Here is a 282815-nt window from a genome sequence, read left to right on the forward strand (position 1 = left end):
TGAATGCAGAAGGTCATCACTGAGGAATTATATAGAAAGATACATCGGAAATAGAATCTGCTGCAGAAGGTTATAAAACGGAAACTACAACTATTTGGACATATTTGCAGAATGAACGACGAATGAAAAATGAAGACCCTGGTATTCAGTATAATGGACAGTTCGAATAGGAGAGGCAGACCCCACAGAGAATGGATAGATAGCCTACAGAAACGAAGCCACTCCGCACTGGACAGGGAAAGATGGAAGGAAATAGTGAGAGAGACATCAGACACCAACAGGCACTGAGCCTACAGTTATTGATGATGATGAGACACAGACAGCTCAAGGAGCAGGGATTGGTGTTTGTCCTGCCCCTGGCTGTTCATGCGTGCCAGAAAAGGGTGTGTGACAAGGTGGGCCACACTTAGATATTTTATTAACATCTATTTGTGGTCCACAAAAAATAAAATCAGTTGGGCTGCAGGAGGTCCCCTGGTTGCAAGTTTGATATGGCTGGAGTAGCTGATCCTACACAATTCCTGTCTAAGGTATCAGACTATGTACTGAGCTAGTACCTAAGTGTCAAATCTCAATACTAGAAGGAACTTAACTCCACTAGAATTTAGCCTTCATAATATGTCCTGGAAATACATAAAGCTATTTCAAGTTTGGTTTACTTGTGTGTGCATCCATGCTTCTATGACTAGGCATTCAGAATGGATACTTACTTGAGAAAGGCAGTTCTGTTGTCTCTATTCATTTAGAATTCTTCATCCGACTTCCTTGTGGGTGGTACTGCTCGCTCCCTGTACTACCTCCCTGGACATGCTGACTGATAATATGCAGAGGCCAGTTTAGCTAAAAGAGAGGTTACTTGTAAGTTCCTGGAGTCCTCCGAATAGAATTTTTCCCCTGCATAAGCACATGAGATCTGTCCACATTCTCCTCTTTCTCAGGGTTCTCGTCTAAGTTTGGACTCTGCAGTTCACCAGCAGCTGAAGCAGTTGGTTGCACTACTTATCCAATAACCTTGGCTGCAAGTGCTGGTGCTACTCAGCACCCATTTCAGGCACTGAGTATACACAACTCTCCTTGCAGTTTCTAAAATCCTATTGTGATGGCTGTTCCCCTCTCTGACACTTAGGCTACGTCTACACGTGCACGCTACATCGAAATAGCTAATTTCGATGTAGCGACATCGAAATAGGCTATTTCGATGAATAGCGTCTACACGTCCTCCAGGGCCGGCAACGTTGATGTTCAACTTCGACGTTGCGCAGCCCAACATCGAAATAGGCGCAGCGAGGGAACGTCTACACGCCAAAGTAGCACACATCGAAATAGGGATTCCAGGCACAGGTGCAGACAGGGTCACAGGGCGGACTAGCGCTTCCGGGGCAACAGCTAGCCGCTCCCTTAAAGGGCCCCTCCCAGACACACTCAGCCTTTACAGCACGCGGTCTGAGGAGCCATAGGCACACAGACCCCGGGCACCGCAGTCATGGACCCCCAGCAGCAGCAGCAGCAGCAGCAGCAGCAGCAGCAGCAGCCAGAGGTCCACCCAGCCCTCCCGGCAGGAGCAGGGCTTGCCCTGCTCCATGCCATGCGGGAGGCAGCTGAGCACCTCCTTGCTACACCGGAGGAGGAGCTGCCCCCAGGGCAGCAGAGCTCAACCCGTAACCCTGCAGCACCCCGCCCCCCCCCCCGCCTCACACGCCGGTGGCTGTGGAGCTACCCCACCAGCACCGACTGGTGGGAGCGGCTGGTGCTTGGGGAGTGGGATGACAACCGCTGGCTCAGGAACTTCAGGATGAGCCGGCAGACATTTATGGAGCTGTGCCAGTGGCTCACCCCCGCACTCAGGCACCAGGATATGGCCATGCGGCGTGCCCTCACAGTGCAGAAACGGGTCGGCATCGCTGTCTGGAAGCTGGCCACTCCCGACAGCTACCGATCTGTGGGGCAGCAGTTTGGTGTCAGCAAGGCCACCGTCGGGGCTGTCCTCATGCAGGTAAGAGAACCCATGGGGGGAGGGCAGGGCAGGGGAGGGGGGCCCAGGCAGAGGAGGGCAGGGGAGGGGAGGCCAGGGTGGGGGAGGGCAGAGGAGGGCAGGGCCACGCACACCCTGCTCACCCCTCATTGGTGCTGTCCCATGTGCTTTCTCTGCAGGTTGTGCGTGCCATCAACGCCATGCTCCTGCACAGGCTCGTGAGGCTGGGGGACCCAGATGCCACCATCGTGGCCTTTGCCACCCTGGGCTTCCCCAACTGCTTCGGGGCTCTGGATGGGACTCACATCCCCATCCGCGCCCCGCATCACAGTGGAGGACGATACCTGAATCGCAAGGGCTACCATTCTGTCGTCCTCCAGGCCTTGGTGGACAGCCGGGGACGTTTCCAGGACATTTATGTGGGCTGGCCTGGCAGCACCCACAACGCTCGGGTTTTCCGGAACTCGGGCCTGTGCCGCTGGCTGGAGGCGGGGACCAACATCCCCCAGCGGGAGATCCCTCTGGGGGACACCACCATGCCCTTCCGCGTCATCACAGATGCGGCATGCCCCCTCCGGCCGTGGCTCATGCACCCGTACACAGGCCATCTCTCCGCTAGCCAGGAGCGCTTCAACGAGCGCCTGAACCACGCGCGCCAGGTGGTGGAGCGCTCATTTGGCCGCTTGAAGGGATGCTGGAGATGTCTCCTGACCCGCCTGGATGCGGGCCCCAACAACATCCCCCAGACTGTGGGTGCCTGCTGCGCCCTGCACAATTTGGTGGAGAGCAAGGGGGAGACCTTTTTCCAGAGCTGGGCTGCGGAGGCCGGCAGGGCAGACGTCCAGCCACCTGCTGCCCCCAGTCGACAGGTGGACCCCGAAGGGACCCAGGTCCGAGAGGCCCTGCAGGCCCACTTCAATGATGAGGCTGCGGGGTGAACTCTGCCCAGGCCCCCCACTGCCCGCCCTTTCCTCCACCACACTCCTGCCCCAATGCCCACACCATGGAGCACCCCACCGCACCCCCCTCCCACTTTTCCTGGACAAATGACAGCACACACTTGTGGCTGAACTTAAACTTCTTTTTCTTTCAGAACTTTTTTTTTAACTGTAAATATATGAAACAAGAACAAACAATATACAAACGTGGAAACAAACTAATATGTACAAAAATAAAACAATACTATGAAGCAAGTGTCCTCATGAATAAAAAGAAAACCAGGGAGGATAAAGGGGAGAACTATTTACATGGGGGGGACGGGGCAAACGGGGGGCACCAAATAATAACTTTAAACTATATACAAGGGGGGGGCCACATCCCGGGCCCCTCGCCCCTATAGCCCGGCACTGGGCGTGGCCGGCTGGGAGCCCCGCCGCGGTCGCAGCCCTGTCCGGGGCTGGCTGGGGGCGGGCCGGACCGGAAGATATGATGCCCGGCGAGTCTCAGGTGGCTCCAGGGGTCCCTCGGCACTCCGGCCCTTGGCGGTGGGTGGCGGGGCGACGGCGGACGGGACGGCGATGGGCGGAGCAGCTGGTGGTGGGGCTGGTGGAGCAGGCAGGGCGGGTGTGGCGGCGGCCGGCGCGGCATGCGGGGCCAGGTAGTCCACCCGGCGGTTAAAAGTCTCCATGTAGGCCCCCCATGCCTCCTGGCACCAGGCCAGTGCCCGCTCATGCAGCTGCAGCTGCTGCTCCGCGACCTCCAGCTGCCGTCGGTGGATGGCCAGCAGCTGGGGGTCCATCGCCGTCGGGTAGTGGTGGTGTGGGGTCCGCCGTCTAGCCCGCCATGGGGACGGTCGGTCCTCGGCCGAGGGGCTGGCCTGGAGCGATGGTCCCGGAGGGCTCTCTGGGACCACTGAGGCCTCGCCGGCGCTCTCTTCCGGTCCTTCTGATGGCGCAGGTGCGGGACACAGGAGAGGAGGGGGGGAAGAAGAATGGAGACAGGCGTTAGTGTGGGCCCCGAGCTGTGGCCTTTGTCCCCCCAGCCCTGTGCTGCAGGTTCCCCATCCCTGTCCCCGGGAGATGCTGCTGTGATGGATGGGGTTCAGGGGTCCCCCTGCCCTGCACCCTGTCCCCTGGTGTGAGCGACTCTCACTTCACCCCGCAGGGTCTGACAGCAGGAGAGGTTTCTTAGGCCACAGATGCCCAGTTTCTCCTAGGAGTGACAGCACCAGCTGTCGGAAGAGACAGTCCTTCCAACCCGTCGTGGGGAGAAGACCCCAAGGGGGGCCCCTCTGGGATGCAGCTTTCCCCCTCCTCAGGCTGGCTGCCTTCCAGCTCTCCCTTCCCCTAGCCTCTACCTGTGGCCCCTGCCCTCCCCCCCCAATTCCAAGCCAGCTCGGCTCCTCCCTCCTCTTTGTTCAGGGCAGAGGTGTCACCTGCCAGCTGTAGCCCCAGGATCCTCCTTTGCCCCGGGAGCTATTCGGCTCTTGTTGCTCATATGTAGCCTGAGTCTCCCTTTTGCACTCTCCCCACTCCATCACATGCTGCTGCTGCGGGGTGTGCCACCCCCTCCTCCCGGGGGCCCCTCGAGGTTCCGCTCCCCTCTGGCCTGGGGATGGGGCATGGCACTGTCATGCGGGGTGGCGGGGGGCAGGGGCTGATGCAGTGCTGTGAGGGCCATGGCCCTGCTGTCCTTGGGGCCATGGCCATGTGAGCATGTGGGGGGCCCTGGACACATATCTCTTACCCCCGCCCCTCAAGCCCAGGGGTGTACACCAGAGGGGGGTACCTACCTGTCGGTCCGCTCCCATGGTCCGGAGATTCCCGGGGGGCGGAGGCCCGGCTGCTGCTCTGGGATGGCAGGAGGAGGATCTGCAGCCCGGATTCTGCAGAGGAGGAGCCCCCCTCCTCCTCATCCTCCTCCTGCCGCGATGTCCCGGGGGTGGGCTCTGGGGGGGGGCCCCCGGGGTGCGGGGCTTACCTCCGGGGCGGACTCCGGCTGCAGGGCCTGCTGGGGCTCATCGGCCGAGGTATCAAGGGTGGCCGGAGGGGAGGAGGTGTGCCAGGGGCCCAGGATGTCCCTGAGCTCCCTGTAAAAGGGGCAAGTGATGGGGGCGTCCCCAGATCGGCTGGCCGCATCCCGGGCCTGGGAGTAACCCTGCCGCAGCTCCTTCACCTTACTCCTGACGTGATCAGGAGTGCGGGCAGGGTGACCCCGGGCAGCCAGGCCATTGGCCAGCCGAGCGAACGCATCTGCGTTCCGCCTCTTGCTCCCCATTACCTGGAGCACCTCCTCCTCGCTCCAGAGCCCCAGCAGGTCCCGCAGCTCGGCCTCCGTCCAGGAGGGGCCCCGCTGCCGCTTGCCAGCCTGGCTGCCCGACTGGCTGGGCTGGCTGCCCTGGCTCCCCTTGGGGGGGGTCCCCTGGGGGCGCTGGGGGGGCTGCCGGGCAGCCATCGCAGCTGGGTGGGTGGCTGAGGGACGTGCAGGCTGGCCGCGTGTGTGGGCTGCCGCCTGCACGTTCCCTCAACTTCCTGCACAGGAAGGGAGGGGGAGGGGACCTTTAAGGGGCCGCTCCACGCGGCCACCGTTGAGCTGAGGGGCTGGAGAGAGTGTCTCTCAACCCCTCAGCTGATGGCCGCCACGGAGGACCCGGCAATTTTGACGTTGCGGGACGCGCAACGACTACACGGTCCCTACTTCGACGTTGAACGTCGAAGTAGGGCGCTATTCCTATCCCCTCATGGGGTTAGCGACTTCGACGTCTCGCCGCCTAACGTCGAAGTTAACTTCGAAATAGCGCCCGACGCGTGTAGCCGTGACGGGCGCTATTTCGAAGTTAGTGCCGCTACTTCGAAGTAGCGTGCACGTGTAGACACGGCTTTAGAGTGCAGAAGGTAGGGGCCTGCAAAAAACCTTAAAAATACCTTGCCTTTATAGGCTTCTGCTTATAAGTTTCCCAAGGTCACAGACTCGCTGATCCTGGGAGGTAGCTGTCACAACCCAAGTGAGAAAACCCCTCTTTAGAACCCAGGAAGACACACTTGGGATGTCTCCTTGTGGGGTAGCCCTGAGCTCTTAACCCTCCTATAGGAGAGAGCTTGAAAGCAAAGAGGAAGAAATTAAACAGCAATCTTGTATCTGACCTTCCAGCCTTAGGCATACATATACACATAAAGCATACTTGTTTGCTTGATGTTACAGAGCAACTTAGAAAGGGTAGATTAAAGCACAGAGAATTACTTCCCTGGGATTCAGTTTAAAAGTTAGAGTGTACCGGGGGTACATCAGCCAGCATAACATCCAAAATAAAAAATAACCAGATCACGTCTGACTAAACATCTACTTTCTGCTTACGTATCTGTAAATGCCCAGATTTCCTTGAGCTGTTGATATTTACTGATGTGCTTCAAGCCTAGTTCAAGCTTAAACCATCTCTGAGTGTCTCTCCTCTGGCTAACCTCAGCAGGTTACTGCTTCAATTCAAACATTCCCCTCTCTCTTCCCATTGGCTAACCTGGCTGCTTGCCAACAGAGAAGCCACTGTTTCTGGGTTTAACCCTTTACAGGCATTCACTCATGACACCTATACAGTCAGAAGGTATACCCTACAAGGGAGAATATACAGAAGTCGTTAAAAGTACCTGTTGATCTTATCTGAAATGGGCTTCCTAGAGGCTCACATAGATAGTAAGTCTGCAGCAAAAAATACAGCCCAGCTAACTGAATGAAGATCATTATTTATCAGTAGGTCCACAATAGACTCCCTTTCCTGAAATTTTTCACTGTTTTTAACATTGTCGCAGGCGCATGCATGCTAGCAATGGTAGAACTGCTAATATAGACTGGGTATTAATGACTGCTGCATTTAAACACCAAAGCACATCTAGTGCCTGTAGCTTTTGGAAACTGACTTGATTTCTCGACATTGTTCCTTTAATCAAACAGCTAAAGGGTGCCTAGATACTCTAATAGTAAGTACTGTATATATGCACATAGTAATGTGCAAATCTGTATTTAGTATCTTACTAAAATAAGAGATTTATGGCTTTATCTTGTGGTAAATTGATGGTAGCATAATAGGCTATAAGAAAATTCAGGCAGGAGTTCCTATTTGCTGTCTTGTTTCCAGAACAAGTAGGGACTTGGAGCTCTGAATATTCTCAGACAGTAGCTTGTTGTTGTTGAGCAAGATCTGTCTGATATACAAAGACACTAGCAATGTCTGAAGGGAGTCATATCCAGCCCTTCTCGCTTAGAAAAATGGCTGCCATAGCATCAGGGCTTTTGAAGATGAACATTATACAGCACTTATTTGATAAAGAGTATTGCTTTTTTTGTTTTGAAGTTTCCTCATAGAGCAATACTTATGGCACAAATATCTATTTGTTGTTACCTTAAAACATAGGTCTGCAGTTGCATCCTTCTCGTGTTCCGCACAATTGTCACTTCAGAGAAAACTCACTGACGTTAGAATTCAGAAAATCTGTTCTTAAAACTAATTTCTAGTGTGGAGGCATTCATAAACAACTGTTAACCAAAAATTCTTGGAGTTGTCAAAATTCCATGTAGAATTAAAAAAAAAATTGCTTCATGGTTTAAGAAAAAACAAAAAAAAAACCCCACACTTGAAATGTCTGTTTCTTATTTTGGGCATTTGATCCTTTGACACACACAATTTTAAAACACTGGGGACCACTGTGATCATGTAGTCTGCCGTCTTGCATAACACAAGCCGCTAAATTTGATCCAGTGAGTCCAGCTGTGGAGTTGTGCTTTGCTACCATGTAAGTAAATATCAAGCCCAGTAATTTGCGCTTGAATTAGAACATCTCTTTTAGAATGATCTTCAATCTCAATTTAAACACTTCAAGAAATAATGAATTTACCAATTCCTTCAGTAAACTGTTCAGTGATAGATTATTCCCACTGTTAATGTCTTCTTACTATGCTACAATAAAATATAAAAAGTTGTTTTCAGTATATCTGAGTGTTGAAGCACAGAAACTGAGATTGCAATTGGATGAAAGTTAAGACTCAATCTGGATCAAACTAAAGGATATAAATTGAAAGATAGTGTCACATTGGAAAAACATCTTCTGTTTTTGTCATCAGAGATAATTTCCCTTTGCCAAAGTAATTCGCAAGCTTTGATCATACTCAAACTACATCTACTTCATGAATCTCAGATAGCTCTAGTGTGCAAAGGTTTGGGCCCTTAGGATTTAAAAGGCTGCTTGGAGCTCAAGAATGAAGATCGTGGTCAAAATTCAGATCCTCAGGCACAAGACAGCTAGCTATTGCAAAGGCTAAGCTTGTTTATACAGGACACTGAGGTCCCAGGGACTAGCCAAAGGCTGAAAAGCTCTTGCAGGATCTAAGAACCACATCAGTCATTAATTGATAAACATGCACAGTAGTCATAAAATAAGCAAATATTAAGTTTTCCCTTTGGAGAAGATGAGAGCAGAAGAGACTCCTGTGGCAAGGGCTAGGCATTTTGCTTAAAGCACTTTTAAAAGATGCTCAGATGCTCCACTGATGAGGACAACATTAGAAAATTGAATAAAATTCTAACATAAAGGGACACATAAAGAGTTTAAATTACCTGTTTAAATTCCTTTTTAATGGATGAGGAAGGAACCCTGGAATTCTGTTTCAGAGCAATTATAGATTTAGGCCCCATTCCACAATAGACTGTTTAGGTGTGGGGAGGTATTTGAATGGAAACTATTTACAGGATTAGGGATTTCGGGACTGAATTTGTCACAGATCCTCACTCGAAAAAATCCAACTGACTTTGGAAAGTGTTCTTTCTGTACTGTGAGGACTGACACACAAGCACAAGAGATCTTTAAATCACAATACTATTATAGCTATTAGAACAGTTGCATTATTTAGACCACTTAAAATAAGATAATCTCACTCTGAATGTTTTCAATATTTTAGAACATTTCAGAAGACTTCGGAAATAATAGCAGGACTTGCAAATTTAAATGATCTCCCTTTATACACTGAAATAAGTAACTCAATTTGTCTGATTTTTTTTATTGTATTTGGTGAAAAAGGATCTTCTACAACCACCGAGGCTTGGTCTTCACACACGCTTCAGTTTAACAGAAAGTGTTATTTTATACCAGCATTTCCCAAATGGTGTTCTGTGGAACTCTGGGGCTCCGCAAAGTGAAAATAAGGGTTCCATGAGAAAATTTCATTACAATAATGTTTTGATTTATTAAAATTAATAATTAATATGGAAGCATCTGTGAATTTTATTAAAAACAATTTTCATTTGTGTTTGCCGCAATGTGTCCCCGTGTAATGCCGGTGTAGCCTATGACTGGGGATGATGATGTCAATACTCAGTGCTGTGAGAGCAGTCAGTCAGTTGTGCGATTGCCTGTTATACTACAGTAAATCCCCATACCCACTCTCAGGGAGCATGGATCATTTTGGGGCAGCTTATGTCTACAGTGACCATATTCCCCTAAACTAAATATGGGACACCCTGGGGGCAAGGGGATTGTCCTGGCTAAAACAAGACAGACGGTCACTTGGCATCAGGCAGAGGCTGCACCCTTCTTCCCACCTAGACTTCTCACCTCCAGCCTGCTCCTGAATCTCCCACCCACTGCTGCATGTTACCTCCCACTTGAACGCCCAAACTCCAGCCCTCTCCTGCACCCTCCCTCCCATACAGAGTCCAAACGACCCACCCCCAACCCACTAGGGCTGGGGAGAGAAACAAGCTTGCAGCAGGTTCTTCAGGGCTCAGTGCTGCAGACTCCAGAGGAGCACTGGCCCTAGCCCTATGCCCACACAGTACAAGGCTCTGGCCTTATGATGCAGCGAGGGCTTGTGGGGGGGCTGGCTCTGCCCTCACACCAGGCAGGAGTCTGTTTCCAGCTCCACAGCAGGGACTGCCACAGTTGGGCTCTGGCTCCACCCCAGTCACACAGCAGGGACTGGAGGTGGAGGGGCCTCCGGTGATGGCCCCAGCTCCCCCGCTACAGCCACCACTTTCCCATCCCCAAGCTCTGTCCCCAGCTCAACCACACACCTGAGCAAGGCTGGGGCTGGCAGTGGAGTCCCAGTGGTGCAGCAGGCGGGCAGCTACATTTTAAAAATGGCGGTAGCCAGAAAAAAAGCCCTGTGACTCTCCAGCCAGCACAGGAAAAGGTCAGCGGGAGAGGGCCAAATACGGGACAGTGAGTCCCATTTAAAAAATAAGTCAGGACACCTTTTTGGCTCCCTAAATGTGGGACCATCCCACCTAATACAGGATGGATGGTCGTCCTACTTATGTCAGGAATATTTAGCTTTATGAAGACATGCAGTTCGTCAGTTGTTACCCTTTGCCAGCACATACTTGTGCAAAAATGGGTTCTCGAATTACGCAGCAACAAAAACAAAATACAGAAAGAGATTGACTGCCACACCAGATACGGGAATCCAACTTTACAGTATTAAACCAACTATAAAAAGAATTTGCCAAGAAAAGAAGAAAAGCCACTCTTTGCACTGAAAACTGACAATATAATGCATATTAGTTTTTGAGCTTTATTTTTGTATGCGTTAAATGTGATTTTTGTTTTTAAATATGTGCAATTAAACTAAATGTGGATCTCATGACCTTGTTAAAAAAACAAAAATGCAGTCAAGTATCACTTTAAAGACTACTATTATCCTTACTTATTTGTGTTCTACTTTTTGAGCTCCATATATGACTTATTAGGGGTTCCACAAAATTCTTTCAAACTTAAAAGGGTTCTGTGGCCAAATAAAATGGGGAAACACTGTTTTAAATGTGTGCATGGACATTCGTGGGGGCTACTCTGTAAACAGTTTCTGTACCACTAGAATTCTTCTGGTTTAGAAACTAATATATTTAAAGCAGCACAACTTCCTAGTTCTTCATTAGTTATAGGGGGCAGGAAAGAAGCAGTAAATGTGACTATATCTTAACTTTAAGTCTTTTGACACACTCTGACATGACATTCTCATCAACAAACAAAGGAAACGTCTAGATAAAATTATGATAAGGTGAGCACATAGCTATTTTAAAACACATACTCAAAGGGTAGCTATCACTAGTTTGCTGCCAAACTGTGAAGACGTCAAATAGTGTCCCGCAGGGTCTGTCCTAGTTCTGGGACTATTAAATATTTTCATTAATGACTTGGAGGATGTAGTGGAGAGTGCACATAAAATCTGCAGGTGACGCCAAGCTGGGACAGGCTGCAAAGACCGTGGAGATAGGATTAGAATTCAAAATGCTTTTCATAAATTTGACAGTCTGAAGTCGAAAAAGTGAATTCAGTTAAAACAAATGCAAAGCATTTCACTCAGGAGTGAAAAATCAAATCTATAGCAACAAAATGGGTAATATCTGGATATGCAATGGCGCTGGAGGAAAGGGGTGATGCTGTATGAAATAACGGAGACACTTTATTATATTAATATCAATATTATAACATTGCAATGAATTTGACCAGGTAAGCCATGTAAGATGTCTGTGAGACTATTATGATTTTCCAAGTAATATAATTTTATGGTTATGTTTGTATCACCTTTGTATTGTGAGTTATAGCTATGTATGGTATATCCTATTCAATGGCCCATCCAGGGTCATCAACTGTACAAAGAACCCACTGAAAGAAAGCAAGGGTTACACTTATGAGTCAGCAACACTAGTAGGGGCAGGACTATGGATAGGGGACTCAAGTTTTTTCCATGTCATGTGCTATGAAGCTTGTGTTTGGGACACAGGAGATACAAACCAGATGACAAAAGAAATATAAATAGCAGCTGCACCTTCTCCATTTTGTCTTCATTCCTGCTTCTTATTTCTGGAGTAACTTTTCTACAAATGAAGCTCTGAAGAAAGGACTGAGTGACCGATCCAATCTTTTGAGCTCTTCAAGATGGACTTTCAAGCCAGAAAACTCACCAGTTCTGCTAAGAACCTACTATATGGACTTTTTTTGTCTCTGATTATTTTACTAAGTAGTCCTCTAGCACCTTAAAGGGCTGTTTGTGAAGTTACAGATGAACATGGCTACCCCTCTCTGATTATTTTACTGTTTAATAACTCTCTTCTTCTTTTCTTTGTAATAAACCTTTAGGTTTAAATACTAAAGCGTTGGCTGGCTGCATGGTGTTTTAGGTAAGATCCAAACTATTCTTGACGTGGTGACATTGGTAACCCTTTGGGGTCAGGAGAGCATTTTGCATAATGAGCACAACTTTAAATTGTTGCTGCTCTGGATCTAGGTGCTGTTTGGGAGCCAGAGAACTGGAATACAATAAAGGGGGCTGTGTGTTTTTTCTTCTTTGCCTCTCAATAATTGGGAAGAATCAGAAGCACAATTTATGACTGGTTGGTGAGTTTACCTTCAGTATTAACCACCAGGTTTGGGAGACTCTGCTCTTCTTTTACAGCCGATCCTCCAGGCACATCAAGTCACAAAAAGTTCTGGTGATCAGAAGCTACTGGTGAGAGGGGAACTGCATGGCCGTCAGCCACGTCCCACCTCCAGCCTGAGGAAGGGCTGGGACAACCCTTTCTGCCCCAGGCTCTGCCTCTACCTGCCCATGCTTTGTCCCCCTCCCCTTCCCCCCCTCCTTCCTGCCCTTGCTCCACCGTCTCTCTTGCCTGTGGTCTGCCCTGCCTCTTCCCTCAACCAAGGTGGCTTGGGGGACTAGCAGGTGGGGGCCAGCACTGGTAGCAGAGGTCCACGGCTCACCCACCCCAAACTCACTGGCAGGGGCAGGGGAAGCATAGCAAGGTGGCCTCAGCTTGTGTTACTCTCCAGCTCTCCTCTCCACTTTCTGCCAGGGACTGTACAGGGTGGTCCTGCCCTCTTCCTGAAGCAGTTTGGCTGAATAGCAGCATGAGCTGGGGCCACTTTGCTGAGAGTTCCCTGCCACTGCTGCTGGCACCAGCCCTCTGGCCCCGCTCATCCCCATGCTGGCTGCTCACCAGCCCTTCTCTCCCGTGGCGTTTGGGGGCACATGACCCTTTATAGACCCGCCATGCCCTCCCCCTTTTGGGCATAATAGTGGATTATAAATTGAAAATGAGTCAACAATCTGATACTGATGGGAAAGACAAATGTAATTCCCAGGGATATTAATAGGAGAATTGTTTGTAAAACACTGGAGGTTATTGTTCAGCTCTGCCCGGCACTGGTGAAGCTTCAGCTGGAGTACTGTTTCCAGTCTGGGACGCTGCACTTGAAGAAATGATCTCAGGAACAGAGAAAAAAAATGATGATCTCTGAGGAAGGATTTGACATGTTTATTCTGGACAATTGAGGACTGAAGGAGAACGTACTTTTGAAATATATACAAGATTGTTAGAAAGAGGCAGATGATTGTTTTCCAAGTCCACCTAGGGTAGGAGAAGAAGAAATGGGCTTAGTTTGCAGCAAAGAAAAATTTGGCTGGATATTAGGAACAGCTTTCTAATTTTAAAGATAAGTATTGGAATAGGTTATTTAGGGCTCTTGTAAAATCCTCATCATTGGTCATTTTCAAGCAGAGATTAGACAAACTGCTGTATTTAATCCTGCCTCAGAACTGTGGGGGAGGAAGAGAGATTAGGGGTATGTCTACACTACCAAATTTTGTTGACAAAACTTATACAGTAAACTCTGTTTTAACTGACATTTTTTCAACCAGAACTCTCCAGTAATAGGCACAAACATGCTGCTCTCCTTTCTGCAAGCAGAACTGAGCATGTGAGTAATGCCCCTGCCCATGGGGGCTGGCCTGCTCAGCACTGCCCTGCTTCCCTCCAAGCTGCTGGAGGGGCTCCCAGCCCCAGGGCTGTTGGTGTCCCCCACCCCTGGCGGTGGAGCTCCACACCCCTGCTGGCACCCAGCCGTGGGGCTGCCAGGATTTCCCCGGCGCTGCTGCTGGGTTGTAGGCTGGAACTCTTGCTGGGTTCTGGCCCCTGAAGCTGCCATGGTTCCCCGCCCCCAGGGCTGACAGCAGAGCTCTGCCCCCTGCAGGAGATCCCCCTGGAGTTCTTCCAGCTCAGGCTGACTCTCTGGGGCTGCTGGAGCTGCTGGTGTTCCCCTGGCCCTGGCCAGGTCCCCAGCCCAGGGGCTGCTGGTGGTGCTCAGTGCCCAGGTTTGCTGGTGGCACTCCATGCCCCAGGGTTGCCAGTGGCACTCCGTGGCCTGGCCCACTCCCAGCCCCCAACTGGGAATCCCTTGGCTTTTTCTCTCCCCAGCTGCCTGTGCCTCCCCAAGCTGCTCTCGATTAACGAGCATATTTGAATATCCAGCAACGTCCCGGTCCCACAGTTGCTGGATATAAGTCTACTGTATCAACACGCAAACATTGACAAAACAAAAATCATCAGATGATGTTGACAGTTGCTCCTTCTGTTGATAATCATGTTCACACTGAGGCATCATCAGGGACAGTATGAGAAATGCACTGCGGATATTTTTTCCACAGTTCAGTGTTGTGGGAAGGCAGAGTTGATCTTTGCTTCTTGGGTTTCCCTTTGAGTTCAGCTTCTGGGAGTGGCATCATAAGTAGCTCTGTGAGTTCTCTGGGACGAGGAGTATCAAAGCAGCACAGTAATCTGTCCAGCTCTGCCTGCTGCTGTGTTCATAGTGCAGGGCAGAACAGGAATATTCCAATAATTTGTTCTTTGTCTGTTCCCCAAAAGGAGAAGCACAGTCAACTGTCAGATGCTTCCCACAGCTTTGAAAAGGGAGAGGTGCATACCTGCAATGCAGCAGATATCAAAACAGTGAGCAGAGTCTTCAGGGCAGGAATTGTGGGATACTGGAAGAAGCCAGTTCCGTTGACAAAACAAAGAGCAGAATCTATAATGGCTCTTTCTTGACAATAACGGAAGGGGAAAAGAAAACAGTCTTTGGCTGGGGAGCAAGTTTTTTGTCACAGAAACTGGGTGTTGCAGTTAATGTTCCCTCTAATCTTTTCCATTCATGTACAGATTTTTTGAATCCAGATGTGGAATAAGCTTGTATGTGCACTCAGGCGTGAACAACTGTGCACCACCAGTAGAAATAAGAAACCTAGCTGAAGGCATATTGCTGATCAGCTGGGTGGCATAGGGAACAGTGATTGCAGTGTGAACGCTCATTTTGTCACCAACCTGCAGTTTTTAGTGACAAAACTTGGTAGCATAGACACACCCTAAATGAGCTCTTGCAGTCCTTTCCAGCTCTGTATTTCTATGATTCTATACTACTAATAAAATACTTACATTGGTATAGCTAATTTTAGGGGAATAAGCTATACCAGGGATGGCCAAACCACAACTCATGAGCCACATGTGGACCTTTTTACAGCTAAAGTGTGGCTTCCAGAGATGCCATCCCCCTACCCCACCCCATTCTCAACCTGCTAAAATTATGGCAGTGGGAACCTCATGGCTTCTATCCTGCAGCAGAGTCATCGGGGTAGGCTCTTCTGCCAGAGATCAACGGTGTCTGGCTGCTGAGATTGCAGGGGCACAATTTAAAAGTCTGCTTATCATGCCACCCTTGCCTCACCTTTTAGGAAATCTCTTGAAATATTATGCCCCCATCATTGTAGAGACTCCTGAAATTCTTAAAAAAGCATCCATGAAAACCCCAGATATACTAAAGTCCTTTATCTGGTATTTGTATGACCAAAACTCTTAAATAACCGCACAAACATAGGAGCGCTTGAGAAACGACGCCCCTTGGGGGCCAGCCTGCTCAGCGTTCACCGTGCCTCCCTCTAAGCTGCTGGAGGGGCTCCCAGCTCCGGGGCTGCTGGGGTTCCCCTGGCCAGGTCCCCAGGGCTGGGGCTGCTGGCAGAACTCTGCCTCCAGCTGGCTCCCAGACCCGGGCTGCTGGGGTTCCCCCACCTTCAGGTGTGGAGCTGCCAGTGGGGTTCCATGCCCTGCCAGCTCCCAGACCCAGGGTTCTCCCAACCCTGGGGCTGCTGGGGTTCCCCCGGCCCTGGCCAGGCCCTGGGGCTGCAGCTGCCAGCGGAACTCCATGCCCCAGGCAGCTCTCAGCCCCAGAGCTGCTGGTGGAGTTCCCCTGGCCCTGGGGCTGCTGAAGTTCCCTTAGCCCTGTCAGGATCCCCAGGACAGGAGCTGCAGCAACACTGGCAGGGTCCCTCACCCCCACTAGGGATCCTGCAGCTGCTTTTGATTGTCTGGAATATTTGAACATCTGACATATTAATTATACTTCACAGCAGAAATTTCCAGTGTGCTTATTTGACTTTATTTCTTAAGCGAAACTCAATGTGTTTTATTAGCATGTCTATTTGAAGACATAAACCTGCACAAACCTCTTATAAACTCATGTTATAAGGCTTCTTCTCCCGCAGTGGCTTCCATTATATGCTTCATACTTTTTTATATTGCAAGAGATGGGTCTTCTACTCTTCAGTAAAGGCAGCCTCATTTTGAGTCAAACTGAAATAAATTTTTAAAATAAATATTTTATCTGTTTACCAACTCAATGCCCCAACAGGTTTAGCAGAGTTGCGGGTGAAAAGGCTGTATCTGATCCTTTAAGAGTCAGAAGAGAAACTGCTCCCTAACTGAACCTGAGTGGCAAGTGAATGCTCCAGTCAGTCATCATTCAGTTAGAGTGAAGTGAGATAGATACGACGCAGGCTTCAATTGTGGGTTAAGGAAAGTTAAAGAAGACATAAGAACTTTTTGCTCTTCCCTGATAAACATCCAGAAACAGAGTACAACATTTGAGAAATTTATCTAGACAACAGGGGAAGGAAGGAAGTTTGATCAAACTGCAAAGAATAAGTTAGACAACCTGCACAAGGGAATGACTTCTTTATATTCTTTCCCCCCTCATTTTGTATGAACATGGCATAAAAATGTTTAAAAGAGGGTTTTGGTCTTTACCTAAGATATACATGTAATCTCTGCTTTGGAAAACTATGATGAGTAAAGAAGAGTGAAATCACCAAAGCTATAGCTAGACTGCAAGCTTCTTTCAACAAAACTTCTGTCGACAGAGTGCGCATCCAGACTGCAGATCTCTTGGAAGAGATCGGCCAGTCAGGAGCATTCTATCAACATCTCTGTACACCTTGTTCCACAAGGAAGACGGGATGTCTTGACAGAGGGTTTTTTTCTGACATTTGGCCCCATGTGGATGGGCCAAATATTGGAAAAGCCTCTCCCAACAGAACTGTCTGCAAAAGATACCCAAATCCATTGCACAATTTGCATATCTTTTGGTTACAGTTCTCGGCAATCTAGACACAGCCCAAGAGGATGAAAGCTGAGCAATTGAGAAAGAAAAGGGTTTTAGTAACACTGTTAAATACTCCTTTATCTTCTCTGTCATTTAACACTTGTTAATAATTATTTATTCCAAAGCAACACCTTTTCAGCTCCAATTAAGATGTTAGAGTGCACAACAAATATGCTTGGAGTCCATCAGCATTAGCATTTCTAATCTGATCTAAATGAATTCCTTGGGTAAGAAACAAGAAATAAAGACACTGGTGGGTCTGTGCAACTTTTAGACTGCCTTTAAATATCAACAAAAGAAAAAGAACAGTATGTTTTTTTAAATATAAAAGTCTTTTCACTTCTAACTGGCTTAGAAATCATGAAAATAGACCCAGTTGAGGCACAATACATAGCGAAAAATACCAATTTAGTAAAACTGAGAAACTTCTAAGAGCTGAACAAGCAGCAAGCCAGCACCTGTGTCAAAATGTTATTCAACAAGTGGAATGTCCCTGAACTGTGGAAAGAGTATAAAGCTGATTCTGTCTCCTCATCTACCTCCATGTTTCAGGCGGTCAGAATTTTTTTAAAGCTGCATACATGTTACTTGCATACTCTCAACATGAAAAAGCACTGGATATAATATTGTGTCAGGACACAAAGCAGTTCTTCCACAGTCTTCCCTCTGTTCCCACTGGCTCTCACTCAGAGTCTCCACCTTATATAAACTACTTGTGTGGTTTCACCTCTAGGAGCAAAGGGGAGAGAGGAGGGTCCCTTCCAACTCATCTCTAGCAGCCCATACCTATTTGTATTCATGCAAATGGATAACTTTTCCCCATCCTCATCAACTTGTCTCCAGTCAGACAGGCTAAGATGAACTCCTCTAATTATTTCCATTGTTATGGGACAGCAGAAAGCGCTGACTCCTACCCACCACACCAGAACTTGCAGGGAAGAAGTGGATTTGCTCATGTTTTGCTTTTTTGCATCAAGTGGGAAATGAACTTCTGAAAATTATCCTTACTGGTCCCAGGGTTAATCCCCAAAACATTTCTCTTTATCTGGAGAGGCTAGAAATTGGTGGAAGTAGCAGAGCAATAGGAACACACAGGCTTACCACAGTACAACAAAATCTGAAAAAACAAGCAGTCCCATAGCACGTTAAAGACTAACAATTAACAACAACTAACTAACAAAAAACAACTTAGCAGTGTAGGACAGCCACTATCATCATCGTATGGCATCAAAACAAAAAAGCAGTCCAGTAGTACTTTAAAGACTAACAAAATAATTTATTAGGTGATGAGCTTTCGTGGGACAGACCCACTTCTTCAGACCATAGCCATACCAGAACAGGCTCAATATTTAAGGCACAGAGAACCAAAAATAGTAATCAAGGTTGACAAATCAGAAAAATATTATCAAGGTGAGCAAATCAAAGAGCAGAGGGGCAAAAGGGGGTGGGGTGGGGGGAGTCAAGAATTAGATAAAGCCAAGTATGCAAAAGAGCCCCTATAATGAGCTAGAAAATTCCCATCCCGGTTCAAACCACATGTTAATGTGTCCAATTTGAATATAAAAGAGAGTTCAGCAGCCTCTCTTTCCAAACTGTTGTGAAAACTCCTCTTCAGTAAAACGCAGACTTTCAGGTCATTAACAGAATGGCCCACTCCATTTAAGTGCTGGCTGGCAGGTTTGTGAATCAAGAGTGTTTTTATGTCTGTTTTATGCCCATTAATTCTTTGTCTAAGAGAGTTTAAAGTCTGTCCAATATACAAAGCATCTGGGCATTGTTGGCACATGATGGCATATATGATGTTAGTTGAGGAACATGAGAATGTGCCTGTGATTCTGTGAATAACCTGGTTAGGTCCAGTGATGGTATCTCCAGAAGAGATATGTGGACAAAATTGGCAACAGGCCTTGTTGCAAGGAAAAGTTCCAGGACTAGTGTTCCTGCAGTATAGACTGTGGTTGTTGGTGAGAATCCTCATAAGGTTGGGAGTTTGTCTGTAGGAGAGAACAGGCCTGTCACATAGGGCCTTCTGGGGTGTGGCATCCTGATTAAGGATGGGTTGTAGGTCTTTAGTAATGGGTTGCAGTGGTTTGAGTTGGGGGCTGTAGATGGTGACCAGTGGTGTTCTGTTTTTGGCTTTTTTGGGCCTATCTTGGAGTCGCTGGTCTCTGGGTTTTCATCTGGCCCTGTCAATTTCTTTTTTTATTTCTCCTGGTGGGTAATTCAGGTTTATGAGTATTTGGCAGAGAGCTTATAGTTTTTGGTCTCTGTCAGTAGGATCAGAGCAAATGCAATTGTACGTAAGAGCTTGACTGTAAACAGTGGATCTAGTTGTGTGTGCAGGATGGAAGCTAGAAGCATGTAGGTAAGTATAGTGATCAGTGGGTTTCCGGTAGAGTGTGGTACTGATCAGGCCATTCTTGATTTGTACTGTAGTGCCCAGGAAATGTATCTCTTGCGTGGAGTAGTCGAGGCATAAGTTGCAGTTATCACAGCCACTTTATTTTATTTTGCTTCTCCTTCAATTCTGAGTCATTGGAACACTCAGTTTTAAATGAGTTAACACATATTTCCTTACCTTTTACTTATATACTAGATTTTTAAAAGAAATCAAAATTACTTTTTTTTTGCATCTTTTCTTTCTGTGTCTTACTCCGTTTGGACAATGAAAAAACTAGAAAATTTCATTTCTATTTCCAGTTGGCTTTGTGTTCTGGTTTTAATGATTTAATGGTTTTTAGTGTTGCCAGTGAGTGGCTTAAATAAAAAAGTGCTTTTATTTTAATTATTACTGTAATGAAAACACCTTTATTAATGCTAAATTTTGTAACTGTTTCCTCTTAAAACACAGTGGGCCAGACTATGTGGTGAGAGTCCCTTTTAACCTATGGCTGACTTTTGTAAAACGAATGAATACTGTATAGGTAAAGGTCCAGAGAAAGACGGACCCAGCTCTGCAATACTAATGCCTTTCATATCAACTGTAGAGCCACTGTCTGAGAGAAGAGCCTGACGTATGTAGGGCACCACTCAAAGTTTCAGTTTTCCTTAGGACTACTTGTAGGTGATTTGAAATGCTTTCAAAAATTATGATCCAAGTTGAACAGAATACATGTATATTAGGCTCACAAATTTCAGATATAGTGATATTAACTGAGACTTTTTACCTTCCAGAACCTGAGGTAAAGACATTGTCCCTCTAAGAGTTCAGGAGTTGACTTGCTTTAAGACTTTGTTTCAAGGAAAACACTGAACCCACATAATTTTTGTTTAAAAAATTGCAGATACAGTAGCTCTGTGCTTAACCTCTTAATGATTTGGAGTCCTGAAGAGCTTGTTGGCTTTCTTAGATTTTGAAATAAAAAGGTGTTCATTTTGAAGGTGTTCTTCCACTCCTGTGTTGGGAGTAACGCCTCATTTTGATGTCGATTTCAAAATGAAACGTGTGGTTGCTCCACCAGCCTCCATTTCGAAATGAGAAGTCCTCCCCAGAGCCAGCCCCTCCCTGGAGCACAGAGACACCCTGGCCAGCAGCCAGAGCTCCATGGTTATCAGCTCTGAGTGCCTTAAAGTGTAGGGACACAGAAACCCTGTGCAGGAAGCTGAGAGCCTGCTGGCAGTCATAGGAGCACAAGATCCCCTGAGAATGCGCTCAAGCACACCCAGAAAACACCTTGCCTGGAGCCATGGCCAGAAGGCAAGGCCCCCGGGAGTCACAAGGATCCCAAGGTACTGGGCGGCAGGGCCCCCAGAACCCTGGGCAGCTGCCAAAGTGGAGGGGCGCCCTGTGACTGGAGGCTGAGGTCCGGGACCTGCTGGCCGTCTGAGGGGATGAAGACGTCCTGCTCCGGATGGAGGGATGCAAGAGGAATGCATCTGCCTTCACCCGCCTTGCTAACAACTTGGCCACAGGGCCACTCCCTCCACACCCCTGACCAAGTCTGTTTGCAAGTAAAGGAGCTGTGGCAGGGCTACGTGAAGGTGAGAGACACAGCCCTGCAGTTGGGGGCAGCGCCTGAAACCTGTCCCTACTTCACTGAGCTCCACCAGCTCCTTGGCCCCAGGGAGGCCGCCCTGCTGGAGGATACCCTGGACACTGAGGCTGGAGGAGCAGGGTGAAAAGCCACAGCCAGGAACGTCAACCACACCACCAATACTGGGCCTGAGCTGGCAGATGACAATGGGGACAGCGGCGGCAAGGGCAGGAGCGAGGGACCACTATACATAGTGGGGGTGTCCGAAGGCAGCAGCTGGGCCATCTCCACTTGGGCCTCCCTTGAACCACCTGAGGCACCTTCAGGTAGGACTAGGCATGGGGAACCCCAGGCATGCAGGGGGGTGGTCCCGACACTGCCGGCATGAGCCCGGGCACACGGGCATGGGCCAGGGATGGCCATGATCGCTGTCAGGGAGGGGCCTGTGTGGGGCCATGGATAGCCACGTGGGGCACATGCTGGGTGTGGCGGGGCTGGAGCAGCCCCACCAACGGCCAAGTGTGGATGGACCCACAGCAGCTGAGCCACCCCAGGGCCTCCTACCACATGCAGGGAGGAATGGTGGTGGGGACATGGCCACTGGCCCACAGTACCGGTTCTCATGACTGACAGGGTGCTGCCCTTTCTCCATATGTCTTCAGAAACTTGATGTCTGTGAGCCACCCCAGCCCCCTAGAAGTGCCAGAGAGTCCCGCAGCAGCCGAGGAAGGGGAAGGAGCAACACCTCCCAGCACCGGGCGCTGTGCTGGTTGGGCCTGCCACCATAGCCATGCCAAGTTGTTGGCAGCCCACACGGCTGCATGGCAGGAGCAGAACCACTTGCTGCGGGCATGGCTCTCCACGGAGCAGATGGCCTGGGACTGAGTGGTGGGGTATCTGGACGTCCTCACCCAGGCCATCGCCAACTTCCTGGCCCAGCTACCTGCTCCATGGGGCCTTTCCCATGGCCCCTCCTCTGCCCCTGCACCTCCCAACACCCATCCTGCTCCTCCTGCCCTCACTGCTGTTCTCCCAGCTGCCATGACCACGGCCAAGGGGGAGAAGCTTGCGCAGTGGCTGTGGGTGGGCAGACGGGCTCAGCCCATCCCTGGATCCAACCCCCACAAGTCTGAGCCCATCTCACCCCCGTAAGGCACTACTTACTTGTTCTCCCCACACCATCCCAGCACTGCTGTGGTCCCTGGACCATTGCGGCTCCAGTGGTCGCCGTGGCTCACAGCCCATCACCCCAATGGATGACTGAGGTCCCCCATCCCCCCAATGTAAATAGTTCGCCCCCAATGTAAATGGTACGTTACTTCATAGTTTTTCAACAACTAACACTTAAATTTATTCGACTGTGACTGTGTTGTGTCTCGAATGGGGATGGTGAGGGAAGTGTGTGTGGATGGCAGAGGTGGGTGTGGGAGTGCAGGGGGGGTTGTGTGGGGTGGGCAGGGGCCAGGTCGGGGCGGGGGCTGGGTGAAGGCCTCCTGGAGGACCTCCCATATGCGCACCCTGTGCTGGCGCACCTGGCAGCACGGGACTGCACTTGACTGCTCATAGTGCGCCACAGCCTCAGCCACCCAGCACACCATGAAGAGCTCCTGCTTGCTCTCCACGAGGTTGTGGAGAGCACAGCAGGTGCCCACAACTGTGGGCATGCTGGGGAGGCCCACCTCCAGGCACGTCAGGAGGCACCTGTAGTATGCCTTCAGACACCGGGATGCCTGCTCCACCATGTTCCTGGCCTGGTTGAGCCTGGCATTGTAGCAGTCCTGGCTCTCGGTGGTGTGTCCTGTGTAGGGGTGCAAAATACATGGGGATGTGGTCATATCCCCCACCAGGAGTTCCTGTGGCGGGACATAGGTACCATTGGCCATGCTGTGCCGAAGCCATGAGTTCCGCAGGATGTGGGCATTGTGGGCCCTGCCTGACCAGCCCACGCAGATGTCTGTAAACTGTCCTCAGGCATCTACAAGGGCCTGGAGGATGACGGAGTGGTACCCCTTCTGATTGATGTAATGTCCTAGGCTGTGTGGTGTGGCCCAGATGGCGATGTGGGTGCTGTCCAATCCGCCGATGCAGTTGGGGAATCCCAGCTACTGGAACCTGGCCATTGCAGCGTCCAAGTTCCCCAGGCGGATAAGGTGGTGCAGGAGGATCCTGTTGATGGCATGGATGACCTGCATGGGATGGAGGATACGAGAGCCCATGAGTGTGCGGCGGCATGCGGGGAGGACCCTCTTCCTGGGACCCACCCCTTGAAACCTCCTCCATTGAAACCCCCTCCTTGAGACACCCTCCCTGGGCCTGCCATGGGTGCATGGCCTCGGCTGACTTACCTCCTGAAGGATGACGGTGACAGTGGCCTTCCGCACCCGGAACTGGTGGCCGACCGAGCAGTTGCTGTCAGGGTAGCCAGCTTCCACATGACAATGGCTACCCTTTTCTCCAGGGGGAGTGCGGGCCACATGCAGGTGTCCTGGTAGTGAAATGCTGGTGCCAGCCACTGGCACAGCTACATGAAGGTGGCCTGGGTCATCGGAAAGTTGCGGAGCCACCGCTCATCATCCCACTCTTCGAGGACGATGTTGTCCCACCATTTCTTGCTGGTGGGGTACCGCCAGAGATGACTGTGGGCCTGGGAAAGAGGGTGCTCTGGATGCACTGGAGGCGGGGGGGCAGGAAGGCAGCAACGTGGCGGGCAGCACAGAGCCTGAAGTGGCATGCTGCCAGGATGGCCATCAGGCTGGAGATGATGTCCAGGACATCCCCATCTGTACAGTGGTGTGGGTCCCTGGCAGACTGCATGTTGGGGCTGAGCACAGCTCCACTGGTGCTGTGCTGGAGGTCACTTGCTGCAAGCAGCCTGAGTCCTCAGCAGGTGCATGGGGGGGAAGGGGGAGTGTTTGGGAGGGGCCCCTTAAGAGAGCAGCTGGCCAGTGCTCCAGGAAGGGCTTGCTGGCCATTTGACCCTTCCCTCCCCATTTCCTGCCCCGTTATTTTGAAAGGCGGCTCTGCGCTGTGTAGCCGCTCCATTTCAAAATGATGGCGGGTCTCTTTGGTGTGTGGATTGCAACGTTGATCTGTGTTTTGTGTGTAGTTGCTTTGTTTTGAAGTGACTCACTTCGAAGTGATGGATCGGGATTACCCCCTCAATGTCATTTGCTAGAGTGGCCACAGCGTTACACTTTAACAGTTTGAGTCTTGTCTGGTTCTACCTTCCTCCATTTAATCACCTGCATTTCAAAAGATTGATTTTATTTGTGTTCCAATATTAAAGACTGAAAATCATTCCTCCTTTCAGAACATTGGCAGATATAATCAATTCTTTTCCTCTGAAGGGAATGGAAAGAAGTTAAGATGCAAGAAGGGCCTTGAAAATAAAGACAAATAGTCTGTTTGATGCAACAGGGAAAGGAGAACCAGTGTAGCGATACAAAAAGGGGAGACATAGTCAAACTGCCGAGCTAGGTAAATAATCTTTGCAGCAGCATGTGGAATGGATATAGAGAAGGCAAGTCCTCTTATGTTGAGAGGAAATGACATTGTCGTGACTAAGGCTATGTGCATACTGCAAATCGCTTTGATCTAATTTACATCACGTGGGTGTGAATAATGCATACACTTGAGTGATGCAAGTGATACCAACCTAAATGCTGGTGTGGAGTGCCATATCATCAGAGGAACTTCTCACACCAAACTAGCTACTCCTCTCATGGAGGCAGTGACTGGAGTTTCTAAGCCTACAGGAGAGCTCTTGCCTACCAGCTTAGAGGTCTTCACCAGAAGTGCTACAAAAGTGCTGTTGCTATATCTGTTGAAGTATAAATATAACCTGAGATAACGAGGTCTTTCATGAGAGTTTTAGTTGTGTGGATAGATAGGAAAAGCAGTACCTTAAAATTTTGTTGTGGGTAAGATTTGACCTAGATTGACCCAACAATGGTATGACTATTCAGAGAGAATGCAAAGTTCAAATTTCTGTGCCTGAGAGACAGGGAAGATGGAGGTGTTTGTTGTACATTTACTAAGAAAAAAGGGACCAGAGGATTAGGAGTTCTGCTTTAGCCATGTTGAGTATAAGATAGTGGTTGGATGGGACAAGGAGTTATCAGAGACAGGCTGAGGCTTTGGTTTTGATACAAAGAGACAGAGGTGTATCTGTGAGCTGTCTCAGCATACATGAGTTGAATTTGTATTTGCAGATTAATTTATCCAGAGATAATGTATAGGGGAAAAGAGAAGGGGGTCTATAGTAGAATCTTCTGAACCCCACACAGAATCCTGGAGGGAAGACCAGAGGACCCTCTAAAAAACATGGTAAAAAACTAATTAGAGATGCAGGAGAAGAACCAGGAGAGACATGAGCCATGGAAACCAAAGGAGAATATGTCATTCACAAGAACACCATCAGTAGTATCAAAGACAGCTGACAGGTCGAGTGAATAAAGGAGTATTAGTTCTGAATTGAAGAACTTTAGTGAGGCATCTAATTGGAGAGCAAGGGGTAGAAGCCAGATTGGAGAGGATCTAGAATGGATTTGGAGAGAAATTCCAGGCGGCTATTATAAACAGTACATTTAATGAAGCAACAGATAGAAGGAATATAGAATGTCAGTTGGAGAGAAAAGTGGGGTCAAATGTGGGATGATTTAAGATGGGGGAGACTAAAGAATACTTGTATAATGAGAGAGAACCAGGGAAGAGTGAGAGGTTAAGAATAAAGGAAGAGATAAGAGTAGATGTAATAGAGATCAGGAGGTGGGAGGGGGTCAGTGAAGATACTGGAGCAGACAAACATCTGTATCAGTGACAGGAAAAATTGGTTGTAGGAGGAAAAGGGAGGGTGAGGAAAGTCTTGTATTTCTGTCAGTTTTTCTCTGAAGAAACTGGTGAAATGCTATCAGAGAAAAGAGGAGTCAGTAAGAGGGTTTGAAAAGGGAAACATGATAAAAAGACAGCTAGGATTTCAGATGGGAGATAAATTATGGTGCAGAATTTGGAGTTGCTTAGTTAGCAAAATGACATACGTGAAGACAAGGAAAAATGTGAGAAATGGGAAAGAGTGAAGCGTCATTTTGACATCAAAATAACTGTATAGTGGTTTTATTTTAATAATTTGGAGGTATTTAAGTTTAATTGGTTCACATTGGATTAATACCCATTATTGGGCAAAACAGCAATGTTGCAACTCAAGTTCAGACCTTATGGATTTTCATTTATTGGTATTTGATAGTAAGTCCATGCTGAGGCCAGCATCCACAATTAGAAGAACTTGCATAAGGGGACAGATTATCAGACAATTCCGATTCACTGTACCTTGAGCTGTGGGAAAGGGAAGCTCTATCATCTACCTTTGTAAAAAAATATCGCTTCAGAATAGTTATGGTCTCCTTTTGCTACTTCAGTTACAAGTTTCCTGTCAGGAATTTTATAGGTCTCCCTGCCATATCAATCAGCTGTATTAGCTTAGTGTGCTATTGAACAGAAGTAAAGGTGCAAGTCACTCCTTGCCAGACAGGGTGACTGCTGCCACTTTAACTGCTATGCACCATATTGTTTACTCAAGGAGAGCTGGACCAAACTTGCTTTAACTACCCAGAACAAGGAGAAATCAACACACTATTATCAAAATACACTGTGCCCCTTTTATCAGGTTTTAATGCAGGAATCACCATTAAAACACTGATTCAGGGCTTTGCAAACTTACAGTCCACATGTAAATCTCTGAATCAGGTCATTTTTTGTCAGCTGAAACAACTACTACCCATTACAGTCTACATAGCTTCTACTTTCCTTGTTCTACTTCCTTGGGTGTCTCAGGCTGAAGAAGCGTGGGGCAGGGCCTTCTTGATTATTCCCAGGCTATTTGCTCCACCCTGGGCCCTTAAAGAGGTAGTACCCTTTCCCCAGGCACTCTTTTACATCCTGCTTTGCTCTGATAACATTGTCAATCTCCATAATCACTTATCCCCTTATTCATGGGAAAAACTCCCCATCAAATCCATAAAGATACCACCTTATTCTCAACTCACTTCTGCGTGATACATAACAAAGCTGACAGGTGATGCTGGCTAGGCATAGCAGGTGGTAAACAGGCTATTGGCTAATATGCAAAGCATAGAATCATATAATAGAATCACAGAACACTAGAATTGGAAGGGACCTCAACAGGTCATCGAGTCCAGTGCCTTGCCCTCACTGCAGGACTAAGAACCATCTAGACCATCCCTGATAGGTGTCTGTCTAACCTGTCCTTAAATATCTTCAGGGATGGAGATTCCACAACCTCCCTAGGCAATTTATTCCAGTGTTTAAACATCCTGACAGTTAGGAAGTTTTTCCTAATGTCTAACCTCAACCTCCCTTGCTGCAGTTTAAGCCCATTGCTCCTTGTCTTGTCCTCAGAGGCCAAGGAGAAAAATTTTTCTCCCTTCTCTGTGTAACACCTTTTTAGGTAGTAGACAGCTGTTATGTCCGCTCTCTGCCTTCTCTTTTCCAAACTACACAAGCCCAGTTCTTTCAATCATCCCTCACTGCCCACGTTCTATGGAGCCCAGGCTTATTTTACTTTTACCTTGTCAACCCAGAAACATCCTATGTTCACTGAATCTACCTGTTGCCACTTTAACGAACAAAAATGGTGAGTTCACTGGGCAGGGACTTTTTTTCTCATTGTTTGTTTAAACAGCACATAGCAAACTGTGGCCCTGAGGTTGTTTGGTGCTTTTGTAATATCAGTGGTTTCTAAACAATGTGATAACATAACTTCATAGCCAGCCAACATCAGAAAGCCATAAATATATTGGACATACAAAGGAGTCCCCAAACAGATATCACAAAGACTAAATATTGATGTTTTAAAAACTAAATTACTATGATATCTTGAATATTTTAAATACTTAATTAACTTTTGAAAATGATGTTCTGCTTATTTTGAAGCTTCCCTCCACCTTGTTTGGAGGCCCCCGTGACTCCATGTTTGGGGCTAAGGTAAGAAGAAGACATTTGTATTAACTGGATCCTCTACACTGAATTTTGGTTTGTGGTTAGTGTTTGAATTCAAATCCTGTAAACTCAACCTTGTCTTTATAGTACCAATTTTCACTTAAAAATAAAATCAAAATGGAGTCTCTTTTAGAAAAGGTGCCTATAAAACCAATCTGAAAAGAGCTTGAGAAATGATGGTGGGGTTAGACCCAGATTCAACCTACAATCTAGGTTAAACCTCACCCAGTTCTGAACGGTATGTACCATCCTTAGTTTCAGCCTGACATGACAAAATCTAAGGCAAATATCAGTTTCAAAGCAGAAATTGGGAGTATGTCTACCTCCTGGAGTCTGCATGGGTATAACTGTTCCCATACAGCTCTGTAGTGTAGATGTAGCCTATAGCATTAGTTGTTATAGGAATACAACTTCCCTGAATGACACTGCCTATTTTGATAGATTCCTATCTTCTGTCAACACAGCTGTGCCTACAGTAAAACCCCAAGTTAGGCTGGGGCTGTGTTCCTGCACCTCTGCCCCCATAACTCGAAAAGTCAGAGGGGGAGCTGGGAACCAGGCTGCTGCTTGGTTCCCAGCTCCCTAGGGCTTGCAGGACCCGGGAAACTGACCACCCCACCAGGACCGGTCAATTTTCTGGCTGCTTTTCCCTGCCTTCCCCCAGCCTCATGACTGACAACAGCACTGTGGGGGAAAGGCAGGGAGAAGGGGCCCTTAGCCTGCTTAGCTGCCCAGCAGCTTAGCCTGTGGGCAGCTAGGCAGGCTGACAGCCACAGAGTAGCTTCAAGTTTTACTTAACTTGTGTTAAAGTGACTTACACAGAACCTGAGCCTTCGTATTTCGGGGGTTTACTGTACACTGGGGTTTTAGTCTGTCCAGTGTAGTTTTTCAGACACCTAGCCCAAGTAGCTACTTCAAGGCACGTTACAGGCCAGACGGGTGTGACATTTTTCTTGACAGTCATGCTTAGGTCTGATTTGTGAATGGATGTTTCCTCTGGCAGTGTCACAACCTCCTGGGGCTGTTGTCATGGCAATGGCACCACGGGACTGCGCAACCCTTTGGTTTTGCAGCCCTCCCCACAAAGGGGCTCTGCCCTGTCACAGTGCTACACGGGATTTAGTGGGCACACGCTGCTGTCTTGCCCGCTTGGCTTGGTAGGGAAGGAACCGAGACGCTACCCTCTTGTGTTCGGCTCCAGGCTGACAGAGCCTCCCCGCCCCCAACCTCCGCCTGCAGGCACCGCCGGCTTGCGGAGCCTCGCTGAATTTGCTGGGAGTTGGGAAGCAGCGGTGTGACACTGCCGTCAACTCCCGGCGCGTTGCACCGACCGTTCGAGCTACAGACAGCTCCACACGGCTCCACCGCACCAGCGTGTGCCAAGGCCGTTGATTGACGAACACGATAGCCACTCACGCCTAAGGCCGTGGCTCAAAGACCAAGTGGACGGGATCAGCCCGGGCCAATCAGGAACGACACTCACGTAGAGGGCGGGGCCACGCTTGAGTGGCAGCTCAAGAGATAAACAAGTTCCAGCATCAGATTCTTTCCCCTCCCCCTCCGGCAAAGGGCTGAGGCGCAGGTTTGGAGTCCGGTCTCGCTGCGAAGCCCCTTCCCAGCTCTCGTGTAGTGGCGGCTCCCGCCTCGGCCGGGCAAAGTGAAGAGTCAGCAACTTCCCAGCGCCCGCGGAAACATTCAGCAGCCTGGGTAGCGTAGAGCGCAGGCGCCGGCAGGGACTGAGGGGTGCAGGGCATGCTGGGAAATGTAGTTCACACGACCGTAGAACCTTTGGCTCTGCGGCGCCAAACGCACTACCAATCCCAGAATGCCCCGCGTCACGCTTCGAGCCACCCCAGTTGAAGTGGGTGGCGGCGGAGCGGACCAAAAAAAAACCCCACACCAACCCCCCCCAACCCACCCCGGGAAATGGTGCAGGGACGGGGCTCTCGGCGGTGGGGGCGCTGATCCCGCCGCGCCCCCTCCCCCATGGGTGAGCGACATGGACTACGAGTTCAAATCCAAGCTGGCGGCCGAGCGCGAGCGGGTGGAGGATCTGTTCGAGTACGAAGGCTGCAAAGTGGGGAGAGGCACCTACGGGCACGTCTTCAAGGCGCGGCGCAAGGACGGGTAAGAGGGACGCGGCGGGGGCTCCTGGCTCGCCCCCCTCCGCCGCGAGTGTCCCGGCTCTCTGGGGGGACGGCGGCGGTGATGAGAGTCCCTTTATGCGCCTCACGCCGGCGACCCTGGTGCCTGGCCGCAGGGTCCGGGCACCCTCTCGTCCCTGCAGCCTCGGGTGGCTGGTTGTCTGTGGCCCCCGAGGGAGGCAGTGACAGTGGGGCTGGGCGGTGCTCGGTGCCGCGCCCCCTGCCAGTGGGAATGCCCAGAACTCCTCACTCCCGGGAGGGGGTGGAGCGTGGCTGTGTGTGGGGTGGGGTTGGGGGGGGGCAGGTGTGGGTAAGCCTGGATGCGAACGGAGAGCTGAAGATGGTGACTCCCTGCGCGGGGGTGTAGTCGAAGCGGAGCGTGAAGGTGGGGGTTGGCCGTGGGAGGAGGAGAGCTAGGGTATGGAGTTGGAGGGGGTTAGGGGGAGGAAAGGAGATAGCACAGCCCTGGGGTTAAGTTGGGTATCATAGAGACTGGGGGTGAGCCCTTGTGGTGTGGGTGGGAGAAAGTCTGGGGGCTGGGATAGGGGCTTCAGGATGGACTGCACTAACCTTGGTGGTAACGTGCATGTGTGTCGGTCTGTCTGTACTTTCTCCCTGTCAAAGATGGGTACTAGCAATTTACCCACAACCCATGTTCCACCCAGTAACTTTACTGTTCCACATGAACTCCATGAGGCATTGAGAGGCCAAGGAATAAATCACCTAAAGAAACCTAATTCTTGAAAAAGTTTTGTAAATGCTGCTATTCAAATGTAGAAAACTGGATTTTCTACATAAAGAGTTCTACAAAATATAACTTTGGCTGGTGGTGATGGGGCAATGCATGTGCAACTCCACTGACTGGTACATCCAGGCTTAATATAGCTCATAAATGTATTGAGTAAGCACCTATGTACAATGTCCAAAGCAGGCCTTGAGAGTTTTAGCAAAATAGACAAAACTAAGCAACAATCCACTTCTGGGTGTCGGGGGAATCAAATTCAAGCGTGTTCTGGGTATATTAATGCTAGCTTAGTGCGTTCTGTTTGAGGACAAGTGGAGATCTTAATCAAGTGCTACTTCAAATATCTTATGATGTTTTTGAATAAATGTGTTCTTTCCAAGCCCCAGAAATGTTAATGGTATGAAATTTGTTAGCTGTTCAGTAATGTAGTGGTGCCTAGTGTCCCATATTTATTTTGTGATACATTTAATAGAACATTCTCATAGAAACTTGGTAAGACAGTGCTAAAAAAAAAAACCTTGTTGTCCTAGTGAGGTAATTCAGTATGCCTACTAAATGTGTGACATTTTTAAGTACAGGCTAAACCTCTCTCGTCTGGCAACATCTGTGATCCAGCATGACTTTTGTTATGTGGGTGACCACTTACGGTGGGTGTGGTCAAGTTTCTTGTGATCCCCTAAAGTTTGTTTACGGCCACCAGTCCTGGCTCTCTGTCTTCTGTGCTGTTGTTTAGCTGTAATTTACACTTAGAGGTCTTCTAATAGCCTAGTAAGCGGTGGAAGTCTTGATGGTGCAGCTAGACAATATTGACCTCGCATGGTCCAGCAAATTCTCTTGTTCAGCACCAGTCAAGTCCTGAGGGTGCTAGACTAGAGAGGTTCAACCGGTATGGGTATTGTGTGCTGTCAGTGAAGCACTGGCACTTCCAGAGTTGATCAAAATTGTTTTTAAAATTCAAAAGGATAACCAGCTGTGATGGGGTTCAGGGGTCCCCCTGCACTGCACCCCGTCCACTGGCAGGAGAGACTCTCACTCAGCAGGTACAACAGCAGGTTTATTAGGCAACAGATGCCCAGTTTCTCACAGAAGCAACAGCATAGCAGCCAGAGACAGTCCTTCCAACCTGTCCTGGGGAGAAGATCCCGAGGGGTGCCCCTCTGGGGTGTAGCTTCCCCCTCCTCAGGCTGGCTGCCTTCCAGCTCTCCCTTTTCCTAGCCTCTAACTGCCGCCCCCGATTCAAAACCCAGCTCAGCTCCTCCCCGCTCTTTGTTCAGGCAGAGGTGTCACCTGCCAGTTGTAGCCCCAGGGTCATCCTTAGCCACTGGGAGCTGCTGCTTGCCTCAGACATCCAGCCTGACTCACACATGCACTCCCCCCACTCCATTACATCTCTCCCCTCTTCCAGACCGCACTGAGCGGGGTCACTTAGCCAGTGACCTGGGGAAGTTCGGGGCCCTCCCTGCGTGACAGGGCATCGGCTATGGTGTTGTTGTTCCCCTTGACGTGGACCACCTCCATGTCGTAGTCCTGCAGGAGCAGACTCCACCGCAGGAGCTTGGCGTTGGCCCCTTTCATGTGATGCAGCCAGGTCAGGGGTGAGTGATCGGTGTACACGGTGAAACGCCGTCCAAACAGGTACGGCTGCAGCTTCCCCAGTGCCCACACCATGGCCAGACATTCCTTCTCTATGGCCGCGTAGTTCTGCTCCCGGGGCAACAGCTTCTTACTCAGGTACACGATGGGGTGTTTCTCCCCTTTGTCATTCACTTGCATTAGCACCGCCCCCAGCCCCACGTCTGAGGCATCGGTGAACACCAGGAAGGGCTTGTTGAAGTCTGGATTTGCCAGCACTGGGGCCCTGACCAGAGCCTCCTTCAGCGCGCAGAGGGCCTCTTGGCACTGCTCGGTCCAGACCACCTTGTCAGGCTTTCCCTTTTTACACAGCTCCGTGAGGGGTGCTGCGATGGAGCTAAAGTGGGGCACAAACCTCCGGTAGTACCCCGCCATCCCAATGAAGGCCTGGACCTGTTTCTTAGTTTGGGGTGTTGGCCAATCTCTGACAGCCTCCACTTTAGCTGGCTCTGGCTTTAAGCAGCCGCTGCCCACCTTGTGGCCCAGGTAGGTCACCTCAGCCATTCCCACCTTGCACTTCCCTGCCTTGATAGTCAGACCGGCCTTCTGGAGTCGGTCCAGCACCTGCTTGACTTGGGACACATGGTCCTCCCACGTCTGGCTGAAGATGCAAATGTCGTCCATGTAAGCCAGGGCAAAGCTCTCCATCCCTTTCAGTAGCTGGTCCACCAGACGCTGGAAGGTAGTGGGTGCCCCCTTGAGGCCAAAGGGCAGGACCAGGAACTCGTAGAGCCCCACAGGAGTGATGAAAGCCGACTTCAGCCGGGCATCTTGGTCTAATGGCACTTGCCAGTACCCCTTGGTGAGGTCTATGGTGGTGAGGTAACGGGCTCCCCCCAGCTTGTCTAAAAGGTCATCAGGCCTGGGCATGGGGTAGGCGTCCGAGACAGTGATGGCGTTAAGCTTACGATAGTCCACACAAAACCGAACAGACCCATCTTTTTTAGGGACTAACACCACGGGAGAGGCCCAGGGGCTGGACGAGGGTTGGATCACCCCCAGAGCCAGCATGTCTTCAACCTCCCGTTCTATGTCCTGAGCCGTCCTCCCTGTGGCTCTGAATGGCACACACTTGATAGGGGCGTGGGTGCCTGTCTCTATTCGGTGGACAGCCAGGTCAGTGCATCCGGGTCTGTCCGAGAACAGCTGTTGATGCGAATGCAGCACCTCCTTGATCTCCATCTGCTGGGCAGGGGTCAGCTGGTCTGAGAGGGGAATAGACTCCAGCAAGGAGCTGGCTCCAGTCCTTGTGAGTAAATCCACCAAGGGATCATCCCCCTGCCCCTCCCAGTGTCTGCACACGGCCAGCACCAAGTTCTGTCTGTCCCAGTAAGGTTTCATCATGTTCACATGATAGAGCCGGTGGCTGTGGGCCCGGTTTGACAGTTCCACCACATAATTCACGTCATTTAGCTGTTTGACAACCTTGAAGGGCCCATCCCAGGCCGCTTGCAGCTTGTTCCGCCGCACAGGTACAAGGACCATCACTTGATCCCCGGTGGCATAGGCTTGGGCCCTGGCGTTACGGTCATACCAGAACTTTTGCTTCCTTTGGGCCATGGAGAGGTTCTCCCTGGCCAGGCCCATGAGCTCGGTGAGTTTTTCCTGGAAGGTCAGTACATACTGTACCACTGACTCCCCTTCAGGAGAGGCCGTCCCCTCCCACTCTTCTCTGAGCAAGTCCAAGGGTCCCCGTACCCTCCTTCCGTACAGCAGCTCAAACGGGGAGAACCCCGTGGATTCCTGGGGCACCTCCCTGTATGCAAACAGCAGGTGGGGTAAGTACTTGTCCCAGTCATGGGGGTATTGATTCATGAAGGTTCTCAGCATCTGCTTCAGAGTCCCATTGAACCTCTCCACCAGCCCATTGGTCTGCGGGTGGTAGGCTGTGGCCCAGGTGTGCCGGACCCCACACTTGTCCCACAAGCTTTGCAGTAGGGCCGACATGAAGTTGGACCCCTGATCTGTGAGGACCTCCTTGGGGAACCCCACTCTGCTGAAAATGGACAGCAGTGCATCTGCCACGGTGTCAGCGTCGATAGAGGTCAAGGCCACTGCTTCTGGGTATCGCGTGGCAAAATCTACCACTACCAAAATATATTTCTTCCCCGAACGCGTTGCCTTGCTGAAGGGGCCCACTATGTCTATAGCCACTTTCTGGAAAGGCTCCTCTATGATGGGCAGTGGCCTCAAGGCAGCTTTCCCCTTGTCCCGGCTCTTCCCCACCCTCTGGCAGGGATCGCAGGACAGGCAATACAGACGGACAGCTGCAAAGATCCCTGGCCAGAAAAAGTTCTGTAGCAACCTTCTCCTGGTGCGGTGGATCCCCTGGTGTCCTGCGAGCGGGACATCATGGGCTAGGTACAGCAGCCTGCGCCGGTACTTTTGGGGAACCACCAGTTGCCTCTGGACCTTCCATGGCTCCGCTTTGCGTCTGGGAGCCCATTCCCGGTACAGGAATCCCTTTTCCCACAGGAATCTCTCCTTGCAGCCCTCCCCCAGCTGTGGAGCTGGGCTGAGACTGGCCGGTTCCCTCAGCTTCTGCAAGGAGGGGTCTCTCTGCTGCTCTGCCTGGAATTCTTCCGCTCGGGCAGGAGCAGATGCTACTTCCCCATCCCTGCCTGGCTCCAGCACCCCTGGCCTGTGAGGTCTGGTTTCTGGGGGGCCCCCTTTCTCTCAGGGTTGGCCCCTGTGGCTCCTGTGACTTTGGCTGGGCCTGTACCCCTGAATCTGGGGAGCGCACCCCTCGTTTTCTTTGGCTACGGGTCAGGACCAGGGCACGAGGGCGTTCACCTTGCCAGTTCTCCAGGTCAGCCCCCATCAGTACATCCGCCGGCAAATGGCTGTGCACGCCCACTTCCTTGGGGCCTTCCTTCTTCCCCCATTTCAGGTGCACCCTCGCCATGGGCACCTTGAAAGGGGTCCCATCAATTCCTGTTATCGTCAGGTGGGAATCGGGTATCATGCAGCCCGGTGCCACCACCCCGGGTCGGGCCAGCGTCACGTCAGCGCCTGTGTCCCAGAACCCCGTGACCTTTTTCCCGTCTACCTCGAGGTGTTTGAGACACTTGCTCCACAGAGGCATTGCCGCCCCCACTCTGTAAACTGGCCTCTGAGCATTTGGTCCCCCTGAGGAGCCGGTCTGTGGGGCGGACTCGGCCCAATCCGAGTGCCCATTGTCAGCACCACCCGCCTTGGCCGCCAGCCCCTCTGGCTTCTGGGACCCCACCAGTTGACTCCATGACCCCCCGGCCTGCTCAACCTGTCTGGGAGCCTGGGGCACTGGGCTGCTCTATGCCCCTTTCGCCCACAGCGATAACAGCCTGGGTCTTGTGTCCCTCGGGCCGGCTGCTCTGTCCGGGCTCTGTTTGGCTCTCTGGGGGGTGGGTGGCTGGCCCCTCTTTCCTGGGCTTGCCCAAGAGGTGGTCCCCTCTGTCGTACAGTTAGGGACTGGTCTCTCTGAGATTCTCGGTTTCTCCAGGACTCCCTCTCCCTCCGGGACTCCCTCTCTGTCCGAGACTCCCTCTCTTTGTGGGGCTCACTCTCAAACCTGGCCCGGCTGTTTGTGAAGTCATCTGCCAGTTTCCCTGCATCATGTGAGTCCCCTGGCTTCCGGTCCACGAGCCACACCCTCAGGTCAGGTGCGCACATCTCGTAGAATCGCTCCATGACCGCCAGCTCGATCAGGTCCTCTACGGACTGGACTCCCATTCCGAACACCCACTTCTGGTAGTATTGCTTCAGGCGGGCGGTTGTATCTACATGGGTTTCCTCTGGCCTCTTCTGCGCCTCCTGGAACTTCTTCTTGTACATCTCCGGAGTCAGCCCGAACTTATGCAGCAGGGCCTGTTTGAACCGTTCATAGTCCCCAGGCTGCAGCCCCACCAGCTGGCTGAGCACCGCTGCGCCCTTCTGGCCCAGCAAGGGGGTGAGGTGCCGGAGCCACTCATCTGGGGGAACCTCATGCAACTCACAGGCTCGCTCAAAGGCGGTAAGGAACTCGTCCATGTCCCCTGTGTCCCGACACTGGGCCAGCACACGCGTCTCCAAGTGACTGGCCACCCCGATCCGTCTGGCCCTCTCCCCGCTTACCGCAGCTGGGGCCTCTTGGCGTCTCGCCTCTGCCATGGTTCGCTCATGCTCTCGCTCTCGCTCTCTCTCCTCACGCTCTCGCTCTCTCTCCTTCCGTTCTCGTTCTTTCTCCTCCCGTTGTGTCTCTTGTAGCTGGCGCTCGTGCTCACGCTCTCTTTCTCATTCCTGGCGCTCATGCTCACGCTCTCTTTCCCGTTCCTGGCGCTCACGCTCTCTTTCCCGTTCCTGGTGCTCCAGTTCCTTTAATTTCACCTCGAGTTCCAGCTGTCGCAGCTCTGCGGCAGGGGACTCTGCCCGCGATGGACCACCGCTAGCTGAGCGCGACCTGGCGGGCACCGTGTCTGTCTGACGGCGTCGAGCCCCTGCTCCTGTCGGAGAATCCGAAACGCTTCCCGAGGCTGACTGGCCACTTTCTGCCGGGACAGGCTCTGCCCCCCCGGATTGGTCATTCTCTTCCAGCTGTGCAATCAGCTGGGCCTTGGTCGCCTTCCCCACGGTCAGACCCCTCTCTCTGCACAGCCCCGGTAGCTCTGCCTTCAGGAGTCAGGTATAATTCATCTCCCCGCAATCTCCCGGGGTATCCACTCACCAGCAGCAGCTGCAGGAATGGCTCTGTTCCCCCTCTGGCTCTTGTGAGACTCCTTCCTTCTCTGGTGCTCAGTCAGCCACTGCTGGGAGCTCATCCGTGGGTGCAGTGCATCCCACTCCTGACACCAGTGTGATGGGGTTCAGGGGTCCCCCTGCACTGCACCCCGTCCACTGGCAGGAGAGACTCTCACTCAGCAGGTACAACAGCAGGTTTATTAGGCAATAGATGCCCAGTTTCTCACAGAAGCAACAGCATAGCAGCCAGAGACAGTCCTTCCAACCTGTCCTGGGGAGAAGACCCCGAGGGGTGCCCCTCTGGGGTGTAGCTTCCCCCTCCTCAGGCTGGCTGCCTTCCAGCTCTCCCTTTTCCTAGCCTCTAACTGCCGCCCCCGATTCAAAACCCAGCTCAGCTCCTCCCCGCTCTTTGTTCAGGCAGAGGTGTCACCTGCCAGTTGTAGCCCCAGGGTCATCCTTAGCCACTGGGAGCTGCTGCTTGCCTCAGACATCCAGCCTGACTCACACATGCACTCCCCCCACTCCATTACACCAGCTGTGGGTTTTTTTTTCTTACTTTTGTTGTCTCTACTGTATAGAACTGCTATAATTTTGATGAGGTTGTAAGTTGTTAGATGTATATGACTTCACACTAGCAGATAGCCAGGCCCAGAATTAAATGTACTGTTCTTCTTCTTATGATGGTGCACAGGTATGGGATGGTAGTGCCCAGGTAGCTATTACTAGCCCTTGATTGTCTCATTTCATTGTATGGCATTATATGGCAATTCTGTGAGTAATGAGGTTTTAAAAACTCAAATGTTGATCTACTCTTCAGAGAGCATGCACACTTATTGAAGAGTATAATAATTTTAAATACCTCACAAATCAATCAGATGGATGGGAACATAGGATAGTTCTTGTTGAATAGCTTCCTCTACCTCCCTTTTTTTAAATAGAACTATTATGTACTCTTTATGGATGTGTGCATGAGGAAGAGAATCTGTGGTGCGTGGAATGGTGAATTTGTAGAGCAGTTCTGTACATAGTCAGTTTTTAAAGACACTTGTGAATTCTTACCTTCCCACAGAAAACTAAATCTTTAGACTTGCATCATTATAGTGGAGTTTTGCAAAAGTGAATACAAAGGGGTTACCATTTAAACTGCATTGTTGCTATACAAAGGACTGACTGTAAACGCAGTGGTTAGAGTTCTGCCCATTGGCCTTGTAAACCCAGGGTTGTGAGCTCAGTCCTTTAGGGAGCCTAATCTGTCAGGTCCTGCTGTGAGTGCAGTGTACTGGACTCAATGACCTCTCAAGGTCCCTTCCAGTTCTGTGATATATGTATGTACATGTAGATGGAAACTAGCCAACGGGAGCCGAAAGGGTGGAAAGCAGAGACCTGATGTCCCTGTCCCCAAAAGGGATGCACTGCAGACTATGGCTCTAGCTGCTTTGAGTGGTGGGCGGAGGCTGTGGCAGGTAGGGAGTCTGCCCAAGGGTCCTGCTGGGCTAGTGGCCAGGAGCCACTTACATTAAGCACGTCCTAGTCAAAGCCTGGATCCTGCACATCTTCAAGGGACACTTGATTTATGTCAAGCTGTGTTAGGACAGTAATTAGAATTTAATTAAACGTAAAGCTGCATAATTTTATTTAAATATTTTATAAGAAGGTTAGGCCTTACCATATTTTATATTAAATTCAGATTTAATTTTAAACAGGTTGATTTGAAAAAAGAAAAGCTTACTGTAATAAACTGAAAATCAACTTTTTTCAAAAAATCATGTTTTTTTTCCCTTTATTGTGCCATACTGCAAGTTGTAGAAGAGCAGGGATAGAACCCAGATGGCACAACTTACCCACACATACCCTGTTCAGAGACTTGTGCCTCTTCAATGGGCTGTTGTGCTTTTTGACATTTTGAATATGTACTGCCATGTACTTTACCAAAGTAAAATTTCCTATGTTGCTGCACACAGCATATTAGTTGACTTGACATTTGTGTGTGCTTATGTTAGTATGTAAACCTATATTTTTAAATCGCCCTTTACAAGTTGTCTGAAAGAGTGGTTAAAAGTCCCTTCTTCCCTTATGTCATGTGATATGACAACAAACACAAGGTTGTTTCAGCCATGTCAACTTCTAATTCCCTTTGAAAATCAGTCAGGAATAATACTAGAGGAAGAGGAAATCTCCAACTTACGAATGGCCGTGTTCCAGTTTGTGAGTCAGTTGTTCGGAACTTGGAATACATTTTCTCATAGAAACAGTGTTATAAATGGTAGTTAGGTTCCCAGGCTAACCCACAAAAGTCTGTTTGACCCATGATGTGCCTGAAATACTGTGTATTTGCAATGAACAATAGCAGAAAACAATACTGTTGCAAAACTAGTAATGAAACAACACAGGAAAACAGTACGTTGATTAAGAAATATTTTTTTTATTTAACCTTGAATGCTGGTATTTGAGGAAAGGCTGGTTTAATTAGAGAATGATGATGAGGTAAGTGGAGATTCTGAAGGGAGCTTCTTGGCATCCCCTGCCTGTCCCCTTCCCCCATAGACTCTGTGCCAGCTTCTGCAGCCAGCCCCATTGCCTGGCTTCTTCCCGCTCCCACCCAACCTGCAGACTCAGCACTGACTCCAGCAGCCCCAGCCCCTTTCCTCAGTGGCTGCTCCCCGCTACCTACTGCCCAGGTCTGACTCTTGCAGCTAGCATTATTTCTCAGCTGCACCCCCCCCCTCCAGTGACTTCAGCACCAGCTCCAGAAGCTGTCTGGCTGCCCCTGCCTCCATCTGTGGGCTCTTCATCCATTCCCTGCTCACTAGGAGGGATAAATATGGACAGGAAGACTCTGGAGAAGCAGGGGGCATCTGGAGAGAAGTGAGGCGGGGGAGTCCAGCTGGTAGAACATGAGGGCTGGCACTGAGCCCGTGGGGGTGGGGAGGGAAGGGTGGGGATGGGTACCAGAACTGGTGCAGAGTCTGGGGGTGGGGAGGCACGTGGGCAGGAGACGGGACTAAACACAGTCCTCCGGCCCATATTTACACCTGTGCCTCTTGCCTGCTCCCCTGATGCTCCAGGTGAGTATTCACATGTGCTGATGTTCATAGCACAGATGTTCATAACTCCAGGGAGTGCTTGTACTGAGATTAATATTGTAAGGAATAAGTGTTTGTCTGTGCATGGGAAATACTAAAATAATTTTCCCCCTCTGCTTATGTATGAGAAAATTAAAAGTGGATGGATGGTAAGTGGTTGAGCTGTAGAGAAGGAACTGATTTTTATTTAGTGTCCAGGAACATTAGGAACTTCACATAAACAAGTTAGACAGGATCCGTGCTCTGAAGAGCTTGCAATTTGAATTTAAATGTTCCACAAATAAAAGTCATTAGGTAGATTAAAGAATGGGGGAAAGAAAGAAAGGACACGTTAAGAGATAATGCACATTAGTTGACAAGTAACAATATCTTTGTGGTTCTCTTTTAGTAGCTTATTCTGTTCTGCTTCATCATAAATGATGATAAATTATCTTGGTCATCAGTGTGCATACCCTTAATTGTTTTCTTTTAATTCTTCAGAATTAAAACAGTGATAACTATTCTACTGCAAATAAATAATATTTCGGAAAGGTATGATTGGGGTTGTGTGCTATAATAGAATAATTTGAGTAAAATCAGCGTAATGCAAATGTTACAATTGATGAATAATATTCATTATATAGGGAAATCACAGGCAGAGTCGTGCAACGTACGGTAAAGTATTTTTAATTGCAATTTAGATTTATCATTACCATTTGAGAGGAGTGACAATGTGTGGTTTAGATTAAATTCTCTTTGAATTAGAATAAAATGTAAATCCATAGGTGTTGGATGGTATTCTTGATTCAGTCTTTGATGTGGAAGATGCTTGGTTTCAGCTTTGATATATATATTTGCTAATCTTATTTTGGGCATCTTCCACCAAAACAGTTTTGCCATGTTGGGCCAAGAATATGAGAGGTGCATAGATGAGATACCAGTTTCTGTTGGTGAAAGAGATGAGCTTTGGAGCTACACAGAGCTCTTCGTGTCTAAATAGTTTGTACCTGGTGGTTGACTTAGGTTGGGTCTACACTTACATTGAATATCGATGGCTGCTATGCAATTTTAGGTATGCAGTTGCATACCAAAAATCAATTTTGCAGCCATTGATATTTGTCCCAGTCCTCACTGCAAAATACTGACAGGAGCGATCCTCATGGTCGCATTTCTTAATCCTTGTGGCTTGCAAGGAGTTCCAGGGTCGCCAGTGACCCCAAAGTGTGCCATTTCATGCTTCAGCACCCTGAAAGATTGAACGTAAGCATTCAATCTTCTGCAGCAAGTGTAGACCCAGCCTTACTGAAGAGAGAAGAGGGGGACCGTCAAGGAATGGATAATTTACCAGCTCAAGGCACATAGATGATAGTTTGTGTTACAGAGAGGAGAAAGAAAAGAAAAAATAAGTTCATATTTGCCATGGTAGGTTTTAAATCTATGATAACTTGGTGTCAGGAAAATGTTGGAGAAGCGAGACTGAATTGGGGTGATTAGGAGCTGAATAGTCAGCATAATTTCTCCTCTATTTCCCACAGTCCTCTGCTCCCTCAGTTAACTCAAACACTGAATGGGAAAAATATTTTTTTCTTTACATGATTAGATTGTGAACTTTGCTTTCTGTTTCATTAGTATGTGTCCTCTCTTGACCTTGGTTGCTAGTATTCAAGAATTGAAACAAAACTAGCTTTTTTTTTCATATCTCAGGTTTCACCATGGATGGAACAAAATAGTAAAAAGATTTGTTTCAATAGTGATATATGTGAGGGAAAGAATGCTCAATCTGCTTCAGTGTCTACTTGAGGACAGTTACTTTTATGCAAGAATTAGCAAAAAGGGGAGAAAGCTATTGATATCTACATTTACCAGATTTCATAAATGCTGCAGCTGTGGGTCAAACTAAGTTAAACCAACCTGATTTTGTAGTGTAGGTAAGCCCTAAGCCTTTCTTATGCATTTACTTCTGGTAGCATCCCTACCTCTGGTAGAGTGTCACCAGTATTACTCTTTTCACTTAAAAGAAATTTATTTTTAGAGATTTTAGCTAATGTGCAGGATCCTAGGCCTCTGTCCCAACTCTTGTGGTTTTAAAATGTCATCCTTTTTTTTTTTTTTTGCTTGTGTCATATTAGTGTTTGAAATTTCCAGGGGCAAATGGTGAAGTTGAGTAACAGTGTTGTGAAATGCAAAGTAAATCAACTGAAAATTAAAGGTTTAGAGTCATAAGCAAAATTTAAGAATTTCTAAAAATTGGCAATTTTTTGTTCAGCGAAGGTCTACACTACAAACGTGTCAGTAGAACTTCATTTCTTGAAAGGGTATGAAAATCTACACCCAAGCAACCTTAATTCTGCTCTATAGGAGAAGACTGGGAGAAAATGTTTTGATGCTGTTTAAATATCAGTTTCTAGTCTATAGAAACTAAGTCACTCTGCAAGGGACAGGGAAAGATGGAAGGAAATAGTGACAGAAGCATCAGACATCAAAGGGCACTGAGACCATGGTTGTGGATGATGGTGATGAAATATAAGTTTAATCCATTCTGGGATAATAAGCAGTTATGATTCACTTGTCTAATTTGGGATAATTGCAACATATTCTCTAATATTTTTATCCTAAATAACAATGCATATTGTAACCTTAACTCCATTTGAATGTAGTTCTTCATCTGGGTATTTAGGAGTGACGGTAAAAGTATTTTAAATACTGTCTTTAGTCTGAATCACATTAATAATAACCAAGCATGCTACAGTTAGAATTGATCTACCTTAATATGCTCTCTCCATTTCTCCCATTCTTTTTCATGTTGCTCTGATGGGTTGTGTAGTCTGCCAGATGAAGCAAAAATTGAGTTCTGAAAGTTGATCTATAGCTCATCATCTTGAAATACAGATAAATGTCTTATAAAAGTGTATCAGCTTAAATGGTGAGGGACTGCTTAATTCCAAGTACCTTGTTCCAAACTTTAGCACTCAAAATTCTGCCCATAAAGAGCAATGCAAGTGGATTTCTTAAAATAGTACCCTTTGCTTAACTTGTACAGGCAGAGAACAAAGAATTCAGGTCAGCTTACATGTTTTGTGTGCAATAATTTGGCGTCAATGCTGAATAACTGGAATATTGCAAAGCACAACAGTGATATGATTTTATTGTTCTGTTATGCAGAATGGTAGTGTAATGGGTAAAAAATGTTGGCATTCGGAGCACTTATGCTGAATGATTAGTTCATATAAATTGCATAGTTTTAGCTAATGTTGGAGACTGAAAAAAAGACATTATCCATGAAGACTTTTGTTAACTGTACATAAGATGGACTTTAGAACAGACTGGATTATTTTTTTCCTATTCAGTTGGCTTTGCTGTGCTAGTCAGTGCAAACTGAAGATGCTGCAATCAGGTGTACATGCGTCTCTTATTAAACGAGTACTTTGTTTATGAGTACTCGTTAAAACGAGGGACACATATACTTACCTTTGCTCACTAGACGAGTAAACTCCCCCTGCCTGCTATTATGAGCCTTACCCCCCCAACCCTGCAGACCCTACCCACCCTAGCCTGAACCCCCGCTGGCCCCGTAGAGCCCACCTTCCTCGGCCTGAACCCCCCGCTGGCCCTGTACATTCAACCCACCACAACCTGAACCCTCTGCTGGCTCCACGGCCCCAACCCGCTGCAACCTTAACATTCCGCCGGCTCCACGGCCCCAACGCGCTGCAACCTGAACATCCCGCCTGCTCCACAGCCCCAACCTGCTGCAGCCTTAACCCACCCCCACCCGCCCCATGTGCCCAACCTGCAATAGCCTAAACCCGCGCCCCACGGATCCAGCTCACCGGAGCCTTAACACCAAGACCTCCCTTTGGATCCAATCTGCTGCAGCCTTAACCCACCTCCCCCGTCTGCCCTACAGACCCAACCTGCCACCAGGTTTTAACCCTCCCTACTGCCCATGGCCCCAAACTACCCGCAGCCTTTAATCCTTTCTAACCCCGCCCCAAGCCCAAAGTTCACTTACGTTTCAAAAGCAATGCCACATGCTGCCACTCCTTCGCCGAATTACGAGCCCTTGGAATAAATCAGAGACTTTTACATGTATTTTAATGGGAAGTTAGTGTCCCTCTTACAAGTTTTCGCCTACGAGCAGAAAGTTGGGAACCAATTGTGCTTATATAGTGAGGGATGAGTGTACTGTAACTGTATTGCAGAAGACCTTAGCATGATGCTTTTGTATCAAAGCCCTTATTCTTCAAGAAGAATGAAGGAAAGTTACAGCCCTTCTTGTGGCCTGACACCAGGTTCCTGTGTTGGAACCAAGCTTTAGGATCCTGTGTGCTTCATGCCTCTTGGGTTTGAATAGCATCTGAGGCCAAACTACAAGATGGACACACACTAGGGTTTACAGATTCATGCCTAGTACCCCTTCTTAGGATGCATGGCCCGGTTGACCCAAGTCACAATGCTTAAGACCACAAGGCCCTCAAGTCTCCCAAAAGTGTAAGCATGCCCTCCCAAGAACAATGACATTTTTGGTTATAGCACCGTGAGACTCAGCAATGAAGTCCCACTCTTGAATTGGTCTGATACCTTGTGGTGACCAGTGGGAGAATCCAGCAGTGGTTCAGGAGAAATGATTTTATAGTAGCAGGACACTGAACAGCAGCACTAGCTGCAGATGTGCCTACAGGGTAAATGAGAGAAATAAGGGTGTTGCCACCCGGCAAAGGTCTTGTCTATATTGGAGAATTCTGCAGGTCTGAAAGTAATTTGTTTTCCCCCACCAACCCCACTCAGTTGAAATGGAACTTTTTGACTGCCAAATAAGTGCATCACCAGACTGTCAGGGACTAAGTAATGTCCTTGTAGTTTTCGATGTTGTTCAAGGCTCAGTCATTACTTAGCCCCCAACAAATTTGGCACCAGTCATTTGCTGACACAGTTGTTTGAAATAGTCATCCAACCACTGGAGGATTGGTATTTGAAATGGAGCTACCAGTTTTGCTCTATACTGCATCATTTAGTGAGAGCCTAAAATTCCCTCTCAGCTCTTTGCGATATTCTCTCTTGTTATGTCTCTCATATTATTCTCTATCAGTCTTTACTAATGGAACTGGCTCACTCCGTAAGTGATCAAAGTAACTTGGCTTGCTGGCTTCTGGCCCATGTCTCACAAAGTATAGGTAGTCCAAATACTTCTTGACATTTATTCCTGGAACATTACTATCTGTTTCAGTTGTATACTTGACCTAGATAATACGAGCCTTATCATAGGGAGGGAGGGATTAACTGGAAATCTCAGATATTCTAATCATGACAAGATGCTGCTAGGTACTTGTCTCTCATAGGCCATGTATTTTCCCAAAGTAAAAATGCCTGTGAACAGAGAGGGTCAAACTCTCCCACTCTCTTGTAGCCTTTGTTTCTTTTAGTGTACCCTGTTTGACTTCTCTAGTTTTTAAATTAAGGAGACCTAGGCATATGTCCTTGATGTTTGTTTTATTTAAAGCACCATATTTGGACAAATACTTGGCTTGTATTTTTGACTATGCATGGTGCAATGTGTATTGCTGCCCTTACGAGATGGGGGATCCCTTGAGCTATTTTACTGTCCCAGACTAAGATGCTTGTGATGATATCTATAGAGGAGGAAAAGCTACTTGCCTTTCACTTCTGTTTCTTGTAAGATATGATCTTACAAAATTCCCTCTGCTGTCTAGATCTAGTCAGGTAGTCTTTAGAGCTCTGCGTAGTTGAATGCTTTTCTTCATCAAAAGGAACTGACAGTTGAGCGCATTGATGGGTTCTATGATTTACAGTGCATGATGGAAATGTTATCATTAAATGGAGTTGAGGGCAGGGAACTGAAGAGCGATAGGATTTCTAAACTCTTTAGTTTTGGGTGTTTCTGACTTGTCTTTCTCTAAAGGTTTAAGATCAGAATGAGACTCCTGAGAGATCCTGAAATAAGTAGAATTTCAAAGGGAATAATTATCCATTATGCAATACCTTTTGAAATTCTTTAGAGAGAAGTGGTCAAGACGTTGGCAGTAAATTGGGGTTTCCTTTCCCGAGTGCAGAGTTAGAATACTGTCCAGATTTGGCAGTTTTCCATACCCAAATACTTGTGTTCAACACATGTAAGGTTATTTTAATTTATTTTGGAAGACAGAGGTTATTGGAGTCTAGAATGAGAACTACACATGCAAGAGAAATTCTGGATAGTTCTGGTTTACTAATATTTTTATAAAACTTAGGATAACTCCTTGACCCATCAATTTCTTCAAGTAAAACTCCAGAGAACAATGTGTTCTAAAAACTGAATCCCTATTGTCTCTTGTCAAAACTTGTTTGTGTGTTCTACTTAGGGTAACAAATATATAGTTTAGCTGCTACTGAGTATTTCCCTTTGTCACAGTTTAAAGACAGCTGCATGTTTATTTACCCTTATTTGCTCCTTCAAAGCTCCCACTTAACCGTTTGTTTCCCAGCTGTCACTTCTGCATGAAGACCTACATCTCGCTGTGGCACTCTGTGCTTTGAAACAGCACCCTTGAACCTCCATATTAACCATTGTCACATAATTTTAATATGTTTTGTACAAAATAGGCTTTGTGAGATATATTAAAAGCTTAAGTCTGGTGAACACTAATAGCCTGTTGGATGTTATGTGCTTTTATTGAATGTGAAATTATAAAGTTTTGCTCTGTGTGTGTTACTGAAATATGTTGCTAGGTTCAGAACATCTGTAGCCAGCCTTTCAGATGCGACTGTGGAGTAACCAGACATTCTGATGGCCCACTAAAGGGAATCCACACTCTTCAGACCTATCCCAGGCATTGTGTACAATAAATACTTTTCAGTGATAAGATAGGCGATGAAGACTGCCTGACCTTTGTCATAGCAGAGGATGTCACCAGCAATCTCTGAAGAAACTATAAAAGAGGGGCTCACAGAGGTGCTGTGTTAGTTTGTAGCTTTGCAAATAACAAGCAGTCCTGTAGCACCTTAAAGAATAACATTTATTAGGTCATGAGCTTTCATGGGTGAAACTCTGAAGAAGAGGGTCATACCCACGAGAGCTCATGACCTCATACAGGACTGCTTGTTGTTGTAAAAGAGTGGAGGTGACATCATCACTTGGTCTTAACCCCAGCCTCTCGATTCCTGAAAACAAATCTGGAGGACAAGGACTGAATGGGGGAAGATGGTCCTCGGGTGGAGGCGAGATCCAGCCTGTATTTAGAAGATCTGTAACCTTGTAGTACAGGCCCATATGCAGGTGGGGTTATGAAGGGTGCAAGTGCACCATACTATGTCCTGTTTCTCTTCCTTCCTCCATCCCTGCTGTGCTGATGGGGCTGGGGGGACACCAAGGTATCTGGGAATCTGTAGTTCCTTGGCTAGCTCCTTGCCTATCGAACTGGCCCTGGAACAGGGAAAGGACTACATTTCTCAGCATGCCCTTGGCTGCAAGCAACAGGAAAGGGAGGTGAGTAAGGGAATATTGTTGTTCACTTACGATATTACAGCAGGGTAATTTATATAAAACCTTTATTGCTGTATACATTTTTAGTATGTTATAACAAAATCATTCCTGCTAACAGCCCAGAATAATGTTTAGAATCTTTCTGCAACAGTATTACCCTGACTCAGATGTAACTTGTGGTCTGGTGTGACTTCCAGATCCCTTTGTGTAGTACTCCTCCCTAGGCAGTAACAGAGAGGTAGCGGTGTTAGTTTGTACCCAACAAAACAAAGCAGCAGAAATGTAGCACTTTAAAGACTAACAAAATGATTTTTTTGGTGATGAGCTTTCGTGGGACAGACCCACTTCATCAGATCAATTGCATTACCAGTACAGAGTCACATCTGTAAGTACAGAGGTCCAAAAAAAAAAAAGCAAGAGTTCCTCTTTCAGTCCTATGTACTTGATTTGTCAGGTTTTTATTGCAATTTTTTTGGACCTTTGTACTTACAAATTTCACTCTGTGTTGGTAATGCAGTTGATCTGGTGACGTGGGTCTGTCCCACGAAAGCTCATCACAGAATAAATCATTTTGTTAGTCTTTAAAGTGATACATTTCTGCCATTCCCTAGGCAGTCATTTCCCATTTTGTGTGTGTGCAACTGATTGTTCCTTTGTAAATGGAACACTTTGCATGTGCCCAGCTTGACAGTGAACCACTGGTGACTCCTCTCTGGGAACACTTTTTTTAACTCAGTTATGCACCCACCTTATAATACCTTCATCTAGGTTGAGTTTCCTGTTTGTTTATGCGAAGGTCACATAAGACAGTGTCAGAAACCTTACTAAAGTGAAGATATGCCACATCATCTGCTTTCCTCCTATGCACAAGCCTCGTTACACTGTCAGAGAAAGATATTAAGTGTATCTCCTTCAACTAATGGATGGATCTGGGCAACAAGAATATGGGAGGAAGTTCCCTTTGGCTCTCTCTTAGCCATACTGACTGTGGTTAGGGAGTTTACTCTAGGTTATGGAGCTCACCTACAAAACCTACCAACTCATGGTCTGTGGTGTTCTTAAGAATTGACTCTCCAAATAAATGTGTGGGTATTGCAGATGGTTCATCTGGCCTGTTTTAGCCTCTCTGCCTCAGTGGGAGAAAAGCTCAAGTCCTCATGAACAACAGTATAGCAGTATTCTACCTAAATGGGCTGGGAGGGGTTATATCAGACCATCTCATCGGCTGTGTCTACACTAGCCCAAAACTTTGAAATGGCCATTTCGAAGTTTAGTAATGAAGCAAATAAGAATAAGGGGATTTCGCAGTTGCTGGGGTCCTTTCGAAAAGGTGCCCCAAATGGGCGAGCCTCGTGGCAGTGAGCCGTGTCAATTTCAAAGTGCCACGGCTGGCGGCATTCTAATGAGGGGCTGAATATGTATTTCAGCGCTTCATTAGTAAACTTCAAAATGGCCATTTGCATGGTCATTTCGAAGTTTTGGGCTAGTGTAGACGTAGCCATCAAGTGGCAATGGATCTTTGGGAGCTTGGTATCCACAGTGGAATAGATCTCAGGGCCTCCTACCATCCATGTGTTCATAGCAACTTTGAGGATTACCTGAATAGGTCTTTAAAGGGAGATAGTGAGTGGCCTCTTAGCTCAGATAATGTGAAATTTGTTTTTTTTTAATTCAGGGAACTTGGGGGGCAGGGGTCACTTATGCAGACATTTTGGCTATTTGCCTCAATAGAAAGTGCCAAGGTTCTTGTCCCAGAACCACTCCCAGTCAGGGATTTCTGATTTGACATTTTCATACTTTCTATGAAAGATGACAAAGTGTATGCCTTATCCTTCTGTCTTGCCCCTCCCTGTGGCGGTGGTCAAGCTCAGTTAGATCATGCTTGTATTGTCTTCATGCTGTCAACTTGGCTTTAGCGGTGTTGGTCCTCCAGGCTGAACCTCTCTACTAGGGCTCTTTGACATTACCTCCAGAATCCAAGCTGAGCTCCCAGGGCCATGGTTACTTGCTACATCCCAACCCAGTTGCTCTCCAGCTGATGACCTGGTTGCTCCATAGTTAACACCTCAAAAGTACAGTGTTCAGAGAATGTGTAGAACATTCATTTAAGTAGAAGGGAACCACCTACTAGATACACTTACCAGTTGAAGTAGAAGTGATTGTCTTTTATGGTCAGTTTTTACCACTCCTAGCCTCTCCAGTATATATTGAACCATTAGGTCTTGTATTTGGTTGTTCCACCTGATTCTTCTGTCAAAGCTCACCTGATAGCTTTCTCCAGCCATGAATTGCAGGCTGCTTAGTATTTTTGATTGTTGCATCAAGGAGAGTCTTAAAGCATTTGGGCAGGAGTTCTCTTCATATGGTGCATCCCATTTCTCTTAGCACTTCAGTGTGGTCCAGTGTATTTCAATGATTCCACCCTTTGAACTGATGGCTGCAAGCTTTGTTTCCCCCAGTCCCATCTTTCTCTGAAAGTAGGTATTCTTGGTAGATACCACCTCCAGAAGAAGGGTGACTGAGTATGAGCGTTGGTAGATAACCCTCTCAACTTTTTTTTATGTGGATGAGGTATGTGTACCTTCCCTTCAAATTCTGGACTATGGTAATATTGGAATTCTACCCCAATCAAGCTATATACTGAACGACTTTCTTAAGTCCCATTGTCGTCATGATAAGGAGAGTGTTCCATACATTAAATGTTAAAAGGATGGTGGCTTTTAACTTGGACAGGTCTAGATTGTCATCCCAGCTGTTTGTCTCAGTTGTGGGCCAGGTAGAAGGCCTTTTAGTCTCCAGGCAGAGGATTACATCCTGGATTTTCTCCTCTTTCTCTCACATGCACACAAATCTGTGCCATAACTCTGCCAAATACCCTCTCTACGGCAGTGTAGTAGTACGCTCTGAGATCTCAAGAACCTTGGCCAACTTTTTTGATTCAATTACCTATAGCAGACGTTTGTAGAGCTGCAGTTAAGTCATTAGCTCATACTTCTGTAACTTATTGCAGTATATCTCAACATTCTGGAGATGATGCCAAGTTTAAATTAGTAGTTCTTCAGTCCTTGTTAAGGTAGACTCTGAAACTGACCTCTGATTTGAACTGCTTGTGAGTCACCTGAAGCGAAATGGGTATGTGCAGTCAGCTGAAGAAAGAAATGCTTACTTACCTGTTCTGTAAGTGTTTTTGCAATATATTACACATGTCTATTTGATGACCAACACTCCCATCTTGCAGTGTGTTCAGTAAGAAGGAACTGAAGTGGGTTCTGAGGTGGCACCTCCCTTTATGCCATCATACAGGAGCATGAGGAAGTTGAGAGTATATGCTCCTCCCTGATGGGAACTGCTAAGCAGGGGGGGAAAAACTGACTGTGCTTGGCATACGCAAATTTGGAATAGATAAGTTTAATACATCTTGAAAGACAACATTTACAGAACAGGTTAGTAGCTTGTTTTTTTTGCCAGTTAATCACATCAGATTGTGAAGAAACAAGAATGTAATTACAGTTCTAGTAAAGGCTGAAAGAACATATGCGGACCTGGACTTAAAGTAGCACTTTCAGTTATGGGGATCTTCGCTTTTATGTTCTAAGTAGACTGTCAAACTTACTTTTGGTATTTTGGAGTCAGCTTAATGTTAGCAGCGGTGACAATTCTTTAACTTTAAGGGTAGGGATGTTACACTGTAACCAGTACAGGCTGGACAGCCCCTCTGCTCACCACAGGCAGGGGTTGCTCCAGTCCCACAGAGCTACTAGGAGTAGGAACTGCTTGGGCCCAACTAGAGCGCTCATGCCCGTAGTGTGCCTGGAAATCCCACGGATGGGGACTGCTCCAGCCCAGCCAGAGTACCTTTGCCCAGCAGCATTCCTGGGGATATTGCAGTTTTTTAGAATGGCTAGTACTGTCTGTGCACCAGCACTGTCTGTGAAATCAGAAGGAAGTTAGCAACTCAAAAGACTAAATCAGATTTGCTACCCACTGCTGGTAGGATCTCCTGATGAGAGATTCATCTTAGTGTTCTGAAGCTCCCAGAAAGCAAAACAGTGTTTAATTTACCTTATTTTATAAATCTCCAAGGTCTCCAAAGTGTTGTAAGCTGGTCTATGCTACAGTTTTGTTGACGTACGAGGCCTTCTGTTGACAAAACTAGGGAGCGTCCGTACGACAAATGTGTTCTGTCTAGAATCTGTCAACAGAACGTAGCAGTTTTCCCAGCAGAGTTCTGTTTTGACTGTATGAGACATAATGCCTCTGTTGACAGCATCTGTCGACAAAGAAAATAGTGTAGATGCTTTGGGTGGCCCTCTGTTGACAGAGAGGGCTTCCAGTTCACCAGGCAGTCCTGTTTGCAGAGCTTCCAGTTGGCTGTTCTGTAGACAGAGGGCTGAGCAATCTAGCCACTCTCTGTCAACAGAGGGCATTGACGGGGAAGCCTGTATTAGGTGTGGACGTGTTCTGTAGACAGAAGTTTTGTTGTGAAATATCTGTTGACAGAACTCTGTAGTGTAGACACAGCTGTAGTGTTTTGTAATAAAAGTTTATAGTTTCAGTTGTTTGCTGTCCTGTAGGTTTCCCGTATCATTTTAGTGTAACAGTTAACTAGGCTATTTTTTAAAAAGAAAATCTGATATTTCCAGTCATTTGTTATGTAGTTTAGATTAGCTACTTTGTTTAAATGTACAGTTTTTAAAAATTACTGTCTGTGTGCAGAGCATGTAGAAGTACTAGTGTTACAACGTTTCTTTTTTAAGTTTTTTTTAAACAAAATGTAGACTTATTTTTGGATGCTGAATCCTAGTAAGTGCTTTGTTTTTGGCAGTTATTTAGCTAAATATAGTACATAGACAAATTTGTAACTGATTGTATTATGAAATAATTAGTACAAAGTAGCGACAAACAAAGCATAGCATTTAGGAATTTGGCATTGTTGTGTTTTTGAGAAGTGTAACCTTTAAATCTACATAAACTTCTCTGCCTTTTACTTCTGCTGTGTTCGTAGATTCCAGAAGGGCTTCGTGTATGGACTTCCTGCCTTGGAGGTAGCAGAATATTCAGCAGAAGGTAAAGAGGAGTGCTGCCTTCTGGTGTCATTGTATGTTTGCTGGCATTGTCTGGTGATCTACTAGAGAAGGAACCATATAGTACCAAGTGTAGTAGTCTTGAAAAATGTAATTCGGACAATGACATCCTGGTAATCTAAACTTTTTTGTATAAAATTATTTCGTGCGTTCGCAGTTCCAGATGGGATAACGAAGCACTGTATAAATGCTCCTTCTCTGAAAACTGAAGCAGTTAGAACTTCTTATTTGCAAGTTCAAAATCTAGAAAAAGTGCTAAGTCCTGTACTTTTTGAAGAATGTCAGTTTTGCTTACTGAGAGATATTTCCTGCTTGCGGTAACGCCTGTTCAGTTGTATAGGGAAGGCTGCCACTTGTTCCAGGACTGAGGTGAATAGTTTGGATGTGGCCCATCATCTTTCTCATCTGTGCTGAATGTGGACTTAGTTATATCTTGATGGTTTCGACATTTCATCTCTATCTGCACCTCAGTTGTGTTCCATACCCTTAGTTCTGTTCAAGGTTTCTTACTCCCTGAAATAAGTGAGTAAATTTTTGGCTAGAGCTTTAGTCCTCTGACTTCTTTTCTGGGAAGGTTGCCTTCAACTAATTAGGGTCTTAGTTGTTTGCTTCCAGGAATGATGGAAGTAGATGATCCAGAGCTGTAACTACTGTACATGAAAAGAACAGATTATTCACTTTCTGTATTGAAAGAAAAAATATCTGCGTCATTAGATGTAGCTCTCAGTGCTAAGTGATGAAACATGTTGGTACCTTTGGGAAAAATAATTCTAGGCTGCAGCCCTTTAAAGCAGCTCTTTGTTCAAAAATTGGTTATTAGGATTTCCTGATGAGAGATTCATCTTAGTGTTCTGAAGCTCCCAGAAAACAAAAGTGTTTAATTTATCTTATTTTATAAATCTCTAAGGTCTCCAAAGTGTTATAAATTCTGTTGCCCTCTCTTTGCTTTGTCTCCATTGTTAGACTGAAAGCAAATTGTGTGGACTTTTTTCTAGGTCATGAATATATAAAGTGATTAAGATCTCTCCTAAAATGGGTACTGCCCTAGGCATATGCGTTATATACTGGTTGTGTCTGATTTGCTTCAGTATTTTGTTGAACCATGGAAAATAAGTTTCTGGCATGTCTTCCATCTTTCTGTCTAACTTTTAAAGGCTATTACACCTGATAGGAATGTGTTAATAAAAACTTAAGTATGTTCTTCCTAGGTAGCATATTCCATTAGTTAAAGTTCCCACTATCACCTCCGCAGGTATGCCTGTTCACACGAGTCTTGGAACTGGAATGGTGCCAGTGAAGGGGAATTTAAGGGCAGAAATCTGTGAGGCGTTGCACTGATAGGGTACTCCCTGTGTGCTCTGGATCCTAGAGCTCTTCACAGCTGGGGTCTTTCCACGCCACCTTACAGGAGAAAATTGAGAGCCATGTCAATACATGTGACTTCATGGATTCGTCTGCCACTCACTCCACACTAACAACTGTTGAGCCATACTGCTGGGCTCTGCCACTCTTCACATGGGGAAGATTCTTCCCTTCCCAAGCCTTCAAGGAACTAATTTACATAGAGTCCAGCTAGTCCGCCTGTGTTTTGGTATCAGCATTTGCACCTACATGCTTTGTCTGGTCTTGTTTAAAATGTTTCCAGCAATGGAGTCATCTGCCACTTCACAGAAGTGGTTATTTAATAGTCTGAGCTGAGATTTTCAATATGTTAGCTTTGACAGACTGAATTTTATTTCCATTTCATCTCTGGTTATACCTCTCTGACTTAGGTAATTGTTTCTATTTTCATATGGTTAGTAGATGGAATCAATTGTCTTTAGGCATTTAACAAAGTTATAAACTTCTCATCACTTCATCCCACCACATCTAGTATGAAAAAGATGTTTAAGCCCCACATACACTCCCACGCACACTTTCATTCCTGCTAGCAGTAGTGGGAACTCTGGTCTCATGACCTCAGTTTTTAAAAATATTTTGTCATCTTCCTTCTGAACTCTTTATTTATTTGAAAAGATTTTATCCCTTTCCCTTCCTTTTTTTGCTACTTTTCTGATTTTCATAGGGTCTTAGAACACTTGAAGTGGCAGGGACCTTGAGAGGTTATTGAGTCCAGTTCCCTGCCCTCTTGGCAGGACCAAGCACTATCTAGACCATCCGCTGCTGTTAAAAAATCTCCAGTGATTGAGATTCCACAGCTTCCCCAGGTAATTTATTCCAATGTTTAACCACTCTGACAGTTAGGAATTTTTTCCTAATGTTGCACTTAACATCATTTTGAGACGTTTCAATTCTTCTTCTGCACTTGATAGTTTATACTTTGTATATGAATACATAGTATCTTTAATCTATGGATGCATACATTTAACATCTCTTGAAGGGTTATGATGATTGCTTATGTGTTAATGCCTGCCTTGTCTTACTGCTTAAATTCATATCTGGAAACATTTTTGAAGTTTGCAGAATTAGGGCTAGGTATGTCATTACTATGGATTTACTGGATTGCAGTAAGAAAGCAGAGTGCAACTATATCAAAGCATGGCCCATGTAGCTAAACTTCCTCCTTAATTGGTTGGCAATAACAAATAAGGAACTTCTGAGATAAGTAGGTAAAGGAAAGACTTGTCTTCTTCAGACATTCCATTTTGAGACAAGAATAGGAAATCTGGTGGTATTCGGTTGGCCCTGTGACTGTGAAAGTATTTTGCATTGGGAGATAGCCATCAATTAGCTGTAGAAACAGTTGGGGAAAACCTTTTTTTAAACAATGTCTGCAATACTGGGGTGTTTGTGACTTAATGTTTGCAACTGACCAGTGGGGCATACATTGTTACAAGTCAATATCCAGGGACTTGCCTAGACAGGCATTTCCCCTGTGATCACTATTTTCATGATGTTTCATTGAAGGAGACTCTCTGTGTTTTCTGCCAAAACCTAAGAACCCATTGGTAGTCACGGTTATTGTGGGATGTATGTATAGAAAATATTTGGTTTCCAAGATGTTGGAAGTGAAACTGGTCAGTTGGGGCAAGATGTTCTCAGAGCCAACTAAATCCAAAGTGAGAAAAATTGACACTGTTGTACCCAGCCTACCTACATTTTCATAGGCTACGCAAGCTGTGAACTGGAGCCTTCACAAAGCCCAACAGAGCCCCAGAAAAAAAAAAAGACCTTGGCTAGGCAGACCATGAGGACACACTGAAGTTAATGAAACATCTTGGTTATTGAAGAGAGACAAAAGTTCTGGAACCATGGAGAAAGAAGAGCATAAGGTAGTATCCATTACAGAGGTGGTGCTCTGACAGTGTCATGAAAAATGCATTCCAGTGCTGTACAGATGGATCATTGGGTAAGAGAAAGCTTATTAGTTACATAAGGAACTTGGTTAATAGGTGTAAGCTCTGGATGGTGTTATGTTTTTCCCACAATATTTACAGGTGCTTCTGTTTGAATCTTTTAACTTAAGCTTTGTCAAACAAATTGCTACATAGGTGACTTCAATGGAGCGTGCTGAACTGAAGTGAAGTTGATGAACTGGAGGTGCTGCTTCCACACAGGCTGTAAAACTTAATGCATACAGATGCCCAGAAGTTGAGGCCCTTGAGTGTAATGAAAAGGGATGAATTGATAGGAGGTCCCTGTTTCCTGTGCCCTGCACAAAACTCAAGAGGCTAGTTATCTCACTAGATTTAGCCCAGGTTGTTCACTGCACCCTATGGACTCACTGAGGGAGACTGAAGGCTGGGGTGTGAATATTGTCAGCGTTAAGATGCAAAGAGTTGGACTTGTGGAGGCCTGAACGAAATGTTTGTGTTGCCAGCAGCTGATAGTCTTGGATGAGTAGGCTTAAAGAAACCTCCTTTTTGCTGTAAGTTGGCAGTAGTAATTCACCTTGATCAAGGATGACCCCAAAAGTGTAAGCATCAATAAGAGCTGACTGGCTGATATACTTCTTGGGTAAGACTTAGTTCAGTTTGGGGAAAAATACAAGCCTTTATTTGCCTTTTGATACTCAGGCTTGAAATCTAGGAGTCTCATTGGATCAAGGCTGCCCTTGTGTGTCCAAAAAGTAGCTGAACACAAGAACTTTTATAGTTCTGGGAAAAGATTACATCCTCTTTCCCAACTGGGTGCCCATCTCATCTCCATTATTGGTGCTCCTTATTTCCATATAGGGCTATTGCCATGTGTGCTGTATTGGACTATGCTTGAAAGACACTTTGAAATGTTAGCCAGTGTTGAATATGGCTACTTGCTTAACAGTGTTTCACGTGTAACATATTATACATGTGCTTGAAAGATTGAACTGGATTGCCAGAATCTTGGCTTTGATCTATTCAAAAAATAAAAAGGACATTCTAATTTATGTTCTGAATATATTTGTGATAACTTTTCTTCTTATGCTTCACACGTGTAGGTGAGATAAGCTTGTGACGCTGAGGCAAACAATCGGTAGGTTTAAATGTCAAACTGGTCTTATTGCAGGACTCTGGACTCTAGCTTCCTACTGTAGGAGTCCTGGGACGCCCAGCCCTTGGCCTAGGGCAGGCGGCAACCAAAACAGGGTTATAACACCGGCCCAGCCCTCAGTTCGGGGCGGGACAGCAGTTCACCGTTGCAATACAATACAGGCCCAGCCCTCAGTCTAGGGCGGGGCAGCAGTTCACAATAGTAATACAGTACAGGCCCAGCCCTCAGTCTAGGGCAGGGCAGCAGTTCCCAATTGCAACACAGTACAGGCCCAGCCCTCAGTTCAGAGCGGGGCAGCAGCACAAGGGTTTGAGCACAGGCCCAGCCCTCAGTTTGGGGCAGGGCAACCGCACAAGGGTGTAAGCACAGGCCCAGCCCTCAGTTTGGGGTGGGGCAACCGCACAAGGGTTTAAGCACAGGCCCAGCGTGGGCTGGCCCTGTCAAGGAGAGGGTAGGGGGTCGCAGGCCCTCCCACTCCACTGCGACCTGGCCCGGGGCCCTGCGGGTCACTCACACACGACCACGGTGTTGGGGATCCAGGCTGCAACACACTGCCATGGGTTCGGGAGCGTCGTTCCCCATGCCACTTCCTTCCTCTACTTCCACCGAGGGAAGGTCCCAGTCCATCTGGTCAGGGGGTCCCGCGGGGTCGGTCTCCTCCAAATCATCCACCTTCGGGGGCTCCGGCCAGTTGCTCATGTCGACGTCATTGGGGTAGTCTGGCGGCGGTAGCATGGTGGGCCCGAGGCGGTCCTGGGCCTGGTCGCTGCATCGGTCCGCCGGGACGCTGGGGCAGGCTGCTCCTGGGGCCTCGGAGTCGTTCACCCTTGCCGGTCTGGCCGCGTCCGGGGCTTCCTCCCAGGTGGAGGGTCTCTGCCGGCGTGAGGGTCCTGGCAGGTCTGGGAAGTCCGGGTAGTCCCCCTGGGGCATCTGGATCCGTGCCTGTTCGGGGCCGCTGGGGGGCTTGCTCCTCTGGCCCGGCCAGGCGGTGACAGGCCCTCTGCCCTTGGCGCCGGGGAGCTCGTGCAGGCGCCTCCTCCCTGCCTGGAGGCCCAGGCTCTAATGGGTCCCGAGCCCTGCCCTTGGCCCTTCTAGCCCTGGGCCCCGCCCTCTGAGGGGCAGGCCACTGGTGTTCTGGCTCCGGGCCCACCCACCAGGGCCTCTGTGCAGCCTCCTCTGCCTCTGAGTCAGCAGGAGGCCATACTGACTCACTACACTACCCATCAAGTCTAACACACAAAACCATTGTTTCACTGTTTGATTTTGTTTAGGAGTGAGTTGGAGAGCTTTTAAATTGTAGTGATAGGTTTACAGGTTTTTTTTATTGTACACACTACTGGAGTGGGATAGGTACGCAACCTAGCCTTTTGTATAACATGCAGTCACTTACGTATCCTCTGGTTCTTCTTTGAGTGTCCCCGTGGGTGCTCCACAATAGGTGATGGGCTTGCCCGGCGCCGCAGATTGGATCTTCCAAGCAGTTTCTGCCGGACCGCGCATGCGCCGGCGCGCGCCGCTCCCTTGCGCGCTCCTGGCCACGTGCGCGATCCGGTCCCCGCCAGTTCCTCTTAACCGCCGTCGGCTGCAGACCGAATCCGACTAGGCTAAGGCCAAATAGCGTATTCAACGACTTTATCTGTTTTTCTTTCAAAGTTTTTTCAGATACTTAGGCTACTATGAGTTAGCCGGTTGTTATTTTGCAAAAAAAAAAAAAAAAAGAACAAACAACAACAAACAAACTACGAGCGGGACAGCTTCAGCCAGTCCCAGTAACAAGCGCCGGAGGCCAGGAGCTACGGCCATCAGCCCTCCTGCTGAGGCAGGCCATCGGATGGGGAAAACAGCACAAAGAAGGTGCTAAGTACCCACTTAATAAAACTCAAAGACTCACCAACAATGTCCTCTTCAGGCTTTAAAAAATGTGAGTCCTGCCGAGAGGCGATGCCAGTGTCCGATGGGCACAGCCTATGCATAAGGGGCCTCGGGGAGTCCCATGTGGCACAAAAATGCGCCTTCTGTGCAAAATTAACGACCAGAGCACGGAGAGACAGGGAGATGCGCATTAAAATGCTGCTTCTTGATAAGGCCCTCCAGCCAGACGTGCCGGAGCGGCTGCAGCAGGAGGGACCCTCCGGGGCCCTTAAAAGGAAAGCTGCCTCCCTCACTCCATCAGCGCAGAAACGGAGGAAAGTCTCTCCAGCCCGATCCCTGCCGGCAGCAACAGTGAGCGGGACGGGAGGAGCACGCAGCCCCCAGCCGCAGCAACAGCTGATCGGCGGCGGCACGGAGAGCCACGTGCAAACGGCTCAGCCTCCGATGATCAGCCAGCCGCCCCGCACCACAGGCAGGGCGGCGGCTAAACAAGCGCCGGCACCGGCGGCACCGCAGGCAGCGGCACCGACCCCGGCGGAACCGGCGGTGCAGAGCGTGCAGGCACGTAGCCTGCAGGCGCAGAAGGACACGGCACGTGCGGCACCGCCTTCGAGCGTGCCTAGCACGGTGCCGACGGGGACGGGATCCCCCGTGCGTCAGGGGGCGGAGTCACCTCCTCCAGGGAGGGGGAAGGCTGCACACAAGAGGAGGCATTGCAGCCCCTCTCCGGACAGGGCTGTGGAGCTGCTTTCTCACAGCCCTCCGCTTACGTTGCAGACTCCAACCAGAAGGCAGAGGTCCCCCCTAGCCTACCCGGAGCCCCCTTCTCCATTTTTGCAACCAGCCTCACCCTGGATGGCACCACCTTCACCCTTCCTGGGGTTTGAACCACTGGACTATTATGCGAAGTCGCTCTCTCCAGTGTCTCGACGATCTCCCTCCCCCAGACGCAGAGGGTACACACCAAGGGAGTGGTCTAGGTCACCCTCCCAAGAACAGTGCCTATACTGCCATGGTCGCCCCTACCACGCGGGGCATACACACCATCGGCAATCTACTAGGGAAAGATCCCCACAAACTATCTCGTACCCCCGAGGGCAATCGCGACCGGGGACAGAGACTCAAGCATCTCAAGGGGGACTGGTCATGGAACCCCGAGATTTTCCCTCGCAAACCTCTAGCGAGAGGGTGTACCATCACCAGCAGGAACCGGAAGGGTCCAGAGAGATGTACCCCAGCGGTTCCTCACTCTCTTCCCCGGATGAGGCTACGGCCGATCTCAAACAGTTTCAGGAGCTGTTTAAGAGGGTGGCCTTCACGCAAGGCATCCAGACAGCAGAGGTGCAAGATAAACACCATAAGCTCCTCAAAAATTTGAGACCTCCGGCCTCTTCCAGAGTAGCAATACCGCTTGATGAAGCGATCTTAGAGTCCGCCACTACGATATGGCAGACCCCTGCAACTATTCCGCCTGTCCAAAAGAGAGCGGATAAGAAATACTTCGTGCCGGCGAAGGGCATGGAGTTCCTGTTTAGCCACCCACAGCCAAACTCCGTGGTGGTGGAGTCCTCGCAACAAAGATCAAAAACATCTCAATTTAAAACAGGGGGAACGGACAAAGATGCCAAGAAGCTAGAGCTGTTCGGCAGAAAGGTCTACTCCTCCTCCACTTTAACGTTGCGAATGGCAAATTACGCAGCGCACTTAGCGAACCATAATTTTGACAACTATTCCAGGTTAACTTCCCTCATGGACTCGCTTCCAGAGGACAAAAAGCCGGTCCTCAAGGCCATAGTGCAAGAAGGCTACGCGGCTGCGAGGATGGGAGTTCAGATTGCTTTGGACGTTGCGGACACGGCAGCACGTTCCACAGCAACCGCAGTGGTGATGCGAAGGGAGTCCTGGCTCCAGACCTCGGGTATACCGAGGGATCTGCAGGCGAAGATAGTTGACCTTCCCTTTGACTCGCAGAAGCTGTTTGCTGAATCAACTGACTCGGTCCTTCATTCCAGTAAAGATTCAAGAGCCACACTCAGGACCCTGGGGATTTACACCCCCCCATACACAAAGAAAAGGTACTACCCTCAACAAAGGCGGTACCAGTACCAGCAACAGCGCCCCCAGTATCACAGGGGTTACGAGCAAGGGCGACATCAACAGCACCAGCAGTACAGAACTCCCAGGCGACGCTCACAACAGAGCCGGGCGTCCTCGGGGCGGGGCCAAAGGCCACAAGTTTGACATACAGATCCAGGGCTGCGCCATCACAACCATCGCACACGGTCATCCGAAGCAGCTATTTCACCATCGCCTCTGACCATTCTACGACCAGTGGCAAAGGATCACCACAGACAAATGGGTGCTGGAGATCATAGCCACGGGGTACGCCATCCCCTTCCAGTCGCTCCCACCGTCACGACCTCCACCCAAGCCCCACCTCCAGGAGGCCTCCCACGTAGCGAGGCTCAGGCAGGAGGTGGACCATCTCATGCTCATAGGGGCGGTGGAAAGAGTGCCGGAGCAACTGCATGGGAAAGGGTTCTACTCCAGGTATTTCCTCACGGAGAAAAAGACAGGAGGCTGGAGGCCCATCTTAGACCTTCGCGGCCTCAACAGGTACCTGCGCAAGCAACGTTTTCGGATGACCACGATCGCCTCCATCCTTACAGCTCTGGACGATGGAGACTGGTTCGCAGCCCTCGATTTACAAGACGTGTACTTCCACATAACCATCCATCCGGCTCACCGGCGATTCCTCCGGTTCATGGTGGGCAACGAACACTTCCAATACAAGGTCCTACCGTTTGGCCTCTCCTCGGCCCCCAGAGTCTTCACCAAGACCTTGGCAGTGGTGTCAGCCTACCTGCACAGACAGGGGGTATTCATTTTCCCGTATCTGGACGACTGCCTACTCAAAGGGGCCTCGAAAGGAGAGGTTCTGCGCATGATACGCGTCACAGCAAACACGTTCTCCTCACTTGGCCTGGTTATCAGTCTGGCAAAATCACAAATAGACCCCACACAGGACATAGAGTTCATAGGGGCTCGCATAAACTCAGTTGCAGCGAGAGTATACCTACCAGAGGCTCGCTTTCGAGCCATCGGTTCCCTCGTGCAAGTCATCACCTTCAGCCCTACGGTGCCGGTCTTGACGTGCCTGCAGCTGCTGGGCCACATGGCAGCGGCGACGTTTGTAGTGCAGTACGCCAGGTTACACTTGCGCAGCATGCAGCACTGGCTGGCGAGTGTATACAAACCGGCAGTACACACCGTTCACAAGGTGGTGTCGCCCACAGCCGGGGTGCGCAAATCCCTGCAATGGTGGGTAAACCCCAGGAACTTGCTAACAGGGGTACCCTTCCACCAGCCGCAAATATCGGTTTTTCTCACTACAGATGCCTCCCTCATAGGGTGGGGAGCGCACATGGGCGAAGAGGTGACTCAAGGACTGTGGTCACCCACGGAACAGTCACTACACATCAACGTACTGGAGCTCAGAGCAGTGTTCAACGCCTGCAAACACTTTCGAGACCACATACAAGGCAAAGTTGTCGGGATCAGTACAGACAATACCTCCACCATGTTTTATATAAACAGGCAAGGAGGAGCTCGATCCCGTGCCTTATGCGCGGAAGCAATCCGCTTATGGAACTGGTGCATCGCCCACGATATAATTTTGAAAGCCTCATACTTGCCGGGTGCACACAACGTGAAGGCAGACCAGCTGAGCAGGCGTTTTGCGTTCACACACGAGTGGCAGATCCGTCCCGATCTGCTATGGTTGATTTTCCACGCATGGGGTTTTCCCCAAATAGATCTGTTTGCCACTCAGCACAACAAGCAGTGCTCACGATTCTGCTCCAGGGCAGGACTGGGATGGGGGTCCCTGGGGGACGCGTTCGCGATCCCGTGGGGGGGCCCCCTGCTTTATGCGTTTCCTCCCACAGTGCTGATCCACAAAGTTTTGCAAAAAGCCAGGAGGGAAAAGGCCCGGATGATCCTGATAGTCCCAACGTGGGATCGCCAACAATGGTTCCCCCTACTCCTGCGCATGTCGGACCGTCCACCGATGCCTCTTCTGGTGGCGCCGGATCTGCTCACCCAAGCCCAGGGGTCCGTAGTGCATCCGCACCCCCACAGCCTGCGACTGCAAGTGTGGTTAATCCATGGCTCAGCTCCCTAGAGAGCACATGCACAGTGGCAGTACAACATGTCCTAGAAAGTAGCAGGAGGACTTCCACTAGGAAGACCTACAAACAAAAATGGACTCGCTTCACGGCTTGGTGTTCTACCAAACAGCTGGCCCCCCTTTCGGTGCCTATACCTACAATTCTAGAGTATTTACTGGACCTCAAGAGAGGAGGACTCTCGCTATCCTCGTTAAAGGTCCACCTTGCCGCCATCTCGGCGTTCAGACATGAGGAGGAAGGGCACATGGTGTTCGCCCACCCTATGGTTACCAGGTTCCTCAAAGGGTTGATAAACCTCTACCCCCCTCGGAAACCGATTCCACCTTCGTGGAACTTGGACCTAGTGCTTACCACACTGATGGGACCACCGTTCGAGCCCTTGGCCACGGTTCCCCTCCGCCTCCTTACAATTAAGACGACCTTTCTTCTCGCAATTACGTCAGCTCGTAGGGTGAGCGAGCTCGCGGCAGTCATGGCAACGCCACCCTGCACTGTTTTTTCCGAGGAGGCGGTAACCATACGGTTGCATCCAGCCTTTGTCCCCAAAGTTTCTTCCGAGTTTCACATCAACGAACCTATTGTTCTACCCTCGTTTTATCCAAAACCTCATAACTCCAACGAAGAGGCGCGCCTACACCTCCTGGACGTGAGGAGGGCGCTAGCCTTCTACGTAGACAGGACCAAGTCCTTCCGGCAAACGGATAGACTCCTAGTCTCCCTCGCTCCCAAATCGAAAGGAGAGGGTCTCTCCTCGCAGAGAATCTCAAAGCACATTGTATCCTGCATAAAAATGTGCTACGAGCTCAGAAAGACTCCTTTATCGGCCACTCCCAGGGCTCATTCCACCAGGGCGGTGGCGGCATCAACAGCCTTTTTCAAGGGCGTTGCGTTAAAAGACATTTGCAGAGTGGCGACCTGGTCATCCTACGACACCTTCGCCAAACATTACGCCCTTCACAGGGTATTCCAAGAGGATACCCGTCTCTCTGCAGCGGTCCTCTCGGGGACAAGCTGCACATAATCCGATTACCCACCTCCTATCTTGGGTTACTGCTGGGTAGTCACCTATTGTGGAGCACCCACGGGGACACTCGAAGAAGAAAGAGAAGTTACTCACCGTAGTAACGGTGGTTCTTCGAGATGTGTCCCCGTGGGTGCTCCACTACCCGCCCATCCTCCCCGCTTCGGATCTCTGTTAGTGTTTTGCAGGGGCACCCGAGGCGGTTGGTCGAGGAACTGGCGGGGACCGGATCGCGCACGTGGCCAGGAGCGCGCAAGGGAGCGGCGCGCGCCGGCGCATGCGCGGTCCGGCAGAAACTGCTTGGAAGATCCGATCTGCGGCGCCGGGAAAGCCCGTCACCTATTGTGGAGCACCCACGGGGACACATCTCGAAGAACCACCGTTACTACGGTGAGTAACTTCTCTTTAAGAGGTTCTCAAGCTTGGGGACGATGTGGAATGTAGTGGTAGGGGGAAGAGGAGACACCTTTCTGCCTTCAGAGCTGAAGGACTGGAGGGCATTGGCCAAGTGCCCAGCTCTGAAGTCAGCACACTGCCAGCAGCAGCAGAGAAATAAGCATGGCATGGTATTGCCACCCCTGCTTCTCTGCTGAGCTTGGAATTGGTGCTATCTTTAGAGCTGGGTGCCTGGCTAGCAACTGCTGATCTCTTGTCTGACTTCTGAGCTGGGTGACTGCATGTACTTGTGTCATTGGGGAGCAGGCGTAAACTGCTACAGACAGAAAGAGAGGACGTGTGTTTAAGTAAGTTTGAGAACCACTGTTCTGGCTGGTCAACAGCAACTATTAGAGCTTGCATTGGGAGAACAACCCTCCAGAACAAACAGATAAATGATCTTGTTTTATAGGCTGAACTATATTTAATAATATCCAAATTAAGCCTGCTTGAACTCAAACTGAAGCCGTTTTCTGTATTATTCAAAATGTTTCAGATATATAGTGAAGTAGAAGTGGGAGATTAAAGGAACGGACTAATTGTCAAGTCTTCCTGATTTCTGTTACAGATGCCAGGGACTTGGGGAGGTCTCTTCTAGGACTTTATCAACTTTCTCTAATATGCCTTTTAATTTAATTTAATATGCTTGGGGTATTGTAAGGCATAGTTCTAAAATTCTCTGAGTGGGATAAAAGTTGAAGGCATGTGTTCTTCTGAGATGCACAGTTTGACAATAGACTTGTTTTTGGACTTGTATGAGGAAAACACAAAATGAAAATGACACCAAGAAATAACCTTGAAGATTTATGCAACTAGATTATGCTTAGTGATGGAGAGAAACTGCAAGTTTTAGAGCTCACCTCATACACTATATCTAGTGTGGCATTTGACAACAGAAAGAGTCTCTTAACAATTGGTTTCTAGGACTGAAGGATTTTTTTTGTGTGTGTCTGGATACTCTCCATGGCAGCTTGCGAAGTCTGGAGCCAGGAAAGTTTTTCAAGGCAGGATACACATCTCAGGTAGTTCAGCTTGTTATATTGCTTTTCTTTTTGTTATAAAATAACAATGTTGATAACACTCCTGGAACCAGAAGCAATGGTCTCTTAATCCTCATAGTCTTGAATATGAGACTTTTAAAACTTCATAAATGTAAATCCCTAGTAGGCTGCAACAGCAGACACTTTAAAACAATGCTTCATTTTTAGACGATCATTAATGGAGTTATTGTGCTCTATTCATCTAAGCATGGGTGGGCAGGGAACTGGATGTTGGAGGAGACTAACCCTGAGTCCTTCCCCAACCTTTCTGCTTTCCCTCTCCTCAAGGACTCCAGAGCACCCCTAGTGTAGACCCTGGCCTCAGCACTGGGTGTCCGGGTAGCCAGGCCACAGCGCTTCCTGTCACAGTGCTCTGGGAGTCGTCATTGCAGTCACTCCCACCTCCCGTTAGCAGAGCAGCCAGCTGCAGAATGCTGGTCAACAGAGTCCTCAGCATCCCCTTCCCCAGAGCTCTGCTAGTACGGCTACACTATCCCAGACCAGGTGTACCAGATGGCATTATCTGAGCGCCAGGTGAGCACCACAGTCCCAACAAAGCCTCCCCTGATTCCTTGTGGGAGGCAGACCAGCAAGCCCCAGCCAGCTTGGGCCAGGGCAGAGAACTGGGAACCCCAGGAAGTGGCATGTGGCTGGGTTCATGCTAGGCTGACAGGAGGGACACAACCCTCCTACAATACCTGCCACCCATGCAACTAAAGGACAAAATTGTGTTTTAGGGAAGACAACTCTTACCTGATTTATTGTTAAAACAAAAAGCAGTGAAATAGCACTTTCATGACTAGCAAAATAGTTTTAGGTGAGCTTTCGTGGGACAGACCCACTTAGGTGAGCTTTCGTGGGACAGACCCACTTAAGTCTGTCCCACGAAAGCTCACCTAATAAACTATCTTGCTAGTCATTAAAGTGCTACTTGACTGCTTTTTGTTTTGATAGTGTATAAACTAGCATGGCTACCTCTCTGATTTACTGTTGTTAGTTAACAGTCTCTGTATGAATATTTTGTCAACGTTCAGTTTCCTGAAAAATTGCAGAGCTACAGAATAAGGGCCTCTTGCATGTCTTCAGATTTGTGCAGTGGTCTTGATTCTCACTTTCAACAAAAACTTCACTCATATGCTCCGTCTGATATAGATTTTGTCACACTGTTGTGGGTATTCAGACTAAAGGGATACTACTAATATATTTCACTATTAAGCTTAGTACATAGGTTACTAGAACTTCCTTCACTATATGCTATATTGTAGCACTACCTGTTCAAATATTTTTTTCTTAAAACTAGAAGTTGAGGTCATGAAGGATTAGGGTGGATAAAAATGATTTAAAAAAAACCAAATTAGATTTAATTGGATTTTTGTTTTTAAAAAATAATAAAATACTGAATTTCTCATTTAAAAATACGTTGCAAATAAATCTTATGACTGCATGTTACATGTGCACTTAGTCTCGTAAAAATGAACTAATGGCTTTAGTCTGTCCAGCCTTAGCTAATAGAAAGTTCTGGGCTTAGAATTTTGGCGCGTGTGGGGAGTGGGGATGGAGGGCGGGAAGGGGGCTAGGCCAGGCCAGGCTCTGCTCTGTGTGGGGTGGGGCTGGCACTGTGTGTGGGAGGGGAACGTGATAACAGCAAATATAAATGATATATAGTAGGGTCTCAACATTCGCGAGCCTAAGGTTCACGAATTCAGTTATTCACGAGCAGCCATGAGGGGCCACTTCCCTGGGGCTTTGGGGCATGGAGCGCCGGCAGCCTCTACTTCCCGGTACTCTGGGGCAGAGAATGTCAGTAGCTGCCACTTCCCAGGGCCCTGGGCAGGGACCACTGGCAGCTGCGGCTTCACCTGCGGCTCCAGGCAGGAGCTATTCGTGAAATTCAACATTCATGTGGGTTCTCAACAAGAACCCTCATGAATGTTGAGACCCTAATGTATATGACAATACTAAAGGTTTTAAGGTTAGAAGTAGACTTAGGTGTTCCCTAGATCTTCCTGAGAGACTCTTGAACATGCCTTGTGTTTGTATGTATGTATTTTGATGTTCTGCCAAGCTCTGGAAAATGTACCCTGGAGTTTTTTATATAGACATCTTTGGAAATGTTCTTGGTTTCATGAGACATAAATATTTGTGGAATGACAGATTTTTCTTATTAATATTTTCAGATTTTAGTTCTCATTGTGACGGTGGTTAAAGATGGTTTGATTTCTTTTGATCTTTCTGTTATAATTCATGTTATGAGAAGTTAATGTTTGCGTCTTTAGTTTAAGAAGACAAAAGTCAGTATAACATATTTGCATTTATCAGTTTAAGTGGATATAAATGAGATTTATAAAATATTCCTCTTTTTGTTTTTTGTGAACAGAAAAGATGAAAAGGAGTATGCACTGAAGCAAATTGAAGGTACAGGGATATCGATGTCAGCCTGTAGAGAGATTGCAGTAAGTAGATATAAACAAAAGAAAATATCTTATCTTTTGCCATGCAGTGGATAATGTATGTCTTGGTTTGTGAGCAACACAGCCAAGTGCTTAAAATATACACTTTTAAGAATGCAAATTTAAAGGTTTATTCTGGTATACACTTTTACTAAAATTAATATTTTTAAAATATATTAAACTACTAGTAAATGTCAGAGCTGTTCAAAGGATCGAATATGTATTTTTTTGCATGATTTTGTTTTGGCTACTTTGTTTGCCAGGGTTAAAAGCTAAAAGTATTTTAAAATTTTTTGTTAAATTTAAAAAATATTTATGTTCCAAAGGAGACTCTAGTTGCCATTATAAAAATGTCATTAATGTACTCTGTGTCAGGAAAACGGCAATTTATTCTGGTATGATGACTGAAAATGTGCTGTAGTCTTGTTATTCTCTGTGGTCTCCTAAGTATGGAAAGCTGCCTTATAGCTACTTTTCCATTTTGTTTTGATATTTACAATGAAAGGAAACCTCTGCTACAGATGTTGAAGAATTAAAGCATAATACAAGAATTACATAATTTCGAATACAAATTCTGCCCATAGATGTGTCTGAGCAACCCTTAGTGATGTCAGTAAGATTCCTGTTGATAATAGGAATTGTCTGTGTCTGAAGGCAGAATTTGGCTGTGAGGTGTTTTTTGAAGCTGAAAATAACTGTGTTAGGCTTAAAATACTTGTTTAAGGTAATTAAATTGGTATGCAGTGCCTACTGCATCATTTTAAAAGAGATGCATTTGCTTGGTCTAATTTCATTATTGACCGTGTTTCAGTGCTTAGAAATATATGATTTATGCCTCCAGCTTTTTGTGCTCTGGTATACGCACACAAAAATAGACTGCTAGACACTCACAGTAATATGTGACAATAGAAGATCATAGTGGTCAGGAATTGGAGAGACCACTGACTTCTTTTTTCGCATAATATATATGTAATTTTGTATAATCCAAGGAGGCTTAACAGCTACAAGCACTCTCATTTTAGTGCCTGTCACTATTAAATTACGGTAGTTTACTGTGGAGAGTGTAGGTTGTTGCTGTGCTATCCATTACAGTTAAGAACCTACCCTATGACTTTCCTGCTGAAATTTCTGCCTTTGAGGTAATAACTCTTTTCCAGTATCAGTGTTAGTGTTTTGTTAGTATATAGTAAGGCTTCTGGCAGCAGTGAGGCTTTAATCATCTCTGCATTTCTTCTACTCCTTCAGTTTAAAATAGTATTAATACTTTTTGCAGGAGGAGCTTCAGTTCTTACAAGTGTAACCTTTCCTTTCCTGTGATACATAGGACCATGCTGTTGCCTAATAACTTCTCTTATGCTGACGTGGAATATGTTAGTATCATAGTCTTGTTTTTTCTTTGTTTGAACTGTGCTAACTTGGTTCATGACCTCAAGACAACCTAGAAAAAGGACACAACTATTACATACATAGTTTTTACTTTTGTAGTAAATAAGTGTGGCTTTTGCTTTTTTATTTCTTATGATTCACCAGAAGACTTATTCATCCACAGAACCACTCATTATTTCCATAGTAAAACTCTTGTGGCTGAGATGGCATGGCAAACTGCTGGCTTCTGTAAAAACTGAGGTTGGCAAACACTGAGAAACCTTAGGGAGGATGATGGCTGAAATCGTTGAACAGAAAACCTTACTCTTTATTTTATCCAATAAGATAGATTAAGGGGGCACTGTGGGATCACACTTCATAACTTCTAAGGGTCAAGCTCACTGCACATATTATGGGCTCCTTGTGTTCATGCCTTCCATCCCAGAAGCTTCTTATGTGACACTCTCTTTCAATCCCCTCTAATCCAGGTATTTTGAGGTGTTCTGTGTGGCCCTGATTCATTCCTTTCACTACAGCAGAGTGGGGGATTCTCCCCACCAGGACCTGTCTTACCTCTTCGTTTCCTATCCTTCACACAAAAGGGTTGCCCACTCTCCCTGCCATTCTAAGGTTTTGCTTCCCAGTCTGCCATTTTTGCTCTACCATATGAGGGGCTCTGTGTTTCTCTTTCTGCATCTGGATGCCTAATTCTTTCTTCGTCCCTCATTGGATGGGAGATGCCTTCTCTTTGTCCAACTGGACCAGACTGTGACACGGCAGTATGCGAAGAAGGGAATAGAAGTAGTTTTCTTCTCCCTCTCCATTTGACTGCCAATGCAGACTGTGCATCCACCCCATAGCTCCAAGTAGAGAGAATAGTGAGTTGTCATCAGTGGGTGACAGTAGCTGAGTATGTCTTGTTTTCCCTTTTGCAGTTATGTGATTGTCCTCCAAAACAATAGATGTCTGATAACTGATGTCCAGAGTATTCTATGAAATTTGGAAAAGCTTAGACAGAGTATTCACAAGCTGCTGTGTGACACAAGGAGAGATTCCTGCAAGCTGAATGTGAGGCCTCACAAACATGACCAGAATGTGCCGTAAAAGTCGCAGAGCTGGGTTTGCTTATCCAGACCTATGACATCCTATAGAAAAGAGAATGGATTGGTAGAGATAAGTCTATGTGTATATCTATACTCGAGGGTTTAGTTGACACAATCCAGGGAGCGTCCAGATTCCCAAGCGCATTCTGTTGATGGAATGCGGCACTCTTGTTGACAGCAATATCCTGCTCCCCATGAGGAAAAATGCCACTGTTGACGGAGATCTTTCAACAAAACGCAGGTCTGGACATTCCGAGGGGGCCTTCTGTCGACAGAAGGCCTCTAGGATGCTGCGCAGGTGCTCTGAGGGCCACCCTGTCCTCAACAAGCAGCGCTGTATGGTGCCTGTCCTCCAGTAATTCTTAAATTTGGAGGGAGCCGGGGAAACCCTATGGCATGAAGCTGAGAGTGTGAAAACTGCAGGGCTACAGGTTTCAGTCCCCTACCCCAACTGAGCCACACCGTAGTTGAAAGCCTCACAAATGGCTGAGCAGTGGGCACCCTATGACCTCACTGGGCCCTCGAAGCCAGATGGAGGGGTTCCAGGAGCCACCCTGGGGCTCAGTGAGATGAGCCCCTTTCAGGACTGGGGCTGAGGTACTGGACCTGTGGTGGGGAGGAGGAGATCATGCAAGACCCCAAAGCAAAGCACCACAACACCTGCATCTACGCCTGGGTGGTCACCGTCCTGTGGAAATGCTGTCCCCCCGCCCCCAACCATGGAGCAGGTCTGGGCAAAGGCAAAGCAGCTTCACCAGGGCTATGTCAGGGCTCGGAAGCCACGTGACACTCCAGGGCAGGACCCCGCACCTACCCCAATTTACCATGAGCTGCATGACACCCTGCGGGGGAGGGCACATCTCTGCCACACTGCAGCATGGACACTGCACTTGAGACCTCCCCAGTGCAGCCAGAGCACCATCGGCAGGAGGAGGTAGCCTCCAAGCCCCGCCAGAGCCAGACATGGTGTCAGGACAGCAGCAGCCTGGCCATCACCCTGCAACTGGTCACCCACCAGCCAAACCATTTCCTGGACTTTGTTGGTGCTGCACAAGGGTCTTTCTGGTAAGTATCCTGTGCATCTCACACCCCAGGGTGTGGGAGGCGGATGGAGACAGGGATGCTACGAGCATTGCCCAGCCAGCATGAGCAGGATGTCATGCTGTGGTCCAGGCATGTAGAAGCATGTATAAGGCACTGTGTGCCACTTGGGCCCAGAGACAGCCCCCAGGCATGGATGCCAGCCTACTACCAGCCTCATTGGAGGCCAGACAAGCCTGAGGCCCTGAGGGAGGGAGAGCCCTGGTAGCACCTGCTAGGACTGGAAGTGGGATGGCCACAAGGGCGCTAGCCTGACCCCCAGCACACTGAGCAGTGTGGCACGCGGGCATGCTTGCAGGTGAGAGCTAGCACCCATTCCTGCGGGCAGCTCTGTGAGCCACAGGTTTGTGTGGGGGCTCCAGGGAGGGCCAGGCTGTTCCCAGCTCACCCACCACCCATGAGGGGACCCCTCTGTGGCCGAACATTCCCCTTGGCTGCTAGCCTGTCAAGTGGGGTAGGGGGGGGCTACTGTGGTCAGCCTGGGCCTGGAGGCACCGTGGAGCTCCCCTGTGGTAAGGGCCATTGGGCAGGACACAACATGGCTTTGCTCCCAGGACATTCCTATCCCCTGGCCCAGGGGGTGTTAGTTGCTGCTCATGGTGGGGAGCAGGGCCCAATGGGCTGTGTTATATGAACGACTCACTGTCTTTCCTCTGTATCTTCCTTACAGCTGGCCCTAAAGCATGCGAGGGCTGGGCCAGCCCCAGGGCAGGCCAGCAGCTGGATGGGCGTGCCCAGGAGGACTTCCACCTGGACCACAATGCTGTCCTATGGAGAATGACCTAGATCATGGAGTGGTGGCTCTGGGATGACACAGAGTTGCAGGCCTGAAACCAACTTATGCTGGCCCTGACCCCTGCCCTGCCTCCTGCTGGCCATCCCTCTGGGCCTGCTGTGCCTGCTGCAGTGCTTGATGGCCTTGCCTGTTCCCCAAACCCCCGCTCCGTTGGCCACCCAGACCCTGCCACAGCCTCACTGCTGCTTTACCTCCCCCTGCTCCTGGTCATGATGGTGGCCCGAACCTGCAATGGGAGGGGATCCCAAGGCTGATGCTGCTCAGGGTCCTGCTCACCTTTAGGTTCGCAGTCCCCACACCCCCTCCATATTTGAGGCTCCTCTGCACTCCCTGTCCCAAGACCCCAATCCAAGTTCTGATCCCCCTCGCCCCCTGTCCCAAGCCCCCCACACTCCACATAGTTCAAAGATTTTTTTTTCACTTTGCTTCATTGTAAATTGTTTGTAATTACACCGGTTCTTTTCAACACATTTTTCTTTCATTAAGTGAAATTGTTAGTTGTTCACCACACCCGCATCCCTCTTCACTGGGCAGGGGTCAGGGTGTTGGAGGAGTGAAGGAGGGGGTTGTGGTGGGGATGGGGTGGGACTGTGGACTCAAGGCCCCTGTTTGGGGGGTTCCTGGGAGGGTTATTGGGGGCCATAGGAGAAGCTCTCCCTCCGGGTCTCATAGATCCACACTCCATCCCAATGCGCCTGGTGGATCAGAGCCATGTCCCGCTATTCATACTCACAACTGGCATCTGCCCCCCATCCTGGGAGGAAGGCATACCCCTTCCTCTCCACTAGGTTGTGCAGGGCACAACATGCCACTGCAACTTGGGGGACATGGTGGTCCCCCACATCCAGGTGGGTAAGTAGGCCCCTAAAGTATGCCAGAGCCTGAAATCAGCCCTGCATCCCAGTAAATGGAAAAAGCACTGCTTCCTGCCACTGAAGGAGCACAGACCCACCCACTGCAGCCACTTTGGGCCAAGCTGTCACCTGGGCCCCTAATCTAGTCCTCCTGCCTCCCCCCAGCACCAGATCTAGCTTCTGGTCCCCTGAGCTCTGGGCTGACCCTGGTGCCGGGCCGAGCCTCAGCCTCCCCAAGTACGAGCTCCTCCTGCCTTGAGGCTCTGTACTCCCCTGCCCCTGACCTTGCCAAATTGCCAGCCACAGCAGCACCTGGCCAGACCGCTTCAGTTTGCCAGCTCTCTGTGTCAGTCCTTGCTCTCCTGTCCCAAGGAGGAGGAACACAAGGGATAGCAGGGATCCCTGGGGGATGGGCATGTAGGAAGTGGTAGGGTTCTCCATGAAAGGGGTAGGCAATGCCGTCCAGTTGTCTGATTGCAGGTCAGCAGCAAAGCTTTCCATGGCCTATTATATCACCATCCATACTGTCATTATTTAGTTGCTTGTCTTTATGTGTTACATTTAGATAGGACTTTTTACATTTGATTGTTCCTCCTACCTGTACTTATCTGCTACTTTCCTGTCTTAACTCTGCTATAGAGTTTCCCCTGCAACACATTCATCCTAAGGGATGTCTATGTCAGAACCATGTACTGTCCTTCTTCAATCATCTTTCTCCCTGGATTTAGTTTAAAGTAGGCTTTACTGTCCTTTTCATTTTATGTATCTGCACTCTGGTTCCATTTTGGTTTATACAGAGCTCCTAATATGGAGGCGTTCTTATTTGGTGTTTGTTATTCAGACTGTTGTGGATGTGGAACTACTCTCTGGTAGTATACAAGGATTTTGCTAGAGCTCAATTTACTTCAGAGCCAGCCTTTTCTGATAATTGTTCATTTGTTTTCCTGGAAAGTCCCAGCCACATTATTAGAATTGAGCCAGATCTGGCAACTTCGTAACCTAATGTACCATGCACCTTTATCAGCTGTGATTGCTCTGACTTACATTATTGTCCCCTTGATTGTGCTCTAGGGGACATCACAGAAGAGTGGTGGGAATAGCTCCCTTTGCAGGCCTGCTCCATTGCCCCCTCTGATGAAGGGATCCACTCCCTGTGCAACACCATAGTGGAGCAAGAGCCAGGGGAGTTTCTACTGGGTATTTTAGCTGAAGCAACTGCCTGCTAGTGCAGACATCCACCGCACAGTGCCTGGCCCATAATCGATAGGCATTGGGTATTGCTTTTAGTAGGTAGTGTCACCCTTGGTTGTTTCAGAAGGGAGAAAAGTCTCCCAATGGCTGCATAGAGCTGCTTCAACTTAGTGATAATGACACACAAACAGGTGTGTGTGTGTGAGATTTGTCTCTGTCTGTGAGCCTACAGCCATGCTACTGCAGAAGATCGACTTGCTCAGGGCTGATCTTCTGTGGTTTTGTTTCATACATGTGTAAAATGGCTCTTTCCGGGGTCAAAGTCAACCCTGCAATGCCTCACAAGCAGAGATGATTAAGGAAGGTGGATGGGAGAAACAGTACTGTCAACCTTCTTCGTACACACAGGCATAGCCGTCTACCTCTAAGTTGATTTTAGCTATGCAATTGACGTAGCCTATGTGTGAGAGATTTTTCTGTATGTGTGTGTATGTGCAGAGGTGCAGAGTAGGCAAGGAAGCTGATATAATACAAAATACCACTTGAATCAACTCACATACCTTTTGCTATTTTAATGTCTTTCCCTAATTAATTGCAATCCATTGTTCAAGGCTCTTACATAGCCAAGGCATCACTTCTTTTCTCATGTCACCCTCTCTGCTATTCTTAAACCACTAGCAGAAGAAACTGTCAGGGAGTTGCTGAAACCTTAGTGATAAAACTAACTTTAAATGTTTTACAGGTGCTGTTGTGTTGCACCCTCTGGTGCCTGGTGGGAAAGGGTTAGAAGGGGATTGGGGAGCTGCAGAAAGTACCTGTAAAATTTAAATGTGGATTTTTGTTGGTGGGGCTGTAAGAGTCAGCGTAGGATCTTGGGGGTATTGATGTGCAGGGCAGGAGGTGGCAGAAGGAGCTCAGGTCGGGGCTGGGGGTGTGAGGAGGGGCTGAAGTATGCATGGGTGCGGAGAGTTCAGGGGAGCTAGGGTGCTATTTAGGGAAGGTGAGGGGCTCAAGCTCCCCATCCCCAAGATTTGTACTGGGAGGCTGTTTGCTGTTCTTTTGTCACTTCCAGGGAACAAGAGGGGAGCTCACAGCCTGGGTCGCTCACTCTTCTGCCCTGTCCCTTCCCCAGCAAGGAGGGGGAGGAAAGCACACAGCCTGTGTGCTTTGCTGACTCCCTGAGGGGAGGGGGAACAGTGAGCAGTGTCCCTGTACAAATCTTGGGGAGTGGAGGGAGGTTTTCAGGCCTCTGCCCTCCCATAATGGCACCAGGGCAGGGGTGGAGGCTGGGATTGGGGGAGCATATCCTCTGCAGTCCAAGCTCTGTGCAGGAGAGCACTCCCAGCTGCCCCTTTTGTTTGTTTGTTTGCTGCTTAGCAGGAAGCCCTGGGAGGGAGTCCAGCGGGAGCGTTCTATGGCTCCTCCTGCAGCCAAGTGCCCCAGCCAGCTGGGCAGGGCCTGTGAGCGGTGAGGAGAAAAACCTCTCCTGGGAGCTGGGAGCTGCTGTCCCCCCCAGCCGGTGGAACAGGAGTGGCAGTGGCACAGGCAGCAGTGACAGTGCCAATGCTTTCTGCTGCTGTCAGGCAGAGCCTGTGGGCTGGATCTGGCCCCAGCTTGCCTGATATGGCCCACAGGCTTAGGGCTCCTCACCTCCTGCTGTGGGCCGGATACTGGGGAAGGGAACCTTGAGCCTCAGGCAGCTGGATCCAGACAAGCTGCAGTCCCTATCCAGACTGTGATGTGGGGGTTCCACACCCCTGGCTTGAAACACCTAACCTATAATCTTCCAAGTTTTAACCTTGTGGGTTACTAGGGAGGGTGTGGGACCATCACTGGATGAGGGAGGTAACCTGGTGACAGGTAAAGTGGGAAAGGCTGAAGTACTCGATGCTTTTTTTGCCTCAGCCTTCACAAACAAGGTCAGCTCCCAGACTACGGCATTAGGCAATGCATTATGGGATGGAGGTGGGCAGCCCTCAGTAGGTAAAGAACAGATTAAGAGCTATGTAGAAAAGCTAGATGCACACAAATCCATGGGTCCAGATTTAATACATCCAAGGGTCCTGAGGGAATTGGCAGATGTTGTTGCAGAGCCTTTGGCCATTATCTTTGAAAACTTGCAGAGATCAGGAGAGGTCCCAGATGATTCGAAAAAGGCAAATGTAGTGCCCATCTTTAAAAAAGGAAAGGGCAAACCGGAGAACTGTAGATCCGTCAGTCTTACCTCAGTTCCCAGAAAAAATCATGGAGGGGGATCCTCAGGGGATCCTCAAGGAATCCATTTTGGAGTGGTCGGAAGATGGGAAAATGATCGAGTAGTCAACGTGGATTCACCAAGGGCATGTAATACCGGATCAATCTGGTTAGCTTCTGTGATGAAGTAACTGGCTCTGTGGACATGGGCACCTCAATGGATGTGATATACCTTGACTTTAGCAAAGCTTTTGGTACAATCTCCCACAACATTCTTACCCATAAGTTAAATAAATAGGGATTGGATATATGGATTTTAAGATGGATAGAAAGCTGGCTATATGGTTGGGCCCAAAGGATAGTGATCAGTGGCTCAATGTTTGATTGGTGGTCAGTTTCAAGTAGGGTGCCCAAAGGATCGGTTTTAGGGCTAGTATTGTTCAGCATCTTTATTAATGACCTGGTTGAAGGGATGGATTGCACCCTCAGCAAATATGCAGATGACACCAAACTAGGGAGAGAGGAAGGTACATTGGAGGGTAGAGAGAGGGTCCAGAGTGACATAGATAAATTGGAGGATTGGGCCAAAATAAATCTGAGGTTCAACAAAGACAAGTGTAGAGTCCTGCACTTGGGATGCAAGAACCCCAAGTATTGTTACATCCTGGGTGCTGACTGGCTAAGTAGCAGTGCAGCAGAAAAGGACCTGGGGATTATGGTGGAGAAGAGGCTGGATATGAGTCAATAGCATGCCCTTGTAGCCAAGAAAGCTAACGATATATGGAGATGCATTAGGAGAAGCATTTCCAGCAGGTCTAGAGAAGTTATAATTCTCTGTTTGGCACTGGTGAGGCCTCATCTGGAGTTCTTGAAAGTATAGAAAGCATGTGGATACATTGGAGCGGGTTCAGCAGATGACAATGAAAAGTTGCAAAGGGAGAGGTATAGGTTGGCTGTTAGGAAAAAATATTTCACCAGGAGAGTGATGAAGCACTGGAATGCTTTAGTAACAGAGAGGAAGCCGTACTAGTCTATAGACTATCAAAACAAAAAGCAGTCAACTAGCACTTTAAAGACTAGTGAAATAAACTATTTTGCTGGTCTTTAAAGTGCTACTTGACTGCTTTTTGTTTTGGAATGCTTTACTTAGAGAGGTGGTGGAATTGCCATCTCTAGAAGTTTTTAAATCCCAACTTGACAAAGTCTTGGCTGGGATGATTTAGTTAAGGTTGATCCTGCTTTAGCCATGGGGATGGGCTTGATGACTTCCTAAGGTCCCTTCCAGCCTTAGGATTCTATGACTTTATAGGCTTTTGCATTTTTTCTTGTTTTACTCATGTCTAGTACCTAGCTCAATATTTAGAGGAACTATCTTATACTTTTATAATCCTACAAATTAAGTCTAATATGCATACACTGAATATATGTAATATGTGTAACATAATCACAGCATCACACAAAAAATGAATAATGAACTAAAATCATTGGCAACAAGCTGGTCATTTCAAGTAGATGGCCCATGAATGACTATTTGGAAACTGTGTCTGCTCCATAAGCAAAAGGATGAGGAACGTACAGGGCTGGATTGGTGGAAAAGATATTTCGGAGAAAAGAAATAGAGGTAAGCATTTATCATTTCTCTTTCATTTGCTACCTACCGTATAACTGGATATAGTAATCCCTCAATTTAGGTGGAGGTTGCTGTGTAGATTGCAGGGGAGATACCTGGAATGCCCCAGACTGCAGGAGTGGGCAACTGGAGCCTCTGGGCAGCAGCCTCCCCAGCTCCGCTGCTGTTCTAGCCACCCGCTTCCCCTGGTTGGGAGAAGCAACATGGCTGCCGGCTCCAGCTGCCGGCTTCCCCAGCAAGTTAAGCAGAAATTGAAATTGTGCTTCTTGAGGGTTTATTGTACATGGGTTGCTTCTGAGCTGGAAGAAGATTCACTCTGTTTCTGGCCATGACATGTAGGGCTTGATAGAATCAGAAAAGCACCATCATAGTCTAAATACTTAGCCTAATAATGGAGCCTTAGGAAATGGCAAGAATCTCTTTTCTCATACAAATGCTTTCACTTATTTCAACTTCTTCATTTAATAAAAGGAAGAGTGCAGGCCATTGGGAGTCAAGATCTGTCCCTCAGACCCAGAAACCGTTTGTGACGAAGTATATGGTTTGTCATTGAAAATTACTGAAATATTGTAGTTGTTGGAGAAATAAGTAGTATGTGATTACTGTGGTGCCTAGTTACAGTGCCGGTTTTGGTGTATGCACTTGTATAATCTGGAAATCTGCTTCTGAAAAGATCCAGTTTTGAACATTTGCTGCGACATGATTACTAGTGCATGCTGATTTAGATTTAAAATGGTTTACTGAGATTCTTATTTATCAGTGTAATAGCTTATGTAGGAGTACCTTTATGGGATGCTCATAATATTGAGGCAAACCTTTTTATATGTGAAATATTATGTTCTTCCTCGAGTGTCCCCGTGGGTGCTCCATGATAGGTGTCGGGCTTGCCCCGGCGCCACAGATCGGATCTTTCCAGCAGTTTCTGCTGGACCGCGCATGCGCCGGCGTGCACCGCTCCCTTGCGTGCTCCTGGCCACGTGCGCCATCCAGTTCCTGCCAGTTCCTTCTTAACCACCATCGGCTGCAGACGGAATCCGCTCAGGCTGCGGCCAGAGTCAGCGTATTTAATGTTTTAAGTGTTTTTAGAGTTTCTTTTCAGTCTTTCAGTCTTTAAGTTAGCTTGTTATTTTTCTTATTGCAAAAAAAAAAAAAAAGTATATAAAAGCCTTAGTAACAAGAGGAGCAGCGGAGGCTCGGGGATGTAAGGCCATTAGGCCTCCTGCTGCGGCAGGCTGGGTCCGAGAGGAGAACAAGCACAGAGAAGGTGCTAAGTACCCTATTAACAACTCAAAGACTCACTGCAATGTCCTCTTCAGGATTCAAGAAGTGCGAGTCATGCCGCGAAGCTATGCTGGCCTCCGATGGGCACAGTCAGTGTATTAGGTGCCTGGGGGAATCTCACATCACCCAAAAATGCTCCTTCTGCGCAAAGCTCGCGGCTAGAGCAAGGGAGGACAGAGAAATGCGGCTAAAAATGCTGCTCTTTGACAAGGCCCTCCAGCCAGACGTGCCGGAGTGGCCCCAACAAGAGGGACCCGCAGGGGCCCATAAAAGGAAGGTGGCTTCCCTCACCCCATCAGTGCAAAAACAGAGGAAGCTCTCGCCAACCCGATCCCTGCTGGCAGCCACAGCGAGCGGGACGGGTGCAGCACATAGCCCTCAGCTGCAATCACAGACGAGCGGCGGCGGCGGCGCAGAAGCGCACGTGGCAGAGGCTGAGCCTCCGATAATCAAACAGCCGGCCCGCACCGCGGGCAGAGTGGCAGCCAGGCAAGCGCCGGAACCGGCGGCACCGCACCTAGCGGCACAGACCCCCGGGGCGCCGACGGTGCAGAGCTCGCAGGCACGTGGCCTGCAGGCGCCGGGGGAGACCACCCGCTCAGCACCGCAGCAAAGCGTACCAAGCGCGGCGCAGACAGCCGGGCCGAGATCCCCGGCATGGAAAGGGGCGGAGTCAGCCCCACAGGGGAGGGGAAAGGCAGCAGAGAAAACCCGGCACCACAGCCCTTCTCCAGACAGGGCTGCAGGGCTGCTCTCTCTAAGCCCTCCCCTTATGGTGCGAACTCCTACAAGGAGGCAGGGGTCTCCCCCACTCTACCCTGAGCCTCCCTCCCCGTTTCTCCAGCCAGCATCACCATGGCTCGGGCCACCCTCGCCTTTTCTGGGATTTGACCCCCTGGAGTACTATCACAAATCAGTCTTACCATTGTCTCAATCACCCAGATGATCTCACTCCCCCAGACGCCGGGGGTATGCGCCTCAAGAGTGGTCCAGGTCTCCATCCCAGGAACCGTGCCCGTGTTGCCATGGTCCCCCCTATCATGTGGGGCATAGACACCATAGGCATACCCCCAGGGACAGGTCCCCTCAGACGGTTCACTATCCCTGAGGGCAATCGCGGACGGGGACAGAAACGCAAATATCTCAGGGGGAGTTGATTCTGGAACCCCAAGATTTCCCCTCGCAAGCCTCCAGCGAGAAGATGTATCACCGTCAACAGGACCCAGAGGGATCCAGAGAGGCTTACCCTAGTGGTTCCTCTCTATCCTCCCCCGACGAGGCTACGGCCCCAGGGGACGTCCACCCCCCGGACGATCTCAAACAGTTCCAAGAGCTGTTTAAAAGGGTGGCCTTTACGCAAGGCATCCAAACAGCAGAGGTGCAGGAGAAGCACCATAAGCTCCTCAAAAACCTGAGACCTCCGGCCTCTTCCAAAATAGCTATTCCGCTCGATGAAGCAATTATGGAGTCCGCTACCACGATATGGCAGACCCCTGCGTCCGCTCCGCCTATAAACAAGAGAGCGGATAAGAAATACTTTGTCCCGGCGAAGGGCATGGAGTTCCTGTTCATTCACCCCCAACCAAATTCTCTGGTGGTGGAATCATCTCAACAGAGGTCGAAAACTTCTCAGTACAAGACAGGGGGAACGGACAAAGATGCCAAGAAACTAGAGTTATTCGGCAGAAAGGTCTACTCCTCCTCCTACCCTACTGTTAAGAATGGCAAATTATGCAGCACACCTAGCGAACCACAACTTTGACAATTACTCCAGGCTGACTTCCCTCACGGACTCGCTTCCAGAGGATAAGAAGCCGGTGTTGAAGGCCATCGTGCAGGAAGGCTACGCAGCCTCGAGGACAGGAGTTCAGATCGCCCTAGATGTAGCAGATATGGCGGCACGCTCAATGGCTACGGCAGTGGTCATGCGCAGGGAATCCTGGCTTCAGACATCGGGTATCCCGAGGGATCTGCAGGCGAAGATCGTTGATCTCCTCTTTGACACACAGAAGTTGTTTGCTGAATCAACTGATTCGGTCCTTCATTCCAGTAAGGACTCAAGGGCTACTCTCAGAACCTTGGGGATTTATACCCCTCCATACCGGAAGAAAAAGTATTACCCTCAGCAAAGACGATACCCGTATCAACCCCAGCGTGCTCACTACCAAAGGGGCTACGAGCAAGGGCGACATCAACAGCACCAACAGTACAGAACTCCCAGGCGACGTTCCCAACAGAGCCGTGCATCCTCGGGGCAGGGCCAAAGGCAACAAGTTTGACGGACAGATCGAGGGCTGCACTATCACTACCATCGCGCAATGTCATCCAAAGCTAATGTTCCATCATCGCCTCCAACCATTCTACGCCCAGTGGCAAAAGATCACCACAGACAAATGGGTACTGGAGATCATAGCCACGGGTTACGCGATCCCCTTCCAGTCGCTCCCACCGCCACAACCTCCACCCAGGCCCCATCTAAAGGGCGCCTCCCACGAAGCGAGACTCAAGCAGGAGGTGGACCATCTTATGCTTATAGGGGCAGTGGAAAGAGTGCCGGAGCAACTCCAAGGGAAAGGGTTCTATTGAAGATACTTCCTTACAGAGAGAAAAACAGGAGGCTGGAGGCCCATCCTAGATCTTCGAGGCCTCAATCGGTACTTGTGCAAACAACGCTTTCGGATGATCACAGTCGCCTCCATACTTACGGCACTGGACGATAGAGATTGGTTCGCAGCCCTTGACTTATAAGACGCGTATTTCCACATAACAATCCACCCGGCTCACAGACGTTTTCTCCGGTTTATGGTCAGCAAAGAACATTTCCAATACAAGGTTCTGCCATTCGGACTCTCCTAAGCCCCCAGAGTAATTACCAAGGGCCTGGCAGTGGTGTCAGCCTACCTGCACAGACAGGGGGTGTTTATATTCCCATATCTGGATGATTGCCTACTGAAAGGGGCCTCGAAGGAAGAGGTACTACGCATGATATGCGTTACAGCAGGCACGTTCTCTTCACTGGGCCTGGTCATCAACCTGGCGAAGTCAAAGATCGACCCCACACAGGACATAGAGTTCATAGGGGCACGCATAAACTCCATCACAGCAAGGGTTTATCTGCCAGATGCCCACTTTCGCGCCATTGGTTCCCTCGTACAAGTCATCACCTTTAGCTCCACGGTGCCGGTTCTAACGTGCTTACAGCTGCTAGGCCATATGGCAGCAGCAACGTTCGTAGTACAGAACGCCAGATTGCATATGCGCAGCATGCAGCACTGGCTGGTGAGCGTCTACAAACCGGCAGCACACACCGTCCGCAGGGTGGTGTCACCCACGACAGAGGTGCGCAGGTCCCTGCAATGGTGGGTGAACCCCAAGAACATGCTAACAGGGGTACCCTTTCATCAACCACAAATATATTTCTTTCTTACCACCGACGCCTCCCACATAGGGTGGGGAGCACACATCGGCGAAAAGGTGACGCAGAGACTGTGGTCCCCTACGGAACAGTTGCTGCACATAAATATACTGGAGCTCAGAGCAGTGTTCAATGCCTGGAAACACTTTTGAGACCATATACAAGGCAAAGTAGTCGGGATCAATACAGACAATACCTCCACCATGTTTTATATAAATCGACAAGGAGGAGCTCGGTCCCGTGCCTTATGTGCGGAAGCAGTCCGCCTGTGGAACTGGTGCATCGCCAACAATATAACTTTGAAAGCCTTGTATTTACCAGGCGCTCACAACGTGCAGGCAGACCAGTTGAGCAGGCACTTCGCACTCACACACGAGTGGCAGATCCGTTCCGATCTGCTACGACCAATTTTTCATGCATGGGGGTTTCCCCAGATAGACCTGTTTGCCACTCATTGCAACAAGAAGTGCCCACAATACTGCTCCAGGGCAGGACTGGGACGGGGGTCCCTGGGGGATGCATTTGCGATCTCGTGGAAGGGCCCCGTGCTCTACGCATTTCCCCCCACAGTGCTCATCCACAAGGTCTTGCAGAAAGCCAGGAGAGAGAGAGCCCGCATGATCCTAGTAGTCCCAACTTGGGATCAACAGCAATGGTTCCCCGTACTCCTGCGCATGTTGGACCGCCCACCGATGCCCCTTCCGGTGGCACCGGACCTGCTCACGCAAGCCCAGGGGTCTATAGTGCACCCACACCCCCGAGGCCTGCGACTGCAAGCATGGTTAATCCATGGCTCAGCTCCCTAGAGAGCACATGTACGGAGGGAGTGCAACAAGTCCTAGAAAGTAGCAGAAGGACTTCCACCAGGAAGACCTACAAGCAGAAATGGACTCGATTCACTGCATGGTGTTCTACCAAGCAATTAGCTCCCCTTGCTGTGCCTATACCTGTAATATTAGAATACTTACTGGACCTCAAGAGAGGCGGACTCTCCCTATCCTTGTTGGAGGTCCAGCTTGCTGCTATATATTGGCTTTCCAACACGAAGAGGAAGGGCCCACGGTGTTCGCCCATCCCATGGTTACCAGGTTCCTGAAGGGGCTGGTAAACCTGTACCCCCCTCGGAAACCGCTTCCACCTTCGTGGAGCTTGGACCTGGTGCTTAACGTGCTAACGGGACCACCGTTTGAACCCTTAGCCACAGTTTCCCTCCGTCTCCTTACGATAAAGATGACCTTCCTTCTTGCAATCACATCAGCTCGCAGGGTGAGCGAGCTTGCGGCAGTTATGGCAACGCCACCCTGCACAGTATTTTCGAAGGAGGCGGTAACCTTGTGGCTGCATCCAGCCTTTGTTCCGAAAGTTTCTTCAGAGTTTCATATTAACGAACCTATAGTCTTACCCTCGTTTTATCCAAAGCCTCATAACTCCAACAAAGAGGTGCGCCTACACCTCCTGGACGTGAGGAGGGCGCTGGCTTTTTATATAGACAGGACTAAGTCCTTCCGAAAAACAGATAGACCCCTAGTCTCTCTCGCTCCCAGATCAAAAGGAGAAGGTGTCTCTTCGCAGAGAATCTCGAAGCACATCATAGCCTGTATAAAAATGTGCTACAAACTTAGACTCCTTTACTGGCCCCGCCTAGGGCTCACTCCACCAGGGTGGTGGCGGCATCAACAGCCTTTTTCAAGGGCATTGCGCTAAAAGACATCTGCAGAGCAGCGACATGGTCATCCTATGATACCTTCGCCAAGCATTATGCCCTACACAGGGTATTCCAAGAGGATACCCGTCTCTCGACAGCGGTCCTTTCGGGGGCAAGCTGCACATAACCCGATTACCCACCTCCTTTCTTGGGTTACTGCTGGGTAGTCACCTATCGTGGAGCACCCACGGGGACGCTCGAGGAAGAAAGAGAAGTTACTCACCGTAGTAACGATGGTTCTTCAAGATGTGTCCCCGTGGGTGCTCCACCACCCGCCCATCCTCCCCGCTTCGGATCTCGGTTTAGTGTTTTTCAGGAGCATCCGAGGCGGTTGGTCAAGGAACTGTCAGGGACCGGATCGCGCATGAGACCGGGAGCGTGCAAGGGAGCGGCGCGCGCCGGCGCATGCGTGGTCTGGCAGAAACTGCTGGAAAGATCCGATCTGCGGTGCCGGGGCGAGCCCGACACCTATCGTGGAGCACCCACGGGGACACATCTCGAAGAACCATCGTTACTACAGTGAGTAACTTCTCTTTCTGCAGTGTCCACTGTTGCATTATTATGTAATGAAGGACCTCTGTCTTAGCCTATATAATTAAGCTTAAACTTGTAATAATCCCTTGCTTATATTTTCTCTGAAACTTGAAGATACCTTCATCCTTTGAGCACTTGAAATCGTGGGTTGTATACCAGCATTGTATTTTCCTTTCGTTAACTTTCATTACAGTAAACTTTCTTTTAACCGGTATTCAATTAAACTGTACTCTCAAATAACTGGCACTACCACCAGGCACTGTTCCCGGTGCCTGGGTTTCCTATTTTGGGAGAGCTGTCCCTCTTCTGGGGGAGCTGGGGGATCCTGTCACACCTGAGCCAGTGATGCTGCTTCCCCTTCTTAAGAAGGCACAGGCATTGGGACGTGGGTGGGGAGCCAAGATGCCACCCGTCCCTGGGCCTGGGCTGCGGGGGATCCAGGGCTGCTCAGCAACTACCACCAGTGGGCAGGGAGGGAGTGAAGGGGAGAGCATGTCCCTGCCCGGCACCAACCCTCCTCCCTACCATCCCCCTGTGCGTGCAGCAGCACAGCCTGGGGCCTGTGCCACTGGGGGCTGCTTAATCCCTGCGAGAGGGCAGCAAGATTGGTGAACCGAGCATGGGGAGCTAACCCCTGACCTACCGCATGGCAGAATAGGTTGGGGCCTGCCACTGGGAGCTCATTAACCCCAGTGGAGATGGATGGTCAGAACATGGAGAGCCAGGCCTGCCCCCCAAAACTCCCTTGCGTCACAGCACAGCACAGCACAGCACAGGGCCTGAGTGCTTCTCTTCAGTGGGGAATGCAGAGAGATGGGTGGCCGGGGAACAGGGAGGCAGTGTGGACCAGGGCCTGAGCCACTGGAAGCTCAGAGCGGGCTGTGCTGGTGGAGGCGCTGTTCTGGGGGCTGGGCTCCCAAAGCCTTCAGGGAGGGGAGTGCTGCTATAGTGCAGATCCCAGACGGTGAAGGTATCCTTTTGGTTACTTGTAATATTTGAATATCCAGCAACCTCTTGGTTCTGAGGCTGCTGAACATGTATTTTGATTTCTATGCTCTTGTCACAATGAGAATGGAAAACCAGTGAGTAACACGCAGTAGTTAAATACCAAAAACTAGAAAGTTTATGAAACATTTGTGTAAAATTGGCTTTTCGTCTTATACTCAGTTATAAACTTGTTTATTCTTCAATTTTCTTTTCTAGTAACAATTGAAAAAATAAACGTAATTTATCCCATAAAACGTAGCCTGTGGAGAAGCTGTTTGCTATTACAATATTCTCCAAAGAATGTGAGAAGCAGCCAACAATTTTGACTAAGCTTATTAAATATTTAAAGCTAAATTTTTAAATCTATCTTTACATAAGAGATCAACTGTTGGATTACATGTTAGGACTACAGAATGCGCTCTGTCAAATTTAGAGTAATTTTGTTAAACCCCCTTTTGCATAACTATTGGCACTTTGGTTTTACCTGATGTTTACAGTATTTGATCAAAATTTAACACATTAAGGCTACGTCTACACGTGAAGCCTACATCGAAGTAGCCTATTTCGATGTGGCGACATTGAAATAGGCTATTTCGATGAATAACGTCTACACGTCCTCCAGGGCTGCCAACGTCGATGTTCAACGTCGATGTTCAACATCGACGTTGCGCAGCACCACATCGAAATAGGTGCAGCGAGGGAACGTCTACACGCCACAGTAGCACACATCGAAATAAGGGTGCCAGGCACAGCTGCAGACAGGGTCACAGGGCGGACTCAACAGCCAGCCGCTCCCTTAAAGGGCCCCTCCCAGACACACTTGCACTAAACAGCACAAGATACACAGAGCCGACAACGAGTTGCAGACCCTGTGCATGCAGCATGAATCCCCCACTGCAGCAGCAGCAGCCAGAAGCCCTGGGCTAAGGGCTGCTGCACACGGTGACCATAGAGCCCCACACGGGCTGGAGAGACAGCGTCTCTCAACCCCCCAGCTGATGTCTGCCATGGAGGACCCCACAATTTCGAGGTTGCGGGACGCGGGTCGTCTACACGGCCCCTACTTCGACGTTGAACGTCGAAGTAGGGCGCTATTCCGATCCCCTCATGAGGTTAGCAACTTCGACGTCTCGCCGCCTAATGTCGAAGTTAACTTCGAAATAGCGCCTGACGCCTGTAGCCGCGACGGGCGCTATTTCGAAGTTAGTGCCGCTACTTCGAAGTAGCATGCACGTGTAGACACAGCTTAAAAGTATCTGTTAGCTAAATCAAAATAGACAGACAATTTTAAGATACATATCAGCATTTTTAATTGTATATTGCATACCGTAATAGGACGGGGTTTCTGGGCACATCTAGAGAAATCAATCCGGGGAAACTATGCTAAAAATCCAGGCCACTTATAGCCCCAGGCTGGGATTTCCTTCTTACTAAGGCAAATTCAACCAACCACACCACGTCTGCCAGCGCCACTGGCCAACCAGAAGCCACACAGGTGAACCCACAGACTTCTCAGCTGCTGTACTAGCCCAGACCAACAACCCGCAATTTCAGGTGAGATGCTCTTAAGCCTGTTTCACCCAACACCACACAGATTCTTCCAGACCCCAAAGGGCCCAGCCCCAGACCCTGGTCAGTATATAGCTGGATCTTAATCAAAACAACACACTCCCCAGTTCTTTATATCTAATATCTAAAGATTTATGAACAGGCAAAAAGAAAGAGAGGTTAGAGAGAAGAATTGTTAAAGCATTGTTCTACATACATCACTTGTAGCTATTGATGCAGGCTGGCAGTGTTTGCTGATTCTTGGAAGTCTTTTGAGGGATGGGCCCCCAGTCCAGACAGGCATAACTCTTGAGGGCTGAAGAACAAAGGAAGTCCCTGCGAGGGCTCATCTTACAGTTTTTTTTCCATATGCGGAGGGAGAATTCCATTCTTCTTCATAGGTCTTGGCCCACCACCTGACCCAGTGGGGCTCTGTACTGAGTTTTCATTCATTGCAGTCCCAGTAGGAAAACCCCACCGTCACAGAATAGTAGTAGTAGTAGTAGGCATCCTTCAGTCTGCATAGACTATGGATCGCGCCCTTTATAGTTTCAATTGAGGACTTCATTTACAGCGTCTACTGTGACTATGAAGACCCACATGAGAGTGACAGTCCTTGCTGAATCTCTTGCAGATGTGGTGGGTGTCATCTGGGCCTTTGCTAAGTCTATTGTCCTGGCTGGGTTGGAGCCCCACCTCCCTTCGTGAACCTCAGCACTGAAACATTTCTCCCACAGTTGCAGAACTAAAAATCTAAATGTTACATACAAGCATGGATACAGTCTTACAAGTCACTTACGTAAATTCAGCACATCATTAGCTTTAATATGATGCCTCATATGACCCCTGGCACAATATTTGACACCAACAGGTACAATGGACACACAAAATGGTTTCCCTATCTATATAAGGTCCTGTCATTTCACACATACAGAACAAGTTGTGTTACAAGTAATTGAATTAAAGGACTTTAATTCTATCAAAGGGTTCTGGTGATATTTTATTACCAAGGTTTCTTAATTCCTTTAACTTTATGTAGGCATCAGAGCTCAGTGAGTCAAAAACTCATTAGACTTGTTTCACTAATGCATGGATCTGTGACTTGAGCTATGCTGCTGGAAATTGTACCTGTCCTCCTCATCCCCCCAACACCTCCTTTCAAGCTGTTGCCTTGTTACAACTTTCCTGTCAGTTTGAACTGTATCAATCTTAAGAACTATTTTATAATTGAAGCTCTTATTTTGTACCACTTTACAAAGACCATTAAGTTGATTCAAAGCTTATTTTTCTTGGCTCTGTATAATGTGATTAGAGACAGTGCATTTAGCTTTAAATTTCACTAGATTTCTTTGTAGGGGAAAATAAATTGAATATCAATATCAAGGGTTTTAGCTCAGTGGTGTTTTCAGGATAGAAAAGTTCACTGTTCTTCTTTTTTGAACTAGTTGTATTGCTCTGATTTAGTCAGAAGCTAATTTGTTGTGTCTGCACAATGAGTATTCTGAATTGCTGCAGTTTTGCCTTTGTGTCAGTGTTAAGTTTCAAAACCATTTCATTTGCAATACTTTGTGTTGCTGCTTTTTTCCTTGCACAGTTCATAGAAGCAGCAAATTTTGGATGTGAACACAGGGCTGTCTATGAACTGTGGGACACTAGTGGCCAGACTAGTTGAACCATTTCAAGCAACCTCTTGCTTTGTGGGCATTAACACGGTACAAACTGAAATTCTTCTGATTATAATATTAGTTTTTGCTTTACTGAATGCTAATCTAAGCAGACTGTAGTAATGATGTAAGCCATTTGGAGTGGGAGTGCAAGATGTGTTACAGCATGCCAGAGGGACCAAATGGGGCAAAGTTTCAGAGTCCATGTAGTCTGTTAGACTAAACATGAAACTAATAAATCCTGAGTTCTAGTTTAGGCTGTGCCAATAACCTGTGGCCACCCGATCTCTTTCTGCTTTTAGAAATGCGGAAAAACCTTCATTTGTAACAGTGAAGATTTACTATTCAATGTTTAAGAATTTTGAAGATGTAAAGTGTTACATAGGTGCCACCTTTTCAATGTTTGACACAGTTGCAAACTTCTGTAGTTTACAAGATTATTTATTTATTGATATCGAAGTCTTCCCTTTTGTTTTGAAGCCTAGACTTCAACTGCACTTTGCAATGTTTATTGTGAGATGGAAAGTAACTTTTAAATTCTCTCCTACCTAATTTTTTAGCGCTTGTTTAAAGAGAGGCATTAACAACCCCACACTTTCAAAATCTATCACACATAGCTTAAAACACTTCTGTAGTAGCAATTTCTGTGGCAGTTCCTTTTGAAAGTGAAAATGCCACTTTTGTGTTTTATGGAAATTTCAAAATGTCACTCCCTCTTTCAGCAGTTAGAGGTAGTGAAATACAGTAATTATGTATTATAAAGTTAAGAATTCTTTTTATTAGCATTAGGCATGTGTTGCCTAGAATTGTCTACGAGCTTCATAAAACATGAATCAAACACAGGAAAGTATTTATTTAGTGACATGACAGCCATTTCTAATCTTTATGCAATGGGTAAAATGAGATTAACCCAGATTACGTTGCGTGATCTTGAATAACATTCACAGTTTAAATGCAGTTTTCATAAATATGTAACAGCTTTTTAAAGTATAAGAGAAGTTATAATTTTTTGGTATCCATTAACTTTTGTTGTTCTTTACTTCAGAGAGAAGTCATTAGAAACATAGTTGCTGACTCCATGGATGCTCCAGGGCACCAAGCTCCCCCACTCTCTCATTCTCCCCGTGTCTCTCATGTCCCAGAGTGTACTGATCACTCTTTCCTCCTCCCTACATTGATTGGTACGCCGGGAGTAAGGCCTCTTGGCCACCCACTTCCTACGGGCTCACCCCAAACTCCATACTAAGGCCTCTGCAAGTATTGGACTGTGCTCCGTGGTGGGGTCACTCCCCATAAGCATGTGCAGCTGTTGATAATAGCAGCTGGTCCATGAAGTTGCTCCTGACCGCCCGTTGGCTTCCTGGACTTTTTGATAGGCCCGCTGGAGTTCTTTCACCTTCACCCGGCATTGCATTGAGTCTCGGAAGTAAGCTTGGGTGGTCATCTCACACGACATCTGCTCATAGAGTGCTGCATTTCTCTTGGCCACCTGAAGTCTCTTTGCCACTGATTGGTCTCCCCAAATCACAGTAAGATCCAAAATTTCTTGGTGGGTCCAAGCTGGGGCTCTCTTGAGAGCCTGAGAAGTGCTAGGCAGATCACTACCCTGAGTGGGCATGATTGCAGTAGAGGACTACCGATGTGGTGTGATGCAATGGGCAAAGGAATTTTTTCATAATGGGCGCCCTTTATATTTGCGGGGCTGGGCTGCTGAATTCCAATTCAAATTCTAATTCTAATTCAATCAAAACTTCACGGGCTTGCTTTGACCTTCTTTCTGCACACCTGGACAGAGAGCAGTGCACAACGAAGCGGCCATAGTTGGAAGGTCACTGCATAGCTTTGTGGGATACATATGGGACACTTCAAATTAAGGACATGGCACTTCCACACTAGCTTTGATTCGAGATTTTTAAAATTGAATTTGACGGTGTACCCGTCCCATAATATCGATATTTTAGAATCGGTGTTATGGCTCAATAAATCGAGATAATAGTATTAACTGTGAAGATGGTCACGTTTTAATATCTAGCTAACACTCTGAAATGTGATTTCATCTCATCGTGTAGACACAGCCTTTCTCTTCATCTGTGCTTATGAATGTGTCTCCTCCCACCTCATTTCCTTTGTGCTTACATTCTCACCACTTTCTTTCCTTCTCAGTCTCAATTCTTTTCCCTGTCAAGTAAACATGTTCTTAATACTTCTCCATATCTGCCTTTCATATTACCTTCCCAGTTCTTTTTTCCTTAACGTCTCAGATGTTTTAATATGCTGTCTTCAAGCAATGCACTGATTTCCTCTCCTCCAGCTCACTTTTACATCCCTTGTAATCTGGCTTCTAATGTTTCCACTCTGTGGAGATGGCTCTTACTAAGGAATGACCTCTTGGTCAAATATCAGGACCTTAACTTTGCCTCTGCTGCTTGTCGTGCTGTTGATCATCATCTCCTTTTTAATCTCTCATCCCCACTGAGCTTTAGAGATTCTCTTCTCTCCTGGTTCTCCTCTAGCCGCTCTGACTTTTCTTTTGATGGGTGAGTCCTTCTTTCTTCTGCTTGGAAGGTTTTTACTTCTTTGGCTCTTCTCATTTTATACGCTATAACATCCCCTCATGTCTTCAGCTGTAATGTGTACACTGGCAGTCTTTTCTCTCTGTCACTGAACTGTTTCCTTGTATCCAATACCACAATGCAGCTTGTCTGTAATATCTCCTCTTGGATGCGTTGTCACTTAAACTGAGCATAGCAAAAAAAAAAAAGAAAAGAAAAAGAAAAACCTCTTCCTTTTTGTTGTACTCGATGCTTCAGTCCTCCCTATCACCTTGGCTTGCAGCCTTGAGTGTTGTTTTCTACTCCTGTCTCCTGCATACAGTCCATTTCCAAATCCTTCCTGCTCTTTCCCATCAATGCTGGTGAGATCTTCCCCGCAGATGGATCTGTGGTTCAGACCCTTACTATAGCCTGTTTTAGATTACACAGGGGTCTTCAACTGAAATAGTGAGAAGAGCCATTTTTCCAAATTCAGTTACAAAATCAATACTTCAGGAGCTGCGATGCATGTGAATGAGACAGTCCTTAATAAATAACATCAAACCGTGCTTTATCACCCCATTTTAAGAACAGCACACACATTGATTTCTACCTGTTAGAACATTGTTACCCCCATCTCCAAGCTTAACCTACCCCCCATCCCCTCTCAGCCCCAAACTGCCCCATCCCCAGGATTTACTAGCCTCAGTCCCCAACCTCCGCACCCCGCTCCCATCCCCAGGCTTAACTTGCCTCAACATGTGCAGCTCCTTGCCGGCTGCCACTGCTGTCTCCTTCCTGGTGGAGCTGTGCAGCTCTGGCAGGGGCAGGATCAGCTGTCCCTTCCCCAGCTTGCAGCATGGATGGCTCCCTGCCCTGTCAGCTTTCTCTTCCAGGGCTCCTTGCACTGCTGTGGTTTTCTCCTCTAGGGCTCCCTGCCCTAGCTGACTGCTTAGTGGTGCCGGAGGCTGCTGCCGCTTAAACAAAAAAAATCTAATTTCAATTGGCTTAATGGCGTGGAACTGAATTTACCAGAACCACAAGAGGAGTAAGCAGTGGCAGCACTCGGAGCCGTACATGGCTCCTTAAAGAGCTGCATGTGGCTCTGCAGCTGCAGGTTGCCGACCCCAGCCATGTGCATCTCTCTAGCTTCTCAAATGCACATCGTCCCTGTTCAGTCTACAAAATGTTGCCAATCCTATTTTAAACCTCTGCATTTGCTTCCCAATGTCTTATTAAATTTTAATCTTCTTGCCACTATCTCCAAAGCTGTATGGACATAAATCTGCCTCTCCCACTTTTTCTTACAAATTAAGTTTTCATGTTATCTCCTATCCACTCTGCCCTGCCAGTGTTCCAAATCTCATCCTCAAGTTCTTGCACAGTCACCTGTGCAACAATCTGCCTAATGTCATCTTCAGGGTCCCTACTGTGTCACCTGGAATGTCCACTTCTGTGCTGCCTATCCTGAAGCAAATTCACTTATTTAGAAATGGATGGTTGTTGACCCCTTTCCCCTGACCATCTGTTTTTCTTTTTTTATTAGATTCTGATCTTGGAGCAAGGGCCATCCTTCATCCTTAAATGTTTGGAAATGCCTGTCACATTGGTTGGTTGTTTTGTTTTTTTTTTGATAGCAGCAGCGAATAAAGTGGCAGGCATTGAATAGGTTTTTCCCTTCAGTGATTTATCCCAGCCATCTTCTCTGCTTTCAGTGTTTGCCTTGCATGGGTAGATAAAATGGGGTGGAAGAGGAGACAGTTTGCTCTGTGAGGGCCTTGTTGGTAGGATGGTGGCTGAAGGTGAAGTCATTTGTCTTTGACGTCCCCCAGTTTGTTTTCCCCTTTGAGTCCTTCTCACATTTTTGATTTGGGTTACTCTTCTAAAATATCTGAAAATGGAAGGGAAGTTGGGTAAATCCCCTTTAAAAAACAGGAAGTCTCTATTAGAATACCAAAAATATTAGTACACTCGTCCCTCGTTAAGAGTACTTTACTTATGAGGACATGCTAAAATGAGGGACACATATACTTACCTTTGCTCACTAGATGAGTGAACTCCCCCATGCTATACGAGCCTAACCCCCGCCCTGTGGCCCCAGCCCGCCTCAGCCTGACCCACTCCGCCGTTCCGCAGACCCCAAACCACCACAACCTTAACCCCCCTCACTGGCATTGTGGCTCCAACCTGCCACAGCCTGGCCCCCTGCTGGCCCTGTACACCCAAACCGCTGCAGTCGTAACCCCTCCCGGACCCAACCTGCCATCAAGTTTTAACCCTCCTTCCCACTCATGGCCCCAAACTGCCCCCAGCAAATCCAAGGTTCACTCACCTTTCAAAAGCAGTGCCACCTGCTGCTACTCCTTTGCCGAGTTAGGAGCAATAGGAACCCCATCAGAGACTTCTACGTGTATTTTAATAGTAATTTAGTGTCCCTCTTATGAGTTTTTGGCTGTGAGCAGAAAGTTGAGAACCAGTTGTGCTTGTGTAGTGAGGGATGAGTGTATTCAGCTTCTGGATTATGTAAAATTATGCTTAAAAGTGATTTGTACGTGTACAAGTTACATCCAGCCAAGGTCTCTCAGCTGTGTAACCTAGGTGTCTTCAATTCAGATCTCTTTCTAAGCCTTCACTTCAAAGATTTAAGCATAGCCTGAATGTTCTTTTCTTCATAACATCTCTAAGACACACCCTTTCTTATCCATACACCCATCCATCCATCCAGCCCCTCACCTTGTACATCAGTTACAATGGACAGACTGGAAGTAATATTTTGCAAGATTTCAAACTGCAAACTCCACAAGTAAACAGGAGATATATGGGTATCATTTAGTTTATTCTGTTGGGGAAGCAAGCAGAGCATGTCTTCAGATTTTTTGACTTTACTAAAGACAGTCACAAAGTTGACCTAAGAAATGGCTCTGGCTCTGTTTGATGTGTACTTATACTTCAGAGAAATATAGTGTATGAAAGAGGATGCTTTTGCCAGAGAATTCAAGAACAAGGGGGAAATGTTGAATGGTTTGAATGAAAACTGATTTGGGGAATGTAAAACATAAAAATATCAGACACGCTGCTTATTGGGATAACAGATGAAAAAACCTCTCACAAGGTATAGTTGAAGAGAGAGATTTAAACCTAGACACAGCTATACAGAGAGCAAAGCAATCTGATTCAGTGGAACAGCAAAATGTATGGCAACTTGATAAACTTTAGAACCTGAAAATAACTTTGAAACTGTAAACATATACTTCAATATTAAGTCATCATAAAACCCCTGAGGCAATGAGAGAGCTCCCATTCCCAGGAGAACAAATCACACTCTACTTACACAAGGTGAGGAAAAATCACATCCCAGGAGATGAATTATTTCCAGCCAGAGGCACATGGTGTAATACACCCTGAAATGTGGACATTTTGCGGTTACTTGCCACAATAGAGGAGCCAGGGAGTTGACTCTTTTATTGCAGCCAATCTAAAGCCACAGAGAGAAATTTTATGTAAGTGGCTTTGGCTTTTTTTGGTGGTCGTGTGTGGGACGAGCGGGTTAACTTTGCATGTATCAGGTTTCTCTGAGCTTCATATTCACTAAACTCTCATCTTCATTTCATGAGCACTTACAGGAAAGGAAACATGGAAGTGGGGACTAATGTAAAATGTAATGCCAAAATAAAAAAAAGCTGTTAAACCACATTACAGCTTCATAGTGTAAAATAACATTTCAGAGTTAGGAGATGTGAAAGCTGAGATTTCTACGGAAACATTAACTTGTCCATGTTGCACATAGTTCCATGCACAGTGTTTTTATTCTGGTTCAATATTAATTAACATTTATTTTTGCACATCTCTAACTTACACAGTTGTAACTTTTAACCATAATTTCTGCAGTTCCTGACATTTTAACTCAGAGGTTTAACTATATTATCAAGAGACAAAGTTACTCCCCAAATATGCTTTGAAGTTCACACGTCCTATATTCATATGGCACGTCCCTCCTTTGCTGCTTCTAATATTTGACCTGAGAGACAGGCCAGGTTGGCAGTTCAGTAGCACATTGTTTATACTGTGGTGGCTGCTACCTTGAAAGGGGAACAAATACCGTCTGTCAACATTCCCTCTAATCTTTTCCACCCATGTGTGGACTTTTTCCCCCTATGTACAGAAGAATTTAAGTGCACCAAGGTGAGTGTGTGTATGCATCAGCTCTAGAAACAAGTCTTGCTGTGGGCGCTTTGCAAATCAGCTGGGCAGCATTTCAGTCTCTTCTGAGCAGCCGCACAAGCACACAGGTTACAGAGAACGCTGATGCCTGGGTGGAGAAAACTCTCCCTCAGTGTTCAAAACTGTTTTAAATTACATAAGCTGAACCATTCTTAACACCAGTTGGAGTACACATGGAGTACACAAAGAAAGAAAACACAAGAGTCGAGTGACTGGAACTGTTTTTGTAAGTGAGTCAGACAAACCATCTGAAAGCAAGTTTGGTTCCTTTTTTTTTTTTGGTTATGCCATGGTCCTGGTTACAGAGTTTGCTTTTTTATGCACCATATGTGTTCAGCATAGGCTCCTCTAATGACCCACCAGGTATGGCTGTGGTTTGTTTAAATAAGGTATTTTTCACATACTGCCACCTAGAGGCTAAACAGCATAATACTGTTTGCCCTCCTATTGCATCTCCCACTTTAAATTTTACCTTCCTACCTGTAAGAGTGTGAGAGGGAGGCCAGGTAAGGCAGGGGTTAAACAAGGCACCCAGTCAGCCCCACCCTGGTTCACCTGTGGCCAGTGTCAGGCCTGGAGGGGTATAAAAGGAAGGAAGCCAGCCCAGTTTGGGACTGACCAGCCAAAAGGCAGGAGTTGGCTCTGAGGCAGCAGGCCCCAAGCCAGAGCTGCCACACGGTCGGCCTCAAGAGGGCACAGCCCAGGACCCTCCCCCAGGCACTGAGGGCAGTGGGGAGCACCCCCCAGGGAACCTCTCTGCCGCCAAAGGGGGACCTAGATTCTTAGGGCCGTGCTCCAAACTTAACCCACCCAACAGGCCCTGGCCAGGGGACCTAACCACGAGGCCACCTAGTCCCAGGTGCAAAACGCTCACACTACCATTTACACATTTCCACACTATCAGACTGCCTTTGAAATTAAGTATGGTTCAATCTGTTAAGTGTCTCTGCATTGTACTGTTGTTTTGTTTGTGCAATCCTAATGCATAACCATCTGGTCATCTAGCTAACAGAGTAACTGGATGTTGTTGGTTTAGAATTGATGAATCACTTTTTTCGTGTTCTGTATCTGCCATCTGTACAGTTTGCTCTGTAGACTATTCCTGTTGAAGAATAAATTGTAGATTTCCATGGTTTCTGTTCAACTCTCCATTTTTGGTCTCAATCACCTATCATCTGGGCTCTGAACTCTTTTTGTTTGACAGTGGAATTGTTCATCCATTTTCTCTGTCCAGTTTGGTCTGAACACATTCACCAGGTTCTAGACCTGCAAGTTCTCTGAGTGTTGTAAAAGTTTGTCATTTTGGTACTCCTTTCTTGTCTCTCACTTCGGAGATAGTGAGGTAGTTAAGCAAGGTCATCACTGTACCTCCCACTCCTAGCTGACCTCACCTTGTTTTGCATTTGCTGTCCTGTGATTTTTGGTCACTGAATATTCATGTTTGAATGTGGCATCTGAACATTTTAGCAAGTGCTAGAAAGTCTTTGTATTTGATAAAGCGCTTTTTTTTTTAAAAAGTCGTTGCCAGTCTCTTATGTGGAAGTTGTGACATGGCAGTTCATATGATTTGTGACAATATGCTTATGATATATGAATATGACATAACTGCGATACACTTTATTCAAGATGGGTCATGTAAGGTATAATTAGAATATTGACCTTTGTGTCTGTATTTCACATTTGCTGCTTTGGGACACTTCCACTGCTGACACTTCTGCTACAACAGTGGAAAAGCCAGACAGACCTGATGGCTAGCACAACAGACTGTGATAGGCTTAGCCTTCCTGGAGATGCTCCACACTGCTACAGACTCATGGTCACTTTAGTGCCATAGAGTGAGTTGAATACTGACCTGATATTATTCACTTTGTCTGCTGAACTGGTCCACAGGAGGTTGGGGGAACTGGACAGAGGATTCCTACCTTATGGAAATTTGGTATAAGGCAGGGGGAAAACAGTGATTGTCTTCAGCTTGCTCCACTTCTGCTCCACAAGTCAAAACAATACTTGAAAACTCCTGGGGGAAAAAAAGATTGAAATTGGTGGAGGTGGAGGGTGGGACAGGAAAGCTGTTGAGCCCAGACTAGAAAAAATGCCTCTGGCCTGTGAAGGAGTCTACCTGAAATAATATCTAGGATAAGAAATTACTTGTACCTCTTTTCTTCAGTGAACCTAGCTTAGTTTGAATACTTTGTATTTTCTTAGTAATCTGCTTTGTTCTGTTTGCTACCTCTTTGGCCGCTTTAATAATTGTAAAAAAGTATACTTCAATTTATTTCTGATTTATGATATAAGGCAGTTTATGTAATTGCTGACTGGGCGGTGGGTAAAAAGGCTGTGCATATCTTCCTTCATATCGAGAGAGGAGGGGAACTTTCGTATAACTTTGGGTTTGTACACAAGGGGAGAGTGTGTGTGTGTGTGTGTGTGTGTGTGTGTGTGAGAGAGAGAGAGAGAGAGAGAGCGCATTTGGATGCTGAAGTAAGTGTGTGTGTGAGAGAGAGAGAGAGAGAGAGAGAGAGAGAGAGAGAGAGAACATTTAGGTGCTGAAGTAAGTTCCTTAAGCTGAGTCCTCCAAAGATGATCTCGATGTCTCTATCTTCTATAGCTGGAGGGGTGGCCCTGCTTGTATGCTTTGCCGAAGGAGGCTTAAGAGCCTGGCTCAGCAACACAGGGCTTAAGTGGGGTTCAGGCTGGCAAAAAAAAGAGGACTTGGTGGTATTTTTAGCATCTCGAGTGAAATCCAGGGGGCCCAAAGAGTCACAGAAGGTGTTTGCATATTAGCTATTGGTAGCAGTACAAAATCCAAAGCCAGTTAGTGGATGACATTAAGGTGAATTAATTTAAATCAAGGCAATTTAAATTGAGATGCTAAACAAACTGACACTGTGCTTCGTTAACTTATTTTTGGAATGAGCCCCACTGAACTCACTGGCACTTCTGTGGTGTTTTTTATAAAACATGAATAGAATGGGGTTCCTTGGAAAAGCTGAGCTATGCTGAAACAAAGCAAGGAATAGACTTATGGCATCACCATTATGGTCTCTGGTCATGATGCCCCAAAAGAAGGGGCATGTATTCTGAAATACAAGATAAGAAAATTATGCTTAATGGCGACTCTTACTTCAATTTTCTGTGTTATATACGTGGGTGATAGGTTCTAAACCTAGTTAATTAAACAAACTATAAGGGTTAGCTAAGAAATCTTTTTTTTTTTTTTTTTTTTTTTAAAGAAAAAGCATCATCCAACACAGCAAACAGTTTGGGAATTTACTTGTCAAATCACTTTTGTGCTAAAAGGGTTAGAGTCTTGAAGAAAGATTCATTGCAAAGTGAATTATATAAGTAACTAGCCAGTTGATCCACTCAGCCATACTCACATCTTCATTCACATCATTTTCTCCCAATAAGCAGTTTTTCTTATGGTTTTTCATTCTTGCAACTAAGCCCTGCATCATATCTCACACAGCTTACACTTGACACATTTTTCCTTTTCACCCAGGGAATGAACTTCTTCAAAATATTCCTTGATGGAATCTCTCCTACACCCAGAAGACACGAGAGCTTTTCTATGGCAAAAATGTGGGGGAAAATAGGAAGCTGTATGTATGCTGAATAATGGCTTCACTTTTTTTTTCCCCAGTCCACTGCGCCATTCATTTGTACGCTGCATTCATCCTTTCTTATTGTTCCTCTGTCTTTAAGACAACATCTTAAATAGCATTTCTGCTGTGCTTGCCCAGGGTCCACCGCTGCATAAGCACAGAAAAAAAAATCCTATCCAGCCTGTGCCTTTCTTTGTACGTGTTACTTTTCAGTCTGCTGAGAAACAGAAACTGAAAGCCCATAAATTTCAAGAAGCAAGAGCTACTAGTTAAGTTGGACAGACTAGAGACATTATTTCATTTTTATGAGACTATAAATGTATCGTATCATGTTTGTGATGAGAATTTATTGTAATTATTTTTAAATGAGAAATTTAGTATTTTATTGACGTTTAAAAATTTAAAAATCTGATTTTTATAAAATTTTATTCACCCTGGATGACATTAATATAATAAAGAATTTAAGACAATTTGGACTCTGAAGCCAGGCATCATCTTGCAGTCCTTTAGTCAGTCGAGCAAATAGTGAAATGGTGTGATATACCTTGACATTAGCAAAGCTTTTGGTACAGTCTCTCACAAAATTCTTGCCCATAAACTAAGGAAGTATGGATTGGATAGATGGACTGTAAAATGTATAGAAAGCTGGCTAGATGGTTTGGCCCAAGGGGTAGTGATCAATGGCTCAATGTCTGTTTGGCGGTCAGTTTCAAGTAGAGTGCCTCAAGGATCGGTTCTAGGGCTGATATTTTTCAGCATCTTTAGTAATGACCTGGATAAGGGGATGGATTGCACCTTCAGCAAATTAGCAGATGACACTTAGCTAGGGGGAGAGGTAGATATGTTGGAGGGTAGGGATAGGGTCCAGAGTGACCTAGATAAATTGGAGGATTGGGCCAAAGTAAATCTGTTGAGGTTCAACAAGGACAAGTGCGAGTCCTGCACTTGGGATGCAAGAATCCCAAGTATTGTTACATCCTGGGTGCCGACTGGTTGAGAAGCAGTGCAGCAGAAAAGGACCTGGGGATTATGGTGGAGGAGAAGCTGGCTATGAATCAACAGTGTGCCCTTGTAGCCAAGAAGGATAACGGCATATGGAGGTACATTAGGAGAAACATTTCCAGCAGATCTAGAGAAGTTTATAATTCTCCTCTATTTGGTACTGGTGAGGCCTCATCTGGAGTATTGTATCCAGTTCTGGGGTCCCCCTTATAGAAGGGATGTGGGTTAATTGGAGCAGGTTCTGCAGAGGGCAACAAAAATTATTAGGGGGCTGGACCACATGACCTGTAAGGAGAGGCTGAGGAACAAGAAGGGAAACAAGAAGACTTGTTATTAATACATTAGAAACAAGAGGAAGACCAGGGACAGGGTAGGGCCATTGCTCAGTAAGGAGAGAGAAACAGTAACAGGGTACTTGGAAATGGCAGAGATGCTTAATAACTTCTTTGTTTCAGTCTTCACTGAGAAGTCTGATGAAGGAGTACCTAACATAGTGAGTGCTACTGGGAAAGGGGAAGGGTTAGAAGTTGACGTAAAAAAAGAACAAGTTAAAAATCACTTAGGAAAATTAGATGTCTGCAAGTCACCAGGGCCTGATGAAATGCATCCTAGAATACTCAAGGAGCTGATAGAGGAGGTATCTGAGCCGTTATCTATCATCTTTGGAAAATCATGGGAGACAGGAGAGATTCCAGAAGACTGGAAAGGGGCAAATATAGTGCCTATCTATAAAAAGGGGTCACGTGAGAATGTTGTGGTTGACGCAGCCCTCGATGCCGTCGAGCTCCTACCAGTAATGGATGAACTGGATCAAGAACCGACTGTGGATGAACTGAAGAGAGCCATCGACAGCATTGCAGCAGGAAAGGCCCCTGGTCAGGATGGTATACCACCAGAGGTAATCAAATGCGCCGCGGACACACTCCTGGAACCCCTGCATGAGCTACTGTGCCTGTGCTGGAAAGAGGGTGAGGTTCCACAGGATATGTGTGACGCTAACATTGTAACGTTGTATAAGAACAAAGGAGAGAGAAGCTACTGCAACAACTACCGTGGAATCTCCCTCCTAAGCGTCACTGGTAAACTGTTCTCTCGCGTCATCCTTGGCAGACTCCAGAAGATTGCTGAGAGGGTGTACCCCGAATCGCAGTGCGGATTCCGCGCAGAGAGGTCTACCGTTGACATGGTCTTCTCTCTAAGGCAGCTGCAGGAGAAGTGCAGGGAGCAGAGAAAGCCACTCTACATAGCCTTCATCGACCTGACCAAGGCTTTTGACTTGGTCAGCAGGGATGGTCTGTTCAAGCTGCTCCACAAGATAAGCTGTCCTCCACGGTTACTGAAGATGATCCAGTCGTTCCACGAAAACATGAGAGGAACCATCCAATATGATGGCGCATTATCGGATGCTTTCAGAATCAGGAGCGGCGTCAAACAAGGATGCTTGCTTGCTCCGACATTGTTTGGGATCATCTTCGCACTCCTCCTGAAGCATGCCTTTGGATCTTGCTGCACACAAGATCTGATGGGAAACTGTTTAACCTTGCAAGGCTGAAAGCTAAGACTAAGGTGCGAGAAGTCCTCATCAGAGACATGCTGTTCGCAGACAATGCTGCTGTAGTGTCTCACACAGAAGGCCAGCTTCAAAAACTTCTGGATCGGTTCTCCAAAGCGTGCAAGGACTTTGGGCTTACCATCAGCCTAAAGAAGACGAACGTACTCGGTCAGGATGTTGCTGAATCCCCATCAATCAGCATTGACAACTATATGTTAGAGGTTGTCCACGAGTTCGTTTACCTCGGGTCCACCATCACTGACACCCTGTCGTTGGACACTGAGCTAAATAGGAGGATCGGAAAAGCGGCCACAACTCTGTCCAGACTCAGCAAGAGAGTGTGGAATAACAACAAGCTGTACACTCACACCAAAATGCAAGTCTACAGAGCCTGCATCCTCAGCACCCTCCTTTATGGCAGCGAGACTTGGACCCTGTATGCCCGCCAGGAAAATAGGCTGAACGTCTTCCACTTGCGCTGCCTCAGGCGCATCCTTGGAATATCATGGAAGGACAGAGTGACCAACACAGCCGTCCTCGAGCAAGCTGGAATCCCAACCATGCACACCCTCCTCAGGCAGCATCGGCTCCGCTGGCTTGGCCATGTCCACAGGATGAACGATGGAAGGATTCCAAAAGACATCCTGTATGGTGAGCTAGCCTCTGGCAAAAGACCCCCCGGATGCCCCCAGTTGCGTTACAAAGATGTCTGCAAGAGAGACCTCAGAGAGGTAGACATCGAGCTGGACAACTGGGAAGAACTAGCAGATGACCGCAGAAGATGGAGGCAGGGGTTACACAAGGGCCTTCAGAAGGGCGAGTTGAAGATCAGACAGCTAGCAGAGGAGAAGCGAGCGCACAGAAAGCACAATAAGGACTTGCCAGACACCCACTACATCTGCAAGAGATGCAGCAAGGACTGTCACTCTCGTGTGGGTCTTTATAGTCACAATAGACGCTGTAAATGAAGTCTTCAATTGAAACTTTTAAGGGCGCGATCCATAGTCTATGCAGACTGAAGGATGCCTACTACTACTGCTATAAAAAGGGGAATAAGAATAATCCAGGGAACTACAGGCCAGTCAGCTTAACTTCTGTGCCAGGAAAGATAATGGAGCAGGTAATTAAAGAAATCATCCTGCAAGCACTTGAAAGGTGGTAAGGTGATAAGGAACAGCCAGCATAGATTTGTAAAGAACAAATCATGTCAAACCAATCTGATAGCTTTCTTTGATAGGCTAATGAGCCTTGTGGATCAGGGAGAAGCGGTAGATGTGGTATACCTACACTTTACTAAAGTATTTGATAACGGTCTCGCAGGATATTCTTATAAAAAAAAAAAACAAAAACCTAGGCAAATACAATTTAGATGAGGCTACTATAAGGTGGGTGCATGACTGGTTAGATAACCATACCCAGAGAGTAGTTCTTAATGGTTCTCAATCCTGCTGAAAAAGTATAACAAGTGGGTTTCCGCAGGGGTCTGTTTTAGGACTGGTTCTGTTCAATATCTTCATCAACAATTTAGATATTGGCATAGAAAGTATGCTTATTGTGCTTGCAGATGATACCGAGCTGGGAGGGGTTGCAACTGCTTTGGAGGATAGGGTCGTAATTCAAAATGATTTGGATAAATTGGAAAAATGGTCTGAAGTAAACAGGATGAAGTTTAATGAGGAAAAAATGCAAAGTGCTCCACTTGGGAAGGAACAGTCAGTTTCACGCACAGAATGGGGAGCGACTGTCTCTGAATGACTACCGCAGAAAGGGATCTAGGGGTTATAGTGTACCACAAGCTAAATATAAGTCAACAGTGTGGTGCTGTTGCAAAAAAAGCAAACATGATTCTGGGATGCATTAACAGGTGTGTTGTGAACAAGACATGAGAAGTCATTCTTCTGCTCTACTCTGCTCTGGTTAGGCGTCAGCTGGGCTATTGTGTCCAGTTCTGGGCACCGCAGTTCAAGAAGGATTAGGAGAAATTAGAGAGGGTCCAGAAAAGAGCAACAAAAATGATTAAAGGTCTAGAGAATGTGACCTATGAAGAAAGGCTGAAAGAATTGGGCTTGTTTACTTTGGAAGAGAGAAGGTTGAGGGGAGACATGATAGCAGTTTTCAGGTATCTAAAAGGGTGTCATAAGGAGGAGGGAGAAATCTTGTTCTTCTTGGCCTCTGAGGATAGAGCAAGAGGCAATGGGCTTAAACTGCAGCAAGGGAGGTTTAGGTTGGACATTAGGAAAAAGTTCTTAACTGTCAGGGTGGTCAAACAGTGGAATAAATTGCCAAGGGAGGTTGTGGAATCTCCATCGCTGGAGATATTTAAGAACAGGTTAGATAGATGTCTATCAGGGATGGTTTAGACCATGGATGTCCAACCTTTTGGCTTGCCTGGGCCGCATTGAGTGAAGAGGAATTTTCTTGGGCTGCATATAAAATATATAATATAGTTAATGTATATAAATCACATAATAATGTTAAGCTTATGATCTTGTGAGGCCGCATTACTAGCTGTCCAGGGCTGCATGCAGCCCATGGGCCACGGGTTGGACACGTTTGGTTTAGACAGTACTTGGTCCTGCCATTAGGGCAGGGGTCTGGACTCGATGGCTTCTCGAGGTTCCTTCCAGTCCTAGTATTCTGTGATTCTATTTAGTTTGCAGAAGAGAAGACTGAGGGACGATTTGATAGCAGCTTTCAGCTTCCTGAAGGTGGGTTCCAAAGGGGATAGAGAGAGGACATTCACAGTAGTGACAGATGGCATAACAAGGAGCAATGGTCTGAAGTTACAAAGGAAGAGGTGTAGGTTGGATATTAGGAAAAACTATTTCACCAAGAGAGTGGTGAAGCAGTGAAATGCTTTAGCTAGAGAGATTGTGGAATCTCCAACCCTAGAGGTTTTTAAATCCCAGCTTGACAAAGTCCTGGCTGGGATGATTTGGTTAGACGTGATCCTGCTTTAGGCAGGGGCCTGGACTAGATGACCTCCTAAGGTTCCTTCCAGTCCTAGGATTCTATGATTCTATGAAATGCAAAGAAATGGTTCTGTGAGCATTGTCGTTTGAAATGTTCCTTAATTTTGTGACTATTCTAGCACTTAAGCTTCTTTTCTGATTCCATTGCCAATGTTATTCTCTCTCAAACACTGGAAGATTTTCCATATTGTCTTCCCCCTGCCCCCTCCAGTACACAGAACATCCATGGATAGGGGAATCAATTTAAAGAAAATGTTTTTTTTTTTTTAATTTAAATTGGATCTTATATTTAAATTAAAATTTTGAAATTCTGACAGTCTATGTTAAGGTAGGAATTTACTATATTAAAATAATTCAGATTAATATTAAACAATAACATTAAGCAAGACATGGTTGCTGTCAAAGTTTTAAAGTAAGTTGAACCACTGAACTTTAGAAATTAGTGGCTAACTGCCTAAAACCTGATTGTGGTAAACTGCCAAATCAGCTTTTGACAACAGAACCACTTTTCTTCAGTTTATTCAGCTATTTGAATTCAATGACTAGGTTATTCAAAGTTGAGATACCAAATGAGAGCTGAAAATGAGAAATATGGTTTTTCCTCTTCCAATACATAAATAAAAACCAGAGGTGGGAGAGGGTGAGAGTAGTGGCAGAGTAGTGCATCCCTAACTCCCACTCTGAGCACATTAGATGGCATGACCTACTGGAAGTTTTAACATAAATTTCCTATACTGCTTTCCTGTTGAATTCAGATTGGAAACTTAGCTGCAATAGTCTTCAATACTAAATAGTGAAACATTAGAAACATTCTATAAAATGAAGGCTATTGATACCTACTTATATTTAACTTCCGGGGCAAGTACCACCTCACATTTGATGACCTGTGACGAGAAGTGTCCATTTCCTGCTCATGGCTTCCATTACATCTTATCTGAAATATTTATATTGGTGACAACAACTCTACCAAAATTGCCCTTCCATTTTGTGTAATTTATTTTGACAAGTGCCACTTCTTCATGTTGCAATTTTGATATATTTAGAATCCCTTTTTAATAGCCAAATGTTGCACAATATGGGGTTTGTTCAGCAGAAAAAAACCTTTTACTGTTTTGATTGTATAATCCACTATAACAGTTTAAATATTTATGGAAAAGGATCTAATGTTTATATATGTTATGTGGGCTGCTGGTGTTGCAACAGCACTTTCAAATCTGTCTGTAAATGATAGCTGATTTCATTCCATTTAGAAGGCTGAAAATCATTAACTTAAAAAGATCAGATATGAGTACTGCTAAAGAGATGTAATCTGTTCTCCATTGAGCATCTTTGTTTGTATTAGAGCACAGGTCATATAATTTTGTACTATGATTAAATTGTCATGAACATAAAAATATGACTGCCTAATATACACCTGGTGTTATCTAGAATGATAGAGCTTGATTGGCCCTGCTCCCAACAAGCACAGCCTGTAATCTAATCATTTTTATATATAATGAGAATGACCAGTGGATGGATTTATCTCAGGGAATCCAATATGTAAATATTCAGTACTGAGTGAACATAGTGCAGGTTCAGATCCTGACCTTGCAGTTGGATTCATATGCACAGATGTGTTTGCCTGTGCAGAGCTAATGAAAGGAACAAAAGTCTTAATAGACAGTGATAATTTATATGACAGTATGTGTAAGTTTCCAATTCTCTGGGCAATAACTTTTATCACTTCTATCTTCAAAGAACGTTGTGTGACATGAGTCAGGGGTCAGCAATCTTTCTGAGGCAAAGTGCCAAAATTTGGCTTTTTGACCTCTGTGTACAGTCCGAGTGCTGGTGGTATTTTTAAAAGTCACTAACAGTCCTACTTACAACAGCTTCATTAATAAATAAAGATGCAGAGCTTTACCGTTTAGATGGTGATTGGCAGCATTAGCTGGTCTTTTGTCCATCTGCAGGTGATATGGCTTTGAGCAAGTTCCTGAGTGCATGGGGAGGAGGGGCCAGGCTGAGCTCCCACCTCATGTGCTGTCAAAAATTGTATTGAGTGCCACTCTTGGGACCTGTGCCAGGAGTTGCTGACCCCTGACATAAGCTAATTATCTGTCTGATTTTTTAAGAGCAGCAATTACACTGTTCTGTGTTCACAGTCTACTATAGATGCTTGAGAGTTGCTAATTTAATCATGCGGTAGACCCTCTGACTTACACACACCAGAGGTATAACTGACCCATCAACCACACACCTCATTTGGAAACAGAAATATACTGTCAAGCAGCAGCAGAGACCAAAAAAAAACCAACCAAACAAAAACCACCAAAAACAAAAGCAAACAAAAAACCAAATACGGTTAAAAAGGAAAAGGCCATATTTTTCTTCTGCATAATAGAGTATCAAAGTTGTATTAAGTCAACATTCAACTGTAAACTTTCGAAAGAACAATCATAGTGTGTTATTCAGAGTTATGAACAGCCTCCATTCTTGCGGTGTTCATAACTCTGAGTGTCTGTAAGTGTCTTGTGTTTGTTTAGAAATCTTCTTGGTCAATTTCACTTGATAGTCTCAACATTCTTTAGGAGTGTGAGTATATTTGACTTTCAGAATATGACAGTTTTAAAAAGCATGCATACAGTACGTACTTTTGAAACATGCACAAATAAATTTAGGTAATTTGGTCGGAGCTTCTTGGTTTCTATGATTGTGACTACACAGATTTGTCAAGAGTCTCATAGAATAACTGAAAACACAAACACTTTTTCAAAGAGAATTCTTGAATAGCCTTTAATTTTAAATAGCCTTTAATTTTAGGATCAGCTGTATCAGTTTTAGGCGATAAAAACCAATATTAAATAAACCCAACATACTTTACATAAAACCACGCAGTATTTTTTCTGACTTTCATGAAAATACTTTAAGTGATTAGGCTAATTATAGTCTAGTTTTTCCCAGGTGTAGTCTTGAAGCTTTGGCAAGGGCTGATACCTCACCCATAATGATACTTCAAAAGCACTGGTTTTGGATTTGGAATAAGTAGGTAGACAGTAGATAACACTAGCGTACTGCTGCCCAGCCTGTAGGCTTTTATGGTTTAGGTATGGATTGAGATTTGACCATAAGTTGCAAAAGCCTAGTGAAAGGATTTAATACAGTGACTTGTTACTCCTTCTTCTCATTATGAGTGTTGTTCAATATCAGGGTAGCACCCAAAGGGTCCAGTACAACCGGGGGTAAGACACTACTTGATCCTAAGGGCTTACAGTCCACGGAAATTAATCTCCTTGCTTACTCTTATTAACTTCCCCATTCCTGCCATTCTTTACGCTCCCTTACTTCTAATTTAAAAGAAACCACAAATCAGATAACTAACAAAGCTGTTCCAATTCTTCACCAGATTAATTTGTTTGTGCATTGCAACCCTGTTCCCTACCCAGTTTTGCAGCTTTTTGCTTGTAAACATTCTGTGACAGGGCTTTTACCTTATCTTTTTGCCCAGACCAACACTTGGTATTCTGAGACCCTGTTTTCAGTTGCTTGTAACTTTGTCATCCTTTAACAGTTTGTGTGAAATTTGCCGTGCTGGGTCTCTGCCTCAGGTTGATTTTCTCTTTCAGAGAGGAGGAAAGGGAAAGAGTTTCCATCAAACTGAGTTCAGTCTTTTCCAAGAATGAGAGTAGGGAAAGGTATATTGTTTGCTCATTTTAAAAATTCTGGTGGTGGTGTCTTTGAACATTTCAAGCATAGCCGTGCTTTGAAACAGACTTGAACTTTGACATGGATAGGCTTTATTTTCAGGATTCTGAATCTGGCCTTTCCTGTGAAGATCTGCCCAAACGTGGCAAAGTCGTAAGGCTTAGAAAAATTCCAGTTTGCCTGTGTTCAGTAGAGACTTGCTAGAGCTTTACAGTGAAAAATTCCGGAGATTCCATTCTCAAGGAACAGGCTTCAGTCAGGGGCTACAGGGTTCTTGGAAGACTTTCTATGCCATTGCTGCTCTGGATTGGGCTGGGGCTAGGAACAGAAAGTGACAGCAGGAAACTATTTCACCTGTGCAGTCACTGGTGCCTGGAGTGAGCTCAGGCAGCATGGAGGAGGAAGCTGCCAGTTTCATACACAAGGGAGACAGGAGACAGATCCAGTGGGGAGAGAAGCAGATTGGGGGACACAGCCTTACTGGGAGATGGAAACTGGGACTAGGAGCAGGACTATGAGGGAGAGTGGGACTAGGTGGGCAAGGAGGTAGACTGGGATCCAATAGGATGGAGATTAGGTAGTGAGGGGAAGGAACATGGGATCTGATGAGCCAGGATGCAGGGCTGGGTAAGAACAGACATTGAACAAGGAGCTTAGGGGAGAACTGCAACTGACTGGACAAGAAGCCAGTTAGTGTGGGGGACTGCTGGGACAAGAATCCTATTCCAGGAGACTGGAACTGTGGGCTAGTAGGGATGAAAGGTAGAAGGCAACTGTACATGGGATGCTGAGCACATGGCACAATGAGCCAAGAGTAGGGGAATAGAAATGGCTGGGCAAGGACATGGGACCAAAGAGTAGTTGGTGTGTGAGGGGATGTGAGATTCTCTGAGCAAGGAAACTGGCTGGGAGTGGGGAGTAGGAAGAAGACTGGCACAGTGTGTCTAGTGGGGGAATAGGGTTGTGTGAGCACTGGGACTTGAATGAGAGGCCCTAGAAGTGGTGACTAGGAATGATTAAGAGACGAGACTGGGGCAAGGCCAGTAGAGAGAGAGTCAATATGGGGCTATAGACAGTCTGGGGTAGTTGTGAGCGAGGGGTAAAGCTTGTGGAGAATGGGCAGAAGAATCTCTGCCCCCTAGAGCTAGAGCACACTCCTGTCCAGGGTCTGAAATGGAACTCAGGATTTCTGAGTTTCATCAGTCCTCTGCTGTCAGCAAAGGTCTGTCTCTTTCTGACTTTACAGCAATAATGTGCTGAATTGCTTTGAGTATACTGTGTATGGGTCCATCTACACTACAACAATCTCTCAACAGAAGTTACTGTTAGAAAAAATCTTCTGGCAAAACTTCTGTTGACAGATTATGTCCGCACACAAAAGCGGATCAAAAAATCGATCATTTCCGTTGACAGAAAGCAGCCGGACTGCCCAACCATTCTCTTTGACAGAACCGTCGCCCAGAAGCTCAGCAAAGAGGGCTTCCTGGTGACCCAGAAGCCCTGTTTGTTGACAGAGGGCCCTCTGGAGCATCTACATGGCTTTTTTGTTGACAGAAACTGTCAACAAAGGTGTTATTCCTCATTGCAGAGAGGCAGAATGCTGTCAGTGAAGTGCCAAGCTTTGTCAACAGTGTTTACAAAGCATATTTTGTGTGCAGATGCTCTGAGAGTTTTCTCAACAAAACCCTGTGGTTTTGTTTTTTTTTTGTTTGTTTGTTTGTTTTCCAACAAAACTCTCTCGTGTAGACATAGTCTGTGAGTCCATACTTGATTTATTGCGAGTACCTTGCTGGCCCTTTTTATCCATGTCTCTAATTCTTAACACAATTGCCTTTCTCAGTAGTAAAGTTTGTATTGCAGACTTAAATCAGGTAAATGGTGTTTCCTGTAGCTGCAGAAATGCTGATTTGTTTGTGTCTTTACTTACAGCTTTTACGAGAATTGAAGCACCCCAATGTGATTGCGTTACAGAAGGTTTTCCTTTCTCACAGTGATAGAAAGGTTTGGCTGCTGTTTGATTACGCCGAACATGATTTGTGGGTAAGTGCAAATATTGTGGTGTTTTTGAAATCTTTATATTATGTTCATATGTGACACTGAGATGAGTCTGTGTATATATGTTGCCTATCATTAAGATTGTAACTGAAGGCCAATTTTGGCCTTCCTTCTAATATCCATGAAAAATGCCATATCAGCTTCAAATATGGGAGATTAGATTTGAAGGCAATATTGAATATTCTTTCCAAATTTGAAGAAAATAGGTTAAGAGGTTCCCGAATTGTCATTCTAAAGCTGAATAGGACATGAATGATTTCTGGAGATTTTTAAAAATTAAAGCATTTATCTTTAGCCCATTTCCTCAAGGTGAAAATACGTCAGGGGCAGGAAGGTAATTTTTATACCAAAAGTCTGCTCTGTTATAGACTGAGATTTGTTTGCAACATTGCTTTTTGGATTTGAGACCAGTTTCTCAAACTCCATTTCCCCAACCAAAAGGCATAGATTGCTTAGATCGAAGGGCCTGGTTCGAGCTCAAAAGAGAACAAAATATAATAAGAATAATTTGCTGTGAATTAGTTCCTTTGAAAATGGTCTTGTCACTTTTGTCCTTGCCAGTGTCAGTCCAAATTTTATTACAAAGGTGTCACTGATATGGAAGTGAGCGTCACTAATGATACTTTTAATGTTGGTGGCAGATTGTTGAATTGCTTGTGATTACAAGTATGTTAGATAATGAGAGCTATTTATATAAGAGATAATCAGAAGTTTATTACCAAGGAAAGTAAACACAGACTGTGCACAAAATAAGAGACATTTTAGAGTGAATCAAGTCATGAGATTTCATCCTGAATATAATCTCATTGATTCAGCTTGCTTGGACACAGTCTTGCATTGAATTACTTCTGAAGGTTTTTCAACAGATTACACAAAAAAGTTTATACTCTTCACAGCTAATAACTAAGTGCTGTATTGAAACATGGAGATATACCTATCTCATAGAACTGGAACAAACCTAAAGAAGTCATCGAGTCCAGGCCCCTACACCCACAGCAGGACTGATCTCTAACATACTCCCCCCCGCCCTCCAAATCTAACCTGCCCCGGAACCTTGAAAGGTCCCATCAAGGATTGAGCTCACGATCCTGGGAATTACAAGGCCAATGTGCTAACCACTGAACTATTCCTCCCCTCCAACAGTAGTGCAGTGCTAAGTAGTAGAAGTTTACATGCTTAGAATTTAAATAATCCTGTCCATCAGTTGCATTGACTTGCTTTTTTAGAATACTCACCAAAATCATTTTACTGATGAATTGAGTGACTTGTTCAGGAACCTTTTTCAATTATTTTTGCTCTTCTAATTTTTTGTTGCATGTGTTACTTAACACTTTGTGAAAAACACTGCATAACTAATCTATGAGAAATGAGTATGTTTAAATGATCTCACCACTTCTTATGAGTCTGGATGTTACGTAGTCCTAGTTTCTTTAGTTGATATGTATCATTTGATCTGTAATGTTTGCTACGTTGGCTGTATCTGTTCTCTCACTTTCTCCTCACTCCTTTCCATGCAACATGTGCTGCTTGAATGGTTTTTCTTTCCCATGCACCTGGTCACATCTCTCCTCTTTAATCTTTACAAGAACTCTCCCTTTTCTCTGCATAGAATCAGATACCTTCAAGGCCTTCCATAACTTGGTTCTTGCCTAAACTTTTGACCACATTACCTTTACAAACCTCTTGTTCCTCCCAGTTCTCCCAAGCATCGCTTCTGACTTCCCCTTTTGTCTCTTTTGCTCACTCCCAACTTTGTGTCTTTTTTCATGCTGCCTCCTACACAGGAACAACCTCCCAGTTAACGTAGGTAAAGCACCTTCACTCTCCTTCAAAAAGCTCCTTAAAAATCCACATTTTTTGTGATGCATTTCAGTAGTTGTCCACTTGTAGCTCTGTGTTGTGGTGTTTTGCATTTCCTGTGCTGTACAACCTGGACCCTTAAAACTTTTGGGGAACAGAATTTACTTGTTTTGCACAGGTTGTGGTTTTTTGGTTTTTTTTTTTTTAAACTGAACAGCTCTATATACTCTAATAGCATTTCCCAAAACAAAATAAGTGTATTTAAAGCCTTTATCTGCTTGAAAATATTTATTTCAAGTTGTGGGATAACATATGCTTTCACTAAAGAGTTTAAATTAAATTTTGGCCACCTAAACTAGTGTGTTTTAATTATCAGTGTCACTGAGCATCTATAACTGTTAATGGTATCAATGAAAACTGGAAATGTGCATCTCATATAAACATTAGGCCATGTTATTTAACATAGTTTTCTTTAGGCTTCAATTAGAAAATTGTGACTAGAGATAAATAATGAAGTGTGCTAGATATTATCTTATGTATTTTTGTAGTGCAATAAAGCTCAACCTATTTTAATGAACAAAAATGATGATTACATTTTATTAAAATTCTTTTGTGATGGATAGGAACAACCCCTTTTTTTTTTGTTCAGCATCTTTAATGTAGAAAGTATCACATACCACCTCGTATCTGATGACAGATATAGTAATTATGAAGTTTACTTCTAATTTGTTAGTAGCTGTAATTTATCTTGTTAGCATGTGCAGTTGTCATAAGTTGTCTGTCTTTATCAATATTTTATTATCCCTCCCTGCAAATGTATTACTTACCCATTTGTTAAGTAATCTAATCACACTGCACCCCCAAACACCTCTTAAATTGTACCAAACAGGCAGAACAAAATAATCTGTGTGATTATGAAGAAAGTATATTTGTTCATAGAGAAACTTCGACTATGTAGCAATTCATTGAACCAATACCGTAGTAATACTTGGTTTTATACTGTAATTCCAAAATCCTTAATATAATTGACAAAAGGCTTCCATATGTTAATAAATAAATTCTATCTTAGAGAAAGTCTCTCTCTCGGGGGTGCATTTTCTTTACCAAGTCTAATGGCTTTCTTTTTGATCACTTTTAATCTTATTTGTATGTAGGCTGTGTTTCTTGATTAAATGGTCTTTAGATCAGAAGTATCATTAATTTTACGTACCACAGAGTTAGTCAAAAAGACCATGGCTGTGTTTCCAGTTGCTTCTTTCCATTCCACTGATATGACATTACAGTCCTATAAAATGTGTTTCATGAATGAGACATATCCAAGTGTAAATTCCTAAACCAGCGTTGAGCTACTTACTGGTGCCAAGAGTGGCATGTGAGCTGATTATCATTGGCAAGTGAGGTGAAAGCTCACTCTTCCCCCTTGGCCCCTGTGCAGCCGGGAGCTTGCTCAAAGCCATCCCATCTGTGGATTAACAAAAGATGAGCCAATGCTACCAACCACCACCTAAATGGTAGAGTTCTGCATCTTTATTTATTTATTAACAAACATGTTGTAAGTAGGACTGTTGGTGACTTTAAAAAGAATGATCCGCAATCGGACCATACACAGAGATCAAAAGGTCAAATTTACACACTCTGCCTCTGAAAGTTTGCTGACTCCTATCCTAGATCATTCTACCTGTTTTCTGCAATGCCAAATGCTGACCATGTAAACATTTTTAAAAAGGCAATTTTAAAAGCCTTTCTTGCATTTTTTTTTAATTCAGCAACTATGTTGACCTATTCAGTTTTCATATAATTTTCTCTGTTCTGTCTCAGTTGATGGTTTTATACTGCTTTTTGTCACTTCCTTTGTGTCATAAGCATTTTCAACATCACTTTGAAAATTTATCCCCTGTATATTTTAGAAAGTTGGTCTGTTTGATCAAGAATTTCTCCTAAATGATACGAGCTAGAACCACCAAATTGGGTGTACAGCTTCCTCTTATCATAACTTAAGGAAACATAAGGGTTTGGATATGCCAGGAAAATGGGATGTGCCTGGATTGCTTCTCTTGAAACAAAACAGAAAAAAGAACCACCAAATCAAGTACAGTCCTCAAAAATTGACACAACTGATTGATTGTTGAAAGAGACTGAACTAACATGAAACTGGAATAGGATTGTTTCTCAATAAACCTTAGAGAAAAGGGGTAAAATGGAGAAATTTAGAGTACTGTTCTGTTTTGGCACAGCTAATTCAATACTTAAGGTTTAAAAGCTAAAAGAAAATGTTATTGTAAATCAAATTGACTGTAGCTCCCCCCACTTTTTTTGTTAAAACATAGCAAATAAGAATTTATAGGGCTGAAAGAAAAAAATACACTGGATGGAATTTTCATTTAAAAAGTTTACTAAAAATTAAACAGGCAAATTTTAACAATCTCTTCTTAAAAGAAATCTGAAGGAAAAATTAACTTAATAAAAAACCCTGTATTTTTGAAAAATACAATCATTTAAATTATGTACATTTTGATGTTAAAAAAAAAAATCAACAACCTTGACTTATGGACTTGAGCAACGTCAGGTAAATCTCCTAGTAAGAAAAAATTAAGCGCGATAGCCAATTCTGTCTATTTTAGTAATTTTTTTAAAGAAGGCCACAGATGAGATCTTGTTAGAGATGATGTTTTTATTAGCAAAAGTTATATATTTATAACCTTCCAGAAGGTCCAACGTGTAGGATTCCCAAATTGACTAGTTAACCTTTATGCCATCACTTTTATGAGAAGTATTTCCTTCATACACTCTGACTGAAATACTGAACAGGTCTCTTCATCCTATATATTCTGTTTTACAGCTTCCTATTTGCTAAACTCATTTCTTGCTCTTAAAAAATTAATATCCATTTTACTTTTTTAAAATGGTGTGATATCTTTCATATGGCTCAGAACTGATCCTCAGTTAGTTTTCTGTACATATTAGTGAAACTATTAATGTAAAAAAAGTTGATATAAAGTAAATGTTAGATGTTACACATACTCTGCTGTCTTAAAGAATAAGGATATAAGCATGTAGGGCTCATCTTTTGATTTTCATCTAGTAGTAGAACTGAGAAATTGTTATCATTTAGTTTACAAGGATAGCACAAGGGATCCTCTCTGAATCCAACTTTCCTAATTGCAATTGACTCATCATTCAAAAAACATTTACAATTTCACATAACAAACTTTAAAGGAAATAGTCTTGTAAATTTAACATTAATTATGAAGAGCCTGCTAGTAATACAAATAGTGCTGCAAATTTAAGTGGATTAAAACTCAGAACAGCTATGTTGGGTCAGACTTAAGGTCCATCTAGACCACTATCCTGTCTTCCGAGAGTGGCCAATTCCAGATTCCTCAGAAGGAATGAACAGAACTGGTAATCATCAAATGTTCCATCGTCTGTAGCCCATTCCCAGCTTTGGACAAGCAGAGGCTAGCCACACCATTCTTGCCTGTCTTGGCTAATAGCCATTGATGGACTTACTTCCTTGATTTTATCTAGCTCTTTTAACCCTGCTAGTTAATACTTCCTTTTGTTTGTTTTAAACCTGCTATTTCTTTATTTGGTGAACCATAATTCTTGTGTTAGGGGAACAAGTAGCTAACTTTTCCTTACTTTCTCCCCACCAGTCATGGCTCTCTAGATCTCTGTCATATCCCTCCTTAATCTTCTCTTTTCTAAGATGAAGAGTCCTGGTCTTGTTAAACTATTCTCATATGGCAGTTGTTCCATACTCCTAATCATTTTCCAATGCCAGGATATATTTTGGAGATGAGGCAACTACATCTGCATGCAGTATTCAAGATATGGGCATACCATGTATTTATAAAGAAGAAATAAGCTATTCTGTTGTATTCTGTACCCCCTTTTTAATAATTCCTAATCTTTGGTTTACTTTTTTGACTGTTGGTGTACATTAAGTGGATGTCCTGTGGCACCTTATAGAGTAACAGATATTTTGCAGCATAAGCTTTCGTGGGTGAAGACCCGCTTCATCATCTGCAAAATATCTGTTAGTCTATAAGGTGCCACAGGACTTCTTGTTGTTTTTGAAGATACAGACTAACTCAGCTACCTCTCTGATACTTATGGGGATGTTTTCAGAGAACTGTTCACAATGACTCAAAGATCTTCCTCTTGAGTGGTAACAGCTAATTTAGTCCCCCATCATTTTATATGTATAGTTGAGACTATATTTTCTGATATGCATTACTTTGCATTTATCGACATGAAAATGCATCAGCCATTTTGTTGCCTATTCACCTGGTTTTGTGAGATCTTGAATCAGTATTTTCCAGTAGTTAAGTCATATTCAGATCTGGTGCAATTTCATTGATTTTACTTGCTTGCATTGTCTGATTTTTAGCTGTTACTCATAAGGATAGCTCAAGCAAGAACAGGTCCCAAATATTTTTACATTACAGGTTCAGCACCTCTAATGCAGCACTTTCTGGACTGGTAACATCCGTGGTCTGGCATGATTTTAGTTAGCCAGATGTGCACTTAGCATGAGTATAGCCAAGTTTCCCATGATCTCATAAAGTTTGTACAGCCACCAGTCCTGTCTCTCAGTGTTCTGTGCTGTTACTTAGCTTTAATTTACCTCTAAATGTCGTCTAAGAGTGCAGTAAGCAGTGAGAGTGTTGGTAATGCTGCTAGACAGTATTGACCACGTGTGGTTCAGAAAATTATCTGGTTCAGCACTGGTCAGGTCTCATGGGTGCTGGACTAGAGAGGTTCAACTTATTCTTTAAATGTAGGCTTTTACTAACTATTACCTTTTGACTTTAAATGTAGCCTATTGACTACCTATTATTTGACCACCGTCATGTATTTTCAGATATTTCAGCAAGAATGTCCTCGTCCACAATGGCTCAAGATTAATGATTTTAAGAAAATCAGATCTTTATTTAAATCAGATTTTTTAAGTTTTGTTAAATTATCATTTGTTCTTTTTAAAAATCAGTTTGCGCTGAAATCTGAATTTAATACAAAACATGTCCTGTCTGAATTTATTACAATCTTTTAAATTATTTATATAAAATGTTCAATCTGTGAGCTTCTACAAAAACTTTGAGTTAAAGGCTGCTTTGCTAGGCGAAGGAAGAACTGGGGAAAACATTCAACTTTTGAGGGAAAGTTTTGTAAATGCGGCACAATAGCTCACACACTGTATTCTGGTCTTGATGCTTTGGTTATGCAGGGGCTGTGCTACTGGGTGCAAGAGAAATGTCAGAGTCATCAGAGGTATTGGGACTTGTCCCCAGACCCCAGAAACACCAACATGTAACTCATGGGGATCAATCACCAAGCACACCTAGCTATTGCTGTTTAATAGTTTATCCCCTACTTTCTCAGTTTTCAGTTTAAAGAAAATCACTCCAGTGAACAGGTGAAAGTCACATAGTAAGCACCTGGGACCTGAGTTTGCTGAAGTGCTAAATCAACTTCTGATAGCATTTGCCTTTGCTGCAGGTGCAAAAGGAATATTTTCTTCATTTGGACTAATTCGTTCAAAGTTGATTTGGAATGTAAGAAGATGGAAATTTCGTGTTTGTTATCACAAATTAAAAACAAGAAGGAAATAGATGAGCTCTATTAGTTTATAGAGGTTTTGAGACGTTTGAAGGATAGCCTAAATAACTTGACTTCAAAAGTCTTTTATAGCAGACAAAGGTCAGATTAATAGGTCTATAAAATTTGATGTCAACAGATGTCAACATAGCTGTCATATCTTTGATGGTAGATGTCCTATAGGGAGGAAAAGCCCCTTCTTTCACAATAGTAAATATCTACATTACAGCAGCACAGTTATAGAGCCACATCTCTGCTGCTCTTGCTTACCTAGTGTTAGACATACCCAACGCATACAGGAACTTAAGATCCTCCAGTCCTTTTCCCTGAGGCATATTTGAAAATATTTCCAGGCTCATCTGAAATAATCGGTTTAATTCACTGACTACAGTTAATCCTTCTGTTTAATATGTAATTTAGTTTTAAATGTGAAGCATATTTTAATAAAAGAAGTTTATGTATCCAAAACATTTAAGGTCAGTTTGTTTAATAATTTTTATATGCTGTTTTGTGTATTTGTTTAAATTCTAGTTACCAGCCTAATGCAGCTTGACACAAATGATGAGCAAAAAAAAATCTCGCAAATAAGCAGTGTATCATTCATCATTTTCTAACATACTAAACTACAATTAATAATTTGAAAATGTTAAGCTCTGTAATTGCTTACACAAATATATATAGTTCTTCTTCGAGTGGTCTCCGTGGGTGCTCCACAATAGGTGTCGGGCTCGCCCCGGCGCCGCAGTTCGGAAATTGTTCAGCAGTCTCCGTCGGGTCGCTCATGCGCCGATGCTCGTCGGCTCTTCGCGCGCTTATGGTCACGTGCGCGATCCGGTCCCCGCCAGTTCCTTCTCAACCGCCAACAGCTGCAGACGGAATCCTCTCTGGCTCCAACGCCCGAGACAGATAAACTCATTTTATTCATGTTAATAGTTATAATAATAATAGTTAGCAGTTATATAGTTATTATAGTATTAGTTTACTGTGTTTATAGTTGGTTTTAGAAGTACAAGACTGTTTTAAGGATTGGAGTGGCCGCCTCCGGGCGGGCCTGCTCGTTTTGTCAAGCCTTCAAAGGCCAACAGTTGCTATTGTTTGGCAAATAGACTGTTAAGTGTGCTGTTAGCACTTAAGGACTCAGAGAGTCAAATTCTAACAATGTCGTCCCCCGGTTTTAAGAAGTGCGAATCTTGCCGGGAGGCCATGCCTGCTTCGGATGGCCACAGCAAATGCATCCGGTGCCTAGGGGAGACCCACGTTCCCCAGAAGTGCTCCCATTGCTCTAAATTAACTAATAGAGCTAGGAAAGATAGAGAGACGAGGCTAAAAATGCTGCTCTTTGACAAAGCACTTCAACCTGCCTCATCAGAGAATCCCCATAAGGAGGGCTCTTCAGGATTGCACAAGAGGAAGGCTGCCTCTTTGACCTCCTCTGTGCAGAAGAAGAGAAAAGCTTTTCCAGCTCGATCCCTGCCCGTTACCTCTGGGAGTGGGACGAGCGAAACAAAGGGCCCGGGCACGCGGGCTTCTTCTGCTGAGAAAGCTGTGGCGCGTGCACCCGCACAGGGGCCCACGGTTCTTAAGGAAACGGCACCGAGGGCTGTGCAGGCACCCAACAGACCGGCACTGGCTACTGCGGCACCGAAAGTTTCGGCTCCGACAGCACCGGAGCAACACTCAGCACGAAGCCCTACGGGGCCGAGCGAAGCACCACGAGCGGCACCAGGAACAACGGCACCGAGAACGACGGCACCGGGGGCAACAGAAACTAGCACGGCAACCACTATGGTGCTGAGCCTTCCGGCACCGATCAGACCACCAGTGATGCCTGAAAGAGCAAAAGCTAAAGCAAAGACCTGGCACTGTAGTCCCTCCCCTGAGGTAATTGCGCTGCCATTATTGCTGCGATCCCCACTGGAGATTCAACGAGCAGCAACACCTTCAGCCTGCCACAGGCGTCCATCTCCCTTTCTCCAAAGTTCATCTCATGAAGTTGCACGCTTCTCACCATCATCTAGCAGAGACCCCTATGAGTATTCTCACAGAGGCTCCCCCCATACGTCGGTGTCATCTCGACGGTCACGGCATTCCCTGCATCACCCTTACATCTTTGGGTCGTGGTCCAGGTCCCCATCACCGGCACCCTGTCCCTGTTGCTATGACTGCCACCTTTATACGGGACATCAACATAGGAGGTCTGCATCTCATCATAGATGTCCGTCAACTCCTCCTCAATGCCACAGTGCACAGCTTCCACCTGGGGGAACACCGCAAGTTTCCCAATCAGAGGCTGGATCAAAAGATTTTGAGTCTCACCTCGAAGCTTCAAAAGGGCAACCATATGAATACAGCCAGGATCCCGAGGAACTGGAGGAGAGATACCACAGTGATGCCTCCTCATCCTCTCCAGACGAAGCGGTGGTTCCTGGGAACATTTCCCCCCCAGATGACCTAAAACAATTCCAGGAGCTGTTCAAAAGGGTAGCTCAATCTCAGGACATTCAGGTGGCGGAAGTGCAGGAAAAGCACCACAAGCTTCTTAAAAACCTCAGGCCCCCGTCCTCTTCTAAAATAGCTATACCATTGGACGATGCAATTATGGAGGCAGCCACTAACACAAGGCAAACTCCGGCCTCCGCTCCTCCTACCAACAAAAGGGCAGACAAAAAGTACTTCGTCCCTGCTAAAGATATGGAATTCTTGTTTAGTCATCCACAGCCAAATTCGCTAGTGGTCGAATCCTCTCAACATAGATCCAAAACATCCCAGTATAAATCTGGGGGACTGGACAAGGATATAAAGAAACTGGATCTCCTTGGTAGAAAGGCCTACTCATCATCTACCCTGTTGCTTCGCATGGCTAACTATGCTGCCCATTTGTCAAACCACAATTTTGACAACTACTCCAAACTTACCGCCCTCATGGACTTCCTCCCGGAGGATAAGAAGCCGATCCTTAAGGCAATTGTACAGGAAGGTTACGCGGCTTCTCGAGCAGGTGTCCAGATTGCCTTAGATGTAGCGGACACAGTGGCTTGTGCCGTAGCCACTGTGGTTGTAATGTGCAGGGAGTCACGGCTCCACACCTCCGGCATTCCCAAGGAACTATAAGTAAAAATAGCAGACCTTCCCTTTGACAAAATGAAATTATTTGCCGAATCGACCGACTCAGTCTTACACTCTAGTAAAGACTCCAGAGCAACACTTTGGACTTTGGGGATATACATCCCACCATACAGAAGGAAAAAGTTTTATCCTCAACAACGCCGTTATGGTTACCAACCGCAACGTACCCACTTTCAACGGGGATGTGATCAGGGACGTCATCAACAGCCACATTACAAGGCCCCTAGACGTCGACCTCAACAGGGCAACGCCTCCTCAGGGCAAAATATAAGACAGCAGGTTTGATGGGTATGTCGAGGGTTGCGAAACCAAGACCGTCTCTCAGTGCCAATCTCGGTACATGTTCCATCACCGACTCAAGCCATTCTACCCACAATGGAAAAGCATCACTTCGGACAAGTGGGTATTGGAGATTGTAAACACGGGATACACGATTCCCTTCCAATCACTACCTTCACCAAATCCTCCCACCGCACCCCTTCTCAGAGACCCCTCTCACCTACCGGAACTAAGGCGGGAGCTGGACCACCTCCTATTCATAGGGGCAGTGGAGAGAGTACCGGAGCAATTTCAAGGCAAAGGTTTCTACTCCAGATACTTCCTGACAGAGAAGAAGACAGGAGGGTGGAGGCCCATTTTGGATCTACGAGCACTCAACCAATATCTGCGCAAACAGCACTTCAAGATGACTACGATGGCTTCAGTAATCACGGCACTAGATGACGGAGATTGGTTTGCAGCCCTCGACTTACGGGATGCATATTTTCATATCGCAATTCATCCAGCGCACAGGCGCTTCCTCCGGTTTATTGTCGGCACAGATCATTTTCAGTACAGAGTCCTTCCATTCGGCCTCTCTTCAGCACCCAGAGTCTTCACCAAGACCCTAGCGGTCATGTCAGTATACCTGCACAGACAGGGCATTTTCATCTTCCCGTACCTGGACGATTGCCTGCTAAAGGGAGCTTCCCAGGCAGAGGTATTACGGATGATACACATTACCACAAACAAATTTACCTCACTGGGCCTCATCGTCAACTTCTCAAAGTCAAAGACCGACCCCACGCAAAATATAGAATTTATAGTAGGCATCCTTCAGTCTGCATGGACTATGGATCGCGCCCTTTAACGTTTCAATTGAGGACTTCATTTACAGCGTCTATTGTGACTATAAAGACCCACACGAGAGTGACAGTCCTTGCTGCATCTCTTGCAGATGTAGTGGGTGTCTGGCAAGTCCTTATTGTGCTTTCTGTGCGCTCGCTTCTCCTCTGCTAGCTGTCTGATCTTCAACTCGCCCTTCTGAAGGCCCTTGTGTAACCCCTGCCTCCATCTGCTGCGATTGTCTGCTAGATCTTCCCAGTTGTCCAGCTCGATGTCTACCTCTCTGAGGTCTCTCTTGCAGACATCTTTGTCGCGCAGCTGGGGGCGTCCAGGGGGTCTTTTGCCAGAGGCTAGCTCACCATACAGGATGTCTTTTGGAATCCTTCCATCGTTCATCCTGTGGACGTGGCCAAGCCAGCGGAGTTGACGCTGCCTGAGGAGGGTGTGCATGGTTGGGATTCCAGCTTGCTCGAGGACGGCGGTGTTGGTCACTCTGTCCTTCCATGATATTCCAAGGATGCGCCTGAGGCAGTGCAAGTGGAAGACGTTCAGCCTCTTTTCCTGGCGGGCATACAGGGTCCAAGTCTCGCTGCCATAGAGGAGGGTGCTGAGGATGCAGGCTCTGTAGACTTGCATTTTGGTGTGAGTGTACAGCTTGTTGTTATTCCACACTCTCTTGCTGAGTCTGGACAGAGTTGTGGCCGCTTTTCCGATCCTCCTATTTAGCTCAGTGTCCAACGACAGGGTGTCAGTGATGGTGGACCCGAGGTAAACGAACTCGTGGACAACCTCTAACATATAGTTGTCAATGCTGATTGATGGGGATTCAGCAACATCCTGACCGAGTACGTTTGTCTTCTTTAGGTTGATGGTAAGCCCAAAGTTCTTGCACGCTTTGGAGAACCGATCCAGCAGTTTTTGAAGCTGGTCTTCTGTGTGAGACACTACAGCAGCATTGTCTGCGAACAGCATGTCTCTGATGAGGACTTCTCGCACCTTAGACTTCGTTTTCAGCCTTGCAAGTTTAAACAGTTTCCCATCAGATCTTGTGTGCAGCAAGATCCAAAGGCATGCTTCAGGAGGAGTGCGAAGAAGATCCCAAACAATGTCTGAGCAAGCACGCATCCTTGTTTGACGCCGCTCCTGATTCTGAAAGCATCCGATAATGCGCCGTCATATTGGATGGTTCCTCTCATGTTTTCGTGGAACGACTGGATCATCTTCAGTAACCATGGAGGACAGCCTATGTTGTGGAGCAGTTTGAACAGACCATCCCTGCTGACCAAGTCAAAAGCCTTGGTCAACTCGATGAAGGCTGTGTAGAGTGGCTTTCTCTGCTCCCTGCACTTCTCCTGCAGCTGCCTTAGAGAGAAGACCGTATCAACGGTAGACCTCTCTGCACGGAATCCGCACTGCGATTCGGGGTACACCCTCTCAGCAATATAGAATTTATAGGGGCTCGGATAGACTCTGTCATGTCAAGGGTATATTTGCCCGATGCCTGTTTTCACGCCATCGAGTCTCTAGTACAACTAATAACATACAGCCCCACTGTCTCAGTCCTAACGTGCTTACAACTACTGGGGCATATGGCGACCACCACGTTTGTGGTACAAAATGCCAGGCTGCACATGTGAGGATTGCAGCATTGGTTGGCAACCGTATACAAACCATCAATCCATACCGTTCACAAGATGGTGTCACTCACAATGGAGGCACGAAGGTCACTAACATGGTGGGCAGACCCCAAGAATCTACTAACAGGGGTGCCCTTCTGCCAACCACAAATTACTGTTTTCATTACAACAGATGCCTCCCATATGGGATGGGGGGCACACATGGACAACAAAACCACTCAAGGTTTATGGTCCCCTGCAGAGAAGACACTGCATATAAACATATTAGAACTCAGAGCAGTGTTCAGTGCATGCATTTTCAGAATTATGTGCGCGGAAAAATAGTCGGCGTAAATACTGACAACACCACCACCATGTTTTATATAAACCACCGGGGGGGAGGGCAGGTCTCATACACTCTGTACGGAGGCGGTCCGACTGTGGAACTGGTGCATGGCCAACAATATAACCATAAAAGCTTCATACTTACTGGGTGTCCACAACGTAAAGGCGGACAACTCAGCAGACACATTGCGCCCACACGAGTGGCAGATCCGTTCAGACCTGCTTCACCAAGTGTTCCGCAGATGAGGTTTTCCCCAAATCGACTTGTTTGCCCCTTGCAACAACAAGAAATGTCGCCGATACTGCTCCAGAGCGGGCATGGGACAGGGGTCTTTGGGGGATGCCGTCATGATCTCATGGAAGGGCCCTCTACTTTATGCGTTCCCTCCCACAACACTCATACACAAGGTCTTGGAGAAAGCCAAAAGGGAGAGAGCACGCATGATACTCATAGTCCCGACCTGGGATCGGCAACAATGGTTCCCATTGCTTCTACGCATGGCACAGCATTGGCCGTTTCCCCTACCAACAGTGCCGGACATTCTCACACAGGCTCGGGGGTCAATACTGCAGCTGCACCCGCAAAGACTCCGGCTACAAGCACCCTAGAGACTACATGCTCAGAGGGAGCGCAGCAAGTCCTGGAATGTAGTCGGAGGACTTCCACCAGAAAGACTTATCAACACAAATGGTCACGTTTTCCCGATTGGTGCTCTTCCAGGCAACTGACACCCTGGGACGCCACTATACCTATGATTCTGGGCTACTTGCTACAACTCAAACAAAAGGGACTCTCTCTATCCTCTATAAAGGTTCATCTGGCGGCTATATCAGCTTTTCGACATGAAGAGGATGGATCAACCATATTTGCCCATCCTGTTGTCTCACGCTTCCTAAAGGGGTTGGTAAATCTGCACCCCCCTCGGAAACCAATACCACCGTCATGGAGTTTAGACTTAGTTCTACACATGCTCTCGGGACCGCCCTTTGAACCATTGGCTACGGTCCCCCTTCGACTAGTTACCATTAAAACGACCTTCCTCCTGACAATCACGTCAGCTCGCAGAGTGAGCGAGCTCGCAGCCGTAATGTCCACACCACCCTGCATGACATTCTCAAAGGAGGCGGTGGTCTTACGTTTGCACCCAGCCTTCGTTCCAAAGGTCTCTTCAGATTTTCATATCAACGAACCAATAGTATTGCCCTCGTTCTATCCTAAGCCTCACAACTCGAGCAAAGAGGCACGGTTGTACTTACTGGACGTAAGAAGGGCACTGGCCTTCTACATCAATAGAACTAAGCCTTTCCGGAAAACGGACACACTCCTGGTGTCCATTGCATCCAGGTCAAAAGGGGAAGCACTGTCTTCGCAGAGGATTTCAAATCACATTGTGTCATGCATAAGACTGTGTTACGAGCTTCGCAAGACTCCTCTGCCAGTTCCGCCCAGGGACCACTCCACTAGGGCGATGGCGGCGTCGACGGCCTTCTTCAAGGGAATCGTGCTGAGAGACATCTGCAGAGCGGCGACGTGGTCTTCCTATGACACCTTCGCCAAGCACTACGCCATGCACAGGATGCTTGATGAGGATACACGCCTGTCGACAGCAGTCCTTTCAAGGGCAAGCTGCGCATAAATCGGGTACCCACCTCCTTTGTTGGGGGGGGGGGTTACTGCTGGGTAGTCACCTACTGTGGAGCACCCACGGGGACCACTCGAAGAAGAAGGAGAAGTTACTCACCTGTGTGGTAACGATGGTTCTTCAAGATATGTCCCTGTGGGTGCTCCACTACCCACCCGTTCCTACCCACTTCGGAGCTCTGTATGTGTTTTTCAGAGACGTCTGGAGCGGTTGATCAGGAACTGGCGGGGACTGGATCGTGCACGTGACCGTAAGCGCACGAAGAGCCAACGCGCATCGGCGCATGTGTGACCCGACAGAGACTGCTGAAGAATTTCCGAGCTGTGGCGCCGGGGCGAGCCCAACACCTACTGTGGAGCACCCATGGGGACACATCTCGAAGAACCATCGTTACTACACAGGTGAGTAACTTCTCTTTATGGTGTATACTCCTACATAGCAAAAATGTATACTAAATTTAGGGTGCCAAGGTTCTATTTATTTGTAGACCAGCATTATGTTCTTTGAGTGATTTGCTCATGTGCAGGGTTCAGCATCTCAAATAGCAAGAAGAGCGTTTTTTTTTTCTAATTCGATAAAAATCTCAACAATTAAAGAAGCACAGTGCATATGAATACAAGGCAGTCCTTAATAAATAATGTCAAACCATACTTCTTGTAACCCCTGTTTTAGGAACAGCACACACAATGATTTGTAATGCGATACATGTTTACCTCAGGACATTTACAAATTCTGTTTCCTCACACTTTATGTGCATGTTTGTACCACTGTTTTCTTGACTTTCACTTCTGAACCTTCTCTCTCTCACTCTCTTTCTCTGGAGGATGCTAGGGGGAGTTATCCAACATTTCGAGATCACATATCATTTGCTGTTTAGATTTGAGTTGTGCATTTATGGGCTTTTAGCTGTTCACCATTTCTCGACAATAATCCGGAGGGAATTTTTTTGCTTTGCTATTATAGCGTCGGGAGCCACAAAGAAAGTCTTAAAGAGCCACATGTGGCGCCTCAGGTTGCAGAGCCCTGCTCATGGGCATTCAATAGTAGGTGTGCATGCACACACATGCCTAGTTGCCAGAAGTCTTTTTCCCTAGTTGGTAGCCATCAGGTCAATGCGGTGCCCTCTGGAGTGGCACAGATATGGTGCCCCATATAGGCACTGCTCAACCCTCCCCCCACTCAGTTGCTTCTTGCCACATTGTTGGTTGCTGGAACTCCCCTTTACTTGCGTGAGCACTCTTGCAGCTGGTAGCCTTAGTCCTTTTCTGTAGATTAGTTGTTTATAGTTGAGTAGTTTGTTAGAGTACTTCATCAGGCTCAAATAGGGAGGCTGCTTCCCCCTTCTCATGGCCGTGGCGCTGAGGCATGCCGAAGTACCCAGGCTTCAAGACTTGTGAAGACTGTGGCAAATGCATGCCAGAAAGTGACCTGCACTCCACCTGCTTGAAGTGTTTGGGTGGAAGTCACCAGTGAGATCGCTGTCCTATTTGTAGGACATTCAGACCCAGGATCTTAAAGGATGAGGTGCAGTGTCTTAAGATCCTTCTGATGTAGGCAGCTCTCCAGCCAGAGAAGTTGCCATCTGTTGGGCCAAGCACAGCATCTTTGGTGCGGAGTGCGCTGACACTGAGCTTGGCCACGGCAATGGCAAAGGAGAAGGGACCCTGGCACTGAGGTGAAGGGCCAGCACCTCACCCTCCCAGGAGACACAAGTCTCAATCCCCAGTGCCTCATAAAAAGAAGAGGCATGACAAGGGCTGCTCCCCCACGAAGTCGAAGCAGAGGTAGGATCCCCAAGCACTGTCAGTTGAGGCACTCCTGGGAAGGCCAAGCATCGATACTGGTCTGGGGATCCAGTCCCTGTTCTCCAGAGATGCCATTGACTCTGGAGACATTCAGAGCAGTGCAGATCCTGCTCCCGATCACGGCACCCTTCTCGCCACCAAGGAGAACTGCACTCTGAGGCAGGTGATTAGTTGTTCTCCATCCTGGGGCAAACCAGCCAGGATGGCACAACTTCAGTGCAGACACAGGCACCATCCCAGTCAGTGCTGACGCAAGTGCCTTCAGGTCAAGTGCCATCTCAGTCTTTGGCATCAGAGGCATCCAAGTTGGAGTCCTACTCCTATTTCTTCAGCTCGGGCAGGAGTAGCAGTATTCATTGTGCCTCCTGATGGTGTTTGGTACAGGGTCAGTGGCTGCCGAACTGGCAGCTAGCACTACAATGGCTCTTTTGGACCCCATGGACATTCCATGAGTCACAGAGGCATCCCCCTGGCAGCTCCCCCAATATCACTTTTGACACTGTCAGCTTCACAGGGAGCACAGCTGTGGGATGCATCATTGGAGCAGACTCTCTGCAGAGCAGTCCTCGTCAGCCTTCTCAGCACCGACCCTCTTGGGGCCGACTGATGCTGGTGTTGGTTCCGGTGGTTTTACTGCCTCCTTCTCCGGGGCTGTGCGCTTTTGGTGCTGTCCATGCCACCATTTACAGTGCCTCCTGGGTTCCAGTTCTCATTGGCATTGGAAGCTCCTCTGGCTCCTCCTCCTTCAATGGTGCAGGCGTTGGCACGGCCCCCTGTGGACTCAGCAATGCAGGCACTGCAGCTGTTTCCACTGCACGAAGGAGGGAGCACTTCAGACCTGTTGGTGGCTGCAGATGTAGGCCACATGATGCAGGCAAGGACCTCCTCTTCTTCCTCCCCGGACAAAGTGATCGCTGGCTCATCTGCATCCCTGGTTCTCGAGCTTCACATCAATGTGTGAGAGCTTGGAGTTATCAGATTGGCATGCAAGGTGTTCTGGAACAACCTAGTAGGGCGTTGCATCTCAGTGAGCACAGACAACATGCTAGCAATGTATTATATCAACAGACTGGAGGGTGCATACTTCTCTCCCCTGTGTCACAGGGTCATTAGGCTATGGGAGTTTTTCATTCAGCACCAAATTCTCCTGCAGGCCCAGTACTTACCTGGAGTCTACAATGCTGCAGCGGACCACCTCAGCAGGTCCTTCATTAATCATGTGAGGTCCACTCACCCAGATACATTGCATTCAATTTTCCGGGTTTGGGGCTATCCTCAGGTGCACCTGTTTGCCATGCACCTCAATGCGAAGTGCCAAATGTTTTGTTCTTACCAGAACTGGAGTCCAGGGTGGACATGTTCAGTATATTATGACAGGCTTACTGCTGTATGTGTTCCCTCTGGTTCCTGTCATCCACAAGGTCCTTCTCAAAACTTCAGAGGACCAGGCCTCCGTAATCCTGGTGGCCCTAGCACAGGCCAGGCAGCATTGGTATTTGGTTCTGTTGGACCTGTCAGTGTGCAATCCAATAAAATTCCTCTTATGCCTGGACCTGTTGACGCAGGAGGAAGGGTGGCTCCAGCACCACAGACTCCTGTCCCTTCACCTCATAGCATGGACGCTTCATGGCTGAGTGCCATGGAACTTTCCTGCCCAGATCCAGTGAGACAAGTACTTTAAACAGTAGAAACCCTTCCATGAGGGCCACTTACTTGGCAAAGTGGAAGAGGTTTGCCATTTGGATGTCCCAGAAGGGGTTATCCCCCTTGCAGGTCAGAGTTCCCTCAATTCTGGATTATTTGTGGCAGCTGTGTCAGACGGGGCAGTCTCTGTCCTCCATTAAAGTACATTTGGCGACCATTTCCACTTTTCATCCCAGACCAGGCTTTTCGTCAGCGTTCTTGGACCTGGAAGTCAAGAGATTCATGAAAGGCCTGGAGAGGGTTAGACCTCAAGTGCGGGACCCCCACCATCATGGGACCTTAATTTGGTGTTGGCTAAGCTTATGGGGGCCCCCTTTGAACTCATCACTTTCTGCTCCCTGCAGTTTCTAAGTTACAAAACAGCCTTTTTGGTGGCCATCACATCAACCAGAGGGGTGTTTGAACTGAGGGCTTTTCTGGTGGACCCACTCTACATGGTTTTCCACAAGGAAGAGGTTAGATTAAGACTCCATCCGACTTCCCTTTCAAAGGTGGTCTCCTCGTTCCATGTCAGTTAGGATATTTCATTACCTGTGATTTATCCTAAATCTCATGCCACCCCAAGGGAGCAGAGTTACGCACCTTGGACATTTGTGGAGCCTTGGCTTTTTGTATAGACAGGACCACATCTATTAGACATTCGCAGCAGCTCTTTGTTGCAGTGACAGACAAAATGAATGGCCTCCCTTTTTCCTCCCAGAAGATTTCTGCCTGGAAAGTGGCTTGTATTAAGGAATGCTACAAGCTAGCAGGGGTTACCCGTCCTCCAATCAGGGCTCACTCTATGAAGGTACAGGCATCTTCAGAAGCATTCCTAGCCCATGTCCCTATGTAGGAAATCTGTAGGGCTGCCACCTGGTCTTCCATACATGTGTTTGCAGCCCATTACGTGATCACGCTGCACACTAGGGAGGATGCTGCAGTGGGCAGGGCTGTACTACAATCATTCCAGGGCCCCAACCCCAGCTCCTAGCATCAGTTAGCACTCACCTACATTGGAATGCATGTGAACAATCACTCGGAAAAGAAAAGACAGTTACTTCCGTAACTGGTATTCTTCGAGATGTATTGCTCGTTTCTGTTCCAAAACCCTCATGCTTTCCCCATTGTCGGGGTAACCAGCCAAAAGGAACTGAGCTGGGGCCGTGGTGGGCAGTGCTCATATGAGGTGCTATATTGCTGCTGCTTCAGGAGGCTCCACATCAACCCAATAGCTACCAGATAGGGGAAAGAGACTTGTGGCAACTGGGCATACATGTATGTGCACATTTACATTGGAAGGGACATGAACAATACATCTTGAAGAACACCAGTTACAATAGTTAAGTAACTGTCTTTTTTTTTCAGTAGTCATCAATGAATGAGCATGAACTTTCTTTGTAAAATAATTTAAGTACAATTGCACAAGTTGATTAAACTTAGTGCTTTAAATCACCATGTTTTTAAATAAGTCCACGTTATCCTGACGGAGGTAGAAGCCTACCTTTGCATGGTGGTGCATTCTTTCATTTTTTGGAATTCCATCCTATTACATTACATTTTTGCATATGAGAGGGTTTTTGAAAGGTCTAACTTCTGTTTTGAATTATCTGATGTTTGTTCTCTATTTTGTTATGGGTTTCTGTGTTATTTTGAATCATTTTGTTTTGACAGGGTTGTAATAAGTGTTAGCGTGACCTCTGATATCTTAAGACTCCAAAAAGTACCTCAAAATCCTCCCAGCAGAGCCTTAGTTTTGGATTGCCTCCTTTGTTTTTGTTTTTGGTTTTTAAGTGTTCATGTGTGCAGTTACTTAACAGAGGGAGATTGCAACATCAGATGAATAATCAGGCTATATTGTAGTTGCTGTTTATTCATTTATTTTACTTGTAAGTAGTGTAGCAGCTAACAGACAAATCGTGGGAGGACAGTATAGAAAGAGAAATCTTCTGCTACTTGATTACTTTTCTAGCCTCTGTTTTACTGGGCCTGTAGTTTCAAGGTTCATCTCCCAGGTATAATTCTAGTACATTGCTGCATTTTGGGGGTCTCAAGCAACAGTAGTCACATTAAATTAGCGAAATCTCATGCTTCAGGATTGAAGTCACTCTGCAGCTATTAGAGATCCAGATGAGATCTAATCTAGCTGGACAGAATAACCCACATCTACCTGCTGTGTGATTTTTGCACCTTTCTCTGAAGCATCTCGTGCTATGCGCTGTCTGAGCCAGGAAACTAGACTAGATTGACTGAGAGTCTGATGCATTCTGAGGTTTTATGTTCCTATGAATTTCACTATTTTCCACAGGCTTCTGAATAGCAGCAGTAATTCCGAGTAGTGTGGCTAATTTTACTGGTTTAACCTTTGAGTGCCTTTTTCCATTCATAAGCCAGAACTGATGGTTGATTCTTCCTAACTGATGATAATTAGGAAGAAAGTTTCTCTTTTGACAGTCTATCTTGTAATTGCCTACTGCAGAGATTTTTGTACCTCTCTCTGTTATTGACTATTTTCAGCAGTACTTAAGTTTATGACAGAAGTCAGGATCCTATTGTACATAACCCAGAGTAATAGGCAATCACTACCTTGAAGAGTTTATAATAGTGGTGGGCAACCTGCGGCTTGTGGCCTATCGGGGGTCTGTGTGTGGTCTGTGAGACATTTTGTTTACTGTTGCCCATGCACGTGGTTGCCAGATTCTTCTGGTTTTCCTCCACATATTTTTTTCCTGTAGGTATTGCTAAAGTGATACCCCATGAAGTGAAGTGCATCTTGATTACATTGACTGTGAGATCCATGTATTAGCTCTGCATCCAATCAAAAATGCTGCTTCCAGATTCCACTTGGGTTCCCCCTTCATCTCAATGGACCACAAGACTATTATAATCAGGACAGTCTCCTGGGATTGGTAGTTTTGCCAACTGCACTTGTATAGCTGGAATTTATGTGGTGCACTGATTGCATCTTCATGCTTTGATTCAGTATAGAGGGAACACAAGGCTCTCAGTCAGTGTTGTGCGCAATCAGCGCACATCTCACTTCATTTACCCTTACTCTATGAGCTCATCACTCTAGTAATAACGGGAGGAAAAAACTCTACACAGGTGGAAACCAGTGGAATCTGGAAACCCTGCATGTGGGCAGTGGTACACAAAATGTCTTATGGGCCACACACAGAATCCTGATGGGCCACAGTTTGCCCATCACTGTTGTGTGGGAAGTAAAATTCTGCACAAACAAAATGTTAATGTCTGCAAAATTCTGCTTTGTGGTGTGGCAAAGAATTCCCCCAAGGAGTAAAGGTAGGAGGGGAATTAACAATACTGGGAGCCAAGAACTCCAAGTTCTTTCTCTCAAATTCCTTCTGTGACAAGACTGAAAGGATAAACTGCAGGGAAGGATCCTATCTAATATGTAAAATGATCCATTAAAGGTTTCACGTTGTGTTATCAAAATATTCAGCATTTAGGTACATAGGGATAGGAATTTGAGGTTTATTTACTAATTGTACTTAGAAGTTCAAGAACAGGTAACATTATAGCCATACCAGCCATTTTTTTCTGTATTTCTGACCATTACCAAGACTTGAGGAAGCACCAGGGAGAATGGTGGTGTTGACAAGGAGTTTTAACCCCACTGTGTCCTCAAGAGGTGCTCCAAGTATGATTCGATGACATGGTGGCTAAAATACCAATGACTGGCCTATGTTAACTCTCTCCCGGCCCTCAGAAGATGTTCACCGGTGGCAGCAATGGTGAGAGCATTGAGAGAAAAAGTCTAGTGTGGAAAGAGCATCTAGTTTTACAGGCTGTTGTCTAAGGCTTCAAAGCTGGAAAAAAGGTTTGAATTAAGCAGCTTCTACTGAAAGTTCAGATGACTTAGTCTTGTCACAGCCCAAATTAATAAATTAAATTGATCTAAATAAATGTATGTAAATAGTAAATAGTAGAAAAACACATTGAATATTGGTTTGCATGGTTTCTTTTTTGAATCTCAGTTGATGTGACTCTTACAGTGCATTGCACCTCATGTACACAAAATGGGAATTTTTTGAGAAGTAACATCTTTTCAGACTGTGTCTGTGCCCTATATATCTTTATATGCCCTACCCCTTAACCAAATTCATATAGGGCAGACTGGCTCTGAGTGCCTGTCAGATCTTTTACTGCTAGTGACAGCAAGAGGAAACTTTGTAGTGTCCACCTGCCTCTTTACTGAAGCAATTTTGTAAACACTTGTAAAGAATTACTGTAATTACTTTAAAATGTTTCTATTCTTATGGCAGCCCTCTTTTGGTTTGCTGTAGATTTTCTTTCCTTCTCCTGGGTACTATTAGTTGACAGCATTTACCAGTGTAGTGTTCTGTCAGATGTTGGTAGATGTTTGCCTACATGGGTGTGTGTTCCTTTTGCATGCCTCCTCATCCCTGCACAAGTAACTGTCCAAGCAGGCCACGAGCAAACTGCCCAGTGACCAACAATTACAGAAGTGAAAAAGGTACTTGGCCATGTTTATTGCCAAGAAAAACACGGAAATAGTTGCCAACAAACTCTACAAACACCAGTACATATGTGCCTCCTGACAATAGACAAGTTCAGCTTGTCAAGAACACGGTTGATATTGCAGAAACACACACATCTATATGTCTGCAATAACAGCCCTGTTCTTGCCAGATTCTGTGAGCATGGCCTGCCTGTTGCTCACAACTTAACTTTGCTTTATGTTTACAAAGTTTTGGCTACTTTATCTCAGGCCTCATACTAGGTCTCCAATAACTGAGCTTGTTTCAGGCCCTCATCTTGTTCTGCTACTTAGTTCCAAGGTGTCTACCTGTATAATGGCTGAGTCTAAGCCCTCTGACTTCAAGCCATGCCAGTCATGTGGTGGATTTATTCCATTAACTGATGTACTCAGTCAGGGTCTTTTCTTTTTCAAGAGCCATGTTCCGGATCTTTTTTCTGTGTGCTGGCCCTTCATTACCAGAACTCATCGCTACAGAGATACTTGGCTCCAGGAGGTAGAATTTTAGCTATCTCATAAGGAATTGATTGAGTTCTAAAAGGTGTTCTCTTTGGCTAAAAATTGACTCTTTTCCTAGAGATTCCACTGCTTAAGAATCCCTGTAAGGAAGGATGGACCAAAAGGCTACTGAGATAGCCTAATAGGATATCAAGTTTAGTTAGGTACTGAAACGAAGATTTCTCTTGGTCACCAAAATTACCAGTGACATAGTCTGTAAGGCTATGTTTACACTGCACCCTTAATTTGAAATAAGATATGCAATTCGTGCTATGCAAATTGTGTATCTTATTGTGAGTTAATTTTGAAATAGGCTAGTTCGGCATTGGTGCTGTTTATACAGTGCCAGATGTTGAAATACTTTACTATTTTGAGGCATGCCTTACTTCTCCTGCAACGAGGTATAGAGGGATGCTGACATAACACTGTGATGTAAATATAGCCGAACAGTTTTAACAGGCCTGTTTGTACCTACTAACAATTGAAGACTCAGCTAGAACTCAGACAGCCTCTTCAGAGACCCACAGGGAAGCCAACTGGAGCTAATTTTATGTCTTTAACAAACGTTAGGCCCAAGATCTGAGAACAAAGCAGATTCCAAATTTGGAGAGCAGTTCTGTAGCCGAAAGGTCTCACACCCTCCTTTATTAATCTGGTCAATGCTAACCTTTCACCATAACTGGGATCTATACTGATCAAAACTTGAGGTGAATCCCTACATTAACGATGGTCTTCAAGTTATTTTGTCCTTATGGATTCCAGGATCTTCCCTTTTTTGTGTTCCTTTGGAGTCCATCTGTGCCAGGATTGTGCGTTATCAAGGAAACTGAGATGCAGTCAGTGCCAGTTTATTCCATATGCCCGTGAGTGTTGGGTCCAGGCATAGATGTGGCTCCAATGGACATGGCTGGACAAAAAAATTCCAATCTTGTGCATGTGCAGCACATACCTACCAGAAGTGTCATGGGGGTGACATGGAAAAAAACATGTCGAAGAACCACAGTGAGTTTAAAGTGGTAAGTAGTTGCTGTTTTGATATTATCTAGATTTTCTTTAGAAAGGAGTAAGCATAGAAATAACATTGAGAACACACACATCTGGAAAATAATTGGAGACCACCTTTGCAATGCAAAACGCAACAATCTCTTTATTTCTTTCCCTTAATATTATTAAGGAATGTTTCTGCTTGTTTTATTTCTAGCATATTATCAAATTTCACCGTGCCTCAAAAGCAAATAAAAAGCCCATGCAGTTGCCAAGATCTATGGTTAAATCACTGCTCTACCAGATCCTTGATGGAATCCATTACCTCCATGCAAACTGGGTGCTTCACAGGGACCTCGTAAGTACTATTTTTTTTTTTAAATCTGATATCAAAAAGTTTGCTTATATATTTTTGGGAAGAGAAGGAAAACTCACAAGTTGTAATCTTGCATATCGATCCTTACAGCTCTTCCTGTTATTGTTTCTGGATACCATTGGAGGTTTTAAAAATGAAAACAAACTGTGTTCACATTGGTTTTTATCTGCCACATCTGAACTAAGACAATGATACTGCATCCGGTGAAAGGAATGCAGATATCAGTATCTGAAAACAATACCAGCCAGCTGGTATGTATTTGTTGGGTGTTAGTATAAGTGTAAGGTTATATCAAAAAAGCTAGTGAAACACTAGTTTTTTTTCTGTGGAGTGTTTTTTTCACATGAATTTTTTTTCTGACTGTGGAAAGTGAATTGCCAACAAGTTGTCAGCTTTGCAAGTTTCACATGACCGAAAGTGGTTGCGGATTATGAAAGCTGCCAGTTGCCCCATCTATGCTAGGCTTTTTAAAAACAAATTTCCCACCAGTTCTAACACTAGTGCTGTGAAGCACTAATGTAGACAGCCTGCTGGCAGCTCACTCCTATTTTAACCAGAATTTCATTGAGTAAGGTAAACAACATAGTGGTTAAACGTTCTCTCATTGTTAAAAGTCGGCCTTTGGTAGAAATGGTGGGAGAACTAAAGAAAACTAGTCTAGTGTGTACGCTGCTGCAGAATGCTAATATTTGGATTTGTAGTCACCAGCAGCTTTTTGATGCTACTAGCATCTTCAAAAAGTTTTGGTTATTTTTAGGTTTTGAGGGATGAGACATGGGTGGTTGTTGCTATTTTTTGTTATCATATGAAAGGGGGGAATTAGACATATTTCTAATTGCCAGGATAACTGCTTCATTGCAGAAAGTTAATGAAGTTAATTAAAGTTGACCTGTTCCTGAATGGTTTTTAAACCTTTAACAGCTTATTCCTCTGTTCTTATATATTTGTGCTTTTCTGCACCTGGAGTGGTAATTCTGAGCAACAGCAGGAAAGACAGCTCAAAAATAGGACTGATTGCAGTGCTGAATTTCCCACTTTCCTCAGGAGAAACTCTGTGAAACAGAGGTGTCACTTACGCAAAATGTGAAGACATAATTAAAAAGGGCTGAAGACAAAATCTAAAAATGAAAAAACAGCCCAACTACATAAATGCTTAATGAATATAAATTTTCTTAGGGCCATTTCATATACAATCTCTCAGACCGTGGCTTCTTGGCAAGGCAGCTACCTATAAGAAGCCAAAAATCTTGGGAATTTTTCTCTTTAACCTTTGCTCTTTATACTCAGGTCAGGTGATGATACTTTTGTGGATCCTATGAGTTGTTAGTATATATGGAGCAAACATGATGCCAAGAGTTTCTCATTCCTTCCTTGGAAATGTCACACTTGTCTTAGTGGGAGAGAAGAACTTTTTTCCATATCAGACATGAAACGATGATGTCAAACTGAGTTTTCTATCTATATTTAGGAAGGTTACAGACCAGACTGGTTAAGAAGTGCTTTGGTACCATAACAAGGGATACTATGGAATACCCATAAACACACACACTGCACTAGTGATTAAAGCCAATCAGATTGTATGTATGTTTTAAAAGATAGAACTGCAGAAAAAAGACCCTTTTAAGAATCTTATAAGCTTCAAGTAATGAAAATCAATGTTTAACCTCTTGAGGCACAGTAAACCGTACTTTAATATTTACTATACTGGTTCACATTCACTCTTGAGACTGGAGTTAATGTGCTCATTTAGCAATTTATTTGACTGCTTAATGATAAAAAAAACTCCAGTTTTTTTCCTAGTATGTACACATTCTTACCTTTTTTGTTATTTGTACTTATAAAACCAGTTGTACCTATATTCCAGTTAAACTGAATCAAAGTTTGCATGTGTGAACTATTTCCTTTACCCTCTAAACATACTTGTTTTTTTCTTAGTTGGCTTGATTAAATCCTCTGGAAACAAAATAGAAAAAAAGCTATTTTATGTAAAGCAATATTTTACAGCAAGGCTCAATGTGTTCCTGATAGTGTGATTTCTAGTTTCTTGTAGCAATTCAGTAACAATAAAAACCCTGGGAAAAAACATGACATGTAACTGTAATAAATTTACAAATGTAAAGCCATAAAATTCTCAGCAAATATTTATATCGTACCAGTCAAAAAGTTTAAGTATAAAACAGGAAGTGATGTTTAGAATTAACTGCATGCAAACAACTTTGGAAAAAAATCTAGAAATATAAGAGCTAGATAATTGCTGGAGTAGTGGGAGGGATCATATATTTTGCTGTGCTGTTGCATGAAAAAGAAAATAGCAAAAAATTAGGATAAAAATGAGTTTAAACAATGATATTCATTGAGGTTCTAGGATCTGTGTTCTTGGATATGGGAAAGTGGTTGTTCAGAGAAATTATTTTAAGACTATTAGCGCTGGTCAAAAGGGTTGACGTAAAGAACTGCAAAGCGGTAAATAAATTGAACAGTGTAAACTGAAATTCACAAAAGGTCACATGCACAGCCATAAAGAAATGAGCGAGGATTTTAAAAAAAACCATGGGGCCAAATTTAGATATAAATTCAAGCTGTGTGATTTAGATTTTCTTCCAGCCCCCTTTGTTCTATTTTGTTCTACCTGGTTAAACTTCCTCTAAATTTGTTTTCAAATGCAGGAGTTATGTATAAATTGTTGAAAGTTAGACCCCCATTCTGTTTGTTTACATCTTTTCAACCAAAGTAAAAGGGAGTGTAATGTAGAATAGTAGATATGCAGCATCACCATAAGAAGCTATAAGACAAAATATAACAGTTTTGACTTTAACTTACACCACCTTCCAGCAGCATGGTATAGTGGACGCCCTTACAAATGGGTAAATTTGCCTAACATTTCTAATGGATCTTTTTATTGTGATCTCTTCTGTTCATAACATATCCCCACTCAGTTCATTTTACTTCACTAAAAATTTAAAGATGTAAACAAAACAGAGAATTAGTTACAGTGCTGTATAAATGTGACAGTGTTGAACAACTGCTGTGTTTTTAAAATGAGAAAATGTAGCATTCAGAAATATAAACTCTATTGCCACACAGTTAACAAGTGTGATCCTTTGAGAGGATTGTTTTTATCGGCATATTCTCAAGTACCCTTTTGGGTGGCAGTTTGGAAAACGTCATCATTCTAAGATTCAGATGTTCAAGTCAAACAGATTACTATTGGTTAATGAGATTTTTTTTATTTAGATTTCATGTAATGGTGTTGAGATGAACTTTATAATACAGGCTGAACCTCTCTCATCCAGCACCCTTGGGACCTGACCACTGCCCAATGGGAGAATTTGCTGGATGATGGGAGGTCAATATTTTCTAGCATGTTCCCACACTTCATTGCTTATTGGGCTCTTAAAGACATTTAGGGGTAAATTACAGCTAAATAACCGCACAGAACACTGAGAGCCAGTACTGGTAGTTGTAAATAAACTTTATGGGACTACAGAAAACTTGGCCACACCCATAAGTGGTTGTCCAGATAACTAAATCATGCCAGATTATGGAATTTGCCAGGTGAGAGAGTTCTGGATTAGAGAAGTTCAGCTTGTATAACCTTTTTTTCCCACCCTTGTGGGAGGCTGAAAGCCTAAATGGTTTTCTACAAAAATGAGTAAGTTTTTTCAGATTAAATACTAATTTTTCATCAGCAGGAAAGTGCCTTTGAAGAGGATATTCCTTACTTGATTATATTATTTAATAAGGTGCACAGAAAAGGTGGGAAACCTTTTTTGGGTCGGGGCCAATGAACTACAGAAAAATCTGTCGGGGCCACGTGCAAGTGAGAAGGAAAATACTCTCTCCCAGATGTGTCCCTCAACTGATAAGCAGAAATAAGACATTCACCTCATGACCCACAAGCTCCACCCAGGGCCTCGGAGGCCTGGGGACAGTAGATTTCTTGCCTCCCCCACAAACCCCGGGGTGGGGCCAAAAATGAAGGGGTTCAGTGCACGGGAGAGGGCTGCCAGAGAGCAGGCTGTTTGTTCTGGGCAGGAGGTAGGGTGCAGGAAGGGGCTTGGGACATGGGGTCTGTGAGAGGTGCAGGAGTGGCTGTGAGGGCATAGAATGGGGTACAAGAGTGGGCTAGAGGCATGCAGGGGTGTCTGGAAGGGAGTGTCGGAGCAGGCTGGAGGTGAGGGGTTGAGATTTGGAAGAGGGTGGAGGAGTGGGCTAAGGGGTGGGGAGGTGTCTGGAAGAGGGGCACAGGAGTGGGCAAGGGTGAGGCAGTGAGGTTTTGTAGGGTGCAGAAGCAGGCTAGGGGTGTAGGTGGGGGGTCTGGGCAGGAGAGGGGCTGCAAATGTGGGCTGGGATTGGGGGTGTAGAGTCTGGTAGAGGAGTACAGGGTAGGGGTGAGGGGTATAGATGGGAGGGAGGGTGAGGGAGCACACTGAAGTGTGGGGGGTAGGGCCTGGAACGGAGGGGAAAGGGATGAGGATATGGGCACTTACTGAGCTATAATTTAACTATATTTAAATAGTTAAGGCAAAAGGGGCAGGTTTAAGGAGAGTGGCCAGAAAGATTATTCTTCATGTGAATCACTTTGATGTCTGTCTTGCTATATTTAAGCGTATTTTAGATGGTAGCCAGGACATGTATGCATAGAGAAATTCAACACTTTTCCATTTTTTCTTCTTAGTTTTCAGGCTAATTTTGAATTTTTTATTGGTCCATCTTCAGATTTGTAGTAGCAAGAGTGTGGATGAGTTAATTCAAAAAGCAAAAGGTACCTAATCATAAGAGGTAGATTTTTTCAGTGGTTGAAGTATGGAGCTAAAGTCAGGGAGCCATTTTTGAATTTTATTTTGAGCATTAAGATTGTGTTACTTTAGGTATGTCATTTAACCCCTCTCTACCTTAATTACTTCATCTACTATCTAATCCCTGGGGATGTTATGCAGCTTAATATTAGTGTGAGTTGAAATGTTTTTGACTGAGAAGCTTTTCATTGGAAAAAGCTGATTCACCTGAAAGACTATCTCAGGCCCAGAGTGAATTTGTAGAGTCTGGGGTGGGCATGTTGGGGAGTGGGGAGGAGACAGACAGGAGAGAGATCATCCCAGAGTAGTCAGTCAGGGCATTTACCTGGGATGTGGGAGGTACACTTTTAAATCACTGTAGAGCAGCGCCTTCAACTTCAGTTTCCCACAATCCAGTCTTATCTCACTGTCTGCTGTAGGAGCTATATTACTTAGAGATGGACACACTAACTTAGTAAGGGCACTCCACTAGGATACAGGAGACCCAGTTTCATGCCCCTAATTTGGTACCCTACCCAGCAGGCTGTAGACCATGGGTGTCCAACCTTTTGGCTTGCCTGGGCCGCATTGAGTGAAGATAGTCTTGGGCTCTGTACAAAATACATAATATAGTTAATGTATATAAATCACATAATAATGTTAAGAGTTTACGATCTTGTGGGGCTGCATTACTAGCTGTCCAGGGCCACATGCGGCCTGTGGGCCGCAGGTTGGACACTCCTGCTGTAGACTTTTACCTCTTTTGCTGAATTTGGTGGATCAGGGTAGACTTGAACCTCGGTCTCCTAAATACCAGGTCATGGCACTAGCCACCAGGTTGTTGGCTATTTTAGGGTCAGTTTAATTAAATACTTAAAAAATAATCTGGTTTTCACAGAAAACAGAAGGAAATGAATATTGAAACCTTGGCATTTTTCACAAAACAAAGCTCTTTTTTGGCACATTCTAATTAATATTTTCATATGTTTTGGGATACTCACATGTAAAACATTATATAGTACACATTACACAATTGCCTTTTTGATGAACTCACCCTGATGACTTGTTAGTAGTAAGGAACATTTAAAATACAAGTTAAATACATGGTGGACAAAACACTTCCTCAGTTTTTGACTGCTTTACATAATATATTTGATCTCTGAATGGTAAGAAGAAGGTTTTCCTGATTTCTATGTGGGTCTAGTAGGCACCAAGAAACTGATCATGTCTGGAAAGATGCCCAAGGGTGGGCATTGTTATTAATATTGATGTGTAGAGTGCTCTAAATTCACACTATGCTCTGCAAACACAGAGTAGACATGTTTTCTGTCTCAAAAAGCTTGTCCTTAAGACAATGATTAAAAAAAACCTCAGATTTTGCAGAACAGAAGCAGTTTTTCAATGCACTATTTCAGATTAAAATGAAGCAAACTGTATGTGCTTTTGAAAGATGTACTATCTGCTCATCGTTACCACTCTCACTGTATTGTACAACAACACTACCAGAATTGCTTTAAAGAAGTTTATTGGTCTCCCATTTCACAAATGAATCTGAGCAAGGATTTTCAAAAGCTGATATCAAAAGTAAATTTAGACTTAGTTCACTCATCACTCTGACAGCCAGTTGCTGATCAGGAATGCAGAACTGTTGGAACCTGCCCTCCTGCCAACAATTTTATGCAAGCTTTAAGATTTTCTTGGCATCAGAAAGAATGCATACGTGCCATTCTATAAATAAATAAATAACCTGTCTTCCTGTTCGTTTAGCTTTTAAAATTTGCTTTCTATTTAAAATTGTAAATCCTTACAATATATATCATTTGTAATTTTATTTCGTCTTGATTGGTGTTTTTCTACATCTGTCTACTGGTTCCCATATTGTACAAAAAGAGTTGGGTGTTTGTTCCTCAATCATTCTGCTTCTCCCTTTATAGCAATGGGATCTCATCATAGTATGTAAGCATCTAAAAGGATCGAAGTAGGATCTATGAAAAAGGAGTTTTATGTTCCCAGGCTGTGAGAGTGATAATGATTAGAAGATATTTTGAAGGGCAGTTTTTGCTTGACCGATTTGGAGTAGTGTTCTGAAAGACTTTCTGGAAGCAGATTGTACTGATACCTTTAAAGAGATGTTTATTTGCCATCCAATAATAAGAGTTTGCCAAGTAAAACACGGTTTAGTCACTGACAGGTATGTTCAGTTTTTATAGGCCTGTTATTATTTTCATCCTTAAAGTGTTGTGTTTGTCAACATCTACTTTAGAAGGCCATGAGTGTCCTTTCTTAGAACGCTAGTGTGCGCCCCATCAGTTTGAGAGAGACTAAGGCTATCTGTACACCGCGTGCCTTCCAACAGCATGGCTGAGCTGCTACAGCAACGCAGTTGTAAGTTGCCCTGTGCAGCTACTTCTTCACTGGGAGAGAGTGAGGGTGATAGCTTCATTGCCAGCCTGGCTCCTGCTTTTAGGGAGGAAAGTGCCAGGGTAGACGAAGCTTTAGCATGGCAATGTTTTCTTTATATATGTATATATATATAATGTTGTTCTGAGTTTTATTTTGAGCATTAAGATTGTGTTACTTTAGGTATGTCATTTAACCCCTCTCTACCTTAATTACTTCATCTACTGTCCAATCCATGGGGATATTATGCAGCTTAATATCAGCAAGAGTTGAAATGTTTTTGGCTAAGAATCTTTTCTTTGGAAAAAGCTGATTCACCTGAAAGACACTCAGTCCCAGGTGGAATTTGTAGGTGTTTATCTATATCTATATCAGGTTTACTGAATCTCACAGCGTATGAATACATCCAAACACAACATTTTCCAGAGACCTATTAACACTGCTTTCTTTTTGTGAATAACCTACTAAGAATTCTGTGATTTGTACATGCATTTTCCAAATGAAGAACTAAAATTGCTGTCAGGAAAGAGCTTAACACAAGATTAGGAAATAAAATGTGTTTATAAGCAAGTTAGAAGAAAGAAGGTGCCGACTTACATTCTCCTGACTGCATTCTGTTAGTAAATTCAACAGCTGCTGTGTGGCTCCTTTGAGAGCTGCCTTATCTGCTGTCCTGTGGAGTGGAGAATGGAAGAGTGAGGACAAAAAATAAAAGAAGTTCAAGAATTTCTTGCTTGATGTAGAAAAAACAGAAGGAAAATGTTCGCATTTCTAATGGAGCAAATTCACATGCCATCTGCTTTATGAAGCTTTTTGGTAGATGGATGATGCCTTTAGCATACTGGTGCAGCTGTCCTCTTGGAGTGAGCAAACTGAGCTCTACGTTCTAAAAACAGTTCTTTTAAAGTTCCTCCTTTCCAGTGACTGTAACCTTGCAAATTCCACTTCTTTTCTGTTTTGTTCTTGGAGAGCACAACCTTTCCTCAGCTATGACTGATGAGCTAACAGGGCATCTGTCTATATTTCTTTCTCAATCAGTGGCACAGTCTACTATGAATAAAGCTAAAAAGTTCATACTTTGAGTTCTGGAAGATGATGAAACTTGAAGTAAATAGTTTGAGATAGAAGAAAACAGAACTACACATGAGTACATCATATAAGAATGCCCCCCCCAAAGAAAACGTGCTGTATTTGCATTTATTCTTAGGTGTTGCTTTCCTACTTGCAGTCTCTTGAATACATACTTCTTCACTTGTAACATTTCTGAATATATCATGATGCTGCAATAAGGTACTCAGCTGTGGTGCACCTAAATTAATCAGTGTTGAGCCAGGATCCATAACTTGCACTGATCCAGTATGCTTGCTTTCATTCATTAGCTTTATCATAAACTGTGATTTCTCTGAGTTACTCTGTTGTTAAAAATGACGTTTGCTAGTATTTCACAAGTGTTTTCTCTGAACCATCATCTGTTGTTCCCCTTTTTTGCTTGTGTTTTAAAACCTGTTGGGGGCAAATTACATTTTGTATTAGGTCAGTCAGATCTGATAACAAAATACACAGTAAGCTAAAAAAATGTGTGCTAGTTATAGAAGGATCAGATTTGTGAGATGCTCCCCTTCGGATCTGGCAATTAAGTAGGACAGTAGGAGAGAGGTTATTGCTGTCTTATGCATAATTTTTGAGTTTCATATAATAAGCATTTAAAAGTTAATTTTTTCACTCACTATAGTGAATTCCAAAGCTATCTTTGTACATGACAGAGGCACTGCTAAAAACCCACAGTTCCATAGCTTCAGAAATACTCTGTCATCATTTAGCCACCTCTTCATTGGTATTCATGTTGCCTTGACTCCATCTCTCCTAAAATCACCCTTCATCTTCACTGCCTTAATTTTTGCAACTCCCTTTTGTGCCCTTTGCAAGTCTCAGTTGTGCTTGCCCTGTCAAGTGCAGAATATTGCTTTATACCATATCCCATGTACAAACAAGTGTGATGGCCCCACCCCAATATTCAAATAATTCCACTGACTCCCTGTTCAGTATTCAGATAAAAATTGCTTTGCCTGCATTAAAGCTCTTTGTGAACTTGCTCAAGCATATGACTCACTCTTTTCCCCTTTGGCTCATTCTGTATTTCTAGGATAGGGCTTCCACTTGCTTCTCAATTTCAGGGTGGCTCTATCTACATGAGCCCCCTTAGGCTAATTCTCCCCACGGCAACTTCAGAGTTGCAAACTTTGAAGCGCCGTTGTGCCATATAGCTGTGGGCACTTCAAAGTACCCATGCAACTTCCACGTGCCCATACTCACACTTCATTATTATTCCCTGCTCAGGCTGATTACCATGCCCCCTTCGAAGAAGGGAGCTAGTGTAGACGCCTATGAGTGGCTTTCTATTGCAAATGCCTACCTCTAGGAGCAGTCATCACTTTTCTACTTTAAGCTGTTAACTTCTTATCTTCCTCATGTCTCTGAATTTTTTCCCTTCTTAGTTATTGGTCTTACAAATGAATAATCCCATCATCATCATCAATAACCAATAATCATGAAATGAATAATTTCATCATCATCAACAACTGTGGGCTCAGCGCCTGTTGGTGTCTGATGCCTCTCTATTTCCTTCCATCTTTCCCTGTCCAGTGCAGAATGGCTTAGTTTCTGTAGACTAGCTCCACACCAATCTACTATATCATCTATCCATCCTCTGTGGGGTCTGTCTCCTATTCGAACTGTCCATTATGACCAATACTAGGGTCTTGATTTTTCATCCTTCGTTCCTGCTGCAAACATGTCCAAATAGTTGTAGCTTCCGTTTTATAACCTTCTGCAGCAGGATCTCTTTCGGCAGTATATTCCTATATAATTCCTCATTGGTGACCTTCTGCATTCATCCTATTCTCAGAATTTTTCTATAACTCCTTTCGAATGCCAATATTCTTCTTTTTGAATCTTTCTTTATCACCCATGTCTCACACACGTTTTCAAGATGCTCAGTTTCATTCTTAAACTAATTGCTTTGCTTTTTCAGATCTTATCCATCGCTTTCAAACTCACTCTTGCTTTCGCTATTCTCATTGCTATTTCCTTCTTACAGTCTAGATCATATGTTATGTTGCTCCCCAGATATGTGAACTTCTCTGTTTTCTAGTTCAATACCATCAATGCTGATCTTCCTTCCTATTTCCTTATCTCCAAATATCATTGTTTTTGTTTTATTGATGTTCATAATCAGTCCATACCGCTTCCCTTCTTTGTTTAACACCTGCACCATTTTTGCTAGCTTCTCATCTTCCTCAATGATAACTATTCTTCCATGAACTTCAAGTTGTTAATTCTTTTCCCATGCACAGATATCCCTTCTACCTCTTCCTTGATCTTCTCCATCACTCTCTCCAGATGTGTGATGAAGATACTTGGCGATATTGGATCTCCTTCTCTTGTACCTCTGCTTGTTTTAAATCAACTTCCCAACTCCCCACATGTTCTCACTGCTGCTTCCGAATTATCATTGATATCCTCCACCAACTGTATCAGTCTGCTATCCACTCTGTATGACTCAAACACCGCCCAAGTCACTTTCTGATCTGTACTGTCAAATGTCTTTTGAAAATTGACGAAGCAAGTGTGTACATTTTTGTTCTTTTGTCGATCTTCCTCCGCTATCAGTCTAAGTGCTAATATCTGCTGTGTGGTACTTCTATCTTTTCTGAACCCTGCTTGCTCGTCTGCTATATGTCCTTCTGTCTGCGATCTTAATCTCTCAGTTAGTATCATCATCAGCAACTTACCTAGATGACTCGTTAGGGCAATCATTCTGTAGTTCTTACACTCCAGTGTACTTCCTTTCTTGGGTATTGTCACTAGCACAGATTTTGTCCATTCCCTAGGCACCTTCCTTTCTTTCCATGCTATATTACATAGTCAGTGTATTTCCTGAATCATGCTTTCTGTGCCGTATTTGACCATCTCTTCCTGGATCTTATCATTTCCAGGGCTCTTGTTCTTTAGTCGTTTCACTACTTTTTCTACTTCCTCCTTCAAAATATCGGTCTTACTCTCAATGCTTGGGGGAGATATCTCTTTCAGTTCTTCGGCTCCAGCTGTGCTTTGTGCAGAGTGGTGCAATATCTCGTTCATCGCTGCACAATCTTCTCCCTGTTCATGAGCACTTCTTCGTTCTCATCTTTATTGCCATCTGCTTCGGCTGCCATTTCCTATTAATATTCCTAATTGTCTTATACACACCTCTGGTCTTACATTTGCCATAATACCTCTCTCTATCTTCACATTGCTGCTCTAACCATTTCTCCTTATCCTTTCTGTCTGCTTTCCTTATCTCGTTGCATTTCACCCTATATTGCTGTTCTGCCATCTCAGAAATATCCCTTCTGATCTTCAATGCTCTCTTCTCTTGAACCAACTTCAGTGTCTCCTGGGTAATCCACCTCTTACTGATCTTTTCTTCTTCTGAAACAGTCCGCTCAATTGCCTCTTTTCTATAGAGATGGCTATCCCTGCGACTCTCTTATCTAGGTCTTTCTCTGTAGCAATATTCTTAATCTTCTCTTCGAGCACTGTTCTGTATGCGTTCCCTGTTTTTCCTCCCATAGCCTCACCACATCTCTTCTTTTCTTAAACTGTGTCTTACATTTTCTTTTGAGTTTTATCTTGATGGTAGCAATTACTAGACTGTGGTCTGAGTCTATATCCACTCCTGGGAAAGTTCGGCACTGCTGTACTGATGTTGTCCATCTTCTGATCAAAATCGTATCTATCATGTTCTTGAACTTCCCATCATTCGATCGCCATGTCCACTTCCTACAGTCCTTTTGTTGGAATCTCGTGTTGCAGATCACCATCTCATGCTCATGTCTGTCTTCAGTGTCTCCTCCACCCTCTTTGTCAAGTCTTTATAGACTAGCCCCGTCTCTTCCTCTGTACTGTCCGAAGTGGGTGCATACACCAGAATGACTGAGATGTTGAATGGTTTTTACTTTGAATCTCGCTACCATCATTCTTGCACTCACTGGTTTGTATCCTAATAATGCTCTTCTAGCTGTTTTGCTAAGAAGGAATCCAACTCCTGCTTCATGCTTCGTTTTGTTTCCTGACCAAATGACTTCACAACCGCATATCTCTCCTGATGCCGTCCAATGCATCTCTGGCAGTCCAAGTTTATTGCATTGGTATCTCTCCATCTCCTTCCAAAGCAGGTCTAATTTTCCAGTTGCCCACAGTGTTCAGACGTTCCATGTTCCAATGGATAGCATATGTGTTAGGTGTAATTTTCTTTTGGTAGCCAGTTTATCGACCCAACCCCAATTGCTCCATTGGTATCGTGGATCTTGTTTATCCGGGTGATGTCGGAGCCTGCATCTTTTAACATTTAGTTGTACTGGCATCAGATTTCATTCGTTTTGTTGTTTGACAGTCAGCGCATCGACACACATCTGACCAGCCCTACCCCTTCATCCAGGCTTGGGACTGTCTTGGAGCTCGCAGTGGCTTCATGGCGGAGTTATGAATAATTTGCTCCCTGTAAATAGTAATTATTACTTTCTGTATTTACAGCATATGGTATTTTGTATGTAGCTATTTAAAGCATTTTGAGGATTTTTTTTATTGGAAAGATCATATACAAAGTATGTCCTTTTGTATTTCTACAAAAGGTTAGGTTATATCATGTCACTCCCTCATCTTTACAGTCTTCAAAAATTAAAATATTTCTGTTTTTAGAAGTTATAAACATTTTTATTATTGACCACAATTTTTTTTTTACAATCAGGCTGATCTCAGACAAGGTCAAGTGGGTATCATGAGGTGTTTTCAGTAGAGATGGAGCACTGTTGATGCTTTTGTATAAGGCACTGGTAAAACTTCATCTGGAATACTGTGCACAGTTACAGGTGTTCAAGGGTAACAAAGATACATTCAAGGTGGAAAAGGTGCATAGAAGGGCTGTTAGGATGATCAGGTGAGTGGAGGGACTGCCTTGAAAGGAGAATAAAAAGCTTTCTTGTACTGCATGTCTTTAAGGCTTTCTGTAACCTGCTGTCTTAGAATTTTGCAGTGTAATTTCACAACCCATGCAGAGAACAGCTGGGTCAGAAATTGAATAGAAGACCTTCAATATATAATTTCTACTGTAATAAGCGTTAGAAATTGATTATAGACATGCTCACCTAGGCTATTGCCATACAGCAAAGTTATTGTAAGATAACTTTGCGAGCATATACACTAAGCACACACTATTTCAAAATAAATTCAAAATAGCAAGCACACTATTTTGAATTCTGTAAACCTCATTGCAGGAGGAATAACGCCTATTTTGAAACAGCTATTTTGAAATAGGCACTGCTAAGACACAGAAGAGTGCTATTTTGAAATAAACCATAATAGCATCCAGTGGCACTATTTCCAAATAGGCACCATGTGTCTTAACATTCTATTTTGAAATACCTGGGTGCAGTTTTGAAATGTATTTTTGTGTGTGGCTGTGTTAGTTTGAAATAAGCTGTTTTGGAATGACTTACTTAGAAATAATGCTGCTGTATAGATGTTGCCCTAGTGATAGAGGATGCTGTGCAGTCTCTCCAACAAAGAAAGCAGTAGACCACTTTTGACCATAACATCTCTTGGAACTTTTCACAAAGAATGGTTTATTGTACACAGAAGATGAGTGAGCCCTTCCAGTCCTTGGCTTTTCTTTGCAGAGCATGCAGTACCATATTTCAAAATAGAATAATGGAGTTTTCTGTGTTTCATTTGAGGATATTGTGATGTTATTCCAGGATATATTGTTCACCAAGGAAAATTGACTATTGCCCTTTTCTGCAGTATAAATATTTGACAGTTCTATTACTTCCATCAAGTAATGGAGCAGTGCCATAAATGGTATCCCCTTTGTTCCTAATATACTTAAAAAATTCATCTAATTGTCCATAAGCTATTAATTTTAGGTTTCTCCTTTTGTTCTTTTGTTTTGCTTATCATTTTTCTACAGTTCTGAAAGTGTATTTTTTATATTTGTTGCTATCAACTTTCCATATTTTTCATTTATTAATGTTTTTACTTTTCTTTATAGCTGCTGTCACTTCTCAGCTAAGCCACATTTTTTTTAAACCAGTAAAGGCTTCTTTCTTGGCTTGTGCCCTTTTGGACATGTAGATAAACATCTTGTCTCTTTGGGCCAGCTCTGCTCCTTATCCTGTTGGGTGAAGGGCCTGATAGTAAGGACATCTAAAGGTGCAGGTGCAACCTTAGCAGTCATAGTTGTTTTATGTGCTCAAGTGGTTGGGGTGCATCTGGGTTGCAGGTGTGCCCAACACACACCGCTGGCCAAAAGTATCTGATTTTGCCTAGTTGGGGCCCATCCATGCTAACAGTGAAATCCATGCAGCCATTATATCTTAATGCCAGGACTTAGTGATAAAAGCAGGAGTCAGACCAGGTCAGATACTGGGAGGCTGGAGTCTTGAGGGAAAATTGAGCCTTGTGCTTCATGATGCAGGCAGGGTTAGGTTATCAGGAGATCAGAAGTGGGATACACTTGGGAGCAGAAGCTCAGTTTGATAACCAGAGTCACTCCAGGTTGGGATTCCAGGATGTCAAGTAAGGGGATCAGGAGCATAGATGACAAAGCACATGGTCCAGAGTAAGGTGAATCCCAGTTGCAGAGACAGTGTTTGTTCATGGCCTGCATTTTTACAGAAGCTGTGGGCCAGTCAGGGTCCCTAGCATTCTGCCAATCAGGTTACAGAACTGGAGTCCTTTTGGCAGGGTTTAGTTTCTGTCCTAGTAAGTATTAGGCATTTCCAAAGTAAAAAATTTTGACTTTGTTTCAGAAAGACATTTTGTTTTGGAAGTTCCCTCTATTTTATTTACTAAAATCATTTTAAAATCCTCAAAATCAAAACAAACATTTAGTTAGGGATAAAGCAAAATGGGGTTTTTAATCCAAACTAGATTTATTTCTACTTTTTTTCATTTATTAAAACAAAGGAAAGCAAAGTCAATACCCGTTTATCTTTTGGTAGCCAAATAGAAAATTCAGTTATTGCCACAGTTCTGCTAATAGCTGAGAGTGCCCAAATTTTTGGATGCCATAAATGACACCTGTAAGAAGTGTGATTTTTTTCAGAAAGTGCCATGCTCTAGTCCTCTGAAAGCTTCACTGTCCAGGCCCTTCATGCAACACATCCCATCTCCACAGAAAACACTTCCCTCATGTGTTTTCTCCTGTTATCCTGTGTTATACTGGTTTGTGCCTTTTAGACAAAGGCTCTTCAAAGCAGGAACTATTTGTTCATTATACCCTTTTGAGTACACGTAATTGGCTTCAAATAGCGCATTGTGTTAGCATTCTATACAGATATAGTGATAGCAGTTTTTAAATCTGTAATTTTAGCAGCTTATACACAATTTATTTTAGGTGAAGTTTCTTGTGCTTCCTCTCATCAGGCACGTAAAGTAAAACTTCTTGAGCTATATCTGAGTTATTGTAGACTGAAAAATACACAGTTTTTTAGTAAGAAATTCTTGGATTGTTTTTTGGTTTGGATAACTAAAAACCTGCTTGGATCCAAAACTCCAAGGACCCAGTCTTGTAATCAGATCTATGGGAGCAGATAGTTATGCATGTAGTGTGCATAATTTTCAAAAACTGTAGAAAATAATGGAAACTTTGCAAAGTCTGAAAAGAATACACATGAAAAGGTAAATTGAAGTTCAGTGTTGTACTCTCTAGTAGTCGGTGTGTGCTGTCAGGTAAATGATAAAATGAGCAGAAAAGTGAATGTAATACTTAATAAAATATGTATTTTAATATCACATTACAAAGACATTAACCTAAACACATACGTTCTGCTGTATATGTTCTAATCTCATTTGAGTTGGAGCATCCAACTGTGGCAGGTTATGAAGACTTATCTCCTTCAGCCTGCATAGCACAAACAGAAATTTTATAATAGCTTATTCTTTTAACTTCTTTGCTTCATTTCATTAATTTTGCAGACTCTATTGCCACATCAAAGAGTGAGATTTGCCAAGAGCCTCTCATCATACTAGGGCAAAATTCCCACCCAGAAATATTCGAACAAAGAGAGTACAAGTTGAGGTTCTGTCTCCATTCCAGTGTTGGCTTGCAATAGGAACTGTGGAGGATGGAGTTAGTGAATGTGTATATGCTCCATGTACTTGGCTGCTACTCATCCCACTTCTCTCCCCACCCATTATTCCTGTGTTGTCCATAGGGATATCGCTGGACAAAATATGTTTGCTTTTAAAAGCTGACTGTGAAATTTTCAAATGTGCGCAAAGGTGTGAACACTTCCAGTTGTCTCTCAGATGGAGTTGGGTATCTAACTCTAGTGTTACCTAAAGTGCTGAGTTCATGGTGAGTGTGTATACCTCTTTTGGGGTAGTATTTCCGTAGTGAGGCAGAATTTAACACTTAGCCTGTAGGATATATTTAGATTGATCACACGAGTTTGGTTCAGATTTACCTTCAGTTCCATAGTCTCAGTAGTTCACATCAAAGGGGGCAGCATTCAGTATTCTTTAAATCCATAGAAATACAAATTTTAAAACAACTTGGTTTTCTCCGTATCTCTGGTAGTAGCCCTATTTTAATAAAGTTGTTCTGTGGAAAGCAGTATTTAATAATATAGATGATGTTGGCCATTTAGTACTTGCCTAACTTAAATTCTTTCCCAGTCAATGTCCATTTAAAATAAAAATTCTGGTGGCATGGAATGACTACTGAGGAGTTGTGCTAAATGCTTGAGATAGCAGTTTATCAGAAATTTACATTTGCACTAAGACCCACCTGTAGCTGACTAGTATTGTCAGGCCCAGACAGAGAGTTTGCAGGGCCCACGGGCAGTGTATGCTGAGCGCAGGGCCCAAGGCAACTCTCTTGCTCAGCTGGCCCTAAGCTGGGCGTGAGTACTATTTTTGACTTGCAGTGACGTGCATTGTATTCTTTCATGGTAATGTTATTTGTCATAAAAATTTCTCTCCTTTCTCTTTGTTCTGTCATAACTTCAGTAATATGAATTCCAGCTCAAGACTGTATACATAGCCGCAGGGAGGAAAATAGTCACTTTTATATCTTTTGACTTTATTTCTTTTGTGTGTTTTAGTTTGTGATGACTTTACAGTTAGTGTGGTAGCAAGAGTGCAATTAAACAAATTAAATTTTGTCAGGGTGCTATATCCTGCATTTTCTACCATGCTGATATTTCACAGTAGTGCTAATTGTATGATTAGAGGATTCTGAGGTTTTTGATAACAGAAACAGTATGTACAGAATGTGAGTAGATACCATGAATATTTCTGTAGTACAGTTCCATGAATTTTGGAAAAATCAAACACTCAAGAGAAAAAGTTATTTGTTTAAATTAGAAAGATGATGAGAAATAAACATTTGCTCACTAAAATTTTACATTGAATAATTACTACACATTTTATCTTTCCTGAACTTTGCCTGAAGTTTCTGCCTTAAAAAATATAAAAAACAATCTGCTTCCTTAGTGTATCATCCCTGAAGTATTCCCAAATCCCACTGTAGACATGGAGGCAAAGACTTCAAGATCAAGTTTCTGGAAAATAATCACTTTATAAAGAGCTATTTTTTCCTTTGTCTTTGCCTTCTGTAAGATTTCCACATGGGGACTTAATATTTTAACCTATTGCAGTCAGCGTAAATTCACCAAGCAAAATCAGGCTTGTCATGAAAATGGGGTAATTTTGCATCTAGACCTTTTATTTCTGTATTATTTATCATAAAAACATTATTAAGTCTCTGTCTGTGTTAGACTAACAAGTTTAAGTATGAGAATTTTAATGTCTAAGCTATTTGATGCAACACGTGATAATTAACACATTTTTTATGATGCTTGGTGGGACGCTCATTTTTAATTATTTGTACTTTGACTAGCTAAAGGCTTTAAATTTTTGTCTCAGTAGTCCTACTATAACATGAAGGATTGCCAGAGTACTGTATAAAACAAATGCCAGAAATTGACACTAGCTGAATTTATTGCCTAATTTCAAAATGTTATCAGAGATGAGATGTCCAATTCTCAAGACAGTGAACTATTACAAAAATTGAGCAATGTAAATTAAACCCAAGACTTCCAACAATGCAAAACAGTTGTAGATCACTCATTTGAATGCCCTAATTTAATGTTCTTCCTTCAGCAGATGCTAATCTAGAAGTATTTTGGATAATTGGTGGTTTTTAATATTAGTATTCTCCCAGACTTAGAGTCTCTCTCTTCAGCTTTTGTTATTAAATTAAGTATGGTGGCAGTGTATCATTCTCTGGAAGTCCTCGTTTAGGAATATATGGCCATAAATCCCGTCTTATTATTTTTGAGTCAGATCTTTAGTCTACATGTATAAAATAAAGGCAATTAGGTACAGCTTCTGGTAAAGACCAATATAGAACTCTGGTGACTTGGTCATGGCTTCCTTAGTATTCTCTAGTAGATTGTGTTCTGGAGCTCTTACACAAGTAGGGTCTGTGACCTGCTACTACATCTTTTATGGGATGCAGTTTACTTCCTCCACATTTCTTTGCTGCTGGTGTATCTAAGTATCTAGAACAATGACCCTGTCCCCTTTGAGGTATCACATGCCCAAAAGGGAGCAGCTTAGAAGTCCCTGTATTCCCATGAGCAAAGTGTCTGAAAGTACATCTGGCCTTTAAATGAGTTACCAGGGATGGATCAATCACCTTATAGCCTCTGTCCTCTCTTTCCCCTCCAAATGTATTTGACATCTACCTAAGGACCACACAGAATCTGGTCCTAAATTATCCAGTATTGAAGAGTTCCATGAGAATTGGAGTAGTGGATTTTTTTTTGTATGGTTCTTTCTAACTTTAAGTACATTGTCATTAACAGGAACAAAACAAAGCAATACATTATGAAATAAAGTACAATGAAAGCATGCCCAACATCCTGAGTCTTACTTGAGTTTTAATTTTGTCTTTCAAACATTCTTCAACAGCCTAGCATCTCTAGGCAACCTGAAGAAAACCTTGTGCCTCTCTTATGATATACTCAAGGAGGTTTCTTTTATTTGTGAGTCCCGGTGTGTTTCCATATTACATCTCACTCTTGATTGCACTGAGCTCTTTTATTCTGTATGTATATAGGCAATCAGTTTTCCAGGATGGTAACTTCCTTTGGTTGCCTCATTCATTGATCAAGCAGTGGCTAAACTTTTTGTTCATATAATTCAAAACAACTTGTTATGCAAAACCTTATCTTTCAGTTGCAATGCTAGCACATCAGTTCATAAGTTAACTGTGTACTTTATAGGAATTAATCATCCTACCAGATGATTAGTTAGCAGCTTTTTATAAGAAACCATGAGCGTTCTGGCTGAACTTTTGGGCAGTGTTAGGAAGGGAGAGGTGTAGTGTTCCCTGGAAGCTGCACACTTGCATAGCCACTCAGGAGAGATTCAGATGCTGCCCGGCCAAACAGCAGAGTGCCCACAGCTGTGTGTTCTTTTTTTCCTGGTGGTGCACAGTTACACATGCCTCCATGCATATTAAAAGTTATTGTGTGCATGGATGGAAAAGATTAGAGAGAACATTGGAGAGCAGATAACCCAAGAATGGACTTACCGCATCAGACCAATGGACATTTAGTCTGATACCTGTCTTCTGACAGTGGACAATACCAGATTCTTCAAAGGGAACGAATAGAAAAGGGTAATTATTAAAGATCAATCCTCCAGTGTTACAGTCCCAGCATCTGACAGACAGACTCTTAAGGGACACCCAGAGCGTAAGACTGCATCCCTGTGCATCTTGGCTAATAGCCATTGAAATTAGATAAGTCTTTCTTTAATCCAGTTAAAGTCCTGGTTTTCAGAACACCTCTTGGCAATGAGTTCCACAGGTTGACTGTGTTTTGTATGAAGAAGTACTTCCTTTCATTTATATTAAACCTGATGCCCATTGATTTCATTGGGAGACTCCTGATTCCTGTGTGCAAGTTAAATAACACTTCCTTATCCATTCATGTTCTCCACACCAATCATGACTGTGTAGACTTGTGTCATATCCACCTAAGTAGTTTATGTCCCCTCAAGAATTCTAATAGATTAATAAGGCTTGATTTACCTTATGGCTTTTAACTTTTTCCCAGCAAAGCCCGACAATTACAGACTAGTAAACCTAACTTCAGTATCAGGCAAACTGGTTAAAAGAACACAATTATTGGGCACATAGATGAACACTGCTTGCTGGGGAAGAGCCAGCATGGTCTGAGCGAAGGGAGAGTACACATCTGCTCCAGTTCCTGGAATGGAACTCAAGATGTAGGATGTCAGCAGTGTCAGGTGCACATAAAATTTATTCTGCACACAGATGGGAAGAACTGGAGGGAACACGAGCTGAAGCCCTGATCCCCAGTGCCTCCCACACTGGGATGAAGCCCTGATCTTTGGCATCTGGCCTGCCCTGGTGACCCCCACGGAGCTAAAGGCAGGAGAAACAGGGTTGAAGCCCCTATCTCTGATGTGCACCCCAACCTCGGCTGAAGCCTCAATATCCAGCGTCCTTCTCCTGGGCTGAATATAGGGATGTAGAATCCTGTGTAATTAAATGTTAACATTCCTAGCTGAATCCTAGCTGCTGCAGCTGAAGGCAGGAGCTGAGGGGCTGAAGCCTGGGTCTCTCCCCTTCCCCACATAAACTAGGGGTAGCAGGACTCCCCATGTAGCAGAAGCTCTGGGAGCCCATGGGCAGAGCTAGGGGTCATTGGGGATATTGTCCCACCTCAACTTCAATACAAGGGAGCAGTCCCAGGGACAGCTCCATACCCCATGTCTCCTTACTCCCTGGCAAGTTCGAAGGTGGGAAGCAAGAGCCAGGCAGTGTAGGGCAGCTGCTCCTCTGGCTGGTACAGTGGCGGGTAGCCCTGGTGTTCCTGCCACTCCTGCTGGTGGTGCAAGGGGTTGAAGCTTCCTCTCAGCTCCCAGCCCCTCTTTTCTCACAAAGAGCAAGAGCTGTAGGTGTGGGGAACCCATCTCCATAGCTGGCAGACCCCTCGGTGAACAGGGACTGCAAGGGAGGCCTGGCACACAGCCCCTAGCAATCCCTTCCTTGCCCCTCTGAGTTGCTCTCTGGCCGTACACAGCCCCTAGCTACTACACACTGAGCTATCCCCTCCCTACACTCTGAGCTGTTTTCAAACTTTTTGAGCTGAGCCCCCACCTTTGAGTTATAATTTTTGGTTGTACCCCCACCTCCACACCCAAGAAAGGCTGGGTGGCCTGCTAAGATCAAGCAGGTGTGCAAGTGGCACTCCCTCCCCAGACCAGTCATATGGAGCTGCCTTGAACCCTGTTGGCTCCTGCATGCAAAAGTGAAGTCATACTACATCTATGCCCAAATTCCCTGCCGCACATCTCTGCAGCCTGGATCCCCACGGCCCTCCTGTTCCTGCTGTGCTCCGGAGGTTTTATAGCATGTTGGCCAGGGCGGGGGGGTACTACTGCATAGTTGTGATTGATTGCCACTGAACTTGCTTGAATTTTGAACAGTTATACCTGGTATCCCGTATTCACCATAGGGAAATATGGTCATACTAATAATAGGAATGTAAAAAACTTAATTGTACAACCCTAGCAGTCATCCCAGATCATAGTTGTCTATGATTGATGAACTGATTGAGAACTGCACACTGTATTTCAGCTATTTAAAAATCAGTCCTTTGTACATTTCACTTGAAAACTATCATCCTGCAGAAGATGAGCATAGATGTCTTACTCGGGAGAGGAAAGGACAATAAACGTCTTCATTATCAACTGTTTTAATAAAAAAAAAAAAAAAAAAAGCATTGGATGGAATTGGATTCTGATCCTTTCGAATGTGATGGAAGCATATCTCTATGGCCAAAGTTGCTGCTGCTGCTGCTCTGAGAACAAACAGCACATGAATATGGAATTTTGAACTACACATTTAAAAAGTGAAAATCTGGCAACACTTGGCTTTTTTTGTGAATGCCCATATTTACTTTTATTTTCACTATCACTGCAATATTAGGTTGTGATCTGAATCAACCAGTTTTTTTAAAGGGAGAAGCCTATGTGGTGGTACTGAGCAAACCACAGTCTAATAGTGTTCGTTGGCATTGTTAACTTTATATTTTCTGCATCATTCTTCATCTTTATTATTAGGTAATGTTGTTTTAAAAACCTTGCATTGCATTACTTACCGAACTTGCTTATTCTTCTTGTTACTTAATTAGTTAATCACATTTGGCTCTGTTACCCATTTTTCTTTTTTAAACTTAGACTAATTTCAATTGCAGTTAATGAACTCCATCTTTTCTTTTTTTTTAAAAAAAATCTTACTTTTTATGCAGATTTCCTTGAGTTTATACATAATTCTGTCTTTAGTGTTTACAGCAGTAGTCTGTATCAATCTGGTCATACTGAATGTAGTAATAGTTGCATTAAAACATCAGTGTTGTGGCAGAATTGTTGAACAGTATTTTGATGAAATTCATAGATGGTTTGACATTGAAAGATAATGCTAATAGCAGTAGAACAGAGAAATGATGCAGGAGAACAAAAGGGATGAGAAAACTAAACAGAGTGCAATGCAGTTAACTTTGGGAAATGTCATCTAATCTGGTGTACTGTAATTTGAAATACTAATAATTCAGTGGGAAAGAAAAGCTTTGAAAGTCATTTTGTCAAAAGAGACCTTTTGTCAGGCTTACTTGTTTGCTTTTTCTTTGTATTTCTATCATACTGTACTCTGAAGAACTAACTGGATATTGTGTCCTGTTCTGAGCCTGGTACCTCAATACCAAAAAAGATGATTATCAGTCTTCTAATCATAAACAGTGGAATAACAAAGCTAACACATACTATTTCATGTAGTTAAATTCAATAGAAGGAGTTCAAGAAGAGCACTAAAATTATAAGAGGATTGGAATGCTCGTCTAGCAGTAAAAGATTTAAAGAAGTAATTAGTGGTTCGTGGCTGAATTATTATGTTCACAAGCTCGATGTTTGGCTGGAAAATATTGGTTTGGAAATGCAGCGTATTTGACTAAAATGTTAAAGGGTGGATTTTTGTTGCAATCATCTTCTGAATGAAAGCCATTTTATGACTTTTTTCTTTATTGTATAAATGTATTTCTCATGGATGGGTAGGGGGGTTTTGGGTTCATGAAGCTGGGTGCAAGTTTCTCCAAACAAATCTGACAGTGCACCTAAATCTGAACTTTCAGCCACTAGCTGACTGTCAGTGTATAACTGTGCTATGCAGCCTAATGGCTCTCTGAACTGAGCTAAAGGCTAGGAGGAAACCACCAACCTAATTTTTGCTTGTGTTTTAAGAATGGATTTAAATGAATCTCAAAGGGGAAAAGATTTGTGCTGTTTAGCCTATAAACAGCTGTTAAATAACCAAGACTTGAAGATTTATATAGAAAAATACTTTTTACAATGGAAAATGCCTATTTCAACAGGGAAGCACATTTGTTTGGGTACAAACAATAAAGAATAGTATACAAAAACTGCACGACCGAAGGAGGCTCTCATGGGAATGTAGTTCTTTATCACATCTCTGAAGAATTGTGTCACTGTGTTTAAGTACGAGAACAATAAACATTATTAAAATTAATCCTCTGTATGTATGATTCATTGTTGGAATATTGTTTCTGTTATGACCTGATTGTGTTCCTCTGAAGATTGCAGACGGTTTTCCTTTGTTTTCCTTTTTTTTCTTCTCCAACCACTCCCAGTTAAAGACTTTGTAAGATCCATTTTGATTCGTTAAACATCAGTATTGTTAGGGTCACATTCATGTTTGCATCGCATTGCATTTTTTTTTAAATGATACTTGTTACCTCATCATTTCTAGTTCTCTCACGTTGAGATCTGCTCATTGACAGTGGCCCACTGATAGAACATAAGGAAATACTATAATTTATATTTTCTACTTGTAAGCAACTTGCTAAATTATATCGGCATCCAGACCCCTTCCTACATATTTCCGATTTTCACACAAAGTGTTTTGTTGCTGTTGATAGTTTCTTTTCTAATTGTTCCTTTAGTATACAATCAAACCTCAAATGCATCTCAGCAGGGATTTGTCTGTTCTTTTTTTTAATCACTTGTAACTTAAATGTGAGACTTGCAATTCTTACTGTTCCTGCTGTTTCTATAGCAACTAAACTTGCACAAACCAGCAATATTACTTTGTTTCACAGCTGGAATTTTGTGTTAATGGTAATTGAAGAGTTTTAGGAAAGTACGGAGTGTATTAATTGGACTGCAACTGGGTCAGAAATGTTAAGTTTGTTAAATGACTCAGGGTTTTCTATAGCCATTCTTTATTTCCTTTAATTAAATATTACCTCCCTAGGCAACAGGAGAGCTCCATGATTTCCTCTGTATATGTGCTAGTTTCTAATCTCTTCTCTACCATGGACATCACAGCCTTTGATATTGTCTATGACCTATAAGAAGTCTTTCTTCATCAGATGAATTACAAGTCTTATTTCAGTCACTGCAATATTGGTCATATCTATTGTTTAGTCTTCGTCTGCCTGCAGTCTTCTGTGACTATTTATCTTCCCTTTTTGATTACTGCCACTTCCTCTGTCCTTGTCTTCCTAGTTGCCTTGTAACCATGTTCCAGCATGTCCAGTCCAGTCTCAAATGCAGGAGAGATCATCTCAAGTCAAAATTGAGACACTCAAAGTACTGTATAAATCTAGGGAAAAATCCAGGATGTTTCTACTCTTGATATGTAGGCCTCCAAAAAGGTAAAGTTTTCTAGTGGAACTGAGTAACTGTCTGGTAATAAAATTTTCAAGAATTATTCTTCTGAGAAACTTCAGTATCCATGTTTACAATCCCTTAAGACCAATTTTTCTCTATGTATGTTCCACTCTTTGTTTCTCATATGTAGTTTCTAGACTTGCGCAGACATCTGGTTACATCCTGGAGCTGTTTTTTAACCAGGCGTGAAGAGAGAGAGCACAAAAGAATATTGTATACCAGCCCCCACATTCTCAACAATGATTTCAGAACCCTCATGGTCTCCAGATTTGCAGAAACTCATGGCTTGGCCAGAGTCCAAAATTTTCTTGTGAGTAACTGACCATCGCCCTCACCATCAAAAAGTCATCAGAAATTAAAGATCGAGTGAGTCACCAGGACCACTGGCAAACCACAGCCATTGGACATATTTGCCGCTCACCAGCATGCACAATTTCCTGATGATCCACAGCAGAAACATTGAGAAGAAAATTGTAGCACTGGTGATAGAAGATACATGCACTTGCAGACAGGCTCTGGCACAAGGAGGTCTTCTAACTGTTTAAAAAGATAACCAGTCTCCCCACTATAACAGCCTTGTCTCAGCACACCGTGCTGAACTATTAGACTGCCTATTACCTTGTTAATCTTTAGTGCCTCCACTTACTGCCAGAACCAATTGCTCTTCCTGTGGATGGATGACAAAAGGGAGGAGCATATACGGCCACAGGCCACTCCCTAAAATATCAGTGTGGAGCAAGCTGCTGGCAGGCAGACCTGGCAGGGAAGAAGTGGCGTTAGAGCCTTTTCTCTTCTGGTTCTGGCAATGCCACTTGCCTGGGATGTAGTAATTGTGCTTCACAGGGCTGGCAGTGTGGCTGGAGGTTTTCTGGGAGGGGACAGAGAGCTCCCCATCCCCACCAGAAAACATGCCATGGGGAGGAGATGGGGGTGGATATGAGTCACATTGGGCAGCTATATGGAGGGGAGTTACATTCCCCTCCCTCCGGCTGGTGCCCCCCATATCTCCCTCCCCACTAGTCATTTGGGAGTGTGGAGAACTAGCTACCAGTTATTTAATCAGAGAAAAACCCCAGATCACTAACAGGACACCAGATTGCCCATATCAGATATTGGCATAATACAGTATCTTTCCCCCTCTGAATTTAATCTGTACAGGAAGTTCAAATGTGTGTTGATTTTTGTGGGGTAGTGAAGGAAAAGAGGGATGGTTTGTTGCATGTGGCCATGCCTACTGTTTTTGTGTGAAGAAGGGCTATACAAAAGCTTTTTAATCAGGAGAGCAGGAGACTATGAGAAAAAAAAGAAGATTGTGAAAGTATTGAGAGTCATGAAATAGGGAGCATGGGTAAGGGATGGAATGACAGAGGACAGAAAGGGTGAAATTTGAGAGGAAGAAGAAAACAGCATATGAAAGGAAAGGGGAAGGAAAGGGAAAGAAGAGATGATAAACAATGTAATGAAATTAGGCTGTGTCTACATTAGGAGAAGTTTGAATTTATTCATATTGATTTTGTACTTCTGGAATTTATAAGTTTGAATCTGACAATCCTCACCTTCTCATGTGCTCCTCACAAAGTCAACTTATTTTTGCCACACTCAATTGACAAACATAGACTGTTTCAGCAGTGCAATTTGGGAACCAGTCCCACAGTTCCCTCATCCCCGTAGCATTCTGGGTATGCTTGCTGGTCTTTGAGATCATCTTCCTACATTACGTTTTCCTCATTCCCCTCCTGTGGTAAACAAACATCCATTTTTCCCGTTGAAAGGAAAGAAAAATAGGATATCCGCAGAGATGGCAAAAAAGTTTGCGGAAATCTCTTTCTTCTGTAGCTGACTTCTCAACTTGCCATCCACTGAGTGTCCCTCTTCCCATGATGGCATCCGATCCCTGAAAATAGTACAGGGACCCTGATTGTATTCTCAAAGTTAGAAGGAATGGGATAGAAAAGTCTAGGAAAATTTTTCTTTTACTTCCCTTTTCATTACGCAGCCATTGCTAGCACAGGTAATGACAGTGAAATATCCCCGAAAAGCTTGAAGGATGAGAAGATAGGAAAGTTTTTCAAAAAAGAGGGTTGCTGAGGGCAGAGTCCTTGGCTTTCTGGTGCACTATAAGGCTTCTGTGCAATAACTGTGTTCTCAACCAGCCGTCCACTGAGTGTCCCACCTCCCATCATTGCATTAGATCCCTGAAAATAATACAGGGGCCTGGACTGTATTCTCAAAGTTAGAAGAAAGAGAATAGAAAAGTCTAGGAAAAAAGATTTTTGACTTTCCCCTTCACTACACAGACATTGCCAACATAGGTGATGGCAGTGAAATATCATACGCTGAACTTACAATGCAAAGAGGAATCTCAGCTAGTGCCCCCCTGCCCTCATGTTTCTGAGGGGGTCAAAGCATGAAGGCAGATAGCAGGTATTAGCAAAAAGATTTTATAACCAAAATATAAAACGTGCAGGTGTCTGCAATGGACAGCAAGATCCCGAAAATATTTTTGGCGGGGGGTGGGGGGGGTGCCGTGGCCTGAAGCTACAGAGCCGCTTGGAATGTTGAAGTAGCTGAAGTAGTCCCCTGCAACTATCTTAGCTGCTGAGGGAGACTCCTCCAACAGCAGCATGCCCCAGTGGTCCCATGCTATGGGCATGGGAAGGTTCAGTGGGGCGCCAGTTGAAGTGGTCCTCCCTGACTATCTTAGCTGCTGGGGGAAACTTCCCCCCCCCTCCCCCGGCAGCAACAAGCCCTCCAGTATCTTAGCGGCCAAGGGAGACTTCCCTCCAGCAGCTGCAAGCCCCTGAATATCTTTCCCACCCTTGGAGTCCTAAATGTGGATGAGCTAGAACATAGTGCTGCCTGGAAGCATGGTCAGCTCCGAACAGCGGGTACATCCTTTTATTGGGTTGGGGGCTACCTTTGTGATGTTGCTGAGCACAGGAAAGACCAGACTGTGTGGCACCTGTGGGGGAGGGAAGGGAGTTTGCACACAAATGTAAACCACGGAGAGGTTGTTTCTTGGCATCTTATGCAAGCACAACCCCCAGCACAGCCTTGTTGCCATGGTATTTAAAGGGGCACTGAGGGGCGCTAGCGAGAGCAAAAAAAAAAAAAAAGTGTAAAGACAGAACCACAAACTCTGTGGAGGGGCTATTTGTAATGGGTAGGTGTGTTCACAGCGCTAATAGCAAAGAAAGACAAACATTTCTCAGGCTTTCATATGAAAATGAGCCCACAGCCACAGGCTTGCTGCTCCTGCTTTGAAATTCATGGTCTTCTTGTTATCTAATTCTGGCACACCTGGAAGGCAGCAGCCAGAGCAGAGCACTGAGGGGCATTATGGCCTACATACAGGACACCTGTGGTGGCTAATAAATTGGATTTTAAGACATGGCGCTTCCACACTGGCCTTTAATTGAACTTTTTAATTCAAGATTGACACTATGCCCATCAGATAACAGTGATATTGTAATCTTGATATTAGTGCTCCCAAAATCGAGATAATGGTATTTAAAGTGAAGACAGTCGTGGTAATATCAAGCTAACTGCCTTAAATTTGAATTTATCTTGTAGCATAGATGCAGCCTTAGACTGAGGGGCAGATAAGCTGATCAAGGAAAAAAATGTAGAAGAAAGGAAAAATAAAATGAAGGTGAAGAAAAGAACAAATACAAGGGACAAACATATTTTTTAAAATGCATACTTGTGAAAAAGTGTTTTTTTCAAAAAGATATAGTAAATGTCGTTCAAAAAAGGTAATCTGTTATGGATAGAAATGCATCTATGTCCCGTCCTAGATCGTTATTCTGCCTCTCTGTCTTGTTTATTCAATGATGTACAAAATTCTTAGATTCACAGATTGTAAATGCCACAGTGGACGTTACCTTGTCCATTTTGACATGTATATCACAGACCATTAATGTTTGATTAAGGCATACCGTCCAGAAAAGCATCTAGTCCTAATGTGAAGACATCCTGAAATGGAGAGAATTCACTACTTTTTTCGATAGTTTGTCTTAATTATTAAAAAGCTGTGCCCTATTCTAATTTGACTCTATCTGGCTTCAGTGCCAGGTAAAAGTTCTTGTTATGCCATTGTACATTATATTGAAGAGCCCATTTATTACTTAATGTCTTTTAATATTTCTATTGATGAAGGTACTGTTACACTGTAATCAAGTCATCTCAGTGTCATCTTTTTTTAATAAACAGATTGAGCTAATAAATCTTTCACTCTAAGGCATATTTGAGGCATATGCTCAAAAACGAAATTCTAACTTGCCATCTGTATTATCAGATTAGTTCAAAGAACTGTCAAGTGGAGAAAATTTTACTGGGTGAAAAAAGTAGGGAAAATGTCCTAAAATATGGCCTGATGTCAATGCTTTAATGTGACTACGTATCATTATTCCAGATTTTTCCATATGTTCTGTCAATATTTTTATAATTTCTGACAAGAGAAAATTGTATAATGCTATAGCTAATGACTCCACATATCTCCAGGATTTATTGCCAAAGTCAGAGGAAGTTTTGGGTGCTAAGCACCTCTGAAAATTGGGATGTTTATTTTATTTATGTGCTTGTGTAATGATCTACTTACCTAAATATAAGCACCCAGCTCTGGGAATTCTGGTGTAAATTTAGGAATGTTGTACTGTACATTTAAAAAAAAAAAGTAATCACTGTTATTGAATTTGACCCGCTGTTGTTTTTTATTCACAATACTGTATCAATGTTTGATATCAGTACTACATGCTGTTGTATATTTTTGAATTCTAAAACACCCACTGGGAGTTCCTTAGCAACTTTAAAAACTTACAGAAAAATATTCAAAAGAACATGTCCAAAACAGCAGACTAACAACCTTATATATAGGCACCCTTCTTTTCTAGCAGTTGCAGAAGATCTGTCTCCAGATTCATTAACAGGAGATGCGAGAATCTTTATCACAACAATGTGTAGATTATTGCCAGTTTTTTTCTAATAGGAAAACAACTATCAATGTGGATTCCAGCATAGCCTATGTGCATTACTGTGAGCCATTTAATGTTTTAGCTTCTGGGCTAAAATATAATTATCTTCAAAGAAACAATTTCTTAAACAATCTGGAGATCAGTGCAGGTTGTAACATGAGTCTAAGGGAGGCAGCTGTCCTGTGAGTCCTTTCATACTAAACCTGTTTGCTTTCTATTGTCCTGACCATGTCTTCTCATGCCACATAATTAATCTTTAATTTGTAGTTTTGCTACACATAAAAGCAACATTGTGGGATTCCTCTTTGTCCAATTTACTATCAGATCTTTGCAATTTATACATAAGGGCATTTTCTAATTGCCAGACTTGCAAAACTCAGCCCAGAATCTTAAGATATTCTTCTTCGAGTGTCCCCGTGGGTGCTCCACATTAGGTGTCGGGCTCGCCCAGCGCCGCAGATCGGATCTTCCAAGCAGTTTCTGCCGGACCGCGCATGCGCCGGTGTGCACCGCTCCCTTGCGCGCTCCTGGCCACGTGCGCGATCCGGTCCCCGCCAGTTCCTCTTAACTGCCGTCGGCTGCAGACGGAATCCGACTAGGCTACGGCCAAGTTAGCGTATTCAATGGTTTTTAGCTGTTTTCTTAAAAGTTTTCAAGTTCTTAGTCAATTGTTAAGTTAGCCAGTTGTTATTTTCAAAAAAAAAAAAAAAGAAACAACAAGCGGGACGGAATTCAGTCAGGTCCTAGTAACAAGCGGAGCACCGGAGGCCAGGAGCCTAGGGCCATTAGCCCTCCTGCCACGGCAGGCTATCCGAGAGGGGGAAAACAGCACAGAGAAGGTGCTAAGTACCCCATTAACAACTAAAAGACTCACCAAAAATGTCCTCTTCAGGATTCAAGAAATGTGAGTCTTGCCGAGAGGCAATGCCAGCGTCTGATGGGCACAGTCACTGTATAAGGTGCCTTGGGGAGTCCCATGTCACGCAGAAATGCTCCTTCTGTGCAAAATTAACAGCCAGAGCAAGGAAGGACAGGGAGGTGTGGCTTAAAATGCTGCTCTTCGACAAGGCCCTCCAGCCAGACGTGCTGGAGCGGCCGCAGCAGGAGGGACCCTCCGGGGCCCATAAAAGGAAAGCTGCCTCCTTCACCCCATCAGCGCAAACACGGAGGAAGGTCTCCCCAACCCGATCCCAGCCGGCAGCAACAGCGAGCGGGACAGGAGGAGCGCACAGCCCCCAGCCGCAGCAACAGCTGATCGGCGGCGGCACGGAGAGCCACGTGGAGGCGGCTCAGCCTCCGATGATCAAACAGCCGGCCCGCACAGCAGGCAGGGCGGCGGCTAAACAAGCGCTGGTACCGGCGGCACCACAGGCAGCGGCACCGACCCCTGGGGAACCGGCAGTGCAGAGCGCACAGGCACGCAACCTGCAGGCACCGGAGGACACCGCCCGCGTGACACTGCCCAAGAGCATGCCGAGTGTGGCATGGACGGGGCCGAGATCCCCTGCACGTCGGGGCGGAGCCACCACCTCAAGGGAGGGGGAAGGCTGCGCAGAAAACAAGGCATCGCAGCCCCTCTCCAGACAGGGCTGCAGAGTTGCTTTCTCTCAGCCTTCCGCTCATGCTGCGGACTCCAACTAGAAGGCAGGGGTCCCCCCTAGCCTACTCGAAGCCCCCGTCTCCATTTTTACAACCAGCCTCGCCCTGGCTGGGACCACCCTCACCCTTCTTGGGGATTGAGCCACTGGAGTACTATCACAAATCGCTCTCTCCAGTGTCCCATGTCTCTCGACGATCTCGCTCCCCCAGACGCAGGGGGTACGCACCAAGGGAGTGGTCCAGGTCACCTTCCCAAGAACAGTGCCCATGCTGCCGTGGTCGTCCCTATCACGTGGGGCATAGACACCACCGGCATTCTACCAGGGAAAGATCCCCACAGATGGTCCCGTGTCCCCGAGGGCAATCGCGAATGGGGACAGAGACTCAAGTATCTCAGGGGGAACTGGTTATGGAACCCCAAGATTTTCCCTCACAAGCTTCCAGCAAGCGGATGTACCATCGCCAACAGGAACCGGAAGGGTCCAGAGAGGCGTATCCTAGTGGTTCTTCGCTCTCCTCCCCGGATGAGGCTACGGCCCCGGGGGACATCCATCCTCTGGACGATCTCAAACAGTTTCAAGAGCTGTTTAAAAGGGTGGCCTTCACGCAAGGCATCCAGACAGCAGAGGTGCAAGAGAAACACCATAAGCTCCTCAAAAATCTGAGACCTCCGGCCTCCTCCAAAATAGCAATACCGCTTGACGAAGCAATCTTGGAGTCCGCCACTACGATATGGCAGACCCCTGCGACTATTCCGCCTGTCCACAAGAGAGCAGACAAGAAATACTTCGTGCCGGCGAAGGGCATGGAGTTCCTGTTCAGCCACCCACAACCAAATTCCTTGGTGGTAGAGTCGTCGCAACAAAGATCAAAGACATCTCAATTCAAGACAGGGGGAACAGACAAAGATGCCAAGAAGCTAGAGCTGTTCGGCAGAAAGGTCTACTCCTCCTCCACACTACTGTTGCGAATGGCAAATTACACAGCGCATCTAGCGAACCACAATTTCGACAACTACACTAGGTTAACCTCCCTCATGGACTCGCTTCCAGAGGACAAGAAACCGGTGCTCAAGGCCATCGTGCAAGAAGGCTACGCGGCCTCGAGGACGGAATTCAGATCGCCCTGGATGTTGCGGACACAGCAGCATGCTCCACAGCTACGGCAGTGGTGATGCGAAGGGAGTCCTGGCTCCAGACTTCGGGTATACCGAGGGATCTGCAGGCAAAGATCGTTGATCTTCCCTTCGACACGCAGAAGCTGTTTGCTGAATCAACTGACTTGGTCCTTCATTCTAGTAAAGATTCAAGAGCCACACTTAGGACCCTGGGGATTTACACCCCTCCATACAGAAAGAAAAAGTACTACCCTCAACAAAGACGGTACCAGTGTCCCCAGTACCACAGGGGTTATGAGCAAGGGCGACATCAACAGCACCAGCAGTACAGAACTCCCAGGCGACGTTCCCAACAGAGCCGTGCGTCCTCGGGGCAGGGCCAAAGGCCACAAGTTTGACACACAGATCCAGGGCTGCGCCATCACTACCATCGCACAAGGTCATCCGAAGCTGTTACTCCACCATCGCCTCCGACCATTCTACGACCAGTGGCAAAGGATCACCACAGACAAATGGGTGCTGGAGATCATAGCCACGGGGTACGCCATCCCCTTCCAGTCGCTCCCACTGCCATGACCTCCACCCAGGCCCCACCTCCAGGAGGCCTCCCACGTAGTGAGGCTCAAGCAGGAGGTAGACCATCTCATGCTCATAGGGGCAGTGCAAAGAGTGCCGGAGCAACTACGAGGGAAAGGGTTCTACTCAAGGTACTTCCTCACGGAGAAAAAGACAGGAGACTGGAGGCCCATCTTAGATCTTCGAGGCCTCAACCGGCACCTGCGGAAGCAACGCTTTCAGATGATCACAATCGCCTCCGTCCTTACGGCACTGGACGATGGAGATTGGTTCGCAGCCCTTGACTTACAAGACGCGTATTTTAACATAACTATCCATCCGGCTCACCGACGATTCCTCCGGTTCATGGTAGGCAAAGAACATTTTCAATACAAGGTCCTACCGTTTGGCCTCTCCTCGGCCCCCAGAGTCTTCACCAAGACCTTGGTAGTGGTGTCAGCCTACCTGCACAGACGGGGTATTTATATTCCCGTATCTGGACGACTGCCTACTCAAAGGGGCCTCGAAGGAAGAGGTACTACGCATGATACGCGTCACAGCAGGCACGTTCTCTTCGCTCGGCCTGGTTATCAATCTGGCAAAATCAAAGATAGACTCCACACAGGACATAGAGTTCACAGGGGCACGCATAAATTCTATTACAACGAGAGTGTATCTACCAGAGACTCGCTTTCGGGCCATCGGCTCCCTCGTACAAGTCATCACCTTCAGCCCTACGGTGCTGGTTCTGACGTGCTTACAGCTGCTGGGCCACATGGCAGCAGCTACGTTCGTAGTACAGAACGCCAGGTTACACAAGCGCAGCATGCAGCACTGGCTGGCGAGCGTATACAAACCGGCAGCACACACCGTTCACAGGGTGGTGTCGCCCACGACAGAGGTGCGCAAATCCCTGCAATGGTGGGTAAACCCCAAGAACATGCTAACAGGGGTACCCTTCCACCAACCACAAATATCGGTTTTTCTTACTACAGATGCCTCCCACATAGGGTGGGGAGCACACATAGGTGAAGAGGTGACGCAAGGGCTGTGGTCCTCCACGGAACAGTCACTGCACATAAATATACTGGAGCTCAGAGCAGTGTTCAATGCCTGCAGGCACTTTCGAGACCATATACAAGGCAAGGTAGTCGGGGTCAGTACAGACAATACCTCCACCATGTTTTATATAAATCGGCAAGGAGGAGCTCGGTCCCGTGCCTTATGTGCGGAAGCAGTCCGGGTGTGGAACTGGTGCATCGCCAACAATATAACCTTGAAAGCCTCGTACTTACCAGGCGCTCACAATGTGAAGGCAGACCAGCTGAGCAGGCGTTTCGCACTCACGCACGAGTGGCAGATCCGTCCCGATCTGCTACGACCGATTCTTCACGCATGGGGCTTTCCCCAGATAGACCTGTTTGCCAGTCAACACAACAAGAAGTGCCCACGATTCTGCTCCAGGGCAGGACTGGGACGGGGGTCCCTGGGGGACGCATTCGTGATCTCCTGGAGTGGCCCCCTGCTTTACGCTTTTCCTCCCACAGTGCTGATCCACAAAGTTTTGCAGAAAGCCAGGAGGGAAGGAGCCCGAATGATCCTGATAGTCCCAACGTGGGATCGACAGCAATGGTTCCCCCTACTCCTGCGCATGTCGGACCATCCACCGATGCCCCTTTTGGTGGCGCCGGATCTGCTCACGCAAGCCCAGGGGTCCATAGTGCATCCGCACCCCCAAAGCCTGCGACTACAAGCGTGGTTAATCCATGGCTCAGCTCCCTAGAGAGCACACGTACGGAGGAAGTGCAACAAGTCCTAGAAAGTAGCAGGACGACTTCCACCAGGAAGACCTACAAGCAGAAATGGACTCGCTTCACGGCATGGTGTTCTACCAAACAGCTAGCCCCCCTTTCAGTGCCTATACCTGTGATATTAGAGTATTTACTGGACCTCAAGAGAGGAGGACTCTCACTATCCTCGTTAAAGGTCCACCTTGCCGCCATTTCAGCGTTCAGACACAAAGAGGAAGGGCACGCGGTGTTTGCCCATCCCATGGTTGCCAGGTTCCTCAAAGGGTTGGTAAACCTATACCCCCCTCGGAAACCGCTTCCACCTTCGTGGAACTTGGACCTGGTGCTTAATGCGCTAATGGGACAACCGTTCGAGCCTTTAGCCACGGTTTCCCTCCGCCTCCTTACGATAAAGACGACCTTCCTTCTCGCAATCATGTCAGCTCGCAGGGTGAGCGAGCTTGCGGCAGTTATGGCAACGCTACCCTGCACTGTTTTTTCCAAGGAGGCGGTGACTCTACGGCTGCATCCAGCCTTTGTTCCTAAGGTTTCTTCAGAGTTTCATATTAATGAACCTATTGTTTTACCCTAGTTTTATCCAAAGCCTCATAATTCTAACAAAGAGGCGCGCCTACACCTCGTGGACGTGAGGAGGGCGCTGGCCTTCTATATAGACAGGACCAAGCCCATCCGGAAAATGGATAGACTCCTGGTCTCTCTCGCTCCCAAATCGAAAGGAGAAGGTCTCTCTTCACAGAGAATCTCGAAGCACATCATATTCTGCATAAAAATGTGCTACGAACTAATGAAGACTCCTTTACTGGCCCTGCCCAGGGCTCACTCCACTAGGGCGGTGGCGGCATCAACAGCCTTTTTCAAGGGCGTTGCGCTAAAGGACATTTGCAGAGCGGCGACCTGGTCATCCTATGACACCTTTGCCAAGCACTATGCCCATCACAGGGTATTCCAAGAGGATACCCAGCTCTCGACAGCGGTCCTCTCGGGGACAAGCTGTACATGATCTGATTACCCACCTCCTATCTTGGGTTACTGCTGGGTAGTCACCTATTGTGGAGCACCCACGGGGACACTTGAAGAAGAAAGAAAGGTTACTCACCGTAGTAACGGTGGTTCTTCGAGGTGTGTCGCCATAGGTGCTCCGCTACCCGCCCATCCTCCCCGGTTCGGATCTCTGTTTAGTGTTTTGCAGGAGCATCCAAGGCGGTTGGTCAAGGAACTGGCGGGGACCGGATCACGCACATGGCCAGGAGCGCGCAAGGGAGCGGCGCGCACCGGCGCATGTGCGGTCCGGCAGAAACTGCTTGGAAGATCCGATCTGTGGCGCCGGGCGAGCCGACACCTAATGTGGAGCACCCACGGGGACACATCTCGAAGAACCACCGTTACTACGGTGAGTAACCTTTCTTTTTGGGTTCATTCTAGATCACACACGAAATCAGATTGCTGAAATGGATTTGCAGTCAATCAATCTGATGGTGATGAGGCATGAGTAGAATCCCATCTTTCAATGGGATTATTATATATATAAGATTAACAGGATTAAAATATAGTTAGAACTAAATTTAGTGAGTAGTCAGTAAAGTGAGCAGATAGGATTCTGAATTCATACTGGAACCCAAATTGTTGAGTATTAAGGTTGAATTTTTGACAATGATGGTTTTCAGAACAGAACCACCCTTTAGAAACATGAATGAAAAAAGAAATGTAATAACTGCTTGTATATTTTTCTTCAAAAAGTAAATTTGCTTTCTGTACTACACTGATCAGAATATCCCTCACAATATCAGTGACAAATATTTTATTCCACTCCAAGCCTCTTTGATTGTCAAGGTAGCAGCACAAATATATTGTGAATAAGGTATCTTTGAGAAAAAATAGATGCAACTTGAGCTTGATGAGAGTAAGGGCAAGGGAAGTTTCCAGACTGGACATCTTATTTTCTTTGTGTGAAATGTACAAATTTCTCTAAGACAGGGATAATGGTGGGCATTGTGGGTGACCCTCCTTCACTTCAGTGGGATGCAGCAGTCTACAGCCCTCTGGGGTCCCCCTGGTGCCTCAAGGACCACCCTGGCTACCTCCCACCCCTACACACTGGGGCACTGGAGTCTTGCACTTACCTGGTCCTCCCCCATGCTCACAGCTCTTCTGGAGCAGTGAATCATTTGATTTGCATTTTGTCCCTGCTCCACAACATTCCAGCTGTGGAAGGGAGTGGGGATGGGACACAAATCAAGTGATTTGCAGCTCCGAAAGCCCTGGTAAGGAGGAGGAGGTATAAGAAGTGTGGGGCCTGGATGCATGAGGTGTGTGGACTGCCCTAAGGGAAAGTACATAATGCTTCTCTATTCTTGCCTTTATTTTAGTCACAAGATCAAAATCAACATTTTGAAAAGTACTGTTGGACAAGTGTATTTGCAGTTGTGATGCTTTAAGCATCACACATTTTTAAGATTTATTGTACTTTGCTTAATATTTAATGTGATATGCTTTTCTAGTTTCTGTCTTTCTCTTCTAAGATGTTCTGGAGGTCTTCCAGTATATCACTTTGGCGCATACCCTCTTTCTGTCTTGATATTCTCAAGACAAAGTTGTTTATAGCCTGCACTGCTGAAGTAGAGCCATTTATTGTGTTGTCAAAAATCATGTTTTTCCTGACACGGCTGACATCCTACTTACTAGCTGGAAACAGAATATACTGATTTTTTATGCTTTAATTCAGCAGGTTAATTATAATTCATGATAACTGAAATTGGGCCTGTTATTCCCTAGAAACACAAAATCGCCTTTGCAGTAGTGGTTTGGCAGTAGCATGATGGGCACATGTTAAAAGCTCCTTATTATGTGCTCTCTGAAAAGTGAGTAGCTGTAACTTACCCATACAACAGTCATCCTTCATTCTCAGCTGTGCTTGGCAAGTGCCCTCATTTGAATATTTACTTTCAGTAAGGAACATGGGAATGATCTTTGTTTTTTAACATTTATGTGTTGTTAGTGTAGCGGTATCATCCTGATTGTGGCTGCACAAGCCTTGCTCCAAGTTGCTTACGTTTCACACAACTCTGTTGAGTATACCTATGCAGTAACTGCTATTTTCATATGTCTGTTGTGTTGGAGGCAGATGCCTCATACACACCAACTTCTGAGATGCTTTCAACTTTGACAGTGTCTGCCTTGGCCAGTTTGAAACGTGCAGCAAGGGTTTTCCCATTTTTCTTTAAATGATCATTTAATTTTAGTTAAAATTTTGTCTTTCTGTGTGAAGTGAGAGAGAGTATATTTTTCATTTTTGCCTCAATTTGCAGAAGTGACTGTAGTCTATATTTTTTTTTGCCATAATCGTGGGCTAAAATTGAAACTATCCCTGCCATATGTATTCTCTGTTAAGAAACTATGAGAAAACCATATAACTTAAAGGTTGTGGTATTAGGAATCGAAAAACTGATTGAGATTATAACCTGAGTTTTATTCACTGTCTCATCTAATTCTTGGGCAGAGTAAACCTTGATGCTATCTGTTGAAATGCCAGCAGTTTTGAACTGTAAATTTAAACATACTCATAACGATGTTTGAATGAAATAGTCTAAAGTTATACTTTGAAGGTTGCTCTTATGTACTTCTATTTAAATAATGTCCCATTTAAAATCTTGTGTTTGTAGCTGTTAATACAATAGTGGAAAACCTTCCAAGATATTGCTATTGTTGTTTAAGGGAATCTAAACCCTGATTGTTATTTAATATACACTTTTAAATACAGTAAACTCTCTTCTAACAGGCATTCAAATAACCGGACTTCTCTATTAACCGGAATTTCATCGCAGCCAGCAGCTCCTCCATTCTCCCACCTACAACAGTTCCCTACCCAGAGCAGCTCCTGGCGTATTCCCGTCCCCCTCCCCCCTTCCCCGACCATCTCCTTGCATGGTGCAGCTGTGTTCCAAGCCACCTGGAGCAGCTCCCTGTGCAGCACAGCACAGCACCCTGCCCAGAGTGGCTCCACATGCAGCACGGTCATGTGTTGAGCTGCCCAGAGTGCATTGGAACCTCCTGCATATCCAGCATATTTGAATATCCAGCAACCTCCTGGTCCTGGGGTTGCTGGATATCAAAGAGTTCACTGTAGCTAACACTGGAGCAGACAATCAGCTTGCTTTGAATAGTTGCAGATTGCATGAGATGTTTATAAGGACTTCGTATTATAAGCCAAGGCTTAGTTTGCACTTTGAAAGGCTCGCCTGTAAGGCTCTGCTGTAGACACAGTTTTTACTAGCAAATGATTGCTTTTGCTAGTGTAGCTAATGCCGGTTCCTCTAACATAATTAGCTATACCGGAAAAAAGCACTTTTTTGCTGGTGTAACTGTTTTTACCATAGGGTTTTGTAGGTCTAAAGATCACACTTAAAAAAAAAATCAAGTGTACTCCTGGTGAAAGATAAGGACTGCATCTGCTTTCGTTCAAGAAATCTAACTGTTCCTTAAAATGTTGTTGGGTTCCTACTTTTGCATCACTATAGAAATTGCAAACACTTTAATTTTGTAAGTGTTTTTAAAAGTAAAACTTACGTTTCAGTTAAAAGCAGACCAAGATTTTGTGCAAAGGGCAGTATTAACTATTATTTTGGTGTATTTTTAGTGGGAATCTGTTCTTGGCTCAGTGCTGGTTAACATTTTTATTGATGGCAAGGAAGAAAGCAGTCGTAACTGATAAGGGTTGCAGCTGGCAGAAAGATTGGGGAAGTGGTAAATTTTGAAGAGGGCAGGTAACTGATTGGAGTGGTTTGAATCACTTGATAAATTAGACTCAAAGCAAGCATAGGTAGTATCATCCAGCACCCTCGGGACCTGAGTGGTGCCGAATGAGGGGAGGCCAGTCCAGCTGCCTGGAAGGGGAGGCCCTGCTCTTGCAGCACTCCCCTGCAGGGCTGCTGGACTTCCCTCCCCTCTCCACCGTCCGGCAGGGGTCCTCATGACTGGGGCTGCTGGCAGGGTGCTGCACCCCAATCAGCTCCCAGCTGCAGGGTGGCTGGGTCCCCCCTCAGCTAGGGATCTCGTGGCTGGGGCTGCCAGTAAGGTTCCGTACTCCAGCCGGCTCCCAGGCGCGTGGCTGCTGGGGTCCATGCAACTGGTGCTGCCATCAGGGCTCTGCGCTCCAGCTTGCTCCCAGGCATGGGGCTGTCGTCTGTGGCTGCTCTCTGGTCCATTGTCCTGCCGGATGAGAGAGTGCCTGAGGAAGGAGTTTGAACCTGTAATAGGTGTTTCTTACAGTCAAATGTAAATTCACATACCTGAGAACTAAGAATGTAAATTATGCTTGCAGAATGGTGGGTGGTATGCAATGGAACTGACTGCCATAGACCTCCCTGTCATAATGTTGTGGTGTTCCAGGCATTCTTGTGTCTGGCACTCTATCCCTCCCGCCCTTCCCTGGTAACCACTTCCTTGGTTCCATAGGATCCTGTCTGTCTCATTCTTCTATGGCCTTCTGGCCAGGTCTCTTAAAAGTTCATCCCCTTTTAGTATGGCAAAGGTACACCTATAAGTGCAAATAAATATTCAAACTAATAATGTTTCTGCCCTTTTTGTTTTACACTAAAGTTCATGTGTTTTGCCTGAGCTCCTGGGTTCTGCTGAACTTCTCTTTATGTTGTTTCTTCCCAGTAGGTTTTCTCCACTTCCTGCTGCCCTGTGCTCCAACCTTTTTTAAACACTGGATCACCTTTTGAATTTAAGTGCAATCTGGGATCTAGCCCTTTTCTGAGGCTTTGCCCAGCTCACTCCACCCTGTCGTTCACTGTCACTCGGTTTCACCAGACTGGAGAAAGTGGTTGGGATGCAGGAGAGTGCAGTTCTGGTCTTGGCCAAGGGGCTTGGAGTGAGGGAGAGCGAGATTTTGTGTGTGTGTGGCAGGGGGGCGGGCGGGGAAGGAAGGGCTGCAGGGTGAGCCTGTGGCAGTGTGTTGGGATGCCAGAGGAGTTTCATAGAGCAGGCTCTGGGAGGGAGTTTGGCTGCAGGAGGACCTTAGGGCTGGGATTCAGGTTATGGGCTAAGGCTGGGCACGGCTTAACTCAGGTGTTCCTGGATGGTTGTACAGTGGCAGTACAGCAGGCTCATCCCTGCCCTTGTCCTATGCCACTCACAAAAGGTGCTGGCATGTCCAGCAGCAGCTCCTGGAGGAGAGGGGCAGGTGGCTCTGCATGTTGCCTCCCCATCCACCAGCATTGCCCCCCACACTTCCCATTGGCTGGGATTCCAAGAGTAGAAAATTGATAATAGATGTTGGAAGTCTAGTGAGAAAAGGTATATAATATGATCCAGTGAATGGGAGCTGAAACTAGACAAACTCAGCCTAGAAATAACGTGCCAATTTTAACAGTGAGAGTAGTTAACCATTTAAGCAATTTACGCAAGGTTTTGGTTGTATTCCTCACAAGGTGTCAGTCAGTTGAATGTACTGCTTTTTATTTTTCAGAAACCAGCAAACATTCTGGTAATGGGAGAAGGTCCTGAAAGAGGAAGAGTCAAAATAGGTAACCCTTTCAGTAACATCTTTGTTACATATACAGTACATAATAAACTTTCTGTGTAATGGGATCCTTGAAAATAACAGAACATTTTAAGATTCACTGTATTCTTCAGAAGATGATTTTGTACACAACACCTAATTAAATTGTATTGTGGCCAAAACTATGTTTCACTGTAAGAGTTTAGCAGCGGTTAGACCAGGGCTGGGCAAAATACAGCATGTGGCCCAGATATGATTTGCCAAGCTGCTAGATCCAGCCTGTGGACACAGTGGGAGTGTAGGTGGGAGATCCCTGCTTGCCCTGTTCCCCCCTCCCACCCCTTGCTGTTCAGAAAAGCCAGCTGTGGGGTCCTGTTTGTCTGGGAACAGCTGCAAGGCCAGGGAGACGGTGAAAGACTTTGCATGCTGCCCTTGCCCCCCCGCACAATCTTGCTGCTCTTATTGACCATGCAGTCAGTTTATCTTGAAAGTTGAATTTATAAATCTAGAATTATGTAAAAAAAAACAGTATTCAGAAGTACAACTGCATAAAACTTAAGAGCCTACAAGTCCACTCAGTTCCATTTCTTGTTCAGCCAATTGCTCAGACTAACAAGTTTGCTTATATTTGCAGGAGAATGCTGCTCATTTCTTGTTCACGCTGTCACCTGAGAGTGAGAACAAGTGTTCACCTGTCAATGTTGTATCAATTGTAACAATAACAGGACCACTTGGAAGTAGTGACCATAATATAACAACATTTAACATTCTGTAGTAGGAAGAACATCTCAGCAGTCAAACACTGGGACATATAATTTCAGACAGGGGAATGATGAAAAATGGGGAAGTTAGTTAAATAGAAATTAAAAGGTATAGTGACTAAAGTAAATTCCCTGCAAGCTGCTTAGAAACTTTTCAAAGACACCATAATACAGGCCCAACTTAAATGTATAGAGAAGAGGTGACTAAGGGGGATATGACAGAGGTATATAAAATCAAGAGTGGAGTGGAGAAAGTGAATAAGAAAAAGTTATTTATTTGTTTCCAAAATTTTAGCACTAGTCAACACCAAATGAAATTAATTGGCAGCAGGGTTAAAACAAATAAAAGGAAGTCTACACAGCGCACAGTCAACTTGTAGAACTCCTGGCTGGCTAAGAGGCTAGGACTATAACAGGGTTTTAAAAGAGAGCTAGCTAAATTCATGGAGGTTAGGTCCATTAATGCCTATTAGCCAGAATGGACATGGAATGGTGTCCCTCACCTCTGTTTGTGAGAGGCTAGAGATGGATGGCAGGAGAGAGATCGCTTGATCATTATCTGTTCGGTCCACTCCCTCTGGGGTACCTGCCATTAGCCACTGTTGGCAGACAGGATACTGGGCTGGATGGGCTTTTGGTCTGACCCGGTATGGCCATTCTTATGTTCTTAGTTGGCATTGCAAAATATTTACATGCCAGATGCACTAAAGATTCATATATTCCTTCATGTTTCAACCACCATTCCAGATGACACGTCCATTCTGATGATGGATTCTGCTTGATAACGATCCAAAGCAGGTCCATTTTCATCATCTGAGTCAGCTGCCACCAGCCAAAGATTGATTTTTTTTTTTTTTTTTTGTGGTGGTTCAGGTTCTGTAGTTTCCACATGGGAGTGTTGCTGTTCTAAGACTTCTGAAATCATGATCCACACCTCATATTGTTAACCCTTGGGTTGACTGCTGTAGCTATCTTTAGAAATCTAACATTAGTACGTCTTTGGTTTTTTAATGCAGTGAAAGTGTTCTTCAAGTGAACATATGCTGAGTCATTGTTGTACACTCATGTAACAAAATATATGACAGAATGTGGGGAAAATGGAGCTAGACACATATAGGCCCTCCCTCCCCCACCCTAAGACGTTCAGTCACGTATTTAATTAACACATTTTTTTAAGGAGTGTCAACAGCATGGGATCTTGGTCTAAAAGAGTGGTGGCCAAAGCATGAAGGGGCATTCAAATATTTAGAGTATCTGTCAGGTAAATGCCTTACAATGCTGGTTATAGAAGTCCCATTGAAAGCCTGTTCTTTCTTTCTGGTGATACTGTAAATAAGAACTGGGTGGCATTATCTCCTGTAAATGTAAACAAGTTTGTCTTACAATTTACCTGAACAAAAACTAGGACTGAGTGGGGTCTAAAGTTTTTTTTGTTTAGCACAATTGTATAACAAAAAAAAAAAAAATCTACATTTGTAAGTTACACTTTCATGAGAGAGGTTGCATGACAGTACTTGTAGGATGTGAATTTTAAAATGCTGTTTCTTTTGTTTATCATTTTTACAGTGCAAGTATTTGTAATAAAATAATACAAATTGAGCAATGTACACATTGCATACTTTATTGTAATTTAAATCAACAGTTTTGAAAATGTTGAAAAAGTTCCAAAAAACTCAGTGTGTTTCAATTGGTATTCTAGTGTTTAACGCTGTGATTAAAACTGCAATTAATCCTGATTCATTTTTAAAATCAAGATTAATTTTTGCAGATTAACTGCAGTTTTTGCGAGTTCGCTGCATGCCCTAATCCTTAAGTACTGGCTTTCCTAATTGTTTGTGATTTTGTTAACCAAAATAGATTTCCAGTAGTTGCATTAAAGTCAATATTTATGTGTTGCAGTGTAATAATGGAATACTTATAACTAAGAATTAATAAAGCATTTAACATTTCTACATTTCCTCAGATAACGTTAACATAATTTTTTTGAATGGTGCACTTTTCTGTTTAAAGTTTTCTCTATACAATAGAAAGCTATTACACATCAAAGTGGAAACACAAAACCACAGTGGTAGCTATTCATCAAACATCTAATTATGCTATGCAGGTACTAGACTATAAGTGAGCATGTACATTTTCTTCAATATAGTAAATTTATACTGTTTTTAGATGTTGGCTGGAAATACTCAAATAAGGTAGGATAAAATAGGAGCCTACCTGAATGTTTGCCCATTCCTTGAATTAGTCTGAACTTTTTTGAAAATGTTTGACTACGTTTTGTGTTTATATGTTTCTGTACTTTTGTATTGGTCGTTACTAGAAAGAGGAGAACTGAACTGTTGAGAGAACGTGTTTGAGATTTTGCACGCAAAATTTTGTTGAAAACAGTGCAGGTGAGGTTTGGCTGTGCATTCATGCTCTTGAGTGTTTATCCATACTTGACCATCTGTTCCTTCCAATGTTCCTCATTACTACAAAGTCATTCCTGTATAACAGGGGTGGCCAACCTATTAGAGACGAAGAGCTACATGGATAGAGTGCAAAGAGCAAGTATTATATATTTATTTTTATTTATCTATCTAGATAGTGAGTGTGTGTGTGTGTGTGTGTGTGTGTGTGTGTGTGTGTGTGTGTGTGTGTAAAAATATATGTGTGTAGATCGATAAAAATAAATATATAATAGGTTGCTCAGTGCTCTCCCACATCCCCAGAGCCAGGCAACCCCAGACTCTGCCCCCCCCGAGTCTAACTTGATACTGGCAACTCATCAGAGCTGCTGCTGCCGCTGCCACACACTTCTCCCATCAAGCGGTGGGGCACATGCGCAGAATGGCATATTTAACTCCCAATGTGCACCTCTGAGGAGGAGCCACATTTAATGGCACAAAGAGCCACTGCAGGTTGGCCACCCCTGCTGTATAAAATAAATTTCAATCTCTATATTGTCATAGCACTTCTGATTCATACAACTTGATAACATTTGAAATTTACTACCATCAGAATGTTTGTTCATTAAGAGGCATTGGTGGATTCAGCAGAGTGGCCATGATCTAGTGCTCGATCCTGCGAACTTTGTAGGGCTTGTCTATATAAGATGTTCCTGTGCAGCAAGCCAGGGTGTGAATCTGAGGCATACTAACTTGCTGTACAGTAACATCCCGTGTGGATATTGTACAGCACAGTGGAAGTTCTTCAGTTTGCTTTACTTTAAATGCAGTAGTAGCTAAAGTAGTAGCTGCCTGGAACTTGTAGTGCATTACGTCAGTACCCACGTGGGACAATGCTGCTCAGCAAGCCAGCGTGCAAATCTACACGCTGTTCACCTCAGGAACATCTCATGGCAGCTGGACTCTACAGGAAGGGGATGGCTCCAGGGAGTGTCATTGGTGGTTGTGGAGCTTCTTCAGGGGAGAGAGACAAGAGCATACTGAGGCACAGTTTGGAGCTGAGCTTCTTGCCCTGCCTGGAAGCAATGACCAGGCTCTGAGAGCAGGACTGAGGAAGGCTGGAGGGTAGCTTGCCAGTGCCCAGGCTCCCACAACACAAAATGCCAGGGTCCCAAGCAGGGTGGGCAGCTTCAGCTAGCAGCCAGTCAGCTTCTGGCAGGAGGTGATCCCCACAAATGGAAAGTAGAAATTAGGGGGCAGGAGGACACATAGCCCTTGTGTGCCCAAATGCCCCATTTTTCTGTCTGCTGCTCTGAACTGTGGGCGGCTGCTCTGCTCAGCCCACCCTGATTACACCCCCGTTCCCTGTTTTACTGTACTGCAGTTCCACAAAGAAGCCACCTTGCAAATGTTAAATAATTGTAGCAATTAATTGAAGTCAATGGAATTGGGCCCAGTATAATTTGACATAATTCTCTCAGATATGTAGTAACCATGATTCATAGTGTTCAGTAATATTAGGTCACATCATGTTTTAATAAACATCTTGCTTATCATGCTTATAAATATTGCTTGTCATTGTGTAACTCGCGTATAGTCAAACAAAGTTTTTTTTTTAATATATATTTTTCAGCTGACATGGGCTTTGCCAGATTGTTCAATTCGCCTCTGAAACCTTTAGCAGATTTGGATCCGGTTGTGGTGACCTTCTGGTATAGAGCTCCAGAACTGTTACTTGGTGCAAGACATTACACAAAAGCAATTGGTAAGTTGCTGTATAGGGAAATGAAATGATTTACACTGTCAGGGTAACTGTATGTTTGTTCCTTCTGTGTTCTGTTCCAGAAGTGATCAGTCAGGTCTCCAGCTGTCGCCTATTTCTATATGTGAACTGTTGTCTCACTGTCTTCTAACTAGGATTAAAAACTGCACCGCCCTTTGCTACAAACACACTTATATTGCCAGCAAGCCAGTCTGCCTAACAGCCAGGCCCTGTGCTGTGCTTAGGACAATAATATTGTTTTTACTAGTGATGGTACAGCTCTCCCAAGATAAGCATCTTCATTTGTAGGGCAAAAATATTACAGGAAAAGCATTAAAAACCAGTAAATGAGCTTACACACTAATATACCAGAAGTCACCTTTTTTCCCCACATAGACTGTGTCTACACTAGCCAAAAACTTCGAAATGGCCATGCAAATGGCCATTTCAAAGTTTACTAATGAAGCGGTGAAATACATATTCAGCGCCTCATTAGCATGCAGGCGGCCGTGGCACTTCGAAATTGACGCGGCTCGTCCAGACCGGGCTCCTTTTCTAAAGGACCCCAGCTACTTCGAAGTCCCCTTATTCCCATCTGCTCATGGGAATAAGGGGACTTCGAAGTAGGCGGGTTTGTTTTGAAAAGGAGCCCCGTCTGGACGAGCTGCGCGGCAGCGAGGCGCGTCAATTTCGAAGTGCCGCAGCCGTCCACATGCTAATGAGGCGCTGAATATGTATTTCAGTGCTTCATTAGTAAACTTTGAAATGGCCATTTGCATGGCCATTTCGAAGTTTTTGGCTCGTGTAGACATAGCCATAAGGCGTCTTATACGCATCCTGCATCTGTCGAAGTGGGTCTTTGCCCATGAAAGCTTATGCGCCAATAAACCTGTTAAACTATAAGGTGTCACAGGACTTCTTATTGTTTTTAATTGACACGTGTTCCTTCCAAGCCTTCTGCAATGGTGGGGAGGGGACTCTGCTTGTTCACAAAGTCCTGTCTCTTTGCTGAATCAACAGGAAGGCCACCACTTAGTTTCAACTCATCCTTTTATACCAAAAGCCCTCTCTTTACCCCTGGACAGCACAGAGGGTGGCACTTATCTGGAGGCGTTTACAGTCCTAGGGATATTCAGCTCCCACAATTTTTAGCTCTTGAGAGAGCTGTGGTAAATACTCCCATATGAAGTAGAATATAATCATACATAAACATCCATAAATTTTATAAAGTGGTACCTAAAGATAGCACATTGATTGTAATATCTGTCATTTTATCATTGTTTCCTAAACAAGCAAGTAAACTGGAAGGCTGTATAACAAAATGCTGCAGTGTAGGTTGACAGAGAAGTTTTGTTTCAGGCAGAGGAATTCTTTGAGTGACTGCTACACATTCCTACTCGTGGGCATAGAGGTGATGCAACTCTGATAGTAAAATATTTTGTAGCAGTGCCTTTTGGAACATGTTTGTATCCTCTGCTGTCTCTCTCCTCCCAGTACCTGAACATTGTGATTACAAGGTTATAAAAAGAGTGTGGAGCTTCAGCTGCCTCAGTTCCTTCCTACAACATCAGCGTCAGCGAGACCAAGAAAATCTCTAGGCTCCATCCCAGAGTCAACTTCTTTGAAGACTCAGTATGTTAGATTACTGAGTTAGATAGGTTTTGTATTAGAAATTTAGTTTATTTTCCTTATAAAATTATTTCCATTATTGTTTTTTATTACTTCTCACACCTTGGTGTGGGCTTATAGATTATATGGTGAATCTGATGGGGAGAAGGCTGGAATGTAAAAGATGGATCTCTTGTCTCTTTGAATGACTGTGTGAGAGATCTGACTTGTTTTGGGGGAAGACATTCCACTTCTTCATGCACAAACTACAGGTCTTTCACCACAAGAGCTAGCAAGGAGCATCAGAACCATCTCCAGACCTTGCTGCTTCAGCAAGCAATTGTAGCCAAACCCTTTTGGTTCTTAAGCAGCGGTTTTGTAAGTACAGTAAGGTCTCAGAGTACGTGAACTCAGAGTACGTGACCCTGCTCTTACGCATCTGATCCTGATTCCTATAGTAATCCCTGTACTGCAATTTCCAGTTGTTGTGCTTAACTCACTCCCCCCCCGGCCCTGGCTCAAACCCCCTCAGCTCTGCATGGCCCCAGCTCAGACCCCCCAGCTCCACTCACCACCCACGCATAGCTACTGTTCACCCCCTGGCTCTGGCTCTAGCTCACCACCCCTCAGGCAGGCTCCAGCTCAACCTCCCCGGCCCTGGTTCAAGCCCCCTGCCGGCTCACCACCCGCATGCATCTCCAGCTCACCCCGCATGCCCACACTTGGTTCTGGCTTACTACCGCTCACTCACAGCTCCAGCTCACCCCCCCCCCGGTTTAAACTGCCTGCATGCAGCTCTAGTTCAAGCCGCCCCTCTGCCCCACGCGTCTCCGATGCATCTCCCGTGCCAGCTCACAACCCCTGCTTGGCTCTGGTTAAAGCCAGGAACTGCCTTGTGCAGCTCCAGTACAGCCCCTCTGCCATCTCACAACCCACGTGCGGCTCTGGTTTAAGCTGCCCGCCTCCCTCCCCCCATCCTGCGTGGCTCCAGTGCAATACCCCTGCCAGCTCACCACCCATGCACAGTTCTGGCTCAGCTCCACCCCTCACCTCCCCTGCAGCCCTAACCCACCCCAGGCTTAGCTCACCCCCCACCCCCGTGTCCCACAGCCCCAACCCACTACCAGGCTTAACCCTGCCCAACTGCCTCCCCACACCCCAGGATTTACCTTTCTGCTGCTTCTGTGGTTGCAGAACGTGTGTTCTGCTGGGGAAAAGACCGGACCCCACTTATGCGAAATCTGGGTTTACGCAAGGGGCGTGGAACGGAACCCTCTCATACTCTGAGACCTTACTGTACTGAGAGTCCTGCATCAGTCACAAAGCCCTCAAGAAATACAAAGCTCTGGCCATGCTGGAGTGACCCCTAATTGCAGCGGGACCTGCAGGGCTGAAGCAAGCCCCTGCCCGCAGCCGGGGGGTGTGAGGGAAGAGGGGCTGTTCCAGTCCCCGCTGACTAACCATAATTGGTAAGCCTCATCCATTCAGGGTTAAATGTTAACATCCCTAGTATAGCTGTATTTTGTGGCACTTGAGTTCAATGCATGATAATTAGTCCTAGTAACTGATGAATTGCAGATACAGATGAGTTTTTATATATTTAGAGAGAGAGCTATTACTGATGTGCAAAAGATGACTTGGTTACTCCCTAAAGGTATTTAACAGCAACGACGGGTCCTGTGGCACCTTATAGACTAACAGAAAAGTTTTGAGCATGAGCTTTCGTGAGCACAGACTCACAGACCAGCATCTGAAGAAGTGAGTCTGTGCTCACGAAAGCTCATGCTCAAAACTTTTCTGTTAGTCTATAAAGTGCCACAGGACCCTTTGTTGCTGTTACAGATCCAGACTAACATGGCTACCCCTCCGATAAAGGTATTTAGTCATTTAAACCAAAATATACAAGAACTCACTGTAAAATCTCAGAGGATGGAACTAGTTTAGGGAAGTTTGTTTGCTTTGTAAAGGAGTAATGGTAGCTTCTGCTGATGTGAGTTTTCAGATGGGGGCCTCACATAAGAAGTGAGACTTCAAGTGAGATTTGAATGAAGAGGGTGACGCATGTGCCTGGTGCAAATGTATACAGGATGAATTAAAGCTCATGGGACAGAAAGATGGAAAGTGTGGATAGGAGAAAGGAACAAAGGCAGTGGTGAGGCCACATTTGTTGGCAGAGTGAAGGGAATGAAGGGGTACAAGGAATTAGAAGAGAGAGAGACGTGGGTGTGGAATTATGCAGTTTGAAGGCAAGTTGGAGATGTTTATAGCATGGCAGTTATAATGTGTAATGCTCCTTAGGAGTCCAAACATGTATTTTGCTGCAAGCATTGTGAGCAATTATCAAGCACTCTTAATAAGCTAATTGTACCAGGGACTGCAGACCACACATTAAAGATACATTCCTTTGGTGAAGAAGGGAAATCTTTAGCTACATTTTGAAATGTCTCTCTGAGGAATATAATTTTAACTTGTCTTAAAGTTCCAAAGGCCTCAAGAGATGGAATATGTATCTATATCCATAAATATCTCATAGAGCTGGAAGGGACCTTGAGAGTCATCAAGTCCAGTCCTCTGCCCTCTTGGCAGAACGAAGCACTATCCCTGACGAGTTTTTTTTAATCTATTTGTCCTAGACCCTTAAATGGCCTCCTCAAGGATTAAACTCACAGCCCTAGGTTTACAAGGCTAATGCTCAAATCACTGAGCTATCCCTCCCCAGTTTTCCTTGCATGTAGTAAATCCACCTCTGAGTCCAGGTCTACACTGCAGCTATAGCTATAGATATATTAGCAATAGCTCTTGAATTAGGTAAGGCACATATTGAATAAAATTTGTTTGTTCAGGAAGGCAAATTGCATTTTATGAAAATGTGACCACAAACATAAGTATAGGTTCTCATTTTCCACAGTGTGTTTATTTTTCCTTTGGCCATGTATTGGTCCATTTAATTATCAATTGCAAATGATCTGGCATCTAGCTATCTTCGTTTAACTTTAGAGAGTTATCATTCTTGATGTGAATGTTGACTACTCTGTCATAGTGAGAAGCTTATTTTCAAATTTATTGTGGATGCATTTAAATGTATATATTAAACCTCCAGGACTGCTGCCCAAATGAAATTTTGCACAAATCAGACGTCTGCTTTTGTTTTTATTCTCTTCCATCCTCTCATATTGATTACTGCATTTCCTCATTCATGGTTTAAGAACAGGTTCAATAAATATCGAATAGGGGTGTTATAGAAATCAGGGGTTTACAACCTGTGGCTTTGGAGCCGTATGCAGCTCTTTAAGGATGTCTTTGTGGCTTCTGATGCTTTAATTGCAAATTTAAAAAAAAAAAAAAAGGAGATGACAGGCAGGAGATAACATATTGTTTGCTATTATTTAGATATGAGTTTTTCATTGTTGGGCTTTTAGATGTTCACCATTTATTTAAAATAATCAGGAGGTTTTTTTTAAACCTTTTTATTTATAATGTTGGGTGCCCAGAGGTGCAGGTTACAGCTTCTTGAGCTAGGCTATTCTCAGTGGTGGCATCTGACAGAACAAGGAGCAATGATCTCAAGTTGTGGTGGGGAATGTCTGGGTTGGATATCAGGAAAATCTGTTTTACTAGGTGGGTGGTGATAGCAGCACTGGAATGGGTTTGCCTGGAGAGGTAGTGGAATCTCCATCCTGAGAGGTTTTTCAGGCCAGCCTTGACAAAGCCCTGGCTGGGATGATTTAGTTGGGCTTGATCCTACTTTGAGCAGGGAGTTACAAGGAATTGGTCTAAAAACGTATTTTTGAATAAAAAGATTATATTTTAGGATGGCAAATTTGCATCAACTACCACAGGGGTTTCTGTAATGCATTCCCCTACCTCAGCAGTGCAGTAATAAAAAATTCTGTTGAAAAAGTTCACCAATTGGCTACTGTCCATAGAGCACGACTGAATTTAACAAGTGGCGCCCTAGATATGAGCACTTGATTGAAAATAGTTCTTTGACTTGTGCCAACCTTTATAGCCATGTAAGGGTATAAAACCCTGATGCTGAGATGTTTTAACTTTCATCAGTTTGAACTTCAAATGTAATTGTCACAGCAGTATCATCTCTCTCTCAACACCGCATTCCAGTGACTACCTCATTCTCAAAATATGGATGGGATTGCTACACAGTCTGTTTTCCTGGCACTGATGCTTTCACACCTCAGCCAACATAGTTACATATAAGGATTCAAGAGCTGCTTTTGGTGTCTCATATATAATAGAACAAATTAATGTAAGGTTGAACCCCTCAGTAATACAGAGAGAATAAAATATTAAAAAGCAATGCATTATGCTTAGAAGATAAAGCTCCTCTCTTGGTGGCTGTGCTGTTTAACAGGTAAGATATGTCCTAGCCCATCCTTCCCCACGAAGCTGACATGACAGTTTAGGAATTAAAACCTTCATCTAAGTCTCACTGAAGTCAATTTGATGGATTCATGCTGAGCTGAAACAAGCTGTGAAAGTGTATCATACCCTTTTTTTTTTTATCATGACTTATTTCACCAGGTCTGAAGAAGTTGGTCTGTCCCACGAAATCTTGTCACCTAATAAATCATTTTATTAGTCTTTAAAGTGCTACTGGACTGCTGCTATGTTTCATTTCACCAGGGAAGATGTTTTTTCTCAGCTTGGAACAACTGTGGAATATGCTGGCAATTTAAAACTTTAATCTGGTGGCAGAGAAGTGTCATAATTTTTTAAAACAACGGCATGAAAATATGAGAGAAATTTAGTCCAATTTCTGTATTAATGTTACATGAAGTTAACCACATAAGAACTGTTTTGTGTGTATCATCCCATCATTTTGTTGTTCAACTGTAATGTTCTGTCTTCAGATCAGAAGAGAAAAATGGTACCGTCTTTTCCATTCCAGAGGTACTATATATAGATCTTTCCTCCTCAAGTTGTTCAGTTTCAGAAGACATGGATAAAAGCAGTACCTTTTTGTGATGCTTTAGGAGTCAACCCAGACCACTAAAGGGGTGCCTCTGTTCTGTGGAGCTTTGTCTCAAAGACTAGGTACCAGCAATGTGCTTGCAGCACAATGGCATGACCCTGGCTTCTGCCAGCCAGGTTGCTTGTTGCAGGGCGACACTCTCAGCTTTTCCAATCCTAAGTTTCTCCAAAGCTGTCTCCCCGTTAGTATCCGGTCCCCCTCATCAGAACATTCACAAAAGCTTACAAGTTTGCTGCTCCTTTAAAGATGGAGGACACGACAGCTTACTAACTTCACTGGGGTTAATAAAATCATCCCTTCAATCATGAGAGAGTTGGTTTATAGCAAAACAAGTTTAACTACCTAAATGTTGATTTAAGTGGTGCTGAGTAGAAATAGTAGGTATAGAAATGGTTACAAACAAATGAGAAAAATATGCTAGCAAGATAGAAGTTCAATGAGCTAGAGCCTTCTTGTTGGAAGTTTTTTTTTTTTTAACTTTTTCCTGTTTTTAAAAAGTCTTAAGAAATTCCATACAACAAATCTACTTGTACAAGAATATTATTTTAGGTTGCATAACAAGCACTTCAGAGTGGGGAAAATGCCAGATTTGCAATTGTCCACGTGAGCTAAGTCCTTGTACATTATGGTAGAGATTCTCGTGACACATCCTTCTTTTCCCTACATGTTCGCTGGCTCATTCAGCATTCACACATGAGAAGAAAGAATAAAGTTTGTGTAGGCAATGCTAAATCCAGCATTTCCGAACTTTGGATTTTCTGGTTTTGAAACTTAGATCCTGTTCTTTTAGTGTAGTTTTTATATGTAACTTATTCATTACTGAATGTAAAAAAAAGATTGTGTTCTTCAGGAGTTCATCTGTTCCTGCTGATCATTCCCCATATGAAATCATTACCTCATACTCGCTCTTGTATTTGAATGTAATGTTGCAAACAAGATTATGACTGGAGGTGCGTAATACTCAGCAGCTGCTGAAATCAGATCTCAAGATCATCTTACGGAAATATTGTGAGGCATAGAGTGTGGAAGTAGAAGAGTAAACATTTTGACATGCGAAGAAATTTCTTAACAGAATGGATGAAGTTCTGGACCTTTTGAAGAAAATGGGAGTTTTGCCATTGACTTCAGTGGAGACAGGATTTCAAGCAATAATTTTCAGTATTTTTCAAGAGGATCAGTGATAACGTAAAACATGACAGCACTAAAGAACTTGAGATGTTTTGTAGTGCAAGTATTGGCAAAATACAAGTTAGTCTAAAAGAGTGGTGATAAAAATAAACAGCTTGTGTATTTTAAATGTAGGTACTGACTTAGTTTTATGTCTTTCATCTTCATTTTCATGTTATTGTTTTGCTATATCTGATTTAAAATTGGCTAGGTCCTATACACGATGACCCTAGAGAATGCAAACTTGCTCATCATATTTTCACAGTATAAATTTCAGTTCATCATTTCTATTCCTTTGAGATGTTGTTTGTTAAAGCTTCAGTGACTATTTGCCAATTTCTAGATGAGTGATACCAAAAACTCATGGCCCAAACACCATCGGCATCACTGCCTACATCCAGGTGACTTGAGAACCATGAATGGATATACTAAGGTTCAGGATCAAAATGTATGATATCAGTAGCTGAATTTAGTACTGCCATTCCACTTGTGTGACCACACAGAAACTAACTTAGTACTTCAAATTACACTGTTGCCAGTCTGTTCTGGGTCATATATGAAATTTGGAATCACATTTGGAGCAATATCTATTTTAATGATTGTAAGGTCTTCATGAATCTTCTTTAGATGTTACAGATATACCTATTAAATAAAACTCATATCTTTTTTCTTTCAGGCTACTCCATTTTGAAAGATTTTTGCATGCTTTTGTTGCCCCTTTCACTGACATGGTCTTGAATCCCTAAATCCATATCAGTCAATGAAAAACAAAACCAGTACCCCAAGCAGAGTTGTGAAAAGGAGGAAATTTCAAATAGTCCTTGGAGTCCACTAGGGATTTCCCTGTCACTGTAGATTTCATATAGAAAACACTCACACTGTGATGATGGGCTGCAGTATAAAAGTCTTAAACAGATTAATAGATTCACAGAGTTTGAAGCCCAACAGGACCATTAGATCATCCAGTTTATTTACATTTATATTGTAATGTTTCACACAGTTGTCCTTGCTCTGAGTTTATGGCTTTGACTAACATACATCTTCCAGAAAGGCAGCTAGTCTCACGTTGAAGACTTCAAGATATAGTTGAGGGGTCAGCAACCTTTCCAAGGGAAAGTACCAAAATTTGACCTTTTGACCTCTATCTACGATCCGAGTGCCAGTGATACTTTAAGTTGCTAATAGTCCTACTTACTACAGCTTCATTAATAAATAAATTAAGATGCAGAGCTTTACTATTTAGGTCGTGGTTGGTAGAATTAGCTGGTCTTTTGTTAATGCACAGGCTTTGAGCAGGCTCCTGGCTGCATGGGGTTGAAGGGGTAGGACCTGTGTCACATGCTGATGAAAATTGGCTCATGTGCCACTCTTGGCAACCATGCCAGAGTTTGCTGAATCCTGATACGGAAAATACACAACAACACTTGGTAATTTGTTGCATTAGGTAATCACCCTCACTCTTAAGAATGTATGCCTTATTTCGAATATGAATTTATATAGCTTTAAGCTTTCAGCCATTCTTTTTTTGTTATGCCTTTCTCTGCTGGAATTTTCTTTCCATGGGGTAATTATATGCTTCATTCAAGTCCACCTCTCATTCTTTTTGATAAGTTAAACAAACTGAGCTCTTTAAATCTCTCACTGTAAGGGCTTATCTATACAAGGTAAAGTCCAGAATCTGCAACTGCTGAATAGCTATTCTTCACAATGTGGATACTGTTTGTTGGTACAGAATCAGAACCTCCAGGTAGAGAATTAGTAACGCATAGTTACTGTGCTTTAAATTCAGTTATTTCTCACTAATTTCCCTTTGAATTTCCTATGTATATTTACATTTTAGCTACAGTGCTAATGTGGAACGGATTGTGCAGTATGTGTCCTAATTTAGCAGCTGTCCTAAAAGGCCATTGTTTCACACATTTCAAAGCTGAGACATTGCCAGTCTTGAAAACTTCTCAAAAATTTGCTCATACAGACATTTCTAGAACCAGCGTATAGCTAAGCAATAACAGTGACAGTGGTTATATTATATTGTTTCCCATCATGATATGCTTTTAAAAATATGGATAATTATAATGGTTAAGATGTTATGAGGGGGGCTGAGGTACTATCATAAAAAAGAATCTTATATTGCAGAAGGGAACAGACTACTCAGTCATTTCCACCTTGAAAGGTACAGAGCAAGGTTAGCAGGAGTGAGACTGGTTGGGCTGGGGATTGTATGAGGTGTGGAGAGCCTGGACAGGTCTGAAAAGCAGAGTTCAGAAGGTTGTATTACGGATCAAGTAAGCACCTGAACTTGAAATTTGCCATTATAGATGGAATTATTTCTTTTGCCACACCCTCCATCCCCAAATGTATTAAAGTATTTGATCAATGAAATAAGAACCATTGCCGAGTATTCATCACTAAGTCTTCCCCATCACACAGGAAAAGGAGAGTGGAAGATAGACCCAAGCAGGCTGGCAAAGTAGTGTAATTTGGTTCATTGATCAGGATAATACCATTCACTAAATTAGGGAATATTATGTGTTTTCTTTGAGGAAATATACAGAGTCAAGCCAAGGCCACAATGTTTTCAGCTTTTGTAGACTAGAGTTGGAATTTAGCAAGAATTTGTTACTAGAAAATCATGTCCAGTAAAAATCCGGTTATCTGGCATTCAGGTAACTGGCACATTTGGTTAACTGCCATGCCCAGCTGGGGCCACCTACCATGGGCCAGTATCCCGGATGGGGCCAGCTTGCTGCAGTGACAGTGACCTGTTGCCTCAGATGCATTAACATGCGTTAGCGTTGGTAGCTCATTAGCGATACGCCCCTTCTTCTGACCTTTGAGACAGGAAAAGGGCAGAATCTATTGTGGTGGACTTCTACTTTTTTACTGTTTGAAGGTGGTTTACAACTTATGTATTGTAAATCTGATAAATATTAATTGAAACCCTTTTTCAATGCTGTATTGTGTATGAGGTGCCTGAAACAATAAAAGTGGTGCAGCAGTAAGTTGGTGGTAGAATGCTTCCATCAACACAGCTGTGTTTACACAATGGGTTAGGCTGACATATTAACCTAGCAGAGTTATTCTAACTTTTCAGGGTTGACCAGGCCAGAATGTTTACAGGATTGGGTGTAAGATAGTTAAGGATAGGAGCACTATTTATTTTTATTTTAAAAAATCAGACCCAAATTATGCATGATTGTTTTAATCTGTATTAACCAGGAGATGCACAGGTATGTAAAGGAAACAAGCAGTCCTGTAGCACCTTAAAGACTAACAAATTTATTTATTAGGTAATGAGTTTTGTGGGTAAGTTGTGGGTAAATTTGTTAATCTTTAAGATGCTACAGGACTGCTTGTTTTTAGTGAAGCTATAGACTAACACAGCTACCCTTATGAGATATCAAAACAAAAAGCAGTCAAGTAGCACTTTAAAGACTAACAAAATAATTTATTAGGTGAGCTTTCATGGGACAGACCCACTTCTTCAGACCATAGCCATACCAGAACAGACTTCCCAGGTATGTATAGGCACACTTGTACTGAATGGGCTTCTATACTATTTCTAGAATTATTCCTTCTCTAGCAACAACATGCGTGGTAGATAATTATTACAACTTGTCAATATTATACAAAACCAATGCTGAGTAATGTGATAGAAAACATTCCTAATAGCAGGGTGGATTGATTAAAATCAAAGCAATTTAACATTTGTACTTTTTAGTTGTTTTCCTAAATAAAGGTTGTATCTCCTTTGTTGGCAACTATTAAAATATGTGGATTTGAAAGTAAATATAGCCTTTGCACTAAGTTTTGTCCCCCCCCCTTTTTTTTTTGCTAATAAGCTGAATATAACGTATCTACACAGATTTATTTAAGCAGCTGTATAGCTTAATTCACATTTATCCCAATTCTTAATTTTTGCATTTCATTTCTTATTTATTATCAGTTTTGTACATGATTTTTAAAGTGTTTAGTCAGAAATTAATATTCAATTAAAATATACAAAACAGCATTTTAACTTTTATCTTTAGTTAGCACTGGAGACAGAAGGTAAGTTTATCAAAATAAGTTTTGCATTGAAAGCTAACAGAATTTTTAAACAAAGGAAGTATTTGTAGTTAGTTACTTGAATGATTGTTTCTGGTCACCTTCTACTTCAAGATTTTAGAACTTGTAGATTTCATCCTCTCCCATGTGATTTTTATATATATGTATATTAAAAGAGGAAATTAAAGGTTCCTGCTTTTTTCCCCCATCACCTCTCTGATTTCTTAATTTTTGAATGAATTAGTCATTGAGCTGAACTAGTAGAAAAAACTGAAATTTAAAAAAATATTCTTTCTGTACTTGCAGAAGAGGGTACTGATTTCAAAAGATGGTTTAGTGTTTCAGTGAACCAGTCCAGGTGCTTAGCCAGTGACTTCTGGCAGTTCAGTGGTTTAACTTTCTTTGAAAGTTGACAGGAAACATGTATTGGTTAACTTTTTAAAAAAGTAATTGAAACTACTAAATATATTATAGTAAGTTTAGACCTTAACATAGCTTGTCATTATTTCAGATTTACTTGTGTTTGTTTTTTAAATTAACCTGTTAACCTGTTTAATTTAAATTAGAAAATACAATTTAACTTGTAAATAAAATAGTTGATTTTTTTTTTAATTCTGCCTAGCAATAGGGGGGATTAGGCAGTTGCAGTACCATCTGTCACACGTTTTAGCCCAGTTTACATAAAATTTAAGGATTAGCATAGAGAAAATTCTGACCCACTTGGGTTGCAGTTCATGATTTTTTTCTAGTTTTATAAATCAGTGATTCCATAGAAAAATAAAGTTACAGGTGTTCTATAATTTAGTAAATATTCTGAGGATATTTTTGATAATACATTGAAGTTGAAGGGACTCCAGTAAGAGGTATGACAGGCTAAACTCAGGGATTATGAACTGCACATATTAAATAATGTAATGGCTGAAAAGCAACATAGTTAAGGTATTTCCATGTTACCCAGTAATCCATTATTTGAATAAATTAAATATTAACTTGAAATTTTGAAATTACATTGTGAGTAGTTAAAAAAAATAAACAAAAAAATCCATTTATTGCTTTGGCATCTTTTGTGATGCTAGAAGGATAGAAAAATATAGTTCTCTGTTAATCTGTATCACAAAGAGGTAGCCACGTTAGTCTGTATCTTCACAAAATAAAAAAGCAGTCTTGTAGCACTTTAAAGACTAACAAAATAATTTATTAGGTGATGAGCTTTTGTGGGGCAGACCCACTTCTTCAAATCTGGAAATAGTGAGCTGGCATGGCAAATATGTAACAGAAAGATAAAAAACTAAAACAAAAATACATAAAAGAAATTAAAATTAACAAATCAGCTGGGAGGGCTGCAAAGGGTGGGGAGAAGGGGGATGAAAATTACTTAGTGCAAGTATCTAAGTGACTTGCCTGAGATCGCTGTGAATATCAAAGATGGGGAAGCTGTCTTACCTTACGCATTACAAAGACAGCTTCCCTATCTTCGATATTCATAGTGATCTCAGGCAAGTCACTTAACTTAATAGACACTAGCTGTAAGTCATTTTCTTTCCCCTCTTCTCTACCCTTCACCCCCCCCCGCGCCAGCTGATTTGTCAGTTTTAATTTTTTTGTTTTTTTGTTTTCTATTTGTCTGATATATATTTGTTATGCCAGTTCACTATTTCCAGATCTGAAGAAGTGGGTCTGCCCCACGAAAGCTAATAAATTATTTTGTTAGTCTTCAAACTGTTACATGACTGCTTTTTTGTTCTCTATCGCAAAGACCCAGAATACTTGAGTGTATCCCTAAGTATAAACTGCATCATTCACAGGCTGGCTGGTGAGAGAATGGACTTTCAAAGGTTAATGTACCCTGTCTGAGCAGGTTTTTCAGGTTATTGTTGTCACCCGAAGATCTGATTAACTTTTTCCATTCAATATATAATATGTAAACACTTCATGTAAGAGTGAATGATTAAGTCTTTTCACTTGACCCACATAGAAATTCTGTAAATACCAAGCTACTCATACTGGAGAAGAAGATAAAATCTTAAGAACCAAAGATGTTGTATTCATGCAAATATCCCTAAAAATAAAATCAAAGCAAGAGAATACCCGAGATTGTGACTCGAATCTGTATGGAAATAATGGGATGAAATTATGAAAGAGAAAACTTAAGATGATCATCAGGAAAATGTCTGACAATAAGATGTTGACTCGTAGAGTGGTGTTTCTCAAAGTGGAGAAATTTAGGATACTGAAAACTAAGTTGAGGAAATATAGAATGGCTGCTATGAGGAAGTGTGTTGCATAGACGAGATGGCCTGTATGATCTAACTCTCTTCTATAATTCTATTTGAAAATTGTTTTTACCTTTTTTATGCCATCATAGGCTCTTTAAGAATTTGATCTACACAACACTGATAAAATTTTCTTTTATATCTTTTGGTTATATATGCTTGAGTGTCTCATGTTAAAAATTGTTTTTCTGGTGGTGCATAATTCAGCTGCCAGTATTTTGTTTTTCTGACCCTTGTAGTTCAGCGGATTTACTGCCATTGTGTCCTCATGGGTCTTTGGCTCTGTTGGTGATAACCAGAAGGCTGCTTGCATGTGGGTTTAATGACGTGGGCCCAATAATCACAGCAGACCCCACGAGGTTCCCCAAAGACCACATTCAAGATAAGGATCGAAGGCACCCAGCCCAGGTTTATTGCAGAGGTGCAAATAATAGTTGTCAGGTATTGTGTGCTGTACTGATACACTGCCCAGATGTACCTGCAGCAGTGGACTGATGCAGCCAGTGGGAATTCCACTGCCCCCTAGGTCAGACAAACATGTTCCTTCCAAACATCACGTTATATACAGGTACAAACAAAGCAGATCTCACTGCTGACATATCAGATTGCCACCCTCTGACATTGTCAGGTTGCCACCCATCTCCCTGTACCTCATGGTATGGTTAGATCATCTCTTATCCATCATGCTGTCATTTTAGACCCTTTCCTGAACCTGAGTCTGTATCTGTGAGGAGTAAGTACCAAGGTCTTTTTTAGTAACCTGGTGTTACCTTGTGATTTCGACTTATGAGCTGCAGCAATAACCGTTCTGCACCTGGACCAATTAGTGTTTTGTACTCTCAGTTCTGTCTGAGCCAAGTTATGTTAGCAGAGGCCTGCCTCTTGCTCACAGGTTAGCTTTGCTTTTAGCCATGTTTTGTCCATTGTTGCTAGGCCTTAGGCCTCAAACCAGGCGTGTGCTTTAGGGGCTTAGCCCTTCATCTTACTACAACCCTCAAACCCATTCCTGGACTAAATTATGTTTTAGGATGCTTGGCATAATGTAAACTTCATTCTAAAACAGAATTCTAGGCCTGATGTTAGTGGAGGTAGCAGGATCCCATATAATCTATAAATTTATGTAATGTTACTCTTCTGGTACATTTTATTTTGAATAGCATCTTAACATGATAGAGCACAACATCTTTTGCATCAGATTAATGTTGCTAGAATTTGCTTTCACTGATTTGATCATTCTGTTAGTCTGTTTTTTAATGCACTTGCTATCAAGCTACTATAGATTACACTGTTGTAAAATGGTTCCAATGGGCGTTATTGTGTATGTATCAGTCTTTTTAATTGGTTGTGAAAGGTTTCATCAGGCTTCTTTACTTGCTAAAATTTGGGTCTTGCTCTATTCATTTTGTGTCATCTAATTTGCTTGCCCATATACATACACTCAGTGTTATAATTTCTCCTTATCACTATATATTTGATTACCCTGTAGGAATTATGTTCTAGTATCTGATAGAGCTATTATTTCAATCTGCCCTTTTTGGAGCATTATGATCTGTTTATGTGATCAGTTGAATGTCCTGAAGACTCAGTTGTCAGCAGAGATTAGGAAGGCTTCTGCTGTAACTCTAAATGTATTGCTATACTGTGTTACATTGTCAGAATCCAATTTCATATACAATTTACAGGAGAGTTTGTTTGATATGGCTTGTAACCTAAAACATGGTGATGCAGTTATTCCATTTCCTGTGTGTTAGTTAAATTATTTCATGTTTTAAATTACTGTAATGAATTTTCATGTGAGGAATAGTGTATCTACTGTGTAAAATAGAAAACAGGTTGATAGAATAGGGCAAATTCACATAAATTATCTTCTCTCTCTTCTAGATATATGGGCAATTGGGTGTATATTTGCTGAACTATTGACTTCAGAACCTATTTTTCACTGTCGTCAGGAAGACATCAAAACGAGTAATCCTTTTCATCACGATCAGCTAGATCGCATTTTTAGTGTAATGGGATTCCCAGCAGGTAATTCACTATCATTAAAAGGTTATGAATAAACCCTTGGATTTGGATTTAAAGGAAATTACTAGCTCCGTAGCTTTATCAAAGCTGCCAGTATGGCGGATATGGAATCTCTGCCCAAGAAAGTGGTGAGACTTTGGAGTAACAATACAAAACAACTAACATAAAGTGTCAGACAAATATTACAATTTATGTACATCACATTACTTAACCTGCACTTTAAACTGTCCAATTGCTTTATCTTTTCTAAGATAAAGACTGGGAAGATATACGGAAGATGCCAGAATATCCCACCCTTCAAAAAGACTTTAGGAGAACAACGTAAGTAATTATACCACAGACAGTAGTTGAAAACTGCTTATAATAGATCCACAGAAATCAGCAGTAGAGATCAGCTTCAGTTATCTTCATACCAAGTCTGAGCAAGACAGTATTATTTAGATTTTAAAAGAATGTTAATGTCCATCCTTTAATATTGGCAAGAGGTTTTGTTGAGTAAGTCAGATTGTCCCCTGCTGTGGTGGACAATGTTGGGAAATTGGGCAAGGAGCAACATAGTCCAGGGCAAGGCACAGGCCTGGGACTCAGAAGATTTGAGCGCTATTCCCAGCTCTGGCCTGGATTTTCTGAGTTGCCTTCAGCAAGCCACTTGATGCCTCTATGCATCAGTTTCTCGTTGTAAAATAATCATCATCATTACCCACAGAGAGCTACAGATTAAAAGTAAGACTTACATTGTATGTCTGATTACTCTTAAAGGGAGTATTTTCAGCTCAAAGATTTCACACAGCTCATGCTTTTATTGGGAAATGGGACAGACTTGTTCCTCTGCCAACTGAAGGGAATGGTTGCAACAGCTTCTCAAATGGCAAATGCTGATTTAGTGGCTGCACTGTTGGAGCCAATGTGCCTGAGTGACAGAGTAGCTTCTACTAAGTTCCTCTACAACATTTGCTTCAGTTATGTGCTACTTCTATCAAGACCTCGGCCATATCTCATCAAAGTGTACATTCCATTGTACTAAAGTACAAACAATTCATAAAATACTAACCCTGAAAGCTAGGACAAACAGTCACACTTTACAAATAGAATGCATGGCAAAATGTACGTAGGACATTGTATCTCCTAAAAAATTGAATACAAAGCATGTTCTTTGAACTAGAATGCATTTTCTTTATTGCTTGGTGCAGTGCTGTAAGACTATAATATATTATTTTTGAAACTTGTTTATGATTTTTCAGGTATGCTAATAGTAGCCTCATAAAATACATGGAGAAACATAAAGTCAAGCCTGACAGTAAAGTTTTCCTTTTGGTATGTATACCATTCTGCTATCAGGGATTAGTTTGCTTTGAAATATAATTGTAATATTAAAACTATTTCTCTTTACTGCTGGATGAGAAGAATGAATTTTAAAAATATAAAAGATAGTTACAGGCGTGACTTTCAGTATTTCAACAAATTTGCCATTGTCTGGTATCTTGTTTGTTACACTCGAATCTCTCTAATTCAGAAACCCTGGAAAACAGGGTATGTCAGATTAAAGAATTTGCTGGGCTAGGGAGGGGGTCTGGGTAGGGCACTTACTTGGCACTCCTCTCCCAGGTGCGCTCGTGTCACCACCTTTCCAGGTATCACCCCCCACTACTATGGGAGCAGCAGAGAAAATCCTCAGGGGTGGTGCATTGCTGTGCTGCCATTCCTCCAATTATGGGAGAGGGGGCATGGCAGTGGGTAGAGCCACTTGTACTACTAGTGTATCTCATTGGACAGGACATGAATGTGTGTACAATAGTAGCATAAAGATCACCTTTGCACTCTGACCTGGATGTAGTCTTTCAGTAGGACCAGTCCCCATGCACTGAGTTACAGCTTCTCTCAGGCTGCTCTTGCTAACATGTCTATGACGAGCACCAAAGTCTCAGGCAAAGCAAAGTCTTGGTTGTACCCACTTTCCTCTGTGCCTCTTGGCCTGCTATGCCAGCAGCAAGGAGCGACATAAGTACTCCTATCACATCCATGTGCCAGCAGAGAATCACCCTTATGTTGGGCTGATCCTTCATGCACGATTACACTGATATCAGAGGCCCTTTATTTCTGTAGCTCAAGGTGGCATACACTGCACTGAAGAATCTAGCTCAGTTAACCTCATTTCTCATGCCAGCAAAACATCATGGTAACAATGTTTTCCATGGATGTACGTTATAGAACACAGAAGTGTTGCTGTGCATGAAATTCTTATTTTGCTGTTCTGAATGAGCCATTTGTAGTTTGCTCAGTCATGGGGCATACGAGTTGTTAGTTTGAAAAATAACAGTTTCAGAAGTTGTTTATTATTTCTGATGTTACCCTACACAGCTTCAAAAACTTCTTACCATGGATCCTACGAAGAGAATTACCTCAGAGCAGGCTTTGCAGGATCCCTACTTCCAAGAGGATCCATTGCCTACATCAGAGTATGTCTTGCTTTTTCTCTGTTCTTTATGCTGCCTTTTTTTTTTTTGTTAACTATTCATGTCCAGTTTATGGCAACCATTTAAAAAAGAAGAAATGTGCTTGTAACAAGAACATTTTTCTCACCAACATGACTCTGTATCTGAGTTTTCAAGGCTCCTCAGTGATGTAAATCAATCAGTGGTCAGGAGAGCAACAACTTTATACTTGCTGCACTCAGTAAAAGTGGATAAATTGGGAGCGCAGAGAAGTGATGGTTCTCAGAAAAATATCCTGAAGTATTTATATAAATATTTTGTAGATGTGCCCCTTTTAGACATACATCATTCAGCCAAGCAGTACGTAATGTACTTTCTGAACAATCACTTACCAGCTCCTCTTACCTTAGTCTACTGTTTCCCTTGGGCAGAAACCTTGAATTATGCCAGCTGGGGTAGTGTAATGTGGATAAATACATCTACTGTTAGGATAACAATATCAAAAACACTTTCTCACATGACCTCAATCTAGTTTCTTATCATTCATTGTAGATTTAGCTGGAAGAGGCATCACACAAAGTTAAGCTTTCTGAACCATTTTTCATTACAGCTTTACCAAACTTTAAAAATATGGGCTGAAATTGTCATGCTGAGTGGGATCTGCCTCAAGCTTTTTTTTTTTTTTTTTAATTGAAAGTTTCACTTTAAATGGGTTAGCTGTATCTGAGAATCAGGCTAAGGAAAAATATAATCTTTTATCCATGATCAAAATCAAATCTTATATGGGACACTGTAGTGCAGGCGTCAGCAACCTTTCCAAGGAAGAGTGCTGAAATTTGACGTTGAAAATGTGGAGCTATACATACAAATATCATAGAGCTGGAAGGGACCTTGAGAGGTCATTAAGTCCAGTCCCCTGCACTCACAGCAGGCCCTGTCACCATCCTTGACAGTTTTTTAAATCTAACCTACCCTAGAACCTTGAAAGGCCCCTTCAAGGACTGAATTTACAACCCTGTGTTTACAAGGCCAGTGCTCTAACCTCTGAGCTATCCTTCCCTCAATGGTAGTCCAGATGTAGGAGCCCTCATGGCAGAATGAACAGGTCTTATGTAAAAAAAAAAAAAAAAAAAAAAATTAAAAAATCAAATTAGCCCTAATGATTTGAAACTCCACTTAGCAATTAGTGTAGGCCCAGGTTACACTTTCAAATTCAAGTTAAGCTGATTGTGTTGTAACACAGGTTCCCTCCCTCAAGAACTGCTGAAATTAAAATTGGTACATAATATTACCTACTAGTAGCATGCTGCACTCTCATACCAGTCTACCTCTGCTTAGGTTACAACACCTGGCAACATGCTTTTAAACATATTATATGGTATGTATAATAGATGCTAATTGGTATTTCAAATCAAGTTTGCTTGACTCAGTCTGAAACTACCTTTTTCCGTCTTCTAAACAAGGCCCCAGAGACTGACTGATTCCAGTTCTCCGAAGATGAATAGCTACTACATTTAGGGCATGATACAAAAACCATTGAAGTCCATGGAAAAACTCCCATAACATTAATTGGTATTGGATCAGACCCTTGTTCCATTGTGTCCGTTTACTTCCAGTTGACTGCTGTAGAGGTTCTGGTTGATTCACATAGCAAAGTGAACAAATGCCTTGTCAGGACAGCAAATAATAGTGCTCTCTTTTGTGCTCACTCATTTCTGCTATTATTCTATAGGAAGGTAACTCGCCAACAGCGAATATAACAGAAGACTAGTAAACATCTACCAGTAACTATAGATGCCAGTGACATCTACCAGTTGGGTGATAGGGTGTCACTTAGTGATGTGTAGTTGAAGTACACCAAATGTTGAGTGGAAAAAGCCCTGAAATGTATCTGATATAAAATAAATGAATTTTGGAAGTATGTATGTTTAGTGTGTCTTTGATTTGCTGTTTGATATATTTCAGTGTATTTGCTGGCTGCCAGATTCCTTATCCAAAACGAGAATTCCTCAATGAGGATGAGCCTGAAGAGAAAGGAGATAAGGTATACTAAAGGGCACTTTTCTGAAAAATGCAACAGAAAAGTTGTGATGTCACAAATGGAAGCTAACTGATCATGGGCTCTTACCCAGGAATGTGTTTTGAAGGCAAGGTTGTCCCAAACTTTTTAACAGTGCATTAGAAAATTTCACATTAACGCATGGTAATAGTGAATGAAATTGTTTACATTTTTTACAGCCAGTCAGTTTCCTCAATTTTTATGACATTTCTATATGGACAAAATCCCCAGTGTGGACATAGTTATACTAGCAGGTATATGCTTTTGCCTGTTGTCATGAGGTGAACTGCATCTGTGCTTGTTTTGTCAGCTTCTCTGTGGCTGTTCATCTTACCTTAGAGCGGACCACCAAGCTGCAACAGCCTCTGTGTCATCAACTGGGCTGTTATTCCATTGTTAGACCCTGTTGCAGTCTCTCTCAAATATATACCTCAACTAACAGGTTTCACTATGTTCATCTCTCTTTTCGTGGAACCATGCAGTTCTTCTCTCAGGGTCCCTGTGGGTGCTCCACCTTGAGGTGTGCCAGTGCCGCTGCTCCCACTGGCCAAAGATTTGCATGTAACCGTGTCCTCCCGCCCCTGCCGGCTGCCCCATGCGTAGGGCACAGGCATGAGATGCCTGTGGCACTTACTGCACTTGAGCGGGCAGCCGGTTCATTCTTCTATGATTGCCGCCGGCTTCAGTCGCAAGAGCAGTCACTCCCTCAGTCACCTAGAAAAAAATCAAAATCGGAACAACTTATCTTAAATAACAACTAAATACAATAAGAGCAAGACAACAACAAGGGAAAGCTGCGGATGTGGCTTCTCCCCAGCGGCTCTAGCTGCTTTCAGCGGCTTCCCTCCATAGCACAGCCAGTCTCATCAGTTTCACTCATATCCGGCTTGCAGGGTTTTAAAAAATGCTCCACTCGTGGCCTCTCCATTTCAGTCTCTGACGGCCACTCTCTCTGCGTGCGGTGTCTGTGTCTGCACCACAACACAGAAAGCTGCCCACGCTGTAGGAAATTGACAAAACAGTCCAGGAAGTGAGGCAACAACAGCTCCATGTCTGGCAGATGGAGCAGGCTGTCACGCCTATGGAATGCAATGACTACGTCTCAGGCACAGCCCCCAGGGGGCTGAAGCCACTGACAGGGCTTTGACTGGGACAAGCCCTAGAGATAAGGGGAAATCCCCTGAAGCTAAGAAGATGTCTCATACTTCCATGGAGTCTCTCTCCCTGGCGATGATATTGACCAGATCCAAGCACCGCGCAACTACCTTCCCTGCTTTTAGGGGGGCAGCCTGGAGTGCTTGGCCGAAAAAGCAATAGTAGGAGAATGCTCGCCCTCCTCAAACAAGACAGTGTGGCTCTTTGAAATGGCCCCCATCCCAGCACCACAGGGAAAGCCAGCAAAGAGGAAGCAAACACTGGTTTCTGTGAACATTACAATGGTGCCGGCAGCTATTAACGCTGACAAGCTGGCACTGCCAAAATGCACAGACGTGCTTAGCAGAGCTACAGACGCTTCTGTTCTCTCGGTACTAGCAGTTCAGGAGGCCCCAGTACCCTCCTCCATTTATGCCACAGTATACCACCCTGGAGGAGTTCTCTGTCACCTCAGTACCAGGCACCCCCCCTGCTTAGTGAAGGCTTTGTACATAGCTCAAGGCTTTCACGGTCACTCACTCCAACTTCTGATTCAGCGAAGTCTTATGACACAGACGATGAAACTTCTCCTCAGAAAACGGGAAAATCATAATCCAAGCCAGTACAATTACAACGGTGACAACAGCAGTGGGTGCCCCCACCCATGCCACCCATCTGGCATTACTGGGATCTGTGGATGGCTTTTTGACACCAGCCCCTCTCCCAGCCATTACCTCAGCTTTTACCATCGAACAGACCCTGACCTCCAAGTATTCAGTCACTGGACAGGTCAGAGATTTCAGAGGTTGAGGACTATGGGACTTACATTAGAGGAGATGACCGATCGAATTCCCTGCTCCCATCACAATTTTCTCCCTCATCATCCTCCACAGGCTCAATGATGCAACCACCCACCTCCCTCTTGGGTGATGACTCCAGGACCTTCCAAGACCTCTTCAGGAGGGTCTCAGACAGGCTCGAGATGTTCCTCTCAACCCCCAGGGATACACATCACAAGCTGACTAATATCCTACATTTGTCCACCCAGAACACAGTGGCAATACCAATTAAAAAAGCCCTTCTAGATCCAGACAGGCTTCTCTGGAGCATTCCAGCCTCCATTCCACCCGCATCAAAGAGGCTGGATCGAAAGTACTATGTGGCCTCAGAGGGAACTGAATTCCTCTTCTCCTACCCACCCTCTAACTCATTGATAGTAGAGGCCATGATTCAGAGGGGTAGACAATAGAATACCAGATTCATCCCGGGAGACAGAGTGGAACAGGCTGGATGCAATGGGGAAAAAGGCACATTCATCATCCAGCCTACAGTTTCATATTGCCAGTTAGGTGGCACTACTTGCAAAATACATACACCACAGCTTTGATCAACTTCACGCCTTTACTGAAATATCTCCATGTAACAAAAGAGACCAGTACAAAGCCCTCATGGGAGAGGAGTCGCTCATTTCAAGGACAGGTCTACGGTCATCCCTGGACGCAGCAGATACTGCCACTATGTCCCTAGCACCAGCAGTGGTCATGCAGCAAGTGTCCTGGCTACAACTGTCTAGTTTTCTTAGGGATGTCGAAACCACTGTTTCCAAATGTCTCAACTCTTTGCTGAAAGCAAGAACAAGATACTTCACTCCCTCAAAGATTCACGGGTCACATTACATACCCTAGGCATCCAAATGGTTGCTGTAAAAGGTGAACAAATGGTGAATTTAGTTACAAGTACAAACCATCTCCATTGAGCAACAGACACTATGATAACAGGCGACATCAGAAACAACTAGGAGGAGACAAACTACAGACCAGTCTCTGACCCACCAAGCTCCAGCCCATCAATCGTTTTGAAGATTTGGTCAAGAATCAGATGGCTCCCGTAGCTTGCAGGCCCCAGGCCAAGCCTCACGGCACCTTCAACTCAAAGCTAGCAGCATTCTACCCTGCATGGGCAGCTGTCACCACCAACAAGTGGGTCTTGGAGATTGTACATGTCGGTTACATCAGTCCATTCATCTCCAACCCCCCAAATCCTCATCACAAGTCCATGCTCATGCAAGAGGCACAACATCTTCTACAGCTGAGGGACATGGAAGAGGTACCCACCGAGCACAGGGGAAGGGGCTTCTACTTATGCTACTTCCTTACACAGAAGAAAACACGGGGTTGGAGACCCATACTAGACCTCAGAAATCTAAACCAGTGTGTACTCTGCCAAAGATTCAAGATGGTAACATAAGCCATGATCATCCCTGCACTGCAGAAGGGGGTTTGGCTGTCCACTCTTGCCCTCCAAGATGCTTATTTTCACATCCCCCTCCACCCATTGCACAGATGATTCCTCAGATTCATGGTAACGAAATGACACTTCCAATACAGGGTGCTACTCTTTGGCCTCTGCATAGCACCAAGGGTCTTCTCAGAGGTCCTAGCAGTAGTCACCACATAGCTAAGAACAAAGGGAGTAACCGTTTTTCTTTACCTAGACGACTGTTTAATAAGGGGTTACTCTTTAGCTGAGAACCAATGAGCAACAGCTTTAACCAGAACATTGTTCTCTGGTCTGGATCTATATGTAAACCTGTCAAACCCTGACACCTACTCACACACTCAGGTTCATAGGGGCACTTTTGGATTGCCAGACAACCACAGTCTCACTGCCTACAGGCAATCTGACACCTCATTATTACACTGCAGGTCAGTCCCAGTGTAACTGCCAGACAATGTCTATGTCTACTTGGTCACATGGCAGCAGTGACCTCGGTCATGCCCCATGCACGCCTCTGGCTGAGACCAATGCTGTCCTATTCAGAAAAAGTGTTCAGGCCCCTGGTCCATCTGCTGAACAAAACACTGAGTGTTCTAGCTGCAGTCGGGGACTCTCTGAGTTGGTGAATGCAGCCACAGAATGTATGCACAGGGGTTCCCTTCCAGAGACCCTCTCCAACTATCATGATTATGGCAGACACTTCCCTACTAGGTTGGGGTGCCCACCTAGGGAACCAAGTGGTTCAGGGCACATGGTCAGCAGAGAACTGGCTCGAGCACATCAACCTCCTACAGCTGAGAACAATTCAGTATACCTGCATGCACTTCTCCATGCAGATCTCCAACAATAGTCTGCATAATGATGGACAGTACAGCAACAATGCACTACGTGAACAAAAAAGGCAGAGTACAATCGAGACAGCTCTGCCAAGAAGGAGTGCAACTGTGGGAGTGATGTATCCCTTGACAAATCCACCTGATGGCAGCCAACATACCAGGCAAGAACAATGTACTTGCAGGTGACCTCAGCTGCAACTTCCCTATCAATCACAAGTGGGAAATCAACAGATCTGCCATTTGTCACATCTTCCGCAAATGGGAATTCCCAACTGTAAATCTGTTTGCTACAGCTGCCAACACATGCTGCCTTCACTATTGCTCCCAGCATGGATAAGGCCACAACTCACTGGCAGATGCATTCAACATCACATAGAATGCACCATATGCATTCCCACCAATCCCTCTCATTCAGTGGTTTGTGATCAAGAAAAAGCAGGACAGGTGTCGGGTCTTATTACTAGCACCCAAATGGCCCAGATAGACCTGGTTTTCGGAGCTTCTGCAACTGTCTAGGTGACCCCTATTACCATCTTTCTCCCATCTCCTCACTCCTAACCCAGCAGAACGGGTCCATTCACCACCCAGCCATCAACTGCCTTCATCTCCATGCATGGTTCCTGGTTGGCTGACAGTGTCAGACCTGCACTGTCCACCTCAGATCCAAATGATGCTTGAGAACAGCAGGTGACCTGCAGCGAGAAAGACCTACTTACAAAAATGGCAGTACTTCAGAGCTTGGTGCCTCTCTCAACCATACTATCCAGTCATGCCATGGATCCCACATATACTCACTTACCTACTTCACCTTCAGCAAACAAATCTATCCACCAGCACAAATAGGGTCCACCTGAAAGCCATATCGGCTTTCCATCTGCCTATCCGAGACCACTTGGTTTTCACCCACCCATCTGTCAAATGTTTCCTTAAGGGCCTCCACAGCGCCTTCCCGCGAATCAAGGAGCCAACACCTGCGTGGGACTTTAATTTGGTCCTTGTGGCCTAAACCGGCAAACCATTTGAGCTGATAGCCACCTGCTCTTTGCTACATTTGTCCATGAAAGTAGCTTTGCTTGTGGAAATCACTTGGGCATGAAGGGTAGGGGAGATCGGTGCACTGATGTTGGAACCACCATCTATGACCTTTCTCAAGGACAAAGTGATCTTCCTCACCCACCCTAAATTCCCCCCTAAAGTACTTACCTCTTTTCCCTGCAACTATTGTCCTTCTGAATTTATCAGAGTTTAGCTTTGACCATTCTTCTGGTCCCTGTTTGCTCTTCCTTACAACCCCTTCTAAATTTAACTCCACATAGTTACACACAGTAATATCAGTTAAGTAAACTAAGGTACATATAATAATCATAACAAGATAACAAACAGTTATATCCCTCCTTTTCCACACCAATATAACTTCATGTGGTTAACTAGTGAAAAATGTTACTGGCAGAAACACTCTGTTGCTTTATAAGCTGCCATCTGCACTGATTGAGTTGCCACTATAGCTATACTGGCAAATTTTTCTAGAGTAGACTAGGCCTCAACCTGTTTCAAAAACGAAAGAAGGAACACCTGCACTGCAGAAATATCTCAGACCAGTTAGGTAAACTCCATGCCTCACTTGTCCAAAGCCAGAAAAATTATGGCATCCATGACCCAGGTTCTCCACTAAGATACAAATAATTAGCGCCAGTTGCCAGAGTTCTTGCTCTCTGTTTTTCATGGAGCCCAGGTTCTAGAATGACAGCTGTGGGACTCATAACAAAAAAAATCTTTCAGCTCATACCAAACACCTGTATCCAAAAATCACATAATGTCCAATAATTAATTTGGGTGGGTGGGGGGCAGAAAATGAGACATCCAGCATTGTGTTGCAAATGGGGTCTTAAAAATTACAATTCATTTGGATCTTTAACAGTGGTTTGATCTACCTCTGAGAGAGAATAGCTTTTTTAAAAAAATTAAACTTTTATTAACTTTAAACAAAAAAATTAACAAGTTAGCTAATTGATCTCCCCACAAATAGAAACTGTGTATGACTGTAGATGATGAATACAGGCTGTAGGTTATATATTTTCCTTCAGCAAACAAGGATAAGGAGACAGAAGCCCTCCATGTAGATGCAAGACAGTACGAGTCTTTGTGCAGTCAGAAATAAGTAAATGATTGTGAATTTCATCTGGAGTGTGACATTATCGGTATGAGTGGCAATCGATACACACTTTAGTTTGAGAAAACTAAACAGCTTGTGATTAGTGAGTCTGCCAAGAAGGTTGTGCTGAAGGCAGCTTATTCCAGTGACTTATGTGAAGCAAATTATGTAAATGTTCCATAAAGGTTGACCACATCTAAGCTCTGATAAATTGTCTGGTTAAGCAAACCCCTCACCCCCACACCCTGGGAGAACTGAAGTGAGTTCTAAATTTTACACAGTTCTGAAGTATCTATCAACGCGTGCTTAGATTGTTTGAGCAACATTTTAGAGTTTTTATTTATTGGCTGGTGAAACTGACTGCAATAAAAATGTTGTTTTGTTTTTCTGCAGAGAAAGTTTTATGTCTTTTATGAGCAACATATAAAAAAGGTCACTACTGCAGTCCCCTTTGTGCATGGATGCATGGTACAAAGAACCTTCTGCAGTGCTGGATGGTTCTGTCTCCTAACAGCTGAATGTCTGTGAAACTCTTGCTTATCACACTCCACCCTCCATTTTTTTGAGTCCTTATGTTTTTGCTTTCAGACCCCCAGCGTGTCCTTTGCTCTGCAGCTCCCACACACTGCATCCATATGTTCTGCTATTTTTCTCCCAGTTTTTTGGCTCCTTCCCCTTTTATTTGATACCAGGTCCCAATGCCTCTTTCAGTTATCTCACTTCTTTCTCTTCCCCCCTGACTTCAGCTACCTTTTCTCCTCATTCTCTGCCACCAGATCCTTCCTTCAGCCCTTTCACTGTCAGAAAATGCTGTCGCAGAACCACAGAATACGAGGACTGGAAGGGACTTTGAGAGGCCATCGAGTTCAGCCCCCTGCCCCAATGGCAGGACCAAGTACTGTCTAAACCATCACTGATAGACATCTATCTAACCTGTTCTTAAATAGTTCCAGGGATGGAGATTCCACAACCTCCCTTGGCAATTTATTCCACTGTTTGACCACCCTGACAGTTAGGAACTTTTTCCTAATGTCCAACCTAAACCTCCCTTGCTGCAGTTTAAGCCCATTGCCTCTTGCTCTATCCTCAGAGGCCAAAAGAACAAGATTTCTCCCTCCTCCTTATGACACCCTTTTAGATACTGAAAACCGCTGTCATGTCTCCCCTCAATCTTCTCTTTTCTAAACTGAACAAGCCCAATTCTTTCAGCCTTTCTTCATAGGTCACATTCTCTAGACCTGTAATCATTCTTGTCGCTCTTTTCTGGACCCTCTGTAATTTCTCCACATCTTTCTTGAACTGCAGTACCCAGAACTGGACACAATATTCCAGCTGAGGCCTAACCAGCGTAGAGTAGAGCAGAAGAATGACTTCTTGTGTCTTGTTCACAACACACCTGTTAATGCATCCCAGAATAATGTTTGCAACAGCATCACACTGTTGACTCATATTTAGCTTGTGGTCCACTATAACCCCTAGATCCCTTTCTGCTGTACTCATTCCTAGGCAGTCTCTCCCCATTCTATATGTGTGAAACTGATTGTTCCTTCCCAAGTGGAGCACTTTGCATTTGTCCTTATTAAACTTCATCCTGTTTACGTCAGACCATTTCTCCAATTTATCCAGATCATTTTGAATTTTGACCCTATCCTCCAAAGCAGTTGCAACCCCTCCCAGCTCGGTATCATCTGCAAACTTAATAAGCGTCCTTTCTATGCCAATATCTAAATTGTTGAAGAAGATATTGAACAGAACTGGTCCTAACACAGATCCCTGCGGAACCCCACTTGTTAATACTTTTCCAGCAGGATTGAGAACCATTAAGAACTACTCTCTGAGCACGCTTATCCAGCCAGTTATGCACCCACCTTATAGTAGCCTCATCTAAATTGTATTTGCCTAGTTTTTTTATAAGAATATCATGCGAGACCATATCAAATGCTTTACTAAAGTCTAGGTATACCACATCTGCAGCTTCTCCCCTATCCACAAGGCTTGTTATCCTGTCAAAGAAAGCTATCAGATTAATTTGACATGATTTGTTCTTTACAAATCCATGCTGGCTGTTCCCTATCACCTAACCACCTTCCAAGTTCTTGCAGATGATTTCTTTAATTACCTGCTCTATTATCTTCCCTGGCACTGAAGTTAAGCTGACTGTGCTCTTCACTACAGTCTTGCTGGTGGTTTGTCTTGTGGCTGGGTCTGACCCCCAGTGATACCAGATGTAAATGTACAATTAAGGAAAAAAGTGACCATCCCCAGTTGTGCTTTCTCTTAGAATCAACAGCAGCAGAATCAGCATCAACAACAAGCAGCACCTCAGCAGCAACAGCAAGCAGCACCTCAGCAGCAGCAACAGCAAAACAGTACCCAGACAAATGGGACTGCAGGAGGAGGTGGTGCAGGAGGAGGAGGCACTGGGGCAGGGCTGCAGCACAGCCAGGACTCCAGCCTCAATCAGGTGCCTCCAAATAAGAAACCACGCATAGGGCCTTCAGGCACTAACTCAGGCGGGCCTGTCATGCCTTCAGACTATCAGGTACAGACTTTGTTATTGTTTGCATTAATTGTAGGGGCAAGCTGTAGTCCTCTGAGGAAATTTATTTTATAGAGAACTATTTCCACAGAATAAATTTAAGTGACATTTGCTATAATGGAATTGCACTTGCTCTAATATATTAGTACAAGTGGGGACTTGAAGTCTACTTCAGGTTTAAAAAAATCACTGTATCAAAGTTCCCTATAGATGGATTTCACTTTGGTATTTATATAGATTCCAAGAGCGTTTCTTTAGTTCTCAGAATTTCAGTATTATTCTAAACCACATGCATAACGTTAGGAATGTGAGTAACCCCCACTGAATGTTTTGCTGGGTTGAATCCAGAGAATTCAGGGTTTGACGGCCCTATAAAATACATGGAGTTAACAGGACAGGTTCTTTTTTCCTCTTCCGTGTGATAACAATAGATGAGATAATTTGTTGTTTGCCCTAATACCTTGATAACTGTTCTTTTAATTTTAAAGATCAACAACTTTCTGTGATGTTATAGCAGGGGTGGGCAAACTTTTTGGCCAGAGGGCAGCATTGGGTAGGAAAATTGTATGGAAGGCCATGGAGAGGCTGTGCCTCCCCAAACAGCCAGACGTGGCTCAACCCCTGCCCCTTATCCAAGTCCCCTTGCTCCCCCAACATTGACTGCTCCCTCAAGATCCTTTCTCCCCATACAACCACCCCCCTGCTCCCAGTTTCCAGACCACGCCACTCAAAGTACTGGGGCTGGCAGCAGTACAGCTACACTTCCCAGGCAGAACTGCAGCTGAGCTGCCAAGAGCAGTGGAGCATGTGCTGGGAAGGGGTTGCGGCTGCAGGGGAGGTAAGGCAGAAGGGGAGGGGGCCAGTGGTTAGCCACCTATGCTGCCCAGGATTTGAGCTGGCTCCTCCTGAAAAGGCTGTCCTGACCCTGCTCCCTAGTGGGAGATTGGGGGTCAGATTTGAAGGGTCTGCCAGACCAGATGTGGGCTACAGGTTTTAGTTTGTCCCCTCTGTGCTATTGCAGAATTCTGTAAGCGAGTCTGTATGCTTCAGCAAGACACTGTAATAATGTTGATTCCCATTTCACCTTCTGTAAGTGAATTCAAATGTGAATCTTCAAACAAAAGTTTTGAAAGGCTATTTGCAGTAATCTGGTCTGTTGTCTTCCATTCTCATATGCTCTCACTACAGCAACATTAGAATATATGAAGGGAAAACAGGAAATCTGTATTCTTTTTTGAAGTTGCACGTTTTGTCTTGGTTGACTAGAATTAGAATATTTTTCCACTGAATAAGTGACATACCATGAAATAATTCAAAGCATTGTATGAGCTAAATGTATGCATACTTGGGGAGATCACAGGCATTTCAAACAGGATTGATTGAACATCATCAAATATTTTTCTTTTTTCTTTTTTTTTACTGTGTTTTAAATACACCTGAAAACACAGCTTTTTTCTTCTCTCAAATATCTTAATAATATAAATGATTATTCGTCACAGATTAAGATGCACACAATGAGTGCAAACCAAAACATTTTTTTCCTTCTAATTTTGAATTAAGTTTAATGGAGTAAGATTAGTGTTATAAGACTAATAGTTTGCATTTAACTAGGCTATGCTCACTTTAGTCCCACAGAAGGGAATTTCCATTTTGACTCCAGAGTTGGACAAATTGCAAACATACCATTATGGAAGCTAGACAGTCAGCTAGAACTGAGAGAGAGAGCGCAATATTCTTGTTTCTAAGAATGACAGTAGAGAGTTTTGGTTTGCTTGTATGTGTGGCCTTGGCTTTTCTCTAATTTTCTTACCCTCTCATTTCTTCAGCACTTTAGCCCAACTTCTTTATTCGTCTTCTTAGTGGATTCTTAATTAAAGCTTATCACAGCTGGTGACATTTGTTTATATTTGTTCGTTGTTAGATGCCTGGATGTTAAAATAATAGGATCAGCTCTTTCTAAAACCAAAAAGGTTGTGGGGGAGGGTGTTACACAGATATTTACAATAAACTTGTTCATATCCAGCATTCTATCATCTGGAACTCTCCAATAACCAGCATTTTAACTGTAAGTAAATTTTAGCTACATTTTCCATAAGTACAATATAGTGAAAGTAAATACAAATAAATACAGTAATACAATGTAAGTTTACAGTGTACAGTACTACTATTGTTGCTAAAGAAAGTACTCTGCATACATTTTTGTTTAATATCTAATCTTGTTTTTCTTTAGTGTTATGTATTACTAGGTATACCTCTCCATTAACCAGAATATTTGAATATCTGGCAACTTCCTGGTCCCAGGACTGCCAGATATGAAAGAGTTTACTGTGTTTTGTTTGAAGGCAAGATTTGATCATTGATCCAGGACCTTGAAATATTTTACGTGAAAAGGGCTACATAGTTTTATCCAATTTATTTTATATATGTTACATATTACCAGGTTTTAACTTTTTATTGACAAGAAAACTGGAAAACAGATTTTCACTGTTTTATTACGAATCTACGAAATACTGTGCGAGTCAAGTATTTTGAAATTCTTAAAGTAGCTGATGTTTCTCCACTGAGATCTGTTCTATATGAAGTGCTAATATTTATGAAAAATAATTTTTAAAAAAAAAGTGTTACAAGTTGTGAAACCTGGATTCACAGCTCTGGGAATTTAAAGAGCAAATTTAGGGAATTAAATATTTAAGATTTTGCACATATGCACTCATTGGTATCTCTGTAAACGTCTTTGTTATTAGAAGTCAGATCACCAGAATAGGAATTGAGACCTGTTCCAGAACAGTATTACTGGAACTTATATCAACAAGTCTCTCCCCCATCAGATGTTGGGCTTTCTTTTAAGTCATATCCCCCACCTCTTGCCTGTTTTTATTCCATCTGCTCTGGTATTGAACACATTGCCCCTCTAACAAATCTAATCTTTCCCCAGCCCTTAACTTAGAGAGTCAGACTTTGGAGCTGGCAGGAGCTTATATTTGCTATTTTAATCAGTAGTGATATATAAATAACAAATAAAAATAGGTATTCAAATAAATAATTGACACTAGTTTAAGAAACAACAAACAATAAGAATTCGGAATGGTGTTCCCTCACTTTAAAATAATCTTAACAACTGTCTTGGATTGTAACTGTTGTCTTTTAATTGCCAGTCAAACAGCGCCATTTGGGTACTATGTCATAGAATCCTAGGACTGGAAGGGACCTCAGGAATCCGTTGTGTCCAGCCTCCTGCCCAAAGCAGGCTCAGCCCTAACTAAATCATCTCAGGCAGGACATTGTCAAGCTGGGAATTAAAAACCTCCAAGAATAGAGATTCCTCCACCTCTCTAGATGTTTCATTCCAGTGCTTCACCACCCTCATTATCATACATAATTATCATACTGTTGCCCCTTGAAGAGGAATGTTTTTCACTTGCTTTCACCCAGCCCTTTGATTTGAATAAATCTCTGAGTTGAAAAGCTCCCAGACTCATTTTCCTAACAGGCTGTTTTAATGTCTTTTCCATTTTCTTTTTCTCCAGCACTCCAGTTCACGCCTGAGTTACCAAAGCAACATTCAGGGATCTTCTCAGTCCCAGAATACAATGGGCTATTCCACATCATCTCAACAAAGCTCTCAGTATCATCAGTCTCATCAGTCCCATAGGTACTGAGGCCTAATAGACTGCACTTAGAAAGGAATGGACTAAAAGGCAAAAAGACTCCAGCAATATGAAGGTCCTATCAACGAGAAGAACCAAAAATTCAAACTGTGATACAGATCTAAAATTCACACTTATAAAAGGAAAACTTTATTTACTGAAGTTTTTTTTCTCAATGACTATTCCTTCTTTACTGCCATAAAGGAGATTCTTGTGACGTCCTCCCCCACCCCCTACCCCTGCTTCCTTCGCATGTGTTCCATTGTGGCTACTCTAATGAAACCGTCTGATCTGAACCCAGCACTTAACTTCTTTAACCTTTGGAATTTTTGAAGGATTCCTGATGCACCTTTCTCATGCTGTAGTGATCGCCATAAATCTATCTTTTCAAATCTCTTTAATGGGATTTTAAAGTTTTAAAATCTTGAACTCCCAGGCTTTCAAGCTTGTATATAGTTAGTTTTTTACTAGGCAGACCAGTTTAGCTATAACAGGTATAATGCACCTTTTTAAAGCACTATGTTTTTTTCACAGGATATTACTCTTTTCCTCATGGATGTCAAGAACAGCAAATTTTACTGTTCCAGAGTATTTTACTATTCTGTTTGTATTAGTCTAGTTTTCAGGCAAGGTCTTATGGGAAAAAACAACCCAAGTCTCTGCAGCAGCTAGTGTATGTCATGGTAGTGGACTGAACATCAAACAGAAGATTGTGAATGTTTCTTAAATTTTTCATATTGAATCCCATACATATTATCACCATGTTCTGAGTAATGTTGAATTAAGCATTATCTCAAACTTAAGGATGGTACATGACAAGGAGAGGCCTTCTGAGCCCCATTGAAACAGACGAATGGAACGGAACAGAATGGAACGGAATATCTTCTCTGCCTGGGCACCCAAAATAGCCAGGAAAATATATTTAGGGCCCTATGGTCTAAGCAGAAGAGTGAGTGTGGTTGAGAACTTATACCAATCCTTGTTTAAAAAAAGGAAAAACAAAAAAACAAAAAGCAGCTTTTCAGTGTGTATGGGAGCTCTATACATCTGGTGCTTCTGATGCTATCTCCCTTTGTCAGTTTCCCTGAATCAGTTATCTAAATACAGATGGCAAAAAATTTAAAGGATAATAAAACAAAACACCAGTAATTATCCATTTTTATATACGAATATCAAATTTAAGAGAAATGATTGTATGTTTTGAAGAGCATGTTGAAAATTGTCTTCATTTTTCATGTTTAATTCTCAGATTCTTTATTCTTCTCATTGCTGTGATTAATCCAGATTAGTTGTACCAGGTGCACTTGGTTGCACTGAAATGTTTCTTTTTTCTGAAGAGTAAATACATTGTGATTGTGCCTAAGGACCATAAATGGATGGGTTACTGGCAGTCTATCCCCAGGTAAATAATTAGAGCTCACAAGCATAATTGGAGAATCATTGTCCAATCATTTTGGAGCCACAGATATTCAGAGAGACATAATGTGTAATTTGGAGCAGCTCCATTTTCCTTCAGTGTTTAGAAATAAGGCTGGCAATTCTGTTTGCACTAAAACTGGAAAGACATTCATGTACTTTAGAATGTTCCTTGCTGTATAAGCAGCACCGATTTTCTTTAATTGATTTTAGGAGACGAAGTTGAGAAAGGAGCAAATTATGTTTAAACAATGCATATTATGGACATTTACACTACATGGTGTGATATCACGTTTAGTTTTGTTCTTGTGTGAATCGTTGCAAGACTTTAGCTAAAACTACTATACATTCCACACTAAAATCATGATAGAAACTTGTCAGGTGGTAGATCCATTTGCTTTGAGGAGGCTTTTTTTGTCTCAGTTGCTCAAGAGTAGTAAGTATTTCCATTGGGAGTGAGCTCCCAATCACCTTTTGGTGCTTTTTTTTTTCCCCTCTCACAAAAATATTTTGTTTTTTTAACCGGTTGAAAACCAGTTTGGCCACAAGACTTGTCTCCATTTGCTGATGGCACCAGGCTTCTCTGGAAAGTGACTGAAGATAGGATAAGCAAGAGGTGAGAAAAATGAAATGAAGCAGTTTGAAGGAAAATAAAAATAATTATTACGACAAGCCTGTCTTTATTCATAGTGATACTACATGTCCTATGTTTCTGACGTAGTTGGCAGGAACTGATTTTAATTGTCAGTACATTTCTTTTCCTATTTGCAGTGTTTCTGGGTTCAAAATCTTTCACCAGACGTGCAACTCCTGACCTCTTACTGATGTCAGCGGAAGCCCCATATCTAGGTGAAGGAGAATTTGGCTCCTGCCGTACAGCAACTACATTGGATATTCTTGTAACTGGATTCCAATTTTCTGGTTACCAGACTCTTGAGATGCTGGTCATTGTCTCCTCACTTCTTCTCCTCCTCCTTCCTTCCTCTCAAAACAGCATTGGCTATTGTAACATAGTTGTCTAACATTTGTCCAACTCCTGCTTCATTTTATTATCAAATTACTGATGTTGGAAGTGGGGGGGGGACAAACCTGTTTGTAGTTCTGCTAGACTCTTGTAGTACCAGCAAAGCTGAATGATAGTGTAAGTTCATCTGTCTGTGGAGTGCAAAGATAGGTCTGTCCCACGAAACCTCACCTAATAAACCATTTTGCTAGTCTTTAAAGTGCTACTTGACTGCTTTTTGTTTTGATAGCATTATAATGTGCTTTAATTCTATGAGCTTCCATGCCCTGGAATGATTGCTGTCACCATTGTCTAAACTGAATAGATATTTCTGTAATTGCTACATCTAATTGCTTGCTGTGCTTCAGCCCCTTGCAGGTTCTGTGCACGTGCAAAGCTGAGCTAACTCCTCCATTGCCTTCAGAATAAAAATAGAAAGAGGAATAAATAAAAGCAGTGATTACTGCTGAAAATGTTTACTGTGCATGTTTGCTCACTTTCCCTCTCTTTGTCAGTTGGTGTTTGGGTTTTTTGGCCTTTTCTGGTGAGCTATGTGTGAATTCCCAGTGGATGGTAGCCTTGGTGAGAGACACTTTTTCAGAGTAATTTTGTGAGGAAAAATGCTCTTTGTATTCAGAGATTAATCATGTAATACAGCAGTGGGCAATCCAGGCTAGGGAGTAGGACCCATGAGTGGTGGTCCTTCATCTCAGTGAGCTGCAAGATTGTTGTAACCAAGATGGTGTCCTGGGATAAGGTAGTTTTGTTAACTGCAGTTGCATATCTAGAATTCTCAGTGTGTGCCACTTGAACTGTAGCAGAGATTTGATTGGATGCAGAGGGAGTACTCGGATCTCACAGTCAGTGTGTGCAATCAGCATGCATCTCACTCCATGTGCCCTTGCTTTAGGTGCGTGTCACTTCAGTACTATTGGTAGGAAAAAATTATGCAGATGGAAACCAGAATCTGGCAACCCTGTGCATGAGCAATGGTAAACAAAAAGTCTTGTGGGCAACACATAGAACCTCAATGGGCCACAAGTTGCCCTCCGCTGGTATAATATTGCCACAGGAACCTAGGACTGTATATATTTTTCTGCTTGTGGAGTTTTGGTAACTGACACGCACAGTTTGATCTTCCCCATAATCTCTGTGTGCACTCAGAAAGGTATTTCACCCTAGCGCCTGGAAATGGAAAGTGACATCAACTTGGTTGTTTTCTCATTCCCATTCCCTTGGTGAAACAGTGGACAGTCAAATGCCACCCTGCAATGTTTCTCATCTGTGTTTTGGAGGAGACAGGAGAGTGACGAATGGGATTAGCAGCATGGTCTACATTGGTGAAGTTTATGTAGCACAAACTGCACAATGAAGGAAAAATATTGTGAAAGCTGCGAGTCCTGCACTGTATCTGTGACACTGTATCGTTTGGGGGGGGAGGGGGAGGAAGAGTTTTCCCTGGGGCAGGTGGGGTAGCTTGAAGTACTCAAATATGTCTAATATTTTATATAAACCTATTAAAAGCTTAGTTTTCCCTTTGTAATCTTCAGTAATGGTACTTAAACACCATTAAGCGAAGAATTGTTTTAAGATTAAATAAATGTGTTGTACATAAGGCCATATGTAACCTTCTAAAAGTGTCGCCACACAGGAGCGATATGTATTACTATATGAAAAAAACCCTTAATGCACTGTTATCCTAAATATTTAGCAGTAAATTAATACTATTTAATTTTTTCTAAAGATCTGTCTTGTGTAGACACTAAAAAGTATTACACAAAATGTGGGACGAAGATGTCCTTTTTAACAGCAATTTAAAGAACTTTTTATATATGTAATGTAGTATGCTTTTCAAATTGTTCTAGTTTGTATTCTCCCATGTTTACTATTGGTGAAAATGTGTCTCTTTCTCCATTTTTTTTAATAATTCCACACACTCATCTTTCATTTTTGTAGTTTTTATTGTAGATTACTGCATATGCTCTTCATGCTGCCACAAAGCTTTGCTGCTTCAGCACTATGGTGGCCACATTCAGCGATACCCATGCTAATGGGGTCGCAAAAAAACAAAATATTTGTTTCTCATTTTAGAACTAAGAGTTTACTGCTTTTATGTTGTCCTCATGTTGCTCTTGAAATGACTGTTAAAACTAAACTATGACTTCATTGCATTTATTTTATATTCCTGGTTGTCATGAAATTGAATTGACTTTGCTTCAGTGTGAATTTTTTAATACAAATAATATACATTTGTAATATTAACAATAATAATAAAAGGTTCAAATCAAAGAAGTGTGTTGGAAAATTGTGAACTTTTAGTTACAAAGAAAGCAAAATGTATTCTGTGGAGTTGCAGCTCGTACTTGTATTCAGATATTTATGATGATGTAAACCATACAAAACAGAGCTTGTGAAATCTGAAGGTTGGAATTCTAGCTTTTTAAAATACCCTAGAATGGTATCCATGTTCTGTACATATGGAAATAGAACACAGCTTTACAGAAAAACCAAACAGGTGGAAGGCTTGATACCCTCTCTAAAGTGATTTTGCTTGCAGCTTGGATGCCACTTACAAAAATATAAAGCTGTCAGCCTGGTGATTTTACATGTTTGTCTTCTGAAAAATCTGTGCATTTTGAAACCAAGCTCTCCTGTTTACCCATTGCTAGGCTATCTTTGAATGTAACTCTCCCAAGTGTCTAGGGTGACCACATGTTAGACTGGAGAACATGAGTTAGGGAACACAGCCCTGTTTTTCCGGTTGACTTTTGTGCTTTGTTGGCTTGCATATTATAACTCCAACAAGTGAGTTTTTCACAGATAGTTGTTACATTGGATTTTTTATTAACTACATCTATTTACTCTATCCCAGTGGTGTGTGTGAGAATGGTTACCATTCACTTGCTTCTCAACTGACACTAAAAAGAGGCTTGAATTGATTCTGTAACTTTATGACAAGGTGAGAACTTGCTGTGCCTGTGTTTCTAGTAGAGAAAGGGTTCTGACTGATTCCTTCTCCCTGAGGCATCCAAGGATTAGATTTATCATGATGCGTGCAAGCTATCGCAGGTTTATTTTACTTTGTTTCCGCTGTGTAGCACCTTTCACCTAAAAGGATCCCTCAACACTTTCCAGGTGATATTTTCAAATTACAGGATTTTCTTTACCACGTCGCAAGCAGCCGTAACATGTGGTTATGTTTATTCCTGTTGACAAGAGTAGAGCTTGTCAGCCTGTGGAAGGAGACCTAGTTATATGAAGGATTCTCTGCCTACATTACACCAGCTCTGTTATGCTTTTTTCCTCTTCAGCTTGTACTCAGTGGAGTGCAGGAACGGCGGCAGCCTTTTGAAATCTGTTGATACGTCGGAATGCGCAGCATTTTCTCAGAGATCATTTATCATTTCCAGTCATGTGCTGAAGCTGGATGCCAGCTTTTGAGGTCTGGCATTCTGTGTTAGGACTAACTTTAAGCCTAATGATCCAAAGAAGAATCAGCCCTGCAACTTCCAGCCATTTAAGGATAAGGGCTACAAAGACAGTGCTCAAGCTCATGCTATGAGTCAGTGCCAAAGTCTAGAAGAGGAGAGGCAAAAAAAAGTGTCTTGACAAAAGAATGTTTGTTGCTGATCGCAGAGATAAAAGTTCTGAACATTCTGAACAGCAAATCAGGCTGAAACTTAAGGGCAATAAATTGTTATTTCAAGTAGTTTTAAAAATTTGGGGGGAGGGGCAAGTGGAAGGCAGTGTTATTTGGAAGAATGAGCACAGATTTCGGATTAGTTTCTGTGTAGTACTTTGAAAATGTACAGTGCTACAGAAAAACTGAAGAAGTGGGTCTGTCCCATGAAAGCTTATCACCGAATAAATCATTTTGTTAGTCTTTAAAATGCTACATTTCTGCTGCTTTGTTTTGTTGGAGTACAGACTAACACAGCTACCTCTCTGTTACTAGTTAGTATTAACTCAGTCTAGATAAACTTAGAACTTCACCAAGCATTGTTCCAGAGGCCAACAAAGGATAATGTTGACCTGAAATACTACTTAACAGACATTGAGTTTTCATGCAAGTGTAAACAGAGAGATGTGTCGTCAGCAAATGTGATTAATTTTTGCATTTTCCTTAACATTTAGAAAGAAAAACATTTTATTGTATCAAGACTCTGCAGGGATTGATTTTTTCATTAATGAATTAAATATTTCTTTAGTGAAACAATTACAGTGATTGAAACAACTAATGTTGCTGTGAAGTATGTGAGTAATGCGACTTTGGAGACAAGCAGCCTGTTATTATACTGTGCAATTCCTAGAATACTTACGCAACAATAATAGCCACAGTAAATTTTCTTAAGTCATAATCCACATTCTGGCAATATTTAAAACCCAACGGTTGTTGCCAGAATACATAATATTTATTTTTTAAGATAATTGTATGAGAACACTAACACAGGATCAGTGTCTCTGGCTTTGAAAATGAACATCATGGCATGCATGCTCGGTATTTGTGAGAAAGCACTATTTGGGATTGTGTTCTTTGGACCCTCTTTAATAGGATGAAGAATTGCAATAGTGTAAATTTCATACTTAGGTTATGTATATTACCAGTGTGTAGAAAAAAAAAAATGCTGTAGTCTCTGGCCTGTGAATGAAATAGTCAGCAAAGCATTCCCTGGGCTATGTTGACTTTAGACACCATTCCATATCAGTGCATTTTAGATGTCAATAAAACAAGTCAAATTGATGTCTGAAATCAATTGTTAAACAAGGGGAATATTTGCCCTTAGTAACTTCACTGCTATATTGGAGATATAAATCTGCAGATGTAAATCAAAAGTAGCAGTGAAAGTTACTAAAACAAATTAGCTAATGACTCTCTTCTCTCATGCCAAAATGTGTTTTTTGACTCAGCATTTTAGAAAAACCTCAGATTTCTTTTGTTGGAAGACAGAGAACCTTTGATGTGAAATGTGGCAATCTGAATAATAGGTTATACTTTGTGGCCCCAGTAATAATGTGAGTGCTGAGAATTTTGGAATGTCTCACCTGACTGCCCAGCAGCCTGGATGGTCCCTTAGAGTTGAGAGTGGGATTTTGAAACTTTTTACCTCGTAGGTCTCTGTCTCAAGTCAGAAGTGACTTTTTTTCCCTTTAAAAACCATCTGTTGCGTTTTCTGTCGCTTATATGAAGTGAGTTGATGGTCTAATTATTGTGCCTACATGCCATATGTAAATTTGCTGGCAAACTCAGAACTTAATAATCACAGAGCTTGAACAATCCGTCATCCTTAGAGGGTGTCTCTCCAGAACAGGGTGGTATCAGAATGACTAGGTGGAAGCTTTTACTATTGCCTGTTTTGTAAATAAAAGAAAAGTGGCAAACTCCAGGGTTATTAATCTAGCCCATCATTAGCATTTCATTCACTAACAGAAATCAGCAGAATCCATATTTCATTTCCATCTATTCTTTAACATCCCAAAGAAAGAGACACTATTTGTTAACATGTAGAAGTATGTTCTGAAGAGATTTATTTTAGTTATTTCAACCATTTATTACAATGCTGACCTTGAACATGCCTCAGGAATGTAGCCCTGAAGCCCTGTGAATCAGATAGCAAGATCAGGCCTGTAATCAAAAACGTGGCCTACTACATTTACAGATGCTATCCGTGATAGCCAGCATGTGAGGCAGTATAGTAATATCACTGTAGAAGTGTACAACTAAGCACTAATTTTAGACATCTCATATGTCTTCCCTGCCTTTTCCACACTCTTTTCCTTCTGAATGGTTACATTTGTAATGGTTGCTTGTCAGTTTGACAGTTGAAGCAATTATGAGGCTGTTGTACAGCAAAGCATGCATCCTCTCGGCATTGAACTGTTGCTTTATGCAAAGTGACCTAAGTTTTGTTTTTGAAACATGAGCTGGAGAAGGCTGACGAGATTAGTTATTTCCATTACAGTATTATGCAGTTTCCCCCAGTTAAGACTGGGCCCGCACCATCCTGGCCCCACATATATACAGGTTGTACCTCCCTTGTCCACTGCCACCCTGAGGACATGAGTGGTCCCAAATGAGGCGATTTGCTGGACAAGGGGAGATCTGGCCTCATGCGACTGCGGGGGTGGTCTCACTTCTGCAGGGCTTCCCCACAGAGGTGCTGGGCTCCTCTGCCTGGCCAGGTTCCCCAGGGTTGCCAGGCTGCTGGCAGGGCTCTGTGCTCCAGCTGGCTGCCCAGTGCCCTCCCCCAGCCCTGCCTGGGGTCCCCATGGCTGTGGGGCACCATCCCCTGGGGCTTCCAGGCTCCTCCAGCCCTGACTAGGGTCCCCACAGCTGCAGGGCTGCCAGTGGGGCTCCATACCACATCCACACTCTCCACTGGCTCCCCACTATGGGGGTCCTGATGGGGCTCCTAAGTGGGGTGGGGCTTCCCACAGTTGGGCTCCCATACTGCAGTCAGACTCCTGGTGGTGGGGCTCCCCTACCTGGCTCCTTGCTGTCAGCAGAGCTCCACTGTGCCCCCACAACTGGAGCTCTCTGGGCCAGGTGCCCTCTGTCCAGCAACATCGTTGTCCTGCCAGACAAGGGATGATGTTGCCAGATGAGAGAGTTTCAACCTGTACATTAACTACACCAACTTTTCAGTTTCTTACGGAATAGATAGAATATAAATGTTTTACCAGTGTTAAAAAACTATATCCAAGTAACAGCAATTATTTTAAGTTCCAGAGATGAATCCAGGATGTATTTTAATAGGGTCTGGTGCTGATACACTAAGAAAATCAAAGCTTTGAATAATTTGTTTTGTCATCCAAACTCAATGTCAGTCATTAACAGAGAGGCGGGGGGGCGGGGAGGGGGGAATCAGGGTTTTTCCCTCAGCTGTCCTGTTGCTTGTGCTGGCATTACTTCTGCTGATGTTGGTTACAGGTTGCACTATGAACTAACTAATTTTTCTTGGAAACAATTTGAGGTTTAGTAATGAATGTATATTTTTACATCACAACTATAAAATGTAAAGAAGGTAAAACAGCCAACACCCACTATGGGGCAAATTATACTCATGTAGCAGAAAGAATTCACCTCCAGATCGTGGATTGATTTATCCATGACAAAAAGTTTGCGGAACTTGGTATCTGAATCTACCAGCATAAATGCATGAGTATTTGCAAAGAGTTAGGGTTCAGAATGCTACTCTCGTCTATAGTGGCCTCATCTGTCTACACCTTTCTGCATTTGGGGTGGGGAGGTGGGTGTGCTCATGTCTCGTAAACATAGACATGATCGCCTATTACATTCCTAAAAATAGGAAAATGTGCAAGCATTCCGGTATGACTATACCTGTTGGGACATACCTTGGGTTGCCATTAAGTAGTGCTGGTAATGTAAGGAATATTTTTAAACAGCTGTTTGTAACAATTCTGGACCATTGTTTCTAGTAATGTCTGTTATTCCACAGGAAGCTCAGAGAGCTCTAACTGTGTTTGATCAATCTGAGATTAACTGTTTTATGTTTACATGTATTACCTATGTGCCTTCATCTCAGAGAATCCAATCTCCGGCAGTATTATGTACATGAGGTGTTTGGAGACGTGCTCAGCTCTGGCTTGCTAATGTAAGTCTTGTAAAACACTTTTCAGTGAACTGTGTACACTTTGAGACATAAATGCCCCACCGTTCTGTTCACAGAAGGGCGCGTTAAACAGTGGTTCTTCTTCGAGTGTCCCCTTGGGTGCTCCACAATAGGTGTCGGGCTCGCCCGGCGCCGCAGATCGGATCTTCCAAGCAGTTTCTGCCGGACCGCGCATGCGCCGGCGCGCGCCGCTCCCTTGCACGCTCCTGGCCACGTGCGCGATCCGGTCCCCGCCAGTTCCTCTTAACCGCTGTCAGCTGCAGACGGAATCCGAACTAGGCTAAGGCCAAGTTAGCGTATTCAATGGTTTTAACTGTTTTTTCTTTAAAGTTTTCAAGTTCTTAGGCTACTGCAAGTTAGCCAGTTGTTATTTTTCAAAAAAAAAAAGAAAAAAAACAACAAGCAGGACGGCATTCAGTCCAGTCCCAGTAATAGGCTTAAAATGCTGCTCTTCGACAAGGCCCTCCAGCCAGACGTGCCGGAGCGGCCGCAGCAGGAGGGACCCTCTGGGGCCCATAAAAGGAAAGCCGCCTCCCTCACCCCATCAGCACAAAAACGGAGGAAAGCCTCCCCAGCCCGATCCCTGCCGGCAGCAACAGCGAGCGGGACGGGAGGAGCGCGCAGCCCCCAGCCGCAGCAACAGCTGATTGGCGGCGGCACGGAGAGCCACGTGGAAGCGGCTCAGCCTCCGATAATCAAACAGCCGCCCCGCACGCAGGCAGGGCGGCGGCTAAACAAGCGCCGGTACCGGCGGCACCGCAAGCAGCGGCACCGACCCCCGGGGAACCGGCAGTGCAGAGCGCGCAGGCACGCAGCCTGCAGGCACCGGAGGACACCGCCCATGTGGCACCGCCCATGAGCGTGCCGAGCACGGCGCGGACGGGGCAGAGATCCCCTACACGCCAGGGGGCGGAGTTACCTCCTCAAGGGATGGGGAAGGCTGCACACAAAACGAGGCACCGCAGCCCCTCTCCAGACAGGGCTGTGGAGTTGCTTTCTTTCAGCCCTCTGCTTATGCTGCAGACTCCAACCAGAAGGCAGGGGTCCCCCCTAGCCTACCCGGAGCCCCCATCTCCATTTTTACAACCAGCCTCGCCCTGGCTGGGACCACCTTCACCCTTCCTGGGGTTTGAGCCGCTGGAATACTATCCAAAATCGCTCTCTCCAGTGTCCCAGATCTCTCGACGATCTCGCTCCCCCAGACGCAGAGGGTGTGCACCAAGGGAGTGGTCTAGGTCACCTTCCCAAGAACAGTGCCTATACTGCCATGGTCGCTCCTATCACGCGGGGCATAGACACCACCGGCAATCTACCAGGGAAAGATCCCCACAGACGATCTCGTATCCCCGAGAGCAATCGCGAACGGGGACAGAGACTCAAGTATCTCAGGGTAGACTGGTTATGGAACCCCGAGATTTTCCCTCGCAAGCCTCTAGCGAGAGGGTGTACCATCACCAACAGGAACCGGAAGGGTCCAGAGAGGCGTACCCCAGTGGTTCCTCGCTCTCCTCCCTGGACGAGGCTACGGCCCCGGGGGACGTCCATCCTCCGGACGATCTCAAACAGTTTCAAGAGCTGTTTAAGAGGGTGGCCTTCACGCAAGGCATCCAGACAGTAGAGGTGCAAGAGAAACACCATAAGCTCCTCAAAAATCTGAGACCTCCGGCCTCCTCCAAAATAGCAATACCGCTTGATGAAGCAATCTTGGAGTCCGCCACTATGATATGGCAGACCCCTGCGACTATTCCGCCTGTCCACAAGAGAGCGGATAAGAAATACTTCGTGCCGGCGAAGGGCATGGAGTTCCTGTTCAGCCACCCACAACCAAATTCCTTGGTGGTGGAGTCGTCGCAACAAAGATCAAAGACATCTCAATTCAAGACAGGGGGAACAGACAAAGATGCCAAGAAGCTAGAGCTGTTCGGCAGAAAGGTCTACTCCTCCTCCACTCTACTGTTGCGAATGGCAAATTACGCAGCGCATTTAGCGAACCATAATTTCGACAACTACACTAGGTTAACCTTCCTCATGGACTCGCTTCCAGAATACAAGAAACCGGTGCTCAAGGCCACCGTGCAAGAAGGCTATGTGGCCTCGAGGACGGGAGTTCAGATCGCCCTGGATGTTGCGGACACAGCAGCACGTTCCACAGCTACGGCAGTGGTGATGCGAAGGGAGTCCTGGCTCCAGACTTTGGGTACACCGAGGGATCTGCAGGCAAAGATAGTCGATCTTCCCTTCGACTCGCAGAAGCTGTTTGCTGAATCAACTGACTTGGTCCTTCATTCCAGTAAAGATTCAAGAGCCACACTTAGGACCTGGGGATTTACACCCCTCCATACAGAAAGAAAAAGTACTACCCTCAACAAAGACGGTACCAGTACCAGCAACAGCGTCCCCAGTACCACAGGGGTTATGAGCAAGGGCGACATCAACAGCACCAGCAGTACAGAACTCCCAGGTGACGTTCCCAACAGAGCCGTGCGTCCTTGGGGCAGGGCCAAAGGCCACAAGTTTGACACACAGATCCAGGGCTGTGCCATCACTACCATCGCACAAGGTCATCCGAAGCTGTTACTCCACCATCGCCTCCGACCATTCTACGACCAGTGGCAAAGGATCACCACAGACAAATGGGTGCTGGAGATCATAGCCACGGGGTACGCCATCCCCTTCCAGTCGCTCCCACCGCCACGACCTCCACCCAGGCCCCACCTCCAGGAGGCCTCCCATGTAGCGAGGCTCAAGCAGGAAGTAGACCATCTCATGCTCATAGGGGCAGTGGAAAGAGTGCCGCAGCAACTGCAAGGAAAAGGGTTCTACTCGAGGTACTTCCTCACGGAGAAAAAGACAGGAGGCTGGAGGCCCATCTTAGATCTTTGAGGCCTCAACCGGTACCTGCGCAAGCAACGCTTTCGGATGATCACAATTGCCTCCATCCTTACGGCACTGGACGATGGAGATTGGTTCGCAGCCCTCGATTTACAAGATGCGTATTTTCACATAACTATCCATCCGGCTCACCGGCGATTCCTCCGGTTCATGGTAGGCAAAGAACATTTTCAATACAAGGTCCTACCGTTTGGCCTCTCCTCGGCCCCCAGAGTCTTCACCAAGACCTTGGCAGTGGTGTCAGCCTACCTGCACAGACAGGGGGTATTTATATTCCCGTATCTGGATGACTGCCTACTCAAAGGGGCCTTGAAGGAGGAGGTACTACGCATGATACGCGTCACAGCAGGCACATTCTCTTCGCTCGGCCTGGTTATCAATCTGGCAAAATCAAAGATAGACCCCACACAGGACATAGAGTTCACAGGGGCACGCATAAATTCTATTACAGCGAGAGTATATCTACCAGAGACTCGCTTTCGGGCCATCGGCTCCCTCGTGCAGGTCATCACCTTCAGCCCTACGGTGCCAGTCCTGATGTGCTTACAGCTGCTGGGCCCCATGGCAGCGGCGACGTTCGTAGTACAGAACGCCAGGTTACACATGCGCAGCATGCAGCACTGGCTGGCGAGCGTATACAAACCGGCAGCACACACCGTTCACAGGGTGGTGTCGCCCACAACAGAGGTGCGCAAATCCCTGCAATGGTGGGTAAACCCCAAGAACTTGCTAACAGGGGTACCCTTCCATCAACCACAAATATCGTTTTTTCTTACTACAGATGCCTCCCTCATAGGGTGGGGAGCACACATGGGCGAAGAGGTGACTCAAGGGCTGTGGTCCTCCATGGAACAGTCACTGCACATAAATATACTGGAGCTCAGAGCAGTGTTCAACGCCTGCAGACACTTTCGAGACCATATACAAGGCAAAGTCGTCAGGATCAGTACAGACAATACCTCCACCATGTTTTATATAAACCGGCAAGGAGGAGCTCGGTCCCGTGCCTTATGTGCGGAAGCAGTCCGGTTATGGAACTGGTGCATCGCCAACAATATAATCTTGAAAGCCTCGTACTTACCAGGCGCTCACAATGTGAAGGCAGACCAGCTGAGCAGGCGTTTCGCACTCACGCACGAGTGGCAGATCCGTCCCGATCTGCTACGACCGATTTTCCACGCATGGGGTTTTCCCCAGATAGACCTGTTTGCCACTCAACACAACAAGAAGTGCCCACGATTCTGCTCCAGGGCAGGACTGGGATGGGGGTCCCTGGGGGACGCGTTCGCGATCTCGTGGAGGGGCCCCCTGCTTTACGCTTTTCCTCCCACAGTGCTGATCCACAAAGTTTTGCAGAAAGCCAGGAGGGAAGGAGCCCGAATGATCCTGATAGTCCCAACGTGGGATCGACAGCAATGGTTCCCCCTACTCCTGCGCATGTCGGACCGTCCACCGATGCCTCTTGCAGTGGCGCCGGATCTGCTCACGCAAGCCCAGGGGTCCATAGTGCATCCGCACCCCCAAGGCCTGCGACTACAAGCGTGGTTAATCCATGGCTCAGCTCCCTAGAGAGCACATGCACAGAGGAAGTGCAGCAAGTCCTAGAAAGTAGCAGGAGGACTTCCACCAGGAAGACCTACAAGCAGAAATGGACTCGCTTCACGGCTTGGTGTTCTACCAAACAGCTGGCCCCCCTTTCGGTGCCTATACCTGTAATATTAGAGTATTTACTGGACCTCAAGAGAGGAAGACTCTCACTATCCTCGTTAAAGGTCCACCTTGCCACCATTTCGGCGTTCAGACACGAGGAGGAAGGGCACACGGTGTTCGCCCATCCCATGGTTACCAGGTTCCTCAAAGGGTTGGTAAACCTATACCCCCCCTCAGAAACCGCTTCCACCTTCGTGGAACTTGGACCTGGTGCTTAACGCGCTAATGGGACCACCGTTCGAGCCCTTGGCCATGGTTTCCCTCCGCCTCCTTATGATAAAGACGACCTTTCTTCTCGCAATTACGTCAGCTCGCAGGGTGAGCGAGCTTGCAGCAGTTATGGCAACGCCACCCTGCACTGTTTTTTCCAAGGAGGCGGTAACCATACGGCTGCATCCAGCCTTTGTTCCCAAGGTTTCTTCTGAGTTTCACATTAACGAACCTATTGTTTTACCCTCGTTTTATCCAAAGCCTCATAACTCTAACAAAGAGGCGCGCCTACACCTCCTGGACGTGAGGAGGGCGCTAGCGTTCTATGTAGACAGGACCAAGTCCTTCCGGAAAATGGATAGACTCCTAGTCTCTCTCGCTCCCAAATCGAAAGGAGAAGGTCTCTCTTCACAGAGAATCTCGAAGCACATCGTATCCTGCATAAAAATGTGCTACGAACTCAAAAAGACTCCTTTATTGGCCACTCCCAGGGCTCATTCCACTAGGGCGGTGGCGGCATCAACAGCCTTTTGCAAGGGCGTTGCGCTAAAAGACATTTGCAGAGCGGCGACCTGGTCATCCTATGACACCTTTGCCAAACATTACGCCCTTCACAGGGTATTCCAAGAGGATACCCGTCCCTCGACAGCGGTCCTCTCGGGGACAAGCTGCACATAATCCGATTACCCACCTCCTATCTTGGGTTACTGCTGGGTAGCCACCTATTGTGGAGCACCCACGGGGACACTCGAAGAAGAAAGACAGGTTACTCACCGTAGTAATGGTGGTTCTTCGAGATGTGTCCCCGTGGGTGCTCCACTACCTGCCCGTCCTCCCTGCTTCGGATCTCTGTCATTGTTTTGCAGGAGCATCCGAGACGGTTGGTCAAGGAACTGGCGGGGACCGGATCGCGCACGTGGCCAGGAGTGCGCAAGGGAGCGGCGCGTGCCGGCGCATGCGTGGTCCGGCAGAAACTGCTTGGAAGACCCAATCTGCGGCGCTGGGCGAGCCCGACACCTATTGTGGAGCACCCACGGGGACACATCTCGAAGAACCACCGTTACTACGGTGAGTAACCTGTCTTTCTTCTCTCCACGCATGCCGTACCCCTATAGCAATTCCAGAACATCATATTAATACACAATACAGGCACCATTTCTGGACATCATTGTCACAACAGCTCTATGCATATTACTATCATACTGGGGCCAAACCACATGCATCCTGCCTAATTCCCTCTATGGACAGCTAGTCACATTCACTGATGGAGCCTACCGTTCCATATGCCTTCATATCTAATGATTAGCAATAGAGTATTTGTAATCTCCCTTCTGTAGATTGTGAAATTTCATTGTATGTTCTCTGAGGTACTTTGAGGTCACTGTTTTCATGCAGTCTAGTGGGACTCCTTTATGCTATGCAGGTAGAGGTCAGAAGACTTTTGCTTTTAGGCTCCAGGATCCTCCAGCTGGCAAAACCCAGGGTAACATTTCACTGTGGTTTGCTCATGCAAAGTGTGTCAGGATATTTCCTAAATCTCCCTGGCTGTGTCTACACTACCTCCCTACCTCGAAGGGAGCATGGGAAGTAGGGTGTTGGGAGTTTATTAATGAAGTGCTGCTGTGCATAGGCACAGCATTTCATTAAGCAAATTCCCCCCTGCGGCAACTCCCAAGTGTTAAACTTCGGCATGCCAGCTCGCGTGTAGCCACTGCTCACTCTCTGGTACTTGGAAGTGCCTGGGCAACTTCGAAGTCCCTTTACTCCTCAAAGTTTAACACGTCGAAGAACCAGCAGGTGAGCCGCGGCTACACGCAAGGCGGCACTTTGAAGTTTAACACTACGAAGTTGCCAGGGGGATGAATTTGCTTAATGAAGCGCTGCATATGCAGCACAGCACTTCATTAATAAACTCCTAACGCCGTACTTACCATGCTGCCTTTGAAGTAGGGAGCTAGTGTAGACAAGCCCCCTGTGTAGCATAGCTGCTGTGTTCATACCCCCAGTACAGTTCACCACATTTTTACAAACTGAAGAGACACTTACAAAAAATTCAATCAAGTTCCCTACTTATTTTGTTCATTCATGTGTCTGTGTCTGTGTGCGTGTGTGTGTGTAAGGTGGGATTTGTTACCCGAAAATATGATGATAAAGCCGGATACACTGAACAGCCAAAAAAAACCCAAGTATAGCAACTCTCAGTATTCATCTGTCAGTGAGGTTTCAGGTATACACTGTATGTCCCAGGTTAGGATGTATAAGGCTAGACATTTTCAAATGAGTTACATGAGAACATCTTTTATCTACACACATGACCAGTTTCCATTTCTACAGTTAGACTAGGGTCAGCCCATTACCTAAGCTAGAACTACTATGCTGAGAGGCAAAACCAACCACCATCTCCCAACACTAATTTCAGGATGTAGCCTAACAATGGCACTACTACATACAGATCACAGGCTCCCAAATTCCCATTTTGTAATAGATGATCCAAGCTGTTCTGGAAGTTAAGCTGCGAATTAGTGGTTATTCTTTCAACAGAGATTAGATTGTTCAAGGAATGACATAGAGACTTTCACCTTCAAATTGTCATTTTAAAACCAGTCCATGCGAGCCACCACAGCAAATTATCTGTTGGCTTTTTGGTGGCCTGTAAAAATCGAGTGAGGTAGGCAACGCCCAATTCCTAATGGCAGTTGTCAACAGAAGTTCATGGGCATTCTTATGGGAGTCTCAAGAGAAAGGCCAATGCTGCTGAGTTATGAAAACTCTCCAGGGTCCAGGTAGTTGAGTCAGTGGGGGAGGCTTGTGTTGATGCTGTGTTATAGGCAGTATTTTCAAATGGACAGACAGATAAAATAATCTGTTTTTATGACCTAATCTGATACATTTCAAGAATGCTTAATTCATGGTTCTAAAGTATGTATTAAATGAACAAGTGAGTCTAATAAAAATGCCCAGTCATAGCCAAAGCTCATACAATCTGCTGTGCCGGTAGAACATCCAGAACAGGCACTTCAAGTTACACGTGCAGCTTCAGCAAGTGATCGAGATCTTGGGTGGCAATTGATTTTTAATTAAGAAAGTGAGGACTTAAAACTCAAGCCCCTGTCAGGATGTCTTCCTACCTGACATGAGTCTGATGTATTTTCTCCACCACATAATTTGTTTCTGGTGCGTAGTATTTACAAGAAAATCTGTAACCTGATTTTTTGTCTGTTCCATGGAGAGAGTGAGCTGTGGTTCAGGTGAAGTTGGAGGGTTTTGCCACTCTGATGCTTCCCCCATCTCAGTTGTCATTAACATGACATGCTTTATCCAAAAATCAGGTGGTAGGAGCCAGTTTTCATGGGTGAGTGGCCAAATGCTCCATATGGTGGTGGTCTCCTGCTTCTTCTGAAGCTTCTGTGCTATTCAAATGTCAAAAGTACTGCTCATCCTTTCCCTTCAAAACCCTACACTGCCTGCTGTATGAGTTAGATTGAAACATATCTGAGTCAGTTTTCCCAGGCATGCCTGACTAGTTCTGGCTAACAGCTCCCTCCCAGATCCCTAGGAAAAGACTGACAAAATAAATGTGGATCCCACTAACATTTGTTCCCCCTTACTTTAGACAACGCTGAAATGTTCGCCTGGGACCCATTTTCTAAAATCTCCAGGATCCTGATAGTCTCAGGATGTAGCCTAACTGCCAATATTCATGTTATATGGGAAGCCTTGAGACAGATTTTAGAGCTGGTTTATCATGCAAACTTGTGTGCCCCTAAGTCATCCTATGATTAGAAAGAATCTATTTTAAGCAATATGTAGTCAATTGACTGTTTATCATTCAGAAAAACTACATGGGCAGCAGCTGTAAGGAACTAAGGCAATGCCAAGGTAGTAGAGAACATGTTTTTTGTGTAGTACCATGAGTTTAGAGTGTTTGGTTCTAGTTCCAGTGAAGTAATTAGCAAAACTCCCATTAACTTTCATGGGAGGAGAATGAGGCTCAGTGTTTCTAATGTAAACACAAAATGCTTTGATCAGATTTCACATCAGCCATAAAATCAGAGAAGTTATCAACTGAAAAGGCTCAGTCAATCTCTCTGCCAATACAGGGCTGTTCCCTGCAGTAGGCTTGAGTTTTGTGTTCCCATTGAAAGGTTCTTGGCAATGAGTCTCCACCATTCCTTTAAGCGATTCTTCAATGGTCTAATAGATCTCACCTGCCTGGAAACTTTCCCTACTTTTTCTTTTTTTCCCTTTTTTTGGGTGAAATACACCCCATCAGTATGCAGGAATGACAGAAAAAGCTGGTAGGAACCATGATACTTTCTTTTGCATGTTTCAAAGCAGGTAAGGTAACATGTCCCTATTTGCAGGTTGATGTTGTGTAATGTGCAGCTTGTGTAAGAGCTCAGTCAGCAGGAAGAAGGGATGCTGCCTTGGCTCTTCTGCTTTACTAAGTTACCTGACAGGTCAGGCTAATCACATTGCTGGAACAAAGGAAACAGGGATGGTGCAGCAGATGAGGAGTCTGATAAATTTTTCTTGCAATGATACTAGAACATCCTGCTCTGGATTCAAAGATGCTAAGCAGGGGGAGTAATTTCTGCAATCAGTTCACACCACAATGGATGCCACTACTTAATTATGTTAGCTCTCCTCTGAACAACTGACTATCTGCAGTGGGTCCAATAAAAATATCTGTCTAGCTCCAGCTCCCAGCCAGAGGTTGTGCAACAGCTAATTCTGAACGCAAAAGAAAGTTATTCTTCCACCTAGCAACTTACTCAGGAGCAAGAGGGAGGCATCTGTGTTCTGGTGGCCAACAGCCATTGGCATATGAACATTTTTGTGGGTTTGGACGCAGAATGAGTTTATTAGCTTCCTGGAATGTTTACCAACTTTAGTGCTAGTTACTAAGCTTGGACCTATTCTCTCCCCTCAGGATATATGAGTAAGTTCTGCTGAAGCCCATTTGGAGCTTTCCGTGCCCTGTAGAGGCAGGCTAAGGCGCCTGGAGTTGTTCTTTTGTATTTCACTTATATGATGCTGATTTGTACCTGGCTATTTTTAAAGCATCTCTGATTCATTTTTGCAAGGGCAGGTGGGAGTGTCTCTGTTACTATCTTTTGAATCACTTAATGTTTTTCTTATGCTCCAAAATATGTTAGTCTATAAGCTTTCATGGGCTTATGCTCCAGAATATTAGTCTATACGGTGCCACAGGACTTCTTGTTGTGTTTGAAAATACAGACTAACTCAGCTACCCCTCTGATACAGGTTTTTCTGTCACGGAAACATGCTTTAACAACCGTGTGTGTAGGAGCCTGGTGGGAGCTGGCTGAGTGGCTCAGTCTCAGCTTGTGCTGCTGCGCCCCAGGCAGGAGAAATCCTGTCCTCTTCATGATGCTTTGAACTGGGTTCTCTAACTAAGGCAGCTAGGCCATTGCTGACCCCTCCATGGGACTGGTTTCCTGAGAGGGAAAGTGGACTTCATCCTTTGTGTTCAGGGGATGAGGATTCTGCTATGTTGCCCCTTCTGTAGGTCAAAGATAGGGTCCCCTACACATTTGTGGGACAGGCTATCTAAACACTGCCATGCTTGCTTCCAGGCATGCTCTTTTTATATCAGAGTCTACAGAGCCTCCTCTCATCGCTAGCACTTGCTGAGCTATTTTAGAGAAATAAGCCTCACTTAGGCTGCATCTTCACTGAGATAAATTCGAATTTAATTGTTAACTCAATTTTACCATGTGACTGTCTTCACTGTAAATACCCTTAGCTTGATTTAGGGTGTAGTGTCAAGCTCTAATTTGGAAGTTTGATTAAAGGACAGTGTGGAAGAGCAATGTCTTAAAATCAAATATTTTAGCCTCCAGAGGTGTCATCTATGTAACCCACAATGGCCCTCTCAGTGCTCCACTCTGGCCACTGCTCTCCAGTTACAGGAAGAGCCTGAATTTCCAAGCAGGAGCACTGAGCCTTTAGCTGTGGATTCATGTTAGCAGGAGCGTCTGATAAATGTCTTTCTTATTAGTGCTGTGAGTGCATCTCCCCATTCAAATAGCCCCTGCAGGGAATTCGCAGCTCTGTCTATATGCTTGTTGTTTTTTCCTGGACTGCCTGGTGTCAGCCCCTAACCTGCTGTGCCACATGTCAACAAGGCTGTGCTGGGAGTCGTGTTTACATAACATGCCGAGAAACTTCTCAGCAGTTTAAGTTTGTGTGTGAACCCACTTCCCTCCCCCAAAGGCACCACACAGCCTGGGTCTTTCTCGTGCTCAGCCCCATTACATGGGTCGCCCCCGACCCAACCCAGTAAAAGGATGTGTCTGCTGTTCGGTGCTGGCAATGCTGCCAGTTGTGCGTTTAAGGCTCCAAGGGCGGGACAGATATTGTGGGCTTTGCTGCTACTGTGGGAAAGTCTCCCCCAGCAGTTAAGATACTTGAGGTTTTGCTGCTGCCCTGGGGAAATCTCCCCTGGCAGTTAAGATACTGGGGGCTTTTCTGCCACTGTGGGAAATCTCCCCAGCATCTAAGATATTTGGGGCTTTGCTGCTGCCAGGGGAAGGACCATTTCAACCAGCTCCCCACTGAACACCCGCCTTTGCCAATACCACGGATTGCTGCTGCTGGGGAAGAGTCTCCCTTGGTGGCTAATAAATATGGGGTTTTGCTGCTGCCATGGGGAAGGACCACTTCAATGGGCCCTCCACTGAACTCCCCCCTTTGCACCTGTCAGGGCTTGCTGACACCTGGGGGGGAGTGTCAGGAGCTGGGGGGGGGGGCTGATTCCCCATGAAGGGACCATGTCAACTGGGCCCTCAGTGCTGCTTGTTTTCCTACACTTTTGTATCCCCTTTCTTCTCACTTTAAAAAGCAGTCCAGGCCCCTGTATTATTTTCAGGCACCATATGCATGCAATGATGGGAGGCGGGACAAGCGGATGGCCAGTTGAGACAGTCATTGCATCCGTGTTGGCAATATCTGTATAATGAGGCAGGAAACCAAAAATTCTTTTTTCCTACACTTTTCTATCCTTTCTTCTCACCTTACAAGACAGTCTGGGCCCCTGCCTTAATATCAGGGATCACATGGACTGAGGGGAGGTGGGATACTCAGTGGATGGTCAGTTCAGAACACAGTAGTTGCACAGAAGCGTCATAGTGCACTGGAAGCCAAAGACCCTTTCCAATACCAACATCATGGACAAGGAAACCAAAAATTCCTTTTTCCTGCACTTTTCTATCCACTTTCTTCTCACTTTCAAATACAGTCTGGGCCCCTGTATTATTTTTAGGGATCACATGTATGCAGTGATAGGAAGTAGGACAAGTGGATGGCCAGTATAGTCACTGCAGCTCTGTTGAGGGTCCCTGCATTATTTTCAGGGATTGTGAGGGGAATGAGGAAAATGCAATGTGGGAAGATGACATCAAGACCAGTGATCATATCCAGACTGCTACAGGATGGGGGAACTGTAGGATAGCTTCCCACAGTGCACTACTGCTACAGTCAACATGAGCCAGTGTGTGTGGCAGCAAGGACTCGACTTTGTGAGGATCACGTGGGAAGTGAGGATGGTGAAATTCAAACTTATAAATTCCAGACTTAGAAAATCAAGATAAATACATTCAAATTTATCTTGTAATGTAGACACAGTCAGGGACTGGCTCCATACTGTCTGTGGGGGATCATTTGGACATCTCTTGTTGTTTCCTCCATACTGGGCAAATTTGGCTTTCACAGACTGATGAACCAAAGCCCAGTGTGAGGTTCTGCCTGAATGAAAACTACACCACCTTTGCTCTCCAGCAAGCACGTCACTCATTTTAGTGTAGGACAGCATGTTAGCTGCTTTACAAGTGACAGAAATGTCATCCTGGCTGGAAAGAGCTTACAGTCTAATTATGTATTTTACAGCTCTGTTTTAATGAACAAAATAAGCCCTACAAAAACTAATAGAGAGATAAAGGGCCAGACTCTCTCCAGATCTAAACTGGCATAACTCCATGGACTTCAAAAGCTACGCTCCCTCTATACAAAAATGAAGGGACGTTTCTTAAAAGCAAAAGCTCCCCTCACTGCCTTATAGGCAAATAGCTGAGAAAACCAGTAGGCTTGCATTTTACAACGAGGCTAAGTACATGGCTTCACCGGGGCAGTGCTGCTAATGCACTATTTGTACTTGCAATGAACTGTCTCCCAATGTTGTAATAACAATGAATTCAGGGAGGTCTTGTACTGAGAATAGGACTAAGGCCTAGTCTACACGTGGATTATGTGATGACATAACTATTTCAGCTCGGGCTGTGGTTTATACTCCTATGTTTGCACCAGTATGTGTGGCACTGTCCAACTCTACAAAGGTTTTTGTAACACTATAGTTTATTCCCCTTTCCATAGGGGATTAGCTATACCAGTAGAAAGTGCCTGACCAATATATTGATACAACTGCATCCATGCAAGGGAGGATTGTACAGCTTCAACTGTATCAGGATCATCAAAGCAGTATGGAGTGTGGACAAAGCCTAAGAGTTGATGGATACCATTCTTCGGGGTTCATCTATTCCTGTGAATGTCACTTACATTGTCTGTGCCTCTGTTATCCATTTGCAGAAGTATGACAGCAGCTTCCAAGGGTGTTGAGAGCCTGATTAAGGAGCTGCTCAAAGGAAAGGTGCTGTAGAAATGCAAAAGTGTTACTGCTGCTAATTACTGGTACACTTTGGATTCAGGGAATGGCCTGACTTTGGTTAATTTTTTATTTAGGTTATCTTCTTAAAACCAGGTTCACTAATCCACTTCCAGGAAACTTAGCGTAACAAGAAATGTGCCTAAAGGAAATCTACCAACCACTGTGGTTGGTAAATTGAAGAAGCTGAGGTGAAGGACTTGGGAACCAGACTTTCCAATGGCAGATGCTGCAGTATGTCAGGAAGCAGGGAAAGAATGTGAGTGCACAGAATTTCCCCCTTTTGCGGTCCAAGAGAGGAGCTACTGATTTGGTTTTTCCCACAGAGCTCAAGTACCAGAAACAATGGCAGTTCTTTGCCAGGGCATACATAATGTGCTGGTCCATATACATCTCCCCCTGGCAGCTGGCTACAGCATGTTATGCTGAGGAATGTGCAAGAGCAACAAAGGAGCACTGCCTTGGCAGAGCAGTGAAGAAGCAGTTCAGCTGCCCATAAGATGCCATCGGGTAAGTGTGTGTGCGCCTCCTGCTGCCAGCAACAAATCTCACTTGGAACACCAGACATTGGAAGGGGAAGCAGCTGACAATATTCTCAGAATTATTTGTAGCTTTGGCAATAGGCTGGTTTCCCCTGAGAGCAGTGAGCGTTAATTACTCTGTTTTCTTAACGGATATTATCAGACACTGAATTTGAAGTCTCTGGCAAAGGGTTTGGCCAAATACTGTTGCTGTGGCATAAAGCCATGAGCAATCTGAAACCTCACTTTCACAGAGCCCCCAGTAGCAAAGTTGCCCTTGATTTCAATAAGAGTCGAAGGCTCGGAGCTGCTGCAGGGTCAGATCTGAAAAGTGTTTCCAGTGTTTTCTTCACAGCCCGTTTGGTGGGAATACCTTCCTGAGGCTTGAACAAAAAACGCCTTTCCCCAGTAATTGTCAGTGCCCATTTAGCAAACACTTCTACCTTTCTCTCTTCCCCTGTGCCACCAAGGCTACAAAACCTTGATGCCAGAGTTCTGGTTTGAAGAGGTGCTCTGCACCTGGTGTTCCAGAGTGTGGCTAGAAATTCCCAGCCAAGATTGGAACTCCTGGCCCTTATTACTAAAAAGCTCGCTCTGAACTCTACAACGCTCCGTCACTTGCACGTTAAAAACCACTGGTTGGGACAGATGGCATTTAAAACCATAATTTACATGACAAATTTCACTTAAAGATGTGTTTAAATGTGCAGCTACACAACATCCTGGTTCCAAATTCAAATTCATGGGCTTCCTGGAGAGCAGCAGAAATTAAAACACCCAGAGTGGATGACTGTGGGCCATTGTGGGATACATATGGGATACCTCTGGAGGCTAATAAAGTCTATTAAAAGACAGAGCGTTTCCACACTAGCCTTAATTCGATCTTTTAAATTCAAACATGATGCAACATCAAGTCACTTCCCAGTGTTGCAATAGTGACCTTCGTGCGGCCTAAAAATTGACCTACTGGTATTTACAGTGGACAGTGACATTGTAAAATCCAGCTAACTGCCTCAAATTCGACTTCATCATGTAGTGTAGATGTAGTCATCGTCAGTGCCTGGAGATAATTGTAAGGTAAGCAGATTGTTGTCAGGAAGCCTGCTGCCATTTACAGCCAAGTATACCAAGTGCTTCCGCTGAGCCCTTACTAAGTGCTGTTAGCACTGGGGCCAGTGTAAGCGCAGTCTAGTGATATCTGCACGGAATTTGAATTAAACGTTAGACACAAACAAAAGACAGCCCCAATTCTTGTTGTACATCTGCTCGCACCGCAGCAATAGCCTCCATACGCTGCCCTCAAGTTATACTTACCTCTAGCTGGAATCATCTTCCCTGAAAGGGACTGTATGTGGCGCTCTCTCTCTGAGTGAGGATGAACTCCCAGGACAAGGTTTGTGCATGTGCCAACAACAGGATCAGTACAGAGAAAAAGCTGCTGCCCTCCCCAGTCTCAGTGATCGCTGCAGCAGTTTAGGACAAGAAGCAATGGGCTTAAATTGTGGAAGATTTATATTAGATATTAGGAAAAATTTCCTAACTATCAGGATGGTTAATTATTGAAATAAATTGCCTGGGGTGGTGGTTGAGTCTCCATCATTGGAGACGTTTAAGAACAGGTCCGATAAACATCTAACAGGGATGATATAGATGGTGCTTGGTCCTACTGTGGGGGCAGGGGGCTGGACTTGCTGACCTCTTGAGGTCATGATTCTATGATTTGTCTATACCTGCAGTTTAATCTGGAATAAACATTCATTAACTCTATGTATGGACATTCTTATACTAGACTACAGTTGCCCTACTCCACCTTAGTTGGTCACTTCTGAATTAGACTCGGAAATTCCAAGGCCAAAAGGGACCACTATGTTTATCAAGTCTGACTCCCTGTATAACACAGACCGCAGGACTTCCCCAAAAGAATTCTGAGAGCAGCAAATTAAGCTAATTCAGAATCAGACATTGTTATTACAGGGTAAAAACCTCTGCTCATGCTGTTGATGAAGAACAGCTATTCCAGAATGTTTAGACAAACCCCTAGAATAGCTGGAAAACAGGACAGCACTCGCCATGCCCTCTCCTGCCTTTGTCCTGCTCACCACCAAGGTGTGTCCTACCTTAGTTTGATGGCCGTACCATGTCTTCCTGTGATGACATATCGGAGCCCACCTCTGCAATTCCTTGAGAGAACCTCCCTGCTGAGCATCCCTCTGGAGCAGGGGTGAGCAAATTGGGAGCAGGCCTCCTCAAGGAGGTGTGATATTTTGTAAGGGGAGGCACATCATGATCAGCTGCTGGGTGTTCGGCTCATCTATGTCATTAGAAATGTTGGAATATGTTGCTGCTGTTATGCATGTATGTTCACTTTTATATACCAATTAATAAAGTTTTTACATTCTACATCCTTAGTTTATTACACATGCAGAAAGGGTTTATGTATATGAACATAATTGAAATTTCCATCAGTTTGCATTACATTAGACAGGTTGGAAGCCCCTGCTAATTGCGGGGACAAAAAGTGGGGCCAAATGTAAAATGTTTGCTCACTCTGCTCTGGAGGACCTTACAATTGTACTGCACCGGCATAGCTGGCACAAAGGGGCCTCCCAGCACATGAGTGAACACCTCAGCAGCTCTGTTTTCGCAGCCTTCCTATGTGCCAGCGTTGGGCCAGAGGGCCCAGTGTCAAACTTTGGCCATTGCTGCAGAACTATGTGACGTGAATTCTGTTTCTGGTCAGTTTGGTGGGAAGCACATAAGATCAGATGGGACTATTTTACACTGTGGTTACCTTTTGAGTTGTGCTGCCTGGGTAAGGTGTGGTTGGCAAGTAACACTTTAAAGGATTGACTGCCATCTGGTGGTGAACGCCAGGGACTGGAAATGCAAGCACTTGAAAGTGAAAGCTCAGGGTAGAAATTCAAAAGACCACTGCCCTATAAAATGTGTCCTTCCCTGTTATTTATTGTTCTGTGAGCAGAAGCCTGCCCTAGCCTGGTGGTGTATGTGAGCCCTGAGACTGCAATATTATGCCTACACCATTTTCTCTGTTAGAACTTCTGTTGTGTAACTGATAAAAACCAAAACAAACCAGCAGTCTTGCAGCACTTTAAAGACTAACAAAATAATTTATTAGGTGATGAGCTTTCGTGGGGCAGACCCACTTCATCCTTAAAGACTTTTGTTATTCTTTAAATTGCCGCATGACTGCTGGTTTGTTTTGATGGAATACAGGCTAACACAGATGCCTCTCCATTATTATAAAAACCAGAGTTGCTGCTGTGGAAGGCTCCAAGTGGTGACCTTCTTAACTGTGTTCTTATCTGGTGGCCCCCATCACCATAGATTCCAAGTGCCTAAAGTGAACGTGGCCCTGTGAGGAAGGAAACGCAGGAAGGCTACGATTGACAACGCAGCCCTGGAGCCTGCCATTTAGTTCAACACCTCCATATTCCCTACCACCACCACCGTGGAACATGAGCTCAGCTGCCTCTGTGGCATCACTGTCCCTTGCCTGCGGCAAGGGTATTCTATTCCTCCCACTGGCTCCCTGGGAATGCAATCCTCGTTTGGCCCGATCCAGCCTTCTCGCTGCAAGAGCCCCATTCTCGAGATTACAGATGCAGTAAACTCTCGTTTTAATAGACTAATTGGGGGCAGAAGGTGACTGTTAAACTCAGAAGGCCATTAAATACGAGGGTTTACTGCCCACCTCCCTGCCCCCACCGGAAAAATGCTGGTGACTCACTAGAGCCACTGCCTTTGGAGGAGCTGCTGGGAGGGCTACTGGCAGGGCTGCTGCAGCCTGGCACCCATGTCTGGAGCTGCTGGCCTGCCCTGTGGCTGGAGCAGCTGGCCCGCCACTATGCATCGCTGGGGCAACCCTGCTGCCACATGCAGCTGGGGCAGCTGGTCTGCTGAGTGGCTGGAGGTGCTGCCGCTACTGCTGGAGCTGCCACATGCTCCTCCCACCCTGGTGGAGGGTTCAGCAGCAGCAGAAGCTTGAGTAAGTCACCTCACTTTTTTGAACGGTGGGGACAAGATTTAGTATGTTATGGGCTCCAATTAAGCAGACTTGGGGAACAACAGTTGGTGGGGGGGCGGTGCTGGTGGACATCCATTGTTCCTGAAGCCTGCTAAATCAGGGTCCCTAACATGAAGGGCTTACTGTACTTTCTTCTGTCTCCCTCATATCCAATGAGTCAGTTACTCTGTTCTTCCAATGTTTATGATTTAAGTCAGGGAACCACAAGCCATTATCAGCCTGGGATGTCTTCAGAGGAGCTTGCAACTGTCAGAGAAATCTGCAGAGAACCTCTCAGTAGATCCTGGAAAAACCTTTCAGTGCCATGCTGACAAATCACTGAGCTGTAATATTCTGCAGGCCCTCCAGGGTCTAACACAGGGGTGAGCGGACTTTTTGGGTGCGTCAACACTTGCGTTCCTCTTTCGAAAGAGGTATGCAAATGAGGCATAAATCTGCATAGTTGGCACCTCATTTGCATATTCTAATTTCGAAAGAGCTTCTTTCAAAAGACAAAAGCCAGTGTAGCTGCTCTTTTGAAAGTAAACCTATCTTTGAAAGAATAATTCTTCCCTTTATTTAATGGGAAGAAGGGTTCTTTAGAAGATGGGGTTTACTTTCAAAAGAGCAGCATCTACACTGGCTTTCTTCTTTTGAAAGAAGCACTTTTGAAATTAGAATATGCAAATGAGATCCAACTATGAAAAATTTATCCCTCATTTGCATTTTCAGTTTACCTCATTTGCATACTTCTTTCGAAAGAGGAATGCAAGAGTAGACACTCTCTTTATGTTGGGCCCCACTTTTTGTCCCTGCAATTAGCCAGCCCCCCCCCCCCCCCAACCTGTCTAATGCAATCAAAGTCGATGGAAGTTTTGGTTATGTTCATGGGGGGAAAATGAAACAAAACCTCTTCAGCATGCGTATGAAAATAAGTATGTAAAATCTTTATGAATGGGTATGTAAATGTGAATACACATACATAAAAACAATAACATATTTCACCACTTTAATGAAATGAATGCGCCTGAGACCCAGCCGTTGAGTGTGCTATGCCCCTTACGAAGTTTCATGCCCCTCCAAGGAAGCCCATCCCCCACTTTGCACATCTCTGGTCTAATGCATTCCTTCAATGGACAGAGCATTTGGCTTTCCTGCTGCAGAAAATCATAACACAGCAAAGAAAGCAGTGACTAGTATCCAAGCAATCATCAGACAGACTGCAAGGGCTCCTCTGTGAAAGAGAGCCTTGAAATGCCCATGCCCCACAGACGCTTGAGAAAAGATTTCACTTTTGTTCCTGCTTGCCTTTCTCTCTGCATTTGATGCTCTCTTTGTGAGAGTCAAGACTGTCCCAGCATTTGCCATGTTATTTCTCTGATTTCTCAGTTCCCTTGTCATATTTGGGTTTAATTAACTTACCTGCGTGTGGCAGCTCTACCCTAGGAACTCGATCTCAGTTAAAATTGCAGCTTAAGTATTTATAAAAAGAGCCCCTGCCATGGGAAGGGTAGTATTAAACAGAGGGCAGAGCCAGGCCTGTATATACATCTCTGACTCCTAACAGCACAAAATTTGGGTTTGCACTGGAGAACTGAGGAGCAGGTTGTACACGATTCCTGAAAACAGGTACATTATAATACATTTTGACTGGAAACAGTATTTTATCTTTTTTAGAAATATTCCTGAATATTTGTGTCTGGGTGTTTTTTTAATCCTCATTTGTGCTTTTCCAGACATGGTTTATACTGTACTTTGCTCCAACCCTATTATACCTAAAAATCGGGAGAAGGAATTACCAACCACACTGTCTTCCCCATCACTAGAAAGTAATAACAGAACTCTGCTCCTGACACTTTATAACACCTTCTGCAGACAGAAAAATGACCCACTTAAATGGCTGTATAAGAGGGTCTGTATATTCACTATGTCTTTGTCTACACTTGCATTCCTCTTTCAAAAGAGGAATGCAAATGAGGCACTGATTTATCTACCTCGTGCTTTATATGCATAATCTCTTTTTGGAAGAGACTCTTTCAAAAGAAAAAAAGCCATGTAGACGGGGCTCTTTTGAAATTAAATTCCATCTTCGAAAGAACCCCTTTTTCCTATTTTGTTTCAGGAAGAAGGGGTCTTTTGAAGATGCAGTTTATTTTTGAAAAAGCCCCATTTATACTGCTGTTTTTCTTTTGAAAGAATCTCTTCCAAAAAGAGATTATGCAAATGAAGCATGAGATATGTAAATCAATGTCTCATTTGCATTTTTGATTTCCCTCATTTGCATTCCTTTTACAAAAGAGGAATGCCTGTGTAGACACAGCCTATATAAAGGAAGAATTTAATGTTTTGAGAGCGACCCTACGCTAAGCACAAGTGGAATGCTCACATTTCCCATGCCTGTCTTGCTACCTAATGTAAACTTGACCATTTTTCCAGGCACATACATCACTGGAGTACTAATTGTTCAAAACAGAACCGAGACACTGCATACTAATACAATTACTTAGAATATACTTTTGCATTTTTAAATTACTTGGAATTTACTTTACACAATTTACTTTCTGGTGCAAATAGAATATTGACCAGATTGCTACAAAGAAATACTGAGAGAGGGGAAAGAGAATATTTTTGACTAATTCATTTGCAATTATTGATCTCAAATTATTTTGTTTCATTTATGGTATATCTATAGGCCAATTAACTTGCCTTAGAACGCAATTTAAAATTGGTCCTAAAAATAACATCACTTTAGAAAAATAATAATCCAAAAGTTCTTCACAACAATTTTAAATAATGAAAAGTTAAAAATTGTGACTAAATTATGCAGCAAAGTGCAGTTCCACTACAGAAGCCAAATATTTAAAAAAGCAGCTTCTTACCCATCATCTCCCCCGTGTCTATTCAGAGTCAGATCTTCATACTCTAGTGACAAAAAACATTTTACTGCTCTTTTTTCTCAAAACAAACCAACAGTCATGTAGCGCTTCAAAGTGTAACAAAAAATATTTTGTTGAAGTGCTACATGACTGCTGGTTTGTTTTGTTAGAATATAGACTAACATGGCTACCTCTTTGTTGCTCTTTTCTCCTGTTAACCTTGGAGGCGCAAACAGATAAGAGGGTGTGAGAGTTGGGTTCTGTTTTTTTCCTGTGCATCAACAGAATTGTTTACTAAATTTCAATTAGCAACACACTACAATACCTTTGAAAGGGAATGGAAGTGCATGGGTGTGTAATGAGGGGCTAGTTGGACTTGCAGTTCCCTTATTACCTTTTAGGGTGTATGGAGCTTGAAGAACTGTGCATAATTATGGTATGTTCAAGGAACAAAACCAAAAAGGCTGGCTAAAAATATAAAATACTTTTGCTTGAAGGCTACCGTGTTATCCTACTTTATTTCCTAAAGCTCAGAATGATAACACAAAAGCCCCCCAAACCAGGCAGAGACAAGGCAGGTTGTTCTTTCAAACAGAGACACAACTTACTCCACTTTAACCTGGCTAGCTGCAAACTTAAGTGGATTGCACATTTCCCTTCAGAGCTCCCCGGCTTCAAGTGCCTGAGAATTTAGTGCAATCATAATTTTACTGGTTTTCAGCATGCCCTTATTATTGCATCCCCAAAGCTGTTTGTTTGTTTGTTTGTTTAAATTAACAGCTCTGAAACACTTTGTCGTGCGAATAGTTAGGTGGGATGAACAGGAGACCTGAAATGTGGTTGAATGTATCTTGAAAACAATATAACTTCACTGTGCTAAGAGTATTTTATTATTACTCTTAAGTAGAACTGAGCAACAATCAGAATTTCCAGCCCAGAGGAAATGTCATTATTTCAATATTAGTTTTCATCCCAAATTGGGACAAAAAAAAAGCTGAAATAGCGACATTTTTGCTAATCGGAAATATTCAAAAAATTCAGTTCAGAAATGTTGAGCTGTTTCTTGTAGTCCAGTGTTTCCCAAATGGTGCTCTGGGGAATCCCAGGGTTCCATGAAGTGAAAATAAGGGTTCTGAGGGAAAATTCCATTACAGTAACATTTTATGATGAAAAATAATTAATATTTATTAATTTTATTAAAACATTTTTAATTTGTGCTTGCCTTGATAAATGTCCCTGTGTAATGGCAGCTTAGCCAGAGAGTGGGGACGATGATGTCACTACTCAGCACTTCACATGCAGTCACTGGCGCAATTGCCTGTTATATACCACCAAACTCACTCTCAGGGAGTGTGGATCACGTGGGTGACTGAATATGAATATAGTATAGTTGCATGATTTCTTGTATTTAAACATTTAACCATGACAACTATAAATTGACTATGATAGATTAAGCTACATGTCTATGATACATAACAAGACTTAGTTCAATAATAATATTACAAGTTAATGGTATTACACATAGAATTTAAATTATTGACACCAAAATTCCCCATGGATCATTGGCTGAAAGAAGGAACTTTATAGAAAAATCAAGTACTTCAAACACTCCTGTTGTTACTGAAATCAGTGAGGAAGGTACCAAGGCAGTTCAAGCTAATAATGAAGAATTACAGCCTTCTCTTGTCACAAGTAATGAAGTATTACAACAATCTGCTACCACACATTCCATCTTCTTAAATGTGATTTTTTTTGTTTTAAAATATGTGCAATTAAACTAAATGTTGATGTCATGACCTTGTTTAGCATTTGTTTATTATTTTCTTTACTTATGTGTGGTCTCCTTTTTCAGCTCCATATATAAAACTGTTATTAGGAGCTGCACAACATTCTTGTGCGTTTAAAAGGTTTCCATGGCCAAATAAAATTGGGAAACACTGATGTAAACATTTTTACTAAAATTTAAAATTCTGGTATTCCCAAAACTGAAATGTTTAATTCTAATTTGTTGAACTGACCAGCTTCTGTTCAAGACAGTCACTTAACTTTTGTACTTAGTCCATCATAGCTCAGTTTTCTTGCTGTCATGTTGTAAATAATATGCATCCAGGTAGAGTTACAGCCCATTGACAGCTTACATCTTCACATAAGAATAATTGCTTAGGACCTGATCCCAACACTCTAAGCAGGTGAAATACCCAATAATTTCAATGACACTTTTGCATGCATAGGGCCTTCATTAATAAAATTGGCGAGTACCTTGTAAACTGGAAGTCGTCCTTCATTAGTGCTACTTCCTACCAGCAGGAAAATACCTAACTAGAAATTCTTCTCACATAGATATAGTGGGAAGAGGAAAGAGCTGTATCACTTGCATTCATGACTTGACCTTAGTATGTCAATAGCATAACATTCATTCAACAAAGTGAAGAATACAGAACAAATAGACCTGATATTTTGTATCTAGTGATTTTTCTCAGAGGAAAGGTTCAGGTGGGAATAAGTGTTAGAACTGCTTGTTCTGTACTTTTCAGCCATAAATGTTGGATTTCTGGGGAAAAAAACCGAAGCCTATGACCAAGTAAGTCATCAGTGCTTCTGTTCTCTAGTTAGGTATCTCTTATTAAATTATTCATAACTTATTCCCATGCAAAAATACTTAATTTTGGCTGTGTCTGCACTGGGAGCTAACTTTGAAGTTAACTTCGAAGTTAGGCACTACTTTGAAGTAGGCAGCAGAGAGTCTACACACATGGCCCTGACTTCGAAGTTAACTTTGACGTAGGGAGCCCAACTTTGAAGTCCTTCCTCAATTCCTAGGAATGGAGTAGTGCCCTACTTCGAAGTCTGACTTTGAAGTAGGGTATCTGTGGATGCTCAACTTTGAAGTTGTACTTCGAAGTTGTTTTTGTAGTGTAGACACAGCCTTGGAGTTTAAGGTTGAATGAATCTAAAAAAGTGAGACATAATACTCGTAAGGAGCAAAACACAGATTTCACTGAAATTCTACATTGGCGTTCCATTTCTCGGTGGTTTGAGCATTGGCCTGCTAAACCCAGGGTTGTAAGTTCAGTTCTGGAGTAGGCCATTTAGGGGTCTGGGGCAAACAGATTTAAAGAAACAAAGTCTGTCAGGGATGGTGATAGGCCCTGCTGTGGGGGCAGGGGCCTGGACTCAATGACCTCTCGAGGTCCCTTCCAGTTCTATGACATATGTATGTAAAACTTAAAAGTTAGCATAACATTAAATTAATGGTTTCCCATTGTCACATGGAAACTGCAGTTCAGGAAGCTGGTGACCCCATTCTTCCCCCGGGTCAGGGGTCCGTGGCTGCACTACATCTCCCAGGATGCACCAAACTGTTTAGTCAGAAAGGGGCCCGTCTTGCGTTACAGGAGATGCAGTTCCGTAGGGAGTTCAGCACTTCAAAGGCAGGAGAGGCCTGAATTAGAGCTCCAATGAGGCAAGTACAATAAAACTGAAAAAAACTGGGCCAATACTGAAAATTTTTCATGGTGCAGCAACTTTATTTTCCACCAAAAATTCATTTTGACTGTAGTAATTGTGGGGTCCTGACCCAAAAAGGACGTGTAGAGGTCATCACAACATTATTGCAGGGAGGGGTTGTGTTATTGCTACCTGTACAATTACAATTTAGCGAGATCCTCCACCTAACGAGCATAAAATCTGCTTCTAAACTTAATGGAAAAACGCCTGTTGACATTAGTGGGCAGTGGCTCTGGCCCTAGGACTGCAGATGCTGCCAAAATCCCTGATGCAGAAACACTCCTTAGATCAGAATCTAATACCAGTGCAAAAAATCTGAAACAGCTGCAGCAATGATGCTTCAAAAAGCCACTCTGAAATTTAAAGAGGGGCACAAAAAAGAGCTGAACCTTATTATAACCTCTTACATAACACATGGTTATCCCTTCCAGGAATACGTGTAGCCTCAGTTATACCTGCTGAATCTGGAGTTCCTTCAGGGCCTCCTGATGATATTACAAAACCCTGAGAACACATTGTAAGGGTTTTTTAAGTCTCACAGTGACCCTAATTATAGTATTACTATAGGTACATTTGAGGTATAATACTGCCTTTCATTAAGGTATGTTTAAATGATCATTTCCTTATAGTGTGCCCTTTGAGTTCATATTTGGCAGAAAAAGCAAATTTGCAAACAAATGACCAGAAAGAAACCAGGAAGTTCTGCTCTAAATGGAAAATATTTTAATCTTTTGCACAAGGCTTTGCTAAATGACCAGGCTTCCTGGGCACTACAGTAATAATATTAATTAATTAATCTGATACTGAAATACTGTCTAACTACTGCATTTGAAAGCCACTGAAAATAGCTGAAGACTATGAGAGCTGTTTTGGAAGCTGTCCTTATTGTGCATGTTCCTCTACTGCAGCTACTCTTTGAAGGATTTTAAAAAAAAGTCAAAAAGTGGAACAAATATTTCAAACAAGATACTGGGGTGGTTTGGCATCTGTTAGGACCACTGTCTAGATAGGAAGTCTATGGGAAGATTCACTGTCTAGCCGTGTCTACACGTGCACGCTACTTTGAAGTAGCGGTGCCAACTTCGAAATAACGCCCATCACGGCTATACGTGTTGGGCGCTATTTCGAAGTTAACATCGACGTTAGGCGGCGAGACGTCGAAGTCGCTAACCCCATGAGGGGATGGGAATAGCGCCCTACTTCGACGTTCAACGTCGAAGTAGGGAACGTGTAGTCGTTGCGCGTCCCGCAACATCGAAATTGCGGGGTCCTCCATGGCGGCCATCAGCTGAGGGGTTGAGAGACGCTCTCTCCAGCCCCTGAGCTCGATGGTGGCCACCTGGAGCAGCCCCTTAAAGCTCCCCGCCCCCTGCCTTCCTGTGCAGGAAGCTGAGAGAACATGCAGGCAGCACCCCAGACACGCGGCCAGCCTGCATGTCCCTCAGCCGCCCCAGACACGCCCCCCCAGCTGCGATGGCCGCGCGCCAGCCCCCCCAAGTGCCCCCAGGGGACCTCCACAAGGGGAGCCAGGGCTCCCAGCCCAGCAGCCAGGTGGGGAAGCGGCAGCGGGGCCCCTCCTGGACAGAGGCCGAGCTTCAGGACCTGCTGGGGCTCTGGAGCAAGGAGGAGGTGCTCCAGGTAATGGGGAGCAAGAGGCGGAACGCGGATGCGTTCGCTCGGCTGGCCGAGGGCCTGGCCGCCCGGGGTCACCCTGCCCGCACTCCGGATCATGTCCGGTGTAAAGTCAAAGAGCTGTGGCAGGGTTATGCCTGGGCCCGGGATGCGGCCGGCCCATCTGGGGCCGCCCCCATCACTTGCCCCTTTTACAGGGAGCTCAGGGACATCCTGGGCCCCCGGCACACCTCCTCCCCTCCGGCCACTCTTGATACCTCAGCTGAGGAGCCCCAGCAGGCCCCGGAGGCAGAGTCCGCCCCAGAGGCAAGCCCCGCACCCCGGGGGCCCCCCCAGGAGCCCAGCCCTGGGGCACCGGAGGAGGAGGAGGAGGAGGAGGAGGAGGAGGGGGAGTCCTCCTCCAGCAACGCCGGCCTGAGGATCGCCATCTCATCGCAGAGCTCCAGCCGGGCGTCCACCCCCTGGGTGTCCCCCGACCGTTGGAGTGGACCATCAGGTATGTACCCCCCCCCCGGTGCACATCCCCAGGGTTGAGGGGCGGGGGTAATAGATATGATCAGGGCCCTCCACATGCCCAGATGATCATGGCCCCAAGGACAGCAGTGGCGTGTCCCTCAGAAGAGTGCATCAGCCCCTGCCCCCACCCCCAACACGACAGTGCCATGCCCCATCCCCAGGGCTGGGGGGAGCAGAACCTCTAGGCTACCCCGGGGGGAGGGGGTGGGACACCCAGCAACAGCAGCAGCAGCATGTGATGGAGTGGCGGGGGGTGCAAATGCGAGACTCAGGCTACATATGAGAAACAAGCTGAATAGCTCCCAGTGGCTAAGGATGATCCTGGGGCTACAACTGGCAGGTTACACCTCTGCCCTGAACAAAGAGGAGGGAGGAGCCGAGCTGGGTTTGAATCGGGGGCTGCAGTTAGAGGCTAGGGGAAGGGAGAGCTAGAAGGCTGCCTGCCTGAGGAGGGGGAAAGCTACACCCCAGAGGGGCACCCCTCGGGGTCTTCTCCCCAGGACGGGTTGGAAGGACTGTGACTGCTGTACTGTCGCTTCTGTGAGAAACTGGGCATCTGTTGCCTAATAAACCTCCTGTTTTACTTGCTGAGTAAGAGTCACTTCTGCCAGCGGATGGGGTGCAGTGCAGGGGGCCCCCTGAACCCCATCACAGCAGCATCTCCTGGGGACGGGGATGGGAAACCTGCAGCAGAGGGGTGGGGGGACAAGGGCCACGGCTCGGGGCCCACACTAACGGCTGTCTCCACTCTTCTTCCCCCCCCTCCTGTGTTCCGCAGCTGCACCATCGGAAGGACCGGAGAGCGCCGGCAAGGCATCAGTGGTCCCGGACAGCCCTCCGGGGCCATCACTCCAGGCCAGCCCCTCGGCAGAGGCCCGACCAGCCCTACAGAGGGGAAGACGGCGGAGTCAGCACCACCAGCCGACGGCGACGGACCCCCAGCTGCTGGCCCTCTACCGTCAGCAGCTGGAGGTCACCGAGCAGCGGCTGCAGGTGGAGGAACGCCGCCTCCAGGTGCAGGAGCGGGCGCTGGCCTGGCGTCAGGAGGCACGGGGGGCCTTCATGCGGATCTTCAACTGTATTGCGGACTACCTGGCCCCCCCATGCCGCGCCGGCCGCCGCAGCGCCCGCCCTGCCTGCTCCACCTGCTGCTCCACCCGCTGCTCCAGCCACTGTGCCATCCGCCGTCGCACCGCCACCGAGGGCCCTTCCGCCGAGGGGGACCTGGGGCCAGCTGACACCCGCCGGCCGTATCTCCCGGTCTGCCCGGCCCCCAGCCAGCCCCGGCCAGGGCTGAGGCTGAGGCGGGGATCCTGGCCGCCCACTCCCAGCACTGGACTTTAGGGGTGTGGGGCCCAGGATGTGCCCCCCCTTTGTATATATTCCCCCCAGTTTTAAGTTAGTTTGCTGTAAATAGTTTGTATATTTGACCCCTGTTACAATGCTGATCCTTACCCCCCCATGTAAATAGATCTCCCCTTCCTTGTCTTCCTCTTTCATATTATCCCTATTTTTATAATATATATATATATATATATATATATATATATATAAGTTAGATTTTCACTGTAAATAGTTAGTCTGGTTGATAATAATAATAAGAGTTCTAAAGATATTTGAGTTGATGAACAACTGTCTGCTTTTATTTTTACAAGACAAGTGGGGGGGGGTGTGCTCTTGGGTGCTCTGTGGTGTGGGCGTAGGGGCAGGGAGTGTTGTGGAGGAAGCGGGGGGGTAGTGGGGGGGGCCTGCCAGTGTTCACCCCGCGGCCTCATCGAACTGGGCCCGCAGGGCCTCCTGGACCCGGGTCCCTTCGGGGTCCACCTGGCGACTGGGGGCAGCGGGTGGCTGCACATTGGCCCTGCCGGCCTCCACAGCCCAGCCGTAAAAGGAGGCCTCCCCCTTGCTCTCGATGAGGTTGTGGAGGGCGCTGCACACACCCACAATCTGGGGGATGTTGGTGGGGCCCGCATCGAGGAGGGTGAGGAGACACCTCCAGCACCCTTTGAGTCACCCAAATGTGTGCTCCACCACCTGGCGCGCATGGTTCAGGCGCTGGTTGAAGCGCTCCTGGCTGGCAGACAGATGGCCCGTGTACGGGTGCATGAGCCAGGGCTGGAGGGGGTATGCCGCATCTGCGATGACGCAGAGGGGCATGGTGGTGTCCCCCACAGGGATCTCCTCCTGGGGGATGTAGGTCCCCGCCTCCAGCCGGCGGCACAGGCCCGAGTTCTGGAAAACCTGGGCGTCATGGGTGCTGCCAGGCCAGCCCACATAAATGTCCAGGAAACGGCCCCAGCCGTCCACCCATGCCTGGAGGACCACCGAGTGGTAGCCCTTCCTGTTTAAGTAGCATCCTCCACTGTGTTCCGGGGCGCGGATGGGGATGTGAGTCCCATCCAGAGCCCCAAAGCAATTGGGAAAGCCCAGGGTGGCAAAGCCCGCGATGGCGGCATCCGGGTCCCCAAGCCTCACAAGCCTGTGGAGGAGCAGGGCGTTGATGGCGCGGCCGACCTGCAGGGGAAGCACATGGGAGAGCACCAATGAGGGGTGTGCAGGGTGTGTGTGGCCCTCCCCTGCCAGGGCCCCCATCCCCTCCCCCCCTGCCAGGGCTGCCTCCCCCTCCCCCCGTGGGTCCTCTTACCTCCATGAGGACAGCCCCAACGGTGGCCTTGCAGACGCCAAACTGCTGGCCCACGGATCGGTAGCTGTCTGGAGTGGCCAGCTTCCAGACAGCGATGCCGACCCGTTTCTCGACGTTGAGGGCACGCCGCATGGCGGTGTCCTGGTGCCTCAGTGCAGGGGTGAGCCACTGGCATAGCTCCAGAAATGTCTGCCGGCTCATCCAAAAGTTCTGGAGCCAGCGGTCATCGTCCCACTCTCCGAGCACCAGCCGTTCCCACCAGCCGGTGCTCGTGGGGTAGCTCCACAGCCGGCGGCGTGTGCAGCGGGGAGGGGGGGGTGCTGCAGGGTTGGGGGTTGCGTCCTCCTCCCCTGCAGGCAGCTCCTCCTCTGTGGCAAGGAGGTGCTCAGCTGCCTCCTGCATGGCATCGAGCAGGGCAAGCACTGCTCCTGCAGGGGCGGCTGGGTGGACCTCTGGCTGCTGCTGGGGGTCCATGACTGCGTCACTCGAGGTGTGCGTGCCTATGGCTCTGCAGACCGCGTGCTGTGCAGGCTGCGTGTGTCTGGGAGGGGCCCTTTAAGGGAGCGGCTAGCTGTTGCCCCGGAAGCGCTAGTCTGCCCTGTGACCCTGTCTGCAGCTGTTCCTGGCACCCTTATTTCCATGTGTGCTACTTTGGTGTGTAGACGTTCCCTCGCTGCGCCTATTTCGATGTGGTGCTGCGCAACGTCGACGTGCAACGTTGACGTTGCCAGCCCTGGAGGACATGTAGACATTTTCATCAAAATAGCCTATTTCAATGTCGCTACATTGAAATAAGCTACTTCGATGTAGTGTTCACATGTAGACGTAGCCTCTGAGTCATGGAATCATGGGTTAAGGTTGGAAGAGACCTCAAAAGATTTTCTCATCCAACGTCTGCTCAAAGCAGGACCAACCCCAATTAAATCATCTCAGCCAGGGCTTTGTCAAGACTAGTCTTAAAAATCTCTGAGGATGGAGATTCCACCCTCCCCGGTAGCCCACTGGTGCCTCATCACCTTCCTAGTGAAACAGTTTTTTTCCTAATATCCAGCCTAGACCTCCTGCAGTGTAATATGAGACCACTACTCTTTCTTCTATTATCTGCCACCACTGAGAATCACTTAGCTCCATTTTCTATGGCAGAGGTGAGCAAACTTTCTACATTTTTGCCCCGCTTTTTGTCCCTGCAGTTAGCAGCCTCCCACCCCAACCTGTCTAACATAATCCAGATCCACAGAAAATTTGGTTATGTTCATATGAAAAAAAACTTTTCAGCAAGTGTAGGAAAATAAAGTTTTTGTATTCTACATACTTATTAATTGGTATAGAAATGTGAATACACATACATAAAACAGTAACACATTTCAACATTTTTATTGAGCTGCATGAGCCTGAGACCCCACAGAGGACCATGCTGCACCCCTCCTTAGGAATTTTCATCCTCCCCCAAGGGGGCCTACCCCCACCTTTGTTCACCCCCTGCTCCATGGAGTCTTCCCTTCAGGTAGTTGAAGACAGCTAGCAAATTCCCCCTTCACTTTTTGCAAACAGTTCCTCCAGGTGCCTCAAAAGGCATGTACCCAGCTCCCTAATCCTAGTGTGCCCTCTGCTGGACTCTCTAATTTGTCCACCTCCTTTCTGTAGTGGGGCGCCCAAAACTGGATGCAATACTCCAGATGTGGCCTGACTAGTGCTGAATGGAAGGGAATATATACTTCCCTCAACCTGCTGGCACTGTTCCCACTAACGCAGCCCAATATGCCGACTTGGCAATGAGGAGCTGCGAGAGGGAGCAAAGCTTTGCTGGGTTAGTGGTCATCATCTGGGTCTTGCTTTTGACTCAACCGTGGGTACTGGATTTGTGTAGAAGTTTTGACTCTTTCAGTTGTCCAACAGTACCTGAAGGGAGGAGATGCATTGGAACTGCTGATGAACTGCTCGTTTGGACTATCTGTGAGGCTTTCATCAGCATTAATGGAAACAGCTGTGTTTGGAGATGGCTGAAGCCCAGTGGGTATGCTTAGGCTTTTTATTTATAATATTGCAGCTACTAAATAGCACTCATGAGCTGTGTGGACATTCAGTGACATCTGTATTTTTGGGGAACTCTAACTTTTGTTCCTTTTGGAGCGGGGTTCTCAGGAGTGATGATGTCTGTTTCTTAAGAGAAAAGTCTCAAGCAGCCCTGTTCCATTTGGGTGAAAGAGAAAGGGAGAAAGGAAATTTTTGGGTAATTTAATGTTTAGAACATCTGTGTACACACATTGTAGTAAGACAAGAAAACCTAACTGTCCAGCTTCTCTTAGCAATCCATCGCTCCAGTTTTTTAAATGAGAAATTAAAGGAGGCTGATAAAGGCATGAGTGAATATGCTGCTGGAAAAATGCCACATTTACTGTAAATAAGACACTTGCTATATGTGATTTAATCCTGGGTAATCTGGTGGCTATGGCCTGAAATACTGGCACATGGTTGGATTATAATGCAGTGCAAATTTTGTGTGATTTTTGTTTCTGATAATTCAGTATCTCAGACCACTGCCAAACTGGAGATTCCAAATTATAGTTATCTTTTTTTCCAGACGCAGCGGGGGACATCATTCCAGGGCTCCATGTAGGTGAAAGCTAAGAAACAGCTCACTATTGTAAGTTGTATTTTTAATGAGCTAATTGATTTTATTGTTGGTCTTTTCCAAGAAGTGTAGAATGCTACGGCAGCTATGTGCCTAATAAGTACTCTGTGTTATCAATTACATCAGACTGCCAGGGTATTTTATATATAGCATCAGAGGTGCAGCTATACTGAACATACAGGATGCATCTACATAACAAAGAAGCAGTAAGAGAACATGGGTTTTTCTAAGATATTTGTATATCAACTCTTATCAGGACATCTTTGCTCACCAATGACTACGTTAGAGAGTTTTACCTTTGTGGGAATAAAACGGGACCAGCACAACCAAGATTATAGTGTCAGGAAAAAACTTGCCTCAAAATATGTGGTACTAAGCAGAGAGCTCTTGTTCCTATTTCTGCTGTTGAGCAGACACCAATTCAGTCTATTTGTTGCCCTTCATTTGAACAACTATTTCCACTTCAACTGAAGGGAAAAAAAAACAAACCTTTGGGAAAGAGTGTCATCTCCCAAGCTGGACAGAATGGACTCTGAAAAAGCACATTGCCATGTCCAAGCAAGAGAGCAGTCCTCTGCAGACCTGCTTGAGAACATGCTTCAGACACAGTAACTGGCTGCAGTAAGTCCACTGACTCATAGTTCTCAAAAGAGTGTCTCATTACTGTACTGAATTTAAAAATGCCCAGGTCTTGTAGTCCAAGGCCTCTAAAGAAAAGATGAATGAAACATGACATCTTGCTGATGGAAGTCTAATTTCTGCCTGTGGGGAAGATTGTGTCACCTGGACTGAAAATATGTATTTAAAGCTCAGGTTCTCAAAGTAGGAATTGGGATCCCTCAAGAGGTCACGAGGTTATTACAGGGGGTATCATGAGCTGTCAGCACCCACCTCAAACCTTGCTTCACCTCCAACATTTCTCATGGCGTTACTTGTATTACAAGTGTTTTAATTTATAAGGGGGCTCACACTTGGAGGCCTGCTATCCAAAAGGTTGAGAACCACTGATTTAAAGTAAGACAAGAAGCTAAATTCAGCCCTAGTGTAAGCTGATTGATTGAACTATACACTCTCAGACCATGACTGAATTTGGTCCCAGGTTTGCAATCTTAGAGCTGAGACACAATGGTCAATCAAGCAGTATCATGTCTGTTTCTTATAAAGCAATCTGCTTAAAAGGCAGGCCTCAACCCAAATGACAGAGCTGAACTTTTCAGTTAGACAATGTATAGCCCATAATTATCTCTCATTTAATCTAATCTATGTTGGGCATTTCCAGTGCACACATCAGTCTGCGGTGTCATGTTAATTAATTAATAATATCCCAAGGTACATTAGCTTGGAAACAGAAGCTTAATTGCAGACATTTCTTGCTATATTGCTGCCAATGCCACGTATGTCCCTAAATTTGATTCATTTTTACCGTTATCTCAGGATGTGTTTGTAAGGATGCTTATTTCTCAGTTTCTTCCCCTACGCAATACAGCCATGGAGAGTCTTGAAAACAAAAACAAAACAAAAAAATACAGAAAGTGGAGCCTTGCTTTCTGGAAGGCACTGAATTGAACTGTAATAGCAATGGGAGGACTCTTAACTGCTCGATTTGAGAACTCATGCATCAATTTGTTATCACTGTCCCACTCTGTAGATTACCACAGTGAATTTTCTTCTGTTCCTTTCATAGGCCCAACCAGGATAACTTCAGCATCAGTGGATAGCTTTGCTTTGAAAGCTTTCTAACACCCACTTTATATTACTGCCCATTCTTAGGCTACCTCTTCTCAAGTTCAATAGGCACATTTTTGAGGTCTGTGATAGGTTATATGAAGACACAGAGGCTCTTAATAAGCTTCATTAAATGAGCATGAGCCAGGCTTAATTAAAGATAAATCCTGAGGGGGAATTGTGTGGATAGTTTAAACACAAGAAGTTGAGAGCAGAAGATGATGCAGAGAGAAATTCTGCAGTTACTCTCGTGGAGAAAAAGGTCAAGGAGGAAGCCTTGCAGGAAGGCAGGAACGACATGCAGCAGCTGTTGGGGTGGAGAAGGCTATGGTGGTGAGCCCTGATAAAAGGGAAGGGTTAGTCCTTCTAAGGAGAAAGTCTGTGGAGGCATTTATCTGACAGGAAACTTAAGGGGGATGATAGGTCAAACTGGAACAGGGCAGGAGTTAAGTCAAGTTATATGTTTGGTTTTATATTTACTGCAGAATGCCGGGGAGAGCCCTGACCCAGAGAGAAGGGGGGAACCTATGGAAGGTCTGGTACTGGACTGTGGTAGAAAGACACCCAAGAAGGTAGCTGGAGGAAGGGGGTGGGGAAAATAGATAGAGTTTGCCTCCTTGCTACAAGGTCCCTGGGGCTGCAACCCAGCACAGAGGGAGGGCCTGGGTTCACCTAAGAGCCCGGTCACTACAAGGTGGCTTAAGCAAGAAGAATGGGACGTGGAAGACAGAGACCTGAGAGAACGGTTTGAGAACTACAGAGCCCAGAGTTAGGGCCAAAGATCATTATTTCCTAGCACACTTCAAATATAGGAATCATTGTTAGCTTATCACTATAGTATGCCATGACAGTGATTTTATTTTCCTTAGTACCTGCTGCTGTAACCATTATTATCTTTGCAAGAGCATATTTAAAGGCAGGAAGTAGCAGGGGAACTGTGTCTAGATTATTTTGTACCTGTTTATCTTCAAACAGTAAACTAGATGACATCAGTACTATGACATGGATGCAATCTTGTGATTTGATCTAAATATCCTTACTATTAATTTTTCCCTTCATTCTATTGCAAGTTATAAAAGATAGAGGACCCAAGCCTGCAACCCTGTAAAATGTCCTTCAGTGGAGTCAAATAAAGCAAGAGAATACTCATCTCCAGGCATATTACCGGTGTGAGTATGAATCACAGAATTACTTTGTGTCCAATCCTAGCATTTGCATTTTTTTATTTTTTAACGCCCATTTTAAATAAGTCTTCAAAGATCAACAGCTGATCAGATATGACTTTGCTCATTTAAATTATCCTGAGCTTCTTGGAAGGATTCTGTAAAATATAAAAATATACTTTCAAGAAGGGTATCCTTGAAATAAATCACAATTTAATAAGATGTGTTGAATGTTAAAAAGTACACTTTGCCATTGTCTGCTGTTGACAATGGCCACCATGGACATTGAGTCACAGGGGTAATATGTGACAAAACTTATTTTACAGTAACAGTTCTTTTGGATTCACTTTCTTGCTTTATTATGCCAGGTGGATTAAAGTCTGTTAAGGACTTAATTTTTTCTACTTGTTTACATAACTAATACACGCAATCTTTTTGTACAGGGAACCACTTAAGAAATTTCATGATGCAAATAGACCCATATGTGTCTTTTCTAAAACCCTGTTGTTCATTTAATTCACTTGCCTTTTTCTTGTTTTCATTTCTAATAATTTTAAAAGGGTTTCCACATATGCCTAATGTTGTGGGTATTGGGGGTCCAATAAAATGTCAGTCTTCCCTTTTTCACCATCTGAAACCTGTCACTGACATGACAGCTCTTGATCTTGTTTTCCACTCAAAGGAACCCTGGATGTGGCAATTTATATCAGACTTGTCAATGCAAGTTAAGGTGCTGTTTTATCATTATTTTGTCTGTATTTAACAAGTAGAACACATATTTCAATGAGAGGTCATTTGAGTGCAGTCACAGACCACAGATGCACAGTCTGTACTCAGAATGTCTGATTTATTTTTAAATATTTCCATCCAAGTGGACAAAAACATTCTTGGTGTACTTCCTTTGAATTCAATGGAGTTAGATCAGGATGAACATGGCCATAAGAGTCTTTACAATGACATCATCATCTCACATTAAGAAATAAATGCATTTTACAGCAAGAGACATACCAGGGCACTGGTGGCTTGGTCTCACAGCCTCATTTCATGTGAACAGTATCATGAAATTCAGTAGGCCAGTCTGCATGATCAAGCCCTGGGTATCTCTAGTTGAATGTTCTCACATGCTTTTAAGATGACCAATTAAAGGTGTGTTTATTTCAATGTCTAGTCAACTAAAGCCAAAGGCTTTTATGGTATCTGTGGGGAGCATATACATTTTGCTTACATGGAGAGCTTCTATACTCTAGAGTTTTATTTTAAACTGTTAGTAGAAAGTCACAGGGGGTGAAATTCATGCCTATGCAGAAGGTCAGCCCAAGACCTAAACATCACTTATTTCATCAAAACAAAAAAGCAGTCAAGTGGATCTGTCCCATGAAAGCTCACCTAATAAATTATTTTGTTAGTCTTTAAAGTGCTACTTGGCTGCTTTTTTTTTTTGTTTTGATAGTATATAGACTAGCATGACTCCCTCTCTATTATTTCATCAAAGTAGGTGTACATAACACTTAAGGGGTGCTTGGCTAGTCCCAACCTCTAGAGATGGGTACATGTAATCCATGTTGTAGATGCACAGAATGGTATCTTTACCTATTGTTAATTCTATAAAAGGGTAAGTTTCTGGAGTGTTTGCAGTTGTGTATCCTCAACATATACTAGTTGGGTTCAATGACTTGCCTGCAGTTGCTTTTGAAAATCTGACCCATAGCTTTTTTTCCCTCCCAACGCCTGACATAAATTAATGGTTCTAACAATCTTAAAATCACCTGGTTCCTTTCAAGACTTTTTTTTTTTGCCTTTATATATGCATTTTTTCTCTCTTTTCTAGGAGATGGATTTTAATAAAATTCTCAAGAGTATTCATTTCAGTATTTTAAAAATCAGCTGTGCGTTGAGCCTTCTGCAAGCGTTCACAGATGCAGTGGGCAGAGACGCCTTTCTCCAAGCCCTGAAAATGCCACTGCTGGCAGGGCGCTGTCCCTCCCTGAAGCCAGGACAGCTCTGTGCTGTGGCAAGCACAGCAGGACCAGCTGCTAGGTTGAGGGACCAGAGGGCCTCACACGGGGCCTCTATCCTGTGGGCAAGAGCAGCACACTACAGAGTCTCATTTCTACCCCCCTAGGATATCTGCTGGCAACTTCCAGGGTGCAGCACAATGCCTCAGGACAGGCAGGCACCAGGCAACCTGCCTTAGTCCTGCTGCCCAGATAAGCCTGAGTCTCAAGCCCCTGCTCCCGTCTGAGTCCCCGCAACTCAGAGCCACCTCATGCACCCCAAATCCCTCATCCCCTGCCTCACTCCAGAGCCTGTGCCCCCAGCCCTCCATATCAGTGCACATAACAAAATTCATTCCACTCAGGCGTGGGAAAAATTAGAGAGAACACCAGCCAGATCTGTCCATCTTCACGTTAAGGCTGTCATTCCTGAGAGTTTTCTGAGACAAAGGAATCCATTGAGATGGGGCCTTGTGTTGTGAATCATCAGGTTGCATCAGCGCATTATTACTGCAAAACGGTATTCGCAAGCTGAGAATATTTTTGAAAGCTTTGAAAGGGTTTTCAATTATTGGGGAAAATGTAATCACCCTGCTAAGCATATGGGAAGCAGCCCTGGCCCTGGAAGGAGCTTCTGAAACAAGAATTCTAAGAAGAAGAAAAAAGAATTCTAAGTCCGATAGTCAAAAGCAACATAGACCCTTAGCAGACTGAGCAACATAGACCCTTAGCAGACTGAGCAACATAGACTCTTAGCAGACTGAGTCTCATGGAAAATCAGTGGGACTTACACCTCCAAATCGCTCAGCTGGTTTTGAAAAAAATGTTCCTTGTCTAATGTGGAACGTTGTTTCTGGATCACAGGGCACAGCAACGACGAGCCTCAGATAACCTGGTGTGGGGGTGGGCGTTGTGGCGGGGGGGGCACAGACAGCACTTCAGAATTTAAGAATTTGATATTATACTTAAAACAATACGTGTGCGCAAGGCACAGGAGCCTCGGGGTGCTCCATTATCCAGACAACTAAAAGCGCCCCCAGACCAGTGCCAGTTTTGTTATGAAAATTAAATCAGTACAAACAGAAACAGTTCCATTTGAACACTTCGTACTGTTCCAACCCCCTTCGCAGGCGCAATGAAAGCAAAGGGAGTAGAGATTAATAGTGCTCTACAAAGGAATAAATTCAGCAAACTTGGTGGGGAGGCAGATTTTGATCTTAGGCGCACCAGTGTAAACCCACTGACGTCAGCGGAATAACTTCAAGGTTGTTTTTTTTTTTTTTTTAAATTGAGACACTCAGATACTATGTCAAAGGAGGCCTGTGATGGGGTGTGCATGCCACACAGGCCCTGAAAGGGTTGATGTAGGCCCAAGAAGCCAATTATAGTATCCAGCTGCCTCCGAAGGGGGAGCAAGGCATACTTGAGCATGGAGCCCAGCTGGGCATGAGCTGTCTGGCTGGTGTCAAGCAAGGAAGCTGTGAGTACTGTATAAGGAAGCCACGAGGGGAGAGATGTAGGCAGTCTCTGGGAATAGAGTGGTGAGGAGAAGAATATCCAAGAAAGAGAATAAGCTTTGGAATCCTAGCCCCGACGATGGGTCAACCTCAGAGGAGCTGTGGAAAAAGTCTGAGGTCTGAGAAGGAAGAAGTCCAGAGAAACAGCAGCAAGCAGTAGGACAGAAAAGACTGTGGCTGCTTGTTATAGAGTCCCTGGGTTGGCCCCCATGTCAAGCACAGGCCTGAGCTCCCCTTTCAGCAGCTGGGAAGCGGCACAGGATTGTGAGAAAGGGTAGTCAGGCAGAACTTTGTATCTGCCCCACATTATGGAGTATCATAGTGACCTGGACTGAGGGCTGAGTCATGATGAGGGAGCACACTGAGGCGCAGTGGGGAGGGAAGTCTCCGGGGTGAGCAAAGGAAAGAAGGGGGACCAAACCAGATGAAATATGATTCCCCAGACACAGGTGCAAGGAGGGGGCCCCAACTGTCAGTGAAGCCTGTGACAGAGCCATATACGTACTTTAGATGGATAATTTTACATTGGGTAACTGAAATTAGAATTGGCCCCTGACACGTCATATTTCAGTTGATTTTTACCAGGCTATTCTCTGTCAGTGCTGTTTTTATTTTAATTTCACTGCACATCTGAGCATCGCAGCATGTTTCTGAAATGCTGGTTTAGTTCCAGTCACTTTAATTTAGAAGGGTAAAAAGATCCTGCTTTTTTCAGTTGTCTTAGAGCGAGTTGCATTACAGATTTTTTAAGCTCTTTATTAAAAATAGGCCACTTTATCTAGTGCCCTTTGCTCAAGAAGTCTAAGTGGAGGAGAGGGGAAGAATCTTTCATTTGGGGAGAAAGAAATTGTGTTGTACAGGTTTAGTGAAGAAGCAGAATTCCTGTTCAATACTCTAATATTTAGTGCTGAAAGCCTCTGTATTTACTTTTTTCTATGCTCCAGTGTAACCAGGCAAAGGGTTTAACTCTGCATCTCCTATCAGATGAACCAAGAGCTTCCTATGAAAATACTATATTCTAACCGCTTGTTTAGAAATGGTATTAGTGATAGAAGATACACAGATCTTCATTAACACTTTCTTGACAGGTTGCCGTATATGTGCTCATCTGGTTATTAAAATCAGTGATTGCATGTTTTAATTTGAGCAATTTCAGTCTTGACTGCAAAATCCTGCTTATTTATGGCACCACATAAATTATGTACCACAATAATACCAATATTTATTGTTGTTTTCAATACAGCGGAACCACAAGGTATGCACGCTCAGGTTGCATGAATCTTAGGTTAATGTGACTGAGTGGCAGGGAAATGGTGCCTGGCTCTGGGCTACCTGCCACTCAGGGGAACCAGGAAACCGTTTCCTGACTCCTGCGAGTGTCTGGCAGCCGGGAGCCAGGTGCCAGCTTCCTGCCACTCACAAGAGCAGAGAAACTGACCAGCACTACTGTATGGGGTGGCAGCCTGATTCTTGCCACCCTTGACAGGAGCAGGTAGGCTGCCACCCCTGACAGGAGCTGGGAAACTGACCAGTGCAGCGCTGACCAGTTTCCCATCTTCTGTGAGCGGCAGGGAGCTGGGAGCCAGGCTCCAGCTTCTCGCTACTCACAGGAGACGGTAAACTGTCCAGTGTTGCTGCGCTGGTCAGTTTCCTGGCTCCCCCCCCCCCCAAGTAATGTGAAATTTGACTTACGTGGGGTTGCACAAGAACGCAATCTCTGCCTAAGTCAGAGGTCTATTGTACTTAGTTTCTATGGAGGCAAAAATATTTCTCTTGCCATCTCCTTTTCTGCTTGTTCTCGTTTTAGTCCCACTACAAGGGGAATTCCCTATATTGCATTCTGTGATTCAGAAGTTATCTGATGTATTAAATGGAAACACTTCAACAACTGCATTTGATCTGATCAGATAAAGTCAGTCTAAAGTACCGCTGGCTACTGTGTAGCAGGACCAGTTTAAACATTGCTTAGATGGCTTGTTTCAACACTGAAAGGGCACTTCTAAGTCATTTCCCTGAATACTCTCTTCCATTTGGAGTAGCTTCCCTGCCGCTGATCCTATTTTAAGCCTAAAGCTTCATTGAGTGTATCAGCTACACTACGTAATTCAGCTATGTTTGAGCAGAAGAAGCTGAGTACTTACAGAGAATTATAACAGGAATTACGCAATGTCCTTTTGAAGATAAGAGGCTGAGAAGTATTTCTTCCATGCAAGTAGCAACATAACACCTAACTGAATATACAGAGCCCCTACCAAAAGGAGATTTTAGAGGAAAGTAGATGAAGAATCTTTTTGTGTATTAACAAGGGAGGAAAATTAAATTCCCTCAGTCTGTGATTTTTTGCTTTGTGGGGAAGTAGGGTTGGCACAGGAATGCTTTTATTCTGTGTAAGTAATCTCAAGCATTCTGAGTAATTTCAGGAAGGTTTATTGAATTTATTTGATGTTTGAAGGGTAAAAATGTGCCCTGTTTTAAAAGCTTCATACAAAGAACTTTTCTGTGAGGTTTACCATCCAGCGTTTTCAGCAGAACACTACCCGAGGAGTTAAAATGGTTACCAACCAGAACAAAAGCTTCTCAGATTGCAGAGACAGAAAAATGCCTGAGGCTAGTTAAAATTCTTCTCCTTAGGGGCTATTAACATAGACTTGAAAGAGGAAGGGTTGTTTTCACTGAACCAGCTGTCCTGGAAGAAATGCTTTGGGAAATGCTCTGGTTTTAACAGAGGAGTGGGAGCTACTCCCCAGTCTGTTTTCTCTCTTTTAGCCTATCTTTTTTGGGTGGAGACTACTGTAGTCAAGCAAGTTGGTTTAATGCAGCTGTGGTTGGAGGGAATAAAGGGTGACCAATTCAAGAGCGCCTAGTTGGAGAGGTAAAGTATTCCTGAAGCAGGTAATCCAGCATTGGAAGAACAGTGCTAATTCTTTCATTAACCAGTCAATAATAGGCTTACCTGCTGCTAAATTTGAAATGTTTCAGTGCTTGATTGAATGTATTCAGTATTCAGTATTTAGTGAGCTAGGCCACAGTGGCCTTAGAAATTGAGACAGCCGATAGCTTTAACCACACATGGTTCGACATGTAGGCCACATCTACATGGGCAGCCTCTGTCGACAGAGAAACCTCAGCAGTACTTCTGTCAACAGATTGCGTCTACACAAAAAAGCGCCTTAAAGGAGCAGCCGCTCTATCGACAGAGAGCAGCCAGACTGCCCTGCCCTCTGTTGACAGAACAGCTGACTGGAAGCTCTGCCACCAGCGCTGCCCGGGGAACTGGAAGCCCTCTCTGTCAACAGAAGTGTCTACATGGGCAGTCTGTTGGCAAAACACTGTCGACAGAGGTGTTATACTTGACTGGGGAGAGGTATAACACTCCCGGCTGAACGTGTGAGTTTTGTCAACAAACTCTCGACAGAGCGCTTTAACTGTGCGTATAATCGGCGAACTTTGTCGCCAAAACCCCAGTTTTGTCGACCGCGGCTGCCCACGTAGACATAGCCTTAAAGTATTAGAGGGACGCTGGTCTTCTCCCTCTGCTGGAATTTCAGAGGGATGACAATGTAATTAATTAGCTTCTGTACCAGCAAAGATATGGAGCACACAGTGCTCTTTTTGTGCTGGTACTTGTCAGTACTGACTACCAGCACCTCCGTAGCCTTCGCATCCCCTCCCTCCACTGGGCTTGTCTGGTGGGGTGGGGCAGGGAGCCAGCTGAATACTGGCTTTTTTTTTTTTTTAACAGAAAAGGCACTGGAAGCAGATAACTAAGCAACCAGTTTGCAAACACGTGGAAGATAATAAGTGATATGTGATAAATTTATTAAGAATAAGTTGTGTCAATCCAGCCTGATAGCTTCTTGGGGCAGTGTAACAAGTCGTATGGCTGGTCAGGCAGCCAGTGGTATATCTTAACTTCAATAAGGCGTTTGCCATTGCCATGCATCACTTCCTCACTAACAAACTGGGCCAGTATAACCTAGATGGAGCTACTATGAAGTGAGTGCATAACTGGTTGGATAATCATTTCCAGAGAGCATTTCAGTCATGCTTGAAGGGCAGAAGTCCAGTTTTGTTCAAACAGGTTGAAACAGTCTGACACTCTCTTGTCTGGCAACACCCCTCATCCAGCAGGACAACGGATGATGCTGCACCAGAGAGTACCAGCTGTGCAGGGGTGCAGTGGAGCCCTTCTGGTGGCAGGGAGCCCCTCTGGAAGCCCTCTCTGAGAATCCCCAGGGGCAGTCCCAGGGAAGACAGCCAGGGCAGGAAGCCCCAGTACTGGGAGCCTGCTGTGAATGAGGAAACCCACTATGGCAGTCCAGCCTCAGTCAGGAGCCCTGCCGAGCAGCCCTGCAACTGCAGGGACCATTGTTGGGGTGGTGGAGGCCACAGGGACCCTGCAGCTGGGGCAGCCCTGCTGCACTGTGGCAGGGAGACAGCTGGGACACAGAGCCCTGCCAGAAGACCTGCAGCCGTGGGAATCAGGGAGCCCTGGAGGACTGGGGTCCCCCTTCAGGCAGCTTGGGGGCCTGACCTCCTGTCATTTGGCAAGTCCCCTTGTTTGGAATCACTCAGGGCCTGATGGTGCTGGATGAGAGAGATGCAACCCATATATCTATCAATGAGTTAGACAATAGAAACTACACTTTTAAAGTTTGCAGACAATACCATGCTTGCAGGGTTGCAAGTGCTTTTGATGAGAGGATTATAATTCAAAGTGACCTGAACAAAAATGGTCAGAAGTAAATAGGATGAAATTCACTGAGGACAAATGCAAAGGTCTCCACTTAGGAGTCATTTGCACACGTATAAAATGGGAAATGACTGTCTAGGAAGAAATACTGTGGAAAGGGATCTGGTGGTCATATTGGATCACAAATTAAATAAGAGTCAACAGTGCAACACTGTCGCAAAAAAGGTGAATATCACTGTGGGATGTATTAGCAGAAGTGTTGTAAGTAAGACACAAAAAGTAAATCTTCCACTCTGTTTTGTCCATCCTGTTCTGAGCCCCACGTTTTGGGAAAGCTCTGGACTGAAGTGCTGGCACTTGATAGCCTCCCAGCCAAACCATCAGGATCACCTGTCAGAGGCCCCAAGATAAGCAGCAGATCCCAATGGGTTGTGACCACTGCTTACACCAGGTGTGGGGAACCGCTGGACTGTGGACTGGATTTGAGCTGCAGCTTGTCTGCATCTGGATCCCAAGGCTTGGCGCTCCCCTCCCACAGTATCTGGCCTACAGTGAGGTGTGGGGTGTAGAGTCCTGAATCATGTGGGCTGGATCAGGCAAACTGGGCTGGATGCAGCCAAGGGGCTCTGCCTGGCAGGGGCAGGAAGCCGCTCTGGGCTCTAAATGCTGCAGCTACTCCTCCTTCCCCTTCCTTGGCTGGGGGAACAGCTGCATAGTGATGCCTACAGAGAGGCTTCCCCCATTGCTCTGATTGGTTGGAATTCTGGCCAATCACAGCAGTGGGGGCGGGGGCGGTGCCTAGCAGTGGCAGGAGAAATAGCTCCCTGGAGAAGCTTTTCTTCTACCGCTGCCATTTTCCCAGCTAGGGGAGGGGGCGCAGAGCATGGAGGTAAACACCCCCAGCCCATTCTTGCCCTCTCCACCTGCCCAGAGCCCCACCTGCTCCTGCATCCTCCCCCCCATGCAGACCCCCACCTTCAGCTTCTTCCTGCACCCTCCTGCTCAGACCCCTCACCTCCAAGCCACTTCTGAACCCCACACTGCTGCCCCCAGCCTACTCCTGCACCCTCCCTCCTACCCTGAACCCAAACACCCAGCCCCAATCTGCTCCTGCACCCTCCCCCCACATCTGCTCTCCACCAGCTCCCACTTGCACACTGAACCCTGAACCTGTAATTTTTGGGCCCCCAGGAGTGTTAATCTGACTTGGGGGGAGCTCTGAACCTCAGTCACCCCTTCTCCAAAATTTTTTCTCTTTACTTGCAATAGGTGTTTAAATTACTTTTATCAGAGTACTGTTTTTGAAACTGAACCTTAATTTCCCATTGTTCATGCACTTTAAATGGTCTCCCTGATCTGTTACAAATTGCTTAGTACCTAGGAGGTACTCAGTACTCATATTTCACTGTTTTAAAAATCATGTAAAGATCATTTGAAATATGTCATTATCTCCAGGTCTTCAATCTCTGCAAAGTTAGCCAAATTCAAAATTAACAGCAATATCTTCCCAAGTACAGAAAAACCTCAGTACGTACAAACTGACCTGTCAAAAACATGCCTCATTTTGAACATGAAGCATGCAACTGGGCTAAGATCATGTGTAGTCCTTAAAAAAAGGGGGAGAGGGGTTAACAAGTTTTAAGAAGGCAAGGATACTGTTTATGTGCTTCTTAATTAAGATATTTAAAAAAGCACTGTTTTTATTCTGCTTAATAATTTTTCAAAGCTCCATTAAGTCACTATTCAGTTGTAAAATTTTGAAAGAACCATAATGTGTCGATCAGAATTACAGACATTTCTGAATGATGAACAACCTCCATTCCTGAGGTGTTTGTTCCCGAGGTGTTTGTAACCCTGAGGCTATTTCTACACTACCAGATAGATTCGATTCTATTAAATTTGATTTTATAACGCTGGGTTTTATAAATTTGATTTTGAGTACCCTCACTTCCCCACAAAGTCCACGCAAAGTTGAGTAAGTGCTGCACAGTGAATAGCCAAACATTGACAGTTGCAGCAGTGCATTGTGGGAACCTATCCCACAGTTCCCTCAGCCCCTTAGCATTTTGCACCCTCCCCCCAGGCCTTCCTGCACCACTGGCACTGGCAGCACTCACCCTGCTGCCTGGTTCCTGAGTCCCCACAGCCTGGGGGAGCTGGGAAACTGACCAGCACTGTTGCACCTGGCTTATCAGAGATGGTAGCCAGGTACAGCAGGGAGCCAGGTGCAGCAGCTCCAGTCAGCCTCTGGAGGCTTGTGAATATGCTCCAAAGACGTGGTGCTTCCAGACCAGCCTTCATTCGAAGTTGACACTATACCCGGCCAGTTTCAACGATGTTATGATATCAATATTAGCGCTCCCTAAATCAAGTTAATGGTATTTACAGCAAAGACAGTCACTTGGTACAATCGAGCTAACTGCCTCAAATTCAAATTTATCTGGTAGCATCGACATAGCCTGAGGTTCTACTGTAATTGCCATTTTCCACCCAATGCCGTGCAGTGCAGTGTGACGAAGGGTAAATGGAATACTAAATAAACTGCTAATTGTAAAACCTTGGCAAGAACTTTCTGAGATTGCCTGCCTTGCTGTGGCCTTTTAGTACATTCCAGACACTAAATTAGCACATCCAGTAGCAGATAAACTAAGCCAAGTGAAAACAAAAACTGCAAGACAAAACAAAAAACCCCACAATTTAAAACCTTGGGAAAGCAAGGTCATTTTCTTTACATCACAGACCCAAGCGTATCAAATGGAATGCAAAATAAAACTTTTTTTTTGTCATAACATTTGCAGAAGTATTCTGAGGGCACTGGCATTGCTAATACTTTTGGTGCACAATGGTTTGCACTTTGATAGCAACTTTACCTGAGAATCTTCCAGCAGTTTACAAACATTCAGGGATAGGCACAGTTTATCTCTGCATGGGAGCAAAAGTGATCAGAGTAGCAGTTCTAAATGACACTGAACTAAACCACTGGTGCTGCTAATCATTTAAGAATAGCTGTAAAGAGTGTAACAAAGGAAGCTATCAACAACGAACAACTCACCTTTTGGTCCTACAAAGAACAGATCTATGCTATATATTGAGTGGCATCTACTGTCATCTTTCAACTATTTATACACACATACACAAAGTGCACTACTGTAACTTCTCTCAAGTAATTAAAACTAACTATATAGTCTTTGAAATAGCTAGGTAACTTTTCTGTTTTCCCACTATATGTAGCTTTATTTTCATTCATTTCCTTGTCTCCTTAGGGCAAAGAGCAAAACTTCTGTGCTGCAGGGTTTTCGGACATCAGCACTGCCAACTCTTGAGGGCCATAGGGTCACTGCTAAGGTTGATTTACAACAGGAAAACAAATTTGACCTAAGATACGCAGCACCAGCTATGATACTTGTGTAACTGGAGTCAATCTGCCTTAAGTCAAATTTCTGGTGTGGTGCCAGTGTGGACGGTTGACAGGCGAAACTCTCTCCCAATAACTTCCCTTACTCCTTACGTACATTGATGGGGAGTGTCCTCAGAGTTCAATTTAGCATGTTCCTACTAGGTGTGCCAAAACAAACCCTGTAAGATCAACCGCAGCAGCATCAATCTTCCCCTTAGGGTAGACATACCCCTAGTCTCCACTGCACTTCATCAAGGTGGAGGAATTCACTGTGACATCCTTGATGCCAACTAATATTTAGTTGTTAGGGAATAATGGGAGGGGCAATACAAATCTGAGGAACTGTTCCTGAATCAGGTGTCAGTAGCAGCAAGTTTGGAACAAATTGATAAACAATAAGAGACACCATGGCCAGATCATAGTCACCCAGGAGCTCTGAAAGAACTCAAATGTGAAACTGCGGAACTACTAATTGTGGCATGTAACATATCCCTTAAATCAGCCTCTGTACCAGATGAGTGGCTGATTGCTAATATAATGCTGATAGTTGAAAAGGCTCCAGAGGCAACCTTGGCAATTACTAGCCCATAAGCCTAATTTCAGTAACAGGCATGTGATGGGAAAGACTAGGCCCCAAATCCCCCTGATGGAAGCTTGTGGCCCTGTCACACCCTGCCCTCAGAAAAGAGCAGTAGAGAAGTCCTCCAAACTCCCAGGAGAGGCAGTGTGAGGAGCAGCCAATCAGGGCTCACAAACCAGTATAAAGAAAGCTGCAGGGCCAGAACCAGGAAGTTCCTCTTTGGAGACTGAGGAGTAAAGACAGGGTGACTGGTTGGTTGAAAGAAGTAGCAGTACTATGGAGAGCTCACCCTCGAGAGCTTAGCACAGACAAGACTAAGCTCCAGGGCTGGCTTCAGAAGAGTGTGTTCCTGGTTGGTGGGAAGAGCTGCATATTCCTGTTGAGACAGAGCCCTGTGGTAAAGGTAAGAATGGTGTGGGGCTGTGGGAAAGTGGCCCTGGGAGTTAGAATAGCAGCAGAATTTTAATGAACATGATATAACAGACAACTGCTATTTACAGGGTCCATAGACTGGGAACAAGAGTGGTGGGTGGGCCTGCCCCCCTCCCCACCCCTACACATTAGCTCCTGGGGAGAAATAAGTCTGGTCCTAAGGTCTCCCAGAGGAGGGAGCTCTGGGACACTACCCTGCCCCAAGAAGAAATTGCAAGAGTGTACAAGCACAAGGGGGTGCTAATGAGAAGAGGTTGGACTGATTACAGGCACACTGCTTGAAAGAAAAAAACTAGAATGGCAGATTAAATTTAATGTTGATAAATGCAAAGTAACGCACATCAGAAAACATCCCATCTACATATATACAAAATGATGGGGTTTAAATTAGCTCTTTTCACTGAAGAAAGAGACCTTGTGATCGATCATTGGACAGTTACCCGATAACATCTACTCAAAGTACTGTGGCAACCAGAAAAGCTAAGAAATGTTCGGAACCATTAGGAAATTGAGAGATAAGACAGAATACCATTTTGACACTATATAAATCTACGGTATGCATGCACCTTGAACGCTGCATGCAGTTAACACTCAGTCTCAAAGAAAGAAAGAAAGAATTAGAAAAATACAGAGAAGGGCAACAAAAAGGATTAGGGGTATAGAACAGCTTCCAAATGAGGAGAGATTGAAAAGAGAGTGACTGTTCATCTTAGAAAAGAGATGACTAGAAAAGATGGGATATGACAGAGATCTATAAACTTGTGAATGTGAGGCTAAATAACACTGACTGTTCTGTGCATTCCCTCTGAAACACCTGTCACTGAACTCTGTCAGAAGACAAGATACTTGGTTAGATGGACCATTGGACTGACACAACATGGCCATTCTTGTGTTACATATTGCTTAGTTTTTCTAGGAAGATGACTACAGTAGGGTCTCACGATTCGCGAACTTAATGTTCACGAATGCAATTATTCACAGGCAGCCAAGTGGCTGCTTGCCCTGGGGCCCCGGGCTGGAGTGCCGGCAGACAGGCTCCGGGTGGGAGCCATATTCACAAAATTCAACATTCACAAGGGTTCTCAACACGGAAACCTTGCAAATGTTGAGATTCTACTGTACTCTGTTTTTTTATTCAACCCAGTGATGGGTAACCTAAGCCAGTGAATTGGCCACTTGAGTGGCCCTCCTTCATCTCAGTGGGCTGCACAATTTTTACTAACATGGTCTCCTGGGATAGGGTAGTTTTGCTAACTGTGCTTGTGTACCTAAAATTTGCATGGTGTAGCCATTAAACTGTAGTGGCACTTTGATTGTATGCAGAAGGAGCGCACAACTTTCATAGGGTAGGTTTCAACAGAAAATTATTTCAAAATAGGTGTTATTTTGAAATAACTATCCTAGCAGCTACTCAATGCAACAGCTATTTTTAAATACTTCTGAAATATTGACAAAGAGATAGCCGTGCTAGTTTATATACTATCAAAACAAAAAAGCAGTTCAATAGCACTTTAAAGATTAACAAAATAATTTATTAGGTGATGAGCTTTCATGGGACAGACCCACTTCTTCAGATCATAGCCATACCAGAACAGACTCAATATTTAAGGCACAGAGAACCAAAAATAGTAATCAAGGTTGACAAATCAGAAAAATATTATCAAGGTGAGCAAATCAGAGAGCAGAGGGGCAGAAAGGGGGGTGGAGTCAAGAATTACATAAAGCCCAGTATGCATGAGAGGTATAATGACCAAGAAAATTCCCAACATTGATGACATCTTTATCATTTGGACCCATGGTATAGAGATGCTAGAAGAATTCCACAGAGACTTTAACAATCTGCACTGCACCATCAACTTATGGTCAACTACTCCATCTGAGAGAGACACTTCCTGGACACTACAGTACAAATCAAGGATGGCCTGATCGGTACCACACTCTACCGGAAACCGAATGATCACTGTACTTACCTACAAGCTTCTAGCTTCCATCCTGCGCACACAACTAGATCCATTGTTTACAGTCAAGCCCTTAGGTACAGTTGCATTTTCTCTGATCCTACTGACAGACAGAAAACTACAAGATCTTTACCAAATATTCATAAACCTGAATTACCCACCAGGAGAAATAAAAAAACAAATTGACAGGGCCAGACGAATACCCAGAGACCAGCTACTCCAAGATAGGCCCAAAAGAGCCAAGAACAAAACACCACTGGTCATTACCTACAGCCCCCAACTCAAACCCCTGCAACGCATTATTAAAGACCTACAACCTATCCTTAATCAGGATGCCACACTCCAGAAGGCCCTACGTGACAGGCCTGTTCTCTCCTACAGACAACCTCCCAACCTTATGAGGATTCTCGCCAACCACCCCAGTCTATACTGCAGGAACACCAGTCCTGGAACTTTTCCTTGCAACAAGGCCCGTTGCCAACTTTGTCCACATATCTATTCTGGAGATACTGTCACTGGACCTAACGAGGTTAGTCACAGAATCACGGGCACATTCTCATGTTCCTCAACTAACATCATATATGCCATCATGTACCAACAATGCCCAGATGCTTTTTATATTGGACAGACTTCAAACTCTCTTAGACAAAGAATTAATGGGCATAAAACAGACATAAAAACACTCCTGATTCACAAACCTGTCAGCCAGCACTTTCATGCAGTGGGCCATTCTGTTAATCACCTGAAAGTTTGCATCTTACTGAAGAGGAATTTTCACAACAGTTTGGAAAGAGGCTGCTGAGCTCTTTTATATTCAAATTTGACACATTAACAAGTGGTTTGAACCAGGATGGGAATTTTCTATGTCATTATAGCTGCGTCTACACTAGCTGGCTATTTCAAAGTAGTCGTGCCAACTTCGAAATAGCTCCTGCTGCGTCTACATGTGCCGAGTGCTATTTCGAAGTTGAAATCGATGTAAGGTGGCGAGATGTCGAAGTCGCTATCCTCTTCAGGAGATGGGAATAGCGCCCTACTTCAACATTGAACGTCGAAGTAGAGCATGTGTAGACAATCCGCGTCCCGCAACATTGAAGTTGCAGGGTCCTCCATGGCAGCCATCAGCTGAGGGGTTGAGAGATGCTCTCTCAAGCCCCTGAGCTCTATGGTCGCTGCATGCAGCAGCCCCTTAAAGCTCCCCACCCCCTTATTTCCTGTGCAGGAAGCTGAGAGCTCATGCAGGCAGCAGCACTGCCACGTGCATAGCCCGCACGGACCTCAGCAGCCCCAGCCCGCACCCTGAACCTCATGGCAGCCAGCCAGCCCCCCAAGCGCCCACAGGGCACCCCCCCAAGGGGACCCAGGGCTCCCAGCCTGCCAGCCAGAGGGGGAAGAGGCAGCGGGGCCCCTCCTGGACGGAGGCCGAGATCCAGGACCTGCTGGGGCTCTGGGGCAACGAGGAGGTGCTCCAGGTAATGGGGAGCAAGAGGTGGAACGCGGATGCATTCGCTCGGCTGGCCGAGGGCCTGGCTGCCTGGGGTCACCCTGCCCGCACTCCTGACCACGCCAGGAGTAAGGTGAGGGAGCTGCGGCAGGGTTACGCCCGGGCCCAGGACACGGCCAGCCGATCTGGGGCCGCCCCTGCCACTTGCCCCTTTTACAAGGAGCTCAGGTCCATCCTGGGCCCCCGGCACACCTCCTCCCCCCTGGCCACTCTTGACACATCAGCCGATGAGCCCCAGCAGGCCCCAGAGACGGAGTCCGCCCCGGAGGCAAGCCCTGCACCCCAGGGGCCCCCCCAGGAGCCCACCCCTGGGACACCAGAGGAGGAGGAGGGGGAGTCCTCCAGTGATGAGGGGGCTCCACATCGCCCTCCCGTCCCGCAGCTCCAGCAGGTATCCGCCCAATGGGTGTCCCCCGAACATGGGAGTGGACAGTCAGGTATGTACCCCCCTCCCCCCCCAGTGCACACCCCCAGGGTTAAGGGGCAGGGACAAGAGACATGACCAGGGCCCTCCACACGCCCAGATGACCATGGCCCCAAGGACAGCAGTGGCATGTCCCTCAGAAGAGTGCATCAGCCCCTGCCCCCCAGCAGGACAGCGCCATGCCCCATCCCTGGGGATGGTGGGAGCGGAACCTAGGGTCCCCTGTGGGGGAGGGGGGAACACCCATCAGCAGCAGCAGCATCTCTGGGGGATGGGGATGGGAAACCAGCAGCAGAGGGGTGAGGGAACAAGGGCCACGGGTCAGGGCCCACACTAACGGTTATCTCCACTCTTGTTCCCCCCTGTGTTCCGCAGTGGCACCATTGGAGGGCCCTGAGAGCGCCTGCGAGGTGTCCGTGGTCCCGGAGAGGAAGCGTCCTCCGCTGTGCTCCAGGGCATGGATGGGGATATGGATCCCATCCAGAGCCCCAAAGCAATTTGGGAAGCTCAGGCTGGCAAACCCCACGATGGTGGCATCCGGGTCCCCAAGCCGCATGAGCCTGTGGAGGAGCAGGGCATTGATTGCGCAGACGACCTACAGGGGAAGGATATGAGAGAGCACCGGTGAGGGGTGTGCAGGGTGTGTCCAGCCCACCCCACAGGGCTCCCCCTTCTCCCTGGGTCCTCTTACCTCCATGAGGACAGCTTCGACGGTGGCCTTGCCCACGCCGAACTGCTGCCCTATGGATCAGTAGCTGTCTGGAGTGGCCAGCTTCCAGACAGCAATGCCGACCCATTTCTCTACTGTCGGGGCACGTCTCATGGGGGTGTCCTGGTGCCGTAAGGCAGGGGTGAGCCACTGGCAGAGCTCCAGGAATGTCTGCCGGCTCATCTGGAAGTTCCGGAGCCAGCGGTCGTTGTCCCACTCGCCGCGAACCCACCACTCCCACTGGTCCGTGCTCATGGGGTAGCTCCACAGCCGGTGGCATGTGCGGGGGTGGGGGTGGGGGCTGGGAGGGCAGCAAGGTCTGGGGCTGCTTCCTCATCCCCCGAGGACAGCTCATCTTCCTGAAATAAAAGATGGTCAGCTGCCTCCTGCATAGCACTGAGCAGGGCAGCCACTGGTCCTGCAGGGGCGGGTGTGGGGGGCTCTGGCAGCTGCTGCTGCTGCTGCTGGGGGTCCATGCCGCTTCCACGGGGTGTGCGGGCTTATGGCTCTGCGGACCGCGTGCTGTGCAGGTTGAGTGTATCTGGGAGGGGCCCTTTAAGGGAGCGGCTAGCTGTTGCCCCGGAAGTGCTAGTCTGCCCTGTGACCCTGTCTGCAGCTGTTCCTGGCACCCTTATTTCAATTTGGGCCGCTTTGGTGTGTAGACACTCCCCTGCAGCGCCTATTTCAATGTAGTGCTGTCCAACGTCGACGGCACCAGCCCTGGAGGATGTGTAGACGCTATTCATCAAAATAGCTTATTTTGATTTTGCTACATCGACATAAGCTATTTCGATGTAGTGTCCCAGTGCAGATGTAGCTTAGATGGGCTCTTATGCATATTTGGCTTTATCTAATTCTTGACTCCCCCGCACTCCTTCTTCTGCCCCTCTGCTCTCTGATTGGCTCTCCTTGATAATTTTTTTGGGTTTTTTTTTTTTTTTGTCAACCCTGATTACTATTTTTGGTCCTCTGTGCCTTAAATATTGAGTCCGTTCTGGGATGGCTATAGGCTGAAGAAGTGGGTCTGTCCCACGAAAGCCCATCACCTAATAAATTATTTTGTTAGTCTTTAAAGTGCTCTTGGACTGCTTTTTTGTCTTGAAATAGTGGTTAGCTTATTTTGAAATTGGTAAACCTCATTCTATGAGGAACAGTCCCTTTTAAAAAATAAATAGGGATGCCTTATTGGTGTCCAAATACAGGATCGTTCCACCTAATACTGGATGGATCATCACCCTATTTAATATCAATATATTCTCCTGTGAAGGTATTTGTTGACCAGCATAGTCCCCTCTTCATTTTAAGAATGTTCATCAGTTAAGCTCAAGTTTTTGTTTTGTTTACAAATACCTTTCATCTGACACGATGTTGAGGGTGACCACCCATCCCGTTTTCGCTGGGACAGCCCTGTATTTTGGGCATCATTCTGATGTCCTGATTTATATTGCAAGAGGGGTTAATTGCCCCATATTGCTCAGGGTTCACTGGCTTCCCCTACCCAGGGGAGCTGGGAGCCAGACCATGTGGTGGTTCAGCTGCCGCCTGGCTTCCCCCTGGCAGGCAGGGGCTGGAGCTGAGCAGGGACCCCAGGGGTTGGAATGGGAGTAGTGGGAGGGGTCGTGAACCGAGGCTTTAGTGGGATTGGATGCAGGGCCTAGGTGGCAGGGGTTGGAGCGGCAGCCGGGATTGGAGCCAGAGCTGCAGGGGGTTGAGTGGCGCCACTGGGCTGGAACCATGGGAGGTGGAGCCAGGCTGCAGAGATTGTAGCTGGGGCTGCAGGGTTGAGTGGGACTGCTGGAGCCGGAGCCAGAGCCGTGGGTATTGAACCATGGCCACAATGGGGTTGGAGCCATAGCCAGCTGGCTTCCCCCAGCTGGGAGCTGGACTGTGCGGTGGTGCTGGCTGCCACCCACAGCTTGGGCAAGACAGGAGTGTCACTTGCAGGGCGGAGCCCTGTTCCCAGCGCCCAGATAGGGTGACCATCTGTCCTGGTTTGGCTGGGACAGGGGTCATTCCCCATGGGCCATATTTGGCCAGGGGAGATAAGGTCACCTCAACCATGTTAAGGTTTAATTAACCTGCATAGAGAACTCTATTTAGTGCACATCAACAAGTTTAATCTTATTAAACTATGCTACATGTTCCTGAGTACCATCCGCTGCTAGTGCAGATAGTACCTAACTATATATATTCAGACATTATCATTCATCAACAACTTCATTGGACTGGTCACATGGTTCGAATGTCTGATGAGCACCCCCCAGATAGATTCTGTGTTCTGAGTTGGAGGAAGGGCAGAGGAGTGTTGGGAGCCAGAGGAAGCTATGTGGGGATGTGCTGAAGGCACACATGCAAAAATGTAGCGTTGGTGTTGACACTTGGGAGAACCTTGCCCAAGGCTGTCACCAGTGGAGAAGAGGGTGGCACAGTTTGAGAGGTCCCACCACCGTGCAGATGAGGAGAGGCAGAGAAGAAGAAAAGAGCTTCAAAAACTGCCCTGCACCCCTCCACCAGCTACCAACACCTGCCCCTTCTTCAACAAGATCTGCAGCTCCAGAATTGGGTTGATCAGCCAGCAACAGACTCACAAATAGGAGGGTGACATGAAGATGTCCTACTCTTTATCGAGTGACCGCCAAGAATATATTCAGATCGACAACACTTTTGTAACAGTAGCAATTGCTTTATCTACACTAGAAATTTCACTCCACTACTCCAACAGTGGTGGGGAATCTGTATTGAAAAACCCTGGATTAGACAAGGTTCAGGAGAATACAGCACATAAATACTTTCCTTGATCCTTATTTCTCCCGGACAAGGGCTTCTGATGATGTTCTGTCATCAGAGGGTGATGTTGGGTGATATGACAGCCTGTGATAGGCATGGAATAAACCTTAAAAGAAAAAAACTTGAAGTTTTCATATGCCCAGGTGGATAATTTCTATATTTGGGGCAATTTTTGGTTTCAATTTGTATTAAATCTTTACAGACGGAAATCTGTCCAACAAGTTAATCACATTTCTCTTCAGAGTATTGTGAATGCCAAAAATAACTCTTAACGTACATAAAGCAGTCCTAGAAACATCTAATAAAATGATTGATGTATGCAGCCTCTGCTGCAGGTAACTCTAACCTAGAGTGCAATCTCAAACTGAGGGCAGTAGCCATGCCAGGGATAGATCATGACAAAAATATTATCCAAATAAGGATCTCCTCATTATGCATTGTGTTCTATGTTAATGAGCTGTCCTTAATGCAAAGCACTCAGCATTTAGTAGTGAGGTACAGGAAACTTTTTCATATCTGGCATTCTATTATCTAGAACTCTCCAATAACCAGCATTTTAACTATAAATTTTTGTTACATTCTTCCTAAGTACAGTATAGTGAAAGTAAATACAAATAATACAGCAAATACAGTGTAAATTTACAGTGTACAAAACTGCTGTTGGTAAATAAAGTACTCTGCATATATTTTTGTTTGTTTCTTAATATCTAATTTTGTTTTTCTTTGGTGTTATGCATTGCTAGGTATACCTTTCTATTATCCCGAATATTTGCCTAACCGGTAACCTCCCAGTCCCAGGGCTGCTGGATATGAAAGAGTTTACTGTATGTAACTGCCACTTTCTTTTCCCTAGCTAGTGAATTACAGCCTTGGGTACAAGTGTTGTCCTTGGTTTGAAATCTGAAGTGCAATTGTTCTAAGGTAAGTGAGTGCCATTTAGGATTGGGAGTAATCTGAATATCGATACAATTTTTAGCATAAGAAACAATCTGTCTCAAAATCCAGGTTGCCTGAGTGGCAAGACAGACAGTCCCTTTGGGCGTTCTAGCCTGTGACTTCATGGTAAAGCTGTTACAGTGTTTTAGGACTTCACACGTGTTACTGGGCTGGTGAAAGCTAATTAGAGAACATACCATTTGTTGGGTTTTTTTTCTTTTACTCTGCTTCTTGATAGTCTGCCCTGAGGTTGGCCCTTAAGAATGTGAACCATGTCATGTAGCATGATAGCAATTTCAGCTGGCATACTGTGTTTGATATCATCCATGTACATGCATTTAGTTTTCACCACAATAACGGAAAGTCCATATTCCTCACTGTTTTTTTTACAGACTCCCACATTCATTGAACTTCATTGACGGTTGCACCAAATCACATTGTATGATCAGCATATCTGAGGTAATTTTAAATCCCAGCTCCTTCCCCTTTATCCAACTGCCTAGGTTTGTCTCATAATAAATTCAGCATACAGGTTGAAAAGATAGGGCACAGAATGTGCTGTTGTCTTACACTCTGACCAGTGGAAAACCACTTGTTGGCTCCTGCTGCTGTTTGCACTGTGCTCTCTTGTAGAGACTACAGAGTTGTGATAAGTTCAATGAAATACTTTGGATTTCCTCATCTGCCAGTATCTTCCAGAGGCAGTGATATTGCACAGTATGCTTTGGAATCATCAGTTCACAGCCATATACGCTACATAACACTGAACTGTCGTGACCACTGACCATCTGTGATTTTAAGGGTATTTCTTGGTTCATGAGCACCTTGGTGCGGAAGCCATAAGGCTGGACACAGTAGCTGTGGGAGGCTTCTGTGGTTGCTGTGGATATG

General features: G+C 45.0%; 1 protein-coding gene and 1 long non-coding RNA gene across 7 annotated transcripts; both read left to right on the forward strand.

Annotated features, from left to right (window-relative positions):
* The first annotated feature begins 30025 nt into the window (after nucleotides 1-30025).
* Nucleotides 30026-222519, forward strand: CDK19 (cyclin dependent kinase 19). Of its 6 annotated transcripts, XR_012645071.1 has the most exons (16): nucleotides 30026-30272; nucleotides 52909-52970; nucleotides 68393-68468; nucleotides 111329-111439; nucleotides 136399-136539; nucleotides 178086-178143; nucleotides 182897-183028; nucleotides 198992-199135; nucleotides 199384-199453; nucleotides 200374-200446; nucleotides 201491-201588; nucleotides 203530-203608; nucleotides 212304-212564; nucleotides 216089-217610; nucleotides 218162-218240; nucleotides 218396-222519. XR_012645071.1 is itself a non-coding variant. In XM_074990744.1 (14 exons), the coding sequence occupies exons 1-14, from the start codon at nucleotides 30132-30134 to the stop codon at nucleotides 216218-216220; spliced, it is 1578 nt and encodes a 525-aa protein (XP_074846845.1). In that variant the 5' UTR covers nucleotides 30026-30131; the 3' UTR covers nucleotides 216221-222519. The 6 variants fall into 6 exon arrangements, 3 of the variants coding, with proteins under 3 accessions (XP_074846845.1, XP_074846846.1, XP_074846847.1); XR_012645069.1 differs by having other exon boundaries at nucleotides 216089-218240; XR_012645070.1 differs by having other exon boundaries at nucleotides 218162-222519.
* Nucleotides 222520-273459: 50940 nt separating this feature from the next.
* LOC142010463 (uncharacterized) lies at nucleotides 273460-278449 on the forward strand. Its single transcript, XR_012644808.1, has 3 exons — nucleotides 273460-273577; nucleotides 275411-276093; nucleotides 277868-278449. It is a non-coding gene; the product is annotated as an uncharacterized LOC142010463 (long non-coding RNA).
* The last annotated feature ends 4366 nt before the right edge of the window (nucleotides 278450-282815 follow it).

Source organism: Carettochelys insculpta, chromosome 3 (assembly GCF_033958435.1).
Source record: "Carettochelys insculpta isolate YL-2023 chromosome 3, ASM3395843v1, whole genome shotgun sequence".
Classification (NCBI taxonomy): domain Eukaryota; kingdom Metazoa; phylum Chordata; order Testudines; family Carettochelyidae; genus Carettochelys; species Carettochelys insculpta.

Coding starts and splice junctions, on each gene's coding strand:
- CDK19 (XM_074990744.1), top strand. CDS start 30,132: ATGGGTGAGCGACATGGACTACGAGTTCAAATCCAAGCTGGCGGCCGA. Junction 199,136..199,383: donor TGTAATGGGATTCCCAGCAG/GTAATTCACTAT, acceptor ATCTTTTCTAAG/ATAAAGACTGGGAAGATATA. Junction 201,589..203,529: donor GATCCATTGCCTACATCAGA/GTATGTCTTGCT, acceptor GATATATTTCAG/TGTATTTGCTGGCTGCCAGA.